The sequence below is a fragment of the Dermacentor albipictus genome, chromosome 8 (genome assembly GCF_038994185.2).
Source record: "Dermacentor albipictus isolate Rhodes 1998 colony chromosome 8, USDA_Dalb.pri_finalv2, whole genome shotgun sequence".
Lineage (NCBI taxonomy): Eukaryota > Metazoa > Arthropoda > Arachnida > Ixodida > Ixodidae > Dermacentor > Dermacentor albipictus.
The window spans coordinates 120933684-121189811 of NC_091828.1; the positions used below are offsets into that span (position 1 = coordinate 120933684).

General features: G+C 47.8%; 1 protein-coding gene and 1 non-coding gene across 4 annotated transcripts; one reads left to right on the forward strand and one right to left on the reverse strand.

Moving 5' to 3' along the window:
* The first annotated feature begins 15775 nt into the window (after nt 1-15775).
* Nucleotides 15776-227426, forward strand: IRSp53 (Insulin receptor substrate 53 kDa). Of its 3 annotated transcripts, none has more exons than XM_070524348.1 (16): nt 15776-16198; nt 86622-86697; nt 141487-141579; nt 190821-190882; nt 196989-197060; nt 197545-197679; nt 201686-201751; nt 207721-207807; nt 210506-210616; nt 211836-212070; nt 213051-213255; nt 216603-216677; nt 218655-218817; nt 221241-221397; nt 222857-223277; nt 226907-227426. In XM_070524348.1, exons 1-16 carry the CDS (start codon nt 16151-16153, stop codon nt 226977-226979), a joined length of 2079 nt encoding a protein of 692 aa, XP_070380449.1. In that variant the 5' UTR covers nt 15776-16150; the 3' UTR covers nt 226980-227426. The 3 variants fall into 3 exon arrangements, with proteins under 3 accessions (XP_070380449.1, XP_070380450.1, XP_070380448.1); XM_070524349.1 differs by having other exon boundaries at nt 15777-16198; nt 201695-201751; nt 222848-223277; XM_070524347.1 differs by having other exon boundaries at nt 15778-16198; nt 222848-223277.
* On the reverse strand, nt 36033-36108 carry TRNAP-GGG (transfer RNA proline (anticodon GGG)). Its single transcript has one exon. It is a non-coding gene; the product is annotated as a tRNA-Pro (tRNA).
* Nucleotides 227427-256128: the final 28702 nt, after the last annotated feature.

Consider the following 256128-nt stretch of genomic DNA (forward strand, 5'->3'; position numbering starts at 1 on the left):
CTTTGTATTGAGGGCACATCTGCGCGTGAGGACATAGGGGCACCTTATCGCTATAGGTAGCATACAGTCCCAAATGAGCTGAAGACAGCACATGCCGTGCATTTGTGAGAACTGGGCATGGAGTTTGCCGTACACCGGACTAATGACTACAGCATCCAATGTAGTATTGCACAATCACCTCGTTTTCCCCTCTTCCTTTCCCTATCTATCCCTAACCCTTTAACCCAGTTGTTGAGTATAGTAAGCCAGAGACAAGCTCCTACGGCCGATTCCTCCGCCTACCTTTCCAATCGATAAGTATTTTTCCCCTCTCTCAACTCAAACAAACAGCAAAAGCAAGCATAATGCTTGCGCAGCGTACCACGTATCTAGATGCTCTCCATGTACATACGAGACACGACCCACAAGGTGGCGAGGGCGGCGGCGTTCCCAGGCTTGATCGGGGAAAAGGGGAAGCGTCCCGAATAGCGACGCTAACGCGCCTTCCTTTCCGCGTATAGACCGGAGCACAAAGGGGGCTCCCGGCACTGAAAGGGAAGAAGGAGCGGAAGCCGGTGTCGGGAGCCAAACTAGATTACCGGTGCGTGCTCGCCCCGTAATTGGATCGCTAAGCCTTTCTGGATTTGCCTCTCTCCCCACGACGCGGTCTGCCCTCCGCGTTAGCGCGTGCGCGTCTTACTTGTGCTCCGATGCTTAATTCTTCGACCTTTCGTCTGTGTGCGCTTTGCCTTCGACTTTGGCAATTACCGAAGCACTCTCCCCCTCTATGGGAGGAGCAAACGGTAACTATTCACCCGGAAGAGGCGACGCAGATCAGTGGTCCATCAGTCCGCAGATGGCATTTTCACAGGCGACGGTTGCAAAAAGAACTGTACGCAATAGATCCCCACCGACCTTTCACACTCGTAACGTTGCTCGGCCCTCCGCCATCGATATCGGCACAGCGAAAAGCATTGAATGGTCCGGAACATTTGTCTCAAGACATGAAAATATTTTGTGAAGCTTGCCTTGCGGCATAGAGGTTCATTTAAATAAAAGTGCCCAGGTCCTCTTCGAGCAGGAAATTAGAGTTGCAGATTAGAGAACTTATCGTCTATGTAAACTTTCACGCTCGTGTAACTGTCTGTCCGATCCGTCAGCAGCTTGGTTGTCCTTCCTCGAGAAGCCTAATGGTTTCTGGACAGAGCCCCAAGAGGTGGTGAATGTCCGTTGCAGAAACTGCAGCAGCGCGCTTTGGTCAGTTCACTGATGCTTCTTTGATATCTATGTACCTTCGATTTCAGGATTTACTGCAAGACCCCTCGGTATGAGGGGAGTGTATGGTAACTATTCACTCAGGAGACGTAAGCATCTAGAACGTCTACGTCACTCGGACGACATAGCTAGACGTTCACTGGTGATTTGGCGATACATACAAACTGGCGGATCAATCATTGATGCCAACGCCAGTTTCTAGTAAAGCGAAACTTTTTTTTTTCTTCTTTAGGGTGGGTGCGGGGGGGGGGGGGAGGGTGCTCTTCCTTCCACCTTGCGTGAACGGCCGTCTGGTCTGGTAAAACTGGATTCACGCTGCGTGACCGATCGCCGATTGGCTCCGCAGGCAACTGTAAAGCCAATCAAATTGAGCTGCAATGAATGGCGCCGCTAGCATCTTGGCTGCGTAGTTTTTGGTGTGTGGCATGATTTCGTGGCACTGAGCTACGTCATCGTCGAACCTTGACTTAATCGGCGCTCGGCGATAGTGTGACTCCCGCTTAAGGTGGCACGATTGCAGAAGACAGTGTAATTAAAGGTGAAGACTTGGGCCGCTGTTCCGCAGTGATTCCTTACGCTCGATTCTATTATACTCTTACCATCTACCATTCAAGGTCGGCTGATCCAACTGATAGCGCGTCCTTCATACGCTTAAGTTATTTTTAAGGCCATCAGCCAATCATAATCGCTTGTACATGAGTGAGTGAGTGAGTGAGTGAGTGAGTGAGTGAGTGAGTGAGTGAGTGAGTGAGTGAGTGAGTGAGTGAGTGAGTGAGTGAGTGAGCGATTGAGTGAGTGAGTGAGTGAGTGAGTGAGTGAGTGAGTGAGTGAGTGAGTGAGTGAGTGAGTGAGTGAGTGAGTGAGTGAGTGAGTGAGTGAGCGATTGAGTGAGTGAGTGAGTGAGTGAGTGAGTGAGTGAGTGAGTGAGTGAGTGAGTGAGTGAGTGAGTGAGTGAGTGAGTGAGTGAGTGAGTGAGTGAGTGAGCGAGCGATTGAGTGAGTGAGTGAGTGAGTGAGTGAGGGAGCGATTGAGTGAGTGAGTGAGTGAGTGAGTGAGTGAGTGAGTGAGTGAGTGAGTGAGTGAGTGAGTGAGTGAGTGAGTGAGTGAGTGAGTGAGTGAGTGAGTGAGTGAGTGAGTGAGTGAGTGAGTGAGTGAGTGAGTGAGTGAGTGAGTGAGTGAGTGAGTGAGTGAGTGAGTGAGTGAGTGAGTGAGTGAGTGAGTGAGTGAGTGAGCGAGCGAGCGAGCGTATCTTCTTGAAAGTTCGAGTTTATCGCGAAGGAAGCCGACCAATGACAGAACGTTCTCATGAGATGAACCGCTTTTGAATTTAGGTCCTTCTATACTTTTCCTCCAAACTTACATCGCAGTGCAGCTCCCTCTAATGGCGAGTCATCTAGCACAGCTTGAATGCTTGAAGCCAAGTACTTGCGATAATTCCCTGCCTCATCGTGTCATTCGTGCCTTCGCAAAAGCCTCTCAACATTTTATCATCGCATCTGCGGCACCAATTTCAATCTATTCGGAAGTGCCGAAGCTCAAGCGACAAAACCGCAAAGCGATCAAAGAGAATGCGCGGAATTCGTCATCAAAGCCGCAACCGAGGTAAAACTGCTCCGTTCGTACGAGAGTTGTGTTTGTTTGAGCAAGATCTCTCTTTCGATTTCAAAACCATAACGTGCGAACCTTGGTGATTTCGAATTTGAACATTTTCTCTGCGTGCGTGCGTGTGTGTGTGTGTGTGTGTGTGTGTGTGTCGGTAGATAGCAATGGCCACGAATGAGCAACGATAAACCGCACCGAAGCTGCCTGCGAAGCAGTGCTCACTTCATTCCAGAAAAGCCTCGCTTTCTAGATTTTTTTTTGCGTTTTGTTCGCGAACAAACTCAATCACTCTGATCCGCGTGGCGGAATTTTAATGTGGCATATAGATGAGGAGGACGAGGAGACGCCCGGTTTTTATCGCCTTCCGCGCACAAAATAGCGTCGAGTGCTGTCGAAAAAAACAGCAATTCGCCATAGGTGGCAGTTTTCATTCCAAATCTGTCGCCGCGTCCACCAGTCACGTTTCGACCGAACAATTCGAGCGAACCATTTTCGTTCACGCGGGAGTTTTATAGGGCGACCAATAACGAAGCCTCAAATGAAAAGCCGGCCCCCAAAAAGTACAGTTATATGACTTTGCACAGCCAGCAGCTCTGCGTTAAAAATTTTTTTTATGGTGAGGAAATGGTGTTATGCATTCCAGATGCCGCTCAATTTTCAATGCGTTTGGTATTTCTCGGCGGCACAGTACTTCCACGAATGGATGTGCACTAATGGTTGGGGCATTAACTCAAACTTACGGTGCCATTGCCGTATTTCGTTGTAATGTCATAGACCGCAATGTCGTCGGCATTCGCAGTACAGCGAACTGAATCGTAAAGCCTAATGCCCCGAAACAGCACCGAGGATGTATGAGAGCCACCGTAGCAGAGGCACCGGAATAAGATTTTGCTTTCACCAGCTCCGGTTATTTAACGTGCACATACACGAACGCTAGTGGTGCTACCCACAATGTAGGACAAAATGAATGCATTGAAGTTCCGGTTATTTTTGTCCCGCCGAATGCGAAAATGTGTCTCGTTAAATAAATAAAAAAAGATCAGCGGCGATTTGGTGGTAAATACCAGGCGAATGTGTCAGTATTACGTTTCACCTCTTTGAGGTGCGGGGCATCCATTATTTATAAACAGCGTTCACCAAATTGCAAAGTGTTGTTCGGGAGCTCCCTCCACACACATCCTGCCTCTTCGAGGAGAGAGGCGCAGCGGATGGTCGTCCGAAGCAGACCACCATCAGTTGCACTATATATATATATATATATATATATATATATATATATATATATATATATATATATATATATATATATATATATATATATATATATATATATATATATACAAGAATACATCATATATACATCATATATATATCAGAATATACTTCAGAATACGTTGGTATTCTGATGACAATCGTTAGTATTCTGCTGCAGGATATATATATATATATATATATATATATATATATATATATATATATATATATATATATACTGTTACGCCTGAAGGTCAGACGATCAAGAGGCGCACTCCTCATCTTCACGAGTAGCCCCGCTCCAAGTTAAGCCCTCTGGATGGAAGTAGGGAAAGAGAGATGCGAGGAGTCAGAAAATGTAAGATGGTGACTAGTGACGTTCATAAAAGGTAGTGCTCAAGTTTGCGTGGTGGCTTCGTTACAATATAGACACACATACACACATACACGCCCTTCTAAGCTCTCCCGTCCCCTGTCTACCTCTACCACGTGACCGGCTTCCCACATTTCGCGCACATGAACTTTTTTCTTTTTCACTTTTGACACTCCTACCACTAACGCATTAAAATAAAGTGTAAAGAACAGTGCATATTACTCCAAATTTTCTGGCACATGTATCAGATCCGGTGTCATTCTCAGAGTTTGTTCCAAATGGACCTTCGCTCGCAAACTCACCTTTTATACTCCAGAATTTGCAACATATGCCGTAGAGTAACTAGATCTCAGGTTGCTTAGTAAAACTTAGTAAATTATTCAGTTAATTTCTATCTGTCCTGCCAGTAATGTCCGCCTCATCGGGCAATCAAGCTCAACTATTAGCATCGGGGTACCTCCCACAGGAGATTTTTGTTTTACAAGTTAAGTTAACTCTAAGAAAAAACCAGCTCGTGTATAGTGAAGCTTTTCCTCCTACGTTCTCGTCACATCACGAACCAGAACAGAGCACAAGGGGAGGCCAGCAGGGAAGTATTTCAAGCGCAGTAAACACTGACCTCGGCCGCAACTTAAGCTGATTGGTCCGAGCGCTATCATCGCGCGGGCGAAGAATAAACAAAGTCAAACGACCGGAATCGCAGGAAAGGGGATCCCGACCGGGACGATGCTGGCTTTGCCGAGCCGGAACAATAGCTGGCTAAAAGAAAGAAAGAAAAAAAGTGCGGACAAAAACAAGTTTATAGCGCGGAGGGCAAGTTCAATAAGGGGTGAGATAATGTACACGAGTCCGCGCGTTGCGAAAAGCATTAAGATTTTACGCCGGGGTCTCGACGCCCTGCAAGACTGCCAGAAAATGCGGCCACTTAGTAACGAGGCAAGCGCGCTTCCAGTGTAACCCCGGTGCATTCGAGCAGCGCCGCGCCGTCTCTTAGCGAAATGAACCGCGCCGCGCTTCCACCCGGTACAACGAATCTATTCGGTACTACGAAATCGAGGAGCAGTAAAGAAGAAAAAGTAAAACGAAACGAGACAAAACAAAAAGAATGCATTGCCCCTTTCGGCGCGTCGAAACATGGTGCCGAGGGTTAGGAAAGAAATGACTCTCCTGCAATATTCACAGCTTGGTAACATAATGACTCGCGATGCTTGTTTGTTTCAAGTTTGTAGTTACGAACGAAGCTACAGCAGCGGATCAACGAAACGGTATGGAAGTGAGCTAAGATAAATATATAAAGAAATAAGCAATGGAGGATTGCGAGAATAAAACCATTAGGGCTCCACAATACGGCAAGTTTCATCTATCAGTCGTTCACCGGCGTTCTAGCGAAGGCTAACAGATGTATTTCTAGAAAGCGCCAGCATGTAACCCAACTCCTTATGTGCAATCCTTAACAGAGGGGTTTGCTTAAGGGAATAAACTGAGCTGTAATATAGCTACGGGGGTGGTAAACGGACTACTTAATTTATTTATAGCGATGCATTTAACCTTACATCATCCCTTCGTTAACACGGCTAATGAACGTTGTGGAGAAACCAGCGACAGTTTTGTTGCGGACATTCCCGACATAGTATTAGGTAAATCACGTCAGTAGCAAGTATGAGAAGGAAAACGACGACCTTGGTAGAACTACAAGACTTACATAGAAAACGAAGGCGAGGTTCTGGAATTGCAGAATTTTCATCTGTGCACACCTGAATTCGTTTCACAGATGTTCCTTTAAATAAGCGAAACCTACCGGCAAAAGTGTCCGACTTGCTTAGTTTACCATCTTAACCGTCAGTACAAGGAACATATTTGCGAATATTGTTACGTGTAGAAAGATACAAACGGAAGAGGCTATTTACAAGCTATTTACACAGGACTGGAGCCAGAGCACCAGGCCGACATTCACCTGCGCCAAGGGCACAGACCCGCTTCGTCGTCATTCTGGCGGCGGCTCGTCTCTCGGGTATCTACCGATAGTATCGTAATAATATGTTCCGCTTACGTAGTCGAACTTATGTAGGACAAGGTTTAAGAGTGTATCGGCGGAACTGGTAACTGGAACGGCGGTGTAGGGTTAAGTGTTGCTGGGACGCATGAATGCGCTGAGCGGTGAAGCCGAATAGCTGTGGCGAGTTTATCGATAGGCAATATGTTTCCCCGTTGTATTGACTTGTTCGTGCAGAGTGAAACGTACGGCAGTGGAAACCGTTCGGCCCACGGTACGATTATTTCGCGCACTAAGAACGCATTCGACGCGTTTCTACCAAGTGCCCACGCGTTTACAGCAGTCCGACTGACCGTGTTTCTGACGCGTCGGCCGTTGGGGTGCGTTTGTTTTGGCACGCGCGTGCTTACCACTGACCGGGACATATTGAGGGAGCTGGTTCGCGTTAATTTATTGCGCACTAATTCCGTCAATTCCTATAAATACAACTCAATCAAAGACAGTTTTAAAAAATTATATTTGGGTGTTTCACGTGGTGCCACCACGATCTGATTCCGAGGCAAGCCATAGCGGGGAAGGGGGATGGGGCGGACTACGGGTAAGATTTGACTACCTTGGTTTCTTTAAAATCTGCCAATAGAAAAGCATGGTACGCAATTATCTTTTTCTTTTCTTTTCTTTTTACATTCGAACGCCATGGAAATGCGGCAACTGAATCGAACCCGCGACCTGGAGCTCAGCGATGCAACGCCACAGCCACTGAGCTAAACCGCGGCGGGCGAGGATAAAAGACCAACGGCAAAGCGCCAGCCGATTCATTAAAGAAGAGCGTCACAGTATGTGCACGCCAATTGAATATGAGCCGCGCGTGCCCTGTAGGATGAAAAGACCATCGTATATGTTCATATTGCGAGTTCAGCTTTCACAAACCGGTGGGGGTGAACGCGTGTACTTATTTCACCTGTGTAGTGGAGCCGAATATAGAGAGAAGCCAAGGAGAGGGAAGGAAGGGAGGTCAACCGGACGAGCGTCCGGTTTGCTACCCTGCACTGGGGGCAAAGGAAAGGGGAATAGAAAGAGTGAAAGAGAGTCAGCACTTAGTGCACGTGGGAGACAGAAAGAAAATGATCAATCAAAGGCAGAGAGGTTAACCAGGACTGAACCCGGTTGGCTACCCTACACTGGGGGAAGAGGGAGAAAGGGTGGGAAAAATTGGGAGAAGAAGTGAAAGTTCACTGTGGAAGCGCACGTGGGGGGATGAAAAGGGCCACTATAGGCGGTCTCTGTAACCAGTGCACATCAAGTGCTGCACTAGTGCACGAATCACTTTTTGGTATTAGTGACGGATGTGGTCACGGTCCGAGTATCTTTGACTCAGAGAACGGTATCGAGTCCAATTGGTTTAAACTTGTGCGGAAGAAAGACGTTGGGAGTCGTAGTGAGGACAGGGAGCTTAACGTGGCTTTCGCTAAAGGAAGGTCGACTCCTCGGTCCCCTGTTTCTTCTCTTGCGTTGTGTTAGTACCATTTCTTCATCGAAGGCTCTGTCGTCCATTCGGCTTGAAGCACCCAGCAAAGGCTACCTTTCGTCTGCGGCCACCAACTCGCCCGTCTTCTTCGGGGAAAGTCACTAGAGGCCTGCTTCACTTTTTTTATAAACTACCGGCACGTGCGACAGCATTTGATTGCACCCTGTTGTGCGCGGCCGTGACTTTTCGTCCTTTCCCTGCTTCGATTCCTTCCCTTCCTCTCGGCATTGGACAGGAAACCAGGTGCAACCTAGTTAATCTCCTTTACTTTTATTTTCCTTCTCTCGCTCATTCACCTCTCGTCCTTTTCTCTTTTCGTAATGTAGGTACTACCGAAAAGCATTTGTCACATAAACCGCAAACAACAACAACAACGTCGACAAGAACAACAGAATCAAACAGCAGCAGTCGCTCGGCCAAGCTGACCCAGTCCTCGCTCATCAAGACGCGCTCTGTCGAGACAACCAAACGGTGCCAATCTGACGCGAGCTCGACGCTCCAAAAAGAGCGCTCTATTGTGCCAGGCACTCTAGTTCGGTTTTTCTTTTTTTTTTTGTGCGTAGCTCTCCGCTCTTCAAGGTACGACACTACGGCAAAGCACCGCAGACGTGTTCCACATGCGCGCGCGACACCGCGTCGGCGCACCTGTTTAGCACCTGGCCTGACCTCGCCTATCTGGGTCGCGCCGTGTTTCCCTGCCGGAAGACGCAGAGAAGCACGAGCAACGGGCAAATGTGACATTCGCGAGCGGCGCCTGTCACGTGACGAGCGCGCGGCCTGGGCTACGCGTCGGGGGACCTTTTCCGAGACGGTTACAAGGCTCGCTCTCGCGACCGTATATATAAACAAAGGCTCGGACGTTGCGACCTTCAGCTCGAAACTGTGACCGCCGGAGAGTGCGCGCGAACGCTAGCTCTCTAAACATGATTTTAAAAGAGAGAGAGAGAGATGAAAGGGGAAAGGGTTAAACAGACGGCGCGCGAACGCTAGCTCTATAAACATGGAGAGAGAGAGAGAGACAGATGAAAGGGGAAAGACAGGGAGGTTAACCGGATGGAAAGATCCGGTTTGCTATCCTACGCTGGGGAAAGAGGAGAGGGGGAGGTAGAATGATAACAAAGTAGAGATAAAGAAAGAAAGGAGCATAGACATACAATCGCAGTCTAATGCTGTCACCGCATACTGTCACCGCACAGCACAGGAGCACTCTACGCCTTTGCATTCCAGCCGAACTCTGCCGTCGCGAAGATACCCTGCTTTGTCGAATATGCCTAGGCATGGCGTTCACCAAGTCTCTTGCTTTCCGAATCGGATGGGCCGACGACGCCTCGTGTTATTACTGTGGTAACGAGGAGGCTCTTGAACGCCTTCTCTGTGACTGTCCTCGCTATAATTTACAGAGGCGATCCCTCGCAATCGTGATAGTGAGCTTTGACCGAAGACCTCTAACAGAAGAACTTATTTTAAAATGCTGCCAAAACATGATTTGAAAATTATAACAGCGCTAACACATGCAACCGCAAAGGAACGAGTTCCTTTGCGGTTGCATGTGTTGGCGCTGTTGTAATTTTCGAACCAAACATGCACCAACTCGCCAAGAAAGAAGGTTTAATGAAGTCTCTAAATGTGTTAGTTATTTAAACATGCTTAAACAACGCTAGCTCTTTAAATGTGTCGGACCAACTGGCCTGAAGTTCTCCCCCTCTTGAACCTGATTTCTCCTACATATACCGCTCGTCCTGTCCGCTATACTTCGTCTCACGTCCCGTCTGCAGTCGCGGTTCTTTTCCTCTTTAAGCTAGCTCTCAACGTCTGCACAACACTCCAGAAGTCTGGGTTCTGTTATGTAAACAATGGAAAATATTTGCGTCGTTGTTTTGTTGGTGGGGCCATAACAGGCGCCGTTCTACGGAGTAAGCGTGTGCTTCTTTTACTCATATGAAAATGAACGAAAGGGATGTAGTCGCACTATAGTGGGGACAGCTGTTCGTTTTAATGTATTAGCAACAATAATATTGAAAAGACAACGTAATAAGGCAGAAAAACCTAAAGCATGCGGTATTTTACACGCGCGAGCATACAGAGATAAAGCGCAAGGATAACGTAACATAATGAGTTGAAATATTATGTTTATGTTAAATTTACATGCAACGAAAATTAGCGCTAGCTCGGCGTTTGACCCGCATGCCCCCTTTTGAAAGAGAGGCTGTTTCTGTTGTGCTCGTGCCGTCCTGTGATAGGTTTATCTCACCTTTGTCGTGATATGTGACGTGCGATATATATGTCCACGTTTCGCGTGCAAAAGGAAATAACCACGGTCACTGCCAACATCTCTTTCATTCTCCGTGCCAGGGAAGAAAAAGTGCATTAGCGCAGGGAAGACAAGCGTAGCTCCTTTACGAAAAAAAAAAACATTGTGCACAAAAAGAAAAGTTTGATGTCAGAAATCACCATTTTCGCGCCATATTGGTGATATAACAAGCTATGCAATAACGTAATTGATTGCACGCCCGGCCTGCCCCCGAGCGTCGTTTTCTTTCTTATGTCAGGCTTATTGAATATTTTACCACATTTGCGCCGTAGGAAGAAAGTATTGCGGTTCGAACTGCTGCTTGCCACATTGCAGTGTCTTTCACCGTTTCCCAAGGAGTAAGTCTGCCTTTGGCGTCAAACAGCGCAGAAGATAGATTGACACAAAGAATGGAGTGTGTGCTGCCCATCTCGTTTTGTACGCCGTCCGTCAGGAACGAGATAGATAGATAGATAGATAGATAGATAGATAGATAGATAGATAGATAGATAGATAGATAGATAGATAGATAGATAGATAGATAGATAGATAGATAGATAGATAGATAGATAGATAGATAGATAGATAGATAGATAGATAGATAGATAGATAGATAGATAGATAGATAGATAGATAGATAGATAGATAGATAGATAGATAGATAGATAGATAGATAGATAGATAGATAGATAGATAGATAGATAGATAGATAGATAGATAGATAGATAGATAGATAGATAGATAGATAGATAGATAGATAGATAGATAGATAGATAGGAAGAAAAGGCAGGGAGGTCAACCGTTTTCCGTCAGAAGCCATATTGAACCAACTAACCCAACGTCGAGCAGTTCTGCAAGTAAGCACGGGACTGACTCTTGGAGTGTGCTTCAAATTCAAGTTCACTTAGTTCCCCAGAAACGGTCTGGGTGGCGGTCTGTACGCTAATAGTTATAATTGAAGCAGCTTGGCGGAGCGTCCCGATAGCGCTTACAAGACATGGGCTGCGTTTTGTTCAAAGTTACAATACGCGGTGATGCACTTGAAAAATTGAGGACGAGTGAACGCTCGAGTGTTTAATAAAGTTGCAACGTAGGCCGGTAAAGAGGAACGATGAAGCATACGCATTAGACAAACTATCAGGCTCATAGATGAATAACGTCGCTGCGGACTATTTCGAGGCACAAAAGAATAAATACACAACATTTTTAAACACGCACAACGACACAGAATGAACCTAAAGAAGCAGCAAGTAAATTTTAAAGTTGTATCGCATTCATGTATTGACCTGGCGTTCCAAATACGGAGTGCAAAACACTGCGTAGTATGCACACTGCTATTCGAATTGCGGGATTTTAAAGCTAAACTTTGTTTGCGATAACTTGTTGTTGTTGTCGTTGTTGTTGCCGTTTCCCTCCTTCTTCATCTTCCTCCTCATCCTTCGTGCGCGATGCCCAAAGGGAGCCTTTGCCAACCGCACTCTCTTCGGAGGCGCCGCGTGTTTTCGCATAAACGCGTCGGCTAAGTGGAGATTATGCAATTCCCACCAACGCGCTATGGCCTAATTGCGCCCCTTTGCTGCGACTGGGCAGCGCGATACGCGCCCTCTAAGTGCTGCCCGGCTCAAATTAAAGCCCGCGTTTTCCGAGCCGCTCGGGGTTTTCAGCATCCACCTGAGAAGGTTGAACTAACAACGCGAGGGAAGAAAACAAAGACAGAAAACAGCAATCTTAAGTGAGTGAGATTCGGGCCTAATGTAAGTTGCGCGGTCACGTGCCTACTAATATACATTCCAGCGCGTGCCCCCCTCCTTACCTCCGCTTCGTTGGTTCCAAGGTAACCGACCCGAGTCCACAGAGAGCTCCTAACAAAATCGCTGGACATAAACCTCGGCGCTTCCCACATGTACGGAAGCTTCTGACGCGGCGGCTGAATCAGCAACGGCTCTAGCGGGAAACTAGTCCGAGTCTCTTTGGCGATTCGTATTTCAGGCGATTCAACTGCACAAAACATACCCAGCAAAAAGAAAGGTATATACGACATAATGGGCGCTATGCTGCTAATTTTTGTTTAGAAAAATCACTGTAATAACTCGCAAGCTCACAAGGTCTTTTTTGCGTGATGAGGCACACATTCGGCATTTCATGGAGCTGTGACCCCGTAACACTCGTAGCTTTTGTGAAGGGGGTTCCTAAACTAGGTCTTTTTATTTATGCAGTCGGCTCCCATTCGTTAGGTCCTCGGTTAATTCGACCTCTCGTTTAATTCGAACGCACTCGAAAGTCCCGGCAAGAAACCATGCATTGGGCGAGAAACGAAGACTGGTTCAGTTCTAACGCGAAAGGCATGCCGCTTCGGTTAATTCTCAACCCCGCCGTTGTCCCCTCGTGCGCGCTGCGATCGCTAAAGGTCTTAAAGCACAAAAAATTCGGCGGATGGCGCAACTGCTTCTCTATGTCAAGACGGTCACAGCAGCAGCATGCCCTGTAGTGATGATGGCGACTTACCCAAGTTACCGAACCGGTGCGAGGGAAAGGGAAGTGCAGTCGAGCACGGCACTAATTACGCGCAAGCACCTTCCTTTTTAAATTTAGTCATGCACGGAATGCTCATTCGTTCTAAATTAGAATACGCTGCCTCAGTCTGACATCTAAGCCACGATGATTCGCTACAAATTGTTCAAAATAACTCAGTTCGTTTCATTCTCTAACTTTAATAGAATAGCGAGCATATCTTAGATGAAATGAAGCCTTCACTTATCATCCCTTGAATGTTATTGCAGGATATATCGTCTCAGTGTGTTTCACGCCATATTTCATCGTCCTCTATACGCACAGAGTTTATGTCGCCTCTGCAGTGTGTTTCATGTCGCTTATGTTATGCACAAAAAGTTGCAATTCCTGTCTGCAAAACTGACGCCCTTTTTTAGCCATTTTTACCACGGACATCAGAAGAGCGGAATCACCTTTCTGCGTAAATAACCACCATCACAAACCATCACCTGTTCAAGGACGCCGTAGCTAGCATTGTATAATTAGAATTTTTTATGCTCTTGTTAATTTCTCTTTTTTAGTTCCTGGTCATTCGTAACCCTATCCCCTCTCCCAAACTTTGGCTCTGAGGAAATAAATAAATTAAATTCTGGGGTTTTACGTGCCAAACCCACTTTCTGATTATGAGGCACGCCGTAGTGGAGGGCTCCGGAAATTGCGACCACCTGGGGTTATTTAACGTGCACCTAAATCTAAGTACACGGGTGTTTTGGCATTTCGCCCCCATCGAAATGCGGCCGCCGTGGACGGGATTCGATCCCGCGACCTCGTGTTCAGCAGCCCAACAGCATAGTCGCTGAGCAACCACGGCGGGTAATAAATAAATTAGAAGAAGCTTTGGCTCTTCTCTCCAATCCAAATATATGGAAAAGGAGAAATCGTTTTTCTCGGCAACCACTGGAGTAAAATTGATGAGGCTTGTTGCATTTCAACGAAAACTTAGCTCTTGTTACTGTTACAAGCGGATATTTTATTTGGATCAGGTATTTCTTTTGATTAAAATTGTTGAGAATCGCAAATTTTCAGAAAACTAAACTACTAAGTTTAAGAGTTTGTAACTTAGCAAAGGAAAGTGTTACTACAATTATGTAAACTGCACCTAATAATACATCTAAAGCGGACAAAATTGCCGTATTGTACAGTGCTCTGTAGAATACGGTTAACATGGGAGTACGACTTTCGCAATACCATTGTAAGCATTGTAACAAATTCCCGTACGCTTCAACTTTATTTATTAAGTTTCTCCGCTTTAGAGGGTTCAAGAGATGCAGCTTACAGAAGAGTAAAATCGATATTTAGAGCAGAGGTATAAATTTGTAAAATTGCGGTTCTATATTCCTTTTTTCTACTTTCCTTTTTTAGACAATTTTTCAAAAAATTCCAGGCTCTATATCAAACTCTTACTTCCTACACTGACCAGAATATAACTCTTTCTCTCAAATGCAATAAATTTCTTTAAGATCGGCCCAGGGGTTGTCTCTGAAAAGCACTTGTGAGTTTTACACGTATTTGAATAGGCGACATTGTAATTGAGTCCGAGTAAAGCGTCTTCTTGATGAATTTATGTCCAATGCTGCCGAAATAAACCTTAATTTTGCTAAGTAGCTTCAATATGAATAACTTTATGGCAGTTGCTACAACTTCTTCGGTTCCATTATATAAAATATTGGCCCCACAAAAAAAGACTAATTTGTTCATTAGCAAATTTCGGTTAGTTATTTAGCTATTGTGTAATTCTTCTGCATATATGAATGTCTGCCCCCTTTAGTGACTTGCATCACCGAAGAATACAAAGATGTCATTGACTCCTCTACACAATTTCAAAATGTACATTTCTTACTTTTTGATAGTACACTCAGTAAGGTTGTCATTGACGTTGCCCAGGCATCTATGTTTGTGCAATTACTAAACCTAACTAAATGACAATTTTCACTTACCTTATGCAATGAAAATTATGTTTTTATTATACTTAGTTCCCGAGCAATGTGCCTCTGCTTTCTTAGACGAATGCAATGGCGACAAAGACAGCATAAACGAAAATGAGAAGTAGAGAACAAAGCAGAACTATTTCCTCGGAGCACTGCCAATTAAGGCCATAAATATGAGTTCTGGTTCGCTTTCCATTACTATCATCGTTGCTCGATGATCGCAGCTGCGTACGGGCTCTTGGTTGCATCATTAAACTGTTATTCGCCGCTGCAGCTTACACGGTGTAAACGTTTTTCAAAGTTTACGCCGTTTAGGGCTTATCTTGTCCCACAACGATAATCGTCATTTGCTTTGTTTTCGTTTTTCTTAAAAGCTCAGTGCTCGGTATTTACCTGTCGAGAATGCTGCGTCACGCTGGTAACGCGCAAGCCGTTCGTGACTATGAACTACCGGGCTCGCAGCGTTAAAGAAAGGAAATGCGGACAGGACAGATGACGATTATCATTGCGGGGCAAGATACGACCCAAAGGGTGTAAAATTTTTTAACAATGTAGTGTTTATTGCGCTGCGGAGTTCTAGGTTCCGTGTTGGATCCCGGACGCGGTGGCGCATTTCGATAGAGCGAAATACAAAAATCTTCGTATACTTGGATTTAAGTAAGCGTTAAATAACCCTAACTAGTCAAGATTATTCCGGAGTCCTCCACTACGGCGTGACTCATATTCAAATTGTGTGTATTAGCACGTGAAACGTTTAGACTGTTGTAGCTGAGGGAAGGTGTTAGGAAGATGCTACGACGAGGCACGCGATAGCAGACGACGCACGCGCGGGCGGGCGGGGGGAGAGAGAACAGCAGCAGACGACGAAAACGAAAGCGCGTGTACTTTCGGAAAGGCGCAGCTGCGAACCGCGCCGCCGCTTCCGGAAGTGACGCAGCGGCATCGCTTTCCCATTGGACGGATGAGTTGAGAGCAGACGCGCGCTCGTCTCTTCCTCTCGCCAGCATCGGTATGCGATTCTGGCCAGCGCCTTTCCAGCGCTTGTCGGTCGCGGTTGTTCTTCAGGCAGCGTGCGCTTCACCGGGGAAGGAAAGATAGGCTCGGGTTCGTCGCTTTCGGAGGATCTTTCGGAGTGAAACGCAGCGCCGGGCTGAGCGAGCACGTTACCGCGTGCGTCGTCGGTGTTTAACGGCGCGGCAGGCCTTCGGGAGCGTAAATTGTTTTCGTTGCGCGGCCCGCCAGAAGCGTCATGATGCAGACTGCTCAGAACGTGTGTCGACGCAGCGTATGATAAGTGTTTTTCGTCGTGGTGACGTGTGCCCTTGTGTCGTGCGCGGAGGATTATTCCGAGGGCCCCCAATCAGCGAGAGGAACAACCATGGCGGAGTACGAGGAAATGGTGCGACTTGTCGACGGAGCCTACAAGGTGAGCTTGTAATTTTCTTATGAAGAGGCGGCGATATGCCGCTGTCACTCTTCGTCTGTTCGGTTGCCGTTCAGACGCGACAGTTTCCTCTCTCTCTCAATGTTGTTTTTTCTTTTTTTTTGGAAACCAGCTGCACCGATAGCTGTCTGCACAACGTGAGATCCTTTGGGCGAATACAACTGCCGCTTCCTCTCGAAGCTTTGTAGTTGGCACAACGGAGACGGGTGCTGCTTGCGCGTTAAACTGCTCACAAAAAAAAGGAAAAGAAAATAGGGTGAGGGGCAGTGTGGGGCATAAGGCGATTGTTGTTCACTGTTTCCGAACCACGCAATGAAAGCTACCCTGCTCGAACGCAAATGTCCTACTCTTGAGAAGCCACGCTGTGGCGATGTGCTCGTATCGCAACAAACTTGTTAACACGACTTCGGGAAGGGGAGGACGGTAGGGATTGAAGGCTGAGGAGCTTTTTCTCAAACACAACACCCCTTCCCTCCAATCTGATTTCACTTTCTCCTGGAGGCCTTCTCTCCACAGGGATGCAAGATGAGAGGGGTGGGAACGCACCGCTTCTGTTTCCCACTTGTAAGCCACCAAGCGATTCCAACTGTTCTGCCAGGATTTGTTTGCCTTAGCGGGCAAACGGCCGTCAGCGCTGCCCCCCACCCCCTTCCACCCCCCACTTCCACGGTCATCTTGCGTCTGGTTGCCGAGTATTCTGGACGCCATAGTAGAGTTGCTCTACTGCTTACGCACATTTATTTCAGACGTGGAGTACACTAGCTGAATGATGTCACAACTTTTCTTTTTCATTGACATTACTTATTAAGGCGATGTTGGCACCAAGCGATGTTTCCGACTACTCGTCTACACAGAAGCATAATCGAAACGTGCTTATCACACGTCATATGCCATCAAAGAGGTAGAAAAAACTCATTTTAAGGTGATACAAATGCAACAAATTCTAAGCGCACAAAATATCGCGCAAATAAACATAGCTTCAAATGTCACAAGTGCAGCAGGCATACGTAAAGCACAAAATGTCACTAAAGAGGGAAAAGTCTACGTGTACATTACTGCTTAAAAACGAAAAAAAAAAACGTATGATGTCATTGTATCCAGACAAAACCATTCGCTTTTTTCCTAATATTTGTCGACCCCATCAGTGACGGCCGAAAAACTCTTTCAGAGGAGCAACAAGTGCAGCTCTTGAAGTAGCTACTGGCCACGTTAAAGCTCTTGTCTCGTCACTGAATGTGTTCGGTGGTGAAAATTTTCTGGGCTCTGTTGATACGTATCCAGGCTTTCAAAAAAGTATGCCCGTAATTGCTCCGCCCGAGCGACTCTCGTTAGGTAAAGTTTAAGAAACGCAAGAGCTACCGGTATATATCCTGCAGTGCGTCATAAATCAGAATCGAAGCGCAAGGCGGGTGACCAAGACGGCGCGAGGGGGGAGGCGGGACATGACACACAGCCCGCCACGTTTCATCCATCCAGAGCCCGATGGCACGCCGAGACCCGTCCACACTGTAAAACAATTTACACCCCTAAAACTAAACAAGGGTGTAAATTATTTTACAGGGCACCTCTCCAACACAACTTCCTGAAGTTAATCTACGAAACGTTACAGATAACAAACAGAATCCAGTGAACGAAGAGAAGGGGAAACCCGATTTTGGTTCGCCATAACCATCATCATCTTCTTCTACCTCTTCTTCATCATCATCATCATTCCATTCTTATCTCCACTGCAGGGCGAAAGCATCTCCAAACGATCTCCAATTATCCCCTGTCTTGCGCTAGTTGATTCCAAATTGCGCTTGCAAATTTTCTAACTTTATCACCCCACCTAATTTTATGCCGTCCTCCACTGCGCTTCCTTTACCCTGGCACCCTTTCTGTAACGCTAATGGTCCATCGTTTATCTACCCTACTCATTACATGGCCTGCCCTGCTCCATTATATTTTCTCTTATTGTCAACTTGAGTAACGGCTATCGCAGTTTGCTCTCCGATCCGCACCGCCACAATCAAATGAAGCCAAAAGATAACGAAGCCAGGGAAAATCATAGGTGTAATAATTTGTAGCTTTAATTGAAGTGTACAAATGATGAGGTGAAGGAAAATGAAAATGGCTGAAAAAAAAAGCAACGACTAACCGCCTGTGGGATCCGAAGCCCCAACCTCCCCATTACGTGCGCCCGTTGCATTAACAGTTTTATAAGGCGGCGGCTGTTCGCACGTTCACAGTCTTCAGCATTTATGTGTATACAAGATATACAGCTCTCGGAGTGTTAGTCAGCACCGCTGAATGCCGCGACTGGGAATGTAGAGCATTCTTTTGACCGGCGGTGGCACGTATCACGTGAACTATTTTCATTTTTTAGAGCAGACAGCTGACTTTTATTTAAAGAGTGTTTCAGTGAACACTGATTTTTTTTCTTTTTTTTATTGCCTGTGGCAGATAGCACGATTCTAGTCTGTGAGCTGGTCAACTCGAAGAGGCGGACATTACTTGGACAAGACGGTAAATGCATAATCGCCTAATTGTGAAAAAATTGTTAATTAGGCTTCTGACTAATTACCTCACGGCACATAACGCAATTTACAAATTCTAGTGGATGAGACTGCAAGGCATATCTGGCTGAAAAAAATTGTGTGGATGACACCATTTACGAGACATGCGCCATCAAACTTGCGATAAAAACGCAAGGTAATTCGACTTACTTTCTTTACAAAACGGCGTTTTATGCATTGAAGTACAAAAATAACTGGAACGGCAATGCATTCCTCCGCAAAGTTAGGGAATTAATCTGCCGCAACTAATGTCATTCTGAGAATTTGTTCCAAGTGGATCCGCCTTGCGAGCTGCCCGGCTAGAATCTGTAAATTGAAATATACGCCATAAGGTCATTATAGCTAATAACTTAATCAGTGTTATTTTGTTAATTAGTCGACGATGCACTTAAGTTTTCTGCGCAAGTAATATCCGCCTCCTCGAGTAGACCAGCTCACGAACTGGAGTCGTACTATCTGCCACAGGTAATAATAATAAAAAAAAGAATTTGAAAGTTTTCGATGAAACACCCGGTATATTTGCGTCAAACAGAATCCATATGCCACTTAAGAGCCAAGACAAGCACGGGCACGCAAGCGTGTTCAGCGCCTCGATGCTGGAGAGATTCGACCGAATATCTTGCGCTCCGTAGCCGAGTCCACGGCACATTATATTAATAAGTGCTTTTTCTCATTAAATGTCTTACAGCGTTAGCCAGTGACTAACTCAATGTGGTGTCTTGTGTGTTTGCACATAGCTGCTTTGTATTTACATATCCTACTCGTTTGTAATGGGAGGTCCCCCGTACAGTCTGTTGACTATCGGACCTCCCTCCCTCTGTATGTATGTATAATCACCATTTGTAACCTTATTATTATGCGTAATAAAAACTCTCTAATACTCCAGCAAATGGTGTTCGATACATCACCGTGACTCCCTCAGCGACGTGGCGAGTCCGATCAAGCATATTATAGAGCCTTGCGTAAAGCGCTACCTTTGCCAGAGAGAGAGAGAGAGAGAGAGAGGGATATAAGGAAGGCAGGGATGTTAACCAGTCGAGAGTGTGGTTGGCTACCCTACGCTGGGGGAAGGGAGAAGGGGAAGAGAGGGAAGAGAGAGAGAGAGTATAGAGACGTGTGCAGATAGTCATTGAGTTACCTTGCCAGAGTAGATCTCTTCCCCGGCGGAGCGGGAACAGTTCAGAGCGTGAACGTTTAACGAGACCGAATGTCCGACGGGAATGTCCAGCGGGTCGCACGGGTGGCGGGACGAAATGTCCGCCATCGGACATGCCGTCATCGGTGGACATTCAGGCAGCAAGCGAAACGGAAAGGGAGCGTTCTCTGTTTCTTTCTTTTGAAGGGGGGGGGGAGTGGGGTAGGGGAGGAGGGAGCGTGACACGGTACGCACAGCCAGGAGGGGTTCGTACTTCTCAATCGGCCCCGCTTTCTGCAAACTTTACTGCAAGTCGGCTTCAATGCGAGCTCTAACCCGGTGCCCGCGGGTCGCTGAGGCTCGTCACGGCGGCGTCGACGTTCGTAAATAAGGAAATCGTGTCTACCGGTGTTTATTTTGCTAACGTTCCTTTTTTTCTCTTTTTTTTTGTTCGTTTGTCGGTGCATGTCGTGCAGTCTTGAAACACCTTCGACCGCGGGCACCGTATTGCAGCTCGCATTGAGCCCGCATCTACACGTACACACTTAAACAAATGTACTACACCCTCGGGGGGTGGGGGGTGGGGGGTGGGGGGGGGGCATATTTGCCACACAACGATAATCGTCATCTGTCTTGCCCGCGTTTCCTTTCTTTAACGCTGCGAGCCCGGTATTTTCCAGTCACGAACGGCTTGCGCGTTATCAGCGTGACGCAGCATTCTCGACACGAAAGCATAGCGAGCGCCAAGTTTTCAAGAAAGGAGACGCAAGCAAGGCAGATGACGATTGTCGTTGTGGGACAAGTATCACTAGAATCCAACAGTCCAACAGTCACTAGAATTTAACTTTCTCTCTCAATTTCAGCAAATGCCATTAAAATTGGTCCTTGGGTTATCTCACAAAAGCGTTTTTTGCGTTTTACAAGCATTTGAATAGGCCGCGTCGGAGTTGGGCCCGAGCTAAGGCTTCCTCTTAAGAGGAAGCTTTAGCTCGAGTGCTCCTATATAAATACATGTAAAAGGAGAATTCGTTTTTTTCGGCAACCACTGCACCAAATTTGACGAGGTTTGTTGCATTTAAAAGACAAACTTAAAATCTAGTGACTGTTGGTTTCGAATTTTGAGTTAGGTCGTCAATTTTTTATTAAAAATTGGCGAAAATCAAACATTTTCAAAAAACGAAACTATCAAGCTTACAACTCTGTAACTCAACCACTAAAAATGATAACACAATTCTGTGAATTGCATCTAGTAGTACATCCAAAGCGCACAAAATTTATATTTTACACATGAATATAAAAAAATTTTATCATAGGGAAATATAACTTTTGCAAAACCGTTGTAAACAACGTAACAAGTTCACATAAGATGTAAAATGACATATTGAATTTGCCCGCTTCGAATGATCTAATGGATGCCGTTTACAGAACCGCGATATCTGTTCTTCATGCAGAACTATGAATTTGTAAACTTCGTGCTTCTATTTTTTTCAAACGGTCAAATATTTGAAAATCGTTTTAGGAAAATTTAGGCCCTAAATCGAAATTACGCTTCCAACAGTCACTAGAATTTAACTTTCTCAAATTCAACAAATTTCATCAAAATCGGTCCAGGGGTTATCTCACAAAAGCATTCTTGCGTTTTACATGCATTTGAATAGGCCGCGTCGGCGTTGGGCCCGAGCTAAGGCTTCCTCTTTAATAGCGCGTGCGGAACACCCTGACTCACCTTCGAGGCATTCGCGCCGAAGTGTGTGCCTAGGAAACGTTGGACGTGGGTGGGAGGGACGCTGGCGGAGACGGAGAGCAAAGACAAGGGAAGGCAGACCCTCCTCCTCCTCCTCCTCTTCCTCCTTCTCCTCCTCCCCGTGTGTACGCACTTCCCTCACGCGAGAAAGTGCAAACACGCTTGCGAAACCGATGCGGTCCCGCATTTTACACTTTCTGCCTTTGAACTTCCTCGTCCCCTTCTCTTTCGTTTTTCTCTTCCTTGTTTCTTGTTACTTGCCTCCTCAACGTCAACGTTAGAAACGAGATCTGCAGCTACGTCTACCCTCTCCCGCCATTTTTTTTTTCTGCCTCGTCCGAATGAACAAACGCGCATGGCGTGCTCGCGGACATCTTTCTGTGGGAATGAAGGCTAATAAAGCTCGCCGCGCAAGTATAAAGGCGCTCCTGAAAGTAGTCCCAACATTCTCATTCACTTTACACTAAGCCGTGGAAGATAAAACGTAAACGCGTGTTGTACTGCGACTGCGGAGTAAAACGAAAATAGACCGCTCGAGGGTCAGGTTTGACCGATTTCGCTCTCTTCTTTTCGGCGTTAGGGCAAATGCGGAACCTTCGAGCGTAGTGGAAGCTACTTTGATTCAGTGTCTGGTTCCGAGAAGCCTCAAGCGCTGTCAAACTCTGCTGGACTACTTGGCGGAGTGACGCGCGCGCAAGAACTCCATTCCGGCGACTTCGCTTTACTTTGCCACGGAAAGTTATCCGCCAGCACAATGTGTATTACTCTGTCACGCCAGGTGTTGTATAGTCCGGTGCTAGAAACGTTTTCGGAACAAGGGTTAATCAGGAAGAAGAAAAAAAGTGAAGGAGCGAAATTTTAATGTAGGTAACGCGTGCGTTCTGATAGTGAAAGCTGCGGTCTGTTACTTCTTTTTTGTTTCCTCTGGCAGAATCAATAAATCAGATTATCTATTAAGTTCATGAATATGTCAAAAGAGGTGGCATATTAACATGCTGAAAAGGTTCCCAATCTTGACGTCCATAACGGGACCCTCGGTTACTTACCGAAGAAGTGAAAAAAAATACAAGCAAAGAAAACGAGTAAACGTAAGAAAGAATGCATAGACATAGAATCAGAAGCGCGATGATATCAATGTAACTCTGCAACGCAAGAAAAAAGGAACATTGAAAATAGTTAAGCGGTGCAACAACAAATATAATGAAACGTGCACGTAAGTGTATACGCAGAAATAGAATATGCAAACAGCAAAAATTTGCAGAGCACAATGCCAAATAACTTAAGCCACACAATATTTTAGAAGTTCGAATAGCAACAACAACCAAAAGAAGCTTCAAATGTAGTAAAAGAAATTGTCATCTAGAATGTATGGGCACTGTCGAACAGAGAAAAGAGTGGTGACAGTTTCAACATTAATGAAGTATTTGAAAACTCAATCGTTATTACTATACCTCTGATTTTTGTACTTATATGTGTGTTGTGGGAGCTGGAAGTACTATTCTCCTTTTTTTCATTTTTTTCGTTTGTATTATTTATTAATTTATTTAGTTTTTATTGTTTATTATTGTTGTCATTACCATGGCGCCAGCAACTTTATGCGAGACGACAAATTTGGCGCCCGCGTAGTTTAAGCGAGTAAATACGGGAGCAGGAAAGAGCCGCCGTCATAGCTTGTTGAAGTACGAACTATAGTAAGCTCCGCATTGAAGGTCTCGAAGTCGATTCACGGAAATGTCAGTTTAATACTCGCGTATAGGCATAGGAAATTGCAGTGAAATCTCGCATTCGTGTATTAAACATAGGACAGTGTTGGTTACGCGAGGAACGAGAGAGAGAGAGAGAGAGAGAGAGAAGTGATCGCTACATAATGCGACGAAAGAAGCACTTGGCTCTTGGTCACCTGAGACGAACGAACCATCTGAACGCTTTAAACGTTTGGTATGCCGAATATAAAGCATCAGAAGCCTATGGAAACAAACAAAAAATATTATTTCTTGTTTTATAATAAAATGCAGAAGTGATAAGGCAAAGAGACTTTGATTGCTCGTCGCAAGTAACGTTACCGCATACCACTATTTTCTGCTTTGAAGAGTGGCGAGTCTAAGGGGCAATCAAGCTGACTATAGATCAGCTTTTTTCCCTTGGCTCTACCACTTCGTCTGGTAGCCAACCGGGCTCAGTACCGGTTAACCTCCCAACCATTCATTTATCATATGCTCTCTCTCTCTCTCTCTCTCGATTTTCGAATAAACTTTGAATAAACTTTGATAAGGGATGTAAAAGTGGATGCAACACTACTTGCCGACGGTGAGATCCTTGACCGACGTCCTCGGTATTACGCGTGCAATGCTCTTACTCATTGAGATACGGCGGCAGTTGCAATCACGTGGGCATCCTCGGGCATTCGCCTATATGTGTGGTACAGATTTGATCTTAAGGGTGTTAAGCAGCGCCACCCGTAGCCATGGCGGAGAATGGTGCCCCTCGATTCCTCTCCTTCTCGTTCACCGCATATATATCTGATACGAGCGACAAATCGGGATCACTCCAAAATGTTGCGCACAGGCGCATAGAAGATATATATATATATATATATATATATATATATATATATATATATATATATATATGTATATATATATATATATATATATATATATATATATATATATATATATATATATATATATATATATATATATATATATATATATATATATATATATATATATATATATATATATATATATATATATATATATGGTGACCTCACGGTAACACGGCCAAAGAGCCGCGATTCGCACGCAGCGAGAAAAAGTCCACAACGAGAATTCGTAAACCCTCGTGCACATGCGTCTGGTGCGCGTTATTTCTAAAACCGTGGATCGGTCGAAATGGAACGAGGGGTCCTGTTATGCGGCGTCTCTCGCACCAGCTGTGTTTCAAGGGAACGTTGAACTTGGCGAATTAATTATTAGATCGAGGGATCTAAGCTGCCACTGCTCTTTTCGACCTCTCATTGGGTAGGTCGGGTCACTCGACCGAAGCTAGATAGGGTTAATAAATGATTGGTGGAGCCAGCCTTCGTCCTGGCACTTAACATGAATTGATGATGATGATGATGATGATGATGATGATGATGATGATGATGATGATGATGATGGCGACGACGAAAAAAAAAACCACGCCACGCCGCACAAAGTCAAGCACGTACGTGAACCGCCTCGTCGAAGTGAGCTAGCAATACTCGAAAGTTTTGTATTTCAAGCGTTTGCGCAACAATCGCTGTTGGGGCATGCGCAATGCCCTTTAAGTTAGCGCGCACTCGCCAAACATTCATGGTCGCCTCGCTTAGTGGGGGGACACATTACTCGACTGACACGGCATACTTTCGCATATTCCTGCATCACGCAACCGTAGGTGGTTCTCGCGTGCTTTCTCTCTTCTCCGTGCTATTTCGAACGCTTTGTAATGAATGCGTCTATTATCCCCGGAAAATAATTTGCTGCGATTTGACAAGTACATCAACATCGCTCAACGTTGGTGTCAATGTGTCGCAGTGCTACTTTTTTCTAATAGAAGTGTACCGTTTATTATATATATATATATATATATATATATATATATATATATATATATATATATATATATATATATATATATATATATATATATATATATATATCAATGAACCGTGGATCACAGTATCCGGCAATGAAATAACTGAAATAGAAGTACGTAGGACAAAAAATGACGACGTTACTGACATTTCGTCCACCGTGTGACCGGCTTCGTCGAAGTGGGCCGGTCCGAGGAGTGCTATATATATATATATATATATATATATATATATATATATATATATATATATATATATATATATATATATATATATATATATATATATATATATATATACATGTTGTAGGAACCCTTGGTTAATGAATACTGCGAAAGTTAATTGCTTGCTTGTTGCTGACTATTTTTGTATTTCAAATACCTACCTGGACATTGCGGTTTGTCGGGCCAGTAATGTCCATCCCTTCCGGTCATGCAACCTGAACAGGTCCTGCAGCTCCACGCGCTCATCGGACTTTTTCATTCTGTTCGAAATATAAACAAAGAAAGAAAAACGCCCGGTATATAGAGAATAACTCGGTTCACAACTACGCCTACATTATCCCCTAACGTTCGTGAACAGTTGGAGATGCATTAATTTTCAAGAGTAAAAAACATTGCAAGGACATCGGTTGCATGCGCGGACGATTTCATTTTATTGCTTTTGACACGTTGATCACAGCGAGGTTCTGACTAGCCGAGAAACCGTAGCCGTACTACAAATGACATGAGCTCTTTCTCTTTTTTTCTTTTCTTTTTTTATTGTTCTGTTTAAGTTTGTGCAGTGAATATCTCTCCGTTGCAGGCAAAGGTCGAAGCTGACAGGCGCATTTAATAACATCTGCAAGTACTATCACCGCAAGGTTAAAAGTTTTCCTTTTTTTTTCTTTGTTCTTTTCTCTATTTTGTGTGTGTGACCCTCTAGACAGTTGTCGCAAAGCCAAAGTAACTACAGATATAACGACATCCTAACGAGAAGAGGTACGAAAGCTGCTACGGTCCGCTCAAAGCTCGAAGCTGTCCTGGCAGATTCGCGGTACTTGTTTATCTATGTCCTTGTACAAGCTGCCATCTGAGAAAAGGAGAAAGATAAAACATTTCAATGGTAGGCAGAGAGCGGGAAAATAGCGATTGCACGGTTAACTGTGGCGAACAAAGTGGGATACATATGTAATTGCAACTAGCTCTCGTGAGACCGCTTATCTTATCGCTGCAAAAATAAAACAAAAACGGTACCGATTGGGACGATAAACCGTTAAGCGAAGGTGAGGCAGCTTTGTTGCTCCGTACGTTTAGCGAAGTGAGCGCGAACTCGCGCGTCTTATCTGTGTTGTTATCAATTCTGAACAAAAGAAGAGAAGCAGCGATTGCAAAATATTTGCGTTGGTAGGATCACGTGTATAACTGATGAATCTTCCTTTTTCTTCTTTTTTTATCAAGAGAAGCCACAGTTTCTCTTTGTGCAACGAAGTGGCAGGTAGTACACGTGGCCAACAGGTGGTTTTAATTTACTTTAATTTAATGATGGGGTTTTACGTGCCAAAACCACTTTCTGATTATGAGGCACGCCGTAGTGGAGGACTCCGGAAATTTCGGCCACCTGGGGTTCGTTTACGTGCACCTAAATCTAAGTACACGGGTGTTTTCGCATTTCGCCCCCATCGAAATGCGGCCGCCGTGGCCGGGATTCGATCCCGCGACCTCGTGCACAGCAGTCTAAAACCATAGCCACTGAGCAACCACGGCGGGTCCAGCATGTGGTTAGCCCTGAAATAAGAACTGGATACACATGCGGCGTGCCTTGTCCAAGCATTGCGCAGAATGATCTAAATGTTCTCCACAAAAACGAGATTACTTTTTTTTTTATCCCGAAATGTACAGCTTTTACTTATTACTTCGTGCACGAGTTTCGGCAGGTCGCCGAATTGGTTAATACTATTGCGTAAGAAGTTTGTTATACAGAAACTTGGCGTTTATTGCTGCATGATTACGAGGCCCTCTTGCGCTAAGTAATTATGCTCACACGGAGAAGGTGCACGGAGGTGCGGTGGTTTTTCAATTGCATTTGATTATTGGAAAATTCATGCGGCTTTTATACTAACGACTATGCTATTTTGATGTTTCAGACTTCTGTGCGTGTATTATTGCGAACGATTGCCATTTGTAAGGTATTAAAAGAGTGTTCTCTGTAGAGAACACCCTTTTTCGCGAGATATCACCAAGATCATCCCGCTTGTTTTGTATTACAGACAAACTTTTGAATGTTGCATCTTACCCTATATGTGGGCTGATTCGGATCCAATTAGTAACGATCAATTTATTCGAGCAGTCTAGTGCGCGCACGTGGCATTGTAAATTATAATATAGCAAAAAGTGTAGGGAAATACAGAACAAACAAAACTGAACATTTATACACAAAGCGAAAAGTTACAAACGCATATGCAGCAGAGAACAAGATCTATAATGTTTTGCATTTAGATGCTGTGACGTCAACTGCTCGGAATGTTGGTGCCTGGTTATGCCAGGCCGCTAGCCTAGGGCAATAGTCTGTCATATTATGTTATATGCATCGCATAGCCACGCTCGCCCTACAAACAGCTTGCGCATTTCCAGGAACGTATCGCAAGGAAACCGTGTATTCTTGAACCAGTATGTCAAAATAAGTGGGTGCTTGTGTGAGAGATTTTAATAACGTGGAAAGGTTAGTCGAGCGAATGACATGCTCGGCACACTATACTACAGGTTGAATATATAACGAGAGATCAAAGAACCGGAGAAAACAAAAAAGGTAAACGGATTCACTCGAATACAAAACTTGGAAGGGGGCAAGCAGTAAGCATCACGAAATGAACAAAATGGAGGTTTATGGCGCCCTCAATAAACAAAACAGCATGCGTCTCTGGCCCGCTTGACTATACGCCACAGATACGGATAACATTTTTTGTTTATTGACGGTGCCAAAAAACCTCTATTTTTGTCCATATCGTGATGCGCACTGCTTGCCCGCTTCCGAGTTTCTTGTGCGAGTGAATTAGTTTGGCTTCTTTCTTTTTTTAGTTTTCTCCGGTCCTTTGATCTGTCGTTATATATTGAACCTGTAGTATAGCATGCCGAGGTTTTCGCTTGCTCGTCCAACCTTTCCACCTTATTAAAATTTCTCACACAAGCGCGCACGTATTTTGACATACTAGTTGACGAATACTCGGCTTCCTTGTGATGCGTTCCTCGAAATGCGCAAGTTGTTTGCGTGGTGAGTGGGGCTATGCGATGCGAATAACATAAGATGGCAGACGGTTGCCCTAGGCTAGCGGCCCGGCATAACGAGTCACCAGTACTCTGAGTGGTATTGTTTCCCTTGTATAACACATATTTTTTCTTTCTTTTACTATGTCACGTGCGCGGATCCATTGCTCTAATAAACTGATATTTATCTAAGGAATGCCCAAGTAGCCCATGACTGGGGATCAGATGCAATGTTAATAATTGTTTAATGCCAACAATGGTAGCAAACTGGACTCAGTCTGGTTAACCTCCCTGCCTTTCCGTCTTCCCTTCTCTCTCTCTCTCTCTCTCTGTTTAATGCCAAAGCACAATATGCTCCATTACGCAAAAGTCCGTTGGCTGCGGCGTAACCGAGCCTTGGTACCAGAAATGACCGACGGTATAAAGATATTTTTCTAAAAAAATCAGGGTAAAAAATGTTGGGGTTGTCGTCAAAATTGTCAGGGAGGTTCCTGTAAACAAAGTGAATTAACGGCGTTGAAAAGAAAACGTTATATTTTTGCTTGCGGGGGAATGTGACCCGGGCAGACGAGGGTTGCTAGACGAGCGCGCTTCCCCTACGCCATGGCTGCGGTTCTGGCTGAGTAAATGCGTGCCTGTAGGGCGTGCGCAATCGCACACGTCACGTCGCAGCCGTCTGGTTGAGTGGGGGTGTGGCCTAGTGCGCGCGTCAACGGGCACGTGACGGCGCAGCCAATGGGTAGGAGGTGGCGCCACGTCACGAATGTACAAAATGAGCGCGCTGCATCCCGCGCGTCGCTTGCTTTTAGGTTTTGACCGGTGCTGTGTCTACTGCGATGCGCTGCCACAAGCAACACTCTTAAAACGGTTGCACCCTTTGGGGTGTATATTTGTCCCACTACAATAATCGTCATCTGCCTTGCTTGTGTTTCCTTTCCTGAAAACTCGGCGCTCGCTACTTTGCTGTCGAGAATGCTGCGTCACACTGATAACGCGCATGCCTTTCGTGACTGCGAAGTACCGGGCTCGCAGCGTTAAAGAAAGGAAACGCGGGCAAGACAGATGGCGATTATTGTTGTGGGACAAGATACGCCCCAAAGGGTGTAAATTTTTCTAAGAGTGAATGGTCCTGTCAGTCGACCTCATCCTACCACCGCCCGCACCCCCGCAACCGCTACGACGCGGAGATTACACGTGTATATGTGTGTGCGATATTGGAGTTGCTTTGAGCATATTAATGATTGCAGCTACTGTGATGTGTCCGTATATTTATTAACCGCTTAGAAAGCATCCATTCATTCAAATTTTGTTTGGAGTATTGGCAGTTGCAACCGTGTAATCAATCAATCCTGGCATAACTAATATTTCTACTTAGTGTTCCTTTATACTGTTACGTAGTCTGCGGTCTTCTCCAGTTACACGACCCGATGTGGTGGCTAGGCTGTTCCGCTGCCGAGCACGATTTCGGGGGTTCGATATCCTGCCACTACGGCCGCATTCCAATGGGGGCGGAATGCAAGTAAGCTCGCGTATCATGCTCCGGAAGCACGTTAGGAAAAAAGAAAAAAAGAAGCCCAGGTAGTCGTCATCAATCCGGAACATTACCTCTAAGGCGCCTTTCATAAACATCCATGCCCAGTTCCGAGGCAGTTAAACACGGCAATCTTCAGTCGCCTCCGGCGAAGGCTTATTCGGCGCGACACGCACTACCTGAGCCGCGTTCTTTGCAAGAGCGGATTGCATCAGCCCTTCGTGCAGGCTACGCTAGCCTATAATGTTCTGACGTCACCACTGAAACGGCATGCTTCGTCGCTCGGCATTCGTCCCCGCTGCCTCATTCCCGGGTCCTTGAACTCGCCTCTGTCCCTCATCGCATACAACGCGCACTTGATTGATTTCCTTTGTTCTTCAGCCCGCTTTTAGTATTTTAGTTCCTTCTCGGGGGCAACATTTTGGTCGGAATGTTTTTGCGCAGGTATAGGCGGCGCCTATGCTTTCGCTTGCGATTGATGTGCCGTAACCACCTGCCACGCTGGTTCGGTGGCTCTAGCGTGTCGGCGCTAAATGGAAGGTCGCGGGTTCGGCTAGTCACCGTTTTTTACGATGCATGAACAGCGCGAGCGCTCTCTCTAAACTATACGGTTGTTAAGAACTATTGCTGACGCTGTTTCGTTCGTTTTCCAGCTTTCTTTAGCTTAGTTACTAACTAGAGTGCATTTCGGATAAACAAAGTCGCTTAGACGGAAATTCCAGATAAACGGGACGAGCATAGCAACAGTGCTTGGCCAGCCCTAGGAACAATGTTTGCAAACTTCGTTGAAACGGAACGCTTCTTTTTAGTGAACGCCGGTTGAACGGAACAGGAACGAACCCTTCAGCTACCTCATTGGCTGTAATGCTTCATAGGAAACAGGAGCAGGTAGAAACATTATGTGAAATGGTGGTGCGAAATAGTCAAGAAAACCCAAACCACCAGCGATTTGCGCTGTCGTGGCATTTGGAACTGCTCTGCGGCGTTCAAGTTGCTTGTCTAACTTTCGCGTTTCTTTGTGCATCGTGATGACGGCAGTCAAGTAAGCGAGATCGCGTGAACAAGCGCATTGTGGGAAAGAAGTTGTTGATATTCCAAGAAAAGTGCAATAACGTGTAGTTTGTTTTTTTCATCCCAGTCAAATTAACACACTCGACGATTTTCAAATCAAACGATTTCTCATAATTCTTTTTTTTCGTCCTTCGCGTAAATGAAACTTCTGATAAACGGAACTGTATTTTCTGTCCACTTGAATTATGTTTAAGCGGGTTCTACTGCATAGCCTGGTAACCAGTGAAGCGGCGTGTACCATTTTGTATTTAGGTTAAATCGTTTCTTAAATGGTTATGCTCTTTCCTTATTTGTAAGTTTTTCACTGGCATGAAAAGCGTTTCGTGCTCTAGTACACTACTTGAAGTGCACCGGCTTACGAGAGCACTTATAGTGTCCCTGCGCATCCTCCCACGCGCACCCAGTGCTCACTCTCTCCCTCGTTTACTCTTGCTATTCCCCTTTCCCCCATCGCCCCTGCAGGGTAGCAAACCGGGTGCTCGTCTGGTTGACCTCCCTGCCTTTCGTGTCCTTGCTCTCTCTTCTCTCTTTCTTGCCATTGCATAATCACGACTCTTTGCTAACTAATGTATACTCTATATGGAGTTCGGACTACGTTATTCTCACTATTTTCCTGCTGCTTAACTTGCGCGAATAAACCAGTGCCAGTTACGCTTGATTATCCGTTCCTCACAGAAGTCGGCCGCACTGCACATTTCGTATCAGGGTAATAAACGTTATTCACTGTGAGTCACGAAAGAAATAATTAAATAAAGCTCAGGAACGACAGAAGGGCCAACAATAGCACTACGAAATGGTACTATATGAACAATGCCACCAAAAAATTTCTAAACATCAGACTGAAATCGACGAATATATTCGCTTAGTGCGTTCATTATTCGTCGGTATAATTATACCTCGACGCAATGAAGTTCCCGAGATTTACTTTCAGCGTCGTACAGTCCTAGCGTACATCAACTTCATCAACTGTAGCGGCCACGCCAGGTTAGATCCCTATACCGGGCGAAACGCAATCCATCCCTCAGTATATACACACCAAAGCGAGTGGGCCACGTAGCATATAGCCCGCTATCTCTTCCAAAATGAAACACCGCTTTCTGAATACCGATAAGCCGAAGAAAAGCCTGCAGTTATACCGCTATATACACCAAGAGCCACTTTTCTCCAACCGCGAAAGCACAGCGAACAGTATATATGACGAGGCCGTCTCCTCCGATACTTTACTTCTTCACCACCGTGACGTTTTCCCTCTCTTCATTCGACACTCCGTTTCCTACGCTCAAGAATATATATACATATATATATATATATATATATATATATATATATATATATATATATATATATATGTACAGGTGCTTCTAAACAAGAAGTCGAGGATATCCGCCAGCTAAGCTAAAGGAAAATAAACCGTCAAACCTGCGGTATATTCGTCCCCCAACCGCTTCCTGAAACACTGGCAGCGTTGTCTCTGACTCTCACGTCTCTCTCTTTCTTTGTCTCTCTCTCTCTCTCTCTCTCTCTCTCTCTCTCAGGGACGTGCTTTGCAATCCGAACGTTTCCTTCATCTATCATCCGGCGTAAGCCGGGCAGTCGGGCTGTCCGCCGGGTGTAAGCGAGAAGGGAGGGAGGGGTGCCGGGGAATCGGCGTGACTCCGCATTTTGCGCCGGCTCTTCGTTTTTTTTCTCGTTTCGTCCACGATCTGTGAGCCGGTGCCTTTTCCCGGTGAATATAGCACACGGCGGCGGGGACGGTGGTATACAGTGGCGGTCGCAATGCGGTGCGGCACGCGAATAATACCGCCCGGCGCGTTAGATATCCTCGGACAGCCGGCGTATAATTGGACGAAACCGCGCGTCCGCGCCTCTCTCCCGATCCAACATGGCGGACGAACCACTCCCGGGAGAAGAGAGGGTAAGGGCGAAGGTGTGCTGAAGGAGGGAGAGGAGGTTCGTTGACGTCCTCGGGACGATGTCTGCTGGCAGGCGAACGAACTATCGTTCATTGTTCGAGGGCACCAGGGGGGCAGATCACACCGTCTCTGGAGCCCCCCCCCTTCTCTGCCTCTTCCCCCCGCCAGCCCCCGCCTCCCCTAGCACCCTCCCCCGAAAAATGCACCCCCTCACCCCCCTTCTCTCCCAGCACTACCGTCACATCAACGCGGGCGGTCTCTCGGCAGTACCATTTCGCCGCCGTTCACTGACTTCTCGCAGACAACGAGGCAAGAAGAGATGAGAATTATACCTTGCGTACGAAAAAAAAAATAAAATAAAGTAAAGAAGGCGCGAAATCGAGATCGGGAGAGAAAGAAAGAAAGGAAGTCCTCGACGTTCGGGAGGAGGCGAAGAAGATTAAACCGCCGGCGCATTATAATTTCAATTTGGCGCGCTGTCCCGCACGCCTGTCACCGTCGAGCACAAAAGAAGCCAGCAAGGGAGCACGTGTATAGGGGACTTTCGCAGTGGGAAACGAACTTGTGTTCGATCGCTGTTCACGCGTGAAAGTGCGTCCTCCATTTTATCGCAGGTCTTCTTCTTCTTCTTCTTCTTCTTTTTTCTTGTTTTGTCCCTCGCGTGTGCCCGGTGTATCCGGTGGTGGGGTCGTGGTGGTTGATGCACAAGTGTAGCGTTCCCGGGCCCCCGATCGAGACAGTTACACTGGAAACATAGCGCGGGGAAGGACGATCGACAAAGACGAGACGGGACAAGCGCTAACTTTTACGTCCTTTCCCTTAGCAGAATCAGTTGCGTATATGTGCTCCTCTTCCGCAATAAACGCTGTGTTGAAAGTTAGCGCTTGTCCCGTCTCGCCTTTGACGATCGTCCTTCCCGCGCTGTGCTTCCAGTGTAACTATGTATCGCCAACCAGCCCAAGCCTTTTGAAGATCGAGACAGGTTCACTTGCGGCCGAGGCCCGTGGGCGTCTGTCGTCTAGCTACAGGGTGCCTCGATGCCCACCTCCAGTTGTCGCTGCTGCATCGAGACAGCACAGTGCGTCGGCGGGCTAGTTGGTGCGGATCCATAATTGCTTTGTTCAGCGCAGAACAACGGACACAAGAAACACGACATGACAAGGTGGACAATGATACAGTCATTGAGGCCACAGTGCATTAGTGCGCCTTCTTTAACGTTGTACAGTGCCGAATATAGCTCTTTGGGTTCTGTCGCATGAGTGCGCTCTTGTGATCGGCTGTTGTGGTGGTTCCTGCACATCGTGCTCACTGCGCATGTTGCTCTAGCTTCTGCTGTCTGTAAAGGAGCGACGCAATAAAACGATGTCAGTTGAGAGTAGCGCCTTGTCCTGGTCGTCTTTCTTGAGTCGGTTGTTTTGCGTTAAACAAAGTAATTACGGAAGCATCTAGACACCCTGTCGACAATTGCCGCACCGAGAAAGTGGCTGGCAGCAGGGGAAGTTGCGAGACCAGGTGATGCGACACCATCTCCTCTCTCGAAGTGTATGTGGTCTCGTTATCGTTGGTGGTGCCTGAACAACGTGGCGGTCTTGTTTACTGCTTCATTATACGTTTTCGTCTTCTTTCGCGCTTGGAAGGATGTCGATAGCTGTACGTGCACCTGGCAGGACGCGACGTTGAGAAATTTTTTGTCATCATTTCTGTCTGTGCTGGTATTTGCCGCCCGGCAGCCAAACGAGTGCCAATATATATACGGGTGAGGTCTTCGGGTTTACGGGGGAGGTCGGGGAGAGGTCTTCATCCTGCAGTGGGCAAATAAGATGATGATGACGACCACGTCATGTAATGTTGAGGTTGTAGAAGCTCTATCCCGCGCTTTCTCGCATATTTATTTATTTATTTATTTATTTATTTATTTATTTATTTATTTATTTATTTATTTATTTATTAGTGCCTCAAAGGCCCTGGTCAAGGTATTACAAGAGCGATAAGTCATTACTTCAGGGAAGTGCAGACTCTATGGCAGCCTCGAAATCATGTGGGTCGGAAGCGGTGCCAGGCGTCGGCGGGAAGGTCATTCTAGTGCCGGTTAGTCTTCGCAAAAAAAAAAAAGGAATGAAGATGCGCGGGGTAGTCTGGAGCAGGCGGACGGTACACATATCTTCCGTCACTTACGCGGCACGCTGGAAGGTGAACTGCAGGAGGATGGCTGAACTACTAGGAGAGGAATGAAAAAAAAAATAAGTGATAAAGGCACATTTCTATATCCAGATCAGATATTCCTGCCTCTAAGAGATTGAACATTGAACGACGGCGCACATGGCAAGTGCGACAGATCATCGCCACGGTGCGCTTTTATAGCGGCTACGGCGTTGCACGCGAAGTCGCGGATTCGAATCCCTGCCGGCAACGGCCGCAGTCCGTGCGTCTCCGTGAACGTATGTATATGTACACCCGTGAGCAAAAGTACAGGGACCACAGGGTCACCGAAAAAAACTGAATTTCTTCGTAATTACCAGCCATAAACGGAAACAGACGAGTGGACTAGAAAATTTACAACGCCTAGCTTGTATTGCAATCTTCACTCTAAAAAACGCTTACACCCCTTTGGGGCGTATATCTGCCACACACCGATAATCGTCATCTGCCTTGCCCGCATTTCCTTTCTTGAAAACTATGCCCTCGTTACAATCCTGTCGAGAATGCTATGTCATGCTGATAACACGCACGTCGTTCGTGAGTTGGAAGTACCGGGCTCACCGCGTTAAAGAAAGGAAATGCGGACAAGACAGATTACCTTTATCGTTGTGCGGCAAGATGCGACTCGAAGGGTGTAAACATCTCTGAGAGTGTTTAGTTTTACGTAGTAGTTCTGCGGAAACCCGCAAGGTGGAGAGAAGTAATGAATAAAGGGAAAATCAGACAACCACCCGTTCGTAGCAATTGCTACGAAGGAAACCCATACGGGTTCCTCGAAAGAAAAGCCTCCATAGTTGAAGAAAAATTCGTCCTGGTCCGGGACTCGAACCCGGGACCAACGCCTTCCCGGGGCAGCCGCTCTACCATCTGAGCTTAACCAGGCGGTTAGCAGATGGCAGGACGAAGTCGAATTTGTCGTGGCTCAAGTGGTAGAGCGGCTGCCCCGGGAAGACGGTGGTCCCGGGTTCGAGTCCCGGACCAGGACGAATTTTTCTTCAACTATGGAGGCTTTTCTTTCGAGGAACCCGTATGGGGTTTCTTTTGTAGCAATTGTCTGATTTTCCCTTTATTCAGTGTTTCGTTTCAAGTTACGCTCGCAAGCAGAGGAGAAAATCAGTGTTATCACGCAATCCCTGGTCCGTATACTTTTGCTCACGCACTCTTAAAACGGTTGCACCCTTTGGGGTGTATATTTGTCCCACAACAATAATCGTCATCTGCCTTGCTTGCGTTTCCTTTCCTGAAAACTCGGCGCTCGCTACTTTCCTGTCGAGAATGCTGCGTCACACTGATAAGGCGCATGCCGTTCGTGACTGGAAAGTACCGGGCTCGCAGCGTTAAAGAAAGGACACGCGGGCAGCACGGATGACGATTATCGTTGTGGGACAAGATACGCCCCAAAGGGTGTAAATTTTTCTACACTCTTAGAAAATTGACACCCTTTGGGGCGTATCTTGTCCCACAACAATAATCGTCATCTGTCTTGCCCGCGTTTCCTATCTTTAACGCTGCGAGCCCGGTACTTCCCAGTCACGAAAGGCATGCGCGTTATCAGTGTGACGCAGCATTCTCGACAGCAAAGTAGCGAGCGCCGAGTTTTCAGGAAAGGAAACGCAGGCTAGGCAGATGACGATTATCGTTGTGGGACAAATATACACCCCAAAGGGTGCAACCGTTTTAAGAGTGTAAGAGTGCGGGTGCATATACACGTGCCGGTGCAGTTTCGAGCGGCCGTCGTCCCCGCCGCTGCCGGCGCGTCGAGCGGTTCGAAGCGATTGCTCACGCGCGCGCGTTTTGCGGCACCCGCAGGTCGGTTGCTTCGTGATCGCAAGCCAGCTGAACTCCGTTCGCTCGCGTTCTCGACGCACATACAAATAAAAAAAAGAAAAAGAAACAAAGAAAGGAAAGGATTATGAGTGACAGCAAACAGCTGCGCCGCAGAGTTCGCCGCCGCAGCCCACACGCATGTGCGGCTCCGCCACTTGCGAACGCCGTATACGGGTGTTCCAGCGAACGCTTTCAAATCTCTTTTTTTATAAGGCTGCCTGCGGCAGATAGCAAAATTCGTGTTAAAGAGCTGGTCTACTCGCAGAGGCGGACACTATTTGGGCAAAAAAGAAAATGAAATGCAAACACCCTGTGTGTACGTTCTGCTGTCTGAGTCATACGCCCGCGGTGCTCTTGCAAGCGTCGAGATGGGAGCTGCCGTTCTGGCGCGGTGTCCCCACCGAGACGAGATTGAATGGCGTCTGTCCGATCGCGCGATCGAATGTGTGTAGGAGACAGACAGAGAGAGAGTGTGTGTGTGTGTGCACGTATGTGTGTGCATGTATGTGTCTGCGTGTTTGTGCGTACTTACGTTGTCTGTGTGTGTGAATACATGTATGTGCATACGCGCCTGCCTGTATATGTATGTCTGTATGTGCGAGAGTGAGAGATAGAGTCATTGTGGGCGCCCCTGTCTGTCTGGGTATGTTTGTGAGTGTGAGAGAGAGTAAGTATCTGTGTTGCGTGTAATGTGTGGCCCCGTGTATGAGCGTGTCAAAGAGTCTTGCACCCGTGTAAGTCCGGCGTGTATGAGTAGACTGAATGCGTGTGTACGTGTGTGTGCGCGCGAGTATATATTTGACAGTGACTGAGTGCGTCTGCGCGTGCGTGGGAGAGGGAGAGATAGAATGTGTATGTGTACGCGTGTGCGTGCGTGCATGTGGATACGGGCACGCGCGTCTTTGATCGACGGGCACATCGGCGTCCCCGGCAACGCTCACGCGCTACTTGTATTCTGTCTGTATACGCTGTAGTTTTGTATTCGTAGCCAGGCGAATGGCTCCTCCCTGCTACGAGCCTGTCGATGAAGCGGAAAGCAGCCCTTGGCGGGACGGACCGTCGTTTCCAATGGCGGTGTGACTAATTCGACGGTTCATTGCGCAAGACGCATGCTCAAGGCCAGGGAGGAGCCGGCGGGGGTGGAGACGGCATCCAGCGAAGCGGGCCGACGGAACGCGGGACTCCAAAAGGATTTGATGGAGTAGGTGGAGAAGAAGGAGGAGGAGGAGAAGGAGAAGAAGATGAAGAAGGAGGAGGAGGAGGAGGAGGAAAGGGGGAGCCGTATCATTTCGGGCGATGATGAAAACTGATTAGGGAATTGCGGATCCGGGTTTTGTTCACTGAGGCGGGAGAGAGGGGCATTGAGTGTCTCCGGGAGGAGTAGACATTGCCGTGCAGTCGGCTATGTCACGCTAATGATAATGACGACCCACTGTTGTACTACACTTAATTCGATTGATGATGATCATTACGGGCGTTCGTCTTACACATGGGGCTGCTTTTCTAGGCAGTTTCGAATTCCGCCATATACGTGGTCGAATTCGCCGTCTAGCCAGACCCGATTGGCGCGCAAAGGTAGCTAAAGCCTTCTCTGAGCGGCGTAAAACACTGGAACTGCGGTATGCCACGACATGGCAAAACGTGACAACGTCCCAAATAACACCCCTGTGTTTAGTTAGACTGATGGCCATTGTTACACTTTGTCCCTCATGATGACAATAATTGCGGATGGTGATGGTCATTATCATTATCATCATCAGCATCAACCTATTTTATGTCCACTGCCAAGAACGAAGGCCTCTCCCTGCGATCTCATTACCCCTGTCCTGCGCCAACCGATTCCAACTAGCGCCGGCGAATTTCCTAATTTCATTGCTCCACCTAGTCTTCTGCCGTCCTCGACTGCGTTTCCCTTCTCTTTGTGCGCATTCTGTAACCCTAATGGTACAATGATCATGGTGATGTCCTAAAATTGATTTCGGTCTTCTCACGTCAGCGGGCTTACGAAATTGACTCCTGGTATACTGCGTACCAAGGCTCGGGTTGTATTTCCAGCAATGGAGACCGCTGTATCACAAGAGGAGGAAGAGGGGTCAAACGCGGAAGCACCTGTGCAGTGCGATCAATCGGCCATAATAATATATGGGGTTTTACGTGCCAAAACCACTTTCTGATTATGAGGTACGCCGTAGTGGGGGACTCCGGAAATTTTGACCACCTGGGGTTCTTTAACGTGCACCTAAATCTAAGTACACGGGTGTTTTCGCATTTCGCCCCCATCGAAATGCGGCCGCCGTGGCCGGGATTCGATCCCGCGACCTCGTGCTCAGCAGCCTAACACCATAGCCACTGAGCAACCACGGCGGGTGAAGCAATCGGCCAGTTCGGTTACTCTGATGCCATTCGTTTAACAACGACAGCCACAAATGCCCCAATAAACATTACTTCTCGGAGGAACAACTTTCAAACTGCAAGTAATTGAAGAACGCAGCGTGATAAAAGCTCCAGACGACCAGTCATACGACTTTAGTTGATTCCCAAGTCGTCGATAAAGCAACTGGCGTGTCTGAGCTAGGGCTACGTATTGCCTAGTGATGTCTTGCACTCATGATGCTAAACGTAAGTATACTTGGGCAACCCAAAATTCAAAGTGAGGGAACTGCTAAGTGTTGTAAACTGTCAAAACTCTGTTCCAGCTATTTCTTTTTTTATTATTATTATTGTTCCCCTTGCGCACATTTGCCTTTATACCGAACTAATACGTTGACGCCAAAAGAGGCTTCTTGGTCGTTTTATTTGACTCGCAGACGACACCGTTCTTTCCACTGTACAATTACATATACAGTCGGAGACAAGAGTTCCGTGACCATGTACGGCACCAAAAAAAAAAAAAAAACGAACAGTGAAGTTTACTGATGACAGTGGAGGAGATTGTTTTCCGAGTCCCAAGTCTATTTCATTGAGTAGAACTTGTTACCGGGCGAGTTGGTCGGGATCTAATGAATACATTGTTGCGCCAAAAAAGGAAAATGATGACTTGGGAGGGAGAGTACGCAACGACATATTGAGCGCTGAACTTCAACTGATTTTATTCTTACAGCAGGGCAGGGAGAATGAACAAATGCGCATGCGTACATCAGTGTTGCCTAGAGTGATCACCGGGGAGTTTTAACAGTTGCAACTCGTTTTCAAACAGAAAAACAGACGTATCACTAATACAACTCGTGCCGCTCTCTTTTATGTGATGTGCCTCCAAAAGTTCTCCTCCTAACGTATCACCACTCCTGCCAAGTATCTTTATCTCACGCAGTAGCGGCTGGCATCGGCCTTCCGTTGGACAAACGGGGAGATGTGTTAATGACCGGGCCCGGGAGCATGAATCGCCTGTAATCGGCAAAGGTAGTGCGCATTTACCTGCGCATTGCACGCTTTTCCTCGGGTACCAGAAGCTAATCTGGAAGGTCATGCCTTTGTATACTGCAAACACGGGAAGTGATTGCAGCAGCTGGAAATACGCCTTGGCCGCCATGCATCGTTTTGTTGTTTGCATGTGCGTTCGCGAAATTACGACGTCGCGAACCCGCCCCGTGAGCAATTGGGGACGCCGTGCAAGGGGAGGAATCGGGATTGATCTTGTCAACCAGTCGGTTTCCTTTAACGTGCACCTAAATCTAACTACACCAGCGTTATTCGCATTACACTCCCATTGGAAACCAACTTGGCATCGAACTCGCAACCTCGTGTGCACAGCTGCAAGACATCATATAACCAGTGAAGCCCCCGCGGCGTTATCTTACGTGTATCGAGGCACATTAGAAGGAGACGGTTCTCAAAATAAGTTCAACGCTCGCCTTGTCGCATGGTCTTTTGATACTTTTGCTTCTGTTTCTTGCTTCTTAGCTTTTTTCTCTCTCTCTTTCTTTCTCTCTCTATTTTGCGTCCGGCTGTTGTCGCTTTGCACGGCGGCCAACAACCACCGAAGGCGCTTTGCCCCGTCATCGACGTCTCTCTCGCTTGCTCGCCTCTCTCTCTCTCTCTTTTCTCCACTCAAAGACGCAGAGTCGAATGCTATCACATCAGCTCGGTTTCGCGCAGACAGTAGTAATACGAACGTTGATTGCGACGCTCTTACTTCTGCTCTCAATCACGAATTCTCTGCAGTACCGTTTATACACGCATTAAAAGAAAAAAGAAAAAAAAGAAGAATCGAGACACAACCTGGCATCAAGCAATGCTCTCGCTTCAATCGGTCGCGCTTCTTCCGAGTAATTACGTTCGAGTCAGCCCCTCCACCCCCCCCCCCCCCCCCAGTACCGCCCTCCCCGGTGCAACGCAGTGTGCGTGAGAGACAGAGATAGAGGGGGAAGGGGGAAGAGAAAGAGGGAGAGAGTGGTAGTGACGCACCGTGTGGTCTTTCGCTCTCTGCGAAGGTGTACGGCTTCCCGATTCCCCAACTTGGTTCGTTCGCTATGCGTCGCTGTAGCTCGAGTAAGAGTAAGCACTACACCATGGGACAGACACGCCCGCAACATCTGCAGGCTCGACGAGGGCTTCCGCGAGACAGCGTGCGCATTAATTCGGTGCAGCCCTCCGGAAGAAAGAATGCATGCAGAGTCAGCAGTGCAGTAATTCGTGTGTGCGCTCAGTCGAGTGTGGCTACAGCAGTGGGCGTTTGCGAAGCCTTCCTGCCTTCCGGGCATCGTCGGAATGGCCGGCAACGCTGCTAGTGACGACTGTGGTCGTGAGGCGGCCCTCGGAACATGTTCTCTGTAACATGTACTCGACACAGTGTATACACAGACCGTAACTCGCGACTGCGCTATAGTTCGCATTGATCGCAAGCCATTGTCGGAAGAGAACACTTCGGAACGACGACACCATTGACCGTCATAGCGGAGGGTGACGGACGCATTCCTAATGCTATTCTTGGGGACACGAACCCTGTTCGAAGGGCTCTAAGTTTAGTCGTTGTTCAAGTGGGATCCTGCGCTTTGACTTGTCTCTCTGTCTTTCGTTATGGCATAACCATTTAAGAAAGTGTCAGCACTGGTAGACTGTACCGATTACTTCCATGCGAAATATATAAATGTACAACACGTCACAGCACAGCGCAAGGGCAAATAAGCACATAATAAAATGGGAGAATTAATCGAAATGGAGCGTATACCGCGAGGTTTCGACTCTTTACTTGTCATGCAAGCTCACGGATTCAAAGCCAAGACATTGCAACCCGGGGTTAAATTTTGAGCGACCCTTCAAAATAAGCTGGTCACGTGACGATGGAACGAGGCGATAACCACACCGACGAGAAGATAGCAGAGATTGATTCCGGTAAGGGGACGTCGTCATAAGTGGCGGTGGAAAGAATACTTGCAATGATTTAAACGGCACTTGCCTTGACTTCTCAGCGGTTGGGGCACGAAGTCGAGGGGTCGACTCCTGGGCATGGCGGCGAATATTCACGTTATCACGTTGTAGTGACGTTGAAAAATAAAACACTGCTATAAGCGTGAGCTAAGAATTTAAACTACTTATTGGGCGGTATTTTGCCCAGAAAAAAAATAGCTATCGCAGCACTGGAAGCACACCGACAACGCGGTGAGCAACTGTTGTCGATGGGCGAAGTCTGATCTCGCTGGTCAAGTCCGTCCGCTATTTATTCGCGTATCGCGGTGGATTCCAGAATAATCGCTCGCGTTTGCTTACATTCGAGAACGTAGATTCATTACATTACATTACGTTACATTACATTAATTCTTTACATTACACTCGTGTCGTGCGTGCAGCCTGATTAGACAAGACTCCGTTCGCTACAGAATCCGCGACAACATTCGAGAGTTTTGGGATACAGTATAGGCGCGTCTTGCACCGAGTGACAAATCCATAACAGTGACAATCTGGTGGCGGAAAAAAATTAAGCAGACCCAACTGCAATGGACATCAACGTAATGCGAAGCATTCGCGGTTTTGTCCAGTATGGTTCTTACACTCTTAAACAAATGTACACCCTTTGGGGTGTATATCTGCCACACAACTATAATCGTCATCTGTCTTGCTTGGTGAAAACGCTGCGCTCGCTACTTTCCCGTCAAGAATGCTGATGACACGCATGCCGTTCGTGACTTGGAAGTACCGGGCTCGCAGCGTTAAAGGAAATGCGGACAAGACAGATGACGATTATCGTTGAGTGGCAATACACATTTTAAAAGTCTATACTGGGGGGGCTTATCTTGTCCCACAATCATAATCGTCATCTGTCTTATTTGCGTTTCCTTTCTTTAACGCTGCGAGCTGCGTACTTCCCAGTCACGAACGGCTTGCGCGTTATCAGCGTGACACAGTATTCTCGACAGGAAAGTAGCAGGCGCGGCGTTTTCAAGAAAGGAAACGCAAGCAAGGCAGACGGCGATTATTGTTTGGGAGAAATATACACCCCAAACGGTGCAACCGTTTTAAGAGTGTACGACCGAAAGGGTTTGATGTTGCTTTAAGAGTGTATCAATTCCATAACTGTGCTGCAGGCACGGCTAATGCTTTTGAGACGTGTTCAAAACTGGTACGGTGTGCAGAGCATGGTGTCGTTTGTTCTTGTGATATAACCCGGTTGTTGTGGCATAATTTTCAGTGATGTTGCTGTTTCTTTGGCGCTTCAATGCATAAAACAGCGTTTGCTTTAAAAAAAAATAAAAAAAGGAACTGGAAGGCCAATGCGTTTCGTCGGACACGTTCAAAATTCGTATCTCAAAACTGCTGCTGCTGTCCAGAGAGTTCACTCCAGGGGGATGCGCCTTGCGAACACACTAGCTACGATTCATGTATTAGAATATGTGCAGTAAAAAAATTAATTGAAAAGTTAATGAACGTGATTATGCTAATTTTTTTTCGATTAAGCATTTTTTGATTACTCGATGACCGCCTCATCGAGTAATTTAGGCCAAGGGCTAGAATTGTGCTACCTGCCACAGGCACAATGTTTAAATACTTGTTCCAGCTAAACACACAATAATAATAAGAAAACACCTATACACGATGCCACGACGTATACTTTCGCTCGGAATGGTCGGAACTTGGCTAACGGCGTTCGCGGTCACCACTTGACGCACCTGATCGCTGACCGGTGCGTTTCTAGCGTGGAGAGTGACTCAGCAGGTTCTGAATGCGGCGCGTCAGCCGCGGAGTGGGTTGGGGCTATGTGCGATTCGTATTCACCTGCTTCGGCTATGTGGGCTTGCGGCATTCGATTCCGCGTCGGGAGGGAGAGAGAGAAAGAGTGGGCGCTCATCTGCAGCTCTAGGGGAGAGAGAGAGAGAATAACTTTATAGCTGTTCGGGAGCAGCTGCGCGAAGGTTGCGCGTGTTTTCCGCAATCGTTCTGCGCATGCTTTGGGCTCGATTGACACGTAGTGCGTGCTACGAGGCCGATTGTGGCCAGCCCGTGGAAAAAGGCCAAGTGCGGGCGTTTCCGCGCGTGCCGAGCCCCGAATTCCGCGCGTTCCCGCACGTACAGCTGTCGGCGTGTAAGCGTTGACTTGCTTTTCTTTTTTTTTTTCCTTTTAAACGAGAAATGTCTGAGCTGCGTGTACGAAACGGACCACAGCAAACAACGGAACAGAAGTATGTGTTTTTCGAGCGGTGTGTCTCGATAAGCCGGAAATTAAGCCGCAATCTGTGTTCATTTGCTTGTCACTTGCCAACTTCATCCCCCATAGTTGAAGATATATCTTCCCTCTTACTTCGTTTCAATGTGCTACATTGCTTTCATAGAAGCCACATTTTCTTTTAACTGAGGGATTGATTGATTGATGTACGTGGCACAGAACGTAAAATCCAACAAATCAAAACTGATCTGTGTAGTAGCGCTTGCATACCGTGGCTAATTATTCAACACAAGCGCACGCAGCAACTCTGCCCACAAAGAACTCATTTGAGAAGGCTACATAACGTCTAGAAACATTTTTTTTTTTTCAATGAAGTACAGGCAGACGCTTTTATAACGAAGTGCTCGGGACCTCCCAGCTTCTTCGTTGAACAGGTCACTTCGCTGTAAAGGTCGCGCACCGTTGCTGTTACAACAGAGCAAGCTAAGCACTTTGAACAAACGAAAACCTTCACTTAACATGGGTAGCCAGCCGGTATGACAACTGGCTAAACTCTCTGGCTTTAATTAATTAATTATGGGGTTTTACGTGCCAAAACCACTTTCTGATTATGAGGCACGCCGTAGTGGAGGACTCCGGAAATTTCGACAACCTGGGGTTCTTTAACGTGGACCTAAATCTAAGCACACGGGTGTTTTCGCATTTCGCCCCCATCGAAACGCGGCCGCCGTGGCCGGGATTCGATCCCGCGACCTCGTGCCCAGAAGCCCAACACCATAGCCACTGAACAACCACGGCGGGTTCCCTGGCTTTCCGTCTGTTCCTGCTTCCTTCCTTCCTTCACTTAACATGAATTCAATAGCGACCTAGTGAAGTAAGTCGCAATTTTATTTTTAGTGCACTCCTTGTCTGACAATATCTGTGACTGCGGCCAATCTTGTTGCACCGAGTTTTACAGCATGCTTCGCAGGGAAACACAAAAGTGACAAAATAAAGAGAACGCCGACAAAAAAAAATCTTCTTTAGTGAAAAATTAGAAGACGTTTCGGCTTCCACACGGTAGTCTTGTTCAATATGAGAGTGATGCATATAAGAGCATGACGTTGTGAAGGCTTGAAAAGGTGGCGCAGTCATCGCGCGCCCACGAAGGGGAGCCTGACGTCACTACGGTTCAGAGTGTGCGCAGTAGTGTGGATGTACATGTATTGAGGATGCAAACGTTGTGCATGTATTTTGTTTGTTTGTTTTTTGGTCGCAGTAATACATGTCTGGCCCCAGTCTATTTCTCTTTCGTCATCATGCCTCTTTCCGACCAGAAAGGATTCCGTCAAACCCTGTATTAAAGTAAAGCTGAGATCCTCGAATATCGCTTTCGCCTCCCTTGCCGTCAAAATTCCAGATTCGTTTACGTAATCTTCGTCATCAGCTGCCTTCGCTCGCGTTCGCGTCCTTTACGGCCTAGATGGCTTTGAAGATCGAGGTTGACGTTCGTCATTGAATCGTCAATTGCGACTTATTCGTCTGCCCTTCTGTGGTCTTCGTTGTGGAGGTGTTCACAATACGTACGAAAGATGGGATTTCGGCTGGCACATAATCCTTCGTTATGTCGGTCATTTGGCTTTATAGAGGTTTTCGTCGTAGAGATATTCGTTAAAGACGCGTTCTACTGTATGTCTTATCACGTTAAGACACCGTCTTGGCTTTCTTTTGTGCTTTACACTTACTCTCGATGAAAGCCCTATAGACTATTTCTGCAAACAACCCCTTAGGAAATATATGGACCGCTATATACCAAAGGAAGTAAACTCAGAAACAACATCTGCACACTGAGTACACTTGCCAAAACCACAGGTCTTCAAGAAAGCACAGCAGTTTGCCTTAAGTGTATAGACAATCCACAGACTGCCTGAATTCACGTTTATAATGGCATACAGCCAGCACCATGATATTGGCAGCGCCTCCTGCTCGTGCAGACAGTTACTTGCGCAACCGTGCTCCAGGTTTATTTCATTATTGTATTCATTTATTTCGGTATTGCTACATAAAGGGAGGAGGGCTGAATAAACAAAAATTTACGTGGCTTGTTGACAAAGAAAAACGAGTGACGTGGAAACTCGAGCAGGAAGCACATCAGGTTTCATAATCAAAACAAGATCAAAGTGCACCTAGAGTGTAACTTTGTCCGCTACAAGGTTGGAAAGGGGAAAAAAAAGAACCATAATTCGGTAAAAACACCGATTGCTCTGGAAGCTAGTCCATAATTGCATTTAAGGAGCTAGAAAAACTCAGTTAATAAAGAGTATCCACCCACCTTTCTTTTTGTGTGCGGGCTGAGAATGTGCTGAAAGATATGTTGGCTCCGACAAAGAGCTTATTTAGTTAATTCGTGTTTACACTGCGAGAGGACAAATAAAGCTCCGTTAGCGTAAGCAACCAACGTGTCCTTGCTGTTTTGATACGTTCGCTAATCTCCGCATGGCGCTTCGGCGGCCCTTCGCAGCCCAAGGGTTAAGCAGCTCTTTTACCAACGTCGGCCGGCAAAGCTGCACCATACTGCGCATATGGCTCGTAAGCAAGCAGCGCTTGATTCGATTGAGGGGGTTGCAACTTGCTTTCACGACACGCCTGGCCGGTTCCTCGAGCAGTTCCTCCTCCGCCCTTGGACGTCCTCTCTCGGGTCTGCTCCATTAAACCCCGCCACTCCCACCGGCCGCCCGTTCCAACCTTACATCGCGCCGTCTCGCTGATTCTCGCCGGGAGGGGGCGCAATGATCGCCTTCTCTCCCTCTCCCCGCCCCGAAGTTGCAGCGGCGGTCTTTTCTAATCTCGTCTCTCAAAAAAAAAAAAAAAAAGTTCGCTCCCACATACTGTTTCCGCTTTTCGTCGTATAAACGGTCCGAATTCGGCCGACCAGCGCGAGTTTATGGTTCGGCCGACTTCATCAGAGTCTTACGGCTCGCCTTGGCTCCGCTTGGCATGGTGCGGAGTGAGTGCGGGGGGGGGGGGGGGGGGGGGGCGTTTTCGCGAGCAAGTTGCGAAGAAAATGGTTTGTGCCTTCATGAAGATCGATCTCGCGATGGAGGCAGGGGGTGTCCACCAGACGTCAGCGGCAGGTTCTCCCGTAGCAGTGGGGGGAAGTAACGAAAACAACAATAAGAAAGCGTTTGGTCGGTTGGGCGTCGAGTTGAATTACGCGGGGTTGCGTCCTGTTTTCTTGCAGCGTCTATTGCTTCGAGTTTTCACGACGGCAGAAGTGCGCTTACTTCCTGAAGACGTCCAGGAAAATCAATCTTTTGTTTTGTGTAGTTTTTTTTCTTTCTCTCCGTTTTCTGTTGTTCTGGCATCTGCCGTGTGCTTGTTCCTCGCTCGGAGCGTTCTGCTGGTTGAATAAAACATCTTCGTTCTTTCTCTTTCTGCAGGTTATATGAGACCAGCGAGTAGATTATGGTAGAACGAGTAAGACCGCTTGAACCAACATTCGGGGACAAGGGTCTTTGCCAGGATAGCAAGACAAGTTCGCGTGTCGAAACGTCGGCATCAACGACGTTCCTTATTCTATCATGCACCGAAAAAAAATGTGCTTGCGCTCTTTGGGGCGTGTCCTGTTCCCAAACAATAATCATCACCTGTCTTGCTTGCATTTCCGTTCTTGAAAACTCGGCGCTCGCTGCTTTCCTGTTAGCAATGCTATGTCACGTCCATAACACACATGCAGTTCGTAACCTGAAAGTGCCGGGTATGCATCATTAAACAGGTTTCCCTTATTTTTGCTTTTTTTTTCTGGCTGCCTTTCTATCCCACCAAATATGTCAGCCAAACCCGAAAATTGTGCAGTCTGAAAAAAATATGCGTTGGTCCTTTTGGTAGCGCCGTCTAAAATGGGGCGGGGGGTGGGCGTTCATGTAGATATGTGTCACTGGATATACAAGACTGCATGGATATGCGTGACACGGTGTGTACCATTGGGTATGCGCCCTTGGAGCCATTGGGCTCCCCCTATCTCCCCTCTCTCCCCCTCCCCTCTCTCTCCAGCGTAGGGTAGCAAACCGTATCTTCCCCTCTGGTTAACCTCCCTGCCCTTCCCCTTTCCTCTGTTTCTCTCCCTTCAATGAACCTCTTTGACACCCACATGAGCATGCATGTGCGTCCAGGGCATGTGCCGCTCTTCAATGAGCCACTTTCACTGTAACCTGGGTCGTCGTCTATGCGCCAACTGGGTATGCGCGGACTTCACGGCCGCCCCGCCAGATGGCACAACGTGTCCAGAGGGAAGCGTTTGCAGTACATCCCTCATACGTGACGCATTTCGGATATTCGCGTACGTGGACAGTTGTCGTAGAACAAGTGCTGTTCGATTTCCTTTTCTTTTTGCTTTTTAACGCATTTTTCATGACTTCGAGCGTCCGTCTTCTCATGAACATCTGCTTTCTTCGGATAGTTTAGAGGCAGTTGCTTTCACTTCGAGATACCTACTGCTGTGTGCTATCTTTGTCGCTTGAGTGGCTTGCTGGTTATGGAGTTCGGCTGAGCTCGTAGTACCTTTGGCTGTATTCAAGAGAAGCGAATGTGGTATGAACTAATTCTCGCTCATGCGATTATGAGCGAACTAAATCTTAGAGTTAGATTAAACTGAGCGAGTTGGTATTTATTCACGTTAAATTATTAGCGCGAAAAATTACGTAAGAATAAAAGGGAAACAACACAGCACTAGTGACGACTACCAACCAAACGCTTATTCTGAAGGAAGGATTAAAAAAATAGCACTCGATTCTCACTGTTATTAAAAAAAATTCTTTTTTTTTTCGGAGGGAAGGCGTAACTTTCGCCACAAAAGCATAAACAATATTTGCAGGGAAATAAACTCTTTGTTTAGTGCGCTTTCGTGCGTTTGTAAGGCAACGTATGCCTCTAAGAGTCCCATAGTGTCACTGGCCTTACGTATACTTGCAAGGAAAGTTACATAAGCAAACTATTGTAACCAGCAATGTACCGAACAAGAAGGCAGAGTTGCAGCACAGCAAAGATCATGAAAATAGGCGAACGCCCCTAAGAAGAGTCGAATAAACAAAATCAGAGAGACAGACAGACAGAGAGAGAAAGAGAGAGAGAGACAAGGCAGGGAGATTAACCGAAAGTAAATCTCCAGTTCGCTACCCTGCATGTGGCTGGTGGAAAAAGGACGTTAGAAGGAAGGTAGAAGAAGATAGACAGAAAAACGCAAAAAGAAGATCATGAAGTACAAAAGACGTTCACTGAGTCCTGTTGATTGCAAAAAGCACAACAATGCTCTAAAAGTCTTGTGGTAAGATACATGCCCATGTCCACGTTGGAGGGTTGTCTCTTCCAACAGACGTCGACTGTCGAACTTGTTGAGCACAGTATTAAATGAGCGTCTCTGTGCGCAATGGTGTGGACACTGGCACAGAATATGGCTGATGGTTTTCTTCTTCGCTGCAGTGATCACAGGCTGTGTTATCGGCCCTTCCTATGCGGAACGCGTAAGCATTTACGAACGGCATGCCCAATCATAGCTTGCGTAAAAAGGCTCGCTTCTATTCGGGGCAGTCCTGGTGGTACTTGGATATTTATTTCAGGGATCCAGGGAATGAAATCGCGCCTTTCTGAAACCAAATCAGTAACAGCAGTACAATAACACACCTAGAACAAAATTGGTCGTTGAAGTAAGCAATCCTTTTAGAGCTTTCAATAACGCTATCAAATATCCGCTCACAGTATTTGTCTACAGCCAATATATCGAGACTTCATTGGCCAAAAGGAGACCAAAGTGATCCACAAGAAGTCTGTAGACAATCTATAGCACGTGTAAACTTTTGCAGGGCAGGGTGAAAGGCCGTAAAGTGAAAACCGCTGCATCGTTTCGAGCCGCCGCTCGCAATGTACTCCGGCGACGGGCCAAGTGCAGCAATAAGCACCTCGCCAACGGCAATAAGGACGGCAGGCGCGGGGGAGGTGATGGCGAAAAGAACAGCGCGAAGTCATCGAGGGCGTCGTTTGCGTGACAAGCCCGGGTCGTCTCAGTTCAAAGGCGCGCAGTCAACAATGACGGTGGCACAGCTGCGGTGCACTGTCCCTAACGGCTCCATTGTATACGTGCTGCTCAGACTTTACTTCGGGAAGACGTCTTTTATACGTCTTTTCTTCGACAGCGAATAGCGCTCCACGGCGCTTTATTTCTTTTTTTTTTCTTCGCCAGTGTCGTCGACGGCTCTCCGCATCTCTATTGGTGTCTTGTCTTTACTTCTGCTGCCCCCTCTATTTTTTTTATCTTCACACGTTCTTGAGGTAGGTGTGCTGCCGATATAACGTGTTTATCGTTGTATAACTGCTTCAGGCGCCGAATGTACAGTACGTTTCATCTTTAGAGGAAACACGCGATTTGTGTTCCAGCCCATAGTGCGGCTCAGTTTTAAATGAAAGCCTATAGATAAATATTTGTCAACAGGTCTCTACATAAGGCATTCATATCAAACATTTACTTTCAATGAAGCTGACGAAAAATTAAAATTGTGTTAGCTTCAATGCTCTTTCGATGCTTCGCTTAAGAGCGAACCTCACTGTATGGCTGCACATGACAGGATGATGCCTCAAAGTAAATAATCCTATAACAAAAAAAGAAACATTGTGCGAATCATTTATCGTGCGTTTTTATAGCCACCTCGTATTGTACCTGATCTGCGAAACTGCTTAATAACCGCGATACATACAATATAGGCGGCGTGTACCAGTGCATGTGGCGGCTGCTAGCACGTGTATAAGGGGTCATGTAAGAAGTCATCTTGTTTCTGCTCTCTTTGTGTGTGTGTGTGTGTGTGTGTGTGTGTGTGTGTGCGTGTGTGCGCGCGCGCGCGCGCGTGTGTGTGTGTGTGTGTGTGTGTGTGTGTGTGTTGTGTGTGTGTGTGTGTGTGTGTGTGTGTGTGTGTGTGTGTGTGTGTGTGTGTGTGTGTGTGTGTGTGTGTGTGTGTGTGTGTGTGTGTGTGTGTGTGTGTGTGTGTGTGTGTGTGTGTGTGTGTGTGTGTGTGACAGTAATGATATGCCAAAGGCAAATTGCTGATGCAACTGATGTTTTCCGAGCACTGCGCTGCATGTGAAGCAATTAATTTTCTACCCGTGCACCTAAAGTATTTTTTGAACGTTACGCCACGGAATACCACACTCTGGGACACATCAAAAAGCATTCAAATTCTTCGTGCGTTCTACTGCATTTCTATTCATACTGGAGATTCAAGACACCCGAGGCTACATATTATACGTATTGGTCTACATACAGTGTAGGCTCAGAGGTACCTCCAAATCACACATATTTCTTGATAGAGCAGCGCATGGTATTCATCGGTTTCTTTTGCTTAAATTGTTATTGAGGCTAAAAAATCCTTAGCCCATTTAGAATGTACGCTAGTTACGGGCCCATTCTTCGCCAGCTCTTCCGAATAGGCATGTGCCGGGGTAACACGGGGAGTGCACAATGCTTAAATGTACTCACATATCTGTCGCAATTCTATCTGCCACACACCTCGCATATCCAGTCGTCTTTCGAAAGGAATCGCAGATCACCTTCTTACTCGTACTCACCGCGGTATAGCTCAGTTTATGGCGTTGCGTTGCTGACTCAAGGTCGTGAGTTCGACACCGGCCGCGGTGGCCGCGTTCCGATCGATATTGCGGCGGAAAGCTCGTGTACCATGCATTTCATGTAGGTTTAGAAAAAACTTCGAGTGGCTAAAAAAATTAATAATCTGGCGTCACCCTTGACCGCGTGCCTCATAATCAAATCGGAATTATGGATCGTAAAGTCCCACCTTTCCTTCTTCCTTTCTTTTTCTTTTTTGGTAGTTTTCGGGACACTGCAGCACGAACGTCGAACAGAAATTTACGCATCGCGTTTTAAATCATTTTGATCAGTAACCCCATAATACAGACGGTTTGTGCCAAGCCGCGGTGACCTTTTTGCACGCAGAAATTGGGGCGTTTCTCTTTCACGTTGTTCGCGGGGGTACCGCGGATCCTCCATCCGAGGTGCCAGTTGAAGCGGGGAAGTGTCGGTACATACACCCCCCGAACTCCTCGTCGATCTCGACGACGCAGTGACGACGAAGGGCAGCCGAACAGGCGACGCGTCATCCATCGCGGCATTCCTGGCCGCAATAGCGCAAATCGACAGCGTCGAAGGCGTTGCGCAGTCGGCAAACGCTCGTGTGACGCCAAGCGACTTGCGCGAAGCGGCAGCGGGCCCCGGTTTCTGCCAAGGCCACGGCCGGAAAGTCGTACTCCGCATCTCCGTTCATCTCTCTCTCTCTCTCTCTCTCTCTCTCTCGTTGCCTTGTTTCCTACCCCATTGTTCGACGAGGCTCATCCGACACCCCCATCTCGCTTACCGCGTCGTTCCCCGGCCGCCATACCTGTATCTCCGTTCTCTCGTCGTCGTAATTGCGTGCAGCTCGTGGGAAAAGCCGCTCGCTGTTGGAGCACGCCGGAGGTTCTGCCGAGTAAAAGCGCGAGTGCCGATGCACTGGTGCAGGACATTTCTGTTGCGTACTACGCTGGGTGTCGTGAATGGTTCGTCTGCTTTCGTCATTTTCGAGAAAAAAAAAAGAATGACGAAAATGGCATCTGCTTTACTAAAATGACGGAGCAGACGACGTTTTAAAGGAGTGCTCTCGTTAGGTTGTCAACTTGTTATTTTCTTGCGGTAAACGAAAGTCCAAACACTCTACGTCCTGGAAGACAAAAGAAAAATAGAGAGCTTTAAACATGGGAGCCTAAAGTTAAGGGACGCTATCGACCAGGCGTACGCCTGAACGCACAGTATACAATAAAATGCGTAAAGCATCCGAAGTAATTTTAGAAGCAATGTCGCAATTACGCAATGTCGCTTGAGGACGCTGTTTCTAAAGCTCCCTGATGCCGTGTTGTTCCGTAGGGTTTTTTTTTTTTTTTGCCCCTGTGGGTCAACAGTTTTCCCATGGATAGATTTTATGAGTGTGTCCTTTTGAATGTAGTGGTGCCTTGTCGCACCAAGTTCACTATTTTAACCTGTCTGCATCCTTTTTTGTCGCATCTGAGTATCCGGGGTTCGCGATGAAACCCAACCGAATCTTCAATAATCACTGCCATTACTTTGTGACTTGTAATTCTTTTGCGTTGTGTAAGGTCTAAACCCTCTAAACCATAGAATAAATGCTGGTAAGCGTCAGAGTTAGCTCGACAATTTGCTCTAGATTCTCGTTCCTGCGAGCCAGTTTAACGGTTGAGACAAGCAGAAAGTGAATTCGTCCGGACGCCGTGATACGCCTGCTCGCTTCGTTTCTGCCACTTGAATTATATGAAATAAATTCTGATGTTTTTACGAGGCAGGACCACGATACGAATATGAGGTCTGCCGTAGATGAGGACTCCGGAGTGACCTGGTGATTATTTCTTTTTAAATTTTGCTTAGCGTGCGCCTAAATACGCGGGCGTTTTTTCTGAATTTCGCCCCCATTGAGATGCGCGACCGCCGTGGTCTGAGTCGAACCCGCGACCTAGAGAATCAGCAGCGCGTAATGCGATCGCTGTCGCTGCCGCGTGCGAACGCGGCCAGAAGAAACACGCTTTACACTTTCGTTTATCTGTTTTTCTATGAACAATGCCGTCATATCTTTAGCCTTACAAGCTATACGACGTCAGCAAACATTGCTCCATGCCGTGACGTCACAACGATTTTTATGACGCCAGGTGCAGCACTTGCAAGCGAATTCGTCTTTAGGTCACTGGATGTGTTTTATAAGAATTGATTTACTGTTTCTAATGATCATTACCGCCTGTAGGAGACATTTGCTAGGTCTTGCAAGAACTGGTGCAACGCACCAGGGAAGTGAACATTAATTTTGATAAATACCACCCCTCTTATGTCCTTCTGTTGCAGATCTTCTCCTTCTGTGTTGCATTATTCCTTCAGGAGCCGTGCTGTAGGTAGGGTATCTGAGCATAAGTATCTCGGTGTCACTTTTTACGTATAACACGTCGTGGTCTAAGCACTCATGTTACTCATGCTCATGACATTACCCATATCTGTATAACCTCCCCCCCTTCCCCACACACTCACGCCATGCTCCGATGTTGTCGTCGGTGAGGCGACGTGAATAAATACATTGATTACATATGTAACAAAGCACAAAAAAATTAGGTTACCTACGTCGTACGCTATCCAACTCTCTCCGAAGGATACTAAGCTACCATTATATAAATCGATAATCCGTCCTGTTGTTGACTCCGCATCTGTCGTTTGGAACCCCCATAAGCAGTGTGAGATTAACAGGCTAGAAGCAATTCAGAAAAGAAGCTGTAAGATTTATATGTCACCGTTATGGTCACGACTTGTCACACTCTTCCGTGCTTCGTTCCTTGGATTTAACCTCGCTGTATTCACGTCGCCGCATTGCATCATTAAATTTTTTGCACAGCATCGTCAACCCTTCGGTTAGACTTTCAAAAAAGCAACTATATGTTAACCTCGCGCCAGAGTCATCGACGGGACGGCATCGCCACTTAATCTTAATGGCCTGCTTTGCGCGCACTAACATGTTTAAATTCAGCCTTTTCCCTCGCTCCATGGAAGGCTGGAATTCCTTACCTGGATTTATTCGGTCAGACCGATTCCGAGATTTTGTATCCGCAATCCAAGATGTATGGTTTAGCACATCATCCTTATCGCCTACCAGAATGCCCTGCCTTTCACGAGGCTGACAAAAAAAAAAAAGGAAGAGAGAGAGAGAGCGCACGCGATCCTTTGGAAACAGAAAATAGCCTTATTTATTAAGTACGCTTTTATTATTCGGATCACGGCACTTTTTTTTTCTTTTTTCGTGTCTTTTTTAAACCTTTACATTAAACGTATTTAATGCACTGCTCTCACGGCGTCGGTGGTCAATGACGACAGCATAAGGCCAATGATGACGGCAGTGAGGAGGACTATTACGACACGATACTCTTTGACTCTAACATGTAGGAGCAACATTCAAGCCGTCGACTGCACCACATTTTTTGGTCCCCAGAAACGTCTAGAAACAACAATTACGGGTGCTCATTCAGTTCCGCAAAAATCCGTGTCAATAGCCAATAAATACTCTTCGCTAAACGAAAAAAACATTGAAATTACCTGTCCCGTGCAGTCTTGCCCGTTTTGTCGTTATATTATAAACTTTATTTCCACAAACATCAAAACATCAAAGTTGTTCGTATCTGTCGGTCCCTCTATCCGTCCATGTCTATCTCCATCTCCTCCATCTGTCTACCTATTCATATATTCATTCATCTGTATGTCCTTAAAGTAACAATAACAAAGCGCAATAAAGGACATGGACAAGACCGAACAACACAAGCGCTCTTGTTTTTCAGTCTTGTCCGTGTCCTTTTCTGCGCTCTTTTAATTTGCCTATATACCGTGAACCAACTAGCCTAGCAGCAAGCCTCCTTAATATAGATGTTCATCCATCTTTTTTTTCATTATCCATTCATTCATTCTTTTACACAACGATATCTATCTATCTATCTATCTATCTATCTATCTATCTATCTATCTATCTATCTATCTATCTATCTATCTATCTATCTATCTATCTATCTATCTATCTATCTATCTATCTATCTATCTATCTATCTATCTATCTATCTATCTATCTATCTATCTATCTATCTATCTATCTATCTATCTATCTATCTATCTATCTATCTATCTATCTATCTATCTATCTATCTATCTATCTATCTATCTATCTATCCCATCTACTATGTGTACTATCTACTACACCTAAATCCATATATATACACAGCTATCGGTCTGTTCCTCTAATTCCCTCTCCCACCGGACCGGAATGTCTGCTCGCCTCCATAAATTCGGCCGCACTAAACGGTCGTTTCTTGGCGCAAACTTGGCCAATGATGAAGCACCTCCCCATCTTATATGCCCGAAAAGTTCGCTCGCGCCCGCTCCCTCCCCCCCGCCTCACCGCCAGGGCAGGCAAGAACTCTCTCGAGGGCTGTTTTTACTGCACTTTAAAAAATGGGCTCCCGTTCGCCAAGCTGGAATTCGCCATAAGCTGTTTACGATTAAAGAACGACGGGGTCGAAGGACTTGTTTGCGCACTTTGTAACGAAAGTTCGCTCCGCCCCAGCGAGCGATCGTCACCTCTGCGCTTGCTTCGCACATACGCCGGGGCTCAAACGCGGGTCCAGCGGGAGTTTTAACTGCAGTCCGCGCCTCATTGGATGGAAGATCTTTCGTTTGGTCGCTACGATGTAGGCTCCCTACTCGTTGGCCTGATTATGGCTTGGGAACTTGAACTTTTTTCTGAAGTAATAATTTTTTAATGCGTTTGGCGTTCTTTGCGAACTAATCGCGATTTCTTCTGACGGTTTAACCGTTTTCGTGGGCCATTTGCGAAGACAGCACAGTCTAACACAGCCGCGAAAACCGCACGGTGCTATGGTACTGTCGGTAGCGTTGGTACAGCTGGTACCGTGTGGTACAGCTGGGCGGTAAAGCTCCCTCAATCTTCTCTCGTGGCAGCTAGCGTTTTTGAGACCCTGTCATTTTGAGACGGTGCGCCTCTTGTCGCAGCACAGACGCTGTACGGGGTTCTGAACTGTTCCTTGAGAAAGTGTCACTGCAACGTACCCGGCTGTCTGCAGCGTGCTGATAAGGGGAGCGCACCACGGTAAACGCAGGAGTGTCAAAGCGAAAAAAGCATATATATATATATATATATATATATATATATATATATATATATATATATATATATATATATATATATATATATATGTATGTTAGCTGTAGTTGAAATACATATTTATAGTAGTGCAGCTGACGGTGGTCGGCTCCAGACTACGGTCAGTGGCGCTTCGCTCCTCAAAGAGGTAAAACGTGTGTCAAGTTAGCTCCCGCACAAACACTTTTCAATGTGCTGAACGCGGTTTAAATCATATAATAGATAGATAGATAGATAGATAGATAGATAGATAGATAGATAGATAGATAGATAGATAGATAGATAGATAGATAGATAGATAGATAGATAGATAGATAGATAGATAGATAGATAGATAGATAGATAGATAGATAGATAGATAGATAGATAGATAGATAGATAGATAGATAGATAGATAGATAGATAGATAGATAGATAGATAGATAGATAGATAGATAGATAGATAGATAGATAGATAGATAGATAGATAGATAGATAGATAGATAGATAGATAGATAGATAGATAGATAGATAGATAGATAGATAGATAGATAGATAGATAGATAGATAGATAGATAGATAGATAGATAGATAGATAGATAGATAGATAGATAGATAGTGTTCCAAGCCCGACATTGTCGTCGTTCACTCTTTGTCCGTTGTCTCCGTTTCCAGCGTGCACCGGCCGCACTCGTAAGGAGGGGGGTGTTACACGAAGTCCGCCACTTGCAGACACCGAGTACACTCGAGCGCCGTCAACCTGTCGCGGTCTTCCGCGCTCTGCAAAGCCGACCGCTCAATTCGGCGCACCTCACACACCTTTAGTCGCGCTGCGCGCATTTATGTTTCGGGGCCCGTGGCGTACACACAGAAACGTCGCGGCGGGATTTACGAGCCTGGCACGCGCTCGCAAAACGCTTCCTGCGGCGCCCTACGCAACGACGACCTACACGCCGCTCAACCAACCACTACCGCGTCAAGCCAGCCCTCCCCCTCCCTTCCTCCTCGCCTTCCCCCCCGTGTAGAGGCTTCGTTCCATGGCTCGTGTTCACGCCCGGCGGGAGACGGAACGACGAGGCGCGTCGTTGTATGCGCGCATTAGCGGGCTTGAATAGAGGGGACGTTCGAATATTCACGACCGGTGGCTGGCTGCGACACCGCGCAGCTCTCTCTATGCTTCGCGTATTGGCGGCGAGGAGTTACGGAGTCGCCATCTATCGGAAGCGCCTCGCTGGCGTAGTATGAGGGATCACGTGGCGCGCTCCTCACAGGTTTTGCTGTCAGCGCTCACTGAAAACACCACGCGCGAGCTCTCCCGGACATTTCTGTAAGTACTTTCGAAACGAGAGAAGTTTCTAACTGTCTAAATAATAATCTTGGGCAAACTGAAAGCACACAGTCGTTTACAGACGCTATCTCTTTACTGAATACGTACAGTGAACGCCACTGCGCGCGGTCGTCGCGATAGAGTCTCCCGAACCGGCTTCTTGCGTGAAAGGTAGGTAAACGCTGAGAGCAAACTATGTAAAATATGTTCTTATAGTGTTTGTATAACTAAATGGAGCGTAATAGAATGAAGCCTCAATGCAGCAATCGCGCAGATTCGCAGCGACCGACTGCGCGTCTGCATGCTTGTCCGCGTACTGTTTCGCTTTCTCCGCGCGCGCGTTTTCGCACCGTGTCATGAGCTTTAGGCCGCAGACTATGAGCACTGGCAGTATACAAGCAACCATTGTTGCGTGGGCGCTATCAGAGCTGTTCAAAAATAATTTCATAGTAGAGACTTCGACGCCTACGGGGACTGTGATGTGCCGTCGCGACGATTCAATCTTTTTTTTTCTTCTAATTTCTTTGACTTTTCAATGCTATTTTTCGAGTTGCGTCGCACTGTATGTTCATCGGCGTTCTCAGCGTGCAATTTCCCGCTGCTCCTTTTTTGTAATCCAGTGCATTAATTCATAACACAAACATGACCATATGCCATGCTTTTTTAAAATGTGCTTCTTACCGCTGCCTTTCCACTCCACTGAAATTGCCAATATCTATAGCATCGACAAGTTCATAGACCAAACCGTAATGACATTAGTCGGGCAGCGGACTCGGGCGAGCGTCTCAGTGCGCGTTTTCAGAACATCGCAGACCGGGCGCCGTAGCAGAAATCTTCCTCGCGTCTGTGCTTGCTGCATACCCGAGTTGTAGCCGATGACTGTTTGCCGGTTTTATGTTTCGCGAGCCAAGCTTCACGCAGCTTCTTGTCCTGCGGTTACGTGTGAATAAGGCTGACACCGGCCTCTGTTACGTGCGTCCGGCCCTGCGGCACCGAGCAGTAGCCTACCATGCTGCGCGCCTTCAAAGGCAGCCACTACCTATTGTAGTGCTTTCAAGCATCGTAAAGGAGACACTCGAAGCGGGAAAATTTTGCCACTAAATGAGGACCGCAGCGTACGAGAAAATTTAAACTCGTTTTCAGCTCGCTTCGGCGCGCCCGAAGCAGCCGACGCGGCCGCTATGTCCACGTGATCCCTCCTAGCACGTCACGCCGACGGTGGCGCCAGCTTTTCCAGTGGTGGAGCTCGAGGCCAATAGCGCACCGTAGCGGGTTGTTCGATGTAACGCCTCGTTATTATCGGTGCTTGGGCCGTAAGCGGGCCTTTTGGCAGCGTGACGAGGACCGCCCGCTGCAATAACGAGAACGCATCATCTCCTGGGAAAATGACGTAGTTTCTTTTTCTTCTTTTTGCTAGGTGCTGCGCGTTTCATAGAGTTCCACACTATTACTAGAGGAAACTGAGGCGCCAGTATCTACGGGAGTGCATGAATTCATGATGGAAATGGCGGTTATTGCATGGATTTCTGATGGGAATGATGGTTAGTGCAATGATTTCTGACGGGAATGATGGTCAGTGCAAGTAATTCTGATGGGAACGATGGTTAGTGCAACTGTTTATGATGGGAATGAAGGTCAGTGCAAGTAATTATGATGGGAATGATGGTTAGTGCAACTGTTTATGATGGGAATGAAGGTTGGTGCAATGATTTCTGATGGGAAGGATGGTAAGTGCAAGTAATTGTGATGGGAAATATGGTTAGTGCAACTGTTTCTGATGGGAATGATGGTCAGTGCAAGTAATTCCGATGGGAAGGATGGTTAGTGCAACTGTTTCTGATGGGAATGATGGTCAGTGCAAGTAATTCTGATGGGAAGTATGGTTAGTGCAACTGTTTCTGATGGAAATGATGGTCAGTGCAAGTAATTCTGATGGGAACGATGGTTAGTGCATCTGTTTATGATGGGAATGAAGGTTGGTGCAATGATTTCTTATGGGAAGGATGGTAAGTGCAAGTAATTCTGATGGGAAGTATGGTTAGTGCAACTGTTTCTGATGGGAATGATGGTCAGTGCAAGTAATTCTTTTGGGAAGGATGGTTAGTGCAACTGTTTCTGATGGGAATGATGGTCAGTGCAAGTAATTCTGATGGGAAGGATGGTTAGTGCAACTGTTTCTGATGGGAATGATGGTCAGTGCAAGTAATTCTGATGGGAAGGATGGTTAGTGCAAGTAATTCTGATGGGAACGATGGTTGGGGCAACTGTTTCTTATGTGAACGAGGGTTAGTGCAAGGATGTATGATGGGAAGAATGGTTAGTGCACGGCTAGTCCTTCTTGCTTTAAATGACTTCGTGACTTTGCAAGCTGATTGCTTTCAAGGAAGTAACACGTTGTAAAATTAAACATTATTAAGCTTGCCCGACGCCGGGATTGCAACGCACGACCTCTAGCACAGAAGCGCGATATTGAAGCCATTATGAAGCCATCATGCTCCACTCTCTGTCTGTCGTCGCTGGACAGACAGGCTAAATGCCCGCGGCCCAGGAATTTTTGATCTATCTCGCAGGGATATTGGCTGATCTGGAATAAACTCATGGTGGAATAGCTTTACGTTATCGCAATGCTTGTTGAAGCAACACGTGTCTTCCGGTATAAACTTCATTCGAATGAGGATTACGATAATGATGATGAGTATGATGGTGGTGGTGGTGGTGGTTCTGATGAGCGCGAACATAAAGACAGAAAACAAATGTTTGTGGCATTCTTCACGAGGAATTCTCCGACTGTGGCGACATCCTTCACTGGCGCAGAAAGATAGATTCGTCGGCCGTTACAGTTCTTGGAAGGCTACGCCCCTCTCTTTCTTTCCCTCTCTTCAACCTCATCCGCACCCCTCCCCTAACCCCCTGTACGGCATACACCAGACATTCATCTCTGGTTGACAGCCGTAAGCGTTTCCTTCTTTCTCTTCATATATATATATATATATATATATATATATATATATATATATATATATATATATATATATATATATATATATATATATATATATATATATATATATATATATATATATATATATATATATATATATATATATATATATATATATATATATGTCTTCGTCATACGACGCAGTGCTAGTGTCATGCATGCTTACTGCGCAATATACGTCTTAGGCTGCTGCAGGTCCACTTTTATTTCCCGTTGACCCTATCATTACTGCACTTCAACTAAAACAACAAGCAACTTCCCTTACGCGTTCCTTGCCTCCGTTATCTGCTGACTTCTTATGGTTGTGACCAACAAAAAATCGGGCCCCTTACTTCCCCGTCTTCTCGTTCAGCGCATATAAGCTAGCGACTGCCACAATAACACGCGCTAAATGATGTGTGTACAGTCCGAAACAGACAACAACGACACGAACGATATAGGACTATGGCTGTGGTTGATGATGTTGTAACAGGGGTGTTTAACCTGACAGTAGAGGCCTGCCATTGGCTGAACCTGTAGCCTCTCTTTTAGATGACGTTGTTTGTCACCCCCATCCGTCTACACGCCCACTGCTTTCGAGGCACTAAAGCATGGGGGAGCTATATTTCTCTTCGGACTTCGAGGCACTCAAGCATGGGGGAGCTATATTTCTCTTCGGACAATCTCGTGGCCTTCTGGAAACGCTGGACGTTGTGCACAGTGTTGTGGAAGTCGTCTTCTCCGCATAGCACAACGTAATGCGCTTCTCTCCGCTGTGTAACGTTGGCGCGACCATATAACATTACGCGTATATTGCTCAACTCGCCGCAGCCTCGCAGGACTGTATCCGTGTTCCTGGTCTATACAAAGCAGGAACCAACCGTGGGCTCAGCGGTGCATTTTTATGGCAACCGCGATAGCGAGTCTGGGAGCGAAGCATCAACGTACAAATCGCGGCAGTATTGTTCGCGGGGCAATTGAGATAACCGGCCCACTGAGGAAGATAAAGCCGTTGCAACGGCGACGAGAACGACTCGTCGGAAGATATGCAAGCCACTCTTCCTTCCAAATTTTTCTCGGTCTGAATCATCCAAAGAATCTTTTTTTTTTTAAGCGTCGTTTTCAACTGGAGTTGTACATTTCTTCTGTGGGACTATAATCAATTAGGCACTAATCTTTTGTTCTCGGGTTCGTCGTCTTAATATATGCTTGCTTAATGCCTGCACTTATGGTGTGTGTGCGTGTGTGTGTTCGAAAGCCACGAGGTCGCGGGATCGAGTCCCGGCCATGGCGGCCGCATTTCGGTGGAGGCGAAACGCGGAAACACCCGTGTACTTAGATTTAGGTGCACGTCAAAGAAACCCAGGTGGTCCAAATTTCCGGAGTACCCCACTACGGCGTGCCTCATAATCAGATCTTGGTGGTTTTGGCGCGGCAGCTTTTCCACTGTGCGAAGAAGGACGAGCAGCGAAGAATCTGTGTTGTGTTTTACCTCAATCGACGTCATCTATGTATATATAAGTATTATTGCGACTATTGAAGAACCCAGACAACGAATTCATCTTTTGACTGTGGAGTGATTTATTCTTAAGAATTATGGGGTTTTACGTGCCAATACCACCAAGATCTGATTATGAGGCACACCGTAGTGAGGGACTCGGGAAGTTTGGACCACCTGGGGTTCATTAACGTGCACCCAAATCTCAGTACCACGGGTGTTTTCGCATTTAGCCCACGTCGAAATGCGGCCGCCGTGGCCGGGATTCGATTCCGCGACCCCGTACATAGCAGCCCAACACCATAGCCATTAAGTAAGGAGGGCGGGTGATTGATTTACTCTTATTCTTTTATGAAGTGGTGACGCGTGCAAGAACCGCCGCGTGGCAGACTGGAATTCCACAATACTTATTACTTCGCTGTGAACTACGTAATGGTGAAAAGTAGATGAAACTCGGCGTAATGATAGAGTTGTCTTAGCGGCCCCAATTTCAGTATAATTTTTTCAAGATACCTACATTAGATTGAGAGCTACAGAGCGTTCACGAGAAGCTGGAGGCGAAAACAGCTTCGCTGTAATGGTGACGGCGATTTAAAAACAATATGCTGTATATTAGTCTTCGCTGTTGCATGTTTGCCGCTGCTTGTGCGTCACGTGCAAGGATAAGTAATATAGAATGCTTATGTATCCCTCAAAAGCCGTGTTCAGTGAAAGCGGTAGAAAAAAAAAAGAAACAGATGTTCGTTTCCCTCTACCCAGGGTTTCATGTCCGGAGCATTTCGCGAATATTAAGTTTCACAGGTACAGGCACGATTCCAAGAAGCATAGACAAGCGTTGCCGCTGAGCTCCGTCCCTCTTTAGGCACCCTTCAACGGCTGGCAGACCAGGAAGTGAGAAGGGAAGCATTGTTCGGTCGCCTCGATTACACGTGGTATTGTCCCCCCTGTCGGCTATATTCATATCCGTTCCTCTACGATGACGCCACGTTGCTATGAGCCGAGGTGTTTACGACTATAGTGCGAGTGAACCGACCGCAACGCAGCAGCCAAATGCCGCCGTTTGAGGCAGCACCGCCCCCGCACGCAAGCGCCAAGGAGGGGGGGGGGGGGAGGCCGCGTGACAACAAGGTGGCGGCGACAAGTTGCGAAAGACGTCGTGCATAATGCCGCGCGTCTCCTTGAAACCGAACAGCGTTTCTGAAAGAGCAGAGGTGTCCGGGTACGTGTAGTTTAGCCGTTTCAGCCTTTTGTGGCGTGGCACGGAGCTAATTTCGGGTGCCGCTCTTCGCCCGTATTTTTTTTTTTTTTTTTACTTTTGAGCAGCAGCGAAGCTGCAGTTACGCAGGATAACTGTTGCTTGATTGAACGTTGGTTGACTGACCAGCCGACCAATTGATTGATTGATTGGTTAACTTATTGATTCATTAACTGATTTATTTATTTATTTGTATGGAAGGCTGTTCCAAATAACAGTGACTATAATACCACTGGAAAACTGTTCCGCGTATTTCTTGTTACTAGCGTGCGTGTACTTAAAAATAAAGATGGTTCATTATACGGGACGCCGTTTCGCATGTTTTGAGATTTTATGTGGAGCACCGTTACATTTGGGTTAGCGGAAAGCATTTGAAAAGATGTTCCACTTGTATAAATGTATGACATAAATTCGGAGGTCTTAAGCGCCAGAACAACGATATCATCATGAGGCACGCGGTAGCGGGGAGGTCCGCGTTAATTTTGACCACCTCGGGGTCCCTATAACGTGCCCGTAAATTTAAGTAGACGAGCGTTTTCTTTGCATTTGTCCCCCGGCCGAATGCGGCCGCCGCAGCCGGCATTCGATCCCGCGTCCTCGGCCTTAGCAGGGCTACGCCAGAGCCGCTACGCCACCACGGCCCATCACTTATATGGGCGCAACGTCAACGGAGCGATAGGTTAGTGCTCTAATGTCGCTTGCGCTACGCTTAGTATGGTGCCTCGAAATTCAGATTTACACACGAAAAAAAAATTTAACCATATCACCCATAGCAGTGTCTTTGACACGCTGGAATGAGCTTTGTGTTGTTACTACTGTACTAATTATTTCACTCAAAAGCATTTCACTATTTCTTTGCTCGCTCGCTCGCTTGCTTGTTTGTTCGTTTGTTTATTACATTTTCTTAAAATGTAGTCTATGTCGGCAGCAACGGAGTTGAAGAAGTTGTTCTAATTTCCCTCGATCTGTGAGCCGCGTTTGGCCATTACAAGTTTCTAACAGCGCAGGAGACATGTGCATCGGAAAACATAACGTTTAACCTCGCTCTCTGCAACGAGAGCGCTCGAGCCTCCCTGAGGACCGCACACTGATATATATATATATAGGGCAGAGATCGACAGACGGCCAATCAATTGACAGAGGACGGACGTCCCGTACACACGCCCCCCATCTCATCGCGTCTGCGCGCCACACAACCCATGGGAAGTGCACAACACACGCGGGAGATAAACGCACGCGCGCGCGAGAGAGATAGATCCGACAAACGTTTGCCGTCGTCGGGATCCGGCCGCTTGCGCTATTGCTCGGCAACGGCAATACAGAATGTACATACGTACTGCCGGTTGCCTCGATTCCCCGAGGAGACGCGCGATGTAATACCTGGCCGCCTCGGGCGCAATGCGCGCCTACGCGCCGCAGCTTCCGCCGCGTCGGGTGTCGCAATCGCCACGCATGTTCGCGCCCGTGCTTCCAAATCCGCGCAGGTGCGGAGGAGGGTTGTACAAGGTCGCGCCAAGATCGCCGGGTACGCGTAGCTATCGATGCAACTATATGCAAACTATAATCCATACTTCAGAAGAGTTAACTGCTGGGCTAGTTGGTGATCTTGCATACTGAAAAGATTTTGCGCCAAAAAAACAACACACACAAGAAAGAAAGCGCCCGTGATGTCGTCGTCTTTCTTGTGTGTGTTGTTTTTTTGGCGCAAAATCTTTTCAGTATATAACCCGTACAGCCACTGCTGGTTTGGGAAAAAGGGAACGCTTACTCTCGCGTAGGCCAGATCATCACACGACCGCCTCTGTGAGTCTAAGCAAAGTGCAAGGCCCCTCCTCCAGCCCCCCGCCCCACCCGTATTCAGCATAAAACGATGGCACTGGTCGCAAGTAGGGTTGTCACTATCAGTCGCGATGTTGCACACGTTGTCGTACGAAGGACGTACATGTACAGATATCTGCGCGATAAATATAAGAGCGTTCAAGATGGCGGGGTCAACCGTCACCTCGTACTCCGTCAGCAGTTACATAATGCTGCTGTCTTCTTCAGTCTCGCAGAAACGCTATTTGCGACGGCGACTGGCCAGTGGCGAACAGCGCTTAGGAACGAAGGGCTTTGTCAATTTGATACGAGAAGAGAAGATTTGGATAAGTTATTTAGAAAGAAAACATGCAAGGTCAGAAAGAGTACTGCTTTTCACATAAAACTGCGACTGAAGGGATATATTTGTGTATTTAATATGGACTGAAAATTCTGGCGGCAAATTCAGTGTGTACACTGCGTAAGAGGACCAGAAAGTCCACACCAAAATCTCCTCCGAGAAATTTTTTACGTTCGAATGGCCTATTGGAGAGACTGTAACTCTCACGGACGTTTACAAACTTCGCAATTCTTTCTTTTCATTTTCGTTTCCTTGCTTTTTTTGTTCGCCGTTGTTCTTTCCGTCTTTCATTTCCCCTTCCACCTGTGCAGGGTAGCAAACCAGAATCTTATCCGGTTCACCTCCCTGCCTTTCCCATCCTGTTTATATCTCTCTCTCCTCCCAGGATTTGGTGTAGACCTTATCTGGTCCACTTGCAACCTTTTTTGTTGTCGTTGTTGTCGTTGCATTAAAAACATGATGCATAAGAGGCTTTAGACAAGACAAGAATCAGTGAAAACACTGAAGTATACACTGTTATCGCAGCTAGAATTTGTTTAACTACTAATCTCGGAGGCACACATGACTCCCGACAAGCTTCATACAATCCTCACGAATCAGTACAAGCTATAACCTCAAAAATAAACATTAGCGCGGGCTCTGACAAGTTTGATACGTTTCCGGTACCCCGTGTAGGACAACACAGAAGCGGCATTGCTTAAATTTGAGGTGACTTGATTAGCAGGTGGCTCGTTCACGTGACCGTCGCGTCACTCGACCGAATCGCTTCGATTCGCAAAAAATAAGCGCCCTCTCAGATGCTGCTTTCCTTGCGCACGCTTCAACTTTCCTTTCTTTGATCTTTGCGCGATATCTCTGTCGGTCCTCGTGCTCTACTCCTCAGAATAACAAGCAGCGACATTCCTTCCGCTAATCTATCCGAGTCACATTCTCTCCCTCTGTTGGCGTGCCAGCATCCGCTCGCGCCTTATCACCTAACGGTCATTTGGCGCACAATGACGAGCCACGTATAGAGCGACGATATACACTTCCGGCGGAAGTTGTGCTTCTACCCGGCACGAACGAGGTAGTAAGGAACGATAGGAGGGGAAGAGGTGGGAGAAGGGCAAGGAGAAACAGACTAGGCTCTGATTTCGCATCCGCGAATGAGAAGCAGACGACTCATTACACTCGGAGAACGAAATGCATCGAGAAAAGAACAAGCGCGAGAGGGTGGGACTCCGAGATCGGCGAGTGGCGCAGCCTGCCCCGCTGGTAGTGGCAATGGGAAGCACACCGCGGTGGCTGCGACAGCGTTCCGGAGAGATCTCGAGACGCGAAAGGCCATCAGCGCACGCGGCGCGAATGAGGCGAAAAGGTTTGGGGAAAGAAATACGAGGGAAACGAGGGGAAATTTCGGACAGGGGAATTGTGCGAGGAGAATTCCTTTCCCTATTCGCAGCGTCACATTGTTCCCGTCTTCCGACTTCCTTCAGTGTTCTTTTCTTTTTGTTCTTCCTGCTTTTTTTTTTGTCATTTCAGTCCACGGTTGCAGCTGCTTTCGTCTGCGCAACGCTGCTTTTTCCACCAGCCGCTCGCGGTACAGAGAGGTCTGTGTATCGTTTTGGCACGCCCCGTCGGTTTGTAGTGTACCGCATTTTCGAGCCTACAAGGGGGGCCTGGCCTAAATGTTGCACCCGGAGAATAGCTCGGCATCCAATGGGCCGGATTACGATAACGTTCGTTGAATTTGAAAGAAAACGATAAAATCTACCAATTTCCTGAGATTCTTTTTTTTATTTAGGCACCAGTTCTTTCCCCAATATTTGCCATAAGTATGGCAATCCTCAGAAGATGAAGCACCGAGTTTACTGCTGAGTGATTCATCAAATAAAAGAAAGGCAGAACGAAAGAAAGAAGGGAAGAAAGGAAGGATGAAACAGGAAAAGAAAGAAAGAAAGAAAGAAAGAAAGAAAGAAAGAAAGAAAGAAAGAAAGAAAGAAAGAAGGAAAGAAAGAAAGGAAGAAAGGAACAGTATGACAATTCCACGAACCGCCATGTATAGAGACACCTAAAACGGCTGACATCTAACCGGACACAATGCATTCGTACTGATTCGTGCGTACAATTTTTCGCAAGGCCGGTCTAAATGATGTGACAGTTTCACCTAATTTGTAAATGTCGGACTTGTCAGATTTACACGATGTAAGAGGTACGGTTCAGACTGTTTCGATATCTGTTTTTGGCGCAGAAGCACGGGAGGTTGCGAACTCAGTGGTTTAACTTTTTTTTTCTTTCAATTTCTCCTAGGCGTGTTCGATCGTCATCATATTATACTTAGGAACAAGCTACAATTCAACTCTTTAATGATAACTATAGGGCCTCCTCTACCCTTACCGTTGTGAGGCGAATGCACAGCAAAGGCTGTTGTTGCGGCTGAATCCTTCGCGGAATGATCGGGATAGTGCCTAACTGTACCTTCGCGTGAATTCGTTCATAATGTATGAGAAGTCTACTCAAATTTTCTTTGGCGATCTGTAGTATGCATACCGACAGCATGCAGACTTGCGGCATTATAATTCTTGTCGATTGCCGTCTATATTGCAACGTGGTAGTGACTGGGACGAACACAATAGCAAAACTGTAAATGGCGAAACTAATTCTTTATTGGGCGAACTGGTGTCCTCAAAAGCAAGTTACCCTCGAAGCAGAGCAATAGCGGCGAACACAGTCGGCGATCGTCGGAAATCTGATAAGCGGGTCAAACGCGTCGGCTTTTATGCATCCCTCGTCGAACGTTCCAGACTAATCGCTGGGACCCTCGTGTCTTCCACAAAGTTCTGCACCATGCGAGTCACGCTGTGAAATCAGATAACACAAGGTTCGGTAAAAGCAGACAGCGGATAGAACCATCGATAACATTCGAGAAATTTCCTACTCATGGCGGCGCGTCCTGCGCTGTGCGATAACATTTGTTAGGCGGTGAAACGTGGCCACCCGATAGAGATATACAAGTACACGTGTCAATATTCGCAATGCCCGTAGACGCTAGCGCCACCCGGCGATCAAGGAGAGAAACGCCTCGAGGAGGACGAGCAGACGACAACGCGGTAAGGTCGCGTTTCAGCGTGGCTAGTCCAGGCTTGGCCAACAGCTGCGGTACGCACAGGCTTTTGTTTACCTCTTTCGCTCGTGCGATGGTCAAGGACAACAACAGTAAGCGCATCTGTGCTGCGTTTCCCAGTGCATAGGCCGAATTTTCGACGGCGAGAAAAGTCTTCCACATGTATAGGTCGCGGGCATCGTGAATTCTTTCAACGGAAGAATCGCTCGAACGTTTACACACTACGACAGGCTGATGGGAATATACTCATTGATGACTTTTCTTTGGAGATAGTATACATGCATTACCGCTAACAGAAATCTATAGAAGGGCGTAATTGTGTGCTAGGAGCCCATAGACCATATCTGGACAGTACAAATTACTCTTAATAACGATCGTCAATAGTAGCCGCGTATTCAGGACGCGAGAAGGCGCGAGTGAGGGAGGGGAGGGGGTGGAGGCAGAGGTCAAGGCCGACTTCCTATCTTCCTTCAAGTACACGTGAATACTGAACGCAGAAATGCTCTCATTAGAAAATCATTCAAGTGATCTGAATGAAGTTGCATAATGCCGAATGCATGAAGCTCAATCTTTGCATACGGTCTCAGCTTTTACTTTTTCGAATATTACCGAAAACTGGTACGCTTCAAAGAAAGTTAAGCCAAGTTTACAAATCACATCCGTAACGCTACACGAAAGATAGGAATCGCAGCTCTAAAAACTGCGTCTGTTAGAGCAATTGATGCGGGCGAATTTAACATAGAAGTTCGCAGGTTGGGTTAAATTCTTACTATGTCTAAGAATGTGCTGAGAAAGTCTTCTGCACAAATTGTTGTAACATTTCAGAGCGGTGTGCAATAAAAAGCTCTTGAATGGGGTAGCGCAAGTCGACGAAGACACAAGGCAGGAAACACACAGGACAGCCTCTTCAAGATCTTCAACTAGTAGCAACTGCCCAAATTTCGATTCTTCTGCAAAATAAAGGTTTTCTACGGCTTTAAAATTTTCAAATGTGCAGTTTACGAAATAGCGATATCGTTTTTATTATCTCTTTTTCCGAGTTACAGAGTTGTGAAGAAGATTCCTCACGTTTTTTTTCTCATATTTATGCAATATTCAGTGACCTTTGGGATAATATTGATGCTTTTGATAAAGAAATATACTCCGCGCAGTCGTAGATTTTAATCTTTTTTTTTTAGATGTAACATATTCTCACCAATTTCAGTGAAGCGCATGTAGAGAAAAACGGTACATCCTCTACCGCCACACGTAGTTATAAGCTCCTATGGTACAATTGCTCAAGGACGATGCAAACGATAGCATAATTTGTAGCCCGTCTTCGCAAAATACTAATTGTGTCGATATCGAATTCTCCGAAGCCTCATCTGAACTACTTTCTATGCTTTCTGTTTAGTTTTCCGTCCTTGAATGGCGTAGCATTTACATAGCCTGAATAGCAATGAGGCCGCATGTACGTAGCGGCGACAAATAATATCCTTATATGGCATAGTTCGTCGTGGCATTTATTACGATCAGCTTCAAGCACTCATCTCAACTCATCTGCATGGAAAAGCTATACCCTACGGCAACGTCCTGTCAGTTTATTTTATTTCTTGTGGCAACGCTTTCCAGAACCACAGACGGTGCTGGGCAGCCTGAAAAATGCTTCGCGTCATATCATATCCGACAGTAGGCGAGATCTGCATAATCTGCCTCTCTCTCTCTCTCTCTCTCTCTCTCTCTCTCTCTCCGTTTTGTGCAAAAAAAGTTTTCAGCTAACATCACATTCGAATGCTTCACTCTCAATGGCCCAGTATGATGAAATACTCAGTCCGTAAAAAAAGTTAATTTCAGAAGGAGTTAAGGAACTCTAACATGTTGCAGGCAGAAGGCAGAAGGCTAACACGCAAAAGGCAACGAAGACACAACGCTTTGCTTTCGTTGCCTTCTCTTGTCCTGGTGTTTTTCTGCACTTTCATAATCATCCTCATCATCATCATCAGCTTGTTTTATGTCCACTGCAGGACGAATGCCTCTCCCAGCGATCTCCAATTACCCATGTCTTGCGCCAACCGATTGCAGCTAGCGCCCGCGAATTTCCTAATTTCATCGCTCCTCCTAGTATATTGTGGTCCTCGATTGCGTTTTCCTTCTCTTGGTACCCATTCTGTAACCCTAATGGTCCAACGGTTATGTAACCGGCGCGTTACATGACCTACCAAGCTAAATTTTTTCCTCTTGATGTCAATTAGGATATTGTGTATACCCGTTTGCTCTCTGATCCAAACCGTTCTTTTCTGTCTCTTAACGTTATGCCTAGCAATATTCGTTCCATCGCTCATTGCGCGGTCCTTAACTTGTTCTCAAGCTTCTTTGTCAGTCTCCAAGTCTCTGCCCCGTATGTCAGCACTGCTCTTTGCCTCAACGTAAATTCATTCTTCTCGGAATCTTCTTTGTTGGTCGCAAGCAGCTTCTCTGATACGCTTCAGGCTCCGTGTCCGGCGCTAGTTGGGGAGCGTTATGCGCGGAGAAATGCGGTAGCTCCTGCGTTTTTTCCGGTGCTCGCGTCCCGCGGGCTCCAGCTTAAACCCGCCTGCCTCGGGTGCCCGAGCGAATCAACTGCGATTCAATGGACGCGGGCAGGTGCATTCTGTCTATAGCCTTGTTTTCAACTCGAGCACTTGTGCGCTCTCGCGCGTCGTGCTTTGTTTCCCGAAGGCATCTCGCTATACCACGGAAGAATGTGCTCAGATGTTGACCCGCTGCTCTCTTTGTCTGTGTGTGTGTTTCTTTCTCTATTTTATTTTTCACTGAAGAGTGATCACGCGTGGTATGCATGAAAACTTTGGTTGGAGGCTAAGTGGTTCATTCTGTTATGAATACAGGGTCACGCATGAAAACAAAGACAGGAGGAAAAAAAAGAAAAAGGAAGGAAATATGAAGCGCGGAATAAGAAAGGAGCAGTACAAGAGTAACTCTGGCGCGCGCTTTCACTACAGCATTTCAGAAAGGCAAAATATTGAAACGTGGCCATTGTTAATGCTTTTCATCTTTTTTACGCAGGTCGTATTTCACGGACTAGCAGCTTTTGTTACAATGTTACCGCTTGACGCAAAACACGCTTTCGTCTACCTGATTTTTCCCAAACGTCCTTGCAAGTTCTATGGCGGGATGATTTCCGCCTGATAAGACTAGACGTACCAAGCGCGTGCTTGTGGGAATTCTTGAACTTACGCCAGCGCCAGCGATTCCGCTCAAACGTAGGCTAACTGCTGCATAAACTTCCGGCGCGTTTGACCCGCAGAAAATCCGATTTTCGATGATCGACGACGGTCTTTGACGCTGTCGTTGTGCTTAGAGTAATACTTGTTTTGCTGGACACAAGTTCGTCCACTAAAGATACAGTTTTGTGACTCGCCGTTAGGCCACTGTTGTGTTCTTCACCGTCACTGCAACGGGCCCGATATACCGTGTGTACGTGCGTATGTGTGTGCGTGTGGGTGTGTCTATACTATGCAATTTTTTTTAATATGCATGTGGCAGATCGCACAATTCTAATCGTTGAGCTGGATTGTTCAAAGAGGCGGACATTAGTGGCACATTGTATCGAAAAGGCATAATTGGCTTGACACTCTGTCTTCTCATCTGAATCCTGCACCATGCTCTAAATAAATTGTTCGAAGTTTCTGTTCTTTTTCTTTCGCAACGCACCGTTGCCATGCCTGGGGGTCATCCGATGTCCATGGAACGTCCAGCTCGGGCCAATACCGTTTTAGTTAACGCTGGATTGCAAGCTACGTGCAACTAGTGGCCGGGGTCGTAACAACGTGTGCATTGACTTCAAACTGGTGTACAGTTCCAGTTGAAAGTCACACAATGTAACCGAAATTTGAAATTGGCAAGCTACCTGTAGTAGTTTGGTAGACGTTTGCCGTCTTCTGGACGGGAAAGTGTCTGTACGGATCGTCATGCAGAATTCCGCCACAAAACGTCGCGAAATAATACATCGCCAGCAGTGGTCACAGCACAAAATAAACACGCTCAAAGTTATGTCACAGCGGCATTTTGCGGCTTAACAATCTTGAAACATCGTATGTTCGCACTCGATAACATCGCATTGTTGTCGCATTAACAAGGACGCTCATCATTGATGCGTTCTGTGTAATTTACGCTGGTTATGCATGGAAATGCTTCGCATACCATTGCTTCCTAATGTGTGTTAGATCAGGGCAATTGCTTTTCTTTGTCTGGTTTCTCGATAACAGCGTACACGGCAAAGTGTGCGCTCTGCTTCCGTACCTGTTCGCTGTACTCCTCTACACTCTGAGTAGCGATAGTGGTCACGTTACTGCACGGAATTTTGTGAGGCGAAGTGCAGAGCCATCCGGGGAATCGTATATACGCACGCCTTGCAAGCAATGATGTTTGGTCATCGAAAGGAAACATAATAGGTGCATATAACTTGAAGCATTTTTATGCCTGTGTACACAGCGGGAACGATGCGGCTAAAAGAAAGCTAAATAAGAAATCGCGAACTAGGCAAAAGCACTTCCTTTATTTAACAAGCGTGTTTTGCGGGACCGAAAAGTACACTTGGGGGTTTCTTGCGTCGGGGTTACCATGCGCGCTGTCTTGTCTTGGTCAGCAATATTTGCGCGCTCAAGGAAACAGTAAGCACGGTGTATGGTATTCTGTTGAACGACAAGAGGCAGCGTTACGCGGGAAATGGAGAGCTTTGTGTGCTTTTGTCCAACTCGCCAGGTTACGTTTGTGGACTTGGAGGCTTTGACGTCAAAGCCTCACGATGTCCTCCACTGCTGACGTAGACAGTTCATCGAGCCAACGGTGGGACCCGTACTTCCTTGAAGCATACGCACAAGCGTGGTAAAAAAATACATACATACATACATACATACATACATACATACATACATACATACATACATACATACATACATACATACATACATACATACATACATACATACATACATACATACATACATACATACATACATACATACATACATACATACATACATACATACATACATACATACATACATACATACATACATACATACATACATACATACATACATACATACATACATACATACATACATACATACATACATACATACATACATACATACATACATACATACATACACAGCTCTTTGTTGCTGTGACAGTTTAAGCTTACTGTCACCCGCACAGATATCGCGTTTTTCAGCGTTGTAGTTTGTCCAGGACGTTAGGAATACGGGCACATTTCGAGTTGTTGAATCGGTGACTTTCTTACCGCTTGCTCAGGCATTTTAATTTTTTGTGCCGGTGTGGCATTTTGAAGGTACTTCGTATGCGTTGGCTTTGAGTGTGCGCATCAAAGTGCGCTTAGCGAATGCATTTCAAAGGCGAACTCTTACCAGTAAATCCGACCGAGGAAACGAGTTTTGTGAATTTTCTTTTCTGGGTGCTGTCGCGCAGAAGAACAGCTTATTGGAGAGCTGAATTAGGTAACAGCTGAATAATTTATATAATCATTGATCTCGTGATTAACAAACACATCGTAGCACTTGAAGGCAAACAACACGTGATTGTAACTTTTGAAAATGTATGTTGTTTGATCACATGAGAGATACCGCACATGGGCGTCTGTGGGCAGAAACCACCGGCTCTGCGTTTTGTCCCGTGCTGTAACGATTCAGCCGCTGAAGTCAATGCTTACGTATTCACCTACATTCTACATCATCGCATATTTCTACATTTCTGTACATTTACGCGTATGTGCATTTACGCCATAAACTTCAGGGTGACGACGAACACCACTGCTCGCTGCTCATCCACCCTTAGTTGCCTTGTGATTGATTGATTCATTCAGTCATTCATTTACTGACAGCCCGATTGACTGGTGACAATACAAGTAAATGAACTGGTCCGAACCGACCGACCGACCGAAGGCGGACGGACTGACTGACTGACTGACTAAACCATAATAAGTTATCTTTTCGTTAACGCCTTGCTGTTACGTCAGTTTATGCTAAACCCCCTTCGCTACGTTTCTGGTGCATTAAGGTGGATGTCAAATATTTCGTTCCTTCGTTTCTTCGTCAGTGCATTAATTCGCGCACTACGAGAGAGAGACTACTTGGCACCCCCGCACGTCCTACAAGGTCCGATATAGTCGCCCGTTTAAAAAAAAAAAATAGTGAAGTGTTTTCTTTTCTTGCTTTTTTTTTGGTCAGCTGAGAAGTTGCTTCCTCTACTGCCCAGTCTATGCCGGGCCTCCAACTTCCACACTATTGCACAGTTTTTTGTTTCCTTTCGAGACGGGCCGTCCCATCAGTCAGCGCGGCGCGGAGCCGCGTCGGCCCACGTCAGTTCTCTTTCTCCTCCTCCTCCTCCTCCTCCTCCTCCTCCTCCTCCTCCTTTTCGGAGTGCTTACCCCATTCCCTCATTCGTTCGTTCGGCCGAGTTCCCAGCGGACACCGCAGCCTCGCTTCGCCTAAAGATCCGCAGCCCCCTCCCCTCCCCCTCCCCCCCCCCCAAGTCCTAACCCTACCGTCGGTCTCTAATTCGCAGTCGATTGTTTCTCTTCTTCTCGGCCCTCCAGCATAGCCGCAGGGGCCAGCAGATACGAACGAATGGCCGCGGCAGACAGACATCCTCGGCTGACCGATGGCCGGCCGGTGACGAAGAGCAAGCGAGCGAGGAAGCGGCACGGAGGAGAACAAACGAGAAACCGCGCGTTGGCCGACGCGTCTTCGGTGAGGGATGCGCCTAGCACGTCGCTGGCAATCTTATCGTCATCAGCAGCGGCAGGAGGAGGAAGCTCGGCATGACGACGCAGTTTCGACGCGCTTTTTTTTTTTCTTCTTTCGGGCTTCCCTCGTTCATTCCTCGTCGATTTGCTTCGCTTCGATCTCTTGGCACGACTCGGTTGATTGAATAACGCTGCGCATGATGGAGAATGGAACGCTTATTCACTCCTCGCGATAAATGAGTGGCCAGAAAAAAAAAATCGAGCAGAAACCAACGGAGGATGGTCGCCAAAGTCGACGAACGGCTTTCCGGTAGATCTGTTCTGATAAAATGTCGGGACTCTTATTAGTTAGCTCCACTGGTTAATGATTTGAGACGAGTGGGGGGCTGCGATGTAGCAGCACGTGGTAGGGCGAACACGGTGCATGGTATTTAACCTCACAACCCAATGAGAAAAAAGATTGATTCTGGGTAGTGACGAGCAGCTGTTTTTGATATTAGGTGATTTTATTAAGGGTTCTTTCTTGCTGTTGTTGTTGTTTGTAAAGTTCAGAAAGCGGTATGACGAAATAAATTAACAAGGTGGAATGACGCCGCTCATCTGCGGGCAGCAAATTGCAGATGGTCATCACATACCTTAATAAAGTTTTTCATCCATCCATCCATCCATCCACCCATCACATACATGGCGTCCAAACCCATACTCTTACAGACACGTCAGACGTTGTTGCTAAAGCACGAAATGTCTCGTCATAATTTTCCCGATGTCTTTGGTCCTCATACCGGGAGTTTCAGGACAACTGCATCTGCTGGTATTTTGCGAACCTCGGAGCCGGAAGCCGCTGCTACCTTACTCACCTGCCCGTACCGAGGCAATTAAGAGACCACCCCCCCTCCCTCCCGCTCCTTCCAGTGGCACAGAAATGTGCCTGAACAATTTCCCGACGAAGTTGTGCGTTCACCTAATGGAGCACAGTTTTGGCCAACAGGTCTCTCGCGGTTGACAGCAGAAGGCACTCACAACTGTTGCAGAAGGCATTCATCGAGCGAAGAAAAAAAAAGCGAAGGTACTCCCGGAATGACGTAGTGTCCCAACAGCAGCATTAGAATGGCTGCGATACTTTATATTCACGCGGTGGCGCGCATCTCAAAAAATAAAAAAAATAAAGAAGGCTGGCAACAAAAGCAGGAGTCAAAGTCGTCGTCTCAGCTCCCGAAAGGCTGTCCAAGCTCTCTGTCAAAGCGTTTCCGGCTCCGAGAGATAAGCAGACGTGCCGAAGCAAGCACCGCAACAGACGTACCTACTCGCAGACTGTGCGCAAGGAGGTAATGTACCGAATTCCGCTGTCATGCGGTCGAGTTTAATGACCTTGGACAGACAGAGAGGTACGCCAGTGGGCTTGCAAGAGAGCACGACAACAAAGTGCGATAACGTTCAGGTGGGCACTTAGCGATTCACTGCCACGAGTGTGGATGCACGCCATATTTTGATAACTCTTGCGGGATTTATCGCAGCCCGGTCTTGTCGCTTGATAATAGAGGCCGCGGAAATGCAGCGGAGTTGACTTTGTGGGAACGCGCCGTTTGTTTCGCTTACGGAAACGGAATTAGCATACTTAGACAGTGCGCAGGATGTTATTATTGGAGCTGTGGCGCGAGTCGTTGTAACAAATGTTATTGCGTTTCTTTCTTTCCTTCGGCGGGTATGTTTGCATTGAATTCAGTCGAAGGAAACGCTGGTGTTACGTGCTTCGCGGTTTCCGTGTTCCCGGGAACTTCGCGCGGCCTGTCAGCATGGTTTTATGCTAACTAGCCCCGATCGTATTTTCAGTAGGATGTAGTGCGGAAACCTACACGTATGCTAGCCGTACTCACCTCAGTGAGCAATGTTACGCTGTGGTGACGTCGTGCGAAGACGCTGGCACCAAATTTTCGTCCGGTATCTTTAACCTGAAGCTATATAATAATAATAATAATAATAATAATAATAATAATAATAATAATAATAATAATAATAATAATAATAATAATAATAAATTTTATTTCAACGCAACGTGTAGTCAACCGCGAAAGCTTACGTACGCAGAATTTGAACAGAAGTTGAATATCTCCGCAGCCTCAGAACGAGGCAGCCTTTTTTTTTTTTTAACCTAGGTAGGACATTAAGCAACAACATAACAAGAGGTTCCATCCGGAGCATAGAGTTTATCACTATATTGCCCAGAGGGAAATCGCGCTGCTGCGCTGTGGTATGCATGGCAATGCCGGTATATTGTGAGTTCTGATTGGCATCGTTCTCGGAGAGTCAGGACGCTTTGAAGACGCGCCTGGCAAGCACCGTTCCGTCTGTCACAATGATTCATTTTCTACTAAAACAGCACGTAAAATGCAGTTTTAGGATTATTATTATACAAAAACATGTTTTCTCTAACTATGAGAACTTGTTATTGCATGTACAATTATATGATACGTAAAAAGTATCAGCGGGCCGCTAAAGTCGGAGAACAGACGACAAGATTTGCGCTCGCTTTGAAACAGTTTGTCGTCTGTTCTTGCTTTTCTTCGCTTGGTCGTGCATTGTAGGTGAGTAGAGGTGCAATTTGCGTGAATGGAAACATTTTATGAAGATTTCATTTTAAGAATAACGCGTTATTCGTGTAGCCATATCCGCGTTTTAGACGAAGCCTCTTACAACACCAGCAATCACGAGCCTCGCAGACACATATACCGCAATTCCCATGACGGCACAGCGCCCCTTAGGAAACTCCCATAGACGGTGGCCCGAGATTTCCCTCCAAGTGTTATAGTGAGAAACTCCATGATCCGGAGACCCTGGCTAGCTGGCGCCGCCGTCTGCAGGTGGGGACAAAACAAGCAAAACGGCTGCCGGGAGATGCACTGGCAAGATTTCCGCAGGCAAGATTTTTCTGCGCCGCGCAATCGACACCGTTCGGCGAGTTTTCATCAGCAAGACAGGCGCCGCGTGCTTCTACACAGCGCATTTCCTGCGCAAGCAATATACACGCCGCGTTCGTGTGTACGCGGGCATACGTGTTTCACGGCACAACGTGCACTTTTCTCGTACGCGAGCCGAGGGGAAACCGGAAACTGCGAGCTCCGAGTGGCGCGGTGTGAGTGCTCGGAGCAAAAAGGGCGGAAGAAAAATAGATAAAAGTGGACGCGTTCGGGTGGAAAAGAGCTGCGCGAGGTGTCGCCGATGTACCCAACAATGGCTGCGCTCCGGGCCGAGAAGCAGACGACCGCCGCGGAAGGGTTCTCGCGTTTCCCTTCATCTGACGGCGGTTGTGGCGGTTCTTAATTAGATTGGCTGCGGCTGAGCGAGACCTGGCTTCTCTGGCGTGCCTCAATAGATCCGTGCAGCAGTGTAAAACCTGAAGAGATTGTGTAACTGCTGAGCAGAGCGACTGGTGGGATGAGGCAGGTTTCTGCGCCGCTTAGTATCGTCTGCACCCGCGTTTGTCGTCTGCCCATGTTTTCTGGTCGTCTCGAAGAGTAACAGACGACGAAGAGAGACAAAAAAGAAAAATTGCATGGCATACACTGAGAGTTCCTCGCGTAAGAACACCGTCCGCATATGGCGCGCGCGCTACAATTTCGAGATAAGGCCACGGCTTCTCATTCAACCAATACCATTTTGTTTTCCTTGAAGTTCGAAATGCCAAGCATTAGGTCGAATGGAACGTCGACAATCTACGATTCATTACTGTATTGCGCATAATGAGCACAGGAAGCATAATGTTACGCTTCTTCTCGACAACACCAGAGAACGTAAGCTCGCGGAGCAAGGCTTTTATCCGATAGCCTTCACGGCGTCCCTTATTATTTGTCTGGTTTGTGCAGCAGTTTGTGTAATAGGCGCGCATGCGTGACTGCTTTTTTGGCCGCGTCAGATTTCAAGACAAAGCGTCCATCGCAATGATCAGTTAATGAGCGTGAAAGAAAACACTACAGATATGCTAGCATAGCGTGACCGTTCTAAACAGTTCTCGTTATGCCGTAGTTGCCTGTCGCTGACTGCGCATGCACAGTGGGAAGTAAGTGGCATTGCTAAGCGTATAACGGTAACACTAGGTAAAAATATCCGACTCACGCAAAGTAGAAGGTATACGTTCACTGATTGTCTGTGGGAATTGCCGAACCATCGATTTAACTCGCATCAATTAACGGCCAATTAGTCACTTGCGCACTTATGAACTCCAATAAAATGCACAGTTTTCGTCGGAATCCAAAGATTGCGCAATCACCTGTTTTGTTTTGTTTTTATTCTCTCTTATTGCATTTCTTCTTCACAGCGTCCTCTCCTATTTTGGGTTCTATACAGTGCGGCTCGCTTGCAGGTTGACATTGAGTAGACTCTAGCAGGTGTTCAAATTGAGAGGCTATAAGATGCATTGGAAACATTCTGTATTACCAGAGTCCTTCAATACCATGGCGAACCTCATTGCTATGCTATTTAACGCACTCATCGTTGATCGATTAGCGTTTGTGCACCCCCCTCCCCTTTTCTTTCTTTGTCTTTTATCAAGGAGCTGGTATGAAAATTTAATATCTATGCTCGCTTCAAATACCTAGAGATACTAACTGTCTTAGTCGCATTATACTAAGTATACTGTATTTTCTACAGTCTGTCACCTTTTTAATCGTTTCCTTGACTTAGCGGCATGCAGAAACTACTCAGGGTCGCATTATTGCGAGTTTAACATACTTAAAGCTCTATGCTGCAGTTAATATGCGGCACTTAACTGCATTATGCTTCGCGCATGTTTACTCGTGAGCGGAAACTCATTTTGCCTACGATTTCAGAATCGTGAGCCTACTGTATTTTCTACGGACTAAACGTTTCTGTACGTTTCGTCGAATTATCCATTGATACGAATTACCCGGTTTTGCGTTAATGTAAGTCTTCCGCATTGTTTGATGCCTAGATATTCTTTTTCCTTTAATCTGTGTGAATCATCTGAAAAGACAAATTACCTTCTTTTCAATTTCCTGCTTACGCCATACTTTCCTAGTTCAATGAATTTTTTGCTATCTAAGGCGTTTTTTAAGTATTTCCTTGAAATGCCGGGAAGTAATAATTAGCTAGTGCGCAATTTTTCATAGCTTAATCTTACGTCGTGCACTGTACTTAGGCAACTGTACTTAACGGCCTTAACATTTACCTTATTTTTTTAATCACGCGGCAACTCGAGATGCTCGCAGCATTGTTAACATACGTACGACTACCTAAATGCATCGAGCAGTCTGCTCGAACTACCTAGATGTGAGTATTACCCTTCCTTCGGCACTTTCGAATGATTAAACGTCTTTAGATTTGTTAGAATTACCCATAATTGGGAACTAGACGGCTTTGTGGCCTTAGCATTGTCTTGTGCACAACCTAATTGCTAGGCATCTCTAGGTTTGCAGAAGAATCGAGAACTGGGCGAGTCGGTACATCTTTTGCAAGACGTGGAAACAGCGCACACATGACGAAAGGATGCTGAAAACCGCAACACGAAATGGCCGCGTTTATTTTTACGCTTCTGTTCGAATTAACCGAAATGACGAATCATCCGAGTTTTCCATTTTCCCGCGTGCAGTAAGTACTCTGCTTTCAACTGTACACCGGGGTGAAGAGACCTCCTTAACAGACTGCGCCCGCTTCCGCGCCGCTGCACTGTTCTAGCTTGACACACCGTGTAGGGAACGAGACGCGTCGAACCTTCCCCCTTCCTCCTCCTCCTCCTCCCAACAGCCTCGAGTGCATATGCGTGTCGAAGCACGGGCGCCACGCCGCGTCAGCTCTCGCGTTTCCTGCGTACGAGTGTTCCGAGCCGGGCGCGTTAGTTTCGTAGGCGGCGGTGCTTTTAGCGGTTGCGCCGGGCGCGATCCGGTGCAAGTGTCTTTCCGGTGGGTGCTCGGCCTTTGTCTTTCGCCCATTTTCTGGCTGTGGCTATGGCTGGGGCACGAAGGTTGTAGCGCCTCTCCCCGCCTGCTGCGCCGACAACGTTGCGCTTTCGTCGTCGTTTTGCTGTTTTCCGGCGCTACAGCGTCGCGGCGGAAAAGCCCGCGCTGTAGCCGACGAACGTTAATACGGCTGCGCGCTGTGTGTAGTGTGATGGCGCGGAAAGTTTGACGACGCGTAGTCCGGGGCCGAGAGTAGTAACTGGGAGAGTGCGACGAGCTTAAGAGAGAAAGTTGATTGGATGTCTTCGCGGCGAAGGGGTGTGCCGCTTGTGGGCTGTACGAAGCATTCTTTTGTGCGAGTTACGCTGCGGCAAAGTTTTCGTACTGCGGAATCGTTTTGGCGTGTTCCTCTCTCTTCACACTTTTTTCTTGCCGTTCGTTATAGTTCGTCCGTTTGCCGTTGCTGTAGCTTGAACTGAGATACCAAAAGGAAAAAAAAAAAGACAGAAATGCGGGCTTTAACGTACGCCGACTGTTCGGAGGGTTAACGTGGGTGGCTGTATAGGAGGGATCCGGATCACTTTCGATCACCTGGCTTTCTTCAACGTGCACCCAAAGGCTACACCGCTGTTTGTGGCATTCCGCCCCCATCTTAGTGGGGCCGTCGCGGTCGGCAATCGAACCTGAGACCTAGCTCTCAGCAGTGCAAAGGCATCGCGTTGTTTATATATATTTTATTGTTATCCTACTGTAGCGCTTATGAAGACCATTGTTTTTTGTTTTGTTTTTTATCTGTACCTAGGGGGGCATTCTAATAATGCGTAGTATTTCAGTACATGAGAGGTATTTACCTTTTCTTGCTCGCGTTCCCGGTTATGTTTGTGGTTTTAGTTCCGAATATTGTACGTGGGTGTTTGTCATTTTCTTAAGACGTCCGCGCCGGTACATACTATGAGTAGGTTATTCCACTTGTGTATACATATTATTTATTGCGTTGTTATGTAGTGTTTTATCCATGCCTGTCTCCGATATCACATGCGATGCAAAGAGGGGGTACTAGACCCATACAATCGATACTAATTGTAGTTTTTTATGCATTTATACAGCTTAGATCCTTTCAAAATCTTGAGCGAGTAGAGTGGTCTGTCTATCGAGGCACAACCAATCTCACGAGTACCGGCGATTATCTTAGCGTTGCGATATCGATAACGGGCGGGCTCCCGAAGACAGGGTGTCCCTCGCGCCGTGCATTATACGGGTGACCAACTGCAGGCTTTCGTTCTCATTCCTTCGGGCTCGCTTCTCCGGACTCAAGACGGGCCCCGCGCAAGTGACTCCGCGCGCCCCTTTCCGCGTGGTTTTGTCACCATCTAGCGCGTGCCGGATTTAAATGCTAAACGAGACGAGAAGCCAGGTTCGGGCGTGAGGCCAACTCGCTCGCTCTGCCGTAACCTCCCCCCCCCCTACCCCCCCCCCCCCCCCACACACACACCCCTGGACGGGGCTGCAGCAGCAGGGGCGCCCAGTTTGGTCGCCCCGCGCCCGCTGTGTCCGTGGTGGGCAGGGCCATGGGACCGAGCGGGCCGGACCGCGCTATTTCGAGCTCGCGTGCCTCGCCATCGCTCCGGGTTCGGGTTCTTTACGGGGACCCGAGCCCGGGGCGCACCGCGAACGCCAAAATAGGACAAGCCGTGGGCCGCGCGAGTCGAACGCAATAAGCGGCACGTCGGGAAAAAAAAACAAAAAAAAAACACAAGAAACTTAAGAATTGAACAAGAAAAAGAAAAGCATGTTCGCCGTTGTGCTTGGGAGATCGTCGAACCTGGGTTCGCCCGCCTGCCTGCCTGCTACCCTTGTCGTCATTTTTCCTTCTTCTTCATTCTTAGACGCTCCTTAGCCATTATGCTCTTGTGCTTCCTCGTCGGTGGTATTTCCTTTTTCTTTTTCTGTAGGTCCTTGCTTTCTATTTTTCTCTTCTGCCCACCTTCTACGTTCCTCTCCTTCTTTCCTGCTTCCTTCGCTCAACACTGTGGTTAAGATGACCACTGTCGAGTTAGTTTATGCATATCCTCTTCTAAAGACGGAGCAGAACACGTTAGAAAGCTTTCTTTTGTTACGCTGTTGTGCTGTCAGAAGGGGAAAGAAGGAAGTGCGGTATGCGCTAGGGATTATTTTTATTTTTTTCAATTATCATATCTCCACGAGGTTCGTAACCTACCCTCACAGTGGGATTTTTAACGTTGTGCAATTGATCATCATCATAGCAGAGCTTTCGCTTGAGTTGGTTTTTCTTACTTTCGTCATTTAAAAAAAAAATATTCGGTGGACTTCCCGCAGCCCCTCGTTGCAATAGAAAAAATGGCTGTGGCTTAGGTAAGGTTAAGCCCAGGATGCGAAGCATACTAGCCTTTATTTTAGTTGTTGAACCACTGTTTAGCCTGGTGAACTGCTGTTGCTTGGCTATATTTGGTTCGGCTAGACGAAGAAACAACTCATGCATTACTTCTTCGCCTTCAAGAGTGGAACGCGACAGCGTTCCCGTCGACCCGCCAAGGGGTGTAAGACAATGGGCTACAGGGCAGCGACTACGCGCCCCGCATTGGACGCGGTGAGCGTCGAGCAAAGCAGCGTTCGGCGCGGCAACGAAATGTGCGCCTGAGCAAGAGACGCACGCCTTAGAAACAGCGCGTTTCTAAGGCAACACCGCATTCACTAGAGGCGCTTTTGTACCGCTTTGAAGCGTTGTACTCGTGGCTCAGTGGTAGCGTCTCCGTCCCACACTCCGGAGACCCTGGTTCGATTCCCACCCAGCCCGTCTTGCAAGAGTTGAGCCAAAGCCACTTCTCCTCTGTCGTGACGTCACGGTGTCACGTGATTTCATGGTCACCGCCGCGCCTGAGGAGCTGGGTTGAGCCCTCGTAATATGCTTCGCATAATAATAATTAATTACCAGCACGCGTACAGATAAATGCATGCAGACCTGGTTGATGCGGGAACTGCAGCAATTAATTCGCGCACCTGTCCATTATCCAACGTACCCATATCCTCCGGGACATTAGGCTCTATTAAGCATCCTGTGCCTAATGTCCTAACGGCTTCAGCCAGTCGGTCAGCTATACCGCTATAAGTATGATGACGTGAGAAAAGCGAGGCCACACAGAAGTGCATAACGACACGATCACCGTTAAACCAGCGATTGATTTTATTCCTCAAGGGAGACGATGCGCATTTGTAACCTAATCGCTTCAATACAGCACGCGCACTAGCGAGAGTGAAACAAAAGGTACAGGCCTCGGCGATGCTTGCGTCGCGTAATATGGACAACAGACCAATCAGAAACGATGCTTTCTGTATCATTGGGAGACGGCGAAGGCTTACCGACTCATTTCGATTCCCGTTGCCTGACGTGCAGAGCCTCAACCACTTCCCCTTCCTTCCTTACGTAGCTCATCGCAACGGGTCGTAGCGAAACACCCTAGAGTTCATGACATGCGCAGCCAAGTAACGATCGTATAGCCATTATTCGCGGAATTTATGTGTAATCCTTACCGATGTGATCCTTACGATGTAGCCCTTACCGCGGCTGATCGGCATGGCGTAGATAACGCCCGAAACCGGACTCTGTAAACTTGGTCAAGTGGTTACGTTGTTCAATTTCCTAGCCAGCGTTGCCAGGCAACCACTGACCCGAGGACACTGTCAAAGGGGCCCATGGCCTGACAACTGCAGTGCAGACTGCGAAAGCGCTGTTCAAGTTCCTGCATGACGCGATGCTAGACGAGCGGCTCCGGTAAGGCCGCCGTCTGTTGTACGTAAGCACTCAATCCTCCTTTTTTTTCGATCCCTAATCATCATCATCATTCATCCGCATACTTTCTCTACATTTTCCCTTTTCCCAGCGCACAGAGTGCACCAGCTGCGGTGGTCGACCTCTCTGTCTTTCCTTTCAGTAAAAAAGTGATCCTTCTGAATATTCCTTCACTTGACCTCCTTACCGTTCCTTCTGTATTTTCCTCCTCCTCGTTTTCTCCCTTTTTTTTCATCAAGGCGCAGGTCTATACCTCTACTTCTCAATGTCATTGCCATAAACTTCGCGTCGGTATAGCGCCGGTGAATACGCAGCAGGTGTTTATTATCTTCGTGGAATTTACACGAAGGAGACTAGTAGCACGCGCTCTACCTTTGTCCAGCGTTAATACCGATGTGCACAGGAGTTTTGATCTGTACTTTTTTTCTCTCTCTCTCTTCCAGAACATCTTGGAGAAGTTCAACCCCTGCGCGAGGCAACTCATCGCAGCCGGGAAGACGTACCTGAAAGCATTGCACGGTAAGTCGTGGAAGAGACAACGCTCACAGCACACATTTTTCTCGCGCGCGAGCCCTTTTCAAAAGGGCAAATGAGCTTCTTTCTCCTCCTTTTGCGTTTTGCCCTCGAAACCAACTTATCTTGCATGGCACAAAGTCTGCCTTCACGTTTCGCCGTCGAAGCCGGTTCTTCGTGCCATCAGAGATGGGACACGATAAGCGCTCTAAACTTCCGAGATAAGGACACTCTATGCACGAGCCTACTTACAGGTGGTTATTATGCAGGTGAACATTAGGCCTGGCGTACAACTCGGCGGTGCCGAAGTGTCTCAGAGCTGCAACGCTTTGAAGTCCGGAACATTCGTGAGATGTAAGGAGCTCGCTTCTAAAACCTCCGTCGCTCCTCCCGTTGCACGTCACGACCAATCACAATACGCCAATTACCTTATTGGGTCATAGATAGATAGGTCATAGATAGGTTTTGTTGATTGGAAAGACAGAGAGATCGACCTGTGCTAGTGCACTCTAGTCTGCTACTCTGCACAGGGGAAGAGGGAAGGGGAGTGAAAGTACTGGGATGGATTATGGTGGTAATAAGAGAAGCGGTGAGTGCTTATGTAGCACATTAGACGGTGGCCCTGCCAGAGCCGCTAGTCTAGTTTTGCGTCATGCAGAAACTTCAACGGCGCATTGGGTCAAATGGGAATGGGGCATGCGCAGATTTGCTTCTTTCCTCCGTATTGCTTAGAACACCGCGAGGAAAAAACAAAAGACGGCAGCAAGGATGGATGCCTGGGATGTTGGCACTCGCGTCTTGCCGTTCTCGGAACCTCTTAGGGCGAATGACACCTTATTGACGAGAAACGTGAAAACGCGTGCCTCTCTTGCCGAAGACAATGGAGGCTTAAATAGTGCTAGTGCAGTTCAGGAATGTTCACTACATGGCAATCCGTAGTGTTCACCCATGGTAACTGCTTTTTGACGACATGTTACTTAAATCCCCAGCAGTGTTTCCGTTGCCGGTGGCGAAAGAATAGGGTACAGGCTTCTACAATTGCAGCATCTGCAGCTGTTCAGCTATTCTTGCAGCATAAAGTTATGTAATGTGCTCTATTCGATGGCTCTACATTAATTTCGTATGAATCTGTGCCCAGAACAAAGCAGTAAGTTTGGCTTTCATATGCTTTCTTAGGTCTGCACGTGTCTTCGGTAGTGCCCATCGCCAGCTCGAGAATGGCTTTAATTCTTTCTCGGCCACTATGTTCTTTCTTGTTTATTTTTTGCCGAAATCATGGTTGTAGCAAAAATTACTGGACGTGATTCTGGTCCCGAAGGACAATGAATGATAAGGAGTTTATTCCTCCGAATAATATATACAGTACAACACGATGGCGTACTTGTTACGCGGCTTACGTGGAAAATAAAGTGAGAAATGGCACTTTCCATCGCGTCATTACGCAACGTAAAGTTTAACTTGCGTGGTCTTATACTTGTTTCGTGCTGTCGTCCGCATGCTTGCACAGCCTAAAGAGATAGATGACTCACGCTCCCAAAAACTGTCACTGTTTCTTTCTTTTTCTTCTATTCCGAGCGTCGTCTAGCTGAGAAATCTTGCGGAAGTGAACGTTCCAGAACCGAAGGGGGGCCACACAAAAAGCTGAGAGGTGTCGCATTGTCAGGAAGCACGATAACCGTTCACTCTTTCCTCTGCCATTCGTACCGCTTGCAGCGGTGTCACACGGACTTCCTGCGGACCCCCTACCCAACCGCGCTGTGCGGTGACGGCTATAGTACCCCCAAGCGGGCACACTTGACATCAGCGACGGTACGCCGAAAGAATGGCGCTAAAAGCGGCTTCCGCAGCGCCACCAAACGACGTGCGGCGGTGATTTAAAGTAAAGAAAGAAAGAACAGGATAACGAAAGAAAGCCAGACGAGATTTGCACGACGGGAACCCGCCGCACGTGTGTCGTCTGCTTCGGACAAGCGGAAACAACGTTACTGCCGCCATCCCCCCTTCCCGACCGCCGCAGTTTCGTATATGACGGCGAAAACCCATAACTCAAAAGGGCGCTTACTGGGCCCCGGAACAGACGCTGTATACACCAGAAACGCTCATTCTTTTTCGGCGTATGACCCCTCCCTTCTCTCCTTCCTTTATCTTCGTCCTTCTGTCGGCACTTGCGTCATTACGGCCCCCGTCTCTCGCCTTAAATGTTTTACTGCATTTCCATCCCCGCGCCATCCCCCCTTTTTAACGGTGGGAGATGGGGCCCCCACTGCCACACGGCGTCTCGCTTTTCCTCAGTTACGATTACGCAGTTTTCGCTTCTCGCTAAAGAGAGGGGAAGGGGGAGAAGGGTATATGGCATGTCTCGGTAGAACGGTGCATTGCTTATGTACGGTTATCAACGCGTTCGCGAGCCATGTTAAATGACGACCTTCTAGAACGCGGTAGACAATAGCACTGATGTTACGGTTGGTATACTGTGATATTCGGTATTTTTATTGCCTTATTATAGTTATGACTAGATTAGAAGGTGAGGGAAAAAAATGGAACCATAGCAAACCAGATGTTACCCAGTAACCAGCAGGAAGACAAAGAGATGCTCCCCATGCAGTGTCCACGCCCAGCTCTCCTTATTCTTCCGTGTCGCTTGCTAGGACTCAACTTCGAAGCATACGATCCACGAGTGCTCGCATGATTAGCAAGACCGTTCTTCCGCCTGCTGGAACTGCCCGTAAAAGCAGCTGCAAGTCAATCGTCATGTTGAACATAATATTAAAGAAGGTGCTAGGGCCAGTGGCAATGAGCACTCACCAACGAAAAGCTTTGCGAATTCGGCTCCAGAAGAGCGGAAACTTGGTTTAAAGTGGGTGGGGAGCACAGGAAATAAGAAAGATTAGAGGGGGCGAGAGGAAGGGATGGCGCATATTCATCTTGGAAGCAGCCACTCGAAACGGACACTTACGCAAACGTCATGCGGATGATACACAGCGTAGTGTGTTGTTATCGCTGTACTGACATGACATTTTCGACCTGTGACTTTTTGTGTTGTTGTAGTCTAGACCCTGTAAAGCCTAGAACCATCAGAACCCCCTAAATAATTTACTATATCAGTCATTCATACTAAACTATTTTGGTACCTAGGATGCGTTTGTGTCATAATGCACCGTCTCACTCTGTTTCTGTGATCGCCGCGGCTGCCCTACGCGCGAGCCCAGCCAGAAGAAGCACACTCGGCAGTCTTAATTGTTTACATTTATGATCAACCTGGCCATACATATAGCCTTACAGAGATACAAGATGTCGCCAAATTTTGCCCTTCTTCATGACGTCACAATGATCTCGATCACGATTCTCAGTCTTGTGAAGTTCATCGTTTCGAGACCGAATAGGTGACGTCCAAAACACGGTGACCAAGGACGTCTTTCCGGCTCCTGCCAGACGCTTCCGACGCCTGCAGTACAGGAAAGCATGGCTTTCGAGATTCGCTTTGGTTAATCCGAGGTAACCGCCTCTGAATGCGTGATTTGGACACCTCCTATTTAGTATCAAGTCGATACAAATTGAAAGTGTTTCTCGATCGTCACACTTGTTAAGCGTGTTCATTTTTTTGCGAGTGAGAGGAGTTCAGTCACGTGTCTCCAACTTCGAAGGTGTGTGTGTCAGCGCTCCTTTACAACAGGTTCGTGGACCACCTTCCCTGGCATTGCACCGTTCTTTTTCACTCGGGGTCTCACCGTTGAATGGCAGGGGGAATAGCAGTCGCGCATTGCTGATGGAGGGAAGGGGTTGAGGGGGGGGGGGGAGCCGCCATTTTGTCATTCCCCCTCCCCACCTCCACGCGCGCCCTCCCGGTTTCGCCGCCGTCGAGAGCCAAGCCGTGCCGAAGACGCGGCCGGGGTGCGCGCGCGCGCGTGCCGCAGCAGCAGCAGTAGTTGGCGGCGACGGCGGTTCTCCCTAACAGGCTGGGCGGTCTTTTACCCGCGCTTAACGGCCTGCGCCCCCCCCCCCTCAGCTCGCCCCGCTAGCAGAATGTCCCCGGCGACGGCGACGACGTGTTGTCGTCGGGCCGTTGACAAATGGGCGCTCGGAGTAAAATTGGGCGCTGCCACGGGCGTTTCTCCCGTCGGCAGGCGTAACGCTGTTCGCCTATATACGACCGCTATTGTATCAACGACACCGCCGCGTCAGCAGTGCCGTTCTCGTATAAGCGCTTCGAGAATGGCCTTCAGTCCTCCACGCGCCCTCCTCTCTCTCCCTCTGTGCACGCGCTGGTGTGCATGTCACTCTCCCTCCCTTCTCCCTGTGTGTTTGGGTGTGTACGTATGTGTGTATCGTCAACGGGCTTGCGTGCAACTTGTCGTGCAGCCGCTCGAAGACACTGTGCTATATGTACTGTGCAGGGCTGTGGTGGAGATGATGAGCTATTGTCGGGGTCTTCCGTCGTCTCCCTTTGTTCTCGCGTGGTGACCGCCTTTTTCCGGAAAAACGAGGGGGCTCGTCTTTGAGAAACGCTGTGTACTCTACAATGGAACGCGGAGTCAGCTGTTTTAGCTTGTAAACGGCGGCCGCATCTGGTTCCGGCACGTTGCATTAGCCGTCCAATATCCGGGCGTGCACCGGAGAATGAGAACAAATGAATGATGGGCCCAACGTGTAGGGGCGGAAATGGGGCAGTGTGGATCAGGGAACCAGTGGGTGCAACCTACATTGTAGTCGTTTATTAAGAGCAGGAAATGGAGTGGAGAAATCCACGTAATGCCTATAGGGCAGGAGTTGTGACGTAATGTAGACCAACACAGATTGAGTGTCAAGGAAAGAGAAGTATGCTCGAGGACGGTAGTAGACAGGTGTTGGGACGAGAAAGAAGTTAACATGCATATGCTGAAGGGCCAGTTCACTCGGCATGGATGCCTGGAGGTCTCTGGTACAGTAGCGCAAGCTCAATGCACTTCGAACCCGAAAGGCCACAAGAACACCACTGGGATGATCGAGACGAACGAACTTGAAAAGGTCTTATATTGAAAGGCTTTGTCGTTGCTAGCGCCGATGAATTACCCCCCAATCCACCCCAGTCTGCACCGTGCCGTTATGCCCCTCCCCACATGTCATCATCATCATCATCATCATCATCATAATCATCATCGTCATCATCAGCCTGGTTACACCCACTGCTGGGCAAAGGCCTTTCGCATACTTCTCCAACTACCCCTGTCATGTACTAATTGTGGCCATGTGGTCCCTGCAAACTTCTTAATCTCATCCGCCTACCTAACTTTCTGCCGCCCCCTGCTACGCTTCCCTTCCCTTGGAATCCAGTCCGTAACCCTTAATGACCATCGGTTATCTTCCCTCCTCATTACATGCCCTGCCCATGCCCATTTCTTTTTCTTGATTTCAACTAAGATGTCATTAACTCTGGTTTGTTCCCTCACCCAATCTGCTCTTTCCTTAACCCTTGACGTTACACCTATCATTCTTCTTTCTGTAGCTCGTTCTATGTATACAACGTATACCACATGTATACAATGTATACCACATGTATACAATTACAAAAGTCATGTGAACCGGAAGCCAAAGGCTAGCGAAGAATGTATTAGTAGAACATTATTTAGACGATCTCTATACTATACGTATATTTGATGTGTACCCAAAATGATCTATTTGTATGAGCTGCATTGCCGCATATGTACGCGGGGTCGAGGAGGTACCTCCGTCAGGCACCCTGCCCCCTTAGTATCTGCTAAATCTAACGTCATAGGTTTTGAAGACGTCTGCATGCCCAGGCCTGGTCTACACTGTGGATGGTCTACAAAGATGGCCTACACTGTATTCTATAGCCAGAGATTGAACTGGGCAAGTTTCGAGAACGCTTGCAGTGCCACGAGAGCCAAAATACTAAGGAACGCTTTTAAATCGGTGACGTCACGCTGACACACCGGCACCATGGGATTTCGGCGCGAAATTCGGAGGCGCCATCTCTGGGTTTTATTTCCTGGCCTAAATATCAACCTAGTGTCCTGAAATTAACGAAAATAAAGTATTGAAAGACTGCTTTATCATTCTAAAGTCATTTAGTGTTGTTTCTCTTTATTGTCTTTTTAACATTAACGGGCCTGTGCGGTCGCCTCTGACCACGTGACACATTCCTCGGATGCAGTAAGAGAACCTTCTCTGTATCTCCCGTCTCTGTGTTGTCTCCTCCCTATTCCCATGTGGTCGGGGGAGCGAGAAAAGAAAGGTTGCTGATTAGATCTGATCATGGCAGCCAAACGAAATACCTGATATGCAGCTCCAGGTGATTAGACCGAAAGATGAATTAAAGATGAAACGTAGCGGTGACGTTAGAACACGCAGGTGCAGCGGGAAGAGCAGCGCCAATGGCGACATCTTCGGGCAATGCGTTGAACTAAATGACACCTACACGTAGCATGCCATACAATCAGCCAGGCTAACACCTACAGCATATCATTAAAATTCGTATCTCTCAATCTCTCCCCAACTTTCTTGCGTAGCACGACTCGGTAAAAGGGTGCATTGCCGATGAGCTGCTGTCACCTTTGCTGCGAGACATACTGAGATACGGCAGCGTAGGGCAGCCAGCTGGACGCTTTTCCGTTTCCCCTGTTACCTCCCTCCCTCTCTTCCTGTTCCCTATCTCTCGATCATTGAAATCTGTGGGCGTCGAAGAACCGCGAGAGTTGCCCTTTAAGCCACCCTCGCGCTTTTCCCTTCTTCCCTATATATATATATCTCCCTGCTGCCCAAGCTTACTTCCTGCTTTCCCGCGGCTGCTGCGGAAAGAGTTGACCGTGACTAATGGGGCTACCGAAGCTCCGTCTCCGCGCCAGCGGTGTTTCTTATACTGCCCCGCGTCGCAACGAGTCTTTACTTTCGGCCGTTTCGCCGTGTCCTCGCCCTTGGGACACATTTGTCCCACCATGTGTGTCCCGCACTCTCGGGACACATTTCGGGCGCCGCCGCCGCCGCCTCAGTGTGTCGGCGATCGAGGAACAAAAAAACGCGCCTCCGCAAAAGCGCCTCTGCGCCCTCCTGAGATTGCGACGCCTAAAGCCGCTCGAGCTGCTTTTTTCGCTGGGCGCCATTCCGGGATCTCCGACGCCGTCCCTCGTCTCTAACCACCGCGCGGTGTCGGCAGACGCGAAAGATGGATGCGACCGCAGCGGGGCTGGTGACGCGGCAGATTTATCATCGGCGTGCCGTTGCACTGCGGGCGCCTCTCACTGCCAATGCCGCGACCGCGCTGCACGGCTCGCTGGCTGCAGCGGTGCTCACCGCTACCGAGCACGAGAGGTCGCGGGTGCGACTGCCAGGGTAAAACCCCTTAAACTTCGTAAAGTAGCGACACTCTCCTCCTCCGCCTTCACTCCTCCTCGTTTCTCCTCTCTTTCACGCTCCCTTCTCGCCGCGTACACTGCTCGAGCGTAGCAACGGCGCCAACATGCGCTACTCGCCACTCCGTAGACGCTTCTCGAGCAAAAATGGCGCTGATGCTCGGCGCGAGGGCCCACGTGATGCTACTAGGCCAATAGTGACGCGGCGTCGGCCTCAGCCAGAGCGCGAGAGGAGGAGGCGGCATTCTTCAAAGTGTGGCACTACTTTACGAAGTTTAAGGGGTTTAAGTTTACCGAAGCCATGGACGGACGGCCGCAGGAAAACTGCTAGTGACATCTTGCGATGCTTTGTCCAACTACAGTGCGCTTGGGGAATTTTTCGCATTGCGGGAATGTTCTCGTCGAGGTAAAATCGTAAAAGAACTGCATGTTAACGATTACGTCGCTATTGACGCTTTGCACTGGCCGTTAAGGGGAGTACAATAGGTCCCTGCAGAATTAGCTTTGTGTGCTTTGTGGTTAGACTGTGGTTAGCTTTGTCGCTGCCGTACACCTCTCCGGTGACCCGGCATTACGCAAACCCTAATACATTTACGGGAAAGTTAAAACTGTCTTACACAAATTATTCTAAGGCCCGCTGTTCAGGCCGAGGTCAGGAGTAAGGTTCTATAGGCGGTATTTCTGTGAGGGTTCGTTGCTAGAAAATAAAAAAGAACAAGTTTAAAAGGCCATCAGGTGGTCATTGATTCCCCCATACAGAGAGCTAATATAACTGCGACAGCAGGACGCTATCGCACCAAATACTCTAATCATTTTAAGAACTCCTATTTCGTTGCGACATCCGCAAGTGTCACAACGTGGTCGCCGTCTTCTAAAGTAGTGCCTGCTGTTGTCACCGAAGGGCACGCGCAGACGTACGCCACCGACTCCATACTCCCATTCTTGCACGGGGCGTACGCAGGCAATGTCCTTGCGCAGCAGAATGTATTTCCTGGCTTAACTATGTTGTTAATGGCATAATTAGAAAGTCTTGTTTTTGCTTGATACATGATACGTCACAGCAATACGTGACATGTTAGGCCATTTGCCCATGAATGTCGTATACAGCGAATTCCGCGTTCGTTGAGCAGACGACCCGGAGCGGATGAACGAATCTCGGGTGGCATTCGGCGTTCCTATTGGCTAAGGACTCCTGCAGCTTCCACAGTGCTGCAAAGAATTCGTGGGATGAAGTATACTGCCGGTGTCACGCGGGCACTTTCGATCTCGTTCGAACCCGATAGGGATCGAATTTTTTCGATCGTCATCGACAATGGTCGCTGCCACGTGGTCCAGCAATCCGGATCGCGCTTGTGCGCGCTATTCTGAGCGTGTCTGAAGGATCTGAGAAATTCACGTGTTATGCAGTCAGAAATCTTCGTGCAAGCTTCAGTCAGTTTACGATTGCGATTGAGAAGCGCTATCGCGATTTAACGGATTGACATCGAACTCAGCCATGATGAAAGGTGCCCGTGTAACAGCGCTCAATTCAGATCGGGCTTCACATCGCGATCGCTGTATCACAATTTGACCAGCGACATCCACCGGATTTTATCAGCTCCCGCTTGCGTTATCTCGATTCCTACGCTTGCGACTTTCCTTGCCGCCCGCATTTTTTTTCGTCGCGAAACAACTTTGTTGTGTCGCGTCTTGTTAGGGCGTCGCATTCCTCATCGGAATGGCCAATAGCGCCGATTGCAATGTTGTGGGGTTGCGACTGTGTAGTAGAGCACCTTCTGTGTCGCTGCCCATTTTCTCGACACTTAACGACATGCTCTGCGAGCTAGCGCCACCCGCTCGTAGAGGACAGACCGCTGTCGGAGGGAAAGATCAGAGGAGCTTAGCGTAAGCAATCCTCCATGCGCAGAACCAGAAGAGTCCTGTCGCACTTTCTTGAAGGCGACTTGTACGAGTGCGTGTGATTGTTAGCGAACATTCCTCCACAAAATGTGTTCGCACTAACTTTATCGTTTCCTTGTGTTTTCTCTTGCTAATCTTTCTTTCCCCTTCCACTTCTACAACTGCAGGGCATCCAATCAAGCACGTCCCTGGTTAACCTCCCTGTCCTTCCCCCTTTGTCTTACCCCCTCTCTCTCTCTTCACGATCTGAAAGTGCAGCGGCGTCATCTGCTTTGTAGAGGTTTCCTGCCTCGAAGCTGATTGCAACGAATCATTGATTTCTTTTGCACTCTGGAGTCCTTGGTCGTCTTTTCTTCTTCTTTTCGATATCTTGATTCGCACTCGTTCTGCAGCATTGGGGGACTCAGGTGGCTGAGAGAGCTCTAACGAGTAGAGTCTTTAGAAATCGCTTCAATTTTCCTCGAGTTGGAACGAAGTCGTTTGCATTCGTTACGTTCGAGTGAACAGCATGGCTCTCGAGAGAGCTGCGATAGTTTTGTTCATCTGAGAATATGAAATTGTTGAGCATGGACGAGCGGAAGCTGCCTGATTGCCGCGCCTGGTTGCTCGCCACGCATTTGGGAAACCACAACAAGAGCTAAGGTTCTTTTTTTTTTCGGGAACCGAGATCGGTAGTCGGTAAAAACGCTGAAAATGCAATGCCAAATGCACTGAATTTGCCGGTTTAAAGATAGCTAGTATAGATGCAAAACTTGTACGATGCAAAGATAACTTCTGAGACAACAGAGGCGCTAGCCTGCTAACGTTCGCTCATTTTAATAGCACCGTGTCGGGGACGGACTTCTTTCAATACTGGCATTTCTTAGGAATTATGTTTTGTGGCGTGGAGGCACGAGAAACAGATTGTGCACGTTTTCTCTTTTCATTCCTGTTCCTTCTTTTCCTTCTTCTTTTGGGGAGGGGGGGAGGGGAGGTGGTAGGGCGGGTCAGAGTTTATATCGAATTCTTAGGTTGCCATCGAGTATACAGTAGTCAAGCTTATAACCGAGCAATAAAACAGCTGCTTCAAAGCTTTCCGAGAAGCTATATGGGCTTCCTTTGTTGATTGCCGCTGCACTCAGTTGTAGATTAATTTAGGCTTGACTTTTTCTGAAGGTAAGACTTTTCTTTCTTAAGTCCTGGAATTGTGAGTTGTACTTGAGGACGCCTCAAACAGTATGGAGGCAACAGTGGCCTCGCCGCAGTTGCGTAGCTTGGCGCAAGCGAGGCATGAGGTGTGCAGGCAGTTGCACTGAATGTTGTTCGAAGTGTTTCGACGGGAAGGCTGGCGACATGACGAGAAGGGACCTTGGGCTAAGTGCCTGACGTGTGCTCGCATTGTCTCATTGGCAATGTGTGTCGTGATGGTGTACGTCTTGAGCCATGACAATAGTTCCACCCGTTGACGGGCTCCGCGGTAAGCCGAGACACCTCTTAAGAGCCTGGGCTGCGATGCTGTGCACTGTTGCGGGATAGTTCTGCAGGTGTTGGATCTGACAGGAGGTGCGCTTGATATTGTGGGGCGATCGGAGAGGGCGCGGGTGTACGTGTTCCCAGTGTACGTGTGGCCCACGTTGTTATGGTGCCCGTACAGACCTGACAGACGGTGTGGCCAGGTCTACGCGCACTACACGAAGGAAACATGGCGCACGCATATAATCACGAAAATGACGAATCGTCGAAGTCACGAAGCCGATCGAAGCCACGAGGACGAAGTCTAGGTAAATCCGCGTATCTACAGCCATCATTCCCATGCTGAGGGGAACCGCCGCAGTTGAAGCGCCCGTACACACTATACCGTGAATGTTACCATCTATAGTAATTTTTTTTGCAGGAAGCTCTTTGTTGCCTTCTCCGTGCTCCCGTTTCTCCCTGTTCGCGTGCTAAGACGTTCCCGATCTATTCTCGTATCATTTTTTTATTTTCGTGTTCGCGCCAACGTGGTGTTCCCAAGCTCCGCAACGACCATTAAGGGGAGCTTGATGGAAGGGGAGGGATGCCTTCCGAGCCCAGAGAAAAACTGTTACGTCGCGTGACCGCGTGTCTTTTGCTTCCGCTCCTGCACGCTAGCACGATCCTCCACTTTTATTTTATTTTATTTTCGCTCGCGCGCACTTCTCCAGGAAATGACGACAGTCAGGACAAAGCCAATCATCCACTGACTTCGCTTTACTTGGCCCCTATGCGAAGGCTAGCAGAAAAACGAGGTTTTGCAATCATCATCATAATCATCATCATCATCATCATCATCAGCCTGGTTACGCCCACTGCAGGGCAAAGGCCTCTCCCATACTTCTCCAACAACCCCGGTCATGTACTAATTGTGGCCATGTCGTCCCTGCAAACTTCTTAATCTCATCCGCCCACCTAACTTTCTGCCCTCCCCTGCTACGCTTCCCTACCCTTGGAATCCAGTCCGTAACCCTTAATGACCATCGGTTATCTTCCCTCCTCATTACATATCCTGCCCATGCCCATTTCTTTTTCTTGATTTCAGCTAAGATGTCATTAACTCGCGTTTGTTCCCTCACCCAATCTGCTCTTTTCTTATCCCTTAACCTTACACCTATCATTCTTCTTTCCATAATTGCAATCAGGTCTAACGTAACTATCGGTGAATCGTGTGTGACGTATACTATTCCCCTAGAACACTGTTGATACATCGCCGAAAGCTAAGCATATGGTTGGTTACTTGCATTACGAAATGCGGTGGCAGCGCTAAGGAAGACAAACGCACGAAAACTAACCAGGAGAGGTCGTAGCAGCCCTGGTGGCCAATCAGAGGTGACAAGATGGCGAATTCGAAGACACGGCGGAATTTGGCAATGTCATGCCCGGCACCCGCTTTAACTCAAGGATCGCGGAGCCAGAGGTCCCTCTAATGCCCTTACTACGAAACTTTGCGGCTGAAGTAGGTGTCCGTTGAATTCGTGGAATATATTTTGTTTCTTGCCAACATTTTGTACCCGTAAAATAGCAAGAAACCCATTATGCCAGCTCCAAAACTTCGCTTCACCCAATTAGCGCGCTCGAACGCCTTTCTGTGTTTGCAAGGATGGTAACTGACTAGCGCGGCCACCAGTGAACGTCAAGATGAAGCTCGTCGTCGCTCATCGTCTGCTATGAAGTGCTTGAAAAGGGACATAATCTGACTGGAAAACAAAAATGATGCTCATCGAACGTGCTGCTAGCTTCGCGGTAATTACAATGCGTGCTTACATCGTAATTTGCTGTTATGCTTCGGAAAGTGGTGCCTTGTGGTTAGTTTTCTTGTGTGTCGGTGACGCGACGGTCAGCAGAGGCCCATGCTGTCCGTCAATCGATTTCTAAGAATTTTGAAGCATAGGACCTGTGACAAGCGTTTCCAATGCTATCATTGAACGGTTCTAGTACAAACTGTCGAGTTTCGCAGACTAAAGAGTCATTAGGAATAATCCGTCATGAGCGTTTAATCCTATGGATATTCAAGATTAGGGGGGCTGTCATGGCACTAATTGTTTAGATCCATTGTGAAAATGAGGAATTGCCGGTATTTATTCAAAGTTTAAGCAGCTGCGATTGTTTGCACGTTGATCACGTGTTAATCCCCTAAGAGAGCGAGATCCGGCGTACACAGGTGACAACAGTCCTTAATTTTTAATGGGGAGCGGAAAGTAGCGATTGGCTTGATCATTTCCTTGGTTTACATTTGACAGTGTAATCCAGAGTGTTGACGTGTTTTCCGCCGTGCGTGTCTTAAGCGCTGCGATTCCTGTTGTTGCATAAAGTAGCATGGATACAATAATTTAAAGCAGCAAATTAAACGAACGCAAAAGGAAGCGTTGGCGGGGTCACTGACTTTTCGCCCAAGTTAAGCAGACGACATTTCGACGCCCTGACGTTATGGAGTGCGCTACGCTGTGCAGACGTGCTAAGCGTTGCGTTTGCCGTGTTCATTGTTGCCAACCCAGCAGACGATGCAGTCTTCACGTTCTGTCCTGCAAGCCATTACACCGTTAATACAGGCTTCACCAAGTGTTTGAGTCTTCGTGAGGCTCTGTCCAAGAGGTATGAAATGGTAATGTACACGCTTCTTCAACAACTTATGATGCAAAACGTGCAGCACAGATATTTTAAAAGTGCAAGTCACGTATGTGCTTGCAGTGCTTGCGCTTTTCCGCGTCTACTACGCCGTCTAAATCTCCTTTGGATGGAGGTGATGTTAGAGGCAGCGAAAGTAGCGCATGCGTCTTCAAACAACGTGTTCATAATTTTCGCTCGTTTATGAAGGTAGCCGGAAGAACAACAGGCGTCCGGCCGCCTTGCCAGAAAAACTGTTAGGTCGCGTGATCAGCTGCCATTTGCCCGGTGGCTGAAGCCTTTCCTTCTTTCTTTCTTTCTTTCTTTCTTTCTTTCTTTCTTTCTTTCTTTCTTTCTTGTCGGGCGGGCTTCTGAAACAGAGGAGAGTGGGGGCAAGCCAATCTTTCTGCCATTCTACCTCGGAGAAAACCGATCAGAGGACTGGGGGCGCTTTGAGCCTTAGCGAAAGGCGATTTGTACGGTTCCTAGTAGGAAGAACAGCACCGTGTATCGACCGACACCTCAAGTCTCTGTAAGCACTCGATAACTTCCCATCATGGGAAGTACATGCGGTCGTCTTGACGAGCAAAGGTCTTCTCGCCAAAAGGCCTTCCTATGGTACGGAGGTCACTCTCTTTCGTGGTGTTGTTTATACCTGCACTGTTTAAAATTTTTCATTGGTTTACTAGGAAAAGCCGGGTACAACTTCTTTTTCATTTTCAAGTTATTCATACGGCACCGTTAAACGTTACGTTGCCAATTTTAAAACTGGCCGTTTCGGTGTTGAAATTGAGAAACCTAGTGGAAGAGTCCTCTGCGCCTTTGTGCCTGCAAATGTGAAAGCCATCCGTGACTTGATCAGCAGGGCCAGCGAATATCAACCAGAAGTATTAGTACATATCTCGGAATTTTAAGTGAGCGTGTGGGTAGCCATCACACACGACGATTTGGAAATGAGAAAGGCTGCAGCAAAGCGGATCCCAAAACGCCTGACAATTGAACGAGAGAAGAAATGTGTGGAGGCAGCGGTGGATGTTTTGAAACATTTTGCAAACAATTAGTTAGATTTCCAGAACGAATTGGTGACTGGTGACGAGACACGCACCTATGTTGTGTTATGATCCCCAGACAAAGGAGCAGTCTAGGGAATGGCAGCGGTTCCACCAGGCCAAGGAAGTTCGTTGTGACAACACTGCTTTTATCTTTTTTTGAAGTAAGAAGGAAGTTCTGCAGGTGGGCTGCCTCCAACAGGGTTCTACAGTCGGTGCAGAACGTTACTGTGCTTTGTTCACGAAGCTGTGGGGTGGGAAAACATCAAGCAGTAACGTCGATGAAAGCTTTCCAAGGTTGTCATCCTCTTGTATGACAGCACCTCATCACGCAGCGCAGCTGAGCCAATGGCACAACTGACCTCCTTGGGCTTTCAAGTGATGCCCCGTCCACCCTATTCGCCCTACCTGGTTTCTTCTGGCTATATTCTTATTCCCAATCTATGAAAGCACCTAAAGGGCAAACAACTTGGCAGTGTTCCAGACCCAATTAATGCTGCAGATCAGTTGCTGCCCGGTATTCGTTCTTTCTTTCTTTATATTTTTTGCGCTTCTGTAATCTATTGTAGACATTCAATAATGGAAGCTGCGCCGTACGAATTCAGACGTGATAGAAAAGAAAGTGCGGAAACGTACAGACAACACGGAAAACGCACATCCGGCAACTGTATTGCACAGGTGCGTGTATTCTCGTGGTCTTAATTTATTTGTTTCTTTCATGTATTAATCATTCGCTAACTAGGCCTGCATTAACTTCCTCTAAATGCAAATGTTTTTCGCTTATTTGTTTATTCTCCTTGCGTTTATCCCGGACCATGAGCGTGCCACAAGATCAGGGTATGTACGCAGCATTAGAGAAAACCGGAAGAGCCTGTAATTTTCTAGGTCAGTTCTGGAAAGCTCTGTGAAAGCGCTGGGAATTCTGACTAAGGTTGCTTTGAATCGGTAATATCGATACGTACAATAGTTGTGGCGGAGCCGGTGATATGGCTGAAGAATGCGAAGTTTTCCACTCATGGTCATATGAGTGTGAGCCTGGCCAGTTTGTTGGAATATCATGCCATATATCATTTAGCCAAAGTGATAGTGCATCCGATCTGATATACGCTTTATTTGTAGTAGCTTTCGCATACCACGGGTTGACATAGTAACTTGGCGCGCTACAAACCCCTCCTTCTTTTTTTTCTTGCACCTGAACCTCCAATGTCAGGCCTGCTGGTTGTTATCCAGAGAGGGTCGTCACTGGGGCGTGGATTTAGATACAGCCAACGACGATCACCTGTGATTAACAGAAATAAATATCGAAGACTACGTACGCTTTTGCAACTTGCATGCGCCGGAAGTGATTGTGAAGATGGAACACGTCATAACTACCACGATACCGCAGGGGGTGTCCGAATCCACACCCCAGCATCGGCAGCGCTGGTGGGACAGAAAGAAATCTCGAAGGCCTCTGATTCTGCGAATTACATGCGCCGGAAGTGATTGTGGAGCCCGAAGTACGTCATGGCCGCCACATTTTAGACACCGTCTCTTGCCGCAATATTACGAGTTTGATCTCCAGTGGTGGGGATGGGCAAATTGTTCCCTTTTCCTCGCCACATGCTGAAGCTACCGAAGATGAGTGGATCATAGAACGAGTGAAAGTTCAACAATTTGGCAGGAATTCGCGTCCATGAAGGCAGGCGCACAAACAGGGCCGCAAGTACACTCCTAGTCTTGATCCGCGTAAGTTCCGCCTAATAAGTGGAACATTTCCGGACATATTCTGCACCTACATACTGGAACCTATGTGTCAGGTTATTGAGATGTTCCGCTTGGTGCAACTTAAGTGGAACGAAATTAACTTAGTAACATTGGCAAACAGGCTTGCCGAAATTTAAGTTTGCCGGCGCCTAAATCATGTTATTTTGAGGTGTCAAATCGTCACGCATCGAACATGATACGTTTAGGCTTTGTGGGGTAGAGGTGAAAGCCATTCCAGATAGGCGGCGACAGTAATTAGCTGACATCGGTATCGGCTTCGTCCCACGCTGCACGCTTTTAATGAGGTGGACCATGGCCTTCCTTCACCGCGAGTTACAACCATTTTTTTTTTCTGCGGCAAAGCCCCGCGGACTTCCTTTTTTCTTCTCCAAAATAGCCTCGGGAACCTCGTCACGTGGCTGCAGCTCGGACCCGCTGCGTCGATGGATTCGGGTGATTTGCGCTCCCTTCCATAAACCGCTTAAATTAAACTTTGTTTCTTCCGCTCCGTTAAATCACAAAGACAGGGACTTTTCGCAACGGATGGCTTTATTCGTTTTTTTTTTAGGTTTTTTCCTTCTGCTTCGGGTACCCTTCCCTAGATTACTTGCTCGTGTTACATAGAGGGCTTGTTCGTGTCACGTGGTTTCTTTCTTTCTTTCTTTCTTTCTTTCTTTCTTTCTTTCTTTCTTTCTTTCTTTCTTTCTTTCTTTCTTTCTTTCTTTTTATCTCTTCAGCGATCCGGCGTTTCTTTCGCGATGTTTTTATCTTTGTCTTTGTTTATTTCTTGTTTTGTTGTTGGGGGCAAGACACTTTCATGGTTTTCCTTCGCTCTGGGGTATTCGTCCGTGGCTTTTCGCTCGTAAACACAGCGCAATAGTGTCTTCAGCTTGGGTGTCGCGCTTATGCGATGTACGTGTGTCCGCAGCCAGGGTGCATTTGCTGATAAAATGCTTCCACTTTTGTCATAAACAAAAAAGGAAGCAAGACTAATCTCCCGGAACCACGGTTAGCCCTGCCGCAGTGCTTAGCTTTGTGGGGGCAGGTCAATGTAGCACGTGACCCCAGTTCGCAAAACACCGTGGCCGCGAACTTCTCGGCCTCAAAACGAATCACTGCTGTCACTCAGATGCGTATACCAGTTGTCGGTGTACCACACGACGAAGAGACAGGCTGGACACAAAACTCCATACAATGAAATCGAGCGATCCGGACAACATAAGAGTTGCGACAACCAAGCGACTCCGCTCGTTTCGTATTACTTGCCGAAACGAAAAAAAAAATACTGTTCTTCTCGCCGTTTGTGTGACGAACGCTGCCTCTGTCAACTCGACGTATGAATTTGTTGCTATAGTTGTTAGTTGATTTGCGCTAACAACAGTGCAAGAAACATCCATCCTTTGCTACGTTGCGTGCATGTTATCACCTCTCACACACAATAGCAAGGGAAACTCTCACAATGGAAAAAATGGGTTCATGATGCAAAAAAAGAATAAGGCGTGTGTCACCTGACTATCACGTGTGTCATGTCACTCTTGCCTCGCATGAACGCTCATGAATACGCGTTCCGCCTTGATTGTCAGTAATAATACAATTGTATACGCACGTCGACCACGTCCGGCGTGTTTGAGCCACGCACAAACAATCTTTCGGCAAAGGAAATAATAAATGAATACTTCAGTACTATAGTTCTTAAATAGGTAATTCTCTCTTCTTATTCAATACAGAACATTGACGAGTAGATAAATAAACTTTTTTTTTTCATTTTATTTCCATTCCCCAGTTTCTACAAACATTGTTTCTGTTGAAAAGAGGACACCGGTTTCTCGGAGACACCAGAAACGGAAAGGGAAGCTGGTTTGGGGAAAAGAAGGGACATGTAAAGAAATAAATAATCTACTCTCCGAACGAACGAAATAATTTTTCGTTTGTTTGTTTGTTTGTTTTGCTCGTTCTTCTGCGCCGCGGGGAATTCGGAAAATCCTCGTCGTCAAGAAAGCTGATTCTCTCTCTCACCTTTTAAGTTCGTCTGTCCGGCTGAAAAGTCAAACACAACAATAGAAAGAAAGAAAGAAAGAAAGAAAGAAAGAAAGAAAGAAAGAAAGAAAGAAAGAAAGAAAGAAAGAAAGAAAGAAAGAAAGAAAGAAAGAAAGAAAACTGTGGAAAGGTCCCGAAGGCGGCGAGACTGGGTGCAAGGACCACGACATTTCGGCTTGCTTTTCACGTTAGCACACCCTGAGGCGACAGATCTCTCTACGTTCGATGTGTATATTTGCTGCGCTTCCCAGCTAGGTTTCCGATTTCGAAACTAAACAGCCTCTGCGGAAATAAAACGATATATGTCTTCGCGGGGCAGCAGGCGATGAACAGATAACAAGCGGACGATGAACAGATAACAAACAGACGGTGAACAGACGACAAGTGCAGACGACGAACGGAAAACAAGCAGACGAGCCCGACATGTAACAAGGAAGCCAGGAAACGATGTGTTCGGGGTGCACCTCGATTTCGCGTCGGAAAAGCTGACAGCAACACGTCGCGCGTTAGGAATTAGAAACAGAAAGTTAGGAATTAGAAACGGAAAGAAATCCTTGATGGTGGGATGCGGTGACATCTTGACATTTTGTCAGCTTACCCTCCTACTTTGTCCACGCTAGTTTACTCTCTCGAAGTAGAAGTAGAGGCCAGATTTTTTATCTTATTTTTTGTCTTCAACGTTTGCACCGAGTTATCATAATTCGTTCAGGCGCCAAAGCTCGGGATAAGGGTTGTAATCCCTGTTTACCTGCGGTGAACGTGTTGTTACGTCTACTACACAGAAGATCAGCATGCTCGTTCATCTGTCTATTTATTCAGCAGCATTGTCGTTCATCACAGAACCATACAAGGCGAACTATATCAGTGTTATGGTTAAAGTTTTCCCGCATTACGAAAAAAAAGGAAAAAAAGGGCTCGTAGAAATGTTTACCCGAAGCGCAAGGTCCTTCACCGCACACTCGTACATTTGTTGTGCTGAAGTTGTCCTTGCAGCAAGGGCTAGTCACTGTACTATATATACATATATATATATATATATATATATATATATATATATATCTTGACGAACAGTTCGAGGAGTTCAGATACAACTATTTATTATGTGCAAACTTGTGCCCGGGGATTAAGAAGATGACTGCCGTGTTCTAAACAGGAGATCAAGAATGCCTTCTTCGTTTTGTTCTCTCGAGCGACGCGTCACCTCTCCTTCTTCTTCCTTTTCCTCTTCTTCTTTTTCATCTTATTCCTCTTCCTTTTCTTCTTCGCCTTCTTCATCATCTTCTTATTCTTCCTTTTCTTCACCTTCTTCATCTTCTACTTCTTCCTTTTCTTATCCATCACCTTCTTCATCTTCTTCTGCTTCTTCCTTTTCTTCTCCACGTTCTTCATTATCTTCTTCTTCCTTTCCTTCTCCATCATCTTCTTCAACTTCTCCAGCTTCCTTTACCTCTTCATTCTCTTCATCTTCCGTTTCCTCTTCATCTCTTCATCTTCCCCTTCATCCACTTCATCCTCTTCATCTTCTTTTTCTTCATGTTTTTCGTCTTCATCTACTTTTTCATCTTCTGCTTCTGCCTTTTCTTCTTCTTCCTTTCCTACTTCATCTTCTTCATCTAGTTTTTCTGCTTCCTTTTCTTCTTCTTCTACTACTTCTTCTGCTTCTGCTTCTTCTTCTTCTTCTTCTTCTTCTTGATCGTGTCTTCCCGACAGCGGTCGCATACGATGCGAGTGCGTGCGGCGAATGCCCGTGCCATTACGTCTTCGTCTTTTTCGCCAATGCGCCGTTGTCCTCTTGGAGGGCGCACGAACCTGCGCGCGCTGTTTAAAGATGGTTTCTTCCTTGTGTCATTGTCCCCCGTTCAAGAACGCATCGTCCCCATGCGTAAAGCGACGAAATTGTTGACAAGCTGCTGTCCATACTAAGGTGGTACATGGTACAGAAAAGATGTGTTTGGTAGAATATTCGCTGCCTGTCACAATATGGCTTCTATGCTGACCACATGCACAGTTTCTGTGCGACGTCGGCATCGTGATGAGCTCACTTGTCCTTCCAGCGTATACCTTCGCAGTTTAAGGGACTGATGCGACGAAGCACTCGGCGAGGGCCAAAATAATGGCGCAAAAGCTTTTCGGACAGGCCGCGCGTCCGCATGGGAGTCCGCACCCACACTCTGTCGCCTGGTGCATACGCGACTTCTCTTCGCCGCGTGTTGTATCAGACCGCGTCGATGCGCTGCCTTCGTTGAATGCTTTGTCGCCCCAACTAACGTGTTTCTTCGGCCCTTTAAAGTCACTGATGTAAGGGTTCTGTTCTGCACTGTCGGTGACAGGCAACATTGCATCTAAGGGTGCGGTGACTGTTCGGCCAAAAACAAGCTCGAATGGTGTTACTTGAGTGGTCTCTTATAATGCGGTATTGTTAGCGAATGTTGCATGTGTTAGTATCTCGTCCCCTGTACAGTGCCCTAAGTATACGTAAATTGACAACATATCAGTCAGCGTCCTGTTCAATCGCTCGGTTAGCCCATTTGTTTGCGGGGGATAGGCAGTATTTTTCCTGTGCTTGGTGCGAGTCAGATTCATAATGAACTGCGTCAAATCGGCTGTGACACTAACTGCAGGGGCACCGTGTCGTAGTACTACGTTGGTGACAATGAATTCAGTCACTTCAGTGGCCGCTGCATAGGTTAGAGAGGCTGTCTCGGCATATCAGGTTAGGTATAACTCGTCGCTACTACAATCCATCGTTTCCCTGATGACGATGTCGGAAATGGACCGAGCAAGTCAATTCCTACTTGTTCGAACGGGGCTCCTGGGGGTTCTATTGGTTGAAGGATGTCTGCGTGTTTTTTAATGGAGGCGTTTTGCGTCTTTGGCGATCCCGACATCTTCTTACATAATGCTGCACCTGAACTCAACAGCTTTGGCCAGTAGTGCTTGGCAAGAATTCGGGCGAACGTTTTACTCACTCCGAAGTGTCCTGCTGATGGGTCATCGTGACAGGCTTCCAGGATTTCGTATCGCAAGGCTGAAGGAACGACGAATAGGAATTTTTCTGTGCAGTGTTCAAAATTTCTTTTCTACAGGACGTGATTTCTCATCGCACACGATGACAATCTCCGGCTGAAAATCGTGGAACATTTCCAAAATTAGTCAGGAAGACATTCGAATACCCGTCACACAGCCTCACAAGACCCCTTGCCATACAGATCCTTTTTTCGAATAAGGGCCCAGTGCTACTGTCTGCTATTCCTTCATAGTCGCTAAATACGTTGTTTTTTGCGGCGAGAGCTATGCTGGATTTTGGGGTTATCATGTCGTCGTCTAGAATCTGCAGCGCATCGAATTGTTCTTCACATTTGAACGTTGCGACGGTGCTTCGTTGAGAAGGGCACACAAAATTCTTGCAAGCTGATTACTGCACCGTTCGCCTCCAAAAGTCCATTCCAATAATTAAATCCCTTGAGCACTCTGACAGGACAATGAAGCTAGCGACGTATGTGAAACCGCGTATTCCAATTATAGGAGTGCACCTGTCCACGGGGTCGATAAGGTGTCCTCCGGCGGTTCAAATTTGCGGTCGTCTGCAAGGAGTCAGCAATTTCTTGACTCCTTCTAGCAAGTTCTTTACTCATAAGTGAGTGGTCTGCGCCTGTATACGAAAGCAGCAATTTCGCAGCCGTCTATAAACACACATAAGTCGGAAGCAACGTCACTCTTTTCGCAACTGCTTTCGCGTCCGTTGTTATATTACGGAATCAGCGCTGGAGGCTCTGTTCTTGCGTCGACAGTGACCTTACCTCCACAGGTCGCCGGTATTAGTTTTCCCGACGTGGGCTTTGGGAGCGTCACCTTGGGGAGCTTGAGGATGGACGCGGGCTCGGTGATCGATACCTCAGCGGCACTTTGAACGAGGTTGATGTTGTTGTGAAGTGTGAGGGCTTTGGTGCGTTGACAAATACGCTAGGATTTCAAAGGGCTTTCACTGTTTCTTGGGCAAGGAGTGTTTACAGAAAACCTCCTAAGTCCCGCTCTGCGGTATTCACACATCCTGCAGAGATGACCGGCTTCGCCGCAATGGTAGCATAGTGGCATTCTTTCAGGAGTGCGCCATATGTCAGCCTTCCAGAATCTCGTCTCAGATGGAGACGGCACGAACCGAGGTTCGGGTACATGGGTAGTTGCCGTGACGAAAGTACGTCCAGGGGATCTTCTGAGTACCTCGTCGTACGATACCGTCGGCCGTGCTGGTGACGACGCTGGTGGCTGTGCTTGCGGGTGCTGTTCGCGGACTGCTCGTCTCACTTCCTCGCGAACCACTTCCTGCCAATAAAGATACTGCTGCAGCGCCAGTGTTCAGCTGTTGCCTCTGGAGCTCCTCTCGAATCACAGACCTTGCGAGTTCTCGTAAGACCTCAACGCTGTTCCCAAACGTTGTTGACACTGCATCCACAGATGCCAAGTTCATATCACGGTTGTGGAACTTCGCTCGCTGTTGGAGTATCCTTTCTATAGTTGTCGCCTCGGAGCGGAATTGGGCGACGGTGAGCGGAGGGCTTCGAACAACACCGGCAAAAAGCTCCTGCTTCACACCACGCATCAGATGTTGAAGCTTCTTGTCCTCGATTATGCTCGGATGGACCCGGTGAAATAAGCGGGTCATATCTTCGAGATACATTGCCACGCTTTCGTTGTTTCGTTGGCTTCTTGCTTGCAAAGCGTCTTCAGCTCTTTCCCTACGGTCTGTGCTCGGACACTTGGCCAGCAGCTCCCGTCTGAAGGCATCCCACGACCGCTGGGCAGCTTCATGGTTTTCGAACCACGGTCGTGCACAGTCTTGCAACGCGAAGTAAACGTTGCGGATCTTCCGGTTTTCGTCCCATCCATTGTAGTCAGCGACGCGCTCGAAGCCTTCCCACCAGTCCTCGGCGTCTTCGAAGGTGTCGCCGTGAAAAGGCTCGGGAATCTGCGGCTGATCAACGATGATGTGGGTTGAGGAGGTCTGGGATGTCATTTCGTTGTTGTCTTGCTGCTGCTACTCTAGTCGGCTCCGGCAAAAGAGGAAACTCGGGTGGCTCACCACGTAGGCGACGCCTGGTGCGCTGGTGGGCAGGCGTCAGCTCGTTGGGTCTTAATCGGCGTGTCTCCGGGCTGTTTTCTCCAACTCGAATGGGGCTGGAAATCATTACCCAGCACCGCCACCAGAATTGCAACGCACAGTTTGAGTTCATATACAACTATTTATAGTGGGCCAACTTGTGCCCGGGGCGTAAATGAAAAGATGACTGGCCGCGTTCCGAACAGGAGATCGGGAATGCCTTCTTCCCTTTTTCCCTCTCTAGTGCTGCTTCCCCTCTTCTTCTTCTAGTACTCTCCGATAACGGTCACATACGATGCGAGTTGGTGCGGCGAATGCACGTGCCATTATGTCTTCGCCTTTTTTTTTTTAACCAATACACCGTTGTCCTCTCGCAGGACGTACGAACCTGCGAGCGTTGGTTAAAGATGGTGTCTGCATTCGATCATATATATATATATATATATATATATATATATATATATATATATATATATATATATATATATATATATATATATATATATATATATGAGGTGTGGCTGAAGACGATTATATCCTCATCTATGCTGCGCTGTGCTTTCATAAGCACTTCAAATTTTCTATAAATCTCCAAAATGTGCTTGATTTTAGTTCACCCACTTATGTACACAGCAGTATGTATCAAACTCTAAAATATAGTCTTAACAGAAAGAGAGATTGTTATCCTGCTTTTTTGATCTTCTGAAGCTTTAGTCTTCTGCTTTGTTTCTGCGCACTAGGCACTTCGATGCTCCTGGAAGTCCAAGAGTTCAGTAAAAGGGCTCAAATTCGGGGAACTTATTCAAGTTAGATGAACCGATCGCAGTCTCAAAAGGAAGAGGCGCATGTAACTGTTGCTTTCCGTTATCGTCTGCCACCAGCCTGTCTGTTGGCGACAGTGTTACCATCTGTAAATGTTTTCCACGCGTCGTGCTGAGCCTACTGAATGCGCAGCACTTGGCGTCTTCCTCGGGAGGACAACAGCATCTGCCAAAAACAGTAGCACGCACAGCTTCACCGCAATAGCTAGATTTCTGCACGTACACACTGACATTCGGACGCCCGCCAACGTTTTCTCTTTCTTCCGCTGTTATCGTCCGCTTGCATCTGCTCCCAACTTTCCGTCCACGGCGCTGCCGTAAGTGGCCGCGCCCGCGTCCTCTCCCGTCTCTTAGCAACCGAGTCACGCGCTCAGCGTTTGTTCTGAGCGGCCGAGGAAATCTGCCTGTCGCTTCTCGCTGGCCAACGGGAAGCCAAGCCTGCGGCGGTTGCCTGCAAAGGAGCGCAAGCCTTCCGTCTTTTGTTTTCTCGTTCTTCTTCCCAACACTACGCCGTCGTTCTGCATTCAGCGGGACCATCCGGTCACGTGCCACACGACGTTTTCTCGTAGGTACACTTCGCCGTAGCGCGGGGGAGGTAGAAAGGAAAGCTATTCCCGCGCGCAATGCGTAGACGCGCGATCGGGTTATTAGGCCTGGCGGGAAAGAAAAGGTGGGGAACAACATCCGAGATCCCGGCGGCGGTAAGGAGCTTCGTTCCTCATGCAGCTCACGTGCGCCGCACGCCCGCAGGGCCAATCCACGTCCCGCTCCCGTACGCTCCGCCCCTGTCCCGACCGCGGTTCTTAGCCGGTCCCCATTCTTCTTCCCCCTGGAGCTTGCTCTTCCTCAAGCAGCACCGGAGCTATGTAAGGAAGCGGTGTTTTGTAAGCTGGGCGTCTGCACCGCTAAGCGACCAGTGCCGGAACTGTCCAAGCTAAAAGGCAAGAACGATTCCAAGTAGCGTTGAATAGCGTAACGCAAAAGTTTCGTTACTTTGCTAGACTTCCGCGCTCGCACTTATGTGGTGGAACACGACTGAATGTTAGTGCAGGTAATCGATCTGTCGATCAACACCCTTGCGGTTACTTTCGCGCTTCAATGCATAAAACGACATTTTGTTAAGAAAGTAACTCGAACGCCAGTGCATTTCTACGCAAATTTCGGGAATCAATATGTCGATACTGGTGTGATCCTGGGAATTCTTTTATAAGTGCATCCGCCTTGTAAACTGCACGGCTAGAATTTGTAACTTGCAATATGGGCCATAATGTAACTAGTTAGAAACTTAATTAGTGAATTTTCGTTAATTTTTATTATGAATTTCATTTTTTTGCGAAAGTAATGTCTGCCTCTTCGAGTAGACCAGTTCACGAACTAGAATTGCGCTTTCTGCCACAGGCAACCTTAAAAAATTGAAAGGGTCCGCTGAAACACCCGTATGTACGTAAGGTATTTAGTTAAAGTACTAATTAGTGAAATCTTTTTCATTATTAGTTACGCTTTTCGATTTATCTGGCAAGTAACGTTAGCCTCTTAGCGCAATCCAGTTCGAGAATTAGAATTGCGCTATCTGTCACAGGCAACCTTTAGAAATTACATATAGTAAAAAAAAAGAAAGAAGACACCAGCTCATATGCAACTAAGGCGTCTAAGGTTCCTCTCTGACGAAACGAGAGTTTCCTAGAATTCTTTCGAATGAGAAATTAACACAAAAATGCATTGAGTGTTTGCCCACAATACCTTTTTAAGCAGGAAGCCACTTTGATATTGACACAAGGACGTGTGTCAATACCACGACGGTAACCGCGAAGGACCCCTAAAGTTGAGAACGCGTGTTTGGACCCCGAGTGAATGCAATTGTGCATGCACCGCGTGCTTGCTTACGGACGGACGTGCAAACGAATCACGTCTCTCTCTAGCAGCTCTGTCCTTGACTCAACTTCCAAGGTCCTCCGATTCGCGTTGCATTTGGCTGGTTAAACAATGCTCCTTTGTCTCAGCCTAGGAATCCGGGGAAGCCAACTTCACGTGCCGTCGGCTCCGCCGAGTACAATGGTTGCCCCGTGTTTGCGCAAGCCTCGACATGAATAATCGATGTCGTTATACTTCTTACAGAATTCAAGAGATGTGTTGCAGGAAACTGTTTCAACTTTAAAAGGCCACTAATGATTCACTGCTCGATTGATTGTGTTCAGTGTCCCAAATCAAAGCTAAGTTAGCATATGGAGGACGCTGTGGTAGATAACGTACGCGATGTCAATTTCGACTGATTAGTTTCCTTTTCTATTTTTTTTTCTTTTTTGTCACCAGCTTATCATAAGTCCATTGCAGGAAGGAGGCCTCTCCCACCGATCTCCAATAACCCCTGTCTTGCGCCTGCTTACTTCATCCTACATGACACGACTAAAGAGTAAAAAAAAAACACCATGAAAGAAAAGGAGTGGACGCGAGACAATTGGTTGTCCCCTTGTCCACTCTTGTGCTTGCATGGTGTTTTTTTTTGTAAACTCTTTAATTATCTTAAGTATGTATCATCTAGGCCATCTGAAAGTGCTTTTAAGTCATATTCTATCCTACACGCCTGCAAAGTTCTCCATTTCATCACGCCGCCTAGCCTTCCTCGTCTGCGCTTTCCTTTCCCTTGGCCCCCGTTCGACAACCAAACGTGCACCTACGTTTAACAACACGAGCGTTTCTGCCTTCCGTTCCTATCGCAATGCGGCCGTCGCAGTCGGGAGTCGAACCCCACGACCACGTGCTCAGAAGCACGACGCTCTAATCATTGACCCATTCCGGCGGGTTACTACCCCCTTTAATCAGCCCTGCGTGGCAGGACCGAGCTTGACTGCAGGGGGGGTATTCTGTAAGTGTCCACCTAGTGGAGACTGTCCATTTCGGCCGCTGCTGATTGGCTGGGGCCGCTCGTCTCCTCCTCTCTCGCATAGCTGCATCCAATCAGCAGCGGCCGAAATGGACAGTCCATTAGATCCATTAGATGAACACTTACAGAATAACCCCCCCCCCCCCTCCCACAGGACTCAGTGAACGGACCTTGGCTTCTGATAGCCAGGGTGCTTCTTCTAGAAAACGATGACCAGGCAAGTCTCGTGTGCTGTCAGTGCCTACGAGCTAGTCTATTCTGGTCGCTCTGGCTTCGCCTTGGTCAGTAACTTGCACAGAACTCTACAACGTCGTTCTACCTATACAAGCGGTGTTCTGTTGCATCGCTTGCGAAACCCGAACCAAATATCGCTAACTCCGAACGTCGATCGCAAATCCAATTGTGCCCACGCCGCGCCCCTCGATCGCAGAAACGCGTTCTTAAAAGAGCTCTCCAGAGGCTTAGCGAGCCTTGCTTCAAGGGACGCCGAAGAACGTATATACGGGCACTCTTACTATGCATGCTCTCTGTTTGAACGTCAGTGCAACAGCGGCTACAGTGGTGTTAGCTCCTCTGTATTGATCGTAAATCCCGTTTGCCCGTTTCTTGCATGCTCCTGCAAAAAAAAAAGAAGAAGAAAAAAGACAAAACGAGGTAGGATAAGAAACGAGGTCCGAGCAACGTCAAACCAGGCACACGAGTTGCAGGCTGTATTGCAACGTGGGCTACAGGCAGGCGCGGTGGACCTGCAGCTATTGCGGCAACACTCTCGGTGCAGCTCCGATATTGGTCGCAAATCCGATTTGCCTATTACTTGTTGCCTTCGTCATTCCGAGACAAAGCCGGGGAGAAAGCGCAGTTCCTGTACGAGGAACGCCACGGGCCGCGTGCGAAGAAGACCAACGGCGAGAACAAGTAGACGAGCGAGGAAACGAACGAGAACCATCAGAAGAACGAGAACGAGAACAATAAAGAGCAACGCGGGAAAACTGCACTGCAGGATTTACCGTACGGCGCACTGCTTTTACGTGGACTGCAACAGCGCTTACAACGCCGTTACCTGGGATAGTCGTTCGCAAATCAAATTTACTTGACGCGCTAGCTGGCCGCCTGGCGTGGGCCTAAAACATGAAGAAAGAAAGAAATAAAAAAAGAAGAAAGAAAGAAAGAAAGAAAGAAAGAAAGAAAGAAAGAAAGAAAGAAAGAAAGAAAGAAAGAAAGAAAGAAAGAAAGAAAGAAAGAAAGAAAGAAAGAAATCCGCGCGCAGGAGGCTTGAGCAAAGTTATATTGCGGAAAGAAGGCCAGTGTTTACCTCGCGTTTGCGCCGAGACATATACCGGTGCAGTCGCAAAGAAATCCCCGGCACGAAAGGCAAGAAGACCCACTCCCAGTCGCAAAGCTTATTTACCGCCTCCCCTCGCGTGGCGATTCGCCCCCCCCCTCTCCCATCCCTTCCTCCCGCGCCTCCCTTTTTTCCCTGCTCCTCTTCATCCCCTCGGAAGCTTTCCCCACAGGAGGAGGGACCGAGAAGGAAGGAGTCGTACACGCGCGCACACACATCGCACGCGCGCATGGATATCGTCCAGCTATACACTGCCGCCCCCCGCGTGCGCGCGCGCGCTCGCCTTGCAAGATTGGACTTGCTGACCTGGCCCTTCTGCTGTATACTCCCCACTACGTGGAGGATGACGATCAAAACAAAACACAAAGAAGAAACGAAAGAAATAATGAAACTTGGTTGCTAGGCGCCGGACTCCCATAAAACTCCTCCGGGGAGTCCGAAAGGTAAAATAAAAGAAGAAAGAAAAAGTGAGGAATCTTCAGGGGAGGAAGATTCTTGCCACCCCCAGCCACGTGTCTCACTATGACGCGGTGCATAAAAAAATATACAAGAAGCGTTGAGACGGAGGAATGAGAAAAGAGAGAGAGAGATAGAAAGAAAATAACGGTGGCTCGCTGGACGAGACGATAGCAATGAAAAGGGTCCGTCCACCCCGTCTTGTCTCCCCCCAGTGGTGGCAGCCTCTTCGAAGCGCTGGACGTCGTCGACGGACGGATGTCGGGGCTCCGATATGGCCATCCGGCGACTGCTTGCTCGCTCCGCGCGTCCAGCCCCGGCCGTCTCGTCCTGCCGCTCTCAATATGCAAGGAGGCCCGCGTATACGGCACGGCATCCGGGCACTCGCTGGCCAGCCAGCTCCGAGCGGCAGTCACGGTTTATAGGAGGACGGGACGGTGCCTGATATGAAAGAAATGGGGGAACCAGGGGGAAGCTCGAGTCAGCGCTAATACAAAAATAAAGACAGAGAGAGTAAGAAACAGTGTCATATGCACGGCATGCGCATACTATATGCTTTAAGGAGATGTCAAGTTCTTTCTTGTTGCGTTGATCTGCCTCCGTTTGGAACGTCGCGTAGGGATTTGCAGTGGCTGAAGATCTCCGTATGGATGCGCTATGCGGAGAATGCGGCGACAGGATACGAGGAGAGTCGGCAGTTTTGACAGATTGTCCTCGCGTGAAACGCCTAACGGCGCGTCACGATACGGTTGTTGTCGCGAATGCTATAAGGCTGAAAGATTGAAATCCCAACGGTGAAACGCGTGCGCTTTTTTTTTTCTGCGCAGCGCACGGAGGAAAGAGCGCTGTGATGTATGACGTCATGATATATGCCACGAGCGATAGATTCGTGGCACGCCACATTTGCTCATACACCTTCGCGGCCTTTTGCTTTTAGCTAGGCTACGCAAAAAAACAAAGCGCGTGCTTAGCACTTGGCATTCCAATCGCTCAGTACAGTTACATTGCCGTAATTTTTGCCGATGAGAGCTTTTCAAAGCATTATCGCTGCAATTCTCGCTAGTTATAAGAGCCGCCTACTGCATCGATATTTTTTTTTTGCAACTTCGTTGCCAATTAGCATAAAGCGAAAGAGACTTATCCAATCAGAGTGCGTACGCGACGGAAATGGCGTCGTACATTCCCGAACGTATACGTCAGGGCCACCGATTATTCTGGAATGTGCTGTGAGACTCGTGTAAATAGCGCATGAGCCTGACGCGTGAACACCACCTAGGTAGCACAAGGCCTGTTCACTCCGATTCATGACGTCATGCTAGCTGGCCCGAAATTTCTATTGCTAAGGCTAGCGTGACGACAACGGTGACGTCAAAATCACTGCGGCTTACTCGGGAGCATCCCCATTGGATTCTGTAGCAGTCGCGCCAGGTAGCACGACGTCACGGATTGGAGGGAACAGGCCAGTTGTGCTATCTAGGTGGTGCCGGCAGAACGCAACACAAGAAAGAACACAATAAAATTTCTAATTTTATAAACTGACACTCCAGCGAGCGCCCTCTACGTTATGAACAACATAGCGTACAAATTCTAGGCCCAACTAGGCCCAAATGAAGTTTTACTGAAATAGCATACAAAGCTCTCGTTATGTCATTATGTTGTGTAGCGGTGTTCGTATAAAGAAATTGTTGAGGTGGATCGAATGCGAACGTTCGAGAAAAATGGCCTGCAGATATCGAATCGAATATCGAATTCTATTTCACTTCTAAGCAAAGCGAGATATGACTTTTGTGTAGAGTTTGCTTGGCGAAAAATGAAGCTTCTTTACATCATTTCGTACTCGAGTATAATGACGTTCACAACAGGCCTTCCGTTCAATTGATCAGCTCGTAGATAAGTAGCAAGTGCTTTTTTGTTATCTGATATGCGATCCCGCAGACGAATTGTTTGGAACAGTCCAAACATGCATTGATATTGCCCTCCCTCGAGACATGAGCAAGTACCGTTATCTCTTACTTTCGAACTGAAGCGAATATTCCACAGCTTCCAATAGTGAATATTCGAATCGAATAAGAATGAAATAGGAAAGGCTGTTCGATTTGTATTAGAAGTTTTGAATATTCGCACACCTCTAATGTTATGTCATCGATATATCTTATCGCAATATGTAATGAATCACAACGTAGGGAACTCTTTTACGGTTCGGTGGCGTAATATTGCGAATACTGCTTCTTCAAGGTTCGGTACAAGAAGCGTCATTAGAGCACTACAATTTTTATCTCTACTTTTTTATCACTTTACCTCCCCCTCCCCTCTTTCCCCAGCGTAGGGTAGCAAACCAGATCTTCCCCTCTGGTTAACTTCCCTGCCTTTCAACTTTCCTCTGTCTCTCTCTCTCTTCAAACGGGAACTGCAGTAAACGTACATCTGTCCCAAAGTTACGGAATGCCATTGCATTTATTGTGTGCGCGGGTACATTAACGCACACACGGCAACGAAAACGTGTTCTCGCGCGATCTCGTGAGTTCACGAATAACATCGCTCCGTTTTCCCGCAGCGATCTCAGAGACCCCGTGCCCCTAAAATACGGAGAAACAGCGTATGTTTCACTTTTCTTGCGTTGCTCGAAACGATATAAAATGCCATAAGGTTTTCCGTACACTCGAACTGTCGAACACATTTTAGCGGGCACCTAATGCATACTTTCACCCCGCTGCCTGAAAGCCGAGATAGCGCACAGTCAAGTTCATGTCATAAGTTTGGAATGCGACACGACTGATTAGTTTGTCGCACGAGCGAGCTCTCTTAAATTGTGAATCCCAATGGAAGTATCATTTTCGTCGTTCTGTGACATAATGTTACGAGTGCTATTTCTTCGAAGCTAGGGAATTAGAAGCACCATTAGCGGAACGTAAACTTTTAAAGTGCAACAGTAAATTCACACCGCTCCATCACTATTTCCCGAAGAGCCTTTAACGCAACTGCATTTAGAACTAAATAATTTGCATTTGGTACCTATTACGAATGCATAATACCGATGTCCCTTGGCCACTTTCGATCGCGATGGAGTCCGACCCGAATCGAAATCCTCGACCGCGATTGGCTCCCTCCAGCAGCATGCGCAAGGATAGAAGCGCGACTGAGAAATTCGATCCCGAAAGGGCTCTCGCGATCGAAATTGCGCCTATCACGCACCCATATAAACGACGGCAATGTCTATGATGGCAGCAGAGGCGTTCTCGTATGGTTCTCGCGAGTTACCTCGATTTTTCCTCTTTCTTCTTTCTCTTTTTATACCCTTCAGCCCTTTTCCCAGCACAGGGTATCCAGCCGGTACTTACACTGGCTAACCTCCCAATCTTTCCTTTCCCTATTGTCTCTCTCTCACACACACACACACACACACACACACACACACACACACACACACACACACACACACACACACACACACACACACACACACACACACACACACACACACACACACACACTCGCGAGTTTCTCAAATAACCTTTAGGTACGCTTTCCTGCAGCGACCTCGAAGACACGGTGTCGCTAAAACGCGGAGACCCATGCCGATGCTCTTGCGTTTCGCGAAACGATATAAAGAATGCCGTAGTGTTTGCCGTATACTCGAATGCAATTTAGCGGGCCCCTAAAACATCGTTCCGCCGCGCTGCGTGAACGCCGAGACATAACCATCCTTCAACAGCGCCCTCTGCTTGTCCCGGAGCGAAGCTCGCACAATGTGGCTGGCGCGCGGGAGCGCGAGCGAAAGCCGAAACACAAACAACACACGCGCAACTGAGCGCCTTCTCGCGTCGCTTTTGGATGTCGCAGAGGGTGATTGTGCGGTTCGCTGATTACGGCCACAGTTGGTGGCGAGCGAGCGCTTCTGTTGCACGGAATAAAAACAAGAGAGAAAACGTAGCGGTAGGCAACGGGGGAAAAAGCGCTGGGGACGTCCCTCTGTGCCTCGATAGTTGCGTACAGCGCCGTGAATGTTACGAGTCGTGTTGCGGTGGTCAGCGTAAGCCCCGAGCAGGCGTATACTTTTCTTTCGTAACTAACTTAACTTGCGCAGTACAGTTCTAGATTACTTTTGCGTAACAACGCAAGAATCCGGGACTACGTCATTGCTGATTTAGTGCTTACCCTTATAAAAGGCGCAAGAGATGTATTTTTTGAAGTATTCACGCCTAGCGTAATACTGTTTTAATGCATGTCGCTGGATACGTATATTCTTCTTCAGTGGCAACGGGCGCACACCTCACCGAGCCTTCCTAAGCTTTTGTTGCGTTTTCGCCTACGTCTACCTCAGTGTCTCCTATTCTTAAATCAACTTGAAAATCGACACTTGAGACTCTGTTGAGTGATGAAAGTGTAGACTCTATTTACTATCGCTAATCAGATTGCGTTGACCGCGATCTTAAGAAAATAAAAATAAAAGTCACTATCTAGGCCCAGTACTCTTTGTGGCTTTTACGGATACGCATGACCAGAATCCGTCATATTTGAAACATACAAATAACAGGTGGCCATCAGCGTAGTACAGTATTAGTCAAACTTCATTAAGCACATATTTCCATAATCCAAATCTGGCTTACCGGAGGCAGACGCACTAGCAGATTACACAAGCACCTACAAGCGATACTTGTGGCATGCTGTTAGACGTATGAGAATGTCTGGATGGCATAAGCGTACATTGTACCACGTATGTTTTCCGTGTGTAGCTGCTACGTGTGCTTCTACTGCAAACATACTTCTGCAATTCGGGTCCGCTTAATCCGTAGCACCCGTTCCCCTTAAAACAAAGAAGAAGCGGTTTTGAGATTTTAGAGCCCTTTGACTTTATCAGCTTCACATAGCCTGCTAAATAGAACAAGAACTTATCGTAAACGCTCATGCAGCACTGACTGTTGACGACGCGTTTTGGGGAGCGTCGTCTGCTGAACGTTTTCGCTTGCAGACGATCAATGTGACCCCAGAATAATGCCCGCGCACTACCGTAGAACAGAATACACTGTGTTACATATAAGAGCCAATGTAGCAGATTATTCCAATATTTGAACAGTTCCACTACTTCACCTACTACAAAGTTGTTGCGATTTATATTAGGAAGTGATTTCGAACGTTCAAGAAGCACTCTGATTACCGATGTCATTTGGAAAGCGTCGTCTGCTGAACGTCTTTGACAGCAGACGATCGACGCGAGCGGCGAAACAAACGCGCTGTCATTGTAGAACAGACGTGAGCACGGAAAACTTTCTCTCCATGGTTGGACGACGCGACCTGTAGCACGCCACTACGGTGCACGGTATTAGCGAAAGAGAGCCCGTGTAGCTGCGCGTTCGGGACTGCTCCCGGTTTCCGGCGAGTGAAGATTTAATGCGACCGTGATTGGTGGCGGGTCTCCCCCTTTCGGTCGCGCAGGCGTCTCCTCGCTACAACTACACCGCTTGCTCTCGACAGCGCGCCGTCTATACTGACTTTTGATGGCTGCTTAGCCTCCTTCGCATCCGCAGGAACAAGCCAAAGACCGCGCTTCCTCTCCTTAGCTCGCCTTCGGCTTCGCCTAGCAGACGACGCAAAATGGGCGCCGTCTGCTTTTATTTCCTTTTCTTTTTTTTCTGACTTTTTCGGGAGTCCGCAGCGAGGCATGACAGCGGCCGGGGACACAGTTTGACGCGAAAAGCGGTCACGTGTGATTCGTTCGCGTACTTTCTTTGTCCCGCTATAGTTGCAGCTTACGGTTACTTGAAGGTGAAAACGTCCATGGAGCAATAAAGGTAAGGATAACTTATCTATATTCACATTGATCGGTTTCCCGCCGTGGTGACTGAGTGGCTACGGCTTGGCTCGAGGTCATGTGTTCAATCCCTGGCCGCGACGGCCGCATTACGATGGAGGCGAAATGCAAGAACTCTCGTGTATTGTAGTTATGGGAGAACGCTAACGTTGTCAAAATTAATGCGCAGCCATCCACTGTACGATAGTACCCATAATCCACTGGCGTAGTTTCGAAAGGGTAAACTCCATATTTTTATTTTTTGTTGTTGTTTTAACAAGCGCTTGGTTTAATTGACAATGACTGAGTGGGTCGAGACTTGGAGGACAATCAAGGAAATCTGAAAGGAAGTTAAGGAAGAGTTAAGCATTGCTAACGAGTGATGAAACAGAAAATGGTAGGCTTAGCAGTGGACTGTAGACAAAAACGAGGGACAGTGGAGCTGACTCGGGTTAGATGATATTCCGTTTAATGTAAACTGGAAAAAAATTTGGAGTTGACACAATTGGGAGTTGGGAGAGGACCGCGGTGACCAATCTTTCTTTCTTCTTCGTCCACATTTGCGCCAAGTGCCTATGTTTTTAGTACCACTTGTGCTAAAGTTCTTTCGCGTATTTTATTTTTTAAGCTGCCGGTTTTCCCATGCCTCTTTTGGGGGGTTTTGATTTCTGTTAATATTAGGTTAACGCGGCGCGACATTAATTTCTTAATTTTATCAACCTTGTTCAAACTAGGCATGTCACTGGACTTGGCTCCGTCAGGGCCACAGTTGCAAACGTTGGGCGCTATAACGCAAAACTATTCCAAACTTTTCTATTCCAATTCTGCAATCAGCCATCCGCGATTGGACAAAAACTTTCTTGGACCATCCCCACTTCACTTGTCTGTTACGCGATGTCACGAAAACCGCGATAGCTCCCCATTTGATATGACATGTACACACTGATTATGCACAATTTGACCAAACAAAAGAAAAATAGTTATTTCTCATTCGACGCCTTTTCACCATTAGCCCTCAGCAATTGATCAAAAGATTTCGGGCTACTCCCACTTCACCTGCCTGTCACGCGACGTCACAAAACCGAAAAAACTCACCGCATCAAAGTGACGTGTACACGTTAAAGATGCATTAATATGCCGAACAAAACAGAATTTTATTCTGGATGTGCCGTAGGCTGCCCCGTTCCGAAAGGAATAAAAGATGGCTGCCGCCGTTTGCTGAGGCGCAGGCTACTCGCACCTGCCGGAGAGCATCGGTTTATTTGTGTGTAATAAAACTTTTTGCGTGGCCGTGTAATGTTTTGGGGAACTTTCGACACGTTTACGACCTCGTTCTGCCAACTCTTCTATGCTGAGGATCCGTTTTAGCCTCCTTCTTAAGCTTCCGTTGCATGCCGCCGCGATTGTCGACAAGCCATCGCGATTGTCGACCAGTCGACGAGCTAACTTAGAGAAAGCGGGCCAATCGCTGACGCTGGCGCCACCCTCTTTGTCTGGTTATCCATTTTCAGTGCACTGGCACGGCCCCATCAAATCCCTCTCCACTTAAGCGTGCTCCTCGCCTCTTGTGATCCAACTAGATAAGACAAGTCGCTCCGCACAGGGAATGTTATTCGTTTTTCTAGCAAACAAAAGTGACCTCCTATGAACGAGGAGAGCGTTTGATTGGTTTGTTCAGATAACCCTGCGGGTGACTAGGCGACGCTTGCATCGGCGGTTACGCAAATTTGACGTCAGGAGATTGGAATGAAAACATATTGGAATAGCTTTACGTTATGCGGCCTGTTGTTGCGGCATTTGCTTTTCCGTCAAGTCCCTTTGTCGGAACGTTGCCTCCTACGATGTCTCTTTTCGAACACTGTTGATCGCTTCAAGCATGTATTTTCTTGTGGTATTCGTTCTGTCTTGAGTTATTAATGCGAATAGCAATCTTGGCATTGCCAGACCTATGAAGGAATTGGGGGGGTACATTTCGTAAGTGTTGACCAAGTGGGTTGTTTATTTCAAAGCGCTCTGAATGGCCAGAGCTTCAGAGCCGATGTTGTAGATTGGCGCCGGCCTACTGGCTACTAACTCTATCCAATCGGTGCGCACTGACAGGCACAGCCCACTTTGCTGACACATACCAAATGCCCCCCCCCCCCCATTCCAACCTGTCTTCTTTCTGGCTATCTAGCTATCTTACTGAAAACCAAATTGGATCACCGGACGTGTGCCACTTTATTCCGCTCTTCATAACACATAAAAAAATTGACTGGTCATCCCAGCACTGCGAAAATGGGTGTCCTGCGTAGCTGTTGAAAACCACTACTACAACTGCTGAGGGGGGCATACAATGCATTATGAAAGCTAAAGCCTCATATGTCTCATCGGTCGGTCAAACTGGATCGAAAACACGTCGATGACACGAAACATAGAAAAGGGCTATGAACCCTCGATCTTCGGTGAGAGTCGAGCCTACTACAATTTGTGGGAGTAGAACCCACGGCCTTTGGTGTTGATGAAGGAGAATTTAATTCAGTCACAGTTAATTAAGGTAGAGTTAAGGCACTCGAATCCATGACCATTGGTCGAAGTCGCACCGTTGATCTTTGGTGGCTGAGAACTTGTTAGCTTAGTGCCTTTGTGACAGTTATGGCGGAGTGAATTAAGAGACAGGTAATTAAGACAGAGTAGATTAGGGCACTCGAACCCACGGCATATGGTGCTAATTAAGGGGATGTTAATTAAGGCACCGTTAATTAAGGTATAGTTAATGCACTCGAACTTGTTACCTTGGATGGGAGTCAAACACTCGACCTTTGGAATCAAGAGGGATGATTAAGTGAAGTAGACTAAGCGAATTAAGGGAGATGACTAAGCGAATTAAGAGGGATGACCAAGCGTAGTAGATTAAGCCAATTAAGGGGGACATGTACGTCATATGTCCGTCCTTAATACTTCGGCAATTAGCTTTCGCCTTAAAGTCGTTTTAGGGATAACAAAAGAGACCCTGTAAATTTTTCGATTTAGTGTAAGGTAGTAATGGCAAATTATAGCAACAGTAGTAATGGTAGTAATGGTAATTCTGGCCGCACACCGCCGCTAGTCGTATTTCCGTTTCTTTTTTCCTCTGCCGTTCGTTGTACACACTCTGCTCCTCGGGAGTCCTGACTACGCCTTGCCTACCCATAGCGGTGCTGCAGCAACAATTAAATCAGTTGCTAGGCAGGTGCTTTTATGCACTAAGGGCTGCAGACGCCACTCCCCACATCGCAAGCTGCCGTCGCCGCGGCAGCTTGTGCAACAGTAATCTTTACCGGGAAACGTATGCGGGGAGCGGTACATGCATCCCATTATTATCAGGAGCGCCTTATCATCAATTATCTGGTTCGGATGCTTGTTTTGTGCGTGTTCTTTATTGAAACGAATGCTGTTATGTATGTTGTATGTGTGACTGGGGCAAAGAATGTATACACTTTTCGCTTCACTTTACTAAAGAGCTTGAAGCCTCTGCCTTACGGGGGTACGAGCCACTTCTCCTGCCCTCCACTGCCACCGTGATCAGCTCAAATTTTTGCTGACGATAGCAGACAAGAGAAATACTGGCCACGGAGAGTCTAACAGCTTCGCCTTAAAACATACCGTCGCCAATTACACTCCCATGATGAGGTAGACTGCTGATAGGGTGCTTAAAGCCTATAAAGTGTAATAAATTAAAGAATAAGCACTCAATGAGTGTTCGCAAAGTTCATTTTCACCTCTGAGTAATGCTATTAGGCAATGTCTTACTAATCAGTCATACTTATATAAGTAACATATGTAAGCTTTCTCCAGTGGTTTCTTCACGCGGGCATCTGTAACTGCATTCACTGCCTTCTGAACACTGTTGAGGGCAGATCGCGAGCAATGTGAAGTTGTCGCATTGCGTCACGCTCCTCCACTAACAAATCAGCTATTCCCTCTCTCTCTCGGAACGGAAACTAAGCCCGAAAAGACGCGCAAGCGAAGTACTGGTGGCGACACCGCCTTTAAGTTCCCGCACTATCTTACCGTGACGTCTAGATTTTTGACAGCGCTTTCTCGGGTCTACAGTCTTTCATTTATCGATAAAAACAAAAGGAGCAATCTGTGTCTTCCAAAGCATCCTCAAGTCTCACTCTAGCAAGTTTCTAAAACTTTTCCTTCGTGCAAATGGCCAAAATTGCCTAAATTGCTTTCACATTTGTGACGTCACGCTGACGTGCCGGCGCTCAGGTCTGGGCCCGAAATTCAACAAGCGCGAGGCTGTCGATTGCTTCCTTCGATTTATAATGATAAGGATAGATAACAACGATGATAGCGTTCTGAAAAAAAATAACACTTTATCAGTTTAAGAGCTGATCTACTGTTACATTATAGTGTCCGTGTCAAATATTCAAGACGAAATCAGCGACATCTTGAGGAGTCTGGTAGAGTCATATTTAACGCTAATAACGTTCGGGTCTTAATATGCGCCCGGCTCGGAGATGGATCACGTAGTGTCTCCTGCGGGCGGCTTCTTATGAGACAGTCTAGGCGCTCCACGAAAGCTTTTTTTCGACCCGTTGTTTCTGGTTGAGCCCTCAGGGGAAAAAAATACATAGGGCTAGCAAATAAATGAAGACCTTCACCAGAAAGTTGTCAGTATAGTTTCTTTTTCTTTTCTTTAGCGCCTACCCCCTTCCCTTCCCCTTTCTTTTTCATTCTCATCTTCTTTCAGACTTTTTTTTTTCATTTCCTCCTTTCTCGCTGCTTCGCGAGCACGCATAATCGCTTGCCTTGCTGACTTCCTGTCTGACAGCTCTTAAATGAGAAAAAGCATCAGTTATAGAGGCCGTATACCGCTGTTTAGTATCTTTTCTTGTTTGTTTCCTTTCGCTTTTTCTTTTTCTGATTACCTTTTCTTTTTTCCTTGCTCTGTGCCACACTTTAAAGAGGCCTCCCGCGGACGCCGTAGGAAATTGCGTTGCCAAACGTATAGCCTGTATCCCTTGTTCATTGTTGAAACATTGTGGCCTCAACGTCCCGGACGTCTCTTTAAGTTCGTTTCACATTTCCGAAACGCCTTATTTTTCATTCCGTCATCTTTTTCTTTGTTCTTTCTGGGCTCACTGTTATTTTTGTGGCAGCGTATATAAAGTCTGACGGCAGAAGATTACAACTTCAGACGTCATTCTTTATTCATTGCCGCATTAAAGCACGTGAATGCTGCCGATGTATAAACGGCAGTTCTCATTATTACGCATTGTGAAAGGAGCCCCCCCCCCCTCCCCCCTCGGCCTGTCGGCATGGCGCATAGCGAATTTCATAATTAACGCTCAAAGTTCGGCCTTCAGTTTAGCCGACGTTTTCTTTTTCCTTTCTTTCTCTGTTCTTTTTTGACGAGTCAAAGCTGTGTAATAGATTTGCGCAAGTAATCCGTCCTCGTTAATCCCGATGGGCGCGGAGGACGCGACTGTTCAAACATAATCAAATAAACGTTTTCTTTTCTTCCATTCCCGGTTTCAACAATTTTCTGTTGTTTTAATGGTCGCACGTGGCAGAAAGTGACGCGACTGTGTTGCAACACTAAAAAAAAAAGAAAGCTTCGAAAGAGTTACAACACCGACACATTAAAGCACGTTTGGGAGTTTGGGTTTGGGAGTTTGAGATTGAGAAAACCGTTGGGTTTGGGAGTTTCATTCAATCGTCGGGCTCGATCGCTACCTCCGTGCATGGCTCGCTCTCTTTAAGCGAATAATATATTAGGAAGCGAATACGTGTATATCAGCCATTCCGTTGGGAAGTATGCATCAATTAATTCCGACCACATGCTTTCAAGACGAGCAATGTCTTCTTTCTTTCTTTCTTTTACGCAGACAGTTAAGACGACCGGACAATTTGCACTATCAGGTTTCTCTACAGCACCGGCTTTTCAGATACGGTTTCTGAATAAGTGACCACGGGGAACTGAATTTGTTATGAGCACTGCAGAACTCGTACGCTAAGAAAAAATAATAAGGGTGGAAATAACTTCTCAGGGGAATCGAAAAAAGCACTAATATGGCGAAGGTGACTCCTCCTGCGCACTTGCTTCCCAACAATCAAATGCGGTTCTCATCTATTGCGCGTGCTTATTGCATTGCATTTGCTTTAATTGCGTATCATTAATTGCTTGTCATCTTACACAATAAAGCTAAAATTGCAAAGCCCGCGCATTCTCTCTAACACAAGTTACGAAAAGGTCAAAAGACACGCAGTCCCGCATGGTTGCTCAGTTTCTCCCTCACTTACTTGATCAGGTCATCACTCACTCACTCATTTCTATAGCCAACCATTCATTCATTACATCACTTACTGACTCATTGTGGCAGTCTGTTACCCATTAATTGGTTTACTCGCACGCGTACTCGCTCGGTCAATTATTATGTTGGTCACACATTTACTCATTCACTCATTTACTTAGTCAGTCACTCACTCCACTCAATCAGTCGCTTGGTCGTTAATTCATTAGATGGGTTGGTCGGTCCGTCAGTCAGTAAGCCACTCACTCACTTACTTACTCACTTATTCAGACGTCCGTTCAGTCACTCACAGACTCACTCAGTCATTCACTTATTCAGTCACCCATTTACTCACCCATTCAGTCACTCAATCACTCACTCACTTATTTAGTCATCAATTCAGTCCCCCATTCACACATTCTCTGACTCGCTTACTCACTTATTTAGTCACCCAGTCAGCGCCTCACTCACTCACTTATTCAGTCACCCATTCAGTCCCTCAATCACTCACTCGCCTATTTAGTCACTCACTCAATCCATCACACAATCACTCATTCACTCACTCACTCATTTACTCAATCACCCATTTACTCGCCCATTCAGTCAGCCATTCACTTACCCATTTATTCAGTCACCAATTGAGTCTCTACATTACCTACTCCATCACTCACTCACTCGGTCACGAACTTATTCAGTCACCCATTCAATCCCTCACTCACTCGTTCACTCACTTATTCAGACACCCATTCAGTCATTCAATCACTCACCCATTATTCACCCATTCACTTACTCACTCACTCACTTATTCAGTCACCTGCTGATTCCCTCAATCACAAACTGATTCATTCGCTCACTCACCTATTCAGTCAGCCATTGAGTCTCTCACTCACTCACACGCCTATTCACCCACTTATGAAGACATACATTAAATTCCTCAATCACTCACTTGCTCGCTCACTCACTCGCTCATCCAGTCATCCATTCAGTCCCTCACTCACTAACTTATTAAGTCACCCATTCAGTCACGCATTCACTCACTCACTTATTGAGTCACTCTTTCAGTCCCTCACTCACTCACTCATTCACTCACTCGTTCAGTCAGTCACTCATACACCCTGTCTGTCCGTGAGTTAATCATACATCGCTTAGTGAGTCAGTAACTCACTCACACATTCACTCGCTCACGCACCTACCACATATGAGTCCTTTACTTGCTAGCGAAACGCTTCTCCACCCCGTACTTCCCTCAGCGCGGTCTATCCAGTGGCTCGGGCCGTAGCTTTGCAGGACGTGTAAACACGTCGATCGGCGCTCCGGACACCCTTCGTGCCATCACGGGGTTCTGGCAGCGACATTGCGCCGGACAGTGTCCACATCTGAGAGCCGCCTCGTTCTGTTGTTTCTCGGCAACGTCGAACGCCGCTAGTTTCCCTCCTCTCGAAGCCTCCGTCATTCCACAATTCTTACTTCCTTCGCTTCTTCTTCTTTCCTCCTCGTCCTAGCTGTTATCCCTCCTTCGTCTTTGTTTTTCTTCTCGTTTGCCTTTGTTTCCATCTTCTTTGTACTGTTTTCTTCTTGCTGTTTGGATCACTCGTCGTTTTTTTTTTCGTTTCTCTTTGTCGTTGTACTTCTCGTTCCTCGAGACCGCAGAGGCACATCGACGAACGTTCTTCGCGAGCAGAAGACCGCTCTCGCCGTTCGAAATTGTGTCGTTTGTCAGCGGCGCGGTTCGCCGGTTCAACCGTGGTTCTTGGGCAGCGCGGCAGGCGTTCGCACATGTCGGCAGGGCATTTCTACACACTTCCAACTTCCCCTGCCATCGCGCAAACACACACACAGAACCACACACACACACACACACACACACACACACACACACACACACACACACACACACACACACACACACACACACACACAGAGTCGCACACGTGCACACACATCTAGCAAACCACACACTCAAAGCGACTCACACGTGCAGACACACACACGCACACAATTTCCTTCCTCCAGCGCCTTCGTGATTGCTCCTTTCGGGACCGATGCATCACGTTGCGAGCGCTATTGCGGCGTCAACTTTCACCGTGTGCCCAGCGTCTCGGTCAGCGATATTGGACGACGCCGTCGGCGCGGAGAATTGCTGCCGCTTGGATTGGCCGTTTCGCAGTCATTCATATTTAAGGGGCGCTGTAGTCGCTCGCCCTTGTGCCTCCGCGCTATATAATACATAATATTCCGGCGCCGCACTTCTGCGTTGTCTGCGCGTTCGAAGCACAGCAAGAACGTTGGGCGAATTCGCCTTCGGCTCTATATGACACCAGGAGACTCGGTTTTTCCTGGTCAACAAAATAAGTATGTCCCGTCAAATAAGGAAGTAACATGCGCGCCTTTAGAGAGTAGTCATGACAGGTAAAAAAGGAAAACACTAAATTCCTGGTGTAATGTTCTCAACGGAACATTTGAGACAGTGAGTTAGGTCTCTTTTGCGAGAGGTACCATTCACATGTGTACTCTTTCTCATAAGCTGCCGCGCTGTTTGACGAACATTCGTTATAGCAAAGCGCAGATACTAACGCCTCTTGGTGAAACCTCTGTCTTGGCTGTGGCGGGGTATTGTGCTGCCATCTAGCTCTGGTTCTGCAAATGACGGCTGTCAGCTTCAAATTTTCGGTTCATAGCTTTTCGTATTTACTGCTTCTTATTTTTTTTATGTTTCTTTTTGCTGCTCGATGAGACCTATGAAGAAAGTGCCTTCGAGCAGATGACGGAGGAATACAAACACCAAGTTCTAACCGCCTACCGCAAGTAAAATTTTTACGTGACCACGCACATTGGAGGCACATATGACGCACAGGAGGCTTCGCTAACCTTCGCGAACGCTGCTCCTCGAATTCGCATGCTGCACGATGTGAAATCGTGCCTCTTACGTTTCCTGTTGGCCATAGAGCACGTGAGCAACTTGTATCTATAGATTATATTTTTGTCGGTTTGTAAGTGTTGCCGTCGCTGACGTATAAGGACATTTTATCAGTATAGCACCTAACGCGTCTGCACTAACATTGTCGTACGTGCGAATTAGTCGTAATAGTATGCCATAATAATTGCGAATGGAAAGTCCTGCTTTAAGAGCCCATGCTGGCAGCAATCCAACGCTTCTGTAAAGCAGTCCACACGGCTCTTATAACACCTTACGCCATTTTAATAATGATAAAGTATAAATGTTTTTTTAAGCTGTAAGGCTACCTTGTACGCTTTTCATACAATGCATTACGTTCCTTCCGAGTGAAAAAGAAGCTAAAGGAAGCAATAATGCAGACAGGAAATATACTAGACCTACAAGTGAAGTTTTGCCTCATCAGCCAAAGCTGCTGCGGCAGGAAACAAGCCTAAACAATCAATCCGACGTATTTCCAATGAGAATCCAGTATAATGTCAAAATAGTGTGCCTGACTTCCAGTTCACTTGTACTCGGTGACAACCCATGAATTCAGTACGAGCTTCGCCCGTAAAACCACATTGCCTCTGCCCTCTGTGCCTCCACACCTTAAGGTTCGTTCCCAGGAGACGCCAGCATTGAAAGAAGTACGCCTGCGCTGTGGCATCACGGAAATGAGTGAAAGCTATCAGCTGGCGCGTAATTACAAGTTCTATTTGAATTGTGTACAGCGGTACGTGTAGCTGCCACTGCATTTCGACACTGTACGCCACTGTGGAGAGTATACTTCGCAAAATACTTCGCGTCTTCGTATACTTCGTACTTCGTAAATACTTCGTATACTTCGCGTCTTGCACATCACGACAACTTTATAATGATTTAAGCCTCACTTGCATTTATGGCAACACTAACGCATTTAACTTCTCGGCTTTACCACGAGCGATTCGGTTATGGAATTCGCTTCCTAATAGCACTGTCGCTCAAATGAGCAATGATAAATTCAGACAACTACTGAACCTACAGTCTTCATCATAACAAATATATTCATCTGTACATATATCATGTCATATAATGCGTGACTTTCTTGTTATTGTGGTTTCAATTTTGTTTGCTTTATGTACTCGCGCTATGTACGTTATTTTGCGCAAGTGTTACATCGCCTTTTATGTTAGGGTGAATTGTACTTTTCATTCCTTTCCCGATAACTCTTTGGATTGATTTAGCGTTTTTTTAACACTGTTTTGGAAGCATGTGATCATTACAAACATTTTTAGCTCTCACATTTTTTAGCGCTCATATATCTGTTTTCTCTTGACATTTGTTCAATGACGCCCCCCTTACTCAATGCTCCCCTTGGGGCTTGTAAGGTACTTTGAAATAAATAAAATGCACTAGAGTGCTCTTGGTATTGCCCCGCTACGCAGTCCGTGGAAGTTGAGACCGCGCTTGGTAGCGCGTTATTACTGTTCCAGTTCAATGGTGGCTTCAGGCGTGCTGCTCATTAGATGGAATACGCAGAGTCGACCTCCATTGGCGCTCTTCGAGCGACCGTAAACGACGTTTCCTCTTCAAACACGTCCTACGGCCTTCGGCTCGCTTGTTTCGGGACCACCTGACAAGGCGGAACCGTAAACATCGCGGCTGCGAAGGTCGGCCGGAAAACGCTATTTATCATTTCTCACACTACGCATACACCCCGCGAAAAAAAAAAAACCAACCGTTCGCTCGTACGAACGGGAGCACGCAGTTTTCGGCACTTCCGACGCGGCGAGTCATCACCGACTCCCGTTTGGGGATCTATCTACAGTGCCCGCATCCCGCGAGAGATCCGCCGTCGTACCCTAGGGAGAACATGGTCACTGGATACGGGAACGCTATTTCACCGAACACGACGACCCCTCCGGAGGCGCTCGTTCGCGCCAGGCACCGCGTCCAAGTCGCACGACGAGGCAGCGATAGGAAAGGGCGATTCCGCCCGAGCGCACGATCTCATCTTCTCTCGACGGGCCGGGGCAACTGCTTCCAAATGCAAAAGGGGGAACGAAACCTGGGGGAGCGCGAGGGAGCAGAAAAGGGAGTGTTTCCTTCAATCTGCACCCTCTCCTACGTCTGCAACAAAGGAGGAAATGAAGCGCGCGCGCGCGCGCGCTGCCGGGAGCACTGCGCGGCGCTAACTTGGGAAAGGGCGACACTCGGGTCCCGCGAGATTTCGCGAGAAATAGGCCGCTCGGTCGCTCGCTCGCGCGCGCGTGCTCGCCAAGACGATGGCGAACGCCGGCCGCCCCCCGAACACCCCTTTCTTGAGGGACGCGAGTTGTTGCGTGGGTAAGGCGTGTGTCCCCTGCTCCGCGATGCAGGCGCATTACCGGTGATGGCGCCTTTTGAAACGAGCTTGGCCCGCCGCTCTACCACTGCGGGCGAGACGAACGAAAGCAAAAAATAATAATAATAAGGAAAAAACAATGAACGAGAAACACCCCCCTGCATGTGTCACTTCCGCCAGGGATGCAAATCAGGGCCTCGAGTCTCGGTCTTGAAACTCGTTCTCCGAGATTGGGGGGGGTCATACCAAGAAGGGTGTGCGGCTCTCCTCGGCACAGTCCTCGTTTCGGCTCGCTTATACAGGACGAGTGAACGAGGACGGTGCCGCCAGATGAGGAAAGTAACGGTTCGGCGTCGGTGTTCGCCCCGACTCGGTCCTCGCAACCCTTTTATGGCCGCTAGCAGGCGCTCCTGGGCTTCCACGTCTCAAGGGCTTTGCTGTTGCACATCTAATTGTGCGCCGAGTTTCTCGCATCAACGATATTAAAAGTTGCCCCGTCCGGCCCCTTCCCTCTCCTCCCCTAGCCGCGGGACGAGATCGACTGAACGCTATCGCGTAGCAGTTTTATTAGGGAGGTTCAGTGTGGCACAGTAGTTGCAGGGTGCAATGCTCGAGAGAACAGCTCGACTGCATTGCATATTCGAAGGCGTTTATTACGAGAATAGGTGTTCCAGAGACGTTTCACTAGCAGTTGAAACGTCGACGACGCTGGCTATATGTTTTCCCAGGTACACAGTGACGTCCTTCTCTGGACCGACTGTATACGTACTCGTCCCTTGTAATTTTTGGGGTACCTGTGTGCGTGCGTGCGCGCCAGCTCAAGGCATCCATTATATTCAGGCGTAGGATGACAGGAATAATGTTTTGTAATGTGTGGTTAATTTATTTGCTTACTTTCGTGGTACAGGAAATTGCAGCAACTGCTATGTCGACAGCTTCTCCATTAGTTTAAATTGTTAAATGAGTGACAGAAAAACGTGAGTTGACGCGAATCGTTACAGGTATCAAGTGGTTCGCTCCCACTCGTGGAGCAGTTAGGTGAAGTATTAAACGGCATGGCAACAGAAGTTACAAATATAGCATCTTCCGTGTAATAGTTTGAGATAAGTACCAAGAACATTTTTCTAGCGAACACACTGATAGTCACTTTCAACAAGAGCAGAAAGAGGAGTAAACCGGGGTTGAGTGCAGCTTTTCAATCTCAAATGCACGAAAACACAAGACATCGAAACCAAACGCACACACAAACGCATAACATACACGTATGCCTAGTCAATTCCCTGCTATGTTTCAGTCAAACCAAATCTTGAATAATTCTACTTACTGACGAATAAAGTACTACGCAGACAGGGTCCCAGACCTCCTGTCGGAGTTGTGGGAAGGATCCGTAAACACGGGTGTGTATTTTTGTGTCGTGTACTATGGAAACAGCCAGCAATTAAAAAGAAAATTCACTCGTGCAGAAATTATCACTAACAGTAAAAGAATGGCAGAAACTAGCGACAACGATTCTCAGTACATGGAAATAGCCCGTACTAACTAACGAGCGACCGCACCCCTCGGCCCCCTCTGTCTCGCCCCTTCGGCAAATCGGTTGCGCGAGAGTTGACGCGTGACAGTCGCCCGCCCTTCTTACCGTCATTTTCCTCGGCGCCTTTGTACTACAAGTCCGACCATCGACCACCACCTACTGCCGCCATCCACGAAAACGTGCCGATGGCGAAAACTTGCTAGTGGCGAAAACTTGCTCGTGGCGAAAACTTGCTGGTGGCGAAAACATGCCGGTGGCGAAAACGTGCCGTCATAAGTCAACGTTGAGACAGATCCAGGCGGCGGAAATCGCTACGGGCCACATACCGGCAAGCGCGCATGGGTAAGCGGGGCGAAGGTCAATCGACCAGCGCGCGCTCACGGTTGTAAGCAACGCCGACAAGTTTGTTTAGGGTTGAGTTCATGTGTTGTGCTGAGCAGTTCGTTAGGCCTCGTAAATTTCGGTTAAATAAATGGCGCCTCGTTCATGTCAACCGTTGCTCTCCCTTCTTGGTGAAGACTTCATCGAATGCCGCGAAGAAGCCAAGGTGCTTCAAGCGTCATTTATATTCGTTACGAGACAGAAGTTCGCAGGAATGTGGAGACAATGTGTTCTACAGTGTTTGAAGAACGCACTGTTTTTCTTGTGCAAACGTTGCTTTCACGCTTGTTCGACCATCATTGATCAATATTTTCATATGTAATTGATTTTTCGAGCCGTTATTCTCGCATGAACGGCCGTACACACAGGGCCGCAAGGAGTTTCGAAATCCAGTTTTATTGTAGTCTTTCTTTTTACACGCTGCTCCAGTTACTCACAAAGTGAGACGCGTATAGCTATCTTCCGCAGGGGCAGACTCCACCATAGTGGAGTCTGCCCCTGTGGACGCTTGGGTGCATAGGTACCCAAGCGTAGCTTAGAAAATTATTGGTGAGCGAGATTGAGTTAGTATCCGCTTCTTCTGCCGACCTACGCTGGAGTTGGGATTGCATTGCTAGATGTAAGAGCGCCAAACATGCGGGCACGCGGCGAAGCTGACTACCACAGTGCTCTACTTGCACCAATTTTATTTCGTTAACGAGTGACAACCGCTCCTCCCTCTGTCATTAAAGGGTGTTACTGTCATTACTCGGTAAATCAAATAAGTAAAGAAATAAGATTGTTTGAGTAAAATAAATTCATATGTAAAATTGTTGGACGTCGAGCGCTCTGGTGTTCATCTCGGTCTCAGTGTCCGTGTGTTACGCGCTCTTAAATTTAGCGACGCACTCCAGCGTTCTCCTTTTCGTTCTGTCTTTTTTTTTATTTAAAAAAAACGATCGCCCCCGGTTCTCCTATTTCGAGGAGCACAAACCTGCACCTGCTATCGCCGAGGCGCCACCTGTCCGCGTCGTCTGCTACTCGGCGAACGAAGGAGGTCGTCTGCATGTTTCATGAAGCACGCGCTCGGCTTCTCCCCAGGAGACAGCTTCGCTCCAAAGGCCGAGAGAACCCGCCTGCATCTTGCATGCTGCTCGGCGCGAGCGAAACTTGGCAACGACGTGGCCGCTCCTCATTTGCCTGCTCGTTGGCCGGGCTTGGCTTGGAATCTTTACTTGCACCCGTTCCTGTTAGTCCCTCATTTCCCTTTCTTTTCTTTTTCTATGTATTCTTCATTCTAGATCGTCGCGGGCTAGTTCACCTCCTCTAAACGTTCTTTCCCTTCTGGTTTTCAGCCTCTAAGAACGCTGAACTTTTTGTTACTCTCTCTCTCTCTACTTTTTCTTGTAGCGAAATTTCTATCCAATTTTTCGGTTTCCTCCGAGCCTAGGTTCTATTTTTAGATGCAGGAGAAGATGGTATTGTTCATCAATGCAAGCAGCTGCGGAACTTGGTCGAAGTGCCTATTTCTCCACTGTGTGTGCTTCGATTGCACTGATACCGCAGATACTTCGCCATTCTATCCGGGGAAAGAAAGGTGCCTGAACTAGCGTTTTCGCCTGTATCTCGCAGCTGGTTTACAGTTGTTGTTCGAATCACCCTTCACTGTCAATTCACTGTTTCATTGGACGGAATTTTCCAATTTCCGTGTTTCATGAATAAAGTAAAACTGCATGCGAATCCCTCCTCCACACTCTATTGAATTACCAAAATAATAAAATAGGTAAGAAACAAAAGCTTCACAGCGCCAGTAGAGGAGAAGGCTTAAGTGAACCATGAACTGATACATTTCACAGGACGGCAAGAGTGGAACAGCGATCATGGTACATACTGTGGCCTCATGACGACGACACTAACAACACTTGCGTGATCATGCGAAGACGATACTACGGCACCCGCATCGTGAATCCAATGAAATCCTACTCATACTTAGAGGTCTTGTCATGTTTTGTTGTTTCTTTTGTTTCTTTTCCTGGCGGCCTCTTATTCCACAGTAGCATGATGATAAATATGGTGCCAGCTACAGAGGAAATGAAATGTCGCTGAACTACGCTGTAAAGCACGCGCTATAAATTAGGGCACGTCCCTCATCTTAAATAACACATCGTATTAAAAGAAAACGTTCTCCGAGCTAAAAGTGGGCATATGGAGATAAAGTCACCAGTGCGAAATGGCATGCACCCTCCCCCCCTCCACCCCCACCCCTTCGTGGTCGTTCGACGGTCATAAGGTCGCTAGGTTGAATGGTCGGCGCCTGGTAAATCCGTATTTAACACCCAAACTACTGCAACGCTTTTTGATCGTTAAAAGTTATTTAGCCCTTGGATATTCGGGCACGAAACCACTAGTTTCGCATTTTCCTTTCAACCCTGTTATCCAAGGATGTGAACGAGCTTTATCGTCAGAAATGGAAGGCGTTAGCGAGGTAGTCTCACCCCCCTGTGAGATACGCCGTTGCCTGTGCTTTAACCCCTCCGAATTGTCAGACGCCGTACGTACAAATGTGCCCATAAAAGCGTTGCCTTAAGTTCGGGCCTACTGCGAGGAAACGTCCTGGTTAGTACACGACTGGGATTTGGAACGTTGCCTCATATGTCACGTACTTCTAAGAAACCATGGCCAGGTGTACATAGTTCACACACATAATGCATGAGAGACAAACGATGCAGACCGCTCATTTTTTAATTTTTTAATTACTACAACAGCAGCGACAGGAACAGCAACACCGTGAAATCACACTCTACACTTGTGATGACAATAGTGCCAGGATTGTATACTCGTCGACGCATGTTCTACAATAGAGTGTTTTAGTTGAGCGTCTTTACGGTACGCTCCGCTCTGAGCTGCCCCGCTAAGCCACAGCGGATCGGCGGGCGATTTTCACGTTTTAGTTATACGTTTAGCGTAGCGGAGTGGACCTTTCGTAGTTACAGCGCCCCCTGGCTAAACTCAGGGTAATTAAAGAAAATAAAAATACTTTATGATCACTCTTATACAGTAAAACGTATATATACATATATATAACTTATTTCTCCATGAAGTATCTAGACGTGCGCATGTAATGCGTTACCGGTACATTTTATCCAATGGAAAATAAAGCGCCGTCTTGGGGAACACCACGTGTTAGCCAGCGCGCTTGCTTTCTGCATCCAATCCAATCCGTTCTGACGCCAACGCTAGCCAAACCGCTGCGCGGTACGCTCCGCTCAGGCAGCTTCTAAGCGGGCCGTGTTCCTCGCTCCGCTATCCCGTTTACGGATAAGCGGACGGCGCATGCGCATTCGCGCTTCCGCTCCGCTTAATTGCTTAGCGGAGCGTAAACACGCTCAACTAAAACACTCTAATTACAGAATTGGCACACCTTAGTGAAACGTCTTTTCTCGTATAAAATTAAAGATACTCAGGACTAGTCGGGCTAATGCAGATACTGGGACCATACTGCTTAAATGACGTGGACATAGGCACACACGGATTTCGCACTCTTTCAAGTCCTTTTTTTCCTCCATTTAGAAGATGGTGATATTTATGGATGAACTCAACACAATTAGCAAGCACCACATGGGAACATGATAAGACTATCTCATGAACACTGCAGGACTGCGGGTGCTATAATTTTTCTTTCCTTGTTTTTTGTGAGTTGCTTGTTACTTGCTGTTGAGCTCGTGTACAATCATGTTACTTTTCGAAAAAAAATATGCCTGTGAAGGCTAGCGCACCATCTCAGTCTTTGAATGCGTTGTTTCAGCGCTATGTTTCCAGCATCCACATAATATTCTTTGTCGGTTTTGCAGCGAAGCTGCATGTGGCTAGCCGATTCCTCCGTCCGTCCGTTTACCGCCTGTAAGCCACAAACTCCTCCGGCGCAACTCCAAGCGCATGCGCGAAAAAAAAAGAGACAGAGAGTGCAATTGGCTGCGCAAGTAGTGACGTCGTCGCTCCCCGTCGCAGCCGAGCGCGTGCGCAGCAGTTTCTCTCCGGCTCCGAAATGGGTTGACGACGCGTCATACGTACTGCGGAGGAGCAAGCAGCTTTCGATCAGCAACACCGTTAGAAGAACCGTGGACGAGCTCGTCTGCGCCGTGCCGATGCTGCAGCCCCGGCACAAGAACAGGCTGGTGCAGCCGAGCGCAAGCAGCAACTGCGCACCGAAGATCCGGCAGCCTACCCAACCGTCGTTTAATGAACCGTCGCGATTAACCCAGTGATAAACACCGGGGCCGCACGTTTCATTTTCACTGGTTAACCATCTGTACAGAGCGCTTAAGGGCGGTGGTTTTTTTCTATTGTTGTCGCGGACCAATTTCGCCTTACTCATTTTCGATCAATGCTTCGAGCTTTGTCACTACTGAAATGTCTTAATATTTTCCCATCCTACTTATTGCTTGCCTTAGTAATTATGTACATTATTGGTAGCTCATGTGCAATCAATAAAGCTTGTTGCTGGGCGAGTTGATATAATAATGCTTAGGAAGAATAAAATGCGCCGCCGACAAGGACGAGATGTCAAGGGACTCTGACTAGCGCAGTCCGTGTCCCTTGACCTATCGTCCTTGTCGGCGTTGCGCGTATTATTCTTCGTAAGTAACCGCCTTCCCGAGCATATTGTAAACACCTTCGTGCATCTGATTCCGCGTGCTTCTATGAAGTCGTAGTAATTGCAGTTGGCGCCGAAAGTTCATGGGCTGCGGTATGTGAGAAAGCGTTGCAATTGCCAGAAGTCCTTGGCTCTGGATAGTAAAACATTACACGATTATGTTATTCGATTGTACTACGTACTACAGGCTGCGTATCAGAATACGAGGCGGTGTGCCGAGGCTGCAAATATATTCAGGTTTTTTTCACAAATCCCGCGGTTTGAAAAACTTTCACGCCGACTTCCTGCATATGACTTATCCTCCTTGGCTTTCCAAAGCGACATATTCGTCTGTCTCTCTTTTGTTTGATATAAAATTGTTAATGTTCCGCCCATGATTGACGCCGGCTACCGCCTTCCATACAAAAAGAATACATCAGATAGCGTAGTTCTGTTTTCGCGCTTGGGTGCTAGTAATACAGTTTACAACCTCACATAGGTGGCTGACCTCAACGCGCGTAAGCAGATATACCTCTATTAAAGCGGTGATAGCTGCAGTAAAATGTTATATCGTCTTAGTGTCATTGTGCTTGTTCTCTCATATGTGTATCCTGCGCTATATACGTTAGCATGTTCTTATCATTGCTTTTCTTTTTTCATACTTTGCGTAGCAGCATGGAAGAACACTTTATTAATGTTTGCGAGGTGGTAACAGCAACCATACGCTTAACCACTGAGCACAGCTTCTCTATTTCCGCTTGCCCCGCGTTCATTTGTTTTCATCTTACGATTTGCTCATTCTTTCTCGCGTATAATTTAAACGACGCAGCACGAGTAATACTTCCGATTTATTGCAGCCAGTCGTATTCATAAGAAGCAAGAAAGAATCTCCTTGTTTAAAAATATCACGAGTTTGCGCCTGTAAAGGGTACTCTACCGCAAGCAGAGCCTTTATGTGGCAAAGCGAGATAACCAAGCATCACCTCCAGCGCGATGGTCATGTCGATGCTTCGTCTTCGAAGACGACGTCGCGAAATATGGATGCTCAAGAACGAAATATTCCAGGTTTCTGTAAAGAACCAACGAGGTAAACAACTGACCAAGCCAATGCCAGCAAAGTGCGACTTGCGGGCTATTGTGAGCATTTCAATTGTTGTGTTCATATAGGAGGTTGTGGCCAAGTACTGCACCAGGGTGGCCAATCCTGCTCTGGGGAGGGAGTGCGTTACCGGTTCTGGTCACCGGGATCAGGCCACACTCCAGGCCTGTTTGTGCAATTTTATCAACACGCGGATTTTTTTTTAATCCGGTGGAAAATTGCCGGCACCAGGATTCGAACCACGGACCTCTTGCACGCGAGGCGGGTGTTCTACCTCTACGCCACCGCTGCAACCGTCTCTTCGTGGCGCCGTGAGCCGTCGCGTAAATCAATTATTGCAGCAGTATTCTATTCATACAGCTTGGCTTAATTATCTGTTGGCTTCATGTAGTCAAGACTATAAAAAGTTATGCCCCTCAGGTCACCCCCCCCCCCGCCCCTCGCCTTTGTTCTCGTCCACTCATCCGAGAATGGCATAACAACGTGAAAATATTCGCGCTTCGTTTACCTACACAGCAGGTAATGCACATGAATCAACAGGAACCGGCAACTGTTTAGTTGCCCCTCCGTGTACTGTTTTCAATGTATAAGATCACTCGTGATTTACTAACTAGCTCGTCTCGACAGTTTATGAGTATATATAATCCTTTGCACTTTAAGGCCACTGAGATATGGCAATACTCCGGCTAGGGCAGGTACATTATCATTTGCAAGACAAACACATTATCGTCTGCATCTACATTATTGTCGTGTAGTCGTCAGCAGTCGCTTCCGTCAAGACAATATGCGCGTCTCCATAAAGATACGGGTCACATCGGAACATTCTTGTGTTACACCAACCTCGCATTTTTCTTTGACAGAATGAAAAAAAAAATCATTGTCGACGTCGAACAAGTCTCCACTGGAAAGCCTCCATAAAAGGCCTAGTAGAATGGCCAGTAGTCCTTTTCATGCCTAAGAGAAGCGCAAGTACGTCTTGTAGGAGCCTTTCGCTCTAACTCTCGCCTTTTTTTTTAACAAAAATAGCATAAACTCCAGACTTAGTGTTCAGTAGTGAGAAGCTTTATTAACTAGATTTCTTCTTTCGCAGCTGCCGTCGCCGCTTCCAAGGGATACATGGACGCCATCTCTCGGCTAGCCCGCCATGCCCACCAGGCCACTTGGGGAGGGTGCACGGATATAGGTGAGCGCCCCTGGCGGCGACCTGCGTAATATTTGGCGTGCGCTTCGCTACTGAATCGAAGGATTACACTGGTGGTGACGTGTACAAAAGGCAGGCGTGGTTGCATGAGCCTCCATGTATTTCCATGTGCACGTGTTTCAGAGGCAACAGCAGGCAACACTGTGGCGGCCGAAGACGACGTTGTGTGCATCGTAAAGAAACGGCTATTGAGAAAGGGGAATAACTTCATTTATTTATAATATTATTCACATCTATGAGTTAATCCCTCTAACAAATTTATGAAAATCGCCCTACTACCGATCATTGCCCTGAGCGGGTAGGTCATCATCTTCATAATCATCATAATCAAACAACGGCTTCATATATGAGAGCGCGCTGCTGTCGCAGTAAACGAGTTCAGAGCCAGAGGAATCGGTAATGCCTACCGATTCTCATTGTTTTTTTTTACTTTTTTTGTGATTAGTCGTATGACGCAAAACAGGCTTCAGACAAGTGGTCTCACAGACGCTATCTTCAGCAGAAAGAGCTCGCTATCGTTCAGGAAGTTCACATTATTTCCTAGGCTGGCTAAAACACATTCTTCGCTCGAAAGCGCAGCGCGGAAGGTACTGGTCGAACGTATTGGCAACAGCAAAAAAAAAGAAAAAGAAAATACAAGTAATTTATTCAGTTCTAGAGTTCTCGCATCGAAACACCCCTTTCTTTTTTCAAAACGTACAGGGTGCGACGTCCTACTCCACGATTTGCGTATTTTTTATTTCCCTTTTTCTTTTCAGGAAAATTCTCCCTCTCGTTCCTAAGCTTTTTCTTACAGAGTTTCACAATCTCCCGATTGCTTTGTTTTCCCCGACGCCTTCCCACCCTGCATCAAAATAGAATCGAGAGAACCTGCGTGTTGTGCCGTCGAAGTTCCGTAGGACTTCGATAGAGTCCCCTCGCTCTCCCTTCGCTCTGGCGTCGCATTTTCAGCGATCATTTATCTAAACGCCTTCAGTCTATTGTCGCTGTTCCTCTCCGACTTCCATCCCGCCTGTTTCGATAAGAGTGGGAGGACTTACGGAGCGACGCGCCACAGTCCGATATTGCGAGAGACGCCTTACACTGGCTTGCCTGCCTGCCGTGTGCGTATATAATACGTATGCGAAGCACACCATGACCCAAAACCGAGTCTGCCTGCTGCCTTTTCTTTCTTTCTCTTTTTTTTGCTTGTTTGTTCGTTTGTTGCTGCTTTTCTCACGTGAACGTCGTTCGCTTAAATATGCTCCGCCAATTTCCAAGAAAGCGTGCAGCATTAAAGCGATTTGCTCTCTATCCATGTTTCCGTTCTCTCTGTCTTCCGTATGTATAAGACATCCGGGCAAAGAACTGCTCACCAAATTCAGCGACGTTCTTCTCCATTCATTTCCGAGAACGAAGGGGCCAGGCCAGATGCGGGAAACCAAAGAACCAACAAATGTACGCAGAATTTACAAACTAACGAACGATGCAACCAAGAGGCATGTGCCTATCAATAAACATAAAAACCAGCAAACAAACAAACACTCAGACCAACAAACCGGTTTCACTTTGACAGTTTATACGTTGTATACGCCATAGCCTTCTACCGGCTTGTTCCCATTCGAAGCGTCCCTCTTTTATTTATGCGTGCTACTCCGCCGCCGTTCTGTTTGCGTCCTCGCGGCTTCTCTTTTGTTATTTTTCCTTTTAACTCTGTCGATCTGAGCCTTAAGCTTCGCTTTTGATGGTCACGAACTGAGAGGAAGGAGTCAGCTTCGTGCTCCTCTTCTGCAGCATCGCTCCCGCTCCGAGCGCCCTCTGTTTCACAGCCATTCCCTGATGTAATGGCATCGCGCGACGCGTAACTCTGAGTGCAGACAAGAAAGACGAGCCCCCGACTCGCACCGCCCCGAATAAAGAACAAATAACAAAAAAAACATCAAAGCCAAAACAAGGGGGATCGACGGACGGCGCTATCCTCGCCTTGGTGTCACGTCCAGGACTGCCAGCAGGCTCAGGCATGCGGCTGCAAAACAAAGTCTCTTTTAAAGGTTCCTCCCCCGCCATCCTATTGTTTTAGGGATCTACTTTGGCGGACCCCTACCCTGCACCCTGTCCTTCCTAGGCGTCTCTTTTCTTTCTTTCTTTTTTTTCCCTCTCGCTTTCTGTCGTTTATGCCGTTTGCTCAGTGTTTGTCGCCCACCCCGGGTGTGGCGTGCCTTGAATTGCAAACGCCCACTCAACTTCACTTCCTCGTCCCCTCCCTCCTCCCCGATCCTCCTCGCTTTTACCTCGCAACCCATCCCTAGCCTACCGTCGCTGCTGGGCCGGGGAACCCGTCACCCTCTGGCTTGATTTAAGTCCCTAGACCGGTAAACGCGTAAGGAGATGGTGCTTGCTGTTGCGTTTCTTGACTGCGTTTACATTTCTCTCTCTTTCTCTCTCTCTCTTTGATTTAGCCTTCCGGTAAGTTCGTTTAAAGGGGCTGCTCGCTTGCCTGCTTTCAGTGAGCTTAACCTTTTGTTTTGTCCAGAATTTATCGTAATCTTTTTTGTCCCGTCATGCTGAGGCTTAGATTCCTCGGAGATTTTTTTTTTTATCATGCGTGCCCGCATTATTGCTTAATTGCTTGAAATGTTGCTTTAAAAAGGCATTTCCTTGTATGTGTGCCTTCATTTCGAATACTAATAATTTTCATGTATTACGTGCGCAGATGTAAATTCGAGTAATGTTACGGGAGTCTCCTTGTCGTTTCACAATTGTGACTTATCAAGAATGTTTTCTTTTTCTAATTCCTTGACATTTTTTCGAACATTTCCGACGCTAACAGATGAGTGAGAGCCAATAATTGTGTTGTGGCATGCTTTATCATGCCACGAATGGGAAGGCACGAAAAAAGCACTGTACTAATGAAATTGCTGAAAACACAAGTGACTGACGCAGGAAAAAGCAATAAGGAAGAAGAAAAAATTAAGAGGAAAAGTCTGTGTGACAAAGCAACTCTTATCGAAAGATACTCTTACGTCGAGGACTCTTAACTCAAGCCAATATTGTCTAAATGTCACCAGTGGGCTGAGCCTTCTTAGCTTCCCTATTAAAAAAATAATAACACATGCGTGGTTCCCGGCCCAGGTGAACGATCTAACCAAACAAGCGGGTTGCAACCCTAACGAGCGGGCCAATTGCCTGGCGCGTGAATTCACGAACCACGCCCGAGCTAATGGACCGGCTCTCACACAGGATTGCCCCTTCAAAGATCATTTTACCACCTTTCACGAAATTACGTCGCATTACAGACACAGCAGGAGGAAATTCTCTCCCCCCAGCCCGAAACATAACAGGGCTCAGGCCGTTACTTCCAGGCTCTTACAGACAAGGTACTACCTCACCCCCAGAGCGCTTAGTCGGATGGACCCGAACTTCCCGCAGTCGTGCTCCAAATGCGGTCACGCGTGGTGTTCCTTCAATCACATGCTCTGGCTGTGCCCGTACAACGCGGGCTCCGACCTTCACTACAAGTCCAAGTGGGACGCCTTGCTGACGAGCTCGGATTTCACGAACCAACTACAGGCCGTCCAGAGGGCCCGCGACGTCGCGGAGAGTCACCACCTCCCTGTCCCGTCATGGGCGGAGCCACCAACTTCATTGGGGAGCCTTCAGTTCCCCCCAATCAAATTCCTCAGTGCACTCTAATAAAGTTCGTGTCACTGTCATACATGTCCCACAAAACACCCATGTCCAAGAATCCTGTATGATTTGTGGAAACGTACGTGTCCTTATAGAACCTACTACGTCCTTTTGAAACTATTCGATACGGTGGTTTTCAGACACGTGGATTTCTTCGATAACAGGACAGCTGATTGGGCAAGTTGGTGATTTGTAATCGGGAGTGTAGAGTGCGAAGGTTAAACGTGGCCAAGAAAAGGACAAGCGTGGTCTTTGTCACTTGCCTCGCCGACATTTAATTGTTCACGCTGTACACTCGCGATACTTCGATAAGGTCGTTCTGTTTTATTCCATTAGAAACATTTCGCAAACATCGTTAAAACCGCGTGAAGTCAGCAGCCAATGAAGCCAAGCAAAACTTGGATAGGAAAATACATGTTCCCTTTAATTGAAATGTAAAAGTAACAAAGGAAGTGGTTGCGCATGGTTGTACGTATTTAGATGAAAGTAGGCGAAAACACAGGTTGAAGCTGATGCGAAACCCAACTCGCATCACGTGGTTGCCTTAGTGTATTTGTGACTGCCAAGTAATTTATCTCCTCGCTTCCCCTTGTTCTTCTCGGTATTTAAAGCATACGCAACACTTTGTCGTCGCTTGCTTGTTTGTTTGTTTGTTTGTTTTCAACAATCGTGTGGTTTGCGTCCTTTCTACGCTGTTTGCCTACCGTGTCTTAAGCTCTGGACCAGGAAAAACGTGGAGTGACGTCGGCGCTTATGTCAAAGCAAAATGGCTATCGCTGTGCCTCCATTTTTTTAGCAATACTCTAGAGACCAAGTCGAGAAGTCCACTTCTAGACGTTTTGAAACGAATGCAGATTCAATGCGCTGGTTCACAGCAATGTAAACTGCGAGGTTGTGTACACATCAAACTGACAAAGCTTTATTTACATCTTTCGGGTGACTCGGACGTAGGCGAAAAGCGTTTCACAAACTTGACAAATAGTCCGCGTTCCCTTGAAGACGTCTTCAAGAGGTCACATTCGGCCGCTGCTCTAGCACTGTCATCTCACAAGCATACATATGTCCAAAATTTGCACTCGCAGCGATTAAGTGAGAAAAAAAACACACTCTGGTAGCCTTAAGAAGTGAAAGTTGAGCAGGTTGGTAAAAGTTCATGATCATCATCATCAGCCTGGTTACGCCCACTGCAGGGAAATGTCTCTGCCATACTTCTCCAACTACCCCGGTCATGTGCTAATTGTGGCCATGTTGTCCCTTCTTAATCTTAAACTTAAATCTTAAACTTCTTAAACTTCTTAATCTCATCGGCTCACCTAACTTTCTGCTGCCTCCTGCTACGCTTCCCTTCTCCTGGAATCCAGTTTGGTTTTCTGATTTTTTTTTTATTTTTGCCAATTTTTAATAAAACATTTGACCACCTAAATCAAGAATTTGAAACCAACAGTCACAAGATTTTAGGTTTATCTTTTAAATGCAACAATTCTCGCCAAATTTGATGCCACCGTTGCCGAGAAAAGCGAATTCTCCTTTTACATTTATTTAAATTGGGGCACCCGTGCTAAAGCTTCCTCTTAAGGATGTCTCGATGCGCGCCTCCGAGCTCCCGCGTACCTGAACCGTGCAGTCCCCCTATGTCTCCGTTCAGACAGAATAGCCCGAACCAAAATCAACTGCCGTCGCAATGCGTTTTTCGTGTTTCGCTTCTCTACGCGCACTCTATATCTCTGGATGGGTTGTTCATGACTCACGCATCTGTGACAGGCCTGACAGCTGCAAGTTTCACCGCGTCGTCGATTACACCGCACCGCCACTTTGTGGGTGAGTTTGCCCGCTCGCAGGGGGCACAAAATTATAACAGCTTACAGGAACTGAAATTTAGGTGAGTTCGTAAGAATTCACATTTAACTTAAAGCGCAAAAAAGATACGAGGACACAAAAAGGAAGACCAGACAGGAAGCGCGCGTCCTGTGTGGTCTTCCTTTCTTCTTTCCTTGTGTTTTTTGCGCTTTAAGTCAAATATGAAATCAGTGCATGAGCAGTCTACAGTAGGGTGTATGCGGTGGCCAACCTTGAGCATTGCTTGTCTAAACATTCGTTCGGTCACATCACGTGAAGGTCACGTGAAGAGGCACGTCGCCGGGGAGCAGCCGAGCGCTTTCATTGACTTGCGTCCACTGAGTCTGGCGATTTCTCGATTTCCTCGTTGGTTTTAGGATAAAAGCTCAGCGTCTTGGCAAACTTTCTTGGTGAACCTGATGTCAGTGCTGATTCAAAGCTAATGTTGTAGCCAGCAACAACAATATTTTATTTTCTAATTAACGTAGTTTTTATTTAAATCTAGCGAAACAAAATTATTAAGCTGTGAGTGGTCACCAGGTGCCTCGACTTGTTTCAGAGGAGAAGAGCAGTGGCACTGCGTTTTTTATTTCTTTTTTCTTTTTTTCTTTTTTTTTTGTGGAGCTTGTACTGAATCCTCGGGTTGCCGCAGACTACGGTACTTCCAAAGCGCATAAGAACGCGATTATATACCGAGTCGCTGTCTTTGATGCATCAAGTGTCAGATTGACAAACATCTTTAAAGGATTTTTTTTCCTTGTGCCATTGGTTGCTGCGATGTTCGTGGTGGCGGCGTCGGGTGGTGTGAACCGCAGTTACACCCGAGTCCATACCCTTCTCCTGGCAACCCTGTTTTCGGCCAGGGACGACTCCTCCCGGCATGAGGGTCCCCCCCCCCCCTCGGCCGCCGATATGACTGCGGGGATTGGAAAGCCCGCGGAAGGCGATGCTCATACATTTACGGCCGCCCTTTATTGCGCTCCACCGACCACTGGCTGGACCGGCATCTTGAAGAGTGCAGAACAGGGAAGGCGCGTCGGGGGGGGGGGGGGGGGGGGAATGGCACGGGAATGGCACGGATTCCTTCCTCGAAGCCTCCAGAAATGACCACGCACCGTTCCAAGTGCGCCGAGTATAAGGATCCGCTGTATATATAGTTCTCTCTCTCTCTCTCTCTCTCTCTCTCTCTATATATATATATATATATATATATATATATATATATATATATATATATATATATATATATATATATAGAGAGAGAGAGAGAGAGAGAGAGAGAGAGAGAGAGAGCCCGCGTACCCTCGCGCATGGGAAGTTGGGAAGTGCAAGGGAGGGCGCTGCGATCGCCTCGTCGTAAAGTTCGGCCCAGGAAGTTTTCTTATTGCTCCTTATCGCTGGAGCTTCGGTGTCACCCGTGCAGTACATTTGAGGCTGTACGACTCACGGCGGCCAATCGGCGATCAGGAAAGCGTGAACTTATACGCGCGCGTCGTGCTCCTTCGTTTATACCTGATGAATGCATTTTTGCTCTAAAAGGAAATGGAGATTTAGGAAGACGAGTAGGAAACGATAGGTCAAGCGCTGGACTTCAGCTGTTTTGTTCTTACAGCAGAGCAGGGAGAATCAACAAATGCGCATGCGTACATCAGTGTCGTCTAGGGCGATTGCAGTGGCGTTTTTTAACAGCTGCATCTCGTTGTCAGACAGAAAAACGGACGTATCACTAATGCAACTCGTGCCTCTCTCTCTTTTACGTGATATGCCTACAAAAGTTCTCTTGCTAACGTATCATCACTCCTGGCAATTATCTTAATCTCAAGCAGTAGTGGCATGACATCTGCCGGTCAAGCAAACCATGCAGTGCGCAGGTTTCATCATCATCTTCATCTTATTTTTATGTCCAATGCCCCCAAGACGGAGGCCTCTCCAAGCCATCTCCAATTACCTCGGTATTCTTGTGCTAGCTGATTCCAACTTGCGCCTGCAGATTTCCTAACTCCGTCACAGCACCTAATTTCCTGCCGTCCTAGACTTCGCTTCCCTTCCCTTGGCACCCATTCCGTGACTCTAACAGTCCACCGGTTATCCGCCCTACGCATTCCACGGCCTTCCCAGCTCCATCTTTGTTTTCTCTCTCTTAATGTCGACTAGAATATCGGCTATCCCCGTTCGCTCTTTGATCCACACCGCATACCCATATTCGCACCGTAAGCGTATATCCAAGCCGTAACTCATATATCGCTGTATGAATAGAACTCCGAAAAACATACACCGCGCAGGCAGCCTGAGCGCAGCGAATTTCGCGTCCCATTTCACCTTTCGCCTAATCAAACGCGCCACGACTGACAGCCGTGGGCTCATCGATAAGAAGTTGTTAATAAATAATCATGGAGCGAAAGCCAAGCGCCAGCAGCGGTAAAGTTCGCCCTCTGTTCCGTGTTCCAAAATAAGAGAGAGAGCTCAGTTTCTCCTCACTGACTTCCTCGAACGTGAAGCTCAATTTAATTTCGTTGGTCAGCTGGGGACGACCAAACAATTCGGCGCGACTTGGGAAATCAAGCTCCTAACCCGGCGAGGGAAATCAAACTCTGAACCAAAGTATTCCTCGCAGGAACGGGTTCAGATCAGCCGGAGTGGTTTTGTTCTTTTGTTTCCTTTTGTTTTGTTTTGTTTTACTACCGCAAACGTAGTGCATTGCAGTCTGTCCGTGGAATAAAACTGCCGCTCTCTTGCAGAACTTTCGTTCTAATCCTTACTAAGTAGTATGAATGAATAGAAGCTGTCGCCCTTTTGCAGAATTGTCTTTGTACTCCTTAGTAAATAATATGAATGAATGAATGAATGAATGAATGAATTCTAAGCTTGTCACGTAGTTTACTAAGTTCTGGCCAACTTCACGTAGCGACGCCTGAGTTCAAAGTGCCTTCTACCGTCAAGCAGCAACGTTAGCGATGGCATCCGACACCATGACAAGTTCGCAGACTTCATACCCTATCGTTTTGCAATTCAAAGACTAGATGCTTTGTACGTTAGACTGTTTTACACGTCCGGTGGGGTTTTTTTCTCGTTTATTTAAAGAGAGTTAGTGGCAGTTACAGCACAGAAGTTCCTGCGCTCCGTTTCCTCCCTCCCCCCTTCCCCTCTTCTCCGTTACATTGCTTTAGATGCCACTTGATTCTCTTTGCTAGGAAACTTTACTATAGAAGCAGAAATATACATGACAATCTCTTACTAGCTTCTAAATACTAAGAGGCCACGATGTACACATTGGGGCCTTATTTTTGTGCTTGAATCTGCGAAATCTCAATCTCAATTAATCTTTATCTGGGACATAAATACAATGTTGTGGATATATTCACGAGGCGCTGCAAAAGGAAACAGGTATGTATCCTGAAAAGGCCTTCGCCTCGGGAGTACGCATCAGAATGCATTTTCACCACATCAAATACAGTGTGCAATGATTACATGTCATACCGAATAAGTAGAACAAAACAGAAGTATTATAATACATAGGGAACACAGGCAAATGTACACTTGACATAGGTTATAATGAACTGAATAATACACATAGAGTCGTACAGCATAGTGCAATACGTTGTGTCACTATATAAATATGAATATATGGGATCAGATAATAATAACAAGTCAAGATATGAGCTACATACAACGATGAATTTCATCACCTATTATACAGCAGTTCGAGCATCAAGTAAAATCACATTTCGAGGCCACATCTCCATCCACATCTCGAGACCTCATTCCAAGCTACCGTCATCGTGTTACCTTGGCAGAAACAAGCTCTTTGTCATTGGGAATACTACCCCGTAGCAATATGAAAACTTGCCGCCCAGAAATCGCAACTGGAACGAACCGCGCAAGTGTGAGTACTCGTGTCTCCGTAATCGTTGTAGCCGTCGTGCCGGTGCCAGTGTTTCTTTCTTTTCTTTTTTTGCTGTGCTTACTATGACGTCGACATCTGGCCATCGTGCTGTCGTCTTCGGTGTAGCCGTCGTGACGTCATCGTTGCAGCCGTCGTTCCGTGATCGACGTTTCTGCTGCACCCATTGCGTCGTCGTCATTGCTGCATTCATCGTGCCGTTCGTTATTACGTCATGACGTCATGGTCGCAGTCGTCGCGCCGTGGTCCGCCTTGCACGTCGTAGTCATTATTTGCCGTTGTCATCGTTGTGGACGTCGCGCTGTCGTCGTTCCCTGTCAGCTATACCGCTGTTGTCGGTGGCATTTCATTTTGTTGTTGTTTTCCTCCAGCTGCTTTCTGACATAATATTCAGAGAAAACCTCCAGAAAAAAATATTGTCATAAAATTAAAAAATAAGAAGAGAACCTAACGCGCCTGAATTAAACCGTTCCTGAACTTAAAGCATCCCCGCGTCACACCCTACGTCCCTGCTGGCTTCTCGCTATTGGCTTCGTTATTGATTGATCGGGTTTAACGTCTCAGGGCAATACCGGGACTCCGGATTAATTTGGCCACCTGGGGTTGATTAACGTTGAACCCAATGCACGGATCATCTTTGCCTTACGCTCCGCATCTAAGTGTGGCCAAGCCGCGGCCGGTAGTCGAACCCACAATCTCGTACAGAACGCCAAAGCCGTTGCGTCACTTAGGCGATCCTGTTGGTTTCACGAAGACGGCACGGAATGCGGAGGTACCGCTCGAATTAGGACTTTTTTCTATTTTCTAAGTGTGAGCCGTCTTTCAGTCTTTTCCTTTCGGTCTTGGGCTTCTCCTTTTGTTTTTATTTGTGTCGTTTGCACTGGGCGCAGCGAGAAACTCACTGACCCGGAGGCGGCTGGACGCGCTGGTCCGTCGAATTAATTTCGGCAGAGCTGCGACCGCGCTTCCCGCCCTCGGCGACGGGGCCCGAGAATTAAGACGGGCCGAACGGAATACGCACTGGAACGAATGTATATTATGTGCGTGCGGCCGCTGGGCCAACGGGGCGTGAGAGAAAGAGGAGGACGTTGAGAATCGGCGCGATTTTCGGCACCCTCCGCCAGTGCCCACCCAGCGGCTGCTGCGAGATCCTTGATGTATGCATATGCACTGCAGCCTGTCTCACTATATAGTACCGTGCATCTTACATAGGAGTTGCGCGCTGTTTCAGAAGCGGCTGGCCATCGCATGAGCTCGTGGGGGCTTTGAAACTCTCCCATCCTATTTACAACTATTTAGACCTTATTTACACCTTTCGTCTTTCGCTTACACTATTAAAGAAATTACACCTTTTGGGGCTCATCTTGTCCCACAACAATAATCGTCATTTGTCTTGCCCGCGTTTCCTTTCTTTAACGCTGCGAGCCCGGTACTTACCGGTCACGAACGGCTTGCGCGTTATCGGTGTGACACAACATTCTCGACAGGAAAGTAGCGAGCGCCGAGTTTTCAAGAAAGGAAACGCAAGAAAGGCAGATGACGATTCTCATTGTGCGGCAGATATACACCCCAAAGGGTGCAACCGTTTTAAGAGTGTACGCGGAAGTTGACCGGAATACGGTTGGCTCACTTTCGTTCAGGGTATCGAAGGTTGCTTGTCTTTCTTTTATTGGCACCTGTCTCGCGGTTTGCTTTGTTGTCAGTTTTCGATTGCGGAAGTGATCGACCTACGCTAACGTCCACTATCTTGTGTGTATACTGTATTGTTAGGGCGACTTTTTATGCAGTTTCCTTTGACTTTGTGATCTTGCGCTTTTTCCTGGCTATTCTGTAACCCCTACGTGTTTCTTGAGGTTTACGAATTCTCTGCAACATGCACGTTTTATACGTGGATTGTGTTTGAGGAGGCCCTCCTCCGACACTTGCATGGCTTTTGAGATCTCCGAGTAACATCGCCTCGTATCGCCTCAATAATGTAGCAGCAAGTGAACCATTCCTTATTTGTCTTTATTTTAACTGGGAGCGCAGGATTAAGACTGGGATGAGTGTGCCGTTGATGATGAGTGATGATGAGTGCGTTGGAGAGAGTAGAGCATACACGCTCGTGTGAGTCGTCAGCAAACGTAGCAGCGACAGTCAGCGTTCGCCTCCTTGATGCCGTCGAGCGAACGACCGTTTTCTTTTTTATGCGAAGCATACTAGCCGCACAACCACGCTCTTCCTTGCTGCGCCGCGCGCGGCCGCGTAGCTACCATGTGACGTCATAACAGCAGCAAAAGCGGAGGCTCAACTCGTGCGCTCGCTTGCGGCCGCGTAGCTACATGGCCGGGTCTCAGCTCGTGCGCTGGCCTGCATGAGTTGTTTCTTCGTCTAGCCGAACAAAATATAGCCAAGCAACAGCAGTTCACCAGGCTAAACAGTGGTTCAACAACTAAAATAAAGGCTAGTATGCTTCGCATCCTGGGCTTAACCTTAGCTAAGCCACAGCCATTTTTTTAGGATAGTCATTCTATTCGGCCCTGTTGCGTAAACAAAGACGCGTTGGCCGAGAGATAAGAGCCGTTGCCACGTACAGCTGAGCTCGGAAGTTTTCGGAGCACGGGGTTCCAAAGAAAAACTGACATTCGTCGCCGCTTAACCTGACACTCAGAAACACGGAGGTCAACGCACGTGTCCAGAACGCGCTCCTGATTCCCAAGGTAGCTACCAAAGCTTGAGGTGACCACTAGGTCGCGAGAAATGAGTGCACGCTGTAAATGCGGTTAAGCAAGCTCACGGCCAACCGATTTTGCGCCCGGCGTCATCTTCAGATGTAGCCGGCGCGTTCGTGAACACGTGGTTTCCGCGTTCTAGAATGGCGTGCTGACCTCGGTATGCATTGTAATGATTTCACGTCGTGTAAGCTTTTCTCTTCCGAGAACGATGTTTTATCCACGACCAAGTTTGTTTCTTTCGCGCATACCGGTCTCGGAAAGCTTGTGTGGTAGAGGCACTGCCTAAGCAGAAGCGGCGATGAATAGCATTGACGGTTTGGAAAGTTGGGCGTAGATTACTTGAATAAGTTGCCGAAGAAGTTTAGGCTTAGAGGCATAACGTAGCGGAAGGGCACGGTCACAAAGTAACACAAAATAACGCATGTCACCGATGCTTAACTTTACGCTCGGTTCAGGCTTGATACGTTTCCTATTAAAAACTGTCGATGTTGTGCTTTTCGTCACTCCCGTAGGTCACCTGGTGCATGTCTTGCTTTCCCTCTTTACATTGTGTCCTTTATACGCAACGCGAACTTTATTGTAGGCTTTGTATGTTATCTGGAATGCGTATAAACGTTTTCAAGGTCACTCCAAGACACCGAGACACTGCACTACGGTGGCGCGCGATTTCTGAGCAGACATTCTTGCAAGAATTAACCTGGAAATGTTCTCGTCGTCTGCTCGAACGCACTGGACTGAAGGCGTGGTTTTCGAACAGCTCCTCGTCGCTGGAACCATTGCGCAGATTTACTGAAGAACAGTGTCATCTTCATCCGACAAGCGGCGCTGCGCGCTACTCGGTAGAAGAACAGAACTTTCACCGTAATTTAAAGAGCATGTTGACTGTACCGTTGGAATCCAGACGGGAGTGTCTGAGAACCACGTGCTATTGAAGAAAAATTGCCGATGACGACAATACTTGCGTTGCGTGTGGAGATAGCGCAGAAATCGCAGGGCATACTTGGTTATCGTGTCCCATTATCTATCCAGTGGTCAACGAGGACGTAATAAACCTGCCCGAGACAGTTAGATTTAGGGATAGTGAAGGAAAGATGTACCTGTGGTGGAGAATAGTAAAAGACGAAAGGAATATTGATGGTGCAAAACGCGTGGTAACAAATGGTTAGGGTAACACATTTCTTTATGGTGCAACAAACCGTTCAATAAACCGTTCAAAGGGGACGCTCATGACAACCATCGATTCACCTATAGAAGTCATATACAGGAATCACCCCCCCCCCCCCTACTCTGTGGAGTCGAAGCTAAGGTTCCAATTGAGGCTCGTTTGTGAATACAAGGGTTAGTGACCTCGTCCGGTCAGAGGGACAGAAAGTTGGGCGATTTGGCTTCATGTACTTGATTCGGCGAAAGATAAACGGGGGTACAAGTGTTGTCACTCCCCCACCCCTTCACCGTACTTTTTCTCCCACGAATACCAAAGTATGATCTCTAAACCACACGATATAAGCCCGTCAGACGACCAGGCGATGTGCAACCACCGGCCAAATCACGCCAAACTAACCACCCACCTGTAGCAACACCACCACCACTGCCGTCACCTGACGGGCTGTCCCTGGCATTATAGCGTTCACAATACTGCACGCTATTAGCGAAACGAAGAGCGCGGAACGCGTGCGAATAACGGAGCTCGAATCACTCGTGCGTGGTGACCAAACGTCGGGAGAGAGGCGCGTGGGAGGAAGAAGCAAAAGAAAAGTGGCTCCAACTCTTTTCTTCCGCCGAGTTTGAAGCGAAAGCTTGCCGGCTCATTCAGAGAGAGCACCCCGGCGAAGCGTAGCGCGAACCTTCAATTTCTTGCCCCTGGGTTCGTTTCTCGAAAAGCCCCCCTTCTCTGGCAACGAAGCTCCCTCCTTGCCCCCAGCCACCCTCGTGTCAGGCGGTGCTTATAGTTTCGGCGTGGTCGTTCGCTTTGTTCTTTGCGATCCCGCTGGGGCTTTCCCCCTCTCCCTCAAGGGCTTCTTCGCTTCTTTGTTTGGGGCCACTTGCTCTTCGAAAGCGGTTTCCCATCGGCCTGGCTCTTAATTAAACCTCTCCTCCGACCCCTCTCTCGCTCTCCCTCTCTTCTGACAGCGGGCTTTCACAATATGCCGCCCAGGCTTAGTGCCGGCGCGTTCCGCAGGGGGGCGCGGCGAGGCGGACCGCGTAAGGTCCCAGCGCGCCGCGAGCGGGCCTGTCAAGCACCTCGAAGAGGAGGAGGGTATCCCCCATTGTCCGAAGCGGCCGCTGGCGGGTAGTAGACCCGACCCCTTCTCCCCCGCATCGCCAGTCTATAGGCGCGAAGGGTTGCGAAAGCAAGGGCGCGTCGAAAAGACGTGAATGGACGGACCGAGACGGACGGGATCCGGTGTCTCGAGGACTCATATTGCGTACAGAAACGGTGCTGCCGTAAGAAAAGCAGGGACGGAGAGGAGACGGGTTCTTTGTTGAGTTGAAGTGAAATCATTTTAATCTCCCCCTTTTTTTGTGTGTGTGTGTGAACCGGGAGATTGAACTATCGAACGAAGAGCTCAAGAATCGGCTCGACCGGAGGCCCGAGAAAATATGACGGAAGAAACGACGAATAAGGAAAGGAGGAAGGAATGCTCGGAAACATTTTGGAATGTCCGGACAGAATCAGTGGGATGTTTCCTTCAGCCTTCGTTCTTTCTTCTTCTTTAGCTTTTTTTTCTTTCCGTTTCTTTGTTTCTCTTGATTTGCTTCTTTGCCGACGCCTTTTTCTTTTTTAATGATGCGTCGTCCACTGCCTACAGGCTGCCTTTCAATACCTTCGCGAGAACGTGATATCTTATTCACGGTGTAACCAAGATAACTTGATCTTGGGCCAGTTGGTCGATTCTTGGGAAGGCCATCGCAGCCCAAATAAAACCGAAACAAGACCGTAGTATCCGGTCTCGTCTTTCTTGCGTCTCTTTTATTCGAGCTACAACGGTTCCGTGGTGTATGTTTTGAGCTGCCCGTTAAGTTATGCTCGTCAAGCCATAACTTAGTTTGTCGGCGATCGAATGGAATAGTTGGCTTGTCGCTTTCAGTCGACTCGTTTTAATTCAGAGTGTCAGAGGCCACAGACCTTTCCTTGCGTTATATCACGGTCGAGGAATCCCAACTTTCAAAAGACATTCGGAAGTTATTGCGTCATTACGCATGTACGTCATTGTGGCATCGTACAAGAGCGCGTATGCGATCGGATGGACCAGTCAGTATACGCCGCGGCTGCAGCGTTCACAGCGCTAATATTAAAAAACCGTGCAGCAGGAGTAGCCCCGCATAGAGGCACATGGGTTTGTCACGCACGGGCGCATGTACATTTGACGCACAAAGCTAAATATCCCCGAGAAACACTCTAATGTGCCAATGCTTGGACAGTGTTGTCTAATGCAAGGCCAACGTAGGCCATGTTTGGGCCTACATGGTTCCTGTGCCGCCAGGGCAGGTGTCCGTGCGAAGTATACTCGCCCCTTTGCATCGTTATAATCGGTTGCATAACACGTGAAGCTACAAGGATTCTCATCGTTCCCATCGATGCGGACCCGCATTCACAAAGAGCTATAACGCTGGAATTTTTCATGAGAGAAAAATTTTAGGTGATCCTGATGCTGGAGACATCAATAGCGAAGAGAATTGCGGCCAATGGCAAAAGGAATTTACGAACTACAACCTCTGTCAACTTAGCGACCTTATTCTTCAACCGTGGGCGCACTTTGACCATTCGCGCCTTACGAACGTCCTGTGATCTGCAGTTTCTTGGCGACACTGTTCCGCCCTGGACAGGGACGCCGGAAAGTACTTCCAGGCTGAAGTATCGGGAGTCAGTGGCGAAGGGACCGAGAGGGTTGTTTTATCGAACTAGTCTGCTCGCTCGCGTTATAGGGACCATCTGCGCAAATAAACACACGCCAGCAAACGCGTCATATAACGCGTTTCTCTTTGTGCGGTTCGCGTCGGGGGTGTTGGGGACGCAAGAGCGTTCGTGCGTTTGTCATTTGCCCTTCTGGTCGAGTATCGGCAGTCGCAGTCATTCCGAGGCAGGTAAGGAAGGCCAGCGAAAAACACTTTTTGCGATACCCTGTACCCTATCACCTCCACTGGTCTCAACTGGATATGATCAATATCATCATCACTCTTATCATTTTTTTTCTCCTTCTTCTTCTTCTGCTGCTGCAGCAGCAGATCGTCCGGTTTAGCGACCTCTGGATATAATTACGTTTCGTTATTGAAAATTTGCTAACTAGCTAACATCGATCTGCAATTAGTGCACGCAGTGTCAACCCCTCTAAGTAATGGTTCACATTGATTCACGGGGCTTAATGTCCCGAAGGAACACGGCACGAAGTTATAACAGACGCCGTGGTGGGAGGGTTCCGGGTTAATTTTAACCCGCTTTGGGTTCTTTAACGAGCACCTAAACTCAAGCACATGAGAGTTCTTGCATCCCCCCTCATCACATCTGAATACGGCCGCCACTGTTGAGAGTCGAAACCGCGACCTAGCGCTCGGTAGTGAAACTACAAAGCCACATATCCCACCCGTTGATGACGCCATCGAGTAATCTAGCTTTATACAGCACTGCGCTCCGACCGGCGACGTTTAATGTCTGTTCCTGCTAAAGAAAAAATCACCTGGTATGCTAGATCCATTGACGAATGGCATCGGCGTGGCTACGCGTGAGAAATTCGTCTTTCGCGGCAAAGGAAGACTGAGAAGAACACGGCAGATAGCAAGCAAAGGGAGGCCAACCAAAGCGCGCTCCCTCCTGTGCGAGAGGCACTCTGTACGTCGTGCCTGACTTTCTTTCACGCTCTCGCACCTTTCTCTCTCTCTCTCTCTTCTTTCGTTTTGGCCCACAGTTCGCGAACCGTCCGCTCCGTCGCCTCGAAGCGATCTTCAACGGCGTTCGCACCGCTGCGTTTTTTAGAATATCCCTGCCCGCACTGCCGCGCTTTACTCCCGGCGCGCCCTCGGTTCACTACCAACGCCATTTTGACAGAAGAGCTCGGGCGGCATCGCGGCGTAGCCCTTAACGAGCTTGGATCGGCCGGAACCGGAAATGAACCCGGTGCCAAGTCGAAGGAAGCGCGCGCAGACACGAGCGGTGGTGGTGCTTATACTCGTGAACCTTCACCCTTCCCTACCACCATCCCTTCCCTACCGCCATCCCTTCCCTACCGCTATCCCTTCCCTACCGCCATTCCACAAACCCCCGGGTCCGGGCCCCAACATTCGTTTTCCCTTGCACGCGAGGCCCTTGACTCCGCGAGAAGTGAATAACGTTTTGCCCTTCTTTCTTTCTTTCTATCTTTCTTTCTTTCTTTCTTTCTTCCTCTTTCCCCCTCATGAGTGTGACTTAGAAGTGTATGCAAATGAGGTCGTTCTGTGTCGTTCTGACTAGCGTCGTTCATCTTCCCCTGCACGTTGTATCGTGTAGCCTGAGAAGGAATTGCGCGCATTTCGTAACTCTCTCGTGGCTAGCGATTTGTCAAGTAACCAGCCCCGTTCGGCACGGAACTCTGCGCTGAGGCAATGCGAAGCAGGCGCACTACGTTTAGCCGTCTAACCAATTCACTTGAACCTCAATCGGGCGGTGCAGCTGTTACCACTTGGCGTTTGTTATGACGGGGTTTCTGTAGACCATCACTTTCGTAACGCTGGTCGAACTTGCGAATTTTTCGGTGCAAAATATGTAAAATACGCCCCTTCCCCGTTGAAACAGTTCTATGTGCAGTAAACCAACATATGCCTCGCAAATTATTCCTCCTTAAATTCTCTGCCGAACTCGCGTTATTTCCATATCACTGTCTTAAAAATAGTACGTATACGAAACCTCTCGGCGAAACTTGTGACGGACCGGAACCTTTTAGTGGCTGGATTATGATGGCTTCGGTTTGCTTGAAAAAGAGAATAAAAAATAAAACAAGTAAAACTCAATACGATAGGAATGATCTTTTATGAAGACAACAACATCCGTATATTATTTTGTCTGCGGGACCCTCCAAGCACGCGTGCACCGCTCGACATTCGCGTACAGTCCAAGCCAGCGAAGAAGGCATCATGAACCAGGAAAAAAATAATAATAAGGCAGCCACCACATTCTGCGCACTATTTTACACTTAGGCCACGTCTTGACGTCTCAGCAAAGCGCACGGCGCTTCAATTCAGCCGCAAGCACAATGTAAAGAGAGTGAGAGCGCGTTCAACAATATCCCTACATCTCAGAAATGTAAAAAAATAGCGCGCCAGTCGAATCCACAGCTACTCCCGCTTACCGATCCGCTCTTTCCCAACATCCCAGCGGTCTCCCTCCCATCCTTCGCTGGTGCAAGCACGCACGAACGTACACAAGTGGCGGGCGTCCCAAGATGCCGTGAAACAGGCGTCTGCCGGACATCCCCAAAATGACGACGACACTGGGAAAATAAGAAATTGGGAAAGAGACAAGAAAAAGGTACCGGAAGATCATATAGGGAAGAAACGGGACGAGGTGTCGCGACGCTCAGTGAGGAGGGACACACCGGCAAAACGCCAAGAAAAGAAAAAAAGAACACAGCTTTCGGTGCAGAATCGGTTATGAGAGCTGTACTCCCCTTTCTCCCCACCCGTACACCCCGGAGCATCCCCCAGGGTGACGGATTTTTCAGAAGCTCGCGCAACGCGGCGGCCGCGATCAACGCAGCTACAAAGGAGGGACACCAAATAGGGAAAATGGGAGTGTGCGCAGAAAGAAGGACGGTGGGGAGTTCTTAATAACGCGTATAGGGTACTGGGGGACGCTCGCGGGATAAAAACAGAGAGTGAGAGCCCGCCGTACTCTCCCCCGACTTGCTTTTCCCCCGATGGTCCCCAAATTCGGGAGGGAAAGAACGCGCTCCGCATTTTCATCCCCATCCGCCGCCGCGGCGGCTTTGCGCTTTCATAGCGCGCCGTCGGGCTCGTCGTGTGGCGGTGTCCTTTTGGCGCTTTGTGCTTGACGCCCGCTGTTCCCACTGGCACACGGCGGCAAAAGCTCTTTGCTTCTTCCGTACACCCGCTCTGGGACCTCTTTTTCCCTTTTCTGTCCCCATTCTTTCTGTATGGGAACTCGTCAACTCGGAAATTGCGCAGCTGTATTATATAGGGAAGCGCGAGGCCTCGGGGTTTTGGGGAGCGCCGACGCGGGGATTCCGAAGGACAAGGGGATTTGCCAGTCGACGCGTATCGAATTCGCTTAACGGGTGTTCGCGTCGCCGCCTTCTTGCTTTTATGGGTCGGTGACTAGGAGCGGGGGAGGGGGAGGAGGGAGGGTCTTAGGCCACGATGTCCTTCATGTTCGTGCCTGTACAAGTCTGAGTGCGTGTGCCTCTGTGAGTAGCTGCTTCTGCCATGGCGCGACGCAACTTTAATAAAGTTAGGCTTCGCCGCTTGTTACTTATAGGTTCTTCTCCACGCTGTGACGCCCGGTTTCTCGGTGGTGATTAAATAAATAAGAAAACGAGAATCCGCGTGATTATTTCGTTTTTCTTTTTTGTCTATCGCTGACTTTTTTTTTTAGTGGCGAACTTCACACGCCTCGTTTAGCTTGCCGCTCGGAGGAGAGACCGTGAAATGAGGCTTCCGCCCCGTTATCAAGCTGAACGCTCGTACTGTCGTCATAAACCGAAGCGTCGCGTGACATTTAGCGACGCCGTGGCGGCTTTTGGTCGCGTTATATCGTGACGACGTGCTTCGAGGAGCTCGCGATCGTCCATAGCTAAGCTGAACTTTGTGAACGCTAGAGTGCGCTGCACGTGCTTTTCTTGAGCGCGGTAACCGCCATCACCCCTTTTCGAAGGGGACGCTTCTACCTTCCATCCATCCATTCATTGCGCATAGTTTTAATGCTGGACTCGCGGGGCCCACTCGCAGATTCTTGGAAATTTGCTTCGAAGCGTGAAACTATGTTTTCAGAAAATAATGTGGGAGTTTATTTAGACACCACTATGCTAATCGTACTCACGAGGTCGCTAGCAGGCACCATTCGCTGACGATGCTCTTCGCCAAAAACCGGCGCCAGCGCCACCTTATCTTATCTTGTCGCATCTTATCTTCTTGACGTTACTCTTTGCTCCAGAGCTCGGAAGCACTTTGGCGATGGCCGCCTGTTGTCTCTACAGCGAAATCGACGTCAGCGGCGTCTTCGTCGCGTCACGCTCTTCAGCAAGGCTCGGATGCTTTCTGGCTATGGCTGCCCGTTTCATCTACATGGATGGATAGATGGACCTTATGGGCGTCCCCTTTGAAACGGGGCAGTGAACTGCGCCACCAAGCTCTTGCTATTATATTGCCTAATGCCCTACCTAGGTTAAAAAGGGGGAAAAAAGAAAAAAAAACCTAAGAACTCCCACAACCAAATTTTCTGACCCCATATTGCAAACTTTGCTTTTGTACGTCTCCGTTTTATGTCGTTTCCCTTACTTTTCTGAGACCACTCTTCCAATCGCCTCTTACATCATAACGGTAGCGCCTTGGTGACGTCACGCCTTGCGGCTGAGCTCGTAAGCTTTCCTGCAATGGATGCCCGTTTCGACTGCACCGAGAGCGACAGCAGCGCCACCTCGTCTTCGAAACGTCACGTATCGCGGCAGAGCTCGGAATCCTTTGCGATACGGCTCCTAACCTCCTTCAGGCCAGTGTCCGGGATATACCGTTACGAACGCTGAGCTGTCTTCTTCTTCGTTCTTTTCTTTTTTGCTCCTCACTTCGGTTGCGGTGTTACTGGCCATCTGCAGGGCTCGTTTGCGTCCGGTCACCGAAATCCGCGCGCGAGCTTCCTATCGCCAGTCGCCAGGAGGCCCAGTCTGACCGAAAGAGAGAACGCTCCCGCCTCTGATACTATATACTGCGGCGCGGCGGCGTCGAAGGAACGCCGAACAATGACCGCCTCCCGACTCGGCTCAACCCCATTTCCGGTTGTGCTCTCGGAATGAATGCCCCCCACTATCCGGCAGGCACACTGTGGCGACCGAACGAGCTTTGGCTAGACGCGGAGAGGCCGCGAATGGAAATTGGAGGTGCGGCCTGCCCTCAATCCTCCCTCCCTGGAACGGTTTGATCAAGATGCGAAACGAAGCGGCGCAGGGAAAAAAGAAAAGCAGACAGAGCGTCGAGCGCTCGGTTATCAAATTATATCGGACTCGAAAGAGTTGCGCGTGGTTTCGTACGTGCAGACACACGCACGCAGATACACTCGCACGCACGCCACAACACGGACGCACGCACAAACACACACAGATAGGTCTGTAGCCATATGTAAAGTGCTTGTAAAGAAATACTAGGTTAGGAGGTATTGGCAAATAAAGCTTCTGCAGAAGCTCAGTCGCCACTTTTACTGACATTGAAGTTGTCGCGCCGGGTTTTACTCATATTGAAGTCCTCGCACCATCTCATTTTGGGCGTCATCGAATTTTGACAATGCTCGCCCGGGACTAGTTATATCGTTATTTTGTAAAAGGAGTGCATTACACGCTAAGGATATGAAGGGGGACTGACCCTAACTAGTTTTGCTAACTTCGTCAAATACCGAGAACTTGGTGTCGTGCGTCTGCGCTGTGCAAAGAGACAAAGCTGTCCTGAGCTTTTCTTTTCTTTAGATGCATCAGCCTATGTGGCTGCTTGCGACGAACTGAAGCGTGAACGCTTGATTGCGTGTGCGTGCATACTGTGAGCTGTCTCCGTTCTCGTCTTTCAATCCCTTTCCCGTGTGTAGGGATAGTCAACCGTGTTCAGCCTGATAAAACTCACTGCTTGTCGTCTTATATATATATATATATATATATATATATATATATATATATATATATATATATATATATATATATATATATATATATATATATATGCTCTTGTGCCAAGACTGTGGTTCGCTTCGGTGCAAGATTTTTTGTTGAATGCGAAGCTTGGTCATCATTTTCTCCACTGATTATAAACCGCTTACCGCTTTCCGCCTAACAAATGTCAAGCAGGGCTTTGAAGAAATGAAACATTCTGTCGGTTTAAACGAACTCGATCTTGCGATTTACCTTCACTCTAGATATATGCTTCTGAAGTGATCTCTCAGATTGGCCCGCGCGTTCCAACCGTCGCATAGCTGAGCATGGCTGTCCGAAGTCTATTACCTGCTTCTTCTACAAGGAAAGAATTGCGTGGAAGAGGGGATGGTGAGTATTTACGTTCTTTCGGCGGGCAGCGCAGGGGATATATATATACCTTCGTCTTGACGTATAGTACGTGTAAGCGAGAAAAGGTGCCGGTCGTGACATGGGGCTCTCGGCGCCTAAAGGTGCTGCTGCCTCGTCCAGAGGGCAGCGATACGGGGAGCAACAATAGCCGCAGGTAATACAGCAGCCCCTTGTCGACGCAATAGGCCTCGTCGACAAGGGGCTCTCCCCCCCCCCTGCCCCCCGCTTAGCAAAAACAACAGCCGCAGCCGACAGGTCAATACCGGAGGGTGCCGCAATACGACGGCAAGAGTATATCGCACCGCATAAGCCGCGCGGAGCTGGAAACGAAAGCAGCCCGACGACATCCGATGCCGACGACGCTGTGCGCAGACCTTTTCGTCTGATTGGGGTCTAAGTGCTACAACGCTGGGTTGTGGCTCGCGCTCTCTTTGCCAGCCTCTGTGAGACGCTTTGTTTGCCCGCGTGGCGTCTCTCCTGTTTCCTTCCTCCCCCCCCCGCCCCTTTTTTTTTGTCTTTTATTGGTTCTTCCGTAGTCCGGGCTTTATCGCATTGCGCGGGAAAGACCGCCACTTTCTGCTGACGCCGGAGTCCTGTCTTTCAGTGCCACCCTCTACTTTTTTCCTGGTATTTCCGTACAGCCCTATCTTGGGACGGACACACACACACAAAACACACTTACACACTGTACACACGATAGCATACTCGACTCGAATGGTCCTGTTGGGAAGGGGAGGGGCGAGCGGAGTTGGTGGTGGTGGCTAGTTCTCGGATTGGCCTTCCAGTATACAGTATACATAGCCGCTTTCTTCGCGTTTGCCGTATGGGGACGTATGGTAGCGAGGAAGGTAGTACAGTAGTGTGCTTGTTGCACAACCGGGCCAGGGAAAAAGGCTCCCGTGAGGACGAACGAGAGGACGATTGTGATTAGGCACAACGGCTCTTCCGTTTGCCAAGGGATACGTGCGTCTCCTCCCGGCGTTTCGCTCGCCCGAGAGAAGAGACACCATTCCTGTGATTACGACAACTGCGACGGGGAGATATATAGCCGGTGTCGTTGTCGCGTGGTGTTCCACTGGGGTGTGTGATTTCTAAATACCCTGCTGCTTGGCTCCAGCCGCGCCTACGTGTGGGCAAGGCAGACGAGCATTGATTTGGACAGCAGTGGAGTACGAACAGTTACTATACCTCTGTTGCTGGTGTTTCACTGGCTTGTACATAATCGCAGAGCTAAACAGCGGAAATTTCCGTTGTGTAGTGGCGTGTGTTGGTCTTTTTTCTACATTCACTGTCCACGCACGTTTGCGAAAAGTGTTTTATAACCTGAATGTTGAAGTACCGCCTCATGTTAGCATAATTTCATTATTTAAACAATTTATTATTTATGCAGAAAGCGCAATATAGTTGCCGATATTTCTAAGCAAGTGAAGATGAACGAACTCAATAAATCAAGGAGTCAACCAATCACTCATTCAGTTAATGAATGAATCAATCAAGAAATCATTACAGTCATTAAACATATCCGGAACGTGGGTTGTCTCGGAAAGAGATGACAGAAAACTCTCTTAAGTGGTTTTCTGAAAGCCGGTTCATTCGAGTTTGCTGGTATAGAGGGGACCGTATCTCAATAACAGAACCTCATTATATTATTTTCGCCCGTCGTAAGGCTCCCGCGCCTGCCTACGTCTTTTTTGTTTTTGTTTTTTGTTTTGTTTTTAAATCTACAGACTCTTCTGCTGCGCGTTTGCCTGTGCTACTCGCCCAAGAGGCGAAAATGTAGACACTCACTATAAAGTGAAAAAAAAACACTAATAATTGTGTGAAGACACACACCGAGAAGTATGCTAGACCTGTGAGCATCCATCTTCTGAAGACACTCGCGAAAACAGAGGGACACCTTGGGCCGCTTAGGAGCATGCTTAGGCACTGATGGAAAACAGCGCTTCCCGACGGCGACATAAAGCAGACGACGCATACGAGTGCCGCGCGTCTGTCGTCTGCTTTATGTCCCGTCGGAAGGCGCCATTTTCTTCCATTACGGTCGAGAAGAATCGTTGAGCACTGCAGTCGTGCGGGTTAGCATCGCCAAATTGTTAGACCATGTGCGAGCGGCGATTGGATAGACGTAAGCGCAGACGCATGGCGGACTACACGGCGACGCACCTTCATGTCGTTCCTTCTTGCCAACTCCAAAATGCGCATGTGTACTTGAGCCCAACCTCATAAGCGACGCGGCTCGTGCAAACCTCGCTCTCACCGCCATCGTCTCCAACAGATCGCTGCCGGCACACTTCTGTTTCGAGTCGCGAGGTCGAGATTAACGCGGTTCTTACAAGAAAAAAAAAAAACTTCGGCGCGATATCCCGCAAAGGAACAACGCCGTCATGCTTTCCCGCTCGACACGCCGTCCCCACATATGCTCGAGGCGGGGATGTCTGCATCCCTAATGGCTGCCGTAGAGAGTACGCGGCCGTGTTTTCTTCGCACGACGGGGCAGCGCATTCTCGAATCACCCAGCTCCTCGTGCCATTTCTGCGCGAGTATTCTTTCGGCTCGTCCCGGAAGGAAGCGCAACAGAGGGACGCGGCGGCCACTTCAAACCAACGACATAAACTCGGGAGCTCGTGGGCCGGGCCGACGGGGGCCCCCGGCGCAAACTGCCTTTCGCGCCGGCCCTACAGCTGTAGCGGCCCATCCAGCGACGCGAGCCCATTCTTTGGGCGCGCAAACGAAAGCGGACATGACGACGCTTATCGCCGGCTCATCTGCGCTGCGGACGAGAACGCGCGCTCAGGCAGCCAGACAGGCGTGGCGGAAGACGGGCTCTAAGGGGCTCGGCGGGGGGGTGCTCGAGCCCTGCGAAGCTGGCGAGCGAGCGAGCGAGCGAGCAGGCCGGCCCGCCCGGCGGGCTACGGCCACAGGCCAGAGCTGCGCAATTAGGGTATATTGCCGTAATTCGGGCGCCTCCCGTCTCTTCCGGGCGTCCGGGCCGTTGATCTTTTCCCAACACGCGGGAGCGTGGCGGGAAGCCGCCGTTAGGGGGTTCCTGGCGAACGAGAATGCATGCAGGGAGAGATGAAGCGGCTCGCCGGAGAAAGAGAGAGAGCAAATAGAGAGATGCAGAGTGAAGGGAAAGGGGAGAGGGAGGTGGGAAAAGGAGACGGAAAGTGGCACATATAGAAGGAAAGTTGGAAAGAGATACAAAATTAAGGAGTGGGGCGAGAGGTACAAATATAGAAAGATCTATAGCAAACAGCGATGAAAAGTGAGAGAGAGATAGAGAGAGAGAGAGAGAGAGAGAGAGGAGAAAATAGGAAGAAAATAAGGGAAGGAGGGAAATAGGAAAGGAGAACCAGGATTTCACCCTGTTTGTTATCTTACATTGGGCGAGGGGGAAAAAAGGCGTTATAAAGGTGCCGAGAAGAGAGCGGGGCATAGAGACTGCAGGAGCGAGTCACACTATGGCACACACGGACACTTGGACAGACAGGCATGCGAGTGTTTACCACGACATTACAAGGCGAAATAGTTCTTTTCCGTTCATTTCCTTCAGAAGCTTACAGTTCCAATCCAGCTGAATGGTCGATGTATAATACCACAAATACTCCATTTCTCGTCGTTCTACGGCAAAAAAAAAAAACTATCTACTACATACCTAAGTGAAGACGGATATAACGAAGCCAATGATAATAAAGAAAGTTCGGCAACATGTTACACTCCTGCAACACCTGAAGGCGAAAGCCTGCTGCACAGTTGGTAACGCGCCCTCTCGGATCGTCGCGTTGCTGCTTTCGCAGTTGGGCTTCTTCGGCTCGTTTTCGACGCTTGGCTGCGCCTTCCCGCGCTCTTGTATAGCATGGGCAGAGTCGCGCCAACGAGGTTCCCCTTCGATTTCACGTTGCATCCTCTCAGCAGGGGATTGAAACATGTGCTGTTCTGCGTGTCGCATAGGTGACTTCAATGAACGTATGCACTGTTCGCTTCACTTTGCCGAGCGCCTGTAGCCTCAGCTTTACGATGGTATGAACCATTGCATTATTTTGCTTGCTTACGGAAACATCATCCATTGAGAAGGTCACGTGGTTCTTTTTGTTCGTGTGTGTGTGTGCCACTCGACTAGATGCCGCGTTTCTGTACGTTGTGTGCGTGATTACAATGAATGTATGCCACTGTACGCTTAACCTTCCTGAATGCTTGTAGCCTCGGCATCACGAGAGGGATGAGCCATTGAGTTCTTTGCTTGTTTAGGGGGATATTAACCATGCTAATGATGATATTGTTTGTACCATTGGACCGGACGACGCGCTCTTTATTTTTTCTTCTTCAATGACATCGGGTTTATCAGCCACTTAAAGCTTTCGCCTTAATAAGAAATGCAATGACAGTGAGTTTAATCGACCTTTAAGTCCAACCCATGCCCGCTGTCATATTTAATTATATTTTCAGTAGGACTAAACGAGTACGAGGGCTGAATGTAATCATCGATTGTCAGCTTACGTAAACATCGCAAGCTTCCTTAGGCATCCCGTTCACTCTCTCATCTCTACGCCGAGACCGCGGTGCGTCCCCCCCCCCCCTTCCACTCATGACGCTTCGCGATCATCCACGTAGCTGCGTCATTCTTCCCTGACGTGCATAGCCGTTCCAGCCAAGCAACGTAAAGGTTTGACACTACGCCGGCGGCAGGCGCTCCTCTCTCGACCCATCGGACCATCTGCTCCCGCGCTTCTATTTCTGGCACGCGGCTTCCGTTCGGTTCGCGGGCCGCGCCGGGAATTCCATTAGTGCGGGAAATAGTAGTGGTAGTAGTAGTAGTAGCAGCAGCAGCAGCCGTATACGGTGCTCGCGAAACACCACGCCGTACGCGCGTGCACAAACACACACACGTACAGACACCACCTCTCTAGCACGCGCGGTCAGTGGCTATGTAGCGCCGGAGAATTCCCGAAAACAGCACCCACAGATAGCGAGAAGCACGCCGAAACGTACACTGTAGCAAGGTTCCCTGTGTAGTCTAGAAACAACAAACGCTTCGAAGAAGCGATGCGGCTTCCATAATACGGGCGTTCCTGATCTTCACCAGGCGAGGTGGTATATAGAGGCTCACCCTGACTCTGCCGGTCGTTCGCGCCTCTTTCTTTTTTTTCTTATCTTATGCGTGGCGTTCGATAGTTTGCTCCGATGGTGCGGACTCGATGCAGGCTCGCGCCCGAGAGCCCTTGCGTTTATTACGACCTCCGCTGCGTGCGTGTGTGCGTGCCTTGCCCGCATGGAAGCACGCGTTGCGTCGGAACGTAAACAGCTCTCCGGGAGATGGCCGGGGCGTTGAACTCTCGGAATGAACGGCCTGGCAGGTAAGACTCAGCGGGGAGAGTTCCTGCAGAAGTTTAAAGAAAAAATAAGGCAGGTGGCGTGCGAGATTTGGTGGCAGATCTTTTCCACAGCGAATCTGTTTTAACGCCAGTTCCGCAGTGGCTTTCCCGTGGCGAAGGCAGGCGTGCGACGGTGTGGTGGATATCCAATGCAAATGGAATGAAACATCTGCCGGAGTCACGGACTTGCTTTGAAGCGTATACTGACCAATGACATTGAAGTAAATGTTACTGTGTGTTTATGTCATTCGAGTAGACACCCGCCGTGGTTGCTCAGTGGCTTTGCTGTTGCGCTGCTAAGCAAGAGGTCACATTCCCGCAAAGTTATGACCCGGTATGTGTGGGGTTGCCATTTCATACGATCGGATTTCGTCGGAAGAGAAGCCTGTGAATCTAGCACGTCTGCAACGAACGCCTTTACAACGAAATGGCCTGTATAACGAATTATGACGAAAGCCCCAAGCGATTCGTTATGAAGGTGTTCGGCTCAGTCGGTGACAACCTAAGATTTACGAGGAAGCTCCCCGCACAAAAAACGCAGGTCACCTGCCCTTCACCTCTGAAAGAGAGCCCAGCCTGCTGGAGTTCACTCACAGCTTAGTGCGTCTGCTCTGCTAATGTAAATGCTGGGCTAATTGGAAGACGAGAGCTAGTTGTTTCGACGTAAAATGTTAGCCATGACTGAGCTGTGTTATAAAGATCAAGCATAGCATTTGCCCTAGCCATTCAGGATGCAGCCTGTAACCAGTGAAACAAAGACAGACCTGTACGCAGACAAGAGCCACTTCGATCTCGAAAGGCGACTTGACGTCATGCAAATAAGCTACCCTGACTGGCTAGCACATCTATGTGTTCGAGTTGGAACAGCGTACTTTGTCATTATTATGTTAGCCCCTTAGGTGATCACTGACTTAAAGCGCTCGAGACTTCATTGAAGAGCCTACCTCTATGACACTCTCTTCCCGCTTGAGTAGGTTCACTGTTGCAATGGAATGCGAAAACATCCTTAAATGGGATTCAGAATGCAGGCTATTTTGCTGTCCAAACAGGATGGCGACTGAGCAGTGAGCTTGGAAATTCGAGCAGAAGGTCATCTGCTCTCAGGGAAACGTATTTACGCCTTCTTACGCACTTAATGTAAGCTAGACTGTGTTTTCCGCAAGTTCACAAACGCAAAGCGTTATGATACAGCTATGGTATGTGTTTTTCTTTTCTTCTTTTGTTGGCATTTTGCTGTCAACACGAGGTGGCGTCACGTTTCATAGATGTCGAACAGATGGTTCCCGATTCATTCTACTACTTGGGCTCGGAGCTGTCTTCTTAGCTCCTAGACTGTCTACAATGCCGGCCGTAATTTTAACGCACCCACAGCGGCAGACGATCGAAGACAGCGACACAGAGCGGCAGAACCTTTCAACTGCTCCATTTTTCTCAGAAGCCATCAGATTAAGCTAATGTCGGTGAATAAAAGTGCCTGGCACATTCAAAATGGCGCAGTAGTAAACGTTAAGCATCGCTCAAGATCCCACTGACGCACTGTGGACGAAAGCTAACACGCTCAACTGGACGCTTTGAGAAGTAACCAGAATGTTACCGTATTTACTCGCGTAATGCCCACAGCCACGACAGTGGCTATCAGAAATGTGAATATATTTTTTTCCCTCAGTAATTCTTGAACCCTTGGAAATTGCCAGAGGGACAGTCGTTCGCTCGTTCCGGCGTTAGTGTTGACAACGAGTCTGAATAGGTCAGGCCAGAGTCACTTCTTTTTATATATATTCGTGTGATGAATTTGGGTTCAGCTATAGTGTCTGAAAAATAAAGGGACTATGCAGTCCGTGTTTGTATGGAAGCACAATGTGCTCTTGTTATAAAAGTAAGTGTGCTGTTTGGAAGTAACATTCTGTTTGATTTATTTATCTTCATTTTCTTTTTATATTTAGCCCCTATCAAGGTGTGTGGCAAAACTTTCCCTACATAGTTACACGCACCCTCCAACTTCGCATCATTTCTCCGAAAAATGAAACTGCATGTGCATCTTGGTGGCGCCTGTGTGGGCTTACGCGAGTAAATACGGTATAGGGGGCCGCTCGAAAAACGAGAGAAAAAAAAAATCAGCTTTCCGAATCGACTGAGTTCTTCAGCGAGCCCTTCGAGCCAAATTAGAGCTATACTCAAGCGACAGTTTGATCAACCAATTGGCGCCTCAGTAACATTAGGGGAATGCGAGACTCTGACAACCTTCAAGAGGTGCAAAAAAAATGAAAAAAAGAGAAGATTTGAAAGCAAACTAACACTATATCAGGGCGTACCGAGTTATCGCGCATTGTCCGGGTTACTATCCCCCCCCCCCCCAAAAAAAAGAAAAATTTCTTGAAGCTTTTGAAGCGTCGCAGGGATTGCGGCGTTAATCTAATTGATTCGGCAAACGCCTTGCAACGCGCGCGCTTATTCTTTTTATGGAGACCTTATTTCCGTGCATCCTCAGAAACTCCGAGCCCAGAGTTCCGTTTTTCACGTTTCTTATCAACGGCCACTTCCTTTTTTTTTTTTTCTTGGTGGCTCGGCGCCGATCTCATTAAAACCGCGCGCGGGGTGTTTCTTCGATGCATTTATCACCGCACTTTACGGCCGGTTTCTCGTTTTTCAGCACTACGTACATTGCCGCTTTCCTCTCTCATATTCTATGGCATGCTTCTGCGGCGGGAGCTCTATTCTGCGAGCCTTATCTATTCTTATTATTCAGGAACCTTATCTGTCCGCGCATCTCCCCTCTTTTTTTTTATCTTCGTTTCGGGGGGGGGGGGGGTGCACGTATCTGTGTGTGTGCGTAATGTGGGAGGGCGTTGTGCGCATGCGCGTTGTAGTGCGCGCGTTTAAAGTGCGTGCGTGTTTTTTGCGTTGTTTTCTTAGCGCCTATGCGACGTCGTGTTTTCGGCACGCTGTCGCTCGTGCAAATATATTCCGAAGAGGGAGAATACGTTTTTTCTTTTATAACTTCCGTTTGTCATACTTAAGACTTTCGAATATAAAAGCGCCCCCGTCGCGTTTCGTTGCCTCTTAAGATGCGCGATGTTCATCACTCGGCCGATCTTGAACGCTGCTAGATCGCCCAACGTAAGTACAGTCAACCGCAAAAGCTTACGGGACGCAGGGTCGGCCAAGAAGCTCAATTCTCGCGAAGCGTGGTCGCACAGCCTCGAATTAAATGTTACAGCATGTAGTAGCCTTCGCCACCTACTCATTGATTCATTAAATATGAAGTGTCATGCCTTAACAGTGCAGGAATTCACATTTGAAGGGGAAACGCATCCCGTAAGCTTTTTCTGTTGACTGTACATGGGCCGCGTCGGATAGCATGGACACCTCCCTTAAGCGTGATGACTTCAGTCTGCCGAATTGAGAAATAATGAATATTTTAAGAAATTACGATAATTTTGACTTAGGAGCACGTCTGTCTATTTTATTTTTTTCTATCGCAAGAATACTGGGGTCATATCTTTTTTTACTTTTCTTTTCAACTCATAATTCACCAACCTTACTGCATAAGGAGGTTTGCGGCCGCAAAATGTGTCCGGCCGACGTATGCGACACGCGCATATTGGAAAATCGCAGGGTGTCGGGATTGGGGGCTCAATCCCATCGCTCGTGATCCGTTGTCAAGATTGGCGTCGGGCATGAATTAGAAGGTAGCTGGCCCATGGCGTCGTCCAACTTATCCACGCTGAGGACGTTGATGAAGGGAAGGACTGCTTCTCATCGAGAACGAGGAATATGGGTTTATTTACAGTATTTATATCAGTCTAACATGACTGCTTGAGAGAGAGTGTCCTGAGCAGCCGCACAACAGCGGTTTTTAAACACTCTGTCCTCTCCCGATACAAGGTGATGCGAACGTTCGTTTAGTCATCGCAAACTAGCCGCCTCCCCGCAGGACGGTCTGCGCACACGAATGCACACGCGTTCGAATGTCCGGAGCCGACGTCAGAGGGGCCCCGTAGAACTCGGAGCCGTTCCCGGCAGCGCGTTGGGGAGTTTGGGAGCAACAGTTGGCCCGCCGAACTCATTCCGTCACAAAGTCGATTTAGTCACGCTGTGGATAGAAGTTGGCGGCGAAGCTCCCGGAATGTTGTCGTCATAGTCGTAAGTGGGTGGCAATCTTGCACTGCAGCTGGCCATTCTTAACAGCGCCGGGATGTTGCCGCCATAATCGTGAGTGGCAATCTTGCACTGCAGCTGGCCATTCTTAACAAGGGATAGACCTTTTTCGACCCGAAGGAGACTTGAACTGCGAATGATAACCTCCTTCCACTCACTGAAAACACAACGATGCGGGTCCTCGCGTTGTTCAAGTGGCATTTCGTTCTTCGTTCACCTTTCATCAAACGGAGAAAAAAAGAATAAATTATGTAGAACCGATCTCGGTTGCTATCCAAGAATGCGTTTAGCACGCTATGACGGGTGGCATATATTTGTGGTAAAAAAAATGTGGCACTACGAGGTATACTCGTGGCGGTCACCACCTTACCGACCGTCACTTACTCCGTATACGTACACTCCAACCGGTTTACTTCGAGTGCCACTTCATCGGGGAACATTTGGGAACGCAGCGCAACGTCTGCGACCGCCTCCCGTGTTCAGGGAACTCCTACGTCGTCTTAAAAGAAAGCTTTAGCTCGGGCACGTGCTCCCATGTCATCATCATCATCATCATCATCATCATCATCATCACCATCAGCCTAGTTGATGATGACATGCGAGCACGTGCCTGTAAGTGCATCTAAAAGGAGAATTCGTTTTCTCGGCAACCATTGCGCCAAACTTGAGGAGGTTTGTCGCATTTTAAAGAAAAATTTAAGATATAAACGTAAGACATAAATTGACATATCGAATTTGTCCGCTTTGCGTGATCTAATGGATGCCGATTACAGAACCGCGATATCTGTTCTTGATGCAGAGCTATTAATTTGTTGTAAACTTCGTGCTTGTATATTTTTCTCGGACTTTCGAAAATTCTTTTAACAAAATTCAAGCCCTAAATCGAAATTCCGCTTCCATCAGTCACTAGAATTTATCTTTCTCTCTCAATTGCGAAATATTTCATTAAAATCGGTCCCGGGGTTATCTCAGAAAAGCGTTTCTCAGTTTTACATTACTTGAATAGGCCGCATCGGAGTTGGGCCCGAGCTAAAGCTTCCTCTTAAGTGCAGTCTATAAAAAAAATTCTACTCAAATTGAGGACGACGCAACGAGCTATGGAAAGGAGAATGATAGGTGTAACGTTAAGGGATAAGAAAAGAGCAGAGTGGGTGAGGGAACAAACGCGAGTTAATGATATCTTAGTTGAAATCAAGAAAAAGAAATGGGCATGGGCAAGACATGTAATGAGGAGGGAGGATAACCGATGGTCATTAAGGGTTACGGACTGGATCCCAAGGGAAGGGAAGCGTAGCAGGGGGCGGCAGAAAGTTAGGTGGGCGGATGAGATTAAGAAGTTTGCAGGGACAGCATGGCCACAATTAGCACATGAGCGGGGTAGTTGGAGAAGTATGGGAGAGGCCTTTGCCCTGCAGTGGGCGTAACCAGGCTGATGATGATGATGACGATGATAAAAAAAAGAACACACGTATACGCTTTCCCGACGCGCACCAGTTCGCGCATGCGCGCCCTGCGTTTGCCGCGCCCCCGCCAGGAAAGGCGGTTTGCATTTTAAAAAAAATTATGGGGCTTTACGTGCCAAAACCATTTTCTGATTATGAGGCACGCCGTAGTGGAGAACTCCGGAAATTGCGACCACCTGGGGTTCTTTAACGTGCACCTACATCTAAGCACACGGGTGTTTTCGCATTTCGCCCCCATCGAAATGCGGCCGCCGTGGCCGGGATTCGATCCCGCGACCTCGTGCTCAGCAGCCCAACACCATAGCCACTGAGCAACCACGGCGGGTACGGTTTGCATCTATACGTACTAGAGACGTGAGCCAGAGCGCCCGCTATAGGCTCACTCGTGGACATTTTGACAGACTATGTCTACCGTGTTATTGGCAGCGCTTCGAAATGCTGAAAAATCGATAAACACAGTTGTTTTTTTTTTATCTTTAAAGGCATTATAGATCGTTTCTCTCTGGCATCACGGGCTACGTGTTGCCGCGAGTGTTTCAATCGTCTCTGCGCACGGTCTCCCAATAAGTCCGCACAGACGTTCATAAAACAAGATTACTTTAGTGTCTCCTAACGATTTTCCGTGATTCTCGTTTCTTCCACCAAAAGAAAGAAAAAAGCCTACAAAGGCACACACTGCCCGTATTTGTGGAGTTTGTGTTAGCGACGTCACTCGTATGCAGTCGAGTTTCTTACAAAACCCGCGGAGTCGGCGTAGAAATGCATCCACCGTTTCGTACACGGCTGTGGCTCGCGGATGGCTCTGGCGTGCCGAGTACAGCCTAAACTCGGTGCGTTTGCAGCCGAGAGCCCTGCGACGTCGTGCTATATGCCCGGGCGGTGAAGTGGGTGGGTAGGTGGGTGGGGGTGTTCCCTTTCTCTTAGGCAGGGTGCCCAGCCGCGGGGAGCGGCAACTCGGCGAGCATTGAAAAAACAGCCCGGTCCCTCGGCGGCCGCTTTCGTCCGCGCGCCGACTGAGTGCAGTACGGTGTTAACAATGAAAGCACGTATCCTCCCTGCGCGATAAAACCGCGCATCGTGGTTGGAAGCTGCTGAGCTGGTGCCACTCAGTCGGCCAGTTTTCTCTCCAGAGCCGTGAAAGTCGCTGGTGAGGCACCCTCAGGTTTTTGTTGTTGTTGATAATGACGATGATGATGTCGTTGTTGTTCTGGTTGATGTCGTAGTTCTTGTTTCTTTAAGGATGATAATGATGTCGTCATAGCTATTTTAGTGCGCTCGTCGTCTTCGGCCGTGCTATCGTTGTTGTTCATAACGATGATGATGATCGTTATAATTCTTATAAAATTGGCGTTGTCGTCCTGTTTGTTCTGGTAGAGGCAGCGTCGTTGATGTGAACGATGATGATGATGATGATGGTCATGTTCTCGCCGTCGTTGTCTTCGCCGTCGTTATCGTGTTACTTCAAGAAACACGGCAAGATATCACACCTATGATCCGGCTACCCCGAGAAGCATTTCAGAAACCTACACTACGACACCCCCCTCCCTACCCTCCCACGCTCATAAAGAAAGTACCCATGAATTAAAATCATTGGAACGTAACCATGACACACGCTCCAAGGATGCACAGAAGTTCCATCCCTGCACCAAGAGGGAAACGAGAACAGGCTCTCCATACAGGGTGTCGCACAGAGGTTGGTAAAACCATGTGCTCGAAAGGAGTAGCTCGACACACACACGGTACATACGTCATCTAGTTCGTGTATATATAAACCTATAAGCAAACGCCTAGAGCAGGCAGCGTTCCCTACAAACCCTGAGAACATGAGTCAAAGTAAATTAATTTGTTTTCCAAATACATAAACCCGTAGCGCAGTAAGAGCAGGTCCCAGTGAGGCATGACCGTGGTACAAGTATTTTTTTTTTATGTGCACAAAAGGGGACTCTCTCCAAATCCACGATTCAACGCCTCGCAAAAAATGACACCGCTGTTGATTGTGCCATGGACAGTCTGTGAGAATGCTATCCTCAAGGAAGCGTCAGCGCATTCTTATTGCTATTGTGCTATGTCATAACAAACACATTAGCTAATTAAAGGCGAAACACGTGCACGAAATAGAGACTATGGACGGTGCATTTGTCCTTTTTTTCTTCAGATTTTGCGATTTGCGTGCGTTTCCGTTGTCGCAAGAACTTGAGTCATTCAACGCTCACCGCACCTGACAGCGATTCGTGATTCGCCAGCCCCTTCCAGCCTGCTGACCAATCACGTTATCCACCGTTACACGTGCTTTCCAAAGATGAAGCGCTTTCTTTTTTTTTTAATGGAAAAACGGCCTCTCTCAACTACATTGCTGATTCGCACTATCTAACAAGTCGCCCGCGCCGAACGTATTTCGGAAGTATTTTGCGGCATAGTTCCGTTGTATCTCCGACGTAGTTCCGGAGTATTTCTGGCGTGTTTCCTACGAATTACCAAGACGTCACAGGCATGTTTTTTCTAGCATCTATCCAGTCTATATAGGAAGCATACAAGGCATAAATATGGCATATTTAGGCATCTGTATTTTTGACATATTACCCACATGTCACGGGCGTACCACCGGCATTTGCCCGGCGTTTTCCCAACGTAATTCCGGCGTATCGTTAGAGTATTATCGGCGTACTTCCTGCGTCAGAGCACATATTTCATGCTTCTCTATAGCGCCATCGCAATACCAGTTGAGACACGGGCCAGGATCATATCGCGGTTCCATATCCGATTCTTTTACTTTTCGCGCTTCCTAGGCCCCTCACAGAAATAATTCATGATGTTCAAATGCGTCTAAACAGTCGTTGTATTAAAGACAACAAGGAGTCAACAGAAGAACAACACAGTAGTCTCAGCAAGGGGCTGTCCGTTTGGCGCTCCGCCTACGTGATCACCGAGATCGGCCGGTAATCAGCGGTGAATCAAAAGAAGCAAATGGAATTGAGGGAAAGAAATCGTTCCACTGTACCGCTCCTGCCTCGCGCGTTTACTAATTAGAGCTCGTAGTTTACGGCACGCATTGTCATGACAGCAGCGCGGTTATCACGAACCGTCATGTGACCACGCCCACGACGCGGGAATGCCACGCCTAAGATGTGCGCCTCAAATACGTTTCGCGCTGTTCTCACATAACGGTATACACCTTCCGCAGTACTGCACACTTTTAAGCGGTGGTACAGAATGTTGCGCCGCCATTTTCTCTTCTCACGGGTTTCTTTTCTCTTTTTCTTCTCGCCCGCGCTCTCTCCGCTGCAAAGTCGCACCGTACAAGCTTTGCCCGCTTCAGCGCGTTGAAATGGACGCGAATAAAGAAAGAAAGAAAGAAAGAAAGAAAGAAAGAAAGAAAGAAAGAAAGAAAGAAAGAAAGAAGGAAAGAAAGAAAGAAAGAAAGGCGATGTATCCAGTGCGTCTTATGAACGGGGTTTGTTTCCAAAGCGACGCGCGCGTTTTCATGGATACTTACAACGTGCAAGTCCCCCCCCCCCCACTTCGCCGTCTTTCTTTCTTTCTTTCTTTCCTTCTTTCTTTCTTTCTTTCTTTTGTTTCTTTCTTTCTTACTTTTTTCCTTCCTTCCTTTCTTTTTTTCACTTATCGTAGGATGTGAAACTGTGTACTAGCCATCGACAAGTCACTCTTCCTGACGTGATGCCATCCAGCCCCGCCTGCTCTCCTTGGCGGAGCAGACGGCCTCGCGGCATCGTCGTCTGCTTTAGGCCAAAGCGAAAAGAAGAAAGAAAGAAAATGAGGAAAGGCGAGACGTCAATTCCTAAGCGCCGACGGATATGCGCAACTGCGGAAAGAGCGAGGAACGCCAAGCTCCGTATCAAGGGCGACTCCTTTCAAGCACATAATGCCGAGGCGTGTTCCCCCTGGAGCTCCCTCACTCTTCGAGAACGTCGCGTCGGTGAAGCCGCACTCGTCTACTGCGTTGTCTTCGGCTCTGGTGCGCAACTTCGATCATCTGTTGCTGCGTAGAAAGGGCTCTCCGCTATAGCCTAGTCAAGCCATTTTATTTGAGCACCAAGACAAATCGCAGCGTTGCAGCTCTATTTAGCGCAGCAAGAAAAGAAAATATAAAAAGGACGTTGGAAGGTTTGACAGCACCTTTCCCTCCATTGGCAATTCAGCAGCATCAGCGCGTAAGACTAGCGCTTATAAAATGCAGGGTAAGCGAATGTCATGCACACGTCACACAGTGTCCACCTCCACGCGCGGTAACTATCAACCCTTATCGTGGAGTAACAGTCGTCTCTCTCACCTGATCTTATCTTGTCTTGCTCATTATTAAACTCGTTGCTTCAGTGTGGAGTACAGCAGGACATTCCGCCTGAATCTCGCGAACACGTAACAAATGCAATTTATTTAAAATCTCCGTGTCCAACACGCCACTGCAACCCACCTGCGGTGTTGACGAAGACTTGTATCACTATATTTGTGCATATAGACGCGTTACAGCCTCAAGGGCTGAGCAACGCTTGAAACATGGGACACGACACGCGATTCCAGCAGCGAGACTTTCTGGGATTGTGGCGGAGTCCGGAATCTCAACTGCGTTTCGCTGAAGCACCTATAACATTCTTCAACGATGTACATATGCCTCAATGAGACACTACAAAGAACTTTCGAGTGAGTGTAATTGTAATCGTGTGTGTGCTAGTGTTTATGTTGCGTTTCTTTGTGTGTGCGCTTTTTTTTATCTCACTATCTTCCTTTTATTCCTCATTATCTCTCCCGAAGTAGCAGGCTAGGCTTGTTGCCAGGCCAACCTCTCCAGGCGTCATTAAGCTTATCGCTCTCTTTTTTTCTAAGGCTTAATTTACCGGCCAACTTCTGCTGCTTTCCGATAACGAAATCTTTCATTCAGTCTCTCATCTCGTGCTGTAAATAAATGTACTTAGTTTCGTAAAATAAGCATGCCGATAAAGTATGCGGGGCAAAAAAAAGGTACACGGTGCTTAAATCGGGAGCAAGCTTGCTTAAAACGCAGTTGCGTAATTCTGCACTTAATTAGTGAGAAAAAGAATTGTGCATCTAATGCTCGGATAAACCATAAACAGCTATTGAAAAGGATGCACGTAGCTTGCATCGGTTGTTTAAGAATATTTATATTGTTGAAGCGATATGTTCTGGCAGAGTGTAAATTCAGAGCCTGTACTTACAAAAAAGAAAGTTCTTTTTTTGTGCGAATTGCTAGAATTGCTCTTAAGAGCAAATACAAGCGGATAGCTGATCGTGATGTTGGATACGCTATGAGCGAAGGCAGGTTTGGGAATTCCGCCCCTGATTCTTAGTCCCAGCTTTGCCTCGTCGTCTTCTACTCCTTTGAATGAATTTTATTTTTCGCGGCATTTATTTAACTGAAAATGCCTCGTTTGATTGCGGTCGTTTAATAGTACTCAAACATTTAATTAGATTTCTAGCGCGGCACCTCAATCATAAGGCACCTGGCCCAGCTCTCTACCTCGCTGTTTACCGGAAATTTTGTCTTTTTCTCTACTAACGCCGCGCAGGGCCCGCTTTTCGTTAGAACGAGCAAAATTCGCAACCGCAAGAAAACTTCAGATGCGTTCAACGAAAACTTCTCGCATAGTCTTCACGCTGGTGTTTGCGTTCGCAAAAGTATGGCGTTGCAATTACAATCAAAGTTTTGTTTCTCGTGCCAACGTTCCCATTATTCATTTTCTTTCGTTTTCATTTTTCCTCGGGTTTGTACTGGTTGCGAACTTCTAAACCGAGACTTTACTACATCCTCTCACATATTCAGGTCTTTCTCCTTTCTATATTGTCATGAGGTTTCTCTCGCTGGTCTAGTTTTCGTTAACGTCGTTAACGCAGCATCTTCGCCAGGCACTCTTAATCCGGTTTCGCGGGACGTTGCTTGTACGATTTTGGTTTCCTCTCTCTCTCTCTCTCTCTCTCTTTCTTAACACGTCACGTTGTGTTGGAAGCGCAATCGCTAAGCTTACTAGATAGTGCAGGCATCCGTATTGCTTGCCGGGCACGCGGAGTTGCTGCTCGTCCTGTTAGAGGTAGAAAACTGACAGAATCCGCGCGCTTATACAGTCTACAAGCCTACGCATCAGGTACCCACAGTCACGGCATCTAAAAAGTCAAGTTCCTGAAAGTCATACCCCTACGAGCCAGGTGCTTACAAGGTACATAACTAAAATACAGTAGCCTACAAGCCAGACACATACAAAGCAAGTGTTTACGAGCCAGATACCTGAGCCAAACAACTAAAGAACCAGGTACTTACAAGCTATGTACTTAAAGAACTGTAGCCTACAAGCCAGACATCTACGAGGCAGTTACCTACAAGCCAGGTACTTAAAACCAAGTACCTGAAAGCCGTGTACCAATAAACGAGGTATTTAAAATCTGGGCCGGTATTTTGTAGCGATGCCTTTTCCGATTTTATGCTTTTTCACGCTTTTCGCACTTGGCCAATGGTCAAAGCGACGGTCTGCCTACATTATCAACGAGATCGAACGGCCGTGTGGGGTGGATGATAAGAATAGCATAGAACAAGGCATAAGGCATCGCTACAAAATAGCGGCCCTCGCTACCTAAAAGCTGGGTACCTACGAGCGTGACACCACAAACCAGGCACATGCAAGCCAACTACCTACAATCCAGATGCCTTTAATGGAGGTACATGAGATCCAGACTGGTGCAAGCCAGACACCTACAAGCTAAGTATCAGGAAACTTGGCACCTTCAAGCGAGGTACCTAAAAGCCGGACGCCTACAAGTGAGGCACCTTTACGCGCAAAACTTCACGCGCAATACAGTACGATCGTTGCGTGGATAGGTGCTTCTTGCCGCTGATCTGTTTATATTTACACTTCCGCTAGATATTCCGACTGTGCTCTGGGAACTGCTGCACTAAAGCAAAACTAGAACGATTCTGTACGTGGTGAAGACAGGCTTTTTGATGCACCATAGGCTAACGAAAAAAAAAATAATAATGAGTACCCGCACTTGACAACGAGGGACAAGATGAGACAACGCCACAGCACTGAAATTGAGACAAAACGTTCTTAAAAAATAAAAAGAGTGCTATATATAGCTCTGTCTCTGCAGCCTCTGTCCCCGTTTATTTTTTTCGGGGGTGGGAGGGTGGCTAGGAGGGGGGGGGGGGGGGGGGCTTGCTTTCTTTTGTCACTACCAAGGACGTTTTAAATTTAAAACCTCCTGGGACCACTCTCAACAAATCCCACGGACGCGGACACTTGATCTTACACGCCTTTCATGCATCAATCATTTACAAACTTCCGAGCGAATTGGTCGTCGGCAAACTCGTCTATGCATAGCAGCAAGATGTGCAAGATTCTGGCGCCTCGTCGTGTTCTTACCGTAAACGTTCGCATTAGGCTTCACTCTTGCTGTACACGGGGTCTCACCTTACTTTAGCAGACTTCTCGTCAGACTGCACCGCGGACCGACACACACACTCACGCGCGCGGATTTAAGGACAAATAAGCTATAATGCTCACCCAGGCCCTTTGACGTAAGGGTGATGGAATGACGATGTGTTTCTACGTGGATCGGGCCTTTCGTATATGCTGCATGGGCAGGTCCGTCGTTTTCATATCCGAGCGGTCGCGTGCTACGCATATACTGCGTACTTCGCGATCTGGGGAAGCTCTTGTCCCTGCTTATCTTTGCTTTTATGCGATTGCGCGCGCGTGTGTGTGTGTGTGCGTGTGTGTGTGCGTGTGTGCGCGCGTGCGTGCGTGCGTGCGTGCGTGCGTGCGTGCGTGCGTGCGTGCGTGCGTGCGTGCGTGCGTGCGTGCGTATTCATCTCCTCCACTCCGTTCTCCTTTTAGCTCCCGATCCGCCCTGGTGATCCAAGCACAAAGCACAAAGGCTGCTTACGTTCTAAAAGTGACACTTTTTTAATCAAACCGAATTCGTATCATGGGTGAAATTAGCTTCCTTTATCAAACGGAACACCCATTACTTCATTTTAAGCACTAGCAAAGGAAGAACACACTACTGCAGTGCGAAGGTAGTCAGGTGCAATAGAGAATATTTGTACGTGTAACAATTATGTAATGTAATGTAACAAGTATACGATTGCATCGTGTAACAAGATGATGTAATATGGTGATTATTATGTAACATGATGATGATGCAATATTGTATGATGTAACAATGTGCAATGCCAAGTAACAATGCATACTTAAGGAAGAAACACTACTGATCTCGTAACTATCCTTAAGTAAAGAAACAATATTCTTCAGGGGAGAAAAAATTGCGCTTTAACTTGTTACTTGCGATACCAGTGCCTCTAAGCATTCGCTGGGTGTTTGCCATTCATTCATTCATTCATTCATTTTTGACCCGACGAAAACTAACAACCTTTCTCATGCCGTACTATTTGGTCACGGATAATAATGTACATTCAGAAATTGCGGAACTATCATAATCTCTAATACCTACTAGCACTCGCGTAATACAAATGATATTCAATTCGCATCTAAACCTTCGTATATTTCTCGGACATCCCTAAATTCAAGCAAAACCACAAGTCTGCGCCTTCTGCAGGGAGTTCAGCGAAGCGTCCGCTCCACGCGCCTTGACCGCGCGTCTGAGCCCTGGCGCTTAATGAAACATTCCACAGCACCCCCAGAGCTGATTACGGAAACCCGTCTTTTCAGCCAGCTCAAAAGAAAAGAAGAAAAAAAGGCAGGTGATCAATTATTCACACCACATGTCCCTAGCTCTTTAAATTCTGAGCGAAGCGTAGTGGCCTGGTATGTACGCCCATTTTGATGCTAGCTTTGCCGGGAAGACAGTCTTCCATCGTCGTTGTTTTTATCTTTTATTTTAGCCTAGGCAATCTCTTTCTTATTTGCGCGTACTCAATCAGCTTTGCTACCTATATCTTTCAATAGAACCTGTTTCTTCTTCCCGTTTTCTTTTCTTTTCTTTAGCAGGCACTTCGTTCGGGCTTGTCGTAATCCGGCGGTGGTTTTTCGGGATTTAATGAAATGAGCTTCGTTTAACGAAAAGCGGATAAACCGGGGATAGGTTGTGTTGTCTCCTTCTTTTTTTCATTTTCGTTTTGTGCGTGGAAGCACGTGTGCAGGCTGCGTGGTGTTAGGAGAAGGCTCTTTAGTGACAGGTTTTGCAACGATCCTTTATGGAAAATGCCCAATTCTCAAATTTTTCATAATAGTTTGTGGCTTGCGTCAGCATGAGATTGGCTTAAGCGGGAACCGGCGAACAAATTTCGCGTGCTTCAACGTCCGCTACAAATTCGTAGAATTAATTGAGCAAAGGAGTAGGTTAACGAAACTAGCTAGTGAATGTAAGTGAGTGAGTCAGTTAGTGATCAGTGAACGAGTGATGAGTCAGTGAGGAGTTTAAACAGAAAGCCATTGAGAGGTTATATTGAACGAGTAGTGAGAATGTCAAGGCATTAGTGAGTGAGTGAGTGAGTGAGTGAGTGAGTGAGTGAGTGAGTGAGTGAGTGAGTGAGTGAGTGAGTGAGTGAGTGAGTGAGTGAGTGAGTGAGTGAGTGAGTGAGTGAGTGAGTGAGTGAGTGAGTGAGTGAGTGAGTGAGTGGGCGGATTACAATTTACGGACTACCGGAACACTTGTGCTACCAACTTCAGCACCAAAAGCTATAACCACCAAGACGTTGGCAGCAACATTCATTAGGGTACAATGGAATGCTTTTTGTGTGTGTGTGTGTGTGTGTGTGTGTGCGCGTGTGTGTGTGTGTGTGTGCGTGTGTGTGTGTGTGCGTGTGTGTGTGTGTGTGTGTGCGCGTGTGTGTGTGCGTGTCTGTGTGTGTGTGTGCGCGTGTGTGTGTGCGTGTCTGTGTGTGTGTGTGCGTGTCTGTGTGTGTGTGTGTGTCTGTGTGTGCGTGTCTGTGTGTCTGTGTGTGTGTGTGTGTGTGTGTGTGTGTGTGTGTGTCTGTGTGTGTGTGTGTGTGTGTGTGTGTGCGTGCGTGCGTGCGTGCGTGCGTGCGTGCGTGCGTGCGTGCGTGCGCGCGCGCGCGAAAGCATTAATTGGCCCGCTGAGCGAAAAAGCCGGTGTCTGTAGCAGCGAAACCGCACCCAAATTTCCATTGGCTGCGACGCCGCGTCGCTAGCTCACCTCGACGGAGCAGACCGGGCGAAACGGTGATCCGTGAGGCGAGAGGGCATCGCCGCGACGCCACGTCACCAGCGCGCCTCGACGGAGCAGATACGGCGACGCGAGGGCGCAGGTCGAGGCGGATTGTCGTCAGGCAGGCAGTCACGTGTCAGGCGCGTGCGGGTGCCGCCCTCTCGCTCTCGGACGCCCGCGCGCGACCGTATCTCTCTCACACTCTCTCTATCGCTCTCTCACACCCCCACTGGACTAGGCTACTGTGCACGCCTGTCGGCCTTGGTGGCCGTTGCTGCTTCTTCGGTCTCTCGGCGCGCAGGACGTCGGTGGCATGCAACGTTGGCAACCGCAGGCTGCTGCTGCTTGCTGGCTCGTGGAGGCCGCATCGCTATGGCACATTACTCGCAACGCAAAACTTGAAGGGCCGCTAAGCTGCCTTTCAATTGGACATTAATGTTTTCGCATTCACAAGTGCTAAGAAGTGCTTAGGTGTCCTCGGTTTCTTTTATTTTCCTTTCTGCCAAAACACGACTCAACGCAAGAATGTTTCGAAGGCGTTGTGGTAGATTAATTCTTCACAAGATAGCGCTACCAGCGCTGTAGCTGCCTTCCTTTCGAAGGCCCAAGCTTGCTGCCGGAGGGAAAAAACATGCAGAAGTAAATGACCGCAACAAGGCGCCACTTTGTTCTCATCCGGAGTCGACTCGGCACGTTGTAATGGAATGCCACTCTCCAGTCATGTCCGTGGGCAACTTGCACAAGCATTGGGGATTTAAACCTGGCTGCAGTGTCAGGTCATCGGCGGTAAAGATAAGCAAGCGACGATTAGAGTACCTGTAGAATAAATTCACGGACATAGGGGCGGGATTGTCACGGGCGTAGTATCTATACCTTTATGAAAGAAAGCATAGAAAGACAGAATGCTGGATTACGATATGATAACACGTACGCTACTTACGTCAGCTTGGTGACTGTGGCCACTCTGGTTCAAAAGAGATGTCCCTCAAGCAGTCGTTATCATCATCTGCCACCGACGTGTCAGGCGCTCCGTTTTTCCGTGGACTGTTTACGGGAACCCGTTTACGGTTTTTATTAACGAAAAAATTCACTGACAATTACGACACTCCTTAATGCGAAATTTGAGCGCAGCTGCATAAGTGTTTTCATTTCGCGATGTATTCGCTCTCGCGGACAATCTATCTCGTGCGGCACGTTGCAAACGGAACGCTGTGTGGCGTGACTGCCTGGCTTATTAATAGGGAGGTCGCGAGACGAAGGGCGGCGGTGACGCTTGGACGCTATTTGCAGCAGCCGCCGCAGACAGACCTCCGCTCATGCAGCGCTTTGTTTCCATACGTACATCGCGTGCGACTGTGGCGCCATCTCGTAGCCATCGTTGTCGCCAAGCCCCTCGTGCGCGGCCCTTCCCTTTTCTTCTTACGCCCTTTCGTTATGCCCTCTTCCTCAGCTTTCCGCCTCGCCCTCTCTTCGCTCTCGCCGCTTATTTTTTTTTTTTCGTCCTCCGCTGCGCTCCGTGTTCGCTCTCGCCTTTCGCTGTGCTCGTTCGCTTGGTTGCGAGGCAGAACGCCGACGCTCGCCGCAGAAACGGGCGCCTAAAGCCCAGACCACACGTACGCTTGCGGACGCGCGCAAGCTCGCACTCACGCATGCGCAGACGGTGCGGCATGGCTCGTACGCGTCGAAACGCGGCGTGATCTCGGGGAACAGCCCCTCTCTGTTATCGCGCGCTTTGGTTACTTCGCGTCGGCGCTCCTGGCTACGAAGCTACGGCAGGAGCGTTCAACTCTCAGTGAATCAGATTTATATCGTGCAAGAAAGTCGTTCTTCTTTCCTTTTTGCGCTGATATCTAACAACTATAAAAATATAACGAATACGTTCATGGATATCGAAGCATTTTGAAAGTCTGTCGGTAACAAAGTACGAAGCGGTGCCTGCCAAGGCGTCTGTGAGTGAGCCCAGTGAGCGCGCGCTGTCGCGCGTCTTTGTGGATGAAAACCGCCATTCCTCGCGAGGCGCGGCAGGCGCTAGGCGCGCGGACGCGAGCTAGCGCGCGTCCGCAACCGTGCGCGTGGTCTCGGATTAAAAATTAAATTATATGGTTTTACGTGCTAAAACCACTTTCTGATTATGAGGCACGCCGTAGTGGAGGACTCCGAAAATTTCGTCCACCTGGGGTTCTTTAACGTGCACCTAAATCTGAGTACACGGGTGTTTTCGCATTTCGCCCCCATCGAAATGCGGCCGCCGTGGCCGGGATTCGATCCCGCGACCTCGTGCTCAGCAGCCCAACACCATAGCCACTGAGCAACCACGGCGGGTGTCTCGGATTAAGAGCTCTGCTCTAAAACCTCACTTCGACTTCGCGAATTCCGTGTCTCCGAGTAGTTCGATTCATCGTAGTCGGCGCGAGACGCGCCCTTCATCATTTTTTCGGCCGCCAGCTGTCTCCCGTTGCAGCTCCTCGGAGCGGTTAACTTCTGTTCGCGCGTGAACGAGAATTTGCGAGAATAAAAGACAGAAAAAAACAAAAGAAAGACACCGTGGAAGCCAGACGTTGGGCGCGATAAATTTTGAACGCCACGCACTCCGCTGGCAAAACGCATTCGGGGACTGTTTGCCACAGGACGCGTCTGGAATGCATGGCTATATAGCTGTGGCTTTATTGCCTCACTGTCTGCGAAATTTTGCGGTCGTACTCCGGAAGCAGCAAATAAACAAACAAATTGAAAAGCGGAATCAAGGCGGGGACAGCGATCGTTTGTTTGTTTGTTTGTTTGTTTGTTTGTTTGTTTGTTTGTTTGTTTGTTTGTTTGTTTGTTTGTTTGTTGCAGTCGAGGCTTTCATCTTGACACTGGAACCCGCGTGCTACGCGCGACAGCGGGCGCAGAAACCGAGCCCCAGAATCGTGTGTCCGACGAGAAGAGAGAAAAAAATAAAACTAATGAAATAAGAAATTGAAAAGGAAAGAAGCTACATGGAACGACGCGGTTCGCGAGGCATGTTCTGCGGAAACGGTCATAATTCAAAGAGGCTTTTTTTTTTTTTCTTTGTCCCGTTTCTTCCGCAAGTTTATTGCAAGCAAGCTTCCCGCGTCGGCTGGAGCTCGGATTCTTTTCCCCATGAGGACGCGAAAGCGGAACGCGAGTGAGGAGGGGGGGGGGGGGGTATGGAACAGGGGGGGGGGGGGGGGGCTTCGTTTTCATTGATTTCAATTAAGGCCGGTTAATTACCGGGCCCGATGCGGAAGAAGCCGAGGAGCGCTTGTTGTAACGCGCGCAAGTGGCCGAGAGCAGCGATTTAATATTTACGCTCGTATAAATATTGATTACGCTTTTCGCGTCGTCGTCGTCGTCGTCTGCTTCGCCGTCGTCTGGACCAGTCTGGCCGGCAGCAGACGACTTGTAATTGAAATTCATTGGGCGCACACGATGTGACGCGCCCGCTCACCTTAACTGCATTAGCATGAGTTGTCTTCTCTATGTTTCTTTCGTTGTCGTTTTACGGACGATAAGCTCGATAAGCGATAGCGTGTTATCTCGCTCGGACGACTTTCGCGATTTCATCCGATTAAGACGGCTTTCTTTATTTCTTTTTCTTTGCGGGCGCGGTAATTCGGCAGCTTTACGTGGGTTTAATGTCGCGATGGTTCAATGGAAACACTGTGTTCTCTCGCTGAGCGCGAGGGAGAGGGTTCGATTCCCAGACGGGGTGGCCGCCTACCAATGGATACATATTGGGAAAATAAAAACGTTCGCATACCCTAAAAAATATGGACCTTAAAGAACCATGGGTGGGTTGTAAAATGCTCTCGTGTACCATGCACATTGTACACGTTAAGAAAACCCAGGTATAGTCCCACATGTGTGTCTGTCATAACCCGCTATGGGCATTTTAGGGACGTCGAACCCCAATTTTTTTTTTTTTGTTTTGGTTCTCAGCATCAGCATCCTCCAAAATTATTCGAGCTTCCAATATGATAACCAGGTCACGCGAATCTCAACGTTCGGGTCAATCAATTCATCTTTTTTCTTTCTTTTTTCTCGAAACAGCAGGCGTGTCAGCAGGTTCCTGTGCCAACTGCTGCACCTTTAAATACACACAAAACCAGCCGCGGTGGCTTAGCGGCTATGACGCTGCGCTGCTATGCACCGAGGTCGCGGGATCAAATCCCGGCGGCGGCATTTCGGTGGGCACCAAATGCTGCAAAACGCCCGCGTACCGTGCATCGCGCTCACGTTGAAGAATGGCCAGGTGGTCAAAATTAATTCGGAGTCCCATCCCCCCACTACGGCGTGCCTCAGGACCATATCGTGGTTTTGGCCCGTAAAACCACAGAGTCAAGCGTAAATCCATATAAAACTCAATTTAGCAGCAGAGAAGTCGCGTTTCAGGTTTGCTGCTAGGACAACATCTTTCGTATCTTCCTCTTTTGGGGAGCGTTGCGCAAAGCGCGCTGTAAAGTTGTATGTTAACAGAATGAAAGCGCATGCGCACTGGTCCGGCAGGCGCCGTGGCCCCTTACACTTTAAAATAAGCTACCGGATTGAGCGACCGACCGTCTGTGGTCCGGAGTGAGTGACTGTCAGTGGATGCAGGGCAGAAGACCTTATACCACGTCGGTGATATCCACAGTGGACTCTCTCTTATTCTCTTAATGTTTCCCTCCCCTTTCCTCCTTCCCCCACTATAGAGTAGCCAACCGGGCTCGGTCCTGGTTAACCTCCCTGCCTTTCATTTATCATTATATATACCTTATCCGGATCCGGATCATGAGACAGAAATAATCAGAAGAATAAGAATGGGCTGGGGTGCGTTTGGCAGGCATTCTCAGATCATGAACAGCAGGTTGCCATTATCCCTCAAGAGAAAAGTGTATAATAGCTGTGTCTTACCAGTACCCACCTACGGGGCAGAAACCTGGAGGCTTACGAAAAGGGTTCTACTCAAATTGAGGACGACGCAACGAGCTATGGAAAGAAGAATGATAGGTGTAACGTTAAGGGATAAGAAAAGAGCAGATTGGGTGAGGGAACAAACGCGAGTTAATGACATCTTAGTTGAAATCAAGAAAAAGAAGTGGGCATGGGCAGGGCATGTAATGAGGAGGGAAGATAACCGATGGTCATTAAGGGTTACGGACTGGATTCCAAGGTAAGGGAAGCGTAGCAGGGGACGGCAGAAAGTTAGGTGGGCGGATGAGATTAAGAAGTTTGCAGGGACGGCATGGCCACAATTAGTACATGACCGGGGTTGTTGGAGAAATATGGGAGAGGCCTTTGCCCTGCAGTGGGCGTAACCAGGCTGATGATGATGATGATGATGATGATGATACCTTATACCTTATATACCTCTACACCTTTAAAAGAGAATAAGGGTGTAAATTTGTCTATAACTCACACTCTTACACCCTTTGGTGTAAAGGAGTCAGTTATAGACCGATGATCACCCTCATTAAACTTGTAAGGGTGTTACTTATATTAGAGTGCAGTCCCCACAGCTTTTCTATATTACAATGGAAAAGCTGTGTCCGTAGCAATGGAAAAGCTGTGTCCAATATTGCACGCAGGGCCTGATGGGTTTAACTCAGAAAAAAAAAACAATGCCTCTGGGTTTTTCGCGGTATGTTTTCTTGTTCTCTCTTGGCGTTCGTTTGTCCTCCTGTTCTCGAAGTGTCTCACGTGTTGTGTATCTTTTGTGCATCTCCTCGCAGGCACAGCTTTGATGCAGCTCGTGGACGTGCAGAAGGAGATTGAGAACCAGCAGATGAACGTGGTAAGCACACCGCACGCTTCTCCGTTGGTCTGCGCGTAGATGAAAAGTGGTGGCGAGAAAGCAAGAGAGAAAGAGAGAGAGAGAGTCCGCGGGCATTCCCCGCCGATCCCTCCTTCCTCTGCGCACTCTAGCGGTGCTTCTCAACCGCCCCCGGGACCCAGGGGTGCAATTTCTGCCGCCGTTGAGCAAATTGCGCGCGCGCGGGCAGTTGTATCCGTATGCGTGATTATAGTTGTACGCAGTGCCGCGAAGCGTAGACTGCGCTGTCTTACTGCGCGTGAGAAAACTTACATACAGCCCGCTGTGAAAGGACAAGCCCGCGTAGCAACCCATATCGCGTTTCCGAGAAATACAAGTTCGCGGAATCTAGTTTATCTCAGAATATAAAACACCACAAACGCGTGTATTCGTTGCTTTTTTTTTTAATTTCTGTCTCCATGTCGGAGCAGTCTCCCACTTAGGTGTGGCTGTGATGTAAAACTATAATGCAAGTTTTGTGAGTGGATGAACAGGCCGTGGTGACCCGATTCCCTAACCGGCCGTGTTCTGACACGGCCGGCTGTCACGTGCTGTCACGGTATCGACGGGGCAGGCTGGGCCCGCGCTCGGAGAGTTAGGTGCTATATTGGTCTTCAGAAGTGCGACAGACACGCAGTGCACTTGGCTGCAAAAAAATTTGGAGGACGCTTAAGCTTCGCCTTTAAGAGTGGAACGCGATAGCATTCAAAGATCGCTGAGGAGTTCCCACGCTTCCCGGCAACTGCATATTGTGTAACCGTAACGTCAACCGGGAAACGCCGGTGGCGAACGCTACGTGCGAAGGCGTGCTTTGTGGTAGAAACGCGGCCCCTTGCGTGAGGCCGCGGACTCGCGGGGGCTAGCGCCATCTGGTTGGTGTTGCAAGGAACCGGAGGCGCCGCTCCGTGAATGGTAGAAACGCTGGAATAGGGGTTTGTGTTTTGAGTTTTCGCGTAACAGAATTCTGTTTTCTCACATATTCAAATTACAGCCCGACGCTATTATGTCTGTAAGTTGTGTATAAGTGACACTTTACGATTTTTCTACGCACTTTACTTTGAAAAGTTCAATTAGTTCAGTAATGCCTCTGCACTACACGGAGGGCCTGCGTGGTTGAGTACGCGTGGTTCGGAATTAATATCCGCTCACGGGACGGTCGACGCTGGACACCGACCCCGGATTCTCTGCGACACGGAGCCCTTGACGCTGTTGCGTTAAAATGGCTTCGAAACCAAGTGGGAGAAGCACTGTCCCGATCCGCGCAATCGAGTCCACAGCGGATCCAGTCAGCGCAGAGTTGGGCCATTCCGCTGCTGGCACGAACGTTGTGTGTGTACACAAACACTATATAGCATTCAAAGTGAGCGGCTGCGTCTGTACCACATCGTGGCGCTTGCAGTCATCTGAAATTTACGCTAAACCAAAGCTGTGACCACCAACAGTGGTGTGCAGCGTCGAAGTGCGACGCTGCACTGGACAGCGGCCATCTTAAGTCCCGTTCCAGTTTTCCCGAAGATCAAAGAAGACAGCTTCGCGACGACAGCGTCGAAGTGAGAAATGACGCAGGTCACTTGTGCGAACAAGGCGGCGGCTGAGCAGGACGCTTGGAAACTTGACAGGAAGGTCTTCTGCGCACAGGAAAACGTAGTCACGCTTTCCTATGCGCTTGATGTAAGTCACGTCGTGTTTTTCATGGGTTCGCATACGCGAAGAGTTAAAACACAGAGTTTGTACTTCCCTGAACCTCCACTCGTCACCGCGAGGTTGCGTCACGTCGGAGAGGCGTCGCGAAAATCCGGAAATCTTTTGCACGGTAAAAATCCGTGAAAATCCGTGATAATCGCGGGAAGAAATCCTGAGACCACTGAGCACGAACTAATGGAATGCGAAGAAATTCACCCAGCGAGACCAATCTGCAAGGTACACCTTCCAGAAGCGTTAGGATTTAAAGTGGACGAAAGCATCAACCGGTCAGCAGTCGAGATAGGCAAGATAGGTTTAGAACATTGGTGGAAAAAAAGCAGGGAAGAGATTGATACAATCGGATCATGTAGCGGTGCAAGGTAGAGAGAAGCTCTGAGGGGAAAAAAGAAATTAATGATACGTATACAACAATGCTAGGATGAGAAACATGTATATCATACCTAATTAAATCAAGCAGGCTGGGTGACTATTTGTCACCGCCCCTTTTCAAACAGGATGCCAAGAATATTATCATCATCATCGTCTTCCATGCGTCTTCCGGACGGTTCGAAGCGCTTTCCATACTTGGACTCGAAGCTGTATTGGCAGCCTCCTTATAGCTCTTTATACAGTGTTGGATACGGACCATTTTCCTGGCATCACTCAAGTTCCCCGACCACATCCAATCGCAGCCGCATTCCAGTTATGGTGCACCGAGGCACTTCTGCCATGTCACCGGACCCGTCAGACAGGTTGGCGACCCCCACCTCATCGAGCTATTCATTGACCCTCACCACGTCGAGCTATTGTCTGCACCCCCCCCCCCTCTTGACTCTTCCAGAAAGTGCAACGGGAGGCTGGCACGGTTCCAGGTAGTTGAACTTGGTCCCGAGCAAAGCTGTTTTGCAGCTCTGGAAGGTTGTTCGAGAACAACCGGTCTCCTCCAGTTGAGCGCTTCCAGGCGAGGAGGCGACGCCGGAGGCAAGTCAACCATCGGACAATGGAGCCCTTGGAGCGTCCCCATTGGCCGAATGTGACGGCACTTGCACGGGCGCCTATCATTGGAGGATAATGATGACACCTGAGCTGGCTCGACGACTGGCCGAAAATGACGTGACCCCGAGAGACCGAAGGGGTTAAAAGCGAGAGACAGGGAGAATAGACATTCTTTCGTTCTGCTTGCCACGGGCCGCAGCGTCCGATTTGCTGCCGGCCGTCGATGACTTTATGACTGTTCATTACTTTGTGTTATTACTGTAAATAATGTAAATAAACCTTCAGTTCTCAAAATCCTTCTCAACGTCGGCCTACTCCCGCACTCAATGGCAAGATCTAACAACAGACTGTCTCCGATGCTGGCCAGAATTATAACACACCCACTGTCGGCGCTTCTTATCAAGCCAGCGTTGTGAAGCGCCTGGTAGCAGGTCGGGGTGCTGTTTCTGCTGCTGCGCGGCAGTTGCCTCGCTTGGTCGCCAATAACTCGCACACCCGTGCATTGTTGAAGGACACCGTTTGAGGAGCTTCGGAGCAGCGCTAAACCTCTATGCTGCTTTTAGCGCTACATCCCTTAGGGGGAAATAGACAAATTTTTATTGGAGGCGTGTTGGGTGCGTTAACCAGACTGCAGTCGCCCTTTTTGTGGTGCGCCTGCCGCTGGGGCCCATCTCCCGAACAGGCAGTGTCGACGGCTGGAGACGTGCAAGCTCAGCTACGTCTCCCTCTCTGCAGGCCGACGCTTCAATCAATATGAATGAGCTGCGGACGTCGGCGGGGGAGGAAGGGGGTGACGCGAGGCTCGCCTCGTCTTAATTAGTCATATCCGGCGACTAATCTCTCCGCGCCTCATTATGCACGAGCAGGGGCTGGCAGTTTTTTAGGCCAGGTGTAGGCTCGTGCATTCGTCGCACGAGCAAGGGATCCGCGAAATGCAGCCTGCCACAGCCTGTGGATAGGCGTACGCTGCAGCGGCCTCACGGAGGAGTGCTGTTTCGTTAATACTGTACAGCAGTGGGGTAGTCAGAGCTCGCGTTAGCCCATCAGAGAATAGAGCGTGTGCAGTGTACAATATAAATTGCGTCTTCTGTCATTTTTTACCATTTGCCTTCGAGAAACAGACGTCTGGCTTTTTTAAAGAAGGGGAATCGTTGTCTTCTTTCGAGAAATAGAAGACGCTGCGAGATCTTCAACGCAGCAATGCACTACTTCGAAGAGGGATGGATTTGGCTTGAAATGCCTCGAATAATTTTTCAGGGTATGGATCTCCTCAATAATGAGGGCTTCGTACGGTAACGGACGGTGAGAGTTGACACTAAGTGTGAAAAGTCGGCAGCACGCCTGCTGCTCCACAGTGGACTCATCTGTTGTGACTTCGATCGTCTGCTTTCGTGAACATAAAACAGACGACGCTATAAAAGCAGACGATGCCTCAGTTCGTTTGAAATTACGATATTAAACTTAAGTCGGTGAGAAAATGATTTTAGCAGAAAGGACGTTCAGCCCAAGCGTGCGCCCTGGCCCTGATCTAATTCTGTCCGTTACTGTGAATGCGTAAGCAGCCCCGGCTCGTTACCTCCTCAGCGCTGTACCGTTTTCGGAGAGGCAAATAGTGCTGCGTGTCGGGAGCTGTCCGCAAGGCAGGGTCGCATTAATCAAACTTAAGCTTTGCCTGACGTAAACGAGACAAACAAAATGGTGGCGGGAGCCGCTTCGTTGGAACGCAGGTGACGCCAAGTGTGTGTAAGCTCGTTTTTCTTGGGTTTTGAATGATGGATGATGGCAGTCTCTAACGGCCTCGCTTGCCTTACGTAGCGCCACCTACGCTCTTCGCGTCGCCACCTAATGCCTCGTGGCTCCCCGAAAGCCCAATAACGCGTGCGTGGACGCTTTCGCGTCGCAGCGTGAGTCCGCCTGCATGCTTGGAAAGGTCGACTTGTAGCAAGCAGGCGAGAAGTATGTTCATTCGCTGTTCTAGGGCTTGTGTAAGTCTTCTTTATAGCACAGTGTGATTTCGGCTCGCCTGTGTCGGGCTGGTGGTTACTACAGGTGAAAATGCATTAAACTTGTCAGGAATCGCTACGCTAGGTATTGCATCTCGCCTAGGCCAGAACCATAAAATTAATAAGAGCGTTATCTACGCATATAGTGTTGTTCGTCGCGCGAGATATACTCTTGTAGCGAATCACAGTTATGGACGAAACGCTCATTGAGGAACAGACAACCAACTAAATCAGTACCGGTCTTTTTTTTTCTTTTTTTTCCGTCTTTTTCTTTTTTTCTTTTTTTTTGCATTGAGGAGCTTACCATTCGGAGTTTTCAATCTTGAATAGACAAGGCGGAAAACACCGTGTACATTCATCTTCATCACTTTGATGATGACATCATACGACTAATACGAATAAGACACGTTGTCCGCGTTTTATAGTTTGCGCCTAAAACCATTTCTAACTGCGATTGGTCCACTTCCCCTTTCTTAGCTTGCTGTGCCTGGTCGAAAATCGCGAGGGCGTGCAACGGAAGGTTAAAAAATGCCGCTAAATCTGGGGCCGAAATCACAAAGCTTTTCGTTCGTAAGTGCTGCTTCTCATTGGCTGATCGCGTTCGCTAATATGTCCTAGAACGCTGTTAGTTGGCACGAAAACGCTTTTAGCCTTTGAGCGTTTTGTGAATACGGGTATGGGCGCTTCAAATGAGTCAGGCTGAGCCAACGTATTCTCCATGCAGTCGGGCTGGCTCAGCCCGACTCGAAATTCAGTCTACCCGACCGGCGAGCGGTTAAGTGAACACGACGGGGAACTCTAACCTCAAGTGGACCGGACCCGACGGTAGCACATGCAAACGGCCCGATTGTTGCCGCTACCGCGGGCACGCTTAATCCGCAGCCATGGCACGATTAACCGCGCACTACAATTTCCGAGTGGCTCTGCACAGAAGGAGACGACGAATCTGGCGCAGTAGGGTGGGGCAGCTAGAAATGGATGTTTTCCATTTCCATCACGTGCTTTCCTATTATTCCTCGTTTATTATTATTATTATTTTTCATTTTATTTACAATGGCAGGCTTCAATATTGTTACGTGACGCTCCCTGTTAGCTTTTTTTTTTATGTATTCCTCCGGGCTTGTATCAGTGGCACAAATTGGGAAATTTGCCAGAATTCGAATAGCACATTCATAAAAGACAGAAACAAAATTTATTTGTTGAACAGCTGAAAGTAAGTCGGGTCTCTGACCCTGAGTTTCAAACTGAAAAACAAGATTGCAGGCTATAGAGTTATCAAACTGAAGTAAGTTAAACCTTAAAAATGATTCAGAAAAAAAAGGAAACAGTTAAAAGACTGATATCACTGTTCCGCAGCTCAAACGAATTATTTTCTTACTTTTTTTCTTCTTTCTCTGACGTCACAGCTCAAGGCCTTCTACGTGGACGTGATCGTTCCGCTGGAGTCCAACATCGAGAAGGACGCCAAGGTGGTGGCCGTGAGTATCCATGTCTGTCCGGTTGCTTCGTTAGGTCGAGGGGCGTCGTCGTTGTCTCTGTGTTATCTCTGTTTATCTCTAGTTATCGCGTGATAATGTGACTATAGTTGCGTAGTACTATGAGCGGGAAATATATATATATATATATATATATATATATATATATATATATATATATATATATATATATATATATATATATATATATATATATATATATATATATATATATATATATAACCAATGTTTCTTATAGCCATCGCATCCTTCGTCCAATCGAAATGTAATCTGTAGCGAAAACTTCCGCGTATACAGCACACCACAAAGCGCACTCAGTTTTCCGGGTTGAGCGACTCAGGAATCACAATTTATTCTTGACTTCCAGTTATCTGAGAGCTATTAATTAATTAATTAAAGTATGTCCATCCGTAAGTCCGTTCGTTCGTTCACCCACCCATCTCTCTCTCTCTCCCCCAATTCGCAGAGCGAGCAGAAGCGGTTCATGCAGCAGCAGAAGACGCACCACGAGTCCTACCTCAAGATCGCCTCCATCGTCAAGAAGCAGCGCAAGAAGAGCCGGGCCGGAAACCGGGGCTCCAACGTCGACAAAGAGATCAAGGTGTGCCTCTATTGTCCGTGGGCACTTTCGAAGCACGCTCGTGCGCAATTTATACTCTGTCCTGCAGACGGGACATCCTGCTTAGGCGCAGGGTCTGGCCGACGCATGTCTACGATCACGTGGTAACTGCTCATCCGCTTCTACTTGCGTAGTCGCACTGCTCGTAGGCTAATGGCACGAATCAACAGTGGCAGGACTGATGCTGCGTCATCATCATGATGTTGCAACATCATACAACAGCACATGTCGAGAACGCTCTGTGCATGTGCGCTCAGAGCTGACGACGCACTTTATCTTGAGAGATAAGGACGTTCATCGCGATGGGAAAAGCTCAGACCTCGACCTGAATCAGATTTGGACACTGCTCCGCATCGGGGAACGAGAACTGATCAGAAAAAAATGGCTGTGGCTTAGCTAAGGTTAAGCCCAGGATGCGAAGCATACTAGCCTTTATTTTAACGCGACAGCGTTAAGGAGCTCGTGTCGCAGAAAAGCCGGTGTCGTCGGCGTCGGCTCAGGCGTGCGTCTCTTGCTCAGGCGCACATTTCGTTGTCGCGCCGAACGCTGCGTTGCTCGACGCTCACCGCGTCCGATGCGGGGGGCGACGCCGCGAGCGACGGCGCGAGTTGGAGCCCCGTTTCTCCTCTGTCGTGACGTCACGGTGTCACGTGGTATTGAAGGCGACACCGCCGCGCCTGAGGAGCTGGGTTGAGCTCTAGTAATATGCTTCGCATAAAAAAATAGTGGGGATGCGTGGCATCACCATCACCACTTTTCTTTGCCAAAGAGCGAAGGGGCGATGCTGAAGTGACAAGAGTTGAGGCTTGAATGAATATATAAACAACGAAGAGTATTGAAAATCGCAAATCGAGACTAATTTCTTGCAAGGCCTTGTTCACTGCCTTTAAAACAATCGCTCAGGGTCGTTCCAAACTCCCTGGGACAATCTTTTCGGACAATATTCTCGGCAAGTATTGAGTAGAGTGTTTAAATGGCATAGCGCATTCTATGATTTTCTTTTACTGGACTTTGGCCAATCCAATGCCTGGTTTTTTGTAACTTCATACGAATTTAATCCGTGGTTTCTTATGTGCCCTGATTTTAGCCTAGCTATGTTACCGGACTTTGTGTTTACCTCAGTGCATATATGTGACTGGACTTTCTGTTGGTGTGTTTCTGACTTGACTTTCATTTATAGTGTGACATTAGTGTGCTTATGTTACCGGAATTTGCGTTGTTATGATTTTACTACTTTTGCTACGATTTGTTCTTTTTTTTTAATCCCATGTGAAGAGGAGCAGCCGGCGACATCTCCTAAGTACCATATAATAATTTTAACAAAAAACGACTGATTGTCGAAACCTGAAAAAACCTCCCACATACGGCGGCCGCATTCCGGTAGGGGCGCAGTGCAAAGAAAGGGGGAAAAAAGAGAACGCTATGTATAGTTAAGTTTACGTGCACGTTTAAGAATCCCAGGTGAACAAGTTAATCCTGAATCTCCTCATTACTGCGTGCCCCACAATGAAACTCGAGAACATTACTTTCTTGTTCAACTTCTACAAACACAGTACCTGTGCTTATCTTTAGGCTATATACAGCGGTAAGATGCATTACGCGTGTTCTAAAGGGTGCTTGCTACATTTTTTTAGCTCCACCATATTTTTGATTATTGCCTGTGGCAGATGTCACAGTTCTAACTTTCAAACTAAATAACTCGATGGACGGCCCTCACTTTCTTAAATAAAACGCTGTCGCATGCAGTGAAGTTCAAAAGTAACTGGATGCACCAATGTATTTCGCCGGACACCTTGAAAATTAGTATTTCGAAACTGGTGCAACGCAAAGAATTCGTTCTCATTGGATATGCCTTATGAACTCATTAGCTACGATTCTTAAACTCAAATAAATGCCGTCAATAATTAATAGTTAATTAGCATGATTATATTAATTATTCAATTAAGAACTTTGATTTTTCGTAGAAGTAATGACCGCCGCCTAGAGCAAATTACATCATGGTTAGAATTTTGCTGCCTGCCGCAAGCAATTTTTTTAAATTATGGAGCCGCTAAAGAAAAAGAAAGAGCACCCTATATTGTCTCAGGTATAGCAACGTTCTACCCGCAGCGGTGGCTTAGCGGCTATGGTGTGGCGCTGCTAAGCACGAGGTCGCGGGATCGAGTCCCCGCCGAGGTGGCCGCATTTCGATGGGGGCGAAATGCAAGAACGCCCGTGTCCCGTACATTGGTGGCGCGTTAAATTCCCGGTCGACATTAATCCGGAGTCCCCCACTACACTCTTAAAACGGTTGCACCCTTTGGGGTGTATATTTGTCCCACAACAATAATCGTCATCTGCTTTGCTTGCGTTTCCTTTCCTGAAAACTCGACGCTCGCTACTTTCCTGTCAAGAATGCTGCGTCACACTGATAACACGCATGCCGTTCGTGACTGGGAAGTACCGGGCTCGCAGCGTTAAAGAAAGGAAACGCGGGCAAGACAGATGACGATTATTGTTGGGGGACAAGATACGCCCCAAAGGGTGTAAATTTTTCTAAGAGTGTAGAAGAATTTACACCCTTTGGGGCGTATCTTGTCCCACAACAATAATCGTCATCCGTGCTGCCCACGTTTCCTTTCTTTAACGCTGCGAGCCCGGTACTTCCCAGTCACGAACGGCATGCGTGTTATCAGTGTGACGCAGCATTCTTGACAGGAAAGTAGAGAGCGTCGAGTTTCAAGAAAGGAAACGCAAGCAAGGCAGATGACGATTATTGTTGTGGGACAAATATACACCCCAAAGGGTGCAACCGTTTTAAGAGTGTAAGAGCGTACGGCGTGCCTCATAATCAAACCGTTCACTCTTAGAAAAATTTACACCCTTTGGGGCTTATCTTGTCCCACAACAATAATCGCCATCCCTCTTGCCCACGTTTCCTTTCTCTAACGCGGCGAGCCCGGTACTTGCCAGTCACGAATGGCATGCGCGTTATCAGCGTGACGCAGCATTCTCGACAGGAAAGTAGCGAGCACCGAGTTTTCAGTAAAGGAAACGCAAGCAAAGCAGATGACGATTATCGTTGTGGGACAAATTTACACCCCAAAGGGTGCAACCGTTTTAACAGTGTTGTTCTGACACGTAAAACTCCAGAATTCAGTTCAATTCAGTGGCGCACTATTCACAGTCCGACCTGTATACACATGGCCGGCCGATAAGGTGTAGGCATACAAGTAAACGAACGCCGGGCAAATCCGTCGGTAGTCGCACCATGCGCGCATCCAAGTCTGCGTGCCACATTGAAGTTGATTAGATGAAGCTTGATTCACGCGATGACACAGATTGCTCGTTTGAATACGTGGACGAGCTTTCACCTGGCTGAGCTGCGATGAATGGCGTCGCCAAGGGTAACAGCTCATCTGCGACGTCCCTGTATGCGGCGTGACTTGCACAAAGACAAGTGACTTGGCACAAATAGACTTTGTCCAAATGGGAGTTGGGTCAAGAGAAGTGGATGGAGTAGTAACTGACAGTTTCCTCTCCTTGCTGCGCATATGGCGCATATTTTTTATGTATTTCACTATTCTTTTGCAACTAACCGTGTTGGTCAGCCGACTATCGCCCTCATTATGCGCTACAGCGGGCGGCTGCTTGCCGCGCACTTCCACGTTGTAGCTCATACTGAGCGCGATAGTAAACGGTAGACAGTAGTGAAGAGTTCGGCGGAATACCTGCTTGTCTGGTAAAATCATTTATAGAAAATGAAGCAAGGGGCTGACCAAGATCAAAATAAAAAATAAAGTGATGTTTCGAGATCTGTACGGATTGTGAACAGAGAATCCGTACGCATGCATACCAAAAAGTAATCTTATTTTTATTTTTACCTTTGTCAGTAACCTGCTTAAACGGTGTACAGTGTATGGAAAAGTGGCCCTGCTAATTGTTTTTCGCAAACCGAACATACCCACCGTTTCTCAGTCACCTGGTTTTTCTTTTGCCTTCCAACCAGCAAATGCAGAGCTTGGAGGAAGAGAAAGGCAAGCTGGACGGCTTCTGCGAGAGCAGCTTGAAGCAAGTACGTCATGTTTTTCTTATCCACCAATCGTGCTTTGGAATGCTCCGAATGTGTTGTACAGCAACGAGCCTTGATTGGCCAATAGGCATCAACCATACGCAGCTCACGGGTGTTGGCGAATGTCGAACAATCTAACGATTTTAGCGCTGCCTGTGTACTGCCTAATAGATAAGAATATTTAGTGACTAACATCTGCTAAACTTTCTTTATTCGAGCCCGTCGACAGCTTCTGACGTGCGAACTCGAGATTTCGCGTTATCTTCGCTCCCGTAATCGTTTAGGATGTTCCAAGGCAGCATGCAAACGTTAGCACTTCTCTTCCCCTCATCTTCATCCATCCCCACATTTTCACTCCCCTTTTCCCCAGTGCAGAATATAGCAGACTAGAACGCACGAACTCAAATCGATTTCTCTATCTTTGCCGTAAATACTCTCTCTCTCTCTCTTTCTCTTCCGTGTTTTAGTTTTATCGAACACTGAGATTTTCTATGAATACTAAACCGAAAGCAAGCTTTCGCAGACTACTCAACACATAGTATAATCCTTTTAAGCTTGCTCTTCACTTTAATAAGCACACAGCTGGCGACTTCGGCAACCTTTTAATAACGATGTCAGGCTAACACCGCATGTAATAAACACTGTAACCGACCAACCGACCATTTCTTATAACGATGTCGTTTCTCTTGATGTTAGGACCTGCCGGACCTCAGGAGAAAACAGTTGAATAGCTGGAGCGAGCTCTTTATTAAAACCTCTGTGTAAGTAAGCTACAGCTTACGGAACGAGTAATTATTGATAATATTTTATTATTACTACTGTTACGTGAATAGAAGTAGATACCCTACTAATTTTAATTTTTGGACAACTGACAACAACAACAGGCAGATTATACTGTTTTGCAGACCCATTTGAGTTTCCTTGGAAACCAAGCACTGCGGTTGAAGAAGAAAATTCCGCCTGCCTTTCCAAAGCAGTCACTCTATACAACGTGAGCTAATCAGAGGTTAAAGCCTGAGGCAGTGCGAGGCCAATTTAATTGAGGACTCGAAACGCCGCAAGCTTGAAACAAATTAATTATTCAGTTAAGTTCCACGGAAGTCGGCTAGGTGGAGCAAATTTTTAAGTTAGGAAAAGCTGCCATTTACCGGATTATATCGGATTGGCTCAGTGGCTGTGACGTCATGCTGCTGAGCACGAGGTCGCGGGTCCGATTATCGATCGGAGGAATTCGCGACCTTCTGACTAAGTGAGAATGAAAAAAAAAAAAAGAAACGCTCGTGATTAAGTGCACTTAGGTGCGCGTTAAAGAACCCCGGGCAGTTGGAATTCATCGAAAGTCCCCTCTGTGGCCCCTCCTTCATTGTGGCGTGCAGTTTGAGAACGTTAATCCCGTCATTTGCTACAGAGAGGACCCGACTAGTTTTTCGCGTACTTCGGAATGGTATCCCCCTCTTCATCGCTTCGCGAGAGTCAGGTGGATGGCGAATTCTTCCGTACTCGGAAACCTATTAGACCTCTCGCATTTCCGAAAAACTTGTTTGAATAATGCGGCAGCGCGCGCGGCCTCATCTTCCCGGGCCAAAGACCACTTCTCAGTTTTCCGCACATCTAAGAAACCGCACCTGAGGCGGAGCCACCGCTGCTTCTTCGCCACACGTTCGAGCTTTCGCAATCCGGCGCTGTGGAGCACAGGGAGCTTGGGAGGAGGAGGAGGAGGAGGAGGAGGAGGAGGAGAGGGAAGAGAGGGTAGGGCGTTTTCTCACGGTCTGGGCCTTCCATCGGCACACACACGCAAAGAATTAATGGAGCGCGGAGTCGGCCCGAATCTTCACCTCTCGAGCGGAACCGCCGACGGCCACTCGAAAGGACATTCTTCGAGGGGCTCTCTCTCTCTCCATCACCCTCGCTAACTCACTCGCACTCTCACTCCATGGAAGATACGTCTGGACGGCAGTATAGACGCGCCCAGAAGTCACCCACCGTAAAATTGTCCCCGGACCCGAGACAATCGCAGTATTCTCTCACCTCGCTCCGAATGCTGTCTGACGCGCTGAACTTTCCTTTTTTGTTTCGCTACACAGCCGCGAGCTCCCCCGATGAAGGAGCCAGCGTCCGTGAGCCGTGTCGTACGCCATCGTCCCGGCCTGGGCGTAGTCACACTAAAACCGTACAGCGATGTCGCAAGCTTGGCAACGAACGTAAAGCTACCGAGGGCGGAGCGCACGCGTGGCAGGCGCTCCTAAAAGTAGTGCCCGCAGTTTCGTACGCGTTTGTTTAAGCTGGGGAACTGGAAACACGGACACATCCTACTCACTTCAATACTTGCATTAGAAAGGCGTAGAATACATAACACGCTGTTGAAGCTTGGTTTTATGCTTTCGCTTCGCACTTTCGGGGTTTTTGTCGGATGCGAAAATGGTGAGTAGCAAGCCACCCAAATTCAGTATACATGCTCCGAGAAACCGAGGCCCCTAGCCTAGGGCACAATTCAAGGACACTGTCCAATTCCGCCATATGGTCGAATTCGCCATAGTCTTCGCTCTGATTGGCCCATTGGGCTGCTACGGCATCTCTGATTGGCTCAAAGCGTCGCCACTACTCATATCGAAATATGGCAGAATTTGTCAATATCCGTGAATAGCAAACGTAGACCTTCGGGTTCCGGACACTGTATTAGGGAGTATACATGCAAGCGATTTGCACGAAGGTTCCCTACACTGTTAAACACCGGCACATTGTCGAATTTGCCACTTCGCCTCTTCTTATTGGCTCACGGGCCCACTGCGGGCTGTCTTATTGGCTAAAGGCGTCAACATGACGAAATGTCATGGTGTCCAGAATAGCACGCCGAAACAGAAAGCGCGTTCAAACTCTGCCGGGCTAATTAGTGCACTGTCACGTGCAGAGCTTTATACGCCCCTGCAAATATATCGCTTCACTGCCACACGAGCTTGTCCGCGATATTTAGGCTTAGGTGGTGTGTGCGCGCTAGGACAGTGAGAGCAATGTGGCACTCTGTGTTCTTCCGCAACGCATGCGTGTTGGCGACCGCCATGCCCTCTGTTAAAGGCAGCAGGGTATAAGCAGATGACGAAAAGTGCGCAATCCGTAGCGTTCAATTGCATTTGCTGCATTGTTTTCGCTCTCTTTTCGATGCGAAGAAACGTAATACGCAAGCGCTGTTGAGTATCGCCGGCACTATTTTTGCTGCGCAAGAAGAAGCTGCAGCACAGGCTCTACACAGTCTCGTCGCCTGCACCTTCACCAGGACTATTTTATGCCGCGCAACATAAAATTGCGATGCAGTGGGCCACGCAGCTTGATGTTGCAGCACAGGCTGTTCGCAAACTTGTCGAATCTACCTAGTTTCCTGTTACTGAATGTTCCGTGTAAGTGGAGACAAAACATTTTGGAAGCTTCGTAACTACTTTTTCCTTGTTTTCGTGAGCAGCCTCGTTCATTTATGAGAACATGCACGAAGTCGTGGCGAATGCATGAATGCATCCGCGACTATGTAAGTCGTCAGCTCGCGAGTATAGCCTAACAGAGGAGTGATGACTCCACCTAACGCAGTCAAGTGCGATGTGCAAGCGCTGAATAAACACGTACGCACTACTTTTTCTCGAGCAAAGGCATGCACACGGGCGAGCGCTGTACTATTCCGCCGTTCTAATTTTATATAGCGCAATAAGAAGGTGAGCTAAAGAATGCTGCACAATCTTCTCACTAATGTTTCGTACGATAAAATACAGGCTGTGGAATGCGTGTCGAAATGCGCCGGGACTACTTCGTTGCGCAAGCGAGTACTCACACGCAATTGCGCCATGAACTCATCCGCACTATTTTATGCCGCGCCAGCAGAATGTACTTCGCAAGCGCAGTGCAAGCCGTACGGTGTCCTGCCTTTCGCACCAACGAGCCTGCAGCGGAAGCTGTTTCGAAATTCGTCGGTGCTACTTTCCCTCAAAACGAATTTACAAATCAAACGCCGTCCATTCAACTACTTTCTCTTTGCACTACTTTTTGTTGCCGAAAGCGAAACGCAATAACAAGCCTTGTGCAAACTTGTCGGCAATGTACTTCGCACCGACGAACATCGAGCGCACGGGAAGTGGCGTGGAAAATCGCCGGCACTACTTTTTGTGTCGCGGAGGAACACGTAACGCAACAGCTACTGAAACACGTCAGCAGTGCATTCTAATGCCATCTCTGTACAGTTTCCATCTCTTTACGGTCGCCAGCTCAGCGAGCTCGGAAACCTTCCTCCACGGAACTGCACGGATTTCGGCCGAGACCGCTCGTAAGCGTTATAAATTGGAGGCGCGGCGGTGTCCAGCGGTATAGAGATAAGCGGTCGCCGGGCGTGCGGCTCCTTCTATATAGGATGGGTCACGTGGTGTCCGGTCGCTTGTCTCCTAGACCGAAACGGCAGTTGTGAAAGTGTATCTCCCTCTCTCCCCACTGGGCACGACAGTTCGCGTAAGGTCCGCACTATACACTGCTCGCCCGCCCATTTCCTTCGCGACAATGTAGCCACCCTACGTATAGCGTCGCTTTCGTAACCGATCGCTACTTACCTGCCCCCCTTGCGGAAACGGTGCGGGCACTTTGGGCGGCATTTATCGCGGTTAAGTCGGACATCGATCGAGACTTCGTTTACTTCTTTTTTTTGTCTTCTCGGAGCGGAGTAAAATGTCTCGGAGGAATTGATCGCCCGCGAAAAGAAAAGAAAAAAAGAAGAGAGACTGCGAGTAAAGATTTTTCTTTTATTTGAGATCTGAGTGTCTCTTAGGCAATTGATCGCAGAGATGCTGTAATGCAGCTTCGCACGTTTGAGAGGACACTATCGTCAGTGACGAAGTGAGACCTCATGTGGCGAATATACACCGCTGTCCAGCTGCGGAGGGAACTTGTGTAGACGCGCCAGCCAATTACGTTCACTCATTTCCATGACTTCGTGGCGCAAACGAACTACCTCAATGTTGGCATCTCTCGGGAACCGTATGATATAGAGTTCAGAGACACAGAGAGATGGTTCAGTGCAGTTTAGTGGTTGGATCTTGTAAGAAAGAAAGAATAAAAAGGAAGACAGATAGACGGACAGACAGACAAGCAACATAGTGAGCTCGAAGAAATTCTTCTGTACAAGAACGTAATTCAATTCGCAACGTCGTACTGATATCATTGGCACGTTTGTCTAGGTGCCAAAATAAATGCGTACCAAAACTTCGCCCTTGATTTTCTTGGAGGCAACCTTTTCCCATAAAATGAGTACAAATGCAGTTTTGAAAAATTTCATCACCAGGCGAGTGTAGTTACGGATGTCTCTGGTGTCTCTTTATGTCACGTGAGATGTTCTCAAAAGTAACTTCGATGAAAACGCGAGAAAGAAGGAAAGTTTACGACATGCGCGGGGCTGGTTATGGTACTCGTATTTTCAAGTCGTGCGATGGAACATCGAAGGTAGTGCGGGTATCAGACATATAGATTATCTGTGGATATATCCTTTTATTTTGTTTATTTCTTCTTTTTTGTTATTACTGAGAAGCTTGCCGTGAGGCATGCTACAATTTATAAAATGCAGAATGGCGCCACGCATATAAGAACAACTTTGCCTCGTGCGGTTTGCTTTACGCTATGTAGCTCTCCAGTTGCTTACATTCGCGGACTACACTCATATGCGCAGTAAAAAAAAAAAGAAAATGTGTGCTTCGTCTCCGTAGCTTTGGCTGCCCTACCACCGAAAGTTGTCGCCGGGTGTAGTTCCTATGCCACCAAGCACGCTTACTTAGTAAGCCGATGTCTCCTGCAATGTTTAATGCTCATCAAAAGAGCCAGTCCTGCTTTAATACTTTGTTATCGCTTTAGATGCTTCATCCTTCGAATAAAACCTTCTTTTTCTTTTTTCCTGCTGTCCGTGTCTGCATATTTCTCACGCACCAATTATGTGCTTGCCTCTCAACTTCCAGGCCATCACACAGGAGCGGCGACGATTTGGCTTCGTCCTAGAGCGACAGTGCTCCCTCGCCAAGCACTACATGGCCTACACAGCAAAGGCAGGGGCTCCTTCGTCTCAGTTTGTTGTTGTTGTTGTTGTTGTTGTTGTTGTTTTAAGCTGTCTGGGTTGTTTCAAGTGAAACGCGACACCACCTAGTTTGCTTGAGCCGGGGTTCGTCCTTCACAATACCTTCTCGACAGTTTTCTCGCACAGATACGAAACTCTCAAAGTTCAAACTCTCAAAAAAGAAAAAAAATACGCAGAAATACCAATGGCGACGATTGTTACTGTAAGCGAAGAACCTAACACTTCTAGTAAGAGCTATTAGCTGTAATTATGGAACCATGCGCTAGAAGGCGCGTCCTTGCTGCAGATTAGGATATTTAAGTACGTCGCTCGTTGTTTCATTGCCCGCTTCTTCGAATCAGCGTGTGAAGACGACGGCAACACGGAAAGGGGAAGGACACAGGACTCGCCCACCTTTCTACCAACTACAACTTAATCGCGCATTTCGAGTTGAGAAAGAAAGAAACCAGCACAAAACAGTAGCACAGATGGATGCATCGTGTAAATAGATTTCTCGCATGTGTGTTGTCTTCAGCGGCACGAGCGCCTGCCTGGATGGCGGCGGCCATCTTGCTCTCGCGCTACCGCCGCAGGGAAAGGGGCCCCTCAACTGGGTTTCAACAAACCTCAACAAACACGAGTTAATGACATCTTAGTTGAAATCAAGAAAAAGAAATGGGCATGGGTAGGACATGTAATCAGGAGGGAAGATAACCGATGGTCATTAAGGGTTACGGACTGGATTCCAAGGAAAGGGAAGCGTAGCAGGGGGCGCCAGAAAGTTAGGTGGGCGGATGAGATTAAGAAGTTTGCAGGGACGGCTTGGCCACAATTAGTACATGACCGGGGTTGTTGGAGAAATATGGGAGAGGCCTTTGCCCTGCAGTGGGCGTAACCAGGCTGATGATGATGATGATGATGATGATGATGATGATGATGATGATGATGTACCTCTTCTTTGTGTTTGTTTTGCGTTTCATTTTTTCTTTTTCGTGTGTGTGTGTGTTGGTGCTGAAAGCCCGATCACAGCCGGTCACCGATCACAAGAGCAGGCGATACAACCAGAGAAAGTGTTTCGCTTAAAAAAATAAAAAAGCAAGAAATACTCGTCCCCTGAGGCTGCTGAGCGTGACGTAGGAACAATGAATGTGCTCACAAAGATGCCACTATGGGACGCTCGCTGCGTTCCTTGCTTAGGGAGCCATGTACATGCAAGCACCGTTTTAGGGTGGTGACAGCCTTCGAAAGGGTATTTGCCGCCGCCAGGCTAAATTGGCGGGTTAAAGTTTCCGACAAATTATAAGATGTGGGAGACAAAATGGCGAAAGACTGCAGCCGACAGACCGCGTTTCCCGCAACCCTTGGTGACGTGAAACTAATTAATTTTTTTTTTCAGTAAACTTTGGCTTCAGCAGCCAGTAACATATAGCGTGTCTGTGCGCAGCACACGGTACGTGTACGTTTTAAATAAACAGGCTAGTTAAGCACAGTCTTTATTACAGCACACTCCGAAAAACGCCCTTTATATATTATGTACAAGTGGAAGGCAACGATTTTATTGGCTCGATGCAGTTAGAACTTTGGGCGTCAGATAATAATACTGCTACGAGCACGCCATCGTGCCTTATAACTTGTTGCTGTATACGTGTCGCACAACATGCAATAAAGAAAGAAGTTTTGATGCGTTAAAACAAAAGGAAAATACGTTTCGTATATTAAACATGTATGCACATTTCGTGTTCCGATTGGTATAAAAGTAAATAAAAGAAATTTCGTAGATCGCGTGCCAACACGCATACATGTGTGATAATACGCGTGACAATAAAAAAGAAAGATATTGTTCGCGCGACTACACAGCGCCCGTTAGGAAACTAGCATAGAGAGTAGCGCCTTCTTTTAGTTAAATATTGCGATAAACCTTAGGTCATGCAGCGATGATGATAACCGACGAAGGCCACCGTGCGGCTGGCGGCACAGCCTGTATCAAGTGTAAATCAAAGAACAGCCAATTACGCGGCCTTCATCGAAGCCTCGAGTTTGCTTTGAAGCCTAATTATATATGGTAATTAAATAAAAGTTACTTTGCGCTTATGTACGGGGTGATCATATTTAAGTTTCCCGGACTTCTTTTTTCCTTTTAAATCGCCTGTGGCAGACAGCATAATTCTTGCCCTTGAGGTTAATTATTGGAAGAGGAAGTAATTATTGGAAGAGACAGTACTAGCACGAGAAATTGAAACATATATTCAACAATTAACAAACATTTATGAAATATTTTATTGATTAATTACTTTGCAGCTCATGTTGCAATTTACAAATTTATTCGGTGAGTTTGCAAGACGTATCCACTTGAAAAGAATCCTCAGGACGACACCAGTTTCGATATGTTATTTCCTAAACTGTGGGACGAAATACATGGCGTTCCAGTTACTTTTGTAACTGGAATGCCAGGGAAACAAGAGTGCATGTTTAAGGCGAGCTTAGGATAGGGTGCGCAGGAAGAATTAACTCGTTTAAGTTAACGACAGTTGTATCACGAAATGGTTTCTCTATAGAAACCACGTTAACCAAATGTTTTTCTTCTTCTTTCTTTCAACTTCAAGGCAAGGGGTCAGCCTATATTCCGATCTATACGGTAAACGGCCGCACTAAAACCGTCCGTAACGCCGCATGTGGATTTCTTTTTGCAGGGGCACGCTCTGCTGCAGCAGAATGTCGAGGGTTGGCTGGACATCGTCAGAACCAGGGAGACGCTACCGGAGTCCATCAGCAAGATCTTCAACACGGTGCCTGAACTTCGGGTATTGGGCCACGAGGATTTCCCGCCATTTAAGTCATCAATCGCGCGAAGCCATCGAAGTGCCGATGAGTACTGAAGGAGATCGCAAAACAGCGCTATTTGTCGATTACTTTCGAGGACGTATTTTACTTTTGCGCCACGTGGTGTCAGGACGCTAAGCCTCACTGGATCGACAGGCGTTTTGACCGTTGGCGTTGCCATTCTGCGTCCGCTGAAGGTAATCCGCCTGAAAAACTATCGACCGAGAATGCCACTTCGGGCCGGGAATACCTAAAGCAATAGGAGTGGTGGCTTAACTGCAGTCCTAATTAGGGGGCACGATATGATTGATTGATTGATTGATTGATTGGTTGGTTGGTTGATTGATTGATTGATTGATTGATTGATTGATTGATTGATTGATTGATTGATTGATTGATTGATTGATTGATTGATTGATTGATTGATTGATTGATTGATTGATTGATTTTTAACGTTCAGAGCAATACGGAAATTTTGAGAGACGCTGTGGGGTAGGTCTCAGGATTAGCTTTGACCAACTGGGGTTCTCTAGTGGGCATCGAAACCTACTCGGTACGAAAGCGATTTTCACATTTCACACCATCTAAACGCGGCCGCCATTACTACGAATCGAAATCCCGACCTCTTGCTCGCCAGCAGAACACTGGAACCGCTGGTCTCCTCGGCAAGTGTGAAAAAACTTTAACAAGAATATTTCGCGCTATGCGCTGATGTACAAGAGTGCCTGGAGTCCTAGCGCAACGCCCGCCTACTTCTTTTCCCGGGCGGTCGCTTTATCAATTAGCTGGCAGTGACTGCACAGAGAAGGCGTTGATCTCGGGTTCGATTCCCGGACCAGGACAAACATGTCTTCGACTGCAAAGCTTTCTTTCTGAGCAACCCGTAAGGAATTCCTTTGTAGTTTCTTGCTACTGTGCCTCTCTCGAGTGAGTGAGTGAGTGAGTGAGTGAGTGAGTGAGTGAGTGAGTGAGTGAGTGAGTGAGTGAGTGAGTGAGTGAGTGAGTGAGTGAGTGAGTGAGTGAGTGAGTGAGTGAGTGAGTGAGTGAGTGAGTGAGTGAGTGAGTGAGTGAGTGAGTGAGTGAGTGGAGTCGGTCGGTCGGTCGGTCGGTCGGTCCGTCCGTCCGTCCGTCTGTAAGTCAGCATCTTCTGCCTTCTCGGCATCGAGTCGTCTCACCCGTTGTTCGCGACGTCACTCGCAGCTGCCCGTGCGGTGCAGCAGCGAGTACGCCTGCTCGGGCATCCTGTCCGACCCGGAGTGCTCGTACGGGGGCAGCCTGTCGCGCCGGCTGCCGCGCAGCACCGACAACAGCTGCGTCGACCTGCGCTCCCTCATCGCAGACCCGTACGGCCTGGCCCCGAGGTCCAGCATGGCCAGGGCCAAGTCCGACTTCAACCTCGCCTCGTCCACGGCGAGCCTCGACTCGGCCGAATACGGTGCGCGTCTTGCCGGCACGTGCTTCCTCCTCGCACTCGATGTCGTGGTTTTTGCTTTCTTTTGTGTGTGTGCGTGTTTTGTGGTCTCTTGTGTTGTAGTTATCGTGGTTTGTAGGGTTGGCACTTGTAGGGGCGCTGGTGGCCACACCTCTGGCGTGATTGTTGTTGTTGATGTTGTCGGCTGCGGTGGCGGCGACGAAGGCTGTGGTAGGGGTAACCGTAACGTCACCTGCTGAGGGCTATAGACCCTATGTGCACACGAAAAACTACGACGTCGTCGCTTACTCGTGACAGCGAGGAACGAAATATGTTTATTTCATTCATTTTTATTTATTTATTTCACAATACTGTCAATCCCAATAGGGAATTTTACAGAAGTGGGCACGTAATCATCAAAAAGGTGCAACGAGAGCAAAAGAGCAACGAACAAACAAGAATCTAGCATAGAAAAACATTAACATTTACAATTATTGAATAACACATTGGTCATAGCACAACTGCTCTTGCCAAGTAAAAAAGAAACCTAAATTGTGGTCACGACTATTTCTTGTAAATGATCTGTAAATGTTTGTAATGTGAGTTCGGCAGTAATACCAAATGACCACGCGGCCCTCGCACTGGACCGAGTGGGGCGCATGCAACATAACTGAACTGTTTGTTGACTTTTTTTTCTATTTATCAGAGCGTTCGCAAAGACCTGGCAGCTATTGCGTCTCCCCTTCTCCCGCAGTTCGTCGTCAGAAGATGAAGCAGAGTGCCGTCTATGCTGGGAGTGCTTTCTTGTTCTTTTTTCGTCTGTTCTTTGCTAAAAAAGATATAAAAGTGCCTGCTGGGATTTATCGCTCACGGCCAACGCCGCAGACGCCGACGCCGATGACACCGGCTTTTCTGCGACACGAGCTCCTTAACGCTGTCGCGTTAAAAAGCAAAGCCTCATCGGGAGCAACTGTGTTTGTAACTGCACGCGTTACAACCCGCAGTGAGCCCGAGCCGCGGAGGCGGGAGCCCCCTGGCGGGAGGCATGGCGCTGGGCGTGACGGCGGGGGACAGGCCCCGGGTTCGCGCCCTGTACGCGTACCTGTCGAGCGGCGAGCACCAGCTCAGCTTCCACGAGGGGGACGTGATCGCGCTCGTCGGAGGCCGCAACAAGGGGTGGCAGTACGGCGTCAACCTCAGGAACAACAGGTACGTCTCGGATCGACGCCGGCGGGAAACGTTGAGTCGAGAATCGTGTCGACGGCTGGGACACGTGTGGCGTCGGCATAACCCCTTCAGTCACGGCGGACACGTTTGTGGACACGACTTACTTTTGCCATTACTGTGCAGTGGTTGAGAGGAATGGACAACGAACATTAAGCTTTGAGTAAATTGAACATTTCGCTTCCCTAAAGTATACCCATTTCACTTCTGATTGAATTTTGTTGCTTCGGACGACCTCTTTGGTGAAGGCACAAGCGTGTTTGACGAGACATTTGAAGTGGGGTGTTTTGGTAGTAATTTCGAAAGAGTTTCTTCCCTCCTTGTAGAGCTTCCACCCAATAATGAACCTGTGCTTGCAATCGAGCGGATGATTCATTATTTTTAATGAATAAACGTAGCATGACTGACTGTACAATCAATGAATAATTAATCACTATGTAATTATGGTGGCTGTCTATAAAATTCAGATTTATTCTCATCCCACCTTGACTTGCTTTCTATGCAGTGTCCAGCCCCCACCTTGGCATAATATTATGTAAATTTCACACATTTATCGACAGTTGAACGTAACTCGTGCCTGAAGGGGATAAGTGAGTGGTGTCCGCAACATGGTGACCATGACGTGTTTCCGGATCCTGCAGTTCGTGTTCGGCGCTTGCCGCACACGAAGACGTGGCCTTCGAGACTGGCTTCCGCTCCGTGAAGCACGAACGAAAAAAAAAAGGAAATACTGGTTTGAATGCCTGCTACGCACGATTTCATGGAAGTGTGGCGCGTGATCGCTGGGTAGCCAGATTCCAAGCGTGGAGTATTCCCAAGTATATGTCCTAAAGCCAGAATTAAGCAAACGTTATCGTAATTGTTCGTGTTTAAGTTTATGATGATGGTACGTCGCCGTACGACCCGATTATCGATACGCTAACGTTACAGTGCACTGATTTGTGCTTCGAGAGCGAGAAGTTTCGTAACCTCTTCAATGGCTAAAATGAGCTCAAGGTGTAATCTCCTGGCTTATCGCAACAGAATCTTGCGAGTTATCCAAGATAGTGATCGTAAGTGTTCATGAGATGGTGACTACCGGCAAACTAGCTGAGTTGCTCCAGCTTGCACTAGCGCACCCATTCGTCAAGAAAGTATTAGTCTACCGTCTCATCTGGAATCACGATCCAGCAATGTTTCGTATACCTGTATTACCTATGAACTTGGAACCAAGAGGCCCACACTGGGGGTGATCGTGGTCCTACGTTAGCCCTACTGCTTTTCCTCTTGGCGTTGGTGCAGTTCCACCAACGAATCGTCATTTTAGTGTCTTAATAATCTCCATCGGCAAGCATGATGTTACATATACATAGTGCAGCGATAAATATGAGACAATGTCAGTGTCAGAACAATGCGGACAGACCAGTGATTTACTCACTCTGCTTAAGGCTACCTAACTTAGGACACCTGAGAGATAACTCACGTGAAAGACGACACAAACAAAAGGAGCACCAGCAGATTAAATATATTTCATTGCACTGAATAAATACAGGCTTACAAGTTACCAGCTTGAATCGTCAACAGCACAAGGACACAATGATACAAAGCAGCTCATAGGTTCCCACGTGCAATCGATAGTGTGGTAACAGACGATAGTCCATGCGTTTCAAATTCTGCGGCACCTTTAGTTTCTTTTCCTTTATTGTTTCTTTTCTTTTGTACAGTCATCGTACCTACATAATACGTAGCTCTTGTATTCGTGCACAACTTCAATGCTCTTTATGAAAACTAAGGTGCTTAAAAATCAAAGCTCGTCTTTTATGCAGACCGCCAGATCGATTGACTAGAGAAATGCAAAACTTGGGGAGGCGAAAGGTCTGTAGGGTATAATCACAGCTCTTGTCGTACTATGAAAAAAAAAAGAAAAAAATGATTTTTCTGTCCGGAATCTGGCCACTTTAGATCCCACCTGTCACACCATAGTGTGTGACTCTCGCTCAGCCGTTATTAACTTCAGCAAAGGGCGTATTTGTCCCCAAGCTCTTCGCATCCTCTGCCAGGCACCACATTCTGAAGACAACATCATCTCCCTAACATGGATCCCGGCCCATGCGGGCCCTGTCCACCCACACCTCCCCAATCTCAACGAGGTCACCCACTCCATTGCGCGAGGCCTAGTCAACCGCGCCGGAGTCACTGGAGATGAGTTGGACACCAGGGACAGTCTGACAACTTATAACGATCTTGTTAAGGCCTTTTACCTGAGTCGCCGAATCTTCCCCCCGCCTCACCCAAAGTTCAGCCGGGCGCAGGCTACCACCCTGCGTCTACTACAAACAAACACGTACCCTTCACCCGCCCGCCTCCACCTTATATTTCCGGACGTCTACACTACCCCCAACTGCCGGTGCTGTGGAATTAACCCGGCTACGCTTTCGCATATGCTATGGGAGTGCCCAGCACAGTACGCACAGACTAACACCACGACTCTCTCGGCGAGGTTGCATGAGGCTCTGCGGAGCTCCACCCTCGACGACCAAACCTGGGCGACCCAGCACGCCCGCGAGGCGGCGGCGAGGCAAGCCCTCGACGTCCCTTCGTGGGAGGCGTAGGCCCGGCCACCATAAAGTGCTGGTTCTGCAATAAAAGTTTATTCCTCCTCCTCCTCCTGTCCGGAATCGACAAGATCGTGTCGCATATTTGGCTCCCTTGCCTCTTTGCCACGGCACTTCACACACAGTGATCATTTCCTTCCTCTTTTATTCTTTCTATTCCCCCCTTCCCTTGCCCTCAGTGTAGGATAGCAAACCGGACAATCGTCTGGTTGACCTCCCTGCCTTTCCTACCTTTCCTATATCTCTCTCTCTCTTCTTTTGCTCTTTTTATTCCTCCTTTTCCTTGCCTCGAGTGTAGGGTAGCAAACCGGACGCTCATCTGGTTGACCTCCCTGCCTTTCCTCTCCTTGCTTTCTCTCTCTCTTTACTGTCGCTGCCTCCAACTGATTTCTTGAACGCAAGTATTCATTGCTTTTACGCTGAAGAAACAATTCCCGGCTAATGTGCAATGCACCTGTCTTCGTCGCATTCTATACGTTCTCCGGTACTGTTCAGAAGGTAAGTCAAACCGATTAACTCAACTACACGTAGCGGCACTGTGGGACGCACACAGATAAGTAGAACACGTGAGGCAGTATGCCATAGTACATATCGAAGGGAAATGGGCTTCTACTTAACTATTTGCCCTTTATGTGTGGAATAGCATTAACTATTTCGTCTTCAGCCATCATGTCCGCTTTAATATGTACTCTCGGAAACGCACTCGATTTGCTCTCTCTATCTCTCTTTATGCCTTAGGTGTGGCTGGTTCCCCATAGCCTACACGGAACCACACGACCCGGGAGACGCATCGGACTTCGACAGCTTCATCAGGTACGACGTCCGTCCACTGTTTTTTGTTTGTTTGTTTCTTTCTTTCTTTTGCAAATATATGCTACCGGCGCATCTTCCTAGATCTCTATTCCTTCTTTGGCGGAATTCCGGCTATGGCTACATTGAGCATGGTGTCTGTCCATAAATATTCTCCCCACAGTGTCAGTGTAAACATCTAGGCGATTTCCTCTATTCTGTGCTTATGCTCCTGGCCCTCCACCCGCTCTCTTTTTTATTTTCTTTAGCTGCAAGCGAATTGCACTTTAATAGCACGAACTTAGCGATGTCGCTCAACACTAGCATCTACGAAACTTTCGTTCGCATTCTTATTTTGCGATTTATTTAAGCTTTTATACAGAAATCCAAAAGTTGTTTCCTTTTCTTAACCCCGCTGTCTTCACATCACTAGCAGTGACACTAGAAATTGGAGACGGCGGAGGCAATTGTAGCCTCGAAAAATATGTCTGTACAATCGTGTTCACCTTTGAAGCTCCCAACGTAAATGAACTAGAGCTCTTCGCACGCTTGGAAGCCTTGTCCCCACTGACCCATCCGCACTTCTCTAACAGAACAGATAAACCAAAGCTCATCTATAGCATGTTGTGGACGGCTAAACCAAGCAAGACAGTTTCACAGGGTGATGGAGTATTTAAATGATTAAGAGTGGTCGAATAAGCCGTGCCGCTGCAGCTAAGGTTTAGACAAATGGACTTGTCTTTGACAAATTCTCCTGACAAATGACAAGTTTGGCGAGTTTCCCTGGCAAAGGACAAGTTTGACAAATGTACTAGGAACAATAGGCAACTGTGTTTCGACTGCTACTTTTGGCAACTAGGTTTCGTCTTATATTATGTGGGCAACACATGTCGCTGCCCTGATAAAGGCAAGTCCCCTTGTCGAAAGTTTGGCCCCGCAGGCATATCTTGTTTGACGGTGTTGGGAACTATTACATGTCTCAGTTCTCACGTTTTGCTTTAATCTTTGCGCTGTAACTCGAACTGACGAAGTACATCGGCAAGGTTCATAGGCGAGCATCACTATAAAACTGAACTATGTGATTTAGTTGGGTGACGTGGACTGACGAAGTACTTCGGCAAGTTCCATGATGAGTGTCACTAGAAATTCGAACAATGTGGTTTAGTCAGGTTACGAGACGTTCCGACTTTCTCGTGCGAGGCGTGTGTCGGAATTATGCAGAGTCAATTTCAGTTCTTGATTTCTGCGGCGCTTCACCATTGGCCTTGTCCAGAGCGGTGAGTCATAAGAATGTAATGAAACCTGGAAATAAATAATCGTTGCATTTTACCGACCTTGTTCAGAGTCAGTGGTCATACCCACCGCCTTAAATATAAGCTTAGAGCCACACATTCTGACAGCTTTCTAGCCGGTGTACGTGTCTTTTTGCTCGTTGTAGGAAATATGAGTTCAGACTGCAGTCCCACTGCTGTGATGCTCTGGTGATGACCTGTAGTACCCTGATGTGAGATCTCGTGTCCTGACACAAGTTGTGGTGGCCCAGTGAAAGGTCTGGTAGTCTCATTTAAGGCATAAAATCCTGACGTGAAGCATGGTACCCTGCTAAGGCTCAATGTACCCCGATTTGGTAAAGTATGACGTCCCGACGTAAGGCCCGATGCCCAGATGTAGGGCTCGGTGTCCTGACGAAATGTTAGAACCGTGATGTTCTAATGTGTAGCCCTCTGTCTTAAAAACTGGTGGTCGGATATAAGGTCTGGTGACCAGCTGCGAGGTTAGGCACCCTTACGTGAATCGGAAGTGCTCTGGTGATATGAAGCGTCGTGGCCCTGATGTGACTTCGGGTGCCGTGATGTGTGCTCGTGGTGTCTCGATGTGCGAGGTCTGCTGGCCGTCGCGAACGCCTCGGAGCCAGCATCTGAGGCCCTTTGCTTAAAGAGCTGCTTTTTGCTTCGTGCCCTCTCGCGACCTCCTCCCCCCCCTTCAACCCTTCGCTTATAGTGGCTCGGACAGTTCTGCGGCAGTGCCGTCATCATCGTCCGAGTCCTCCGGAGGCTCGTCCGGCCTGGGCCGCTGGCGGCCTCGCAGCACCTACTTCGCCAGCGACTTCATGTTACCCCCGGGTCCCGCCCCGCGTCGTCCGCTGTCCAGCTTTGCTGACGCTGTAAGCACTGTCGCCGTCTTTCCTTTCTCTCTCTTCCCTGTCTTCCTCACACTCGCTATAAGCTCGCTTGCACGCTACAGAAACGAGATGGAAAGAAAGGAGCTCGCACTGCTGTGGTTTAAAAAAAAAGAAAAAAACTAGGATGCGCGTTTATTCTTCGCTATCTCTGCGGAAGATGTCTAACACAGCCTCCCACACTGAGTCGCTGGCAGCACGTCATTAAGAAAGTTAAAAAATTTAATTATGGGGTTTTACGTGCCAAAAACATTTTATGATTGTGAGGCACGCCGTAGTGGGGGACTCCGGAAATTTGGACCACCTGGGGTTCTTTAACGTGCACCTAAATCTAAGTACGCGGGTGTTTTAGCATTTCGCCCCCATCGAACTCATTTAGAAAGTGGCGGAGACATTCGCTTTATGGCATATCAAGCATTCTTATTCGCAGCAAACTACCTGTTGCTCTATCTTAGCGACTAACATGAGGTTATCCCAGTGAACAATAGAGATTCTAGATACGACACTAAAGTGCTGGTTGTTCCTTTAAATGAGTGCAGAGTCTCGAGCAGTGAACGATCCGTACGTACATTCGAGGGAAAATCTCCACAGCAGTGCATGCATTCTTGACATCTACGTTTTTTTATTGCATTCACACACACACACACACGCACACCTGCCTGCTTTAAGCGTGCCGCTATTCTTTTTACCCCTATCGTAGTATACTGCTGCTTGCTCATTAGCGCAGCTTAGGTTTGTAACGCAGCCATCGCACTACAGCTTAAGACGTTTCTGGAGTGGACTTTCACCCACTGCGGATGCTTCGATGCGGCTCTCGTGTTCCGTAACTTATGCGACCGGTACCGGCAGAAGGAAGGCACGGGAAGTAAAGTATGTACAGGGTTGTCTCAGCGCAAGTTATGGGATCTAATTACAATCTAGAATGTGCCTCTCAATCGTGGGTTCAAGGTTTTTGATTCTTGTCCGTCCCCGGCTTCTTGAGCAGCATTGCGTCGCCGATGGAGCCACAGGAACACAGAAAAGAAGAAAAAAACTCTAATCCCCGTATTCTCGAGCGATTCTCGACTCCAGGCTCTTCCTCCACCCCACCAAATTGGGCACAACGTCGCTTCTCGGTGATGAAGACGCTACACTTCTCAAGAATTGCCATGAGTAATCGTGAAGTGTAGTGACACCTCATATCGAAAGGTGCCGCTGCTATCGAATTTCTTGAGTCGAAGTGAAGTGCTGAGTGCAGGAAAGTTCTAGAATACGGAGGCGAGTTAACATAGGTTGATATGAAACACAGAATTGGGAATATGAGGGATTTACCGCGAGCGTAGCTTTGGCAAGCCAGACAGGGCGCAGAGGCTAACGTATTGGACGACGACACTACTATTCAACATGATCACGAGCTTCCCGTGACGTCATAAGTTTTTGGAGGGGTCTGTTCGATGCATTTTTAAAACATTTTTGACCGATGTCAGAACGCTTACATTGGATTCAAAAGAAATAAGAGAGACGTCTAAACAATCGTTGTTCGTCTTCTCTGTCGCGATAACGACTGAAATACGTGAAATTACTTTCAAATCTGTTACGTCAACAAGACATCATCAGTGTAATGGTTTTGGAGCAAACTCCGAGAAGAAAAAATTCGGACTTCGTTTTTTTTTTTTCGTTGATAAACCAAAGTGCTATCGCGAAGGATATGCGAATGGCGTTTTGAATGAACTGCTGACCAGACTAGCCTAATATACTGTTTCTCTGTAGTTTATTTCTTGGAGGTTTAGTCAGTTCATCATAAGGGGTGTCTTGCGATAAGCACTAATCTATTGGAGTAACCGTATTGGCACCAACAAAAGGTAAACGCGTCGAGGACGACACGGTATTAAGTTATTAGATTAGGAACGTCGTAGGCGTAATCTGGGGTTTTCTGACTTAGGAATAGGTTAAATGGGAATTGCGGCGAAATGATTTCCTCCTGCAGTAAACTTACAAGATGATGATGGTGATGATGATAACGATGACATAAAATTGGGTGCACTTATGCGATTATAAACTGCGCAAGCGCAGCAGGCGTAAATGAATCTGCTTATGGAGGATACACGTTACTGAAAATCTACGGTAGGGGGAAGCATAAACTTCTAAGATATCTAACACACAATCCAATGTCACAAGGCTCCAGAACAACCCTCATATGAAACGCCAGAGACGCTTAGAAGGTTTAGGCAGGACAGGATAGAAAACGAGACAGGACAGGGAGGAGGAGCCTTCGTCCTACATTGGACTTTCCGGGCCGACGATAATCGTGGCTATCGTTCCGATTACGAAACCACGTAACGGCCAATATATACCGTGGCGGCGGACCAAAGCCGTGCCACGCTCTTTGCGCAATCCGCCAAAACCGCGGTCGCTGTGACATGCCGCAGCCGTCCTTCCCCCTACGGCTGGACCCGGGTGGCGAGGACGTCGCCAACGAGCCCCATCATCGAGGGGTACAACCCAATCTACTTCCGGCCTCCGGTTCTCCCGGAAGAGGACGAGGAAGAGAAGCAGGATCCTCCTCTTCCGGCGTCTCCTCAGCAGGTGAGAAGCTCGCCCGTTTAATTGAATCGAATTCGGGGGTTTTGCGTGACAAAACGGCAATTTGATTATGAGGCACGCCGTAGTGGGGGGGGGGGGGGGGTGGAAGCACTCCGGATTAATTTTGACCCCGGGAGGAGGGAGGGGGTGTATTTAACGTGCCCTCCCCTGCACCGGCAAGGATAGATTAAATTGTGTTCTAAAAGAGCCAAACAGTGAACATAACGAGTTTCGGGAACTTTTGCTGAGCCAACACGACCTAAATACGAAAAAATACACTTTAATATCCGTGACGTCACAGTGACGTACCGGTGTCGGGGACTCGGCGTAGAATTCGAGAACTGAAACTCTTACGTTCATTTTCTATTGTAATAATGAACTTATTATTTCGAAATTAACGACAACAGAGTTTTCGAAGAACGCTTTAACCGTCTAAGCATTTTATTTAATGTTTTGCTTTAGTGGTCCCTTTAGTTAGTTTCGAAACGTGCCCTTAGGTTAGGGAGACCTCAGTACAGGACACCGCTGGTGTACTCTTTCAGGCACTTCGTAGATTTAATGCATTCCTCCTGAAGTAAACTTACAAAATTGTTGTGTTGATGATGGCGATGATGATGTAATGATGCGATTATGGCGTAGGAGATGTAGATAAGTCTGCTTATGGATGGTACAAATTACTAAAGATTTATGGGAGGGGAAGGAATAAACATATCAAGATATCCAGCACCCAATGTCGTAAAGCTACCCAAGGCTATATCCAATCTCATAAGCCCCGATACGGGGGTATCAAGGACTCCATCAGGTAATGTTGGTCGTGCGCTGGGTCTTGGTGAGTCTTCAGTGCCCGCTTGCACCAGACTGAGTTCATATCCCTTCTAAGACTAAACGCGCAGACGGTCGCTCGAGGTTACCAGCAAATTATTGCACTGTCAGCACCGAATCGTTCCGATGGGCAGCTTAAAGAATTTGAGCCTGTTAATATACGTATTGCCTTTTATGGACTACCGGAACACCAGTGATATCAACGGCAGCAGCACCGCTAATAACGACATATGCAGCGCTTTGTTCAACCGCAACACGTTTGAAACATTTTCGTAAAGCATGACTGTTCTCGTGAAATGAAACATAGCCATTTTACGTTATTGATTACGTATACTTTACTGACGACGCCTTTATTCAAGCAGCCAAGTACGGCATGCTTCATTCTTGAATTCGTTAATAAGTTAACTCTGATTGAGGATTAGCAGCGACTATAGTCCGACGCGCATGCCTTGATTGGTTCATGTTCGTTCTACTCAACACGGGAAAAAAAAACAGACGGCAGAGTTAGGTGCATGCCCGTGTCGTCCCTTTTCACGTGTCGTCTGTTTTCCTCGCCCTTGAAAGACATTGGGGCGCCCTCGGGTTTTAGGGTTAGCGGCGCTAAGCCTAAGGCGCGTGCCCTTGGGCGCAGCCTCCTCAGCCACAGGAATCCCCTCGGGCGGCTGCTCATCCTCCTGCGGCGCCACCCCCTCCTCCACCTCCGCCACCGCCCCTGCCACCATCCATCCCGTGTACGGCCGGCACACCCCCGTGGCGGGCTGCGGAACCCTGAGGCCCCCGCGCCGCTCCATGACGTCGCCGTGCCCGTTCCCGCTGCTGCCCCCGCCGAGGCTGCCGCCGCCGGGCAGCCTGCTGCACGGGAGCAGCGACAGCGGCTTCGGCAACGAGGCCACCGCCGCCAGCGCCACCGCGCCGGCGTCGGCGGCGTCAACAGCGGGATCGGCAGCCGGAGGGGCGACGTCGACGACGGTGCCTGCGTCGCCCGAAGTCAAGGCGACGGCGACGCTGACGCGTCAGGACAGCGTGAGGGAGGAGGACGAAGAGCAGGAAGAACAGCCCAGGTATAGTCGAGGAGCGTCCACTGAATCGGGGAAAAACACGTGTTCTGTAAGCGTAGATAGGCTATGTGCGAAATCAATCAATCAATCAATCAATCAATCAATCAATCAATCGATCGATCGATCGATCAATCAATCTTTATTTCGCATTCATTAATTTACAAAAATGAACGTTGGGACAAGAACTAAAAGCTGCTTTTTTGCAGCCTGACAAGGTTCTTGCCCGTATTCATGACAACGGGGACATAATAAAATAAAGTTTGTACACTTTAGTGTGTGCAATATGTACAAATGTATAAGTGAAAACGTGTAAGGCGAAATGTGCAGTCAGTGATACAAGCCAGTGCGTTAGTCAGTACAAATGACATATATGAATATACAGTACAATGTACAATCAGTGATACAAAGCAATGTGGTTAGTCAGTACAAATGACATATATGAATATACAGTATAATGTACAATCAGTGATACAAAGCAGTGTGGTCAGTCAGTACAACTGACATATATGGCAAAGTCCTTAAACTATATTAGGTCGCCTTACACAAAATGGCCGACCTCCTGCTCGCGCCGTCATTTAGCGGAGGGTGGGTTGCAAGCAGCAAGGGCGTGGTCAGTAAGAGATGATGGCAAGGATGGACGGCACCAGCTTGTGCGCTCGTGCTTTAATTGTAATTCTGGAGTGACACCCGCCATCGTATGTGGGTCAAACGCAATGTGCGGGGAAGCGCACTTGCAGGATTTCGCACATCCCCTCTTCAAACGCGAACAAGTGCAAACAAGAAACAAAAATAAAACTGCTATACTCCGTCTCGGAAACTCCGTGCAGTTCAGCGAAGACTGCCTGCAGGGGGCGTCAGCCAACCAGCAAAGAGGACCAGATGTAGAGCTCCTCCATTGTCCACCTCTTGTCACCTTACTCTGAGCGAAAGCTTCACGGAAGGTTCAGTGGCGCACAATGGGCGATGTCTGCTTCCCTTCACAGGACACGCAGTAGGCAATTGTTACAGATTGGCCGACACGAACACTAGCCTTTGCTGTACGGCACGGCATTGATGAGAATGAATATAGAACGCGCTGTTTCGCTTCCACGTTTGTGTGCATATCTAACGACGGCTTAACTCAAGTTCTGAGGTGTGCCATACTCACAGTATGAAACTCGACGGGTAAATTTTAAGGTAGAACACCCAATGAGCGCAGTTACTGGAGAGAACGCAATGTCACACCACTGCGCATCTGAGCCGGGGTTTTGTTTCGATGCCTCTTCTGATGCTCTTCCTTTCCGTGCTTTTCGTCCTTCGTCATCGGTCAGAGCGACCCGCCGCCCGCGTTATCAATACGCTCAGCCGGCCATGAACGATGAATGATGAGAGTGGCATAGAATCGAGTGGAAGGCATCGCTACCTACCAAATCGCGGCCCTGGCCGCTAAAGGTTGCATGTGACTCTAATCCAAGCAAAAAGGACTACAATTACGCCTATGTGACAGGAACGGCGGTGGCAACGAAAGTATATTTATTAGTTATATGCTAAATTGACGCGTTTCATTCAATTAGGATAGTACATATTGAATTATCCATGCTTAGAAGCCGGCTACAGAACGAAGTCACGTCGTGCTCCGACTTAAACACACATGAAAGATATTCTGACCGGTATTTTCCTGCTCGCATTTCAATTTGTGCTGATGGTACGTATAGAGCAGCAGTCACGGGCTACATTTTGCGTGCAACCTGTCGGACCGAGAACCGAAACAATGGATCCACGAAATTCCAGTACTAGGAGCAAACTGCGTAGCGTTCCACGTCGCACCACCGTGTATCCTGCTTTAAAAAACAACTGATCCGCAGTTAAAGTAGTGCTAGCGAGGCACCCAACAAAGTTCCAAGAGGCTTTCATCACGTTTTCAACAACCACGACCGAGTCTAGCACACACATATCTCACGTTTTTCATAGACACAGTCTGGGGAGCTATAACGTAAAGATATTCCAATCTGTTTCTATTCCATTTCCTTCGTTAGCCATCCACGATCGGTCATGCCCACTTCGTCCTTCTGTCACGAGTCACTAAAACCGCGAACACATGCCATGCCAAGATGGCTTTCATTGTTTTCAAATATAGGCCCTGGACGGCGGCTGGTTTTGCTCACTGACGTAGCCCGCTACATGTAGCGAGCAAGATAAGCATTGGCGGCTATATCAAGTAGCAGAAGTGCGTTAAAATCTAAGCCCGCAGATTTTGAACCCTTTTACTCTGTACATAACGACAATTTTACAAGTCAAGGTTGCCGTAAGTTACACGAGCAATAAGTTAGAGCCTCGGTGCTGTGAAGCCTTGTCATTGCCGCATCTGGTACATCCCTGCACACATTAAGTGTCTGCTGCATATCATGCAGTGCGGTCCGCGTTGCAGTAATCTAGCATTAGCTGCCTAAATCAGTATTACCACCACGTAACGTGGCGGTCCTGGCGCGTTCGTCGTCCGCGAAGAATGGTATAGCACCTCGGCTCTCCGTAGCACTGCACGGAACTTACAAACGCGCAACGCAGCGGCAAAGCTCTCGTGGTAAAATCACCGACGACGTGCGGCCGCGTGGCGGTCCCAAATCCCACCGATCTGTCTTTCCAGATGGAACACGCAATCTCGCATTCAACGCCAGACGCTTGAGCCACGAAATCCTTTCTTTTCAATTTCTTCAGCCACTCCCACACATCTTTTGTTGAAGCTTTCAATGCGAAACAAAGCGGCTCGCAAGAGTACAGTTGGCGCTGATCGGTTTAGTCCGTTTGTACGCAGTGCTTTGCTGTTCGTGGTACAAACAAAACACGGCTACAGAGCACTCAGAGTGTTAACAATTAGAATAGTTTTTCACAGCAATGCCCTCCTGGCGAGATGAATTAAGTTAACTATAGCTTACTCGAACACTTGATGTTTTTCAGGGGTTAGAATAAGCGGCAAATCATTTCTGCAAAAGTCCGTAATGTGGAAGAATATTCGCCAAAGGAAAAAAAATTAAAGACTTTTTGCTCAGCCGTAAATGCATTGCCCTTTCCTGAATAGTAGGCATATTGGCTCACCGGAGACGTAAACGCAAGTGGCCGCGTTGGTGGAGCCGCCTGGTGGCCCAGAGTTTAACCGCATAGAACACAGCTCTGTTAGTGCTGTAACCAAACATGGCATTAGGCGAGATTGTAGCAGTGAGATTGGCGAGACTGCCTGCGGACCAGTGAAAAAGATCTAGCAGGCGACGTGCTGCACCATGGCCTCCTAGACTTGGGGACGCGCGTTGCTCGATCTCGGAGGCCGCGGCTGGAATTACGTCATAGCCGCGCTCACCACCAGGTGCCCGCGTCGTCTGCTAAGGTGCTGTTTAGAGGCAACGAGAAAATTATACAATTACCAGCGCCGTTCCTTTGCCAAGATCGTTCCAGTGGTACAAGTACCACTGAAGCAATCTACTAAAGTTGTACATCTACCACCGAAGCGTGTACCTGCTAAACTGGTTATAATACACCGCATTTATAACTGGTCTAGCCACACTGAAAATAACGTTACAGTTTGCTTTTTATAGCTCGTTAACAAGCACAGAACAATGACTCCACATTCCTGTCCTTTTTCTTTCTATCCTCTGCTGCAGAGACAACGTCTTCTCGTCAGTCAAACTGAAGAAGGTGTTAACCGATGACCGATCAGCGCCGATGATCACGTGAGGGAAAAGGCCGTCTTTACTTTCTATGTTTCTTTTTTTTTTCGTCGCTGCCTCGTGTGATCGGTGACGAAGCAACGCCCACAGCAACCCAGAAGAGACATTCCAGACCGTGGCCAATGCAGCAGCTCTGTCCGAAGAACATCCATTCCTGCCGAGGACACTCTATGTTTTCTTTACTTTTGCACGACTCTCGTACTGTTATTCTTTTCCCTCTCCTTTTCTTTGCTTCTAGCACACCTGTACTATTTTATAAGGGCCCATACTCGGACGTCGTTGGAAGAATGTTTGTACACAGAACGATCAGGACGCCATCATCGGCGCCCCTTCTTAGTAAAATATAAATATATTAAAATATATGTATACATATGTATAAAACGGTTGCGCGCGACTTGTTGACCTGTACAACGCGTTGGGAGCATCTTTGCTAATAAAACGCCCACAACCCCCACCTTATGCGTGTCTTCTGCGTCCTTCGACCCCAGCAACAACCCCTGCCCAGCCACAACGAAAAGGAAGAAAGGCTTCATGTGCAAAGTAATACTACTACTACTACTACTACTACTACTACTACTACTACTACTACTACTACTACTAGTAGTAGTAGTAGTAGTAGTAGTAGTAGTAGTAATTGTTGTTGTTGTTGTGCTTTAAATACTACAGGCTACAACTACTACTACCGCTGCTGCTACAACCAGTACTACTACCCCTGCAATCACTTCCACTAGCCGCTTCTACCACCCGCTACGTACTTATATTTCTTGCACTACACCTACCACCAACACTACCAGTACTATTACAACACTACTGCAGATGTACTACTACCACACTGCTACCTCTAAATATTACTACTACTACTACTACTAGTACTACTACTACTACTACTACTACTACTACTACTACTACTACTACTACTACTACTACTACTGCTACTGCTACTACTACTTTCACTACTACTACTAGTATCACTACTGCTACTACTATACTTACTACAAATCTTCGGAGTCAGCCCCAATTTGCGATGCTTGGTGAAATGGAGTAAGAAAATCTATCGGGGCTGGTTTAACTACTTGGAAATATTTATTGATGTTGCTTGAATGCTCATAAGCACCACGGGGACTATGAGAGACAATGTCGCGGAGTGCAGGACTCTGTAGTGATTCCTGACCAACTGGTGTTTTACTCGCTCATAACTTCGTACATGGGCAGTTTCTTTCTCTTTTTATTGAATTCCAACATCATCGTAACGCGACTGCCGCGAGCTAAAACCGAACCCACGACCTCGTTTTCAGCAGCAGACTGCCCCCCTGGGTCACCGCCAAGAGTCCACCACGTCCATAGCGACACGCTCTTCGGTCTTCTTGCCTGCCTAATTAACGCAACTCCTACACTCGCGACACTACGCTTGCAGCGCGACTCGAGCTTGGAGCTGCGGCGCATTCCCGGCCCGCAGCGGGGCACCAGACGCGCTCTACTGCCCACGAAGGCGCTGCTGCTTTTTGTGAGCTCCACGGGTCTGAGAACTCTGCAAGTATGTCTATTATACATGTGTGTGTGTGTGCGGGGCGATGGGGGGGGGGGGGGGGTTGTAGCGATGGGGGAGTGTTTGACTGTATGTGCTATTTATGTGTTTACGCAACCAATTTGTGTACCACAATTAAGTATCCCGTATGTGGAGCGAAGCATGCCAGGTGATCATCCACGTAAACGTACACGTCTCCAGTCTATCATTAGAGAGTTTCAGATTAGGGGAAACAAGCGGCTTGCGTCCCCTAACCTAAAACTCTCTATTAAAGCTTGTATGTACGCACCTACGTGTGTATGTATGTATGTATGTATAAAGGGAAAATCAGACATCTACCCGTTCGTAGTAATTGCTACAAAGGAAACCCAAACGGGTTCCTCGAAAGAAAAGCCTCAGAGTTGAAGAAAAATTCGTCCTGGTCCGGGACTCGAACCCGGGACCACCGCCTTTCCGGAGCAGCCGCTCTACCATCTGAGCTAACCAGGCGGCTAGCAGATGGCAGGGCGAAGTGGAATTTGTCGACAACACACGAAGCAAAGGCAAGTGTTTGACGTAGTAGTTCTGCGGAAGCCCGCAAGGTGGAGAGAAGTAATTATAAAGGGAAAATCAGACATCCACCCGTTCGTAGCAATTGCTACGAACGGGTGGAATTGAATGCATGGATGTATGTATGTATCAGCCGTATGTATGTACGGTATGTATGTATCAACATACATACCGTACATACATACATACATAGGTAGGCTGATGTATCAACATCAGCCTACCTGCGCGCAAAACGCGTGCACGGAAGCTCTGTATTCGCACTTCGCGCGCAACGATTCTCCACACCGCGGTAAGAAACATTCGAAGCGCGACGAGAAAGACATAGGAATGCGTCGATGACGTACCACAAAAAAAAAAATTTTTAAAGTGTTTTTCCGCTTTTCTTTTTCTTGTTTTGGTAAAGCTGAAAAAGAAAAGAAAATCTGTCGCCGAGAGACGTGTTCGGGCTTTCTCCTCAGAGATTAGGCAACGGGCCGTACGGCTGTGGGGGCAGGAGACGCAGGGAGTGCCGGGGAGAAGGTGGGGGGGGGGGGGCGGAACAGAAAGCTTCGGAATAACGGAGGCAAAGTGGAAGCTTGCAAAGCTGCCGCCTCGTCGCCGTGGAGTGTCGACAAGCGAACGCGAAAAGAGCGATAAAAGGCAAAACCGAGCGCAGGTCTACGCAGTGCTTCTTCTGCCACTGCCGCTTTCTCCGGGACGGATGTTAATGGAGTGGCTACGAGACGGGCTACGCACGTACAGACAACGACGACGATGACGACGACGTGCGTTTATCGACGAAAATGTCTCTCTCTCTCTCTCTCTCCCCGCCGACCGCAGCGCCTCTTCCGGCCGTGCCTGAGAGTGTTCCTCCTCAGCCGCTAGAGGGCATGCTTGTTCGTGCGTGCGTGTGCGTGCGTGCGTGCTTGCCTGTGTGTTTGTGTGCGTGCGTGCGTGTGTGCGCGCGTGTGTGTGTGTGTGTGTGTGTGTGTGTGTGTGTGTGCGTGTTTGTGTGTGTGTGTGTGTTTGTGTGTGTGTGGGTGGGTGTGTGTGCCTGTGTGTGTGTGTGCGTGTGTGTGTGCCTGTGTGTGTGTGTGTGTGCGTGTGTGTGTGCCTGTGTGTGTGTAGTGACGTTAGCGCTAAGATGACGTAAGGAATGGGGAGAGATGGAAAAGGGCTGTCTTTTCGGTGCTCAGAAGCTCGGCGCGAAACAAAAAAAGGTATTTCTTCATCGCCGTTCCCACTTCCGTTGTGTGATCGAGGTGCCGTTGGAGTTATTTTACTCCCCTCCGCAGCCTGCGAGGTTTCGAAAGGACGGCGAAGTGTATGTACAGAGCCCGCCGCCGTTTTGCACTGCCGTGGGAAAGAACGAAAAAGAAACATATTTTGTCGACGAGAAACGTGAACACAGAATTGGTGCCAAAGAGTGAGTGAGAGAGAGAGCGCGATAGGAGGCGAGGAGAATAAAGCCTCTTCGGGGATTTGCTGCCGGGTTTCCGAGATCTGCAACCGCGGTGCCCCACGTGCCTTGCAGCCAGGCTTTCTTTAAATTTAGGGAAAGCGGAATGGCTGCGGCGATTCGATGTCTCTGCGCTCCGGCGCGGCCTGATTATGAGGCGGCGTTCCGACGCGGCGTTTTAAAGAACAGCGAAGGCAAGCGGGGTACGGCGGAAGTGGGAAGGAGACTCGGCGAAGGCGATGTCAAGTCGGCGGTGGTTTGAGAGCCGCAACCTCGTGAAAGCGGTGTATAGGGAGAAGCGGGGGATCAAAAAACGCGGGACTGCTTGAGAAATGGCCTCCTTGTTTTTCTCGGCCGACATTTTTTTATTATTATTCTGGCGAAAGGCAATCCCCACAGCCAGAATAATAAATGGGCTGCTTCTTGGTGCGTCTCGCAACGTTGGAAGCGGGATCAGCGTATTGTGCATTTAAGTATTCGATTCATGAAAGATAGAAGCAAGACGTCGTAGGAAGCCGTTATCGCGCTCCTTTAAATAGGCATTTGGAGAAAGCGGATTTATAAAGCATAAGGTTAAAAAGAGGCCTGATGACCGAGAAACACTGGTTTCATTCACATACATACAACAAATCATAGGCAATGTTTGTTGGTCTGTTGTTGTTGCTGTTGTTACTATTTTAAGCCTGCAAAATTTACTACATAATTCACCGCAGGTGAATTATCCGTCCACGCGGAGACCATTTCCAAGAAATGTCCAAGAAATAATTACAGCAATTGAACTAAATACTTTAATTACCCCTTTTAGTTGCTAACCTTACGGCACACATATATAACGAAAAATTGGAGGTAATTGTCACAAAAGACTGGTTACGTGTTTCAATTTACCTGGCTATGCGCGCGGCACCGCTAAGCATGGCTCGCCGCGGTGCACCTTTGTGGCGCAGTAAGGTGGCGTGTGAAAAATGATGCTTCGCCACACTACGCCACAAGGCGGTCTGTCTTGCCTCCTGCTGCTGAAGTGACTGTGCGTCCAGTCGGGAGTGGCGGCGCCCAGCTCCAGTCGGGACCGGGCAGTGGGAAGAGCGCGTAGAATGAAGCGAGACGGCAGCGCTTCATTGTGACGTAGAAGTGACGTAGAGTGACGTAGAAGTGACGTGGAAGTGTGCGGCGAAGAAATGCACACTTCTACGTCACAGAAGCGTTGGGGCGAGGACCGCGCTTCGGCGGTGCCGCGTGCATAATCAGGTAAACTGAACGAACGATTTGAAGTCTGTTATTTCAGTCTACGTGGCTATCGTCGAAACGTTGAAACACGTAACTAGAGCTTTGTGACGATTCTGTACAACTTTCAAGCATAAGCACGTGTTCTTAAGTTTGTAACTAAGAAGCGAATTGGTATAGCTACTTTAACTAGTGAATTTATTACTTCGATATTTTTTTTCTTTTTACAAATGATGTTTGCCTGGCCAGATAAATCATCTGTAGCGACGTGGTTCCAGCAAATATTGTACGCTGCTTTTCAAAATTGTTTGGAGTAAAAAAAAGCAACATAGAGAGAGAGAGAGAGAATGAAGAGGAAAGGCAGGGAGGTTAACCAGATATGAGTCTCCGGTTTGCTACCCTACACTGGGGATGGGGGATAGGGGTTAGAAAGATGACAGAGAGGAAAACGTTAAAAAAAAGGAAAAAAAAACACGCAGACATGGAGGCACACACACAAAAAGGCGTTCCAGTTAAAGTCGTTCACTCAGGCCGGTAGATCGCAAAAAGCGCAATAGCGCTTGCACGGCCTTCTTCTGTGACGGTAGGTCCTTTCGATGTTGTAGAATTCTGTTTTCGGATAGCGCTTGGTCGTCCAGTTTGTCAAGTTCTTGGCGAAGGCATGCCCTCTGTGTACTGTACTGCGGGCAGGCACACAGAATATGGCCAATTGATTCTTCATGGCCGCAGTGGTCACAGGTTGGGCTGTCGGTCATCCCTATGCGGAATGCATAGGCTTGAGTAAAGGCAACGCCCAACCAAAGTCGATATAAAAGCGTGGCGTCTCTACGGCGAAGATGTGATGGCGCTCGAAGACTTAATGTTGGGTCAAGTGAGTACAGTCGCGTGTTTCTTAAATGTGGCTCATTCCATTGCGACGCGGTGCACTGCCGAGCAAGTAGGCGGAGCTTCCGTGCTGCGTCAGGTCTAGAATGAGGAATCGGGACGCAGCGCTCCTCAGTATGGGCTGAGCGGGCAGCGTGATCCGCCCGTTCATTGCCGATAATCCCGCAGTGACTTGGAAGCCACTGAAAGGTTATCTCATGGCCTGCTTCACTTATATGTTGCAAAGTCTCTGTAATATGGAATATTAGTTGCTCGTGTGGTCCACGTCGTAGAGGTGACAGTAGAGACTGCAGTGCCGCCTTCGAATCACAGAATATTGTCCATTTATGTGGTGGTTCATCACCAATGTGATGAAGGGCAGTAAAGAGCGCTGCGAGCTCTGCTGCCGTCGATGTTGTCGCGTGGGTCGTCTTAAACTTGATTGTTGTAGCTTTCGCCGGTATGACGATTGCCGCCGCGGTGCTACTTGGAAGGACAGATCCATCAGTGTAAATATGCGTAGAATCACGGTAGTTCTCGTACAAATGTAGTAGCGTGAGTTGTCTAAGGGCTGGCGATGATAGATCAGCTTTTTTCGAGATACCAGGTATTGTGAGGTTGATTTTTGGTTGAGCGAGGCACCATGGAGGAATCGAAGGTCTCGCAGCCGGGGTAAAACAAGCTGGCAATGATTCGTCATATGCGTTTATCGTCCGGCTGAAAGATGTGTGTGGTCTGTCCGCTGTTAGGGAGGCCAAGTGGTGACGAGGAGTCCTGGTCAGATGCCTTATATGGGTCCTGAGCACTTCAATTTCAATGTGGGTCTTGACAAGGTGATCTCCAGCGATTGCTATCGTAGCCACTGTTGAAGCACTCTGAGGCAGGCCTAGACAGATCCGGAGCACTTGACCCTGAAGACTTTGTATTGTGCGTAGATTTGTTTTACCAGTGTTGTTTATTGCTGGCAAGCTGTATCGCAGAAATCCTAGGAAAAGCACCCTGTACAGTTGCAACATCGCACTTGGCGACATTCCCCAGGTCTTGCCAGCGAAAAACTTGAACAGGTGGCAGATGCCTGTTAACCGTTTTTTCATGTATGATACGTGTGGGCTCCATGACAAGTCCCTGTCGATTATTACACCTAGGAACTTGTACGATCGGACCCGTCGTATTATTTGGCCATTTATCATTACACTGTAGTTGGCCATGGGTTTGCGCGTAAATGGCACTAGTGCGCATTTCTCTGAGGAAATTTCCAGGCCTCGATTACGAAGGTAGAGAACAGTTTGTGTCGCGGCTTTCTGGATTCTCGCTCGCAGCTGTAGGCGTGTTACTGCAGATGCCCATATGCAGATGTCATCCGCGTACATTGATACCCTGACTGTGGCTGGCACGTGCTCAAGGAGAGCAATTAGTGTTAGATTGAATAACACGGGGCTAAGTACACCGCCCTGGGGGACGCCGCGGTAGCTATAATGTAGAGAAGTATGGCCTTCCTCCGTGCTTACAAAGAAGGATCGCATGGATAGATAGCTCCGTATCCATTGAAACATCCGCCCACCCACTCCTACCTCTGCGAGAGCAGAGAGGATGGCTTCATGCGTAACGTTGTCATACGCCCCTTTAACGTCGAGGAATAAAGACGCGCAGAGACGCTTACGGCATTTCTCATGTTGAACGTAGGTGACCAGGTCGACGACGTTATCGATCGATGATCGACCGCGTCGGAAGCCCGCCATGGCATCTGGGTAGGTGTTGTGGTATTCCAAGTACCACTCCAGGCGTCCTAGGACCATCCTCTCCATTACCTTGCCCACACAGCTCGCCAACGCGATCGGGCGATATGATGAGAGCTCCAACGGCGACTTGCCAGGCTTCAGCAGTGGAACAAGGCGACTTGTCTTCCAGGTTGTTGGTAGCGTGCCATTTCTCCAAGATTCATTGTAAACCTCAAGAAGAACACCTCTCGCTCGCTCCCTCAGGTGACACAGAGCTCGGTAGGAAATTCCGTCAGGTCCTGGCGCTGATGTGCGGCTACACAAAGCTAATGCTGCCTTAAGTTCGTGGATCGAGAATGGTAGATCCAACCGGTGATCACGTGGTGGCGGACAGCTGATCGAAGGCGACGAAGTGTTGGTAGCTATGAGTTGGCCGGATAATCTGGCGCAGAAATCCTCTGCCACGTCAATCTCCGATCTCTTTTGAGAGAGGGCAAGTGCCTTGAATGGGAATCGCTGTACGGGAAGTGTCCGCAGTCCGCGCACCGTTCTCCATAGTTGCGATAAAGGCTTGCGTGGATCTAGCGACTCACAGAAGGCAGCCCAACGTTGCGATTCGAGCTTGTCTAACCGGCGCTGTATCTTCTTTTGCGTGCGCCTGGCGGACCGTAGATCGTCCATTGTTTTCGTACGTCGGTACCTTCGTTCAGCACGTCGTCGGATTGCTCGAAGTCTTTCTAGTTCCACGTCAAATTCGTTCAGTTTCGAAGAGCATGTGAGAGTGCGCATAGTGTCTTGCACCGCGCTCTTAATTGCCTCTTCCAAGTCGAAAGATGGATTGGCGTCGCAGTGGTCTTCCATTATAGACTGAAATTTAGGCCAGTCCACTCTTTGGATCGTATCCCGTATTTTGGAAGGGGACAATCCTCTGATCTTGATGTACGTGGGGATATGGTCACTTCCGTGCGTCTCTATGTCCGCAAACCACCCTGCACGTCTGACAAGGCTTCGTGAGACGAAAGCCAAGTCAAGACAGCTGCTGTAGGTGGAGCCACGTAAGAAGGTAGGACTTCCATCATTCAGCAGCCAAAGTTCATTACTGTAGGCGAAAGATACCAGAGCTCTGCCTCTTGCGTTGATCATCGGACTTCCCCAGAGTGTATGATGGGCGTTGAAATCTCCAATGATGACCCAGGGATTGGAGGTTGAGGAAAGGATGTCTTGCAGTCTTTTGTAATCAAATCGACTTGACGGAGATAGGTAGGCGCCCACAAAAGTAAAGGCCAAATTCTTTTTCCTTACGTTTAGGCATATATATTGATTATTGTCATTAGGTGGTACAGGCTGACGAGTGTAGGTGAGGTCACGGCGAATACACACCAAAACCTTACTGTTTTCATAAACAGTTGACGACATAAATAATTCATATCCAGAAAGCCTGATTGTGTTCGTTAAGTTCGGCTCGCAAATGACGATAATGGGAAACATATTGGCGTACACGAAGCGACGGAAATCCGAAAGGCGCGCTCTGAGTCCGCGTGCATTCCACTGGAAAATAGCTGCTTGTCGGACCTCTTCCCTAAAAGACCGTGGCTGTGGAGCCATGATCTACTCAAGGGTTGCAAGCACCGGACTCAGAGCGTCCAGTACTTGAAGCGCACTTCTGGCAGACGGTGTGTGCATGTTGCTTAGCAGCACGCGAATGGCATTCATTAAAGGCCTAATAAGTGCTATCACTTGCTCGTCTGTGTTACGCGACTGCTCGGGTACAGCACCTTGCTGCACTGGGGGCGGCTTCTGCTGCGGCTCCTCTGGCGCTCGTGTACGTGGAAGTGGCGGCCATTCCTTTGTGGAGAGAGATCTGGCCGTTTTCTCCCTTCCAACATCGGTGTTCGGAGGGCTGGAAACTTTCGCTGGTGATGCTGCTTGACGAGTTGACTGTTCTTGAAAACTTGATGTTTTCCGTCGTGAAGACCTTCGACGGTGACGTCGTCTTCGCCGTACTTTCACAGCAGCCTCTTTGTGGGTAGAGTTGTCTCTCACCATTTGTTTAAGAATGGTGATCTCTTTCTTGATCTGGGGACAGTCTTTGGAGGAGGCGCAGTGATCACCCTGACAGTTAGGACACTTCAATTTGATTGCGCTGCAGTTGTCTTCTGAGTGGGGTTCGGCACATCGAGGGCACACGGCCGAATTTCTGCAGACACCCTTCACATGGCCTATCTTCTGACAATTGTAGCATTGCATTGGTCTTGGAATAAATGGGCGAACCTGATGGCGAAAGTGGCCGACCTTCACGTAGGGTGGAAGGCAGTCGCCTTTGAACGTTAGTCTCACACAACGTGTGTTGCCGAGGCGACAAACATGCACAATGACGTTGCGTTCACTTGCTGGTTTTATAAGAACTGGAAGGTCTGCATTAGGAATTTCATTGTCAATGTCATAGATGACTCCTGTTATTGTGGCACCATTCGTTGGCATGATGGATCGGACCTTGATGTTTCCCAGCTGCGTTACATGTTGTAGTATAGTCAGCGCGCTCGGGTTCATCACATCAATTGCCAGGATGTTTCGCCTAGTGTTTATCCTGACATCCTTAATCTCGTTTGGCACAGTGTTTTCGAGATACACGGAGAGTGCTTGCCTGTTGAGGACGCGCAGGTTGTCGGTAGCGTTCTGTGGCACAAACAGGATGGAGTGAGGCCATCGTTGAGGCGCTGTTTTCACTGTGTTCGAGCTGGACGCCGAAGATGAGTTGATAATTCTTCGTTTGGCCTTGCGGTACTGGACAAGTCGAAAGCTGTCTTCCGAGGACTCGTCACCTGATGCGGAGTACAGCTCTGTGTCCTCGCTACCACTCGATGTATTTCCTCGCTTCCTCGAACCGATGTCCGCGGGTGAACGGGAACCGGGAGGATCCTCGGGGTGTTGTACATCCATCACCGCGATGGAGGGGGCGGTAGACCCCACAGGTGCAGTGAGAAGTCCAGAAAAGCACAGAGACGGGCGAGATGAGTTCCGCAAGAGAAGCACTTCGTCTTCCTCTCAAAAAAAAAAAAAAAGCAACACTGTGTATTGTGCCAGTCTTCTTTCACCGCTTGGCTAACGTTAAGATGGAGGCCCTTTATACCGGCGCATAATTTATGTATAGAACTTGTTACTGTAAACACTGCCGGTAAGTACTAGGCCGTCTAAGATTGCAGCCATCGCGAACTTGAACACATCCGAGAAGCTGTTACAGGTACCTCGGCGAAAGCAATGTAGCCCACGCTTCCTTGCTGAGAGCGGCGATGCTCATCTTGTCACTCTTCCAACGTCACCTTACGGAAAGCGTGCTCTGCCACAATAATTGTAGTCGAGAGGAGAAGCCCAACAGCTGCTGCTGCTGATCGGAGTGCACGAATTACGTAGGCACGCTTGACAACGTGGGCCAATCTGAAGCCCTGTGGCGACAGCGTGTGAGCATGTGTCCGGCTCTCGTTCGGAAAACAAAGGCCTACGCGCAGAGTTTCCACGGCGAGTCAACGCTCCTAGAAAACAGCGTGGTTGAACGAATTACTGTGTGCAATGCGTCAATCGTGTGGCGACATGCTATGGGCCTCCTAGCCCTTCAAAATAAATATACTGATATATATATATATATATATATATATATATATATATATATATATATATATATATATATATATATATATATGTATGTATGTATGTATGTATGTATGTATGTATGTATGTATGTATGTATGTATGTATGTATGTATGTATGTATGTATGTGTACTAGAAGGGAAGCTTGGGAGAGTTGGTGGTAATTCATGTTTGAATGAAAAGTAGCAGCGCTGATCGGACAAGGACTTAGACAAAGAAGAACACGACAGTGGCGCTATTCGTTTTCGCAGTGTCGTGTTCTTCTTTGGCTAAGTCGTTGTCCGTTTAGCCCTGTTACTTTTCAAAATATATGGTGAGATGAAAAAAAAGAAGTATTCAAGAACCATCGACGAGGTAAGCCAAGGTAAGCGATTATCCGAACGCTTCTAGAAAGCTATTCGTGTTTTTAAAGGGAACAAGCGCTTTAAGGTGTGTATTTGTTTCAGCGAAGGTAAACAGGTGGCGTTCGTTGTTTCATCACGTAATTCCTAAGAAAACTGGGCCGTTAACTAGAACATTTGTAGCAGTAATATATAAATGGCTATGCGGATAAACCGATTTGTCCTCGTGTTGTGCGAACTGTCCATCCATCCTCGAGCGATCCCTTCTACGAGAATGGCAGTTGAATCACGAGAGAGAAGAGGCGAAAGAGCAGCGTAGGTGTAGCCCGAAACAGTTAGCCGGTGTTAAGAACCCACACTGTACTTCCAGTATTATTTCGGAAACCACACTGGAACTCACACGCAGTTCCCCACATTGGCGCCCAACGTGAGACCCCCAGCTACGCTCTGGGGGTGCACCTACTTTTGACATGGCCAGCAGCCATGGTACACCTGGACTTAGCTAAAACATGTGTGCGAGGAACACGGCAGCGGCAGCAGCCACTTCCTCGGGAAGCTGCCGGAGTGGATCCAAAAACTAGCAAGATGCGAAGAAGGCGTGCTGCTTCAACACGAAAGATGGCGAGGGAGTATCGTAGAAATTACGCGCCGCTGCTTAACCGACGTGCTTGTTGACCCCCGCTAACGAGCGTAGTCTCCGAGGTGAGCGCTACCATGGATCGCCGATACGTGTAACTGAACGCCGTATTATTTGTTCATTACGAAGGCAAACGTGCAGTCGCAATGAACCGCAACAACACTGCCGAGGCAAGTTATGAAGAAAGAACGCAAACGTGCACTCTCCGCAAGCGCGAGGTGAGGCGCCCCGCTGCACCTCAGAACAAACCACCGCGAATGTTGCAGTGTTGCCATGTGACCCTGTTCTGGCACGTGGCCTCAGTGATCGGTGGCTGTACCGAGGCTCCGAGGAAGCTGGGCAGGTTGAGAGGCTGCGGGCACTCCTGACACGGGTGTCGCTTGTACGTATGCGGTCCACAGTGGCACGAGCACTGCCGCACTAGCGATTTTCACAAAACAGACCCCGCACAGCGAAGCACTCTATTCGGTATTCATGCCAGCGAATTTCGAAACCACTGCGTAACGAAACACAGCGACTTAATATCACAATTGAGGAGTCGTGTAACAGAGCCGATGCTGAGCTAAAGTGAACTCGGCTTGTGCACTGTCGTGATGCTCAGTCTATATCGATGTTCAGCTCGAGCGAGCTCACTTTAGCTGAGCATCGACAGAGTCCGGGATTCAGCCGCCATATTTGCTCGACTGCGGCGCCCTCTACATAGGCCGTGAAAATCGCCGATAGAAGGCGACTGCCATCCTTCTCTCCTGCAGTCTCCCCAGGAAGAAAGAGTGGCAGAAGAAGAGGAAGGCTGTCCTACCCCCGAGCACTCCACCACAGCATCAAAATTTTCAGTCGCCTCAAAGCTTCTGTGCGATAGCACGTCTGTCTCAAAGAGCTGTAATAGTTGGCGTTCGCCGACCGAACACGCCCTACAACTCAGTTAGGCGAGACCACGCGGGCCTTTGCACCGGCGCCTTTTTTGTATCGGCAGTGAAGATGCAGCCACCATCGATCACCACTAAAAACGGGGAAATAGCCAAAGAAAGCTATTCTCTTTTAAAAGGTGTCGTTTCTCTGCATAGTTTTGTACCACGTTTGTGTTGCAATGTTTACAGTTTCGTCCAGAATAAAAAAGTTATCTGAAAAACTAACCCCCGGTTGCTATCCAACAAAGCAGTGAGCATGCTTTAGTCGGTGGTTGTTTGTGGAACTATATTGCGTGGGCGGCGTTCCTCTTACCACAGTTCCGACTGAGCCGGTACTTCGAGCTCCACTTCTTCAAGGACCAGTTCGGAACCCCGCACAGCCCCTGCTACCACCTCTGGTCGCAGCTTCAGCGACCATAGGAGCATAGTCTCAAGCGATAGCGTTTCAGAACGCTGGCTCTGACGTGAAAAAAAAATCGATAACACTCCCTTTATCACCGTGCTGCCGGTACCGACGGGCTCACAGTGTCATGCAAAAACTTTTTTCATTCCAGTTTTCGTTTCGGTTCGATGAAAACGGTTCAATTCCGGTTTAACTCCAGAACAACAAAAAAAATTGCATTTCAAACCGGTTCGAACTAGTTCAAGTTCATTGGCATAACCGAATAATAATTGCAGGAAACACCACAAATTCGGTTTGTCCAATATCTCCGCGCTGCTGTTAAGCTGCACCGAAAAATGACGCCTGTTTCATTTCCAGGCCGTACGCAGTTACAAAACAATTATGCTGAACCTGTGTGAAACGAAGCTTTGTTGAGGGGGAGAGAGGAGAATACACTGAGGAAACGCATAGAGTTCTCCAGCTTGCTACTCTGCTCAAGGGGAAAGGAAGAGTAAGACTCAAGAGTGATGATGAGGACAGGCAGCAGGATGCGATTATATACACGCTCATGTTCGTAGAACTCGTTCACAGCCTTGAATCTAGGCTTGTTCCTAATAAAAAAATGCAATAAAGACATTTCATTGATTTCATCGTATCTGATTATGAAACAATAAGCCTTATAGGCTCTTAAATAATACAGGTTATCTTAGATAACCTGTATTGATCTATTGAATTATGAAATAAAAAGTTAGTATCGTTTCACTTTGTGAACGCGGGTTATTCGCAAGCGTAGGAGTGCTATAGCGCACACGGACCTATCAGCCCTCTTCGCGCCTAGACGCCTTCTCTGTCCACATCGCTGAACACTTTCAAGATAGGGCTCGCGCGGTCGCGATATAAGCTGCAGTTTACGGAGCAGTGCACACCCCTCCCTCCCCTCACCTCAGTGCTTTGCGTGCGACGGAAGACGGCGCGCTTCCTCCCGGCTTTCCTCCCCTGCGCTCGCGAGATTGAGCCACCATTGTCGGCTCACCGTCACACATTTCCACTAGTACATGCGTCATATGGCGCGCGGGGACGATGTTATCACGAGACGAACACGGTACGACCGTACCGCACACAGAACCCGTAGCAACTGCCAGAGTATGTCAACCCAGCGCGCCTCCGCCTACCCTCCTCCTCCTCCGCGACGCTTCGCTCAACGCCGCGCAGACTTTCTTCTGGGTGGCGTTGCTTTGCCGCGCGCTCAGCGCGCTCCTTCGTACTTTCATACTGAGGGGGCCATCCCATCAGGTGCTTAACGCGCTCCATTTCGTTATGGGTCAATAAAGTTGTTTCTCTCTCTCTCTCTTCCCCGGCGCGCGATTCTCTTTTCCACCTCCAGGCGCCTTCCTCCTCCGGCGCTCGATTCCCTCGGGGCTACACACATAACTTCGCCTATTTCAGGCCGTGTACGCTTGCGCGTAAAAGAAAGACACCAGTACAAAGGAAATAATTCAGCGACAAGTACACGCTGCGTTTACGTGCAGTTTGTTTGACAACAGGAATCACCAGCAATCATTATCTGTGCACTCATTACCCCTAATATCTTATGATAAACTAGCAAGTGTAATTACAAAATCTTCCTTCTAATTATCGTACCATGCCTTACTTTATATGTGGTGTCCCCATTGCATAACCAGACACCAATTGCACCAATTGCGTAGCATTTCAGCGTGGCAACAAGCAGGTCGTGCTTGCCAGTATGAGAATCGGCGACCCAGAGTCACTCCTACGCCACCACTCAGGGTCAGTCACGCGACCTCTATCCAGCGCTGGTACGAATGCGCTCTAACAAAAGCCAGTGTACGTACTGCATGGTGCCGGAAGCAACGTCATGGGCACAATGCTTTGAGCACTATATAGTATACCTGTCGAAAACATCATTAGCGTCCTAGTCCGTTCCACGTCGTCACCGAGGCTCTAGCTCGGTTCTCCGCGCGGGGAGTGGGCGTCGTGAGAACGTCACTCTGTCCCGTGAATCCACCCTGTATGTTGTGATTCACGACCGAAGCACACGTGGCTTCGTGACGTGAGACGTTTCTCTCTGCAACTTTCTCCACACTCCCACCAGAAATCAGCCACTGCATTGTTTTCGCAGGGACTGAGCGTCGTAGCAACACTGGCTTCTTACCGGCGTTGTACCTGTAGTACTTACCTTGTCGGCATTGTACCTATATTACCTAGTACCTATAGACGATGAGCAAAACGTGAACAAGGTGAATGCAGGAGCCAACGTTTCGACAAGTGGACTTGTCTTCTTCAAGGCGACATATGCTTTCCTCACCACAGTATATATAGGTGGGGTTCTTCTAAAGGGGAGAGGGTGTGAGGCGGGAGGAGGCGGAAACGAGGGAAAATGTGTTAGCGTGTCGAGTTGAGAGTAAAGGAACGCTGTGTACAAGCTCAAAGCCAGGGCACCGTCTTTCCATTCCCCGTCATTCCCCGTCATTCCCCGTCTTTTCTCTAGTACCTATAGGGCACTAGACACTATAAGTATATGACGACACCTTGCCAGCATTGTACCTATAGTGCCTACATTGGCGGCATTGTATGTGTAGTACCTACAACGCATGCATACACTTATATTGTCTGGTTTCGGCAGTGCCTTGTAGTATACCCGTAGTGTTCTAGGCACTATATGTCAGCGCCTTGCAAGAGTTGTTCCACAAGAGCGATTCGACGCACATCTAGTTTGACATACACAAGGCGGCGGCCATCTGCCTAAAATTTGAAATAAAATAGGAGAGCACGATATGGTCCCCCCGTCCTTGCCACTATTGTTTACTATGTACTCGCTCTTTACAAGCTCCTCCTCAGCTTAGTAGCGCCGTCAGCGGGCGATCGGCCATTTCGTATTGGGTAACTTAATAGTGTGAAAAAGCCTAGTTCTACTATTTCGCAAACTCCCTATGGCGCGAGAAATCGCTCCATATGGATCAGCCTTAAGAGGAAGCTTTAGCTCGGGTGCTCCTATCTGAATACATGTAAAAGGAGAACTCGTTTTTCTCGGCAACCACTGCACCAAATTTGACGAGGTTTAATGCGTTTAAAAGAAAAGCTTAAAATCTAGTGACTGTTGGTTTGGAATTTTTGAGTTGCATCGTCCATTTTTTATTAAAAATCGGTAAAAATCGAAAGTTTTCAAAAAACGGAACTATCAAGTTTACAACTCTGTAACTCAACAACGAAAAATGATAATACAATTCTGTGAATTGCAACTAATAGTATATCTAAAGCGGACAAAATTGATATGTTACACATGAATATAAAAAATTTGATAATATGGAAATACAGCTTTTGCAGAACCCTTGTGCACAGTGTAAGAAATTCACGTAATATATAAATTGGCATATACAATTTGTCCGCTTTGAAGGATCTAATGGATGCCGTTTACAGAACCGCGATATCTTCTCTTGATGCAGAGCTATACATTTGTAAACTTGGTGCTTCTATTTTTTTCAAACGACCGAATTTTTGAAAATCTTCGTAACAATATTCAGGCTCTAAATCGAAATTCTGCTTCCAACAGTCACTAGAATTTAACTTTCTTTCTCATATGAACACATTTAATTAAAATCGGTCCAGGGGTGATCTCAAAAAACGTTTTTGCGTTTTACATGTATTTGAATAGGCCGCGTCAGAGTTGGGCCCGAGCTAAAGCTTCCTCTTAAAAGCGTGAACAATGTGAGAGGGACCAACGAATTTGTTTTCAAGGCAGGATCACTCGTGATGTGTGAAGTCAAATTTGCCCCGTTTATATTGTTATGCTGTTATAAACGTGATGTTTTTGCTGTCTGTATCGTCAACAGCAACCTGTCAATATCCAGAACGAAGATCGACAGAAGAGAAGCAGCTGGAACCGTGGAGGCAGTCAAAGGTGGTGTCTATACGTGGCAGCGGGTAGACGTCTTTATAGAGCGCAGTTCTTAAGCGCCCGTTCCTGAGGCGAGCGTCGGCGTTGTTCCTCGTGGCCGAGCGAACGAACACAGTGAAGGATGAAAGCGAACGCGGTGCGTAGCGGAAGATGAAAGATGGCGATAGGGAAGACAGCGCGAAAAGGAAAGCGGAGCAGGAGGGTACAGCGGAACCATGAGGTGGAAAGCGGAGGAGTAGGGTAGGGTGAAAGCGCGAGAAGAAAAGCGTAGTGACGCTCAAGACGGGCTTTGCGGCCACGATGGCTACAGGATGGCGCCAGAGTACAGCGCGCGTCGTCTCTATGAAAACAAAGCGCTGCATGAAGGGAGGTCTGTCTGCGGCGGCTGCTGTTAATTAGCGAGGCAGTCGCGCCAGATTTCGCTCCGTTTGAAAGTTGCCACACGAGTCAGATTGCCGGCGCCAGCAAATATATCGCGAAATAAAAACACGTATACAGTTGAGCTCAAATTTCGCATACGGGAGTATCGTAATCGTCTGTGAATTATCTTTTTTAATTTCTTCAGGTAGCGGTAGTATACGCAGAAATGCCACGAGCCGTCCTTCTTCTATACCAACACCACTGGTGATGCCCAGGGACTCGAAGAAGTCTCAGTAATGTTTTATCGAGCATTTTGTTCACTTCACTTTGAATTACTTGGCGTTCCGACGCAGATACCCAATATGGTCGTCGGTATCGTAATAATATGTAACACGTAGGCTTTTTTTCGTTGAACGCTTAGTCTCTCTGAAAATTTCCATGCGGTCGCATCTTGTGTTTGGCAGCTACGGACCCTTGAAAGTAATCTCAGTGTTCCCTGTCCGTCGATAGCGGTACCTGTCCACTAGGTATATGCTGGTGCAGATCACGCACATGGGACGTATTGTGACAAATTCCGACGACAAATCCAAGGTAGCCGAGGCCCGCAACAGCTACAGGTGTAAATAGAGTGCTGCCACAAAAAATAATAATAATAAAATATAACCCCGCTACAAGCGCCTCCAAGAAAGCTGCACGCCGAAATCTTCTCAAATTAACCGAAATGATCACATTTCCATAGCTTCTGACATATGTCTTAACCATATGTCTTTCCCATGTGTCCCACATATGACGTATGTCTTTCATTAGAGGTCTTCCTTTCTTTCTCTCTTGTAACCCATCGCTTCTCTCTACGTAAAGCGTGCTTTACCACACTAATGGTAACTACGAGGAGAAGCCTAACTGCTTGATCGCGTGCGCCAGTATGAAGTACGTGTTATGGCGACGGCATGTAGACTCGCCTGCGACTCTCGTTCAGCAAACAAAACTCTACACTGAGAGATTTTACAATCGGACAGAAATCCAGGGGAAAAGTACGTTTGCATCAATTTGTGTGCACAACGCGCAAGGTTGTGCCATGGTTGTTTCAAATGTGTCATGATCTTCCATATGGTACGAGATTTTGGTCATTCATAAAGCGAGACGACAAAAAGATAAGGCGAGAGAAAAAATGTGGATACCTTAGGTGAAAACAGGTTGACAAACCGTAGCCCTGATTAGAATTCTTAGTGGCTTTGTAAACCGGTGACGCTGTGTTCTTCTTTTATTTTTTTATTTTCTTTCTTGTATTCTTTTTATTTTATTCTTCTTGAGCGGCACATTTTTTTTTTCAGCTACATATAACTGGTACTAGCCAATGTTAATTCAAATTTAATCATGAAACAACTGAACAAGTGACTTGCTTGCAGAATAAACTGGCGGGTCTTTTCCCAACCCTGCCTTTTCTTAATTGCTGCACACACATTAAATGAATTGGCTACTCGGTCCTATTCATGGCCCTGCCCTGAATAGAACTCTAACGTTGTTTTATCGTGCATTCAAGTTCTCCAGTAAGCCTTCTCGGTATCCTCTACCTTTTCTTTTGAGGTTATTTCGGTGTTCCGTTTTCCTCCATTGCACCCACGTTCACTTGCGAGGAACAGTGTTCTTCTAATACACCCACAGGTTCCGCACCTTCAGCGGCACAAGCCGTCTAGCTATCGTAATATAGTGCCGCCGCCGCACGCTAACTTTTCGCAACCGCGCACTTCATCCCAGCAGAAGGCGACGACGACAAGATCGTTACTTCGATTAGGCCAAAACGCCCTTGCGCGAGATAACGGTTTCGGCACGCTGACGCCCTGGTACGAAGATGCGGGCTCACACCGAGTCACGTGCTCTTCGCTTACGACATACAGGGCAAGAGACGTTAAGGTACTCCCCGCCGTCGCTAGGAAAGAGCAAGTTGGCTGCGCGATGCTGGTGTTCCGCCGATCCATCTTGTCCTGTCGCGGCTCGTCGTGCGAGACGAGTTGCTTCTCGCTCCCCCTTTCCCCTTCTCATTTCTGCTACTGGAATCTGTCTCAGTAAAATGGTGCAGTACTGTGGGAACAACGGAGTTGAGGTACAGCCTACCTAGAACCTACCGGTCGATTGGTAGGCCTGTAGAGAAAATCGGACAGGAGACGCGAACGAGTTAGCAGACAACATGTGTCGTCTGCGCCGACCTTTGTGGTCTGCTCACTCATCCATGTATATTGTCTTTTTGCTGTGTGTAAACTAAGCAATTGGCTCAAGGCAATGCAAGTTAAGCTTGTTGCGCCTTTTTATCAATGGGCTAGTAGACTGCTTTAACACTTTCTAACCTCGCCATTTGCGCCATGGTTAAACTAATGATGCCGAAATGCGAAAACACCCGCGTACTTAGATTTAGGTGCACGTTAAGTAACACCAGGTGGTCGAAATGCTTCCGGAGTCCCCCACTACGGCGCACCTCATAAGCAGATCGTGGTTCTGGCACGTAAAATCCCACAATTTAATTTTAAAGTTTTTGATGCCCTTATGCAGTAACAGGTCTAAAATTTCGAATAAGAAAGGATGGTCCCGCCAAGGTCAAATAAAAGAACTAGAAGCTGACTTCAAGCATAAAACTATTCTGAGATTCATTTGCTTGCTACAGTGGATAATAACGGCACAGTCAATAAGCCGCTGAAAGGTAAAAATGAAAAATTCACTGAGTCCTTCCTTTACCCTACCTAGAAGAAGATACCCATTATATTTATCTGCCTCTCAGCACAGCTCCAGCAGATGGCAAAGTGTTATTCTTTTTAGGCCGATTGAGTTTACGTTTGCTAGCCGTAATACCATCATCACAACGTACTGCCGAATGTTTTTAGTTTCGCAGTTGTCATCATTAAAGAACACTCGTTTTCGACCGCAGACGACGCATTGTCGTCTGCCGTGGATTACAGTAATAAGCATGCAGACGACGCACAACGACGCAACCGTCTGCCGTCCACAACCGTAGTGCAGACGACGTATTCATCCAATGCGTACTTTTGCCCCACGTTTGTCCACCTTGCAGAAGACTGGCGCGCGCGCCAAACAGGGAACGCTAATCTTATTTCTCCGACGCATACAAAGCTTATCCCAAACCTAAACGCGGCGACGTGCACCGTTCCGTTCTCTACACTAACTCCCTTTATAGGTCGCACAGCAGTGCATCGTTTTAGTGAGACTACGCGACAAGGTTCCGATAAGCCCCTCGGCAGCCCTAGCGTCGTCCCTCGTCTTCTTTCCTGCGTCGCCGTCTCCTTTCCGCCCACTTGTTTCTCGACAACGGAAGCAGCTTCGCACGAGGTGATCAACGCTGACTTCATGCGCTGATGCAATCAGGGAGGTCGGCCAGGCTCAGACAAGCCGCTCGAGCAACAGCGGCCCCTCATCTCCTCCCAACACCCGATCGAGTCATTGCTTCGCGTTCAACCGTGCTCGATTAGGAGCAGCCGATTAGGAGCTGACTCTTACCGACGCGAGTTCTCTCCGAAAGTTAGAGGGACACTGAAGGAGAATGTTAAGGGAATACTTGATATGACATTCCTTTTTATTTACTTTTTTTAACGTTGAATGAAGGAGCAATCTTTCTAAGCCCTAGAAAAACTACTCGCGAGCGTCACACGCCCTAAATAATTTAATGCATAGCTTGTTTCTACGAACTAGTTTTGGTTTCGGTTCATCGTAGTTGGGTGTGTCATGATGTCATGATACACTGGCTCGCTCTGTCCCTGCGATTGCTGCCACTACCACAGAGTTTTCCACAATTACTAAATTTCGCCACCTCGAGGGGCAGACAAAAGTTTACGTTGTTGTTTACAAACGCACAAAGCCGTTGTGTATATGGGTCGAAATTTTTGTGTTACATTAATATCTATCTATCTATCTATCTATCTATCTATCTATCTATCTATCTATCTATCTATCTATCTATCTATCTATCTATCTATCTATCTATCTATCTATCTATCTATCTATCTATCTATCTATCTATCTATCTATCTATCTATCTATCTATCTATCTATCTATCTATCTATCTATCTATCTATCTATCTATCTATCTATCTACAGGCGAAGGTGTGGGCAACGTTCAGGTGCCACGGCAATTGGTCACATAGGCATATCGAGAGACAAGAGCAAAAAAAAAATCATCAAACAAACATCGTATATGTTAGCAAGCTGATAATATCCGCACAAACTATAGGAGGAGGTTTTTTTTTTTTTTTAATGCGAGGATAAATGCCTCAGGGCATACAAGGGTATGGGATACATGTATACATGTATACATATATACATGGAACATACATGTATAATGCAAACCAAAGTAACTTATATGTACAGTGTACAAGGACCTTCTACCAATTGCTACACCCAGAACAAATGCGTGTGGCCACGTGACTGCTTCTGCCAACTACGAAGTGCGCTGAAAGGACTGCGTTTTGCGGTGTCTTTTTTATTTAATTACGCCTTTTCGTTCAACTAATTTCAGTGGAACCGAAGAAATAAACACAAGAGCAAAGGGTGGTTGCGGGAGCGGTGCAGGAGGCCGGTCAGCAAAAGCCAGCATGGCTAAAGCAAACAAACCCTCTGGACGTACTGTTTTAGTTTAGAACTCCCTCTTTATTCTTCTATTCTCTCTCTCTCTCTCTCTATTCTCCTCGAGTCGCCAGTGTCTCCTCTGAGGCCAACACTTTGTACATTTCTTGTTTTCAATCATTGTTTGCTTTTCAAAAGAAAAATAAACATGCTCTCGAGGCGTGTTGTCTTCTGTTTCAAAAACAGCCTCACCCCTTAGAAGTATCCACCCCTTCAGAAAGACAAAAGACAATTGCCTCGTTTCTTTTGTTTGTTTGTTTGTTTGTTCTACCGCCTTCATTTTATTTCAGGGTTGTATAAACACAGCCAAAACAAGTTGTAACGAACGAAAATAATCCGCAACAAAAGCCTTGCCGCTGGCGTAACACGCGGGCCACCGACCGACAGGCGTGAACCGGCACGCTTTTAACAGTGCACCGCAGAACCTACGCGCCTCCGAAAAAGTCGTTACGGCCGCCAAAGCCGCGACCAACTCAACAACCCAACAACCCTCACCCTCCCCCATCCCCCTTGCCCACCCACCTCGTCGCAGTCTTGGGGGAAGGCACGTATCTCGTTCAGCGGCGTCTTGTGTTCCTCCAAGGCCTTCTTCTCTTGTTTTACTATCGGTTTTTTTTTTGTCTCTCTCTCTCTCTTCTTGGTTCAGCCTTGAGGTCCGCCTGATCGAATTTCCGTTCCCAGTTATCCTGCGTCTTTGAACGAGCGAATCTCGTCAACTTTCGAGGAGAGAGACCGTGCGACAAAACGGCACGCTGACGCGTCGGCGACGAAGCGTTGACGTGTAGAACGTGCGCGGTTCGCTTTGTATTTTCGTCGCCAGGCGTGAACGACGCTTCCAAGGCGCGCGTATTATTAGCGCTGGCGGCGAAGTGCGCCTGCTTGAAGGAGCGTCCTGTTGTCGTGGTTGTCGTCGCCCTCACGGTGGACTGTGCTACGAAAGCGCTGGAGCGGAGGAAACCACACAGCATGGGCGCGAGGTGTCTCTGACATTTATTTGGCGCTACCGCGGTGCCGTTGCATGCCTGGTAGTGACGAGAGAGGGGCGAGGGGTGTCTCATTATGAGATTATATCATTCAATAATCATCTGTCAACATACGCCTCGCTTCTCATATCTCTTGGTGGTCTGTTACTTATGAACTTACGATCCACTGCTGCTGTCCACGACTCTACGTCACCTGCGAGGCTGTGGTCACTTGAAACACAGCAGCACGATGGCTGCAGCGGACGCGCAACGCACGCGTAATTAGCCGCCGTTTATTAGTGCAATTATGAAAATACGTCTCACCGTATTATGTAAACGTCCATGCCATCCTGCTGGCTCCATGCCACCCTGCTGTCCTGACCAAGAGCAGTACCCTTGTCTAAATGTTGGCTATAGTAACATCCCTCGATCAACGCCCATGCGAACCACAGCTGTCTCTTTATTACAACTCCCTCCATACAGCGCAGCGATGGCGGAATGCACAGCACAATCCAACGCTCCCGCCGCTCCTGCTGTCACGTGTCCCTATACGTCACATCGCTCCGGTGCTCCTTCTCCCCAACTCCGTTGCTCTCTCCCACGGCAGTTGTGCCGCCGAAAAAGTATCTCCCTAAATAATCCGAGGTAGAGTATTTATTTGTGTAAAGGGATCGCGATACAGGGGTAACAAAAATAGGTCGGACGTTCGAACTGTACGGCGTCTCTGCGATGTATAATGAATGCAGGTGGAACAGAGGAGTATGTTCCAAAGCGCGGCGACATGGTGCACGGTCTCGAATTCATTATTTGAGGCGGTTAGGTACAATATTGCAGAATGGTGTAATGTGAAATTTTGAAGTTTTTAATAGTCAAGAAAAGTTAGAAAAATGTGTAATAATCACAACAAAAGAAGCTGTTGCAACGTGTTAGTAATAGAAGGGAGGCCATCAAAGACTCAGGCAGGAACATAAACCGTGAAGAAAAGGTAAGACGCAAAGAAAATGCTGCTGCCACGTAATATGAATTGGAAACAAAAAAGAAATACTGTGATGTTTTAGAAGACTGCAATTCGACGCAATCAAGCCTACCTTCACAAGAACTTTCAATAGTCTTAAAAGAGTCCTTGTATCAAAAGAGGAACTTTGTGCGCTTTTATATGCCACTGGTCAGCAAAAAAAAAAAAAGATCAAATCAAGAAACGCTGCCACCGTCACCACAGTAATCGCGCAGCAGACGGCGGCCTAAACAGAAGTTCCGCGCCAATAATGGCGGCACTGCCTCTCTCACCCCAAGCATGTGGATTCTGTAGCCGTCATCAGCCGGCGGGGGTTTCGAGACGCTCTCCCTCTTCTACTTTTCCGAGTCGACGCCCCGCCTAAAGACCTCGTAAAAAACCGCGTCGCCAGATCTCCAGCGCTGCCGAACGCGGCACGACACGGCACAACCGGACGAGTAGAGAAACAAGGTAACGTGCTTCGCTTGCTAACAACCGAACCCCGTGCCACATCTAGACGGCCGCCTCGCCCTCCCTCACTCAGTGATGGCTCATTGGCTCCGGCTTCCCTGCAAGACACCCGTGTTGGTTCGCTGTCCTCAGCGATCGCGTCGGGTGGAGGCATTGGATGAAGGCGACGGTTCTTTTGGGATGTTGGAGAGCAAAGTAAAGTGTACAGGAGAGCGCGGGAACGGGTGTTCCGTGCGACAAGAGACCACGAAATGTTCCCGTCGAGCTGGAGAAAGGGAAATGGTGGGGGGAAGGGGAATAAAGGGGCGGGAAACGAGGACTTCCGGAGCACGTAGCTAGCGCACAACATCCAGGTTCACGCTGTATGGTCGGCCAAGAAAGAAAGAGAGAAAGAAAGAAAGAAAGAAAGAAAGAAAGAAAGAAAGAAAGAAAGAAAGAAAGAAAGAAAGAAAGAAAGAAAGAAAGAAATAAAGAAAGAAAGAAAGAAAGAAAGAAAGAAAGAAAGAAAGAAAGAAAGAAAGAAAGTGGGATGGCGAAGGAAGGCACAGCATTAAAAACCGGGAGACACGTACCGTTGTACACTGAGAAAGAACAAAGATGACTTCTGCTGTTCCTTTTTCCTTCCTTCTTTTTATTTATTTTCCTCTGTAACACGAGAGGGCGTGAATTTTTTGTTGAAAGAAGACAAGAAAAACTTGCGCGACGTCTTGAAGAACATGAAGAAAAAGACGCTGTTCAGCAAATTAAGGAATTCTGAGCTTTTACGGGCCAGAACCACGATTTCATTGTGAAACATGCCGTAGTGGAGGACTTCGAATTAATTTGGACCACCTGGGGTTCCTTAACGTACACCTAATGCACGGTTCTTGCATTCCGCCCACATCGAAATGCGGCCAGATTTTCGTTCCGGCTGTTTAGAAAAACTCAGTGGTTTATTCACATGTTAAAAACCAGAGACAGGTGTGTAAGAAGGGGGGAGGATGAGGAGGGATACACTTCTGAGGCAGGCTCCCGAAATGTCCCTATAGTTCCTTAATGATTGGGGATACGCTAGAAAACACCGACTGCTAGTGAGGTGCGCAAAGACACATACGTTACGCCTAGTAACAGTCGTTTATTACAGTGCCACACGTTTATATAGAGATACATGCCGTATTTACTCGATTATAACGCGCACTCTTTGATGAAACATTTCAATGCATTTCTGAGCGTCCCGAAATGTGCCTATAGTTGCCTAGTGATTGGAAAAGCGCTAAAAAACACCGACTGCTAGTGAGGCGCGCACGGCCGCATACGTGATTCGCACTAGTAAGTGTCGTTTATTACAGTACCACGCGTTTATATCTAGATACATGCCGTATTTACTCAATTATAACATGCACTATCTTCTGAAACATTTATATACACTTCAGAGCCTCCCGAAATGTACCTATAGTTCCCTGGTGATTGGGGAAGCGCTAGAAAACACCGAGTGCAAGTGAGGTGCGCACAGACACATACGTCATACGCACTAGCAGCTGTCGTTTATTACAGCGCCACGTGTTTACATATGCCGTGCTACCTTCGCGCTTCCTTCTGGCCGTGCTACGCCTTCTGGCGGCGCCGCCATGAAGTTCGCACACGCGACCCAAGTTGGCGTCGAGAGGCCCGTTTAAGGGTGGCACTGACCCAGCGACGAACGCCCAAGTGGCTGCAGGAACACATAGTGTGGCACATACCCAAGCTGGCGTCGAAGAGGTCCATTGAAGAGCGGCTCATACCCATGGGCACATACCCGAGTGAACGGCCCACATTTTTTAGACGGCTCTGCCTTCGATAACAGCAAACGTTTTTAGACTGCACAATGTTCAGGGCCGGCCCACATTTTCAGATTACACTACATTCAAGATCGGCCCACATTTTTAGCCGGCTTTGCCTTCACGATCGGCACGCATTTTTAGACAGGGCTATGTTCAGAATCGGCCAGCAGTTTTGATGGAATAGCTAGATATATCCGGAAAGAAAACTCGTCTGATAATGCCAAGAATGCTGTTCGCATATTTAATACTGCTAGGGAGGCCTCCGCTGACAACAATGAGTGATGCCTGGTATAAGAAAATGAAAAATGAAATGAAGAGTTTGTTCAGATGCAATATTATTAATGAGTTAGCATTCTTTAGGTAATTCACGCACTTTCTGAGGGGCTATCTAGCTATGTATGTATGTATGTATGTATGTATGTATGTATGTATGTATGTATGTATGTATGTATGTATGTATGTATGTATGTATGTATGTATGTATGTATGTATGGATGGATGGATGGATGGATGGATGGATGGATGGATGGATGGATGGATGGATGGATGGATGGATGGATGGATGGATGGATGGATGGATGGATGGATGGATGGATGGATGGATGGATGTACCTAACCGTTTTCCCGTCTAGCTGGGTCACTGAGTAGTCCGTGTTGGAATGGTTAGCGCATCGGGCTCCTGCGCTGCGGTAACAGGGTTCGAAACCAACCGTCGGACAAAGTTGAGCCACTGAGTACGTGGCAATGTGTGCATATACGTGCCGCTCTTCAGCGAACCACTTTCACGTCGACATAGGTCATTGTTGATGCGGGACTGGGTGTAGGCACCGCTGTTCGAGAAAACTCTATGACACCGTCTTGGAGCACCATGTGCGTGTGCCACTCGGTCTGTGCATGTCTTCAATGAACCTCTACGATGCCAACTTGTGTAACTGGGTATGTGCCACTATATGAATGTGCCGCTCTACAATGACGAAAAAAGATCCCTTAAATTTCTCTCATGCAGAGCGGAATCGCACTGACGTCGCAAGGGTTCCTCAAGAACAGCAACCCGACGCTTTAGTATTGGGGGCAAGCTCCACCACTGGAAAAGCTGGCGCCACCGTCGGCGTGACGTGGCATGAGGGATCACGTGGACGCAGCGGCCGCGTCAGCTTCTTCGGAATCGCCGAAGGGAGCTGAACACGAAAGTGTAAAGTCCAAGCTGCGCTGCGGTTCTGGTTAAGTGGTGAGGCTTTACCGCCTTGGGTGTCTGCTTGACAACATTTGACAGTACTATAATAGGTAGTGGCTGCCTTTGGAGCCGTACAGCATGGTAGGCTACTGCTCGGTGCCGCAGTGCCGGACGTACGCGATGGCGCCCGGTGTCAGCCTTATTCACACGTAGCCACAGGGCAAGAAGCTGCGTGAAGCTTGGCTCGCGAAACATAAAACCGGCAAACAGTCATCGGCTACAACTCGAGTATGCAGCAAGCACAGACGCGAGGAAGATTTCTGCTACGGCACCCGGTCTGCGATGTTCTGAAAATGCGCACTGAGACGCTCGCCCGAGTCCGCTGCCCGACTAATGTCATGACGGTTTGGTCTATGAACTTGCAAGTTCAGTGGAGTGGAAAGGCAGCGGTAAGAAGCACATTTAAAAAAAAGCATGGCATATGGTCATGTTTGTGTTATGAATTAATGCACTGGATTACAAAAAAGGAGCAGCGGGAAATTGCACGCTGAGAACACCGATAAACATACAGTGCGACGCAACTGGAGAAATAATATTGAAAGGTCAAAGAATTTAGAAGAAAAAAAAAGATTGAATCGTCGCGACGGCACATCACAGTCCCCGTAGGGGTCGAAGTCTCTACAATGAAATTATTTTTGAACAGCTCTGATAGCGCCCACGCAACAATGGTTGCTTGTATACTGTCAAATGCTTATATTCTGCGGCCTAAAGCTCATGGCACGGTGCGAAAATGCGCGCGCGGAGAAAGCGAAACAGTGCGCGGACAAGCATGCAGACGCGCAGTCGGTCGCTGCGAATCTGCGCGATCGCTGCACTGAGGCTTCGTTATATTACGCTCCATTTGGTTATACAAACACTATAAGAACATATTTCACATAGTTTGCTCTCAGCGTTTACCTACCTTTCACGCAAGAAGCCGGTTCGGGAGACTCTATCGCGGCGACCGCACGCAGTGGCGTTCACTGTACGTATTTGGTAAAGAGATAGCGTCTGTAAACGATTGTGCGCTTTCAGTTTGCCCAAGATTATTGTTAAGACAGTAAGAAACTTCTCTCGTTTCGAAAGTACTTACAGAAATGTCCGGGAGAGCTCGCGCGTGGTGTTTTCAGTGAGTGCTGACAGCAAAACCTATGAGGAGCGCGCCGCGTGATCCCTCATACTACGCCAGCGAGGCGCTTCCGATAGATGGCGACTCCGTAACTCCTCACCGCCAATTGCGGGCTGAGACGTACTGAGTCAACTACCAAGGGATAGACAAGTTACGCGTGCGTGTAGGAGGAGGAAACGGCTGAGTATCCTTAATACTTTTCTGTAAAGGGCTGCGCCCCACAGTTCAAAGCAAGGGGGAGGATTTTTTTTCAAAGCATTGTGGTTTAGGGACAGTGGAGTGCAAAATAGACTTTAAGCAGGTAGAAATAACCAAACGGAGGATCTAAGTGGCGGCTAAAATCAAGGCAAGTGTGAAATTTCACCCTCCACAAAGTACAAGATATATTACTAGCCACGGCTAGGCTGCGTGTGCCACCGCCTCATTTAAAGGTCTCAGCCTTATCCATCCATCCAT

What these genes read in the sequence shown, in the direction of transcription:
- IRSp53 (XM_070524347.1), top strand. Translation starts at nt 16,151, where the DNA reads ATGGCGGAGTACGAGGAAATGGTGCGACTTGTCGACGGAGCCTACAAG. An exon ending in GGGAGGGTGCACGGATATAG is followed by an intron (nt 141,580 to 190,820) that starts GTGAGCGCCCCT and finishes ATCTCCTCGCAG; the next exon opens with GCACAGCTTTGATGCAGCTC. An exon ending in GTCAACCTCAGGAACAACAG is followed by an intron (nt 213,256 to 216,602) that starts GTACGTCTCGGA and finishes TTTATGCCTTAG; the next exon opens with GTGTGGCTGGTTCCCCATAG.